Source organism: Pantherophis guttatus, chromosome 5 (assembly GCF_059756535.1).
Source record: "Pantherophis guttatus breed Tessera chromosome 5, ASM5975653v1, whole genome shotgun sequence".
NCBI lineage: Eukaryota > Metazoa > Chordata > Lepidosauria > Squamata > Colubridae > Pantherophis > Pantherophis guttatus.
In genome coordinates this window covers 19537177-19808669 of record NC_142067.1, presented here as the reverse complement: position 1 = coordinate 19808669, position 271493 = coordinate 19537177, and the positions used below count along the sequence as shown (strand labels likewise).

Sequence of the window (271493 nt, the reverse complement as noted above, 5' to 3'; positions counted from 1 at the left end):
TAAAAAAACCCACTGGGCTAAAAAAATACATATTGTTCCTTGCTCTTCCTTATCAAGAGAGAATGTGACACCTTGTTTCTATGATTAAAGAAGGTGAGAGACTTTCTCAAAATCCCATACACTTCTTAGATAATCTTGAAATGTGAAAGACAGCATGATGAAAATGTAAAATCAGGTGCTTTATTAGAATTTTTGGTATTCATTTTTCTTTTATCTCTGTGGAGTTTGCTACAGAGAATTTGCCTTTCTTCCTTTCCTTCCTTCCTGGAAGCAGAAATATAATTTAAATAGGTCACTGCATATTTATTAGACCTGCTTTCTGCCTAGAACATAACTGTACTCCATAAAGAATTCCGTTACTTCCCATAATTTATATAATCCTGTAATTTACATATCCCCAAAGTAGTTCAGGGAACCATTGATTTTAATGAACTGTACCTGACATTACCTTTCCCGTTTTAATTAATTTAAATCAGTGGGTTTAAAATAAATCATCTGAGGTAAATCATGCAGGGAATTCAACTGTTTTTGCAATCAAATTGTTTTAATGCAAACTTTTAATGAGGAAGAATATGCTGTAAACATTGCTATCCTATACACATATACACATAGACAGATAGACTGTATTTGTAGAACATTCTAACTAGCCTAAAACAGGTTTTTTGGTTCATAGAAAAAAAGGGTCTTGAACTCCCTTGAGTTTAAAATTCAGTAGTATCCCTATATTGTTTGTTTAGACTTCTAATCATAGTTTTCTTTTCTGGCAGTGTTCAATCATCCTTAAAATGTAATGCCCAGAACTACTCGGTGTTTTTGAGACAGGGTCTGAATAATGCAAGATATAGTGGAGTTCTGCATAATTATTTCTGGTTTGGGGTCATAACTCAATGCAGCCTAAAATGAAAATTTTCGTTTTAGCAGGGATATCACTTCTGACACATTAGCCATACAGATTGACCACAATTCCAAGACCTTCTTTACACAAAGGTGGGATAGCACCATCCTGTACCTATATATTTTGACACCCCCCCCAAATCAAGAAGTTCACATTTATATATGGCAATTTCATTGTTATTTTTCATCCTAGTCTTTTGATCTATCAGCTCACTTTTTGTTTACCTGACTTTGTTATCTACTTATACTGTGTGTCTTGGTTCTCCTTTCACCTCTAACCATCTACTGCATTGCCAAGTTTATTCACTTAAATTTCTGAGCAGGAATGAGCATTTTTAACACACAGTGTAATTTCTTCTTCCTTTCTATTATTTCTGTTCCTTTTGAACAACGGTTATCTTTGAGCTGCCATATTCCAATTGCAGAAGTGCCCCATTAGTTCTGTTACAGCTTTTAAAACGAATTGGCTTTTCTTTATTAAGAATTCAGATTCATTTTATTTATCATATTCTTCTCAATAATCAGTAGATATTGGAAATGAGGTACTACTGATAGCAATGTTCTGGCTGAGAAATTCTGGGAGTTGAAGTCCACATGTCTTAAAGTTGCCAAAGTTGGAGAACTCTGCTTTTTAAAGGCTTATCGCAGGGTAAAAAAGAAGGAGATCCTTGTGTAATCTGCCTTGAGCTCCTGGAGGAAATAACAAATTGTATGTTAATTTCTAAATTTAAGCAAAAGCATATTTCTATTCATCCAATCATCCTGTGGACAGATAAGAAAACAACAGCAACAGATTATCAAGTAAATAAATCCAGAGTTCTTACATGATGTGCAAACAACCAGGCTCAAATTATCTTATTTTAGACACGTTATGCAAAGACCTAACTTTTTGGAAAAGACTCTAATTAATGCTGGGAAAGGTGGAAGAAAAGAGATTACTAGCGGCAAGGTGAATGGATTCAGTTATTGGTAGGGATGTGCACTATTGGAAGATCTGAAAGGCCAGGTTAGGGATAATTCATCATGGAGAAAATTTACCTATTTAGCTGCTGAGTTGAAAATGACTTCATGACACATAATCAATTAAAATCAATATTTTGATAGCAATTTAGAAATTGATATACAGGAGAAGTTTAAGGAAGGATAATATCTTATTTTTCTCTATTAAAAAGGTTACCTGTAAATCCATTGAAAAGAAACCAGTATTAATACATTTTAAAATCCGGATATGCAATGAGTACAGTATAAAGCAGAGGTCTTCAAACTTGGCAGCTTTAAGACTTGTGGATTTGAAGTCCACAAGTCTTAAAGCTGCCAAGTTTGAAATCCTCTGGTATAAAGCTTTAGGAAACGTCTACTAAGGGGTTAAATAGCTGAGCGTTCATAAGCATGATGGGAAATGTAGGCAACGAGGTTCATGGGAATTGCAGTTCTGCCCTCCAACATGGTTGCCTTCTGCTAGGTAAGGGGATACTTATATCCGCAGTGCTCCCTCTTGAATATTTAAAAATAACTAATCAAAAAGTTACTTTTTGCAGGGGAAGGGGGTAGAATTTAGTTTAGTTTAGGGAGATTTCTGTCTCTGGCGTAAAGCCTGTATTTGCATCGGAGCTTTTGCACAATACACGTTGCATTTCCTTTAACTGGAAATAGCAATATTTTGATGGCCAAAGCAAATCAGATTCCTCCAGATAGCTGTCCAAATTTCTTAGCTCATCTGATCTGGTGTGGTTGAAAATTGTAGTCCACTGGATCTGAAAGACGAAGAAGAAATAGTGATTCTATCGGTACTGTGTACTTGTTACAATAGTTGCACTAAGCATCTTTCTTGACAGTAGTTAGAGGAAAAAGTTTCTTTGGTTCTCTTATCCTGCTTTCTCTGCAAATGCTCTTAGGACAGAGGTCTTCAAACTTGGCAGCTTTAAGACTTGTGGACTTCAACTCCCAGAATTCTCATAGCTGGCTGGAGAATTCTGGGAGTTGCGAAGTCCACAAGTCTTAAAGTTGCCAAGTTTGAAGACCTCTGCCTTAGGATATGGTTTTATGTCACCACAGTAAGGCACAAAAATTGAGAATCCTTATTAGCAAGCATAGAATGCTTGCAACACACCTTCTAATCATGGGTTGAGGAAACATGCAAATGCATCCATGGATGTCTGGAGCCCCTTGGGTTTGTATGTGTTTTCTGTCATTTATCTAGATTTATCATATTTTAATTTTTTTACTTGCTCTTTAGCTTGCTTCTTTATTCATAGCGTACTGTTTTGTTCGTTTTATTGAAAGCTGCCCAGAGTAATTGAAAAGTTAGGTGGTTCCTAAATCAAAATATATGATAATTTTTGAAGGGAAAGGGCTGAAAAGCTCCATAAAGGCTCTTCGTTGCCAGGTATTATTTCAGCAGGGTGTTTTTAATAATATGTTAAAGTTATATGCTGCTCGACTTCCTCTAGCCCAGGGGTCTCCAACCTTGGCAACTTTAAGACTTGTGGACTTCAACTTCCAGAATTCCTCAGCCATCTTTGCTTGTGGACTTCAACTCCCTCCCTCAGCTTTGCTGGCTGAGTAAATCTGGGAGTTGAAGTCTATAAGTCTTAAAGTTGCCAAGGTTGGAGACCCCGGCCTGATGCTAATCATGCTAAAGATCTAGTTAATATACAGTATCAAAAGTATCCATTTCTTTCCCTCACTGTAAAGATGTTACTAATATGATATATAAAGCAGGGGTGAAATCCAGCAGGTTCTGACAGGTTCTGGAGAACTGGTAGCAGAAATTTTGAGCAGTTCGGAGTACCAGTAGCGGAAATTTTGAGCAGTTTGGAGAACAGGTAATGGAAATTTTGAGCAGTTCGGAGAACTGGTAGCAGAAATTTTGAGCAGTTAGGAGAACCGGTAGCGGAAATTTTGAGTAGTTCAGTGAACCGGCAAATACCACTGGCCGCTGGCCTCAGAGTGGGGTGGGAATGGAGATTTTGCAGTATCCTTCCCCTGCCATGCCCACCAAACCACGCCCACCAAGCCAGACCATGCCCACCAAGCCACAGAACCGGTAGTAAAAAAATTTGGATTTCACCACTGATATAAAGCTAAGAGTTGGTCTTTTCTCCAGGCAAAAAAATCCTGAAATTCAATACTGGCATTCTTTGATTAAAATGTGTTATTTAGGCACCTGTACATGAGCAGCATGTACTATAAATTTAAAATCTTTCGTTCAATGTGCGTGTTGAAACACAAATAACACTCTTAATCCAGATGTAAAAGAATGTAAACTGTATTTTTCATCCCTATCAGAAAAGGGATTAGTCAAAATTTTATAACCAGTATTTGCTCTGACCACATTTGAAAATGAGTTTTAAAAATCTGATAAAAGTTAATAAAGGGCTGTGTTTATACTGAATTATTTGTTCACCCCAATTTCAATTGCCTCTTCATAGTTCTGTTCTATGTAGTAGTCTTTTCTAGACCTGATAGACAGAGGAAAACAAACATACTGGGCACTGAGTTGTTTGTGTTACGTTATATGTTTGTGTTATGTTTCTATATGAGGATCTAAATGCTAGATACATTTTCCACTGAAAAATACCCATTTATTCAATTACACTTGCCTTACTTATTAAATAATAGTGAAGGAGCGAATAGTGAATTAAATAAAAAGTAAAGCTTGAACTGTTGCTTACATTAAAGATACACAGGCACGTGTATTTATGTTTAAGTATCTGTAGTCTCGAAACTAAACATGCAGAAATTAAATTGAAAATGGTTAGGTGAGAAATGATAAAATGGTGGCATTGCACCATCTGCTGGTACACAAAAACAGTCTTTTAAAATGCTTTAAAGAAAAAAAAGTTATTTTCCTAGTATGAATCCTAACCATATACGCATTTGTTTAGTTTCAAATTATATTTTCAGTGAGGTTTTCTCACAGGTAAACAACCTATTTTATTATAAAACATCAATTTTATAATAGGAATAGAATAGAATAGAATAGAATAGAATAGAATAGAATAGAATAGAATAGAATAGAATAGAATAGAATAGAATAGAATAGAATTTTATTGGCCAAGTGTGATTGGACACACAAGGAATTTGTCTTGGTGCATATGCTCTCAGTGTACATAAAAGAAAATATACGTTTGTCAAGAATCATAAGGTACAACACTTAATTTGTACCCTAGTCATAGGGTACAAATAATCAATCAAATCATATTAGGAAACATAGGAACATAGGAAATGGCATATAAGGAGCTAACCTAAATATTTCTATAGCAAAACACATTGAATAAATTAAATAGATTTGAGTCTTTGAATGATTTATTGAGCTTTCATAATTTTTGATCAGGGAGAAAGCAAGGAACTGGCATTTTCATCATCTGCAAAAAAAGTTGTTCAGAACTAATATTTTAATTTCTTTTAATAGAGTTGTAAGCATATCTTTTTGTATATTTTATATACTCTGCTTCTTCAGCCTTGAAAGGCTCCAAAAGATAAAAGAGTTAGTTTGTTGCAGAATATATTCAGTTGCAATAAATCCTAAGGTGTAAAATTCCTTAATAATACTAATCTATAATACATGTATGTGCACATCAATCCTTATAACAATCCTATAAAGTATGCTATTATTTTTATAAATATGAAACTTAAGCAGTGGTGAATCTTGTAAGAAGGTAAAATATTTGAATCAGCTTTGATTTCTAGTCACTTCAGGAACAGATCACTTTGTTTTCTTGAAAACAATACAGTAATCATTTGCCATTATGTTCTGGGATGATTTTTCGATTTTCCAATCTAGGAGATAACTCTGGGATTTCCAGGGGTCTCCCATTCTAATGCTAAGCAGATAAAACTCTACTTGGCTCTTCGGAATTAGCCATGATCAAACCTGCTTCATTTTTCCAGATAGATTCCTGGTCCGTTTGATCTTACAAAATTGTTTACGTGTTACCAATAAAGGCGAATAATTTAGTTTAGGATTGAAATGAGATTTTCATTTGGATTTTAGAGAGCACCAAGGACCTCTTATTGTTTAGGTGTCTTGGCTATAATCTTTATCTTGAGTGGGGCCCTCATATGCATATTCTGATGATTACAAATTCTGCTTCAGGTGGAAAAAGGTAGCCCATGAGCTTTTTCTGATCCCAAAATAGTTAGCTGTTCGTAAATCAAAACTGGTATTGCAGTATATGGAAATAGCCTGTGTTTATTTATTTATTTTATTTATTTTATATTGGATTTCTATACCGCCCTTCTCCCTGAGGACTCAGGGCGGTGTACAGCCAGATTAAAAAACATGCAGAACAAATATTAAAAACAATTAAAAGATATATAAATTTGGCCCAATTAAAACTCATTTACCAATTAAAAACGTTTAAAACATTTAAAAACAGTTAAAAATTTCATCTTAAGCCAGCCCGGCTTGTTTAAATAAATGGGTTTTAAGGGCGCGACGGAAGGCACTGAGGTCTTGGATTCTCCTTATCTCTGTGGGGAGCTGATTCCAGAGGGTGGGAGCCCCCACAGAGAAGGCTCTCCCCCTGGGGGTCACCAGCCTACATTGTCTGGCTGATGGCACCCCGAGGAGGCCCTCTCTGTGGGAGCGCACGGGTCGATGGGAGGTCGTTGGTAGCAGCAGGCGGTCTCGAAAATAGCTAGGCCCTATGCCATGGAGCGCTTTAAAGGTGATAACCAACACCTTGAAGCGCACCCGGAAGACAACTGGGAGCCAGTGCAGCTCGCGCAGGAGCGGTGTTACATGGGAGCGCCATGCTGCTCCCGCCACTACCCGCGCTGCTGCGTTCTGGACCAGCTGGAGCCTCCGGGTGCTCCTCAAGGGGAGCCCCATGTAGAGAGCGTTGCAATAGTCAAGGCGAGAGGTAACGAGGGCGTGAGTGACTGTGCACAGGGAATCCCGATCAAGAAAGGGCCGCAACTGGCGAATCAGGCGAACCTGACAAAAGGTCCCCCTGGTTACAGCCGTCAGATGTTCCTCCAAGGACAGCTGCCTATCCAGGAGGACTCCCAGATTGCGAGCCCTCTCTGTGGGGGCCAATGACTCGCCCCCAATAGTCAGTGATGGAGTCAACTGACTATATCGGGATGCCGGGAGCCACAGCCACTCAGTCTTGGAAGGGTTGAGCTTGAGCCTGTTCCTCCCCATCCAGATCCGTACAGCCTCCAGGCACTGGGACATCACTTCAAGGGCATCGTTGGGGTGGCCTGGGGTGGAGATGTACAGCTGGGTGTCATCAGCGTACTGGTGGTATCTCACCCCAAAGCCACGGATGATCTCACCCAGCGGCTTCACATAAATGTTGAACAGGAGAGGCGAGAGGACCGATCCCTGCGGCACTCCACAAATGAGAGGCCTCGAGGTCGACCTCTGCCCCCCTGCCAACACAAACTGCGACCGGTCGGAGAGAAAGGAGGAGAACCACCGCAACACGGTGCCTCCCACCCCCAACTCTTCCAGCCGGTGCAGCATGATACCATGGTCGATGGTATCAAAAGCCGCTGAGAGGTCTAACAGGACCAGAACAGAGGAACAACCCCTGTCCCGAGCCCTCCAGAGATCATCAACCAACGCGACCAATGCCGTTTCTGTGCTGTGCCCAGACCTGAAACCCGACTGGAACGGATCTAGATAAGATGTTTCCTCCAGGAATTGCGGAAACTGTCGTGCGACCACACTCTCAACAACCTTCGCCATAAAGCGAAGGTTGGAGACAGGACGATAGTTGGCCAATATTGCCGGATCCAGGGACGGCTTCTTGAGGAGAGGCCTCACCACCGCCTCTTTCAAGGCGGTGGGGAAGTAACCCTCACTCAACGAAGCGTTGATAACACCCTGGAGCCAGCCTCGTGTAACCTCCCGGGAAGCCAGTACCAACCAGGAGGGACACGGGTCCAGTAAACATGTGGCCGCACTAAGTCTCCCCAAAATCCTGTCCACATCATCAGGAGTCACAGCATCAAACTCCTCCCAGATAACATTCTCAAGACTATTCCTCGTCACCCTGCCCTGATCTACCCAGTCAGAGTCCAAATCCCCCCGGATCTGGGCGATTTTGTCATACAGGTATTGTCCGAAATCCTCCGCCCTGCCTTCTAAGGGATCCTCCCGCACTCCCGGATGGAGCAGGGCGCGGGTCACCCTAAACAGGGCGGCCGGACGATTCCCTGATAGTAGATAGTAGTTAGACTTTGCCGTCTCTATCGCCACTAGGTAGGCCTTAATATGCGACCTTACCAGTGTTCGATCAGATTCAGCGAGACTGGCCCTCCAACCGCTCTCCAGGCGTCTTTTCCGGCGCTTCCGGCGTTTGTGGTATAGCACACCCACTGAGTTTTCAGTAAAAGTAGAATTTGGAATTCTGTTTTTTTTCTATGCTGTTTCATATTTTGTTTTTTGTTTTTTACAGGAATCCCATTTTTTGACACTTCTGATAAATTCCTACTTATTCCTTTCAGTATGGAACTAAATGACATCACTCTGCAGAACAAGAAAATAAGCAAAGCAGAAAAGAAGTTGCGGCAAAAACAGATGAAGGCCAGATACACCTTACTAAAGCATGAGGGTATTGAGTGTGTATCATACCCTACTAAGGTGATTAGAAACTGTACTTTTTATGAGGGTGTGCATTCACATACTGTGTTAAGCATATCTTATGATTTTACACAAAATAGGATTAAACCATAGCTGTCTAGATTTGTATAGCATCCTAAACCAAAACTCAAGAAATCACATTACTGTACTTCTTAGTAAGTTGCATGAACCAAGACTGGAGCATGGTTTTATTTGACTATGTGCCATTATCTTGGTATCAACTCTTATCAAACATGGTAAATCTCCAGAATTATTTCTCCAGTCTGATTCTTAAGGTCTTTCAATGCCCATCACCAATGTAAACAAGCCCATCCACCTAGCGTATTGTGTTTTATCCAACAAACTATGGCTTACACTTTGATATGTGATCCAGTTGATAGTTCAAATTGATGCATATATTAAGCCATGCTTTTTAATTGAATGATGGTCTTGTTTGCACAGAACACTATGCTGGAAAATATGAGTTTGCGTGAATCAATAAGTCACTATCTGAGAACCAGTATGATGTAGTGGTTTTGGACCAGAGGCCATTGGCTGACTTTGGCTGATTTAAAATTTAAAATCTCTCTCAGGCAAATCTATATTCTAGGAGGGTGGTTGTGGGAAAAAATTGTAGGAAGGAAAGCGGTACATGCTTCCTTAGGCTCTTGAAGAAAAGTGGGATACAAATCTAGAAGCCAGAAACTAAGAAACCATATTGTGATTATGTTATCCATGAAGAAGGCCAGTAACTTAAATAATGCTATATAGATGTGCACACACTTCATTGGGTAGATGAATATTAATCAACTGAGGTTGAGTAATATTCATTATCAATTGAACATTACTCAATTGATCTTGTGCTACCCAAGTAGCACAAGATTATTTCAAATCCAAAGATTTTATATAGACATTTAGAATTGATCAAAACAGAAGTTCTGTTGGTCTCTTTTTCATTTTTAATTACTGTGTATATAGAATGCTATTTCCAGATGAACAAGCCAGTGTTAATGATTGATATCTATGTCTCTTTTATTCTCTCCTTCATTAGAGTCTGGTTATTGCCAATGGAGGTCTGGGTAACGGTGTTGGCAGATGCCAGTTGCATTCTGTGGTAGAAGAATGTGGACAAGTAGAAAGCCTCTTAATGCCTCCTAATAAGCCCTATTCATTTGTGCAGTATGGAAGGACAACTGACTCCAAGCAAGCCTATGACTCCCTCAATGGAAAGGAACTAATATTAGACAACTCCAGCCAAAAGGTTGTCCTGTACTTCAACTATGTAGAAAAAGGTATTACTGAAGAAGCTTGCTTTTCTACTGTTTTTCCTCAACATGCTGTTAGAGAACTCAGTTCATACCTCATGAAGCTCAGAGAGGCATTGATCAGTTTTGAAAAATTGGCCTGATGGACCTAACATGAACACTTCTTAGGGCCATTTTATCATGAGATTTTCTGCTAAGCAGATCATAGATTTTCTTTACATTCAACAGTGAAGTAATGAAAGTTAACTTTGGCCAGCTTTCTTAACTTTTCTTCTGCAGATGTGTTGGATTGCAATGCCTATAACATGGGCACTGGCAAGGAATGATAGGTCTTGCAGTCTTCCAAGTTTGACTCACCTTGGGCTTAGTTAATGTTATAATTTTGCTCTAAATGGATTATTTTTTTTCTTTCTACCTGCATTACTTCACAGTATTGGTTGTCTGTTAGCCACAGACTATCAACAAACGTTATGTGTAACAGAGACAATTGATTGCAGTTAACTTCATGTCTGAAACAAATGCCCCAAGTAATGAACTTGATTTGAAAGAATGATCAGAAAAGCGATGACATCTTCAGGTCCTAAACAGAAAATATTTTTTGTAGCATAGCAATAGAAATCAGTCTTGTTTCCTGGAGTTCTTTAGTATGTGTCAAAAATTGTTTTGAATATTCACATAGAATTTTAAAAAAAACAAAATTTCATGAATGCTTTTATATTTCCTATGCTACTAGTTCCTTGGGAAGAAATGAGCCCTTCAGTCTTGCCCCCTGGCTTGAGAGTAATTGAAGAATTGGTTTCACCTGAAGAAGAAAAGATGTTGCTGGAAAACATTAATTGGACAGAGGATGAGGTTATTCCCCATGGTATGTTATTCTAACACTACGTAAACCAGATTGTGGGTGTTTTGCTTGTGCCTTAAGTTTTTGAAAGATAGGTGCTATATATATATTAAATTAATAATAAATACATCATGGATTATCATGATATGTGACCTCAACCACATTTGCAGCAGATGATAAAGTATTCTTAGGGACAGTAGAATACCTTGATAATCAATCCACATGGTTTGTTCTAAAGTCCCTACATAAAAAAAACAAAAAACAGACTTGGGCATTAAACCATCCAGAAAATGAGGTAGAGTCAGTGTTTTCCAATTTATTTAAGGTAAAGGTTCCTCTCGCACATATGTTCTAGTCGTTCCCAACTCTAGGGGGTGGTGTTCATCTCTGTTTCAAAGCCAAAGAGCCAGCGCTGTCCGAAGACGTCTCTGTGATCATGTGGCCGGCATGACTAAACGCCAAAGGCACATGGAACGCTGTTACCTTCCCACCAAAGGTGGTGCCTATTTTTCTACTTGCATTTTTTACGTACTTTCGAACTGTTAGGTTGGCAGAAGCTGGGACAAGTAACGGGAGCTCACCCCATTATGCGGCACTAGGGATTCGGACCGCTGAACTGCCCACCTTTCGATTGACAAGCACAGGGTCTTAGCCACTGAGCCACCGTATCCCTTTTCCAATCTATTTAAGTTGCTTTAATGGGACCATTCAAGTGCAGCCAGTAATTTGTAATAGTTGGTCCAAGCCAATTGGAGAGTTCTGACTTGGAGGCAGATTAGGTGGCCAGCTGCAAGAAAGGTTCCTTGGGGACAAGAAAAGACTTTTTGCTGGAGAAATCAGAATAGAGGAATCTGTAGTCCTCCAGATGAACTACAGCTGCCAATGATCTTAGTTCACCTGCCCAATAGAGGGAGAAACTGCCAAGTAACATCTGAAGAGCCGTTGGTTATCCTTAGGTGTGTTGAGAGTATACAGTTCCAAGGACAGTGCAGTCAGCACACAATTCCACTTTGGGGCTTATTACTATAATAGTAATGTTTACCACTGGTGTGTAGTACTTTCAAATGTTCAAAGCATCAGTTCAGTTTCATTGCAGATGTTGGAAGTAGGAAAGCATGACCTTCCTGAGATTACATTGTGAGTTTATGGCAGAAGCAGGGTTTGAACTGAGCACTGATTCATAAGAATGGGATTACACAGGCTCATAACCAATATTGTATTAACAGTTATATTTTTAATCCCTTGTTTCTTTCTATTTCATAGCTCAGAAGTGTTTAAAACATAGGAGGGTAAAACATTTTGGATATGAATTTCGATATGATAACAACAATGTTGATCGAGACAGACCATTACCAGGAGGTGGGTATCTAATCAGAATCTCTTTATCAGTCTTCCTGATCAGTCTTCTAATCAGAATCTCTTTATCCAGTCTTCTGTGAAATGATTTTCATACCAATAAGTAATAATTTCATTATACCTATACAAATGTGGCTGCATTTCTTTTCAGTACCAATGAACCAAATCAGAACCATGAAATTTACAGATAGACCTTGACGTGTGGCTGTAATTGAGCCCAGGATTACAGTTGTAAATTGTGCTGGTTGTTAAGGCGGTCACCACATATCTACATAACTTTATGGCCTATTATGGTCATTATCTGCAATGGGTGTTGTTTGTCGGAAACAGGAAGTAAATGCTGGTTCCTGGAAGAACATTGTAAATCATGGTCTTGTGACTTTGGCACATTGCTGGTAGCCATAAATGCAGGCCGTTTGCCAATGTGATCATGTGACCGTGTGTGTATGTATGTATGGGTGGCCATTGGAACTTTGAATATGGGTTTTAAGTAGTCCTGGGATAGTCTGATCCTAAACCAAGGACTGCTTGGTTTAAATCCATATACAAAATGGGATTGTGTACAGAATTCCCATTTAAGTTAACGAGGATATGCCTAAATATGTTTATAGAGAGGTCAATCTAAGTAATCTTGACCAAACTTTAGACCATGGAATAGAAATATTATATAGTACATAATTTCAAGGGATCATACAAATTCATGGAGGATAGGAGTGGTGCAGTGGCCTAGAGGTGGAGCTCTCGCCTCACAATCAGGAAGCTATGAGTTCGATCCTAGGTAGAGACAGATATTTCTCTCTTTGGGTCAGGGGTGTCAAACACAAAGCCTGGGGGCCGGATCCGGCCTGTGAGGTGCTTAGATCTGGCCTGCGAGTGGATCTCCTGAGCTCCAGTTTCGCTGGGAGAGGGTTGCAGGAAGTCATCACAGCCGAAATGGAGCTTGGGAGCCCATTTTCACGAGCTACTACAGACACCCCCAACACGAGTGATGTTGAGCTGGCCACACCCACCCTGGCCACTCCCACCCTGGGCCTCCGAGGTCAAACACAACCCTGATGTGATCCTCAATGAAATCGAGTTTGACACCCCTGCTCTGGGCACACTGAGAATATATCTGCTGAACAAAACTCCGCATTGGTGACAGGAAGGGCATCCAGCTATTAAAACACTCAGCTAGCTCCATTCAGTTGTCCAGACTCCACCCCACAAAGGATTATGGGGCCGTTAAAAGGAGATGATGATGATGATGACACAAATTCATGGAGGATATGGTTATCCTGGGGAGCAACAATGAGAAGGTGTTGAACAGCACTGTCTTGTTTGTGGGCTTTTAAAATCTGGTTATTGTGAAAGCAAATTCCTGATGTAGAGCAGTGTTTGGTCTAACCCAGCTTGACTGCTTTGATTAAAGTCATCCACACCTTATCAATTCCCAAGACGCTTTGGGGAAAATCATAGCACTTTACGTGTTATAAAAGTAAAGGTAAAAGTTTCCCCTGTCCAGTCGTATCTGACTCTAAGGAGTGATACTCATCTCCGTTTCTTAGCCAAGAGAGGCAGCGCTGTCCAAAGACGTGGTCATGTGGCCAGCATGGCTACACACCAAAGGTGCACAGAACACTTGTTACCTTTTACTTGCCTTTGCATATTTTCAAACTGGTAGGTTGGCAGAGCTGGAGCACATAATGGGAGCTCACCCCATCATGCTAGGGACTCGAACCTGGGCTGTCAGCTTTCCAACTGACAAGCTCAGCGTCTTTAACCACTGAGCCATCGCATTATAGAAGGCTGCAAATAGTACTGGAATCCATTCTATTTTTCAATTCAAACTTTATTGTATGTTTATTTATTTTATATAGTTTCTCTTACGAAGAATTTCTGAGGGGACAAAAAAGAGGCAAAAATTTATCTTTGTTTTGAAATATCAGGTCTCCCAGATTCTTGTACCACAATTCTTGCAAAATGTCTGAAAATGGGATACATTAACCAGAAACCTGATCAACTGACTGTAAATCAGTATGAACCTGGACAAGGTATGTACCTGGGTTCTATATCATCCTCACCTGATCTTCTGGGATCAGATTTTCAAGTATTGTAAATCCAGCTTTGGGGGAAAATGTTCAGTGTGGAGATATGAGGAGACTTAGGGGAGTTGGCAGTTCTTAGATATAAGGATACATTCCCATGACTGTAACATAAACACAAGTATTCTGTATTATTAAGATCATAGAAGTGCCACCTTTTATCAGCATGGACCGTTGTAACGCTGTACTTTTAGGCTACCCTAAATATCAGACTTCATATCTTTTACAAGCCTGCACATTCTTTACTGCCGATTTAGAGTTTTTGACCCATAGAAGGAAGAAAGGATAAAATAAGCATATGCTCTGCATTACTGGATGCTAAACATATGACCATATAATCACAATAATGTGCCCGTTTGGGCAAGAAATCCGTATCTGCTTTATACGATCTATTGCCCACCATTTTGTGTATCTTTGTTCCCCAAATAAATGTCACCTGTAGAGAATTGCAGTATATTCTTAGGTACTACACTAGTATACCAAAATAGGACTAATGATGAAGAAAGGCTGATTGATTTCACTTATTCTTTATTTGTATGTTTTTATTTGATGTTATAGGAATTCCTCCTCATATCGATACTCATTCTGCTTTCGAAGATGAAATAATATCTCTAAGTTTAGGAGCTGAGGTAATTTTTTTAAAAATCTTTTAAATATTTCCTCTAGAAGTTGAAAGCATATTAATTTGTATTTGTTGCTTTATCTTGTATCTGTTGTTTGCAGAGCTTGTACTTCCAGTAGGTAAGACGTTTTTCTTGAAAAGGCATTTTCTTCCAGGCTTGATTTTTCTGGAGTGAACGATAACTAGAGAAATAGTTTACTGTAGGGGTCTTTATAATAACTCAGGAACATTCTTCCCAATGAGGTATCTTCTGCAAATTGTAGCCCCAGCGTATCTGGAAAGAGCAGGTTTGGGAAGACAGGTAATGATTTCACACCTCTTATTTAACCATAGTTTCGTAAGCTATTCTGTAAGATTACATCATCATCTTTACTAAGGTCAATAGCGTTTTAAAGTAGGATTTGAATACCCACATATATGGAAGTTAGCCCTTTTTCAACTCAGTGGGATGACTCCTCACATCCTGGACATAAACTGTTTCAACTTCTACCCTCAAAACAACGCTATAGGCACTGCACACCAGAACAACTAGACACAAGGACAGTTTTTCCCCGAACGCCATCACTCTGCTTAACAACTAATTCCCACAAGACTGTCAAATAATTTACTAAGACTGTATTACTATTATTCTTCTCTTCCTTATTTATTTATTTATTTATTTTTAAATTTGATTTATATGCCGCCCTTCTCCGGAGACTCAGGGCGGCTTACAATGCGTTAAGCAATAGCCTTCATTCTTTTGTATATTTTTATACAAAGTCAGCTTATTGCCCCCACAAACTGGGTCCTCATTTCACCTACCTTAGAAAGGATGGAAGGCTGAGTCAACCTTGAGCCTTGGAGAGATTCGAACCAGCAGAAATTGCAGGCAGCTGTGTTAATAACAGGGTGCACTAAACCACTGTACAATCAAGGCTCTTATTAGTATCTATCTCTTCCCACTTATTACTATAACCATGTTGTTTGTATCGTTCAATTTATATTGTTTTTATTTGTTTCCTAGTACGATTTGATAGCTTATTAGTAACCTTGACTATCACTAAGTGTTGTATCTTTTTATTCTTGATGAATGTATTTTATTCTCCTTATATACACTGAGAGCATATACACCAAAGACAAATTCCTTGTGTGTCCAATCACACTTGGCCAATAAAGAATTCTATAAAGAATTCTATTCTATTATAATGTTGTACGTTATTAACTGCATATCCATGCATCCATCTACCCCTCTATCTATGGAATATATATTTGGAAATCGTACCAATGTCTGGAAAGGACTGTACTAAAAGACAGTACTCAGATATTGATTATAATAGTACAGGAACAGGCACCAAGCATCAGATCCATAGCAGCAGGGTTCTACCACACTAGACAGAACCAGAGGGGCAGCCTGTGTAGACAGGTCTCAGATACAGCCCAACACATAGTGGCAGAGTGTAAGATGTAGGCTGGAACAGCATAGACAGACGGGTACAATCAAGTATTGTGCACTTTTCCTGAACTTTTTTGTAAGCACATTATTGTCTCATTATTGAAATGAGAGAGCAAACCCAGATTGCAGGTCTTGGATTTGCTTTCAGGACATCAAAGACTATACAGCTTTCTTAGTTTAGCTGTTAAGCTATCTTGGCCCCATAGCAGATTAGGATTTCTGCAAGTTGCAGCCCCACCATATATATTGTGTATTCTATTGAGGCAATATATTTCTATTTCATATATTTGCTGACAGCTCATTTCTGAGGGGAAAAAAGTCCTGCTGTTCTTAAAAATAAGTTGCCTAAGGAGGAAGGGAGATTTTGCTTTCTCTTGTCTTCACCCAGGAGCCATCCTGCCTCTATCAGTTGAATTTTTAATGCAAGAAGAGAATTTCATAGAAATATCTCTGCTGCCAGCCGAGCTCCTGCAGGGAGCCATGCCTAAGAAGCCTTTGTAAATGAGAAGTTATGTTATTCTGCTATTTTATACGTTATTTATAAAATGTTCCTGGCATTGAAGTATTTCCCCCCTCATCTTTGTCCACCCGGGTCAGAAACTTTTGGCTTCTTGTCTTTCTACTTCAGTTACGTAGACTGACATTGATGTATAGAAAAGAAAACTTGAAGTGCAAAAGAAGGAGAACCTGAATTATTACAAAGATGAGGTACACTGCAGCCAAGCATTGTCTTTAAGTTGAATAGGTCTATCAAGTCCCATTTTGTCCTGTCTCCAACCTTCCCTTTTTGGGGGATGATTGTTGAGAAGGTATTCACACTGTAGTTTCACAGGATCTTGGAGGAAATGGATTATCTAGATCCCTTTCAATTGGGTTTCAGGCCCTGATATGGGACAGAAATGGCATTGCTTATGCTTTTTGATGATCTCTGGTGGGAATGAAACTACTCCCTTCTTGATCTATTTGTCCTTTCAGTGGCTTTTGATAGCATTAACCATGGTCTGGCTTCAGGAGCTGGGAGCGAAGGGCACAGTGTTGTCCTAGTTTGCCTCTTTCTCCATGGCCGGTCCAGTCAGTGTTGATTGGGAGCAAGAGGTCCAGCCCTTGGCCCTTGCTTTGGGGTTTTCCACAGGAATTGGTGTTCTCTCTGTTCCTGTTCAATATACACCTGAAACTACTGAGTGAGATATCATCAGTATGCTAATGATTCTCAGCTATACATCTCTGGTGAGTTAAGTGATGACATGATTGCCCTTTCCCAGTGTCTGGAGGTTGTTGAGATCTGGATGGGAAACATCAGTTTAAAAACTGAATCCTATAAGACCGGAGTAGCTTTGGGTATGGAGCTCTTTGGTTCTTGAAGAATTACTGTCTTTGGTCATGGATGGGGTTACATTGCCCCAGATGGATCAGGTGCATAATTTGAGGTTCTGCTGGACTTACAACTCCTACTTGAGAAGCAGGTGGCATTCATGTGCATTGTGCTCCAGCTACACCCATTCCTGGACCATCATAGCCTAGTCTCCTCCCAGTTGAACTATATTGAAATGTGCTTTACATGGGTCTGCCCTTGAAGAGTATCTGGAAGCTTCAATTGGTCCAAAAAACAGTTGCTCACACAGTTCTGCACAAGCCTGGATCTGTGAATGTGTCATCTCTTCTGCAGTAGCTGCCTGGGTTTCTGATTTACTTCCAGGCAGATAAATTCAAGGCATTTATCTTATCTTATAAAGGTCTGTACGGCTTGGGGTAAGGGCATTTGAAGGGCAACCACTCCCCAGTTACGTCTTTTCAGCTCGCCAGAATGGGAAGGCTGGGTATGTTGCAAGTCCCATCAATTAAGGAAATACACCTGGTGGGACTTAGAAGAAGGACCTTCTCTGTAGTGGTTGGAATATCATTTCCCTGGAAATAAAGTTAGTTCCCTCCTTGCTAGTTTCCTGAAAGGCCCTGAAGGCATGGTTTTGTCAGTGGGCCTGAGGACCCCTGGTTAATTTGGAGCTGAACAAGAGGCTTGTATGATTGTGTTTGTCACTGCTGTAGGGTGAGGGATGAATGTTAGATGTTTCTATATTGTTGCTTTTTAATGTTGTAGGCTATCTGGAGCCACTGTATGATTTGTAGGGGGGGGGCATATAAATCTATTTTTCAATAAATAATCCAAAATATCCCAAGTACAGGTTGTAAGTTGACCTGTAATAGATAGTTTTAACTGAGTTTAAATAAAATCACATAAAACTGAATTCAACCCTTAATTTTGGACCCTGGCTGGAAAGTAGAGTAGAAAGGAACCTTAGACCAGGTTACACTGTTGATCCATCTGCTTTGGATGCAGTTCAGGTTTTTAACCTGACTTCCCATCTATGATGGTAAACAAGCCCTTCCATTAAAAGGTGGTAAAAAGCACTATTTATCCTCATGTCAGAGAAAAGGAACATGAGAGTAGTTCAATAACTTTGAAGAAGTCTTTAGGAAAACAGCATATTATAGCTAGACTTGTCTATCTGGTCATTATCAGCAAAAGCAATGCAGGTGGAAAGAGAATAGCATTAAAAAAAAGCCTTCCACTTTAAATTAGTGGTTTTCAGACCATTTGCCTTTAGGAAAGCCTTTATAGATTCATTGGCCTGTCAAATCAAATCACCTCTTCAAGCTACAGTCTGTTCTTAGCTCTACTGCTCTGGCATTTCAGGTTGATGATTATCCTCGGGGAATTGGGATTGTCAGTGATGAGCAGCAGTTTAGGTGCCCTTGTCAAAATTATTTTCAGTGGGACATCTTTTGTAAAGGGATTAGAACATGCTGGTTAAGAGTTCTTGCATGTTTCCTGCTTGCCTCATGTAGGCTGCATGAAAAAAAAATAAGCCTCTTCAACAGTTTTCAGAGTAGAGTATGTACCTCATCTCAGCAGGCTATGAAACTGGCTTTGAAGATGAGATTCAAGATTAGTTGCATGGAATATTTTTCTGTAGCATCACATAAAGTCTGTGACTGGAGCATACGAAGCCCCTGAAAACCTTGCTTGAACATAGTGCTTGGAAACCTCTGAAATATGTTATCAAACTAATTTTAAAATAGCAGAAGAAGATACATGACTGAGAATAATCACATTAGCCACATTTAATTTTAATTACTTTTAAAGGTATGTTAAATTAATGTTATTTTTTTTAAAATTTGATTTATATGCCACCCTTCTCCGGAGACTCAGGGCGGCTTACAATGCGTTAAGCAATAGCCTTCATACTTTTGTATATTTATACAAAGTCAGTTTATTGCCCCCACAATCCGGGTCCTCATTTTACCTACCTTAGAAAGGATGGAAGGCTGAGTCAACCTTGAGCCTGGTGAGATTCGAACTTGCAGTAATTGCAGACAGCTGGTGTTAATCACAATGCTTTTAGTCTGCTGAGCCACCAGGCCCTTATCAATTATGCTAATTGTTTGGCCACAGAAGGTAGCTCCAGGCCAGGGGTGAAATGCTACTGGTTCAGACCGGTTCAGGCAAACCTGTAGTAAAAAAAATGCTACTGGTTCAGACGAACCGGTATTTCCGACGATCAGCTGTGCCGCGCAATTTATATTAGATAGAAAGCAGGAAAACTTCCTTTCTAGCGAATCTAAATTGCGCGGCACAACTGTTCCCCCCTTGCTGTTCTACTTACCTTAGAAAAGGCTTCTTAATCCTCTTTTTTCAGCGCTGCGTGGTAGCGCCTGCAGTGCGCATGCACGCGAAGCACACATTTGGTGCGCACTGTGCATCCGCGCATGCAGCAAACCGATAGCAGACTTCAGAGCATTTCTCCCCTGCTCCAGGCAAGGTACTCAGTGCTGGATGCCTCCCTTGGTCCAGAAAAAGATGCACATCACTTTTGTAAGAGTTGCTAAATCTTTCAGGTTGACAAGTCTTTTATATTGCGTAAAATAACATCAAGAGTTGTCATTTCATGTGCCACAAAGCAAGATGCAAAATTATTATTTAAGTTATAGGAAGGCAGATTTTGGTCGCATGTTAATAGAATTTTTTGTCTAATAGTAAGAACAACAAAAGTCTGTATAGTCAAGGCTATGGTTTTCCTAGTTGCAATGTATGGTTGTGAAACCATAAGGAAGGCTGAGCGCCTGTATGGTTGGACCATAAGGAAGGCTGAGCGCCAAAGAATTGAGGCCTTTGAATATGGTGCTGGAGAAGACTCCTTGAGTCCCTTGGACTGCAAGGCGATCAAACCAGTCAGTCCTAGAGGAGATCAACCCTGACTGCTCTTTAGAAGCCCAGATCCTGAAGATGAAACTCAAATACTTTGGCCACCTAATGAGAAGGAAGGACTCACTGGAGAAGAGTCTAATGCTGGGAAAGATCGAGGGCAAAAGAAGAAGGAGACAACAGAGAACGAGGTGGCTGGATGGAGTCATTGAAGCAGTCGGCGTGAGCTTAAATGGACTCCAGGGGATGGTAGAGGACAGGAAGGCCTGGAGGAATGTTGAATATGGGGTCGCGATGGGCCGGACATGACTTTGCAACTAAGAACCACAAAGAACAATTCATTCATAGTATCAATTACCCAGAAATGTAATGAGTTTCTTTTCATTGGATATGCCCAAGTGAAAGTTAGACAACAGGTTAGGAACTTCAAGAGGGGTGGATTTCAATTCCCATAATTCCCCAACCCCACAAGCAGGAGTTGAAGTCCAACCTTCTTAAAGTTTCTGAAGTTGAGAAATATTGATATAGTTACTGGGGTTCTTCCTTATTTGTTTATCCTTATTTGTAATGTTAATAATAATAACTTTATTGTCATTGTACATGTATACATAGTATACCCATATAATGAAATTCACTTAACTCCCAAAGACCAGGTCCAACACACATAACAATTCAAAAACACACTCCCACCCACCACAATTTCCCACCCCTAACCACCCAAACATCCACACAACAGACAAAGTAATCCAACAGCTCATTGATGGTGGCCCTTTAGTTCATTGTTGAATGCAATTATAGCTCTGGGATAAAAACTATTCAGAAAATGTGTGGTCCGAGTTTTAATTGTTCTATATCTTCTGCCAGAAGGCAACAGTCCAAAAAGATTGTAAGCAGGATGGGAAGAGTCTCTGAGAATGTTATGCAACTTTCTCAAACAGTGAGATTCGAAGATGTCGTCCAGGGCTGGTAGTGGAGTCCGATGATATTCTGGGCAGTTTTAATGATTCTCTGTAGAGCTTTTTTGTCCACTACAGAGCTGCTCCCATACCATGCAAGAATGCCGTATGTCAGGACACTCAATGGTGCTGCGATAGTAGGACAGAAGTAGGTGCTGAGATAGATTTATCTTCCTGAGCATTCTCAGGAAGTACAGCCTCTTCTGTGCCTTCTTCAGAAGCATGTTAACATTCATAGTCCATGAGAGGTCCTTCGAGATATAAATGCTCAGAAATTTAAAACTACCAACCCTCTTCACCTCCTCACCATTTATGTACAATGGTAAATGTACATTTCTCTTCCTCCTGAAGTCAGTTATAAGTTCTTTAGTTTTTTTGGTGTTAAGTATTCTGTATTCTGTGTTTGTGGGAAATCCATGGATTGCTCTTCGCATGTCTCTAATTGCACATTTTTCACAAGGCCAGAATTATTGAGCAAACTCTCAGATTAATGCAACATTACTGACTGAATTCATTGAATCTTTTAGCATGCTATAATTAGAAAGTCTACTTTTTATTCATGTCCCAAATCAGAATACCAAATATGAAGCATATTTTTTAAAACAAGAAAAAAAAATAACCTTGTAACATTTTGAAATACTTCAACAATGGGTGAGCCATTTTGTCTTTTCCTCCCTGCCTCGAAGCTGAATAAATGTTAAATAAATATTCACAGATTAATTGACCGGCTATATAATAACTTAATATTGCCTTTTACATACCTTGGATTTATTTCTGTTGTCCACCTCCACTTACTACACCACTGTTTGTCATATTGCTGATTCGTTCTTAAAAATAGGGGGCTTTATGTAACATTCATCCGGTGTGCGCCTTCACCCTTGGTGACGCTAGCTGTATATAATGAGCGTACATCATATGCTAATTACAAGCTTTTCTGCTGCCAGTATTGTGGGAAAGGAGCAGAAAACATTTCCAGTTTTCCAAAGATACCGATATTAAAATAATTGACTACATCCTCGTTCACACTTGTCACTTTAGCTCTAGTGGTGGGTTTTTATGAGGAACTGCATCTTTTTGACTGAGATCTATCCTGGGGTAAAAGAAAAGCAGGTATCAGTTGCTAGGCAACTACTGGATTCTAGAGTAAAGATGGGTATCAAATGTTTCCTAGCAACCATGATGAGATTTCTCCTCCCCTTTAACCAAGACGTGTGTTTGACTGAGTGTTACCTTTATTTGTTACCTCCATTTTGTTCCTCAGAGTGATTTCTAAAAGTACTTCTAACATGGATGGGCAATCTGTGACCTGCAGATGTTGCTAACCTCCAGATTCTCACATCTTTTACTGTTGGTACAGCTGATTGGAGTTTCTTTTAGCACCAACTGAATGACTCACCAATTCTCCAGGCTTGGTCTAATACTTTACCAATTAACATCTAATTGGCCTTCCTCTTTTCTTCCCTTTTCATTTGACATTTTAAATCTGTTTTTTCATTATCTCTTTCCACACTACTTCTGTGTTTGCTTTATTCTTTAAATAAAAGACTGAAAGTTCTGGTACCTTATAACGGGTGTCAAACTCACGTCGTCACGTCGTCACGTGACGTATCGTGACTTTCCCCCCTTTGCTAAACCGGGGGTGGGCATGGTCAGAGCATGACACATCTGGCCCGTGGGCCGTGAGTTTGACACCCCTGCCTTATAATCTTATTTCTAATGGATTTTCATTTCTTTGTCCTTCCACTTAGTCCCAAAAGTTCTATACACAATGCCTTTTCCATTGTGTAAACTGGGCTTTTTTTTTTTTTTTTTGCAAATTAAGGGGATTTATTTTCTTTTTTAAAAAAATCAAAAATAATTTTAATACATTTTAATCAAAATCCCCTTTTGCCCCTTTTCTATTTTTGGAAGATCGATACATGGAGCATGAAAAGAGACTGCTGGTGCTTGTCAGAAATTAACAGCTGCCAAGGTGAACTGTGGTGCTTTAGCAAGGAATATATTGCAAGTTCAGTAAAGTCTCTGATCAGGAGTTCAATAAGGGGGGAGTAATTTCATTTACCCTGTGATGTCATTCCCCTTTTGTTATAGGAGTCTATTTTAAGGCTCGCAAGTCTCAGTTGCAAAGTTTTCTGCCTGTAGATGAAGCTGTGGTATTAAAAATGCCAGCAGGAGGCACAGTTGGTCTTTCAAACGATGAAAATTCAGAAACCAACCAATTATTGCAGTATCTAATTGTTTTACTTTCTTGGAAGTACTTCTCTACCTCAAACTGCTATTGTATTTTCTCGTTTTTCAATATGCCATCACTTTTACTTCTATTAATTGAGAAAGAAAAAGAGCTTATATATACATAGTGGAACACAGTGTGTCAGAGTTGCAAGTAACATACCTATAGCAAACAAAACTCTGAGGCAGGCAATTTCCCCAAAGAATAGGTTTATTGAATATGTCATATTGGCAAAGGCTGGTGAAAAACGACTCTGATTCTTCCCACAGTTTTCACTTAATTAAAAGTAAAAGTTTGTCACTTTCTCAAAACAATCAGTCACATGGTTCAATCAAGATACTGTCCAGTTGCTAGGTGACTCCAGTCACTGCTTTCCACTTGCAGAAATGTCCTTGGTTCCCAAGAGAAAGTATTTTGTTTTGACTACAACACCCCAGCTATCTCCATTCCCCCCTCCTTATCCCTCTTCTTCAGTGTCTCAGCACTGAAGTCTCAAAATGGCCTCAGTCAGGCGAGCTTCAGGGTTGACACAGTGCACAGTTCCAGTACTCATTTTATTTTACAAAGGCTTACAAATCTCCTAGGAAAATGAGATATTTTAGGAAATATTAAAAGGCAGAATATTTCCCCTAAAAGGGAGGCAGAAATTCAGCCCCCCCCACCTTTGTTAATGGGCCATTAAGGCCTGGGCCAGTCTATTCTACATAACAAAGATCTACCTCCTTCAAGCAAAGCCATAGTAGGAATTACCCAAAGCCCCTTCATTACATCATCACCCAGAAAGGCTCAACCAAGGGACTCAATACACAACCTACAGAGTTACCCCTGCATGGCCCCAATTGAGTCTGACAACCAATCAGAATACAAGCTCAAATTTAAAGCTGGACAGAGGGTATACATCTCTTTCTCTCTTGCAACCATGTGCTTTTTGCCCAGGACCTAAAACAATGTGGTCCTGTCCACCATTAAAAACCATCTTTCCAATCAGCCACCATGTTTCCGGTGTCTTTCTGCTTCTGATGTGAAATGTGTAAACATTCTTCCTTATCTAGATACTTAAACTGGCCCTCTGGATAGAGGCCCAATTATCCCACTCAAATTGTACATATAAATTCATTCTGCATTCAAAAACATGGTGATTGACATTTCTGTGTTAATCCACATTTATAAGATGAAAAGGTTCACTCACAGATTGGATAGTTTCCTTGAATGAAACTTTTGGTAGTTGCCTACAACTAAAAGTCATTTATTTTGAAGTACAATTTGTAGAATTCTCTACGACACGACTAAATGAATGAATTCTACTTAATTGTAAGTCTACGTAATAGAATCTGGCAACTACAAAATACCAACTTCCCACTTTTGACTGCATGAACCATTTGGGTGGGTCTTTCCTACGTTTCTTTCTGTGTCTGTTAAGCTACTGGGGGCTCCTGACACTCTTATCTGATTTTGTCCTTTCTCTTTCCCTTATTCCCCTAACTCCTCCACACATTGCATTGCAATACCATACCTTAAGAGCAAAAACAGACATGTTGTTTCAAACATGACAAGGGATGTGGAAATGAAGTCTTATGAATAGGGACGAAGTGGAATTTGATATATTTATCCTTGAAAAAAAGGCAACTGAAGAGCAATATGGTAGCACTGAAAGAGTGCCATACAGGAGATCAAGACCTGTTATTTATTACCCTGGAAGGCAGGATATAGAATAAAGTTCTTAAATTGCTGTAAACTTCCTAATAGTAAGATCTATTGTATGGTGGAACTAATTGTTGCTGCCAATGTAGTTAATTAATATTTCAAGAGCTATGGTAGGATTATTTCTCTCTTGTAGCTTTTTGTAGCTGTTTCTGTTATACGTACCACCAAACGTTGCTATGGGGATTAAGTAGTTATTAAATAAAATCAATTATCAAAAGAATTGGTGAACTCCCATTCAAAAGCTGATTGATGTTGGATATGCTTTAATTGGGATTCTTGCAGTGAGTAGGTGGCTATGTGGTCTCTATAATCTCTCCTAACATTCTGATTCTGTGATTCATCTAATATTTAATCAGAATCTGCTTCCCTGCAGTTTCTACGTTGTTTTTAATCCTGCTCTTAACAATAATTACCAAGAGGTCTGTTTCATTTTTGTGTGAAACTCTTTCAGATTTTTAAAATTGTAAGTTTAATTGGTTCTTTTTACCCAGCTATAATAATAATTAAATAAATTTATTTCTAGAGGTTCAGCAATAACAGTTTCATAAATCATAAAGGAGTGTTGTGAGATTATAAACAACAATAGATTTATTGTTGCTTTTTGGATTGTATTCTAGTCATGTAGTAGCTGATAGGAAGGGATAGGAGTTATTGTTCTTATACAGATTTGTTGAAAATATCAGGTCAAGTGAGAGGTTTCCCATCTCTCTGCTTAATTTACAACTCAATATGTGTTCCGGTATTGTTAAAGACATCAGCCAAAAAAAGAGACTAAACTGCATTAAATAGTTCTTGCTTGTAGAATTAAAGTGAGTTAGACAACTATGAGAGTCTTTTATCTGGAGCAGAACATGGGCAGTTAGTGAAATCTAATAAACCGGACTATGCTGGAAGCCTAAGTGAATCATTGGTCTTGAAATCATAAAAGGTGCCCACGGCCTGCATTACTTTTCCTGGAGGGATTAAGTTCTTGATATACCAGTCAGCCTGAAAGATCAAGAGACAATGAGCACCATTAAGTTCTCTGCCCCAGGAGCTGAAAGTTCTTGGCAATAAGCTTGCAATAACAAATATTTTGCATGGTAGGGAAACTAAACTCATTCTAAATAGGTTGGACAGGGAAGAAGGAATAGCTCTTAGCCTTGCATAATGGAAATTTTGGATAATGGATAGTAAACCGTGTTGAAGGAGGATTACATCCCGTTGGCAGATATAATTTTATCCTTCCAACCATTACTTAATCAGAAGGAATGTGATAATATTTACAAAATACATAACTATGGAACTTTCCCTAGAATTACCGTGTTGCTATGAAACCCATTTGGTTAGATTTTTCTACCTAAGGTCATTTCAGTTGAGCCTTGGAACTTGTAATCCTAATTATGTGATTTATTGCTTTTATATCCACCTTTTCTTTTGGAGCACAAGGAAATGTTCAAGTAAGTCATATAAGCATGCTAAATTTCCTCTTTTAGGTTGCATTGTGATAGACCCAGAATCACACTGTAAGATAGATGATCCGATGGAGTCTTTAAATTGTATCTCCCCAATTCATATCCAATTTCATATCCATTCCACTTCACTCTGCTGGATCTCAGAACCATCATGTCTTACTGGGTATTGAACTTACACCCTCAATAACTTTTTTTTTTGGCCTACTGAGTCTTGTTCTTTAAACCCCAGGCCTTTCCTGGAGTTACCACAACAGTTAAATCAAAGTTAATGGGAAAAGATACCCTGGCTTATATTTTTCTCTTGATCAAGATGAATATGAATATGTAGTGCAATTTCCGAGAGCAAAACATCTTTATAGAAACTACCTATATTAGATATTAGACTATGGTTGAAACATTTGATTCTATCCTCTTATTTTAAGCTCATTGTGATAAGTGTTCTTTCTCTGGATTTTGCCACTGGTACCTGAGACAAAATGTAAATTGGAATAGCATTATGACAAAATGATTATGTACAGTTGTGAAGATATGGTAATGAAACAGAATTGGAGAACTTTTGGATAGTTAGCTCATTTTGAGAGCAATCTAAAGGCAATAATAAGTCTTGATAGAAAATTTAAAAGCTATTTGAAGGCTTATGTATATTTCCTGATTCAAAATGGTTGGAAAAATATGCTGCTGTATTTCAGAGGCAGGCGTAGTTCTCATTTAGTGACCATATTTAGAATAGAATAGAATAGAATAGAATAGAATAGAATAGAATAGAATAGAATAGAATAGAATAGAATAGAATAGAATAGAATAGAATAGAATAACAGAGCTGGAAGGGACTTTGGAGGTCTTCTACTCCAACCCTCTGCTTAGGCAGGAAACCCTACACCACTTCAGACAAATGGTTATCCAACATCTTCTTAAAAACTTCCAGTGTTGGAGCAACTTCTGGAGGCAAGTTGTTCCACTGATTAATTGTTCTAACTGTCAGGAAATTTCTCCTTAGTTCTAAGTTGCTTCTCTCCTTGATTAGTTTCCACCCATTGCTTCTTGTCCTGCCCTCAGGTGCTTTGGAGAATAGCTTGACTCCCTCTTCTTTGTGGCAGCCCCTGAGATATTGGAACACTGCTATCATGTCTCCTCTAGTCCTTCTCTTCATTAAATTAGTTGGGTTTAGGAATGGTTGCTAAGTAAAACCATGACTGTGCCTATGATCTTACTTCAGTTTTCTGTTGCTTTGCATATTTGCAAAAGTCATAATAAATATGGGGGTTGATTGCAAAGTTACTTTTTGATCACTGTCATAACTCTGAACGGTTCCTGTGTGAGGCAGTCACTACCTGCATTTCTGTATTAAACCTATCATTGTGTGGGGTTTTTTTTAAAAAAAAATCTTCAAGTTGCAGTTGGATGAACAAATGCTATAAAAACTCTACCAAACAGATAAAAAAATTGAAAGAACATTACATCTAACTAAACTAAACATTAACTAAAACTATTTAAGTTACATAATTCTCCTACTCTGTGAAAAAGGCTTTGCTGAAAGAGAATAACTGGCCTAAAGTCATCTAGTGATCTTTAATGGCTATCATGGACTTGAACCATTGGTGAAATGTAAAATTTGTTACTACTGGTTCTGTGGGCGTGGCTTGGTGAGTGGGTGGGGTAATGTGACGGTGGGCGTGGCCAACTTTTTTTTTTTTTTTACTTTTTACTTTTAAAACCATTTTTTCTACAACCTCTTTGGCTGAAGAGGTTGTAAAAAAAAAAAGATTTTAAAAGCCTCTGCCGATCAGGCAACTCAGCTGGAAACTCAGCATTTTTTCCCCTACAACCTCTTCGGCTGAAGAGGTTGTAGAAAAAATGCTTTTAAAAATAAAAAAAAAGCCTCTGATGATTGCGCAGCTCAGCTGGGCATGGGGGGGGCAGGGATTTTTGCTCTGAGCCTCCATCACTACCGGATTGGGCAATCCGGTCCAAAGCATTTCACCCCTGACTTGAACCCTGGGCATCCCTAATCTTAGTTCAACTCTTCAGTTACTATAAAGCATTGGTATTATTCCTAGTCTTATTTTTTCTTTCAGTGTTTGTGTAGGGAGGAAGAAGGGTGCATACCAGGAGTGAAATCCAGCAGGTTCTGACAGGTTCTGGAGAACTGGTAGCGGAAATTTTGAGCAGTTCAGAGAACCGGCAAATACCACCTCTGGATGGCCCCAGAGTGGGGTAGGAATGGAGATTTTGCAGTATCCTTCCCCTGCCATGCCCACCAAGCCACACCCACCAAGCCATACCATGCGCACCAAGCCACGCTCACAGAACCGGTAGTAAAAAAATTTGGATTTCACCAATGGTGCATACATGTATTGTGTATAGGGTGGGGTGAGAATCAGGCTCTAGTTCTACACTTGAAAAATTCAATTCAACATTACTGTATTGAGGTCTTCCTGTGCTTTTCTATAATTTCTGTTGTTGCAGGAGTTCAATTCAATTCAATTCAGTTCAAATCTTTATTGTCAGTGCACAACATATGTACAATGAGATTGGTTGAGCTCCCTCAGTGCACCCCCCCCCAAACACAATACAACTCACAGTGAAGACAGAAAATCTCTAACACAATAAATCATATTAACAACACCCAGTCCTATTGCACCAGTGTGAACATGTTACACGTTGCGCCGGCCCTACAGGTCCATCGTACTACATAGTTATGATGTTATTTCGCATTCAGGAGTCTGAGAGCCCATGGATAAAAACTGTTCTTCAGCCTATTTGTGCGGCTGGCTATGCTTCTATATCTCCTTCCCGATGGTAGGAGGATAAAGAAGTGGTGTCCAGGGTGTGAGTCATCCCTGAGGATTTTCTCTAAGGCAGCGAGCCCTAGCAATCTCATCTAGTGGTATCAGGGGACAGCCCACAAAGTTTTGTGCTGTACTCACTACCCTCTGTAATGTTTTTCTATCCGCGGCTGTCAAACTGGCATGCCATACCATGATACAGTAAGTTCAGAAGCATTTGAGCACGATCTGGATAGCAATAGCACTTAGACTTATATACTGCTTTACAGTGTTTTACAGCCCTCTCTAAGCAGTTTACATAGTCAGCGTATTGCCCCCAACAATTTGGGTCATCATTTTACCCATCGTGGAAGGATGGAAGGCTGAGTCAATCTTGAGCCTGGTGAGATTTGAACTGCCAAATTGCAGGCAGCCGGCAGTCAGCAGAAGTAGCCTCCAGTACTGCACTCTAAACACTGCACCACCATGGCTGATGGGATGTTGCAGTGTTTCCCAGAGTTTAAATGTTTTTCTTTTGCCAGTTTTTCCATATTTGTTTTAAGGGCTTTGTATCGCTTATTCCCTGTGCTAATAGTGCAGTGACTGTGAACATCATTAAACAATGACTCACTTTATATAGCATCTTTATAGCCTCTTCAACAATTATTTCTCTGCCGTCTCTTCTATGGCTCGCCAGATCTAATTTCATCTCTGAACAAGCAGCCTTGCACAACTTTCATACCTTTAAGAAATAGCTCTTGCTCCCTCTGTTCTTGTTTGTAAAGACTCCCCCCCGCCCCCCAACAGATGCTCACACTTTGCTTGCATTATTTGGGCTGTGTCTCACGCAGCAGGAGCAGCATTCAAAATGCAAGTGGTGGCTTATAGCTGTCTGAGCATCTCTGAAAGATCCATCACAGAGTCCCTCGTCACAAACGTTGGCTCCAGCGTCATGTTTTTCCCTGCAGAGCGATATTATTAGCTTCATGTGTGTTTCTCCCCCTACTTATAGTTGCAAAAAAAAAAAAAAAAGACGGCAAGGGATTGTGTGAGATCAACACATCAAGCTTTTTACTCTTTTCCCTGTTTATTCCCCCCCCCTTTTTAAAAAAAATTATTATTGACTGCAGTCCCTGATGATGTATTATGGGCAAGGTAGAAATTTGATCTTTATTGACGTTGCCACCTCTGGAAATAAAGAAAATGGATAAGAACAAAAATAGTAATTGGAAATAGCTCCAGTGGAGGGAACTTGTCATGAGATGAATTGATTCAGCAGTGGTGGCAGAAGTAGCGCTATTGATTGGGAGCCTTTAGTGAATTAAAAAGAGAGCCAGGCATCTAATATGCCTCTTTCTTTTCTTTGGAAACTATGGACGTGCGAGGGAATGAAACAAAGAAGTGGAAATTTACAGTTCTCTGGTTGGACAAAAAAAGATTCACAAAGAGGCACAACAAGATCGTTTCTGTCTCCTTTGGCACCTGATTTTTTAATAGTTAATGGGATCAGGACTTTTCCATGTGGAGGCAAGATGATGATGATGATGATGATGATGAATTAGGGGCAGACGTTGTTTGAAGATGAATGTAAAAGCTGTAAATGCTGATTTTCAATTAGATATTGTTCTAGTTGAAAATGCTGCTGGGGAAGCCAACTAGGCTTCCCCAACAGCACCAAGCTGAGTCCTCATCCCGATAAACCCCTTTTATTTAATTTACACTGAATTCCTCTCCAGCTAAAGTCTTTCCTCTCCCATAGTCTTTCAAGATAGTTCACAATTACCGACCTTGATCAGTCTTGGAGAGTGGCCAGGCTGATATCTTTCAGATGCCGCAATACTTGACAAGAATGCAGTAATGAACTAATTGTCTCCTGCAAACTCCATTCCCCTTTTGCTCCTCTTTTATTCCCTCTGGAAGGGGCCATTCATCGCCCACCTGTGGCCTTACTCCCAAGTCGAACCTTGTTCTTTAGCTGTTCTCTTCGTCTGGCAACTCTGTGCATGTGCTGGGAACTGGGAACAGGCTCCAGCTGTTTGTCTGCCTCACTGATGTCTGGCAGCTGATTACAGGCATATGGCTCTGTCCCCTCTCTGCCTCTGACGCAGAGCCCTCATCAGAGTCTTCCCCAGACTCCCGGACTGGCCCATGCTTCTCCCCAACCTCCTCACTGTCTGAATCTGCTGCCAGATCCACTGGTGGGCCACAACAGATATTTTTTAAAAAATGTTTAAAAGGGGATGCAGCTGCGATTAAAAAAAATCAAAAGTTTTAGGTCAAGAGCGCACAACTTGAGATCTCAGAGCCACTTACATCTGTGAAAGCTTAGAATTGTAGGCTTGTAAAGTCGGAAAGGACTACAAGGATAATATAATTTATCCCTCTGCAGGAAACCAGTTAAACTATCCACAAGAAATGGCTTTCTATCTTCTTCTTCAAAGCCTTCAATGATGGAGAACCTACAATATCCGCAAGACTATTCCATTATTATAGTTTTGACAAGTCTAACAAACAGTTATACAGATTATATATCATAAATCTTCTTCTTAAGTTTTAATGAAATGTAGGCTGTTGCAACTTAAGCCTGTTACTTTTGGTCCTTGTTCCTGTGGCCATGGACAATAGCTCTTGATCATTTTCTTCCTTTTTCTACCAGCGCATGGATATCATGAACCCTGATCCTGTGGATACCAACGTGCCTCTCGGGGCCATTAACTCATGATATGATGCAGAAAGGGCATTAGCATGTCTCTCATCATGTGATCTGAATGGTACATCTTGCATCTTGCAAGTACACATCTTGACAGCTGTCAGTGACAAGAAATAATTGTGGATTCCATTCTTTTTCTGCAGATTGTTATGGATTTTAAACATCCTGATGGACGCACCGTTGCAGTGTTGCTGCCTCAGCGGAGTTTGCTAGTGATGTCTGGAGAATCCAGATACCTCTGGACCCATGGGTAAGAGCTGGTTTTTACCTTGCAGTCAAATAATTATAAATTGGCAATGTATAGTATAGTGAGACTTTATTTTTGTTAGCGGTCAATAACATAAACAACCTATTTAACCTGTTAAAGGTAAAGGTTCCCCTCGCACATATGTGCTAGTCATTCCCGACTCTAGTGGGTGGTGCTCATCTCCGTTTCAAAGCCGAAGAGCCAGCATTGTCCGAAGACGTCTCCATGGTTATGTGGCTGGCATGACTAAACGCCAAAGACGCACAGAACACTGTTACCTTCCCACCAAAGATGGTCCCTATTTTTCTACTTGTATTTGTTACGTGCTTTTGAACTGCTAGGTTGACAGAAGCTGGGACAAGTAACGGGAGCTAACCCTGTTATGTGGCATTAGGGTTTCGAACCACTGAACTGCCGACCTTTCGATTGACAAGCTCAATGTCTTAGCCACTGAGCCACCGCGTCCCTTTAATCCTGTTAGTAATATGCATAAAAGACATATCACCACCTTAAAGTATCTATCATCTGAATTTTGATTGACTATATGAGCAATTATGAAGGAAGAGGTCTTATACATATGAAGCTCAGTTTTCTGTTCTGTTGACAACTAAAGAATTAGAAGTTTTCATACAGGACTTGTTTGTTGAGGCAGAAAACAAACAGTGATGCCACCTGGGTGAAGGTGCAAGTATTTAAGATAGATGACATTTCTTAACCCTACCCTTCCTTCAAGGAGCCTCCTCAGATATACATTTCATTTTCACATTAACTCTGTGAGGTCGTGACTTTAATCATCTGCAAAGCTTTATGGCCGATGAATGATTTGAATTTGAATTTCCTTCAACCTAATTAAACCTATTAATCAGTAGAACACCTGGATTCCAGAGGGCATCAGAAAGAGAGCAGGATATGTTAGCAGTTCCCGGAAACCTTAAGAAGTAGGAAACTGATAGAATTAAAGCAGCCTCCCTCAGTTTAGTGGGAATAGTCATACTTAGCTGGAGTTGTTATTCCAACATTTAAAGACAGCAGTTTAAGAATAGTGAGCTAGGGGAATAAAGCAGATTATGTTGCATTGATAAATAACACTGAACTAGGAGTTTTTAAAGTAGACATTGCAAATGAGAAAAGCAAGCATCGATGATTTATTCAGTTCTTGGGTTTTGGGTTTGTTTCTTTGTTTTTGTCAGCTTGTATCTAGAAAAAAAGTGGAACAGAAAAGCAGTCTAGAAATTATAATTCTGGTAAACTGCATTTAAAAACAAGCTGGGATTTGCAAACTACAAAAAATCAGGAATTCATGTTCCTTTTTAATTGCTCCATACATCATGTCAAATTAAAGCAAAGTATTCACTTTGTGGCTTAATAAATTCTATGAACTTAGAATGTAGTAAATCTCATTGAAATCTAGCCTATAGGTAGTCCTCGACTTACCATTCATTCAGTGGCTATTCAAAGTTACAATGACATTGAAAAATGTGATTTACAACTAGCCTTGCACTTCCAATCAATGCAATATCCCCATAGTCACATGTTAGAAATAGGTTGTTTGTCATCCAACATGATTGCAATATTCTGGGATCTTGTGACCATCCTTTACAACCTTTCCCACTGACTTCCAGCAAGCAAAGTCAGTGGGGAAAGCCAGATTTGCTTAAAGACCACGTGATTCACTTAACAACTACAGTGATTTGCTTAATCATGACAAAAAAAAGGTGGGGGCATAACATGGGTGCAATTCACCTAACCACCACCTTGCTTAACAACAGAAATTCTGGTTAATTCTGGTTAACAAATTCTGTTGTGGTTGTGAATCCAGGATTATTCTTAATACACATAAAATATTCATCAGTTTGGCCAGTTAATACCAGGGGTGAAATGCTCCCGGTTCGGACCAGATCACCCGATCCGGTAGCGATGGAGACGGGTGGTTCGGAGAACCGGTAGCAAAAATCCCTGCCCCCCCCATACCCAGCTGAGCCGCACGATCATCAGAGGCTTTTTTTTTACTTTTAAAAGCATTTTTTCTACAATCTCTTTGGCCGAAAAAATGCTTTTCAAAGTAAAAAAAAAAAGAGCCTCTGATGATCGTGCAGCTCAGCTGGGATCCTCAAAGGCTTTTAAAAGGCTCTGATGATCACAACTGAGTTGCCTGATCAGCAGAGGCTTTTTTTCTTTTAAATGCCTCTGACGATCCAAGCTGAGTTGCCTCTGACGATCAGGCAACTCAGCTTGGATCATCAGAGACATCTAAAAGAAAAAAAGCCTCTGCTGATCAGGCAACTCAGCTGGGATCGTCAGAGCTTTTGAAAGCATTTTTTTACAACCTCTTCACCGAAAAAATGGTTTTAAAAGTTAAAAAAAAAAAATGGCCACGCCCACCCAGTCACATTACCACCCCCAACCAAGCCACACCCACAGAACCGGTAGTAACAAATTTTAGATTTCACCACTGGTTAATACCCATTTTGCAAAAAGCAAAGATAATGCTTCTGAGATTTATAAAATGTGTACATAGGTGTATTTGTGTTTGGTTTTGCTTTGCTCACCAGTTAGAGTCACCCATTATTTGTTCTCCAATAATATTTTTTTGGCCTTGCTGTAGCTCCTTTGACAAGGCTAAATTCAGGTTTTTAGCATAGACATTAATAACAGGCAGAAGGCTTATCTTGTTGGAAATGAAATGCTGATGATCCTGAAGGCTGAAATTCTGGGGATTTTTCAATGCAAGCTGGTCCATGCCAGGCCAAGCTAGTTCCCAGAGGCAGAGTCCACCCTGAGGTAGATGATTATCAAACAGGATTATTCTAAGCCCCCTTAGTATTATTCAACATTCCCTCTTTCCTGCCTTCTTTAATATTTATTTATTTGTTTGTTTGTTTGTTTTAATTTGTATACCGCCGTTCTCCAGCAGGACTCAGGGCGATGAACAGCCAGAATAAAACAGAACATACAAAATTTAAAAACAGTTTAAAAATAATTAAATATTTTTGGCCGCAATTTAAAACAAACCCATATGAATATGAAATATGAAATAGATGCTTTGGAAATAGCTTTTTGCTGCTGCTTGCTTCCTGCCATCTCATCCTCCTTGTACTGTCCTCTCAAGATTGTCTTCTTTTCATGATCCTCTCTTAAGTTCATACGTTATTTGCTATTCAGCGTGTATATATGCATATGAACATATTCCTATGAGGGAAGCCTTTTTATTTTTATTATATTAAAGAACTCTTTGGGGTGGAAAATCCCCAACTTGTTATATTAAAAAGCTATATAAGAAAGAGAAACAAGCTCTACACTAAACAGGATCAAAGAGAGAAAAATGGCAAAAAAATATATATGTAAAAATCAATAAATCTAAGATTTATTGCAAAAAAAACCCCCCACATCTGAATCTTGTCTGAGTCTATAGCAGACACTTCGCTATTGTAAGGAGGAAAAGCAGGACGCACCTGGACAATTAGGTTGACCTTCGATTTGTTGTGTGCTCTTGGAATTGCTTTACTTATGAGAAACCCCACTGGGGAGAATCTTGCAATATAGCCCTTGCTCTTTTGATCCTAGAGACATCTAGTTTTTCTGCCTTCCTTCCTTCCTTTTTTTCCACATGCTGGCTCTTTTGATTCTTCTTTTGACTCTGGGTCTGCTCTGTAGGAACAAGAATGGTACTAAGCAGGAATGTCTTTGCAAGTGTTTTGCTTTTAATAGAAAGGCATCACTCTTCTATCGCCTTTGAAACATGAAGATGAACTTACAATTGAAGTTATGCTGCCTCAATACAGTTTGCTAGTGATGTCTGGAGAATCCAGATACCTTTTAAAGGTTTTAGCTTTAGAACTGTATGTGTGTGGACTTGTTTGGTCATGCCATTGATTGTTCGACATATGTATTACCGTGTTTTCCCGAAAATAAGCCCTTCCCCAAAAATAAGCCTGTCAGCATTCTGATGCTGCCATAAAAAGACGAGGCTTGACTTTTCACCTACTTATTTTCTCTGTAGATAATACCCCCTAGGAGATGGGATGGGAGGGGGGAACATTCCTGTGGGGTGAGGTCAGAAGCTGGGGAGACTGACTTGGAAGATGGCCAATGAGAAGATGAGAATTGGGGAATGGAAAGGGAAGGGTTTGGGGGTCAGAGGGTTAGTATCAGCTACGACGAAGTCGGGGCCAGATCTGTCGTACTCAATAAATGGAATATTTCAGCAAGGATTAATTGTTTGGGAGTGCAATTTATTTGAGATGACATCGAAACCTGACAGATAGCCGATACTAACCCTCTGACCCCCAAACCCTTCCCTTTCCATTCCCCAATTTATTTGAGATGACATCGAAACCTGACAAAGCCCTTCCCAAAAAATAAGCCCTCCCCGAAAATATTTAAATGCATGCATAGTCGGTCCCCGCCATTTCCTCTGGTTAGGGTTAGGGAGACAGAACTGGAAATCAGGTAAGACAGCAAGAGGAGGCCCATCTTGCTCCACGCACCCAAAAATAGTGAGACCTCCCTGAAAATAAGGCCAAGCGCTTATTTCAGGGTTCAAAAAAATCTAAGAAACATGGTATTATGAGAGACAGAGGCAGGGAGAGAAGGAGAGAAAGAGAGAGAAAGAGAGAGAGGAGGGGGAGAGAGAAATCCTTTACTGAAGGAATTTCAGACACAGCGAGTGTCATAGACTGGTCTCTAGATGCATCCAGAGGTGAGGAAGTATAGATGGAAGTCTTTGGAGACTTCAATATTGACACTATGTCAGGTCTGCCATCTTCAGTTTGGCGCCTCGCTGGCATCCTGCTGGCATCCTGCTGGCATCCTGCTAGCATCCTGCTAGGGGATGAGGGGGCACTGGGGAGAACAAATGGGCAATAAACCTGCATTGGGATAGCACTGGGAAACTAGGGGGAATGATAGTTAAGGAAGACCAGAGATGTTTTGAACCAGTTTGTGCCAGTCTTCAAGTACACCAAGAAGCCTGGAGACGATCGGGAATGGAATGCTGATTGCTCCAAATACTGAACGTTCCTAAAACACCTAAACATCCACCCAGTGACTGGAAATAGACCGGTTAAAGGGGGAGGGACGGATTGAGGGGAAAAGCCTGTATTCTTTCGTGCGGGAAATTTAGTTCTAGCCTGACTCTACTGCAAACAGCACCCTTTAGTAAAAAAAAAAAATCACTTCAAACCAGTGGTGGGTTTCAAAATTTTTTACTACTGGTTCTGTGGGTGTGGCTTGGTGGGCGTGCCATGGCTTAGTGGGCATGGCTTGGTGGGCGAGGCAGGGGAAGGATACTGTAAAATCTCCATTCCCACCCCATTCCAGGGGAAGGATACTATAAAATCCCCATTCCCTCCCGATCAGCTGGGACTCGGGAGGCAGAGAATAGATGGGGGCGGGGCCAGTCAGAATTTTTATTACCGATTCTCCGAACTACTCAGAATTTCTGCTACCTGTTCTCCAGAACTGGTCAGAACCTGCTGAAACCCACCTCTGCTTCAAACCAAATGGAGTCGAGGGTCTTTCTTTTCTAAGGGAGCGATCCAGCTGAGACAGGACTGACACACTTATCTTATTTTGATGCACATGTATGGTGCTCCCTAAGGCTAGCATTAACACCAATAGCAAGAGCATTTAGGCATGTGTATTGCCCTATACCACTTTGCGGCACTCTCTGGGTGGTTTACAATGTTGAAACATTATACGGATAGTTCTCGCCTTACAACAGTTCATTTAGTGATCCTTCAAAGTTACAACGGCACTGAAAAAAGTGACCTATGACCATAGTTCATACTTATGACCTTTGCAGCATCCCCATGGTCACGTGGTTTACATTTGGATACTTGACAACTGCCTCACATTTATGACGTTTGCAGTGTCCCAGAGTCATGTGATACCCTTTTGCCCTCCTTCTGACAAGCAAAGTCAATGGCGAAACCAGATTCACTTAACAACCGTGTTACTAATTTAAGAACTGCAGTGATTCACTTAACAAATGGAGCGAGAAAAGTCGCAAACCTCACTGAACAAATTGGCGCAAACCTCACTGAACAAATTTCTCACTTAGCAGCATAAATTGTGGTCGTAGGTTGAGGACTACCTGTATGTATATTGCTCCCAACCACCTGGGTCCTCATCTTTCCGACTTCAGAAGGGTGGATGGCTATGTCAACCTTGAGCCCCCATCAGCATCGAACTCCAGACTGTGGGCAGAATACTGCACTGTAACCACCGCGCAATAACAACATTGTTGTGTATATATGCGTTGGATCTATTGAAAGGGCAGAGAGAACAGGGCAGAGAGAGTATGTGTTTGGGGCTTTCTGTGACTCCTTATTGTGAGTAGATCATTTCTTTTTGAGGTTAATATTGGTCTTAGCAGATGCTACTTGAAAACCCCTTTAGAATCATCCATCTTCCATGTCTTACAGAATGTAAGATTTCCACTGCTCTGGGGAATGATCCTCTCGAAGGCTTTTTGATATTACGGAGCTTTCAAAGCCCTGAATGCTCTTAATGAAATGTGCAGTATCGGATTATTATTATTATTATTTACTGTCATCAGGTGACAAAATAGGTATTATTCAATGGTGGGTTCCTCCCAGTTCGGCCCGGTTCCACCGAGCCGGTAGAAGTGACAATATAACTTCACCGAATCGGTTCTCCCCCCCCGCCCCCGCCCCACGTTATTCTTACCTTTTATTTGGCCCCACCCCCAATCTATTGCTGCCTCCTGAGTCCCAGCTGATCTGCTAGAAGGAAAAAAGCTGTTTAAACTCTTGTCCGGGGGGGGGGGTTTAAAGGGCCACCCTACAGCTGATCAGTGTTAAAAGGCAGTGTGCTGGTAGACCGATGTCTCCAAAAACAAATGAGTAGACTAGTGCCTGCAAAAATAAATGGGTAGACCAGTGCCTGCAAAAACAAATGAGTAGACCGGTACATCTCTGCAAGCAGTTAAAAGCCTGGTAGACCAGTACCTCTACTAAATCCTAAAGAATTGTCACATGACCATCAAGCCATGCCCACAAAATAAGCCACACCCACAGAACCGGTAGTAAAAAAATTTAGAACCCACCCCTGGTATTATTGTATAATACATACAATTATATGAGTCCATCCAGCAGTAATATCATTTTACCATATAATGGAGAGTGTCATTAAGCACTTTGTCAAAGACAGTGTGATATATTAGTCTCAGTCTTCTCCTTCTCCTAAGCTAGTATCTTTATTAAAGGAGATAAGATTAGTCCAGAATGATTTGTTTGTTACAAAACCCTGTTAATTGAAGCATGCTTATCCAAATTTCCATAGCTGTGCAGCTTTGATAATGTTTTTGAAGATCTTGCCTAATATAGATAAAAAAGTAACACAACTGTTGTTTCCCAGCTCTTCCTCCTTCACTTTTTCAAAGATTGGGATTTCAAGAGTGATTCTGTGATTATCTCCTTCAGTATCCTAGGACAGGGGTCTCCAACCTTGGCAACTTTAAGCCTTGTGGACTTCAATTCCCAGAATTTGCTGGCTGAGGAATCCTGGGAGTTGAACTCCACAGGCCTTAAAGTTGCCAAGGTTGGAGACCCCTGTCCTAGGACCTATTCCTTCTAGTTCTACTTAAATTAATTTCAGTTAGCTAATTTCTCTCTTATCTTTTCCTTATCAATCTCAAGCCATGGTTCCTTCCTTGAGTGGCATCACCCTGAACTGGTACAGTTTCGTTTTCCTTCTGAGAAGACAGATGCAAAACATTTTTTTTATTTATATATGAAATTCAGAGATTGCCTACCTCAGTCACAGAGCAACTCTGGGTGGTGCACAATTAAAAACATAAAAAAACATATAAAATATTATATTTCAATAAAAGGAGGCAGTTAAAACAAGGATAAAATATTCTTGAGTTACATTAAGTTCAGCCTTGTTATCATCACCTATTACCATTTCACCATTTTCTCCTTGTAGTGGTCCTGTACTCTTTTTCGTTTTCTTTCTATGTCTAATATACCCAAATAATATGTCTTTTCGATTTTGGTATCACTTGCAAGCTTTAACTTTTTCAGAGCTTTAACTTTTTTTTTTTTTGGACAGACTTCTTACCATTTCTGGATATGATTTTGTATTCTCCTTCTGTTATGTTTAGCTATTTCTATATCCTATACATATCTTTGTTAATATATGTTATCTATATATAAAAGATACCACTCACTCATCATGAAATTTCCAGAACGGTAAAGCCTACAAACTTGAAATTTGGCATGTATGTTCCTCTTGGCTTCTAGGTTCTCGCTAAGAAAGGATTTTTCGAAATAACCATCAGATCATTAGTATTTCATATACATATTATATTCACAAGCTCTGATGCTAAGAAGCTAGACTTTCTACACCCCCTTCACACCTGAAAAGAACTCTGTTCCAACTGCCAGTTGCCTTAGATTAACACGCTCTGATGCTACCCCTTCGCTAAACTGGGCATGGGCGTGGCCAGCGCGTGACTCATCCGGCCTGCGAGCTGGGACATTCTATTCCCTCTCCCACTCTGTTCCAACTGCCAGTTGCCTTATATTAACACGCTCTGATGCTACGGAGTTACACATTCTACATTAAGTTTCAGGCTTTAAGTGCCAATTTATCACGCCCGATCATATAGTTTTGTAGTGAAGCACGGGCGTCCGGCTAGTTATTGTATATTTTTAATTATCATTTGTTTTACTTGAGTTAAATGTTTTATTGTTATATGGGATATGGAAAGCTCAAAGATTCAGGAACAGATTATGAAGTTTTTCAGAACTTTTTTTTCTTGAATTTAATGGGGTTTTGCGCATCCCTTTTGTTGTAACACTTCTATTTAATATCAAGCTCTGAAATCTAAATCTAAATATTCCCTATTTTGTCCTTGTTATGGTATAAGTGGATTTTTCTGCTACTTCTGTATACAAATGGGATCAAAGGTTTTGTTATGATTTACTTAGCTATCATTCCCTTTCTGTAATTATTCTTGTTTGGGCTACTGCCCTTTGACACTGACCACCTGAATTAATTGGGAGGAAGAATTAGTGGTAGATAGAAAAGATTCTGTCTTTGCTGAAATTGTTCTGAATAGTCATATTCTTCAATGTTTTATACTCTAGCTTAAAACATGTGTGCCAAAATGTGATATTTATGAAATATAAAAAAAGGAGTGAAATCCTGACCTCTGTTTTATTTTAAAGCATTACACCAAGGAAATTTGACGTTGTTCAAGCATCAGAAGGAGAGAATGTTGGAAGCATCACTGCTGACATCAGAAAGTTAACCTTAAACAAAAGGGGAAAGAGAATATCTTTCACTTTCCGGAAAATAAAGAGAACTCCTTGTTGCTGCTGTAAGTATTGTGCTGCGTGCAATTTGAGCCTCTTTCAGTGGGAATCTTTTTCAAAACTGTGTGATTTTCAGAATCATTTTAACTTTCGAAAACAGCAAGTATGTGTCCCTATTGCAGAATTTTATTTTAAAAAATTCCACCCATCTAATCATAGAATTGATACTGAATTAAGACATGTCTGATTATTTGTGAGTTACATCATAGCCTATCTTTACTACAGTATGCTACCTATATAGTCATCCACCTCAGAGGTGACTTTATACCAGGGGTGTCAAACTCGCGGCCTACAGGCCGGATACGTCATGCGCTGGCCACACCCACACCCATTTTAGCGAAGGGAGGAAAAGTCATGATACGTCACGTGACGACAACATGACGACACGAGTTTGACACCCCTGCTTTAGACAGCCTGCAGAGGGTTAAAATAAAACAACATGATTATTAAAATAATTACCCAAAATAGTAACTGAAGAGTTCAGTAATAACATAATACAGATCCAGGGCCTAAAAGTCATCATTCCTTTTTCAATCAGTGATGATAAGAACAAGACAGATCTACCACAAAGCTGGTTTAAAATTCCATCAGCTGATAACGCCTGAGGGAACATTCAGAACTTTTAATACCTTACAAAAGGCCAAGAGTTCTAAAATTCTGGAGAACTAGAAAGCTACTTTTCTATTTTATTAGTTCTTAGCTCGGGGGTTCCTACGCTCTTTGTCCTGATGGACTCATTTGGAGTTATGAGAATTTTTACATATTGTTAAATTTATATCTTGGTTTTTTTTTTTATTTTTACAACTCAAAATGGTGTTCCTAAGGCTGTGTATTTTCCTCATAATGGCAACTTTATGGGATGGGTTGGTCTGAGAGAGAGAGCGAGCACCTGGCCCAAAGTCACGCAGCTAGCTTCCATACCTAAGAATGAACTAGAACGCATAATTTTGGTTTCAGCATTTTAATCTCTCTAATTTATCGTGAATATGTAGGAAGTCCTCAATTTGTGGCTGTTCGCTTAACGAAGTTACAACCTATTTGATAAAGGGGAACTCATGACCCAGGCCTGAGGTTCCAATGGTTGCTCCTTCCCCCCACCCCCAAGTGGTTAAGTGATGGTACATTGCTCAGCAATGTGGGGTCATTTATGGATGTTTGCAACATCCAAGGTCACGTGATCACATTTTACAAGGGTTTTACTGAAAATTGGCATTTACCACTAGCTTTTGCAAAGCCATGCCATAGCAAACAATGGGTTATGACTTAGGATCGAAATGGACAGGCACCATTATGGCCATAACTCGAGGACTACCTGTATAAAGGAGAATCTATTGCAAATCAATACTTCTGCCGACTGCCGGCTGCCTGCAATTTGGCAGTTCAAATCTCACCAGGCTCAAGGTTGACTCATCCTTCCATCCTTCCAAGGTCGGTAAAATGAGGACCCAAAATTGTTGGGGGGCAATAGGCTGACTCTGTAAACTGCTTAGAGAGGGCTGTAAAGTGGTGTATAAGTTAAATATTGGTATTCTCAACCTTGGCAAGGTGAAGATATCAGGGCTTCAACTCCCAGAATTCCCCAGCCAGTCAAGTCAGCTAGAGAATTCTGGGAGTTGAAGTCCAGACGTCTTCATTTTGCCAAGGTTGAGAAACACTGTTGTAAATGTTCTCAGAGAAAGGCTGTCAGGGAGGGATCTCCGAACTTGCTTTAAGATTATGGACTTCAATTCCCAGAATTCCCTAGCCAGCCTGGGCAGCTACCTTGAGGGAAATTACCAAGCATCACCCCCAGAAGGTTTCCACTGCCCTTTTTCTGCTCATTTCCAAGAAAGCTGAAAGGCCAACTCTCCATCCTTTCTATTTCCAATAAATGTAGATGAGGCTATAAGTTGGTACTTTGCTTTCCAGTATATTAACTCCCTATAATAGAAGTTAAATGGATGCTATATGAATGTAAAAAAAAAAAAAACACAGTTTGTTTAGCATGGTCACTTGTAACAAGTGTCTCGAGATAATAGCTTTGTTTTCCTCTATCAAATTATGTACATGAGATTCACAGCCAGATTTCTTATGTTTATTTTTGGGATGGTACATTAGGCTACTGATGAAAAATTTTGTATGGAAATAAATGGTTTATGTTGAAAAACACTGTATAGAGTCTGGGCCATTAAGACTGGTGTCACTGTGGTGTCATTATACATAATTATTAGCCTAGACAATAAAGGTCAGCTTTTTCTCCACATAATTCTGTCTCTGTTGTTTGGCCTTGTATAAACTGACTAGGAATTCTGGGTGTTAAAATCCTAACATGGCTGATTTAGTACCAGGTTACAAAAAGCAAAGAAAAACATGGTTTGCCTTCATTGTGGCTTTCTCTCTTCCTTCTGTTTTGATCAGTCTAAAAGCTCTGAAAACCTTGGATGAAATGCAAGAAATAAATAATTCCCTTATCTCAGTGACCACTTTTTCTAATTAACTTTTCTTTTAAAAAAAATGAGTGCATGGGTAACTAAACTATGATTAATTTTGACATTTATAAATGCTAGGAATCAGAGAAAATAAACAGGCAGGCAGAGGGGATTCTTTGGGCTCTCAGAGAAGGGGCTTCTCTTCAAATGAAACCCTTTGATGTCTCCAGAAAGGCCATTCCAGAAGGTTCTAAGGTGCTAGAACAGGGGTCGGCAACCTTAAACACTCAAAGAGCCATTTGGACCCATTTCCCACAGAAAAGAAAACACCGGGAGCCACAAAACTCTTCCCGTGCCTGACTATTTCTTGAGCGACCACAAAATTCAACATATGTAGTTGAATTAAATGTTCTGTTTTCTTCCGAAGCTTTTCTTTTCTTGGATTTTTCCATGGTTGGCCTACCGGGGGTTGAAAAGCTCAATAAATCACATGCTGGCGGGTGTCACACATTGGCGGTTGTGATGCATATTTTGAGTGACAGGGAGCTGCAGCAGAGGGATGAAAGAGCCACATGCGGCTCCAGAGCCGCAGGTTGCTGACCCCTGTGCTAGAAGATGACAGGGATCTGGAAGTAGAAAAGAGGAGGGAGCTCCAAAATACAAGTGTCCAGTAGATGGCAGCACCAAACTAACGTTGGCCATTTTCAAACAGGCTAAAAAGTTGGATCTGTCTAGTCTTTGGGCAGGGAAACCACAGAAGATACTAGAGTTGTAGTCTAAGAAGTTGAAAAATATCAGCTGAGAAGTTGAAAAATATCCTTGAGGAACATAATGACAAGCTTCGTCCATATTGTTGGCTGGATAAATGTGTGAATGCCACCAGCCTGACATTTTTATTTGTTACTATATTAATAGAGAAATGCTTGGATAGATTGGATCCTGGCCATACCATTTACTGCATATTATTCCTGGAATATGATTTTCATTGCAACTAATTCACAGTAAATCACTTATTTACCCTTATAGCAGGGCTAAGCATATTTCTAATTTTGGGAGCATATTGTAGGCACTTTCCCTAAAAGGTGTGGTCAGTTTCATTACCAATTACCCAGAATAACGATCTGGTGATATTATTCTCTAATTTCCTCTTCGTCTCCTAGATTTGTATGTCCTGCAATATTTTCAGTTTCTAAAAATGCCTAAGACATCTATTTGAGGTTCAGAGGCAAATAAAAAGTTTTTAGCCCGTTGGCTAAAAGTATATATATTGTGTTTAACTTATAAAAGACTATTAGGTGGGACAGGAAGTTTGGTAGCTGCCAAGAGAAATATCTACAGACTAGTTGCTTACTCCATTCCTGTTTCATAATGTTCCAGTTAGTGATGACTACCTTTTGAACATGGCAAAATTTCTAATTTAAGAGGAGGAGGTCTGTTCATAACAGACTATGGGATTATGGGAGTGACGAGGCGCTCCCATGTGACACCTCTCCTCCACGAGCTGCACTGGCTCCCAGTGGTCTTCCTGGTGCGCTTCAAGGTATTGGTGACCACCTTTAAAGCGCTCCATGGCTTAGGGCTGGGGTATTTACAAGACTGCCTTCTGCCACCAATAGCCTCCGACCGGCCTGTACGCTTGCACAGAGAGGGCCTCCTCAGGGTGCTGTCCGCCAGACAGTGTCAGCTGGTGACCCCCAGGGGGAGAGCCTTCTCTGTGGCGGCGCCCGCCCTCTGAAACAACCTCCCCCCAGAGATACGTACAATACCAGACCTCCGGACTTTTCGTCGGGCCCTGAAAACTTATTTATTTCACCTAGCCGGCTGGCTTGATCCCACTGTTTTGGTTAAATTTAAATGATTTTAATTGGGTTGTTTTAAATTGCGGCCAAAAATATTTAATTATTTTTAAACTGTTTTTAAATTTTGTATGTTCTATTTTATTCTGGCTGTTCACCGCCCTGAGTCCTGCTGGAGAAGGGCAATATACAAATTTAAATAAATAAATAAATAAATAAATAAATAAATAAATAAATAAATAAATAAATAAATAAATAAATAAATAAATAAATAAATAAATAAATAAGCAAGCAAGCAAGCAAGCAAGCAAGCAAGCAAGCAAGCAAGCAAGCAAGCAAGCAAGCAAGCAAGCAAGCAAGCAAGCAAGCAAGCAAGCAAAGACTGGGGGCTGGGATTTTTATTATTGAACTATGGGTGAGCCTCTCTTAACATCTGTTCAAATTTATTGTGGTGCTGAATAATTGGTAGTTACAACTGGTTCTCGTACATATATTGGTTGCAGTGTCCTGCAGTCATGTGATCACAATTTATGACGTCTTTTCTGGGTTCCTACGAGCAAAGCTCGTAGAAGACAGCAGGAGGTTGCAAAAGGCAACCACATGACATCCTCACTTACCAACAGTGCAGGATTCACTTAATGTCAGCAATGCCTTAATTTCTTTGCAAAGCAGCATGATCATGTGATATCACGCTTTACAAATGCATCACTCAGCAACAGAAAGTCCGGTCCCAACAATAGCTGTTGTTAACCCAGGGCTATCTGTAATTAAATTTTGCAATAAAAATTAACATTGAAATTTGCAGTTCGATTTGCGACTGTCTGTATTCTCTCCGTTAAAAAAAACAAAAAGATTGTTCTGGGTCTAAAACTTAGCAATTAAAAATAAACCTATCTTCTACCTTTCTTCTCCCAATCTCCTTCCTCCAGCATTTCCTTCCGTATGCGACAGTCAGCATAAAGAGAGGGCGCCCTCGTTTCACAATAGCGACAAAGACGCCTCTGTGCTAGAACAGAAGTATGTCCACGAAGTGTATGAAGACATTGCCAGACATTTCAGCAACACCAGGCATAGTCCGTGGCCACAAGTGGTCGAGTTCCTTAAAGGCTTGCCACGTGGGGCTGTTGTGGCTGATGTTGGCTGTGGCAATGGAAAGTACCTAGGCCTCCGCAAAGACTTGTATATGGTAAGATGATATTTGGTTTGCATTTCTGTAAGCTTTGTTTATGTGAATGAAGGCAAATAATACGTGTCCTAGGATAATGTTGCAGGATCCAGTCAGGGTCAGTCACCAGGACCAGAGATTTAGTCTTCCGAGATAGTAGAAGTTCTCCCTACCAGAATGTGTTTGTTTATATGCTACATTTACCGTATTTTTCTGGGAGTATAAGATACAATTTTTTCCCTCCTAAAAGAGGCTGAAAATTTGGGTGCGTGTTATATTCCGAATGTAACCCCGCCCACCTGCCGGCCCCTACCCTTCGGCCTCCGCGTGACCTCTTTCTGCCTGCAGAGATTGCCACCGACAATGGCTTGTGTTTTGGGGCTCCACATGTCGTGTTTTCAGCCACCAAATGCTCCGTTTGAGAGCCCTTCAAGGCTGCGGGGATTGCCAAAGCACATCGCCTCCAATCGCCATTCGAAAACACAATGTGTTTAGAGGCTGAAAATGTGACGCACGGTGCCCAAAATGGTTACCAAGAGCAGCTGCTGCCTTCTCTTACCCCTTCTGTGCTTCGTTTGCTTTAGTCACTGGAGCTCCCTCCAACGATCAGCTGTGCTTTTGAAGCTGTCTTTCAGCCCCAACGCAAGTGAAGCAATCTTCCGTGCTTTGCCTGCTTTTCTAATTGCTGCTCCCTCCGATGATCAGCTGTGTTTTAGAAGCTGTTTTTTTAGCCCCAACCTCAAAACCAGCAAGCAAATTAATGTGCTGAAGCTGACCACGCAAGGACGCTAGCCAGATGAATATCTGGTAGGCAGAATTTTTTCCCCCTATTTTCCTCCCCAAATACTAAGATGTCTCTTATACTCCAAAAATATGGTATATGCCATTTTCATTTTAGGACAGGTAATCACTTTTAGTTGTTGGTGTCCTTACGGGCATCCCACCAAATTATAGCAGTTTACTCTTTTGCTTTAGAGGCAAGAAGCAGATGAAAATTTATAGTGAAATCCATAAATAATCAAAACACATCTGAACTGAATAAATCTTCAGAGAACCTTTACAAGTTGTTTCAGTGCTTAAACCAACCAGCTGCAAAATAATTTTGGCTAAGTTAGATATATGAAAAATCCCCTAAATCTTTTATTATGGGAGACTGTAAAAGAGGACAGGTAGTCCTCAACTTACAACCATTTGATTAGTGACCTTTCAAAGTTACAACAGCAAAAAAAAAAAGTGACTTATGACACTTTTGACACTTACGACAGTTGCAGCACTCCTGTGGTAACATCATCAAAATTTGGATGCCTGGCAACTGGCATGTATTTATGATGGTTGCAATGACAAGGATCAAAAGGTCATGTGATCACCTTTTACAACCTTCTGACAAGCAACTGGGGAAGCCAGATTCATTTAACAACTGCAGTGCTTCGCTTAATAGTTAAGAAAGATCATAAAATGGGGCAAAACTCACTTAACAACTGTCTTGCTTAGCAGCCGAAATTTTGAGCTTAATTGTGGTCGTACGTTGAGGACTAACTGTACTGAGTTGGCCTTGAAGAAGGTATCAGCAACTATTAAATAGACATAGCTTAGCCCCAAAAGGTAAGGGAGAGTGAAAAAGAAACTGAATATTGACCAGCCTTGATTCTCTTTGGTACAAGATCAGGAAAATATAATCTTTGCTAGGCCTTTAAGATTATATTACTATACGCTTTAATAATAAAGTGGAATTCCATCGTTCTTATAGTTTCTGTCTCCTGACCTGGCTGACTTGACTGATACATACCTGTAGTATGCTTTTAAATCTAAACGTACATAGTCCTGGATAGGATTTTAGACCTATTCTTAATATTAGATTGCACAGTTCCTAGCAAGGAATTTTCTGACTATGTTTACCAATCCCATTTGTTTTCTTTCTATGGCAGGGATGTCAAACTCGAGGCCCGTGGGCAGGATCCGACCCGCGGGGTGCTTAGATCTGGGAACAGAATAGGACCGGCCCACGGTGCCTCTGCCAGCAAAAATGGAGCTCGGGAAGGCCACGTGCGGCTGTCCCAAGCACCATTTTCGCTGGCAGAGGGTTGCAGGAGGCTGTCGCAGCCAAAAACGGAGCTCGGGAGCCCATTTTTGCTAGCAGACGACTTGGGCCACCACAGGTGCCTCCAACAAAAGTGATGTTGAGCTGGCCACACCCATCCTGGCCACGCCCACCTTGGACCCCTGAGGGCAAACAAAACCCTGATGCGGCCCTCAATGAAATCAAGTTTGACATTCCTGTTCTATGGCTTTCACTTTTCCCTTTGAGTGTGTCTGAAATGGCTACTTTCCATTTTCATAGAATAAATCAGGCCATTACAAAAAGAATAGATAATAGAATAAATCAAACCACAGTCTGGTTTACTGTGTCCAGATTCGTATTAGTTGTAATATCAAATAATGTCTGCTGGAAGCATCATGTAATCATATCCCAAAAAGAGCACAGATAGTGAAGCAATAGGTTTTCAATCTACATCCAAAGATTAAAACCACAGGAAAATTAGCTTAGCTTCAGACTAATTGTTTTTTTAGAATTGCTGTTCAAAGCGATAGGCTTGATGGATTGTAATCTGTAAAGCAAAAGTATTACCTTCCCTGGCTTCTCTTAAGTTTATCCTGCCTATCAGGTCATAGTTTAAAAGGTTTTAGTTGTTCGTTGCCACATCGCCCAAACCAAATATTGATTGTGGGGCCATATGTTAAAGTCATTACCGTCTAGGCGTAAGAGGTTAGGTCCATGTGGTGGGTATAATCAGGAAATTACATCATCCTCAGAAGTATATACAATTAATTAATGTGAAGTAATTAAAACTGGATAGCATTTTAGGAGCTAGATGAAATTACTTTCAGTTAGGGGCTGCTGAAGCTGAATAATTGTTTTACTGAACTGCAGGTTGCAACTCCCTTAAGTCATTTTCCATAAAGCCTCTGCCAATTTCAGATGATTATTGGATCTTTTCAGATAGGAATAGTTATAAAGGACTTCTTGTTGCAGCTGAACATTTTCTGATCATCAGGTTCTACTGACTTGAAACAAATAAGAAACCCCTGATATCTTGAAATTTAATTAAAAATGCACAATAATTATTTTGCTTTTGATGTTTCAGACTTAACGTGGTTACCAAATTATTTATTATTGTTTATTTATTGGTTCGATTTATATGCCACCCTTTTCCGGAGACTCAGGGCGGCTTACAATGCGTTAAGCAATAGCCTTCAAACTTTTGTATATACCTGCTTAGTATAAGCGGTGTTCCTTTTTTTTATATATATATACAAAGTCAGCTTATTGCCCCCACAAATCGGGTCCTCATTTTACCTACCTCAAAAGGATGGAAGGCTGAGTCAACCTTGAGCCTGGTGAGATTTGAACTTGCAGTAATTGCAGGCAGCTGGTGTTGCTTAAAGCACTTAACAGTGCTTTAGTCTGCTGCGCCACCAAGGCTCTTTTTAGAATTGTTTGGTTTTTTTATTTGTTAGAATTATATCTACCAGGATTTCTTGGATCATCATCTACATTAGCAGGAGGATGGGATATTATCCATAGAATGGGGTGACAGGAGATGTGAAAATACATTCTGAGAGAAATAAAACGTAGGAGATCCAAAGATTGAGGTATATAAGAGAGAGCTTACACTGTCAGTTCATAAAGCAGTTGTGAGTATAGCACAAACGGGTGAAATCCAGCAAGTTCTGACAGGTTCTGGAGAACCGGTAGCGAAAATTTTGAGTAGTTCAGAGAACCGGCAAATACTATCTCTGGCTGGCCCCCGAGTGGGGTGGGAATGGAGATTTTGCAATATCCTTCCCCCAGGAGTGGGGAGGGAATGGAGATTTTGCAGTATCCTTCCCCTGCCACGCCCACCAAGCCCCGCCCACCAAACCACACCACACCAACCAAGCCACGCCCACAGAACAGGTAGAAAAAAAAATTGGATTTCACCACTGAGCACAACCTTTCTTGCTTGGTGATTAATGTAATAAATGTCCTTTGGTTTCATGTAATCCATTGGGACAAGAATGAAAGTATTCGTTGACTTTTAGTACAGCTGTTTCAAGAGGAAATGTGCCTTTGTAGCTATTTTTCCTCAAAAATTGCCATCTTGAAGTGGTTTACAGGGACTTTCTTGGAAGAAAAAACTTATTGTATGAGAATCTAGTTTTCTCTCTGTCTATTCTATTTTCTTTGAAGGTAATTTTAGGAAATGGGATTATTTTTACTTAATGAATAATAAATCTAGGTTGCTTGTTTTATTTGAGGTAAAAACCATAGGGAATTTTAAGCTACAATCCAGTGGGTGCTTACCTGACATTCAAAAACAGCAAAACATATTTGTTAGTGGACATACACTGAATTTTACTGTCAGTCAAGCATTGTTCTCTCCTCAGATATTGAGACTGTAATAAACAGCTGGCTGTATTCTTACAAAACCTGCTGTACGTCATAGTTATGGATCACGGCTAGCTTTAGTCTTGACTGTTACAATCGCTGCTGAATCAGAGGTCATGGCCTGAAATATGGGTGCATCCTCGTGCACATATAACCCTATATATTACACATAACATACATATGTTATACATAAGCAGGAAATGAGTGTTCTGGCTCTCAAATTATCAGCTAGCTGGTTTGAACGACATTGCTAGGGATCTCTATTTATGCAGATGATAATGTTGATCAAATGACCAGCTGGCTGAGGGTAGATGGTCCCCTTTCCAAGTCCAAATTCAAAAACTGCATTATTTTATTCAACTCCTGGGTCTTTAACAAAATAGCAGATTGGAAGGGGCACTGGAGGTCCTCCAATCCAACCTCCTGAACAAGCACGAGACTCTATACCATTCCAAGTGGCTGTCCAGTCTTTTCTTTAAAAACTCCATTGATGGAGCACCCATAACTTCGGAAGGCAAGCTATTCCACTGGTTAATCGTGCTCACTGTTAGGAAGTTTCACCTTAGTTCTAGGTTTCTTCTATCCTTGGTTAGTTTCCATCCATTGTTTCTTGTCTTGCTTTCTGGTGCTTTGGAAAATAGGTTGACCCCCCTTTTATGGAATCCTCTAAATCTTTGTTTTCTTTGTTAGATCTTTGTTAATCTTCGTTAAATCCTTGAAACTAAAAAAACCCTTATTATTAATTTCTATAGATACTTATTATCAGGAAAATAATTTTATATGAAGATGCCAAGAAATGAATGGAATAATTAGAGATTCCTATATTATATAGACAGTGGGAGAGTGCCAAAGAGTCTCAGGTTGACTTCTCATATTTACTTCCATGTCCCTATTATTTCAGTGAATAACTCCACTCTAATCAAAGGGTGATCAGGGGGAGAAATTGACATTATCATGCAAGCAACACAAGTTACACACCTGCTTTTGATGTCATGATGCACAATTGCATAGTTTATGCAGCAGTGATTTTTACAATATTTTAATATCATTGTGGCTTGTTATGGATGCCTGCGGCCTGGGGTATTGTGGTACTTCTTTGCAGTGAATCTTACATTCATTGCAAAGTCAACAAACCCAACGTTTACAGGCAATGAACATCATTGCATATTGCAGTAGCCAAAAATCCAAATCAAAATAATGTGTAGGCTGAAATCTTATAAGAACAAAAAGGCAGATGATGTAAAGTCCCTCTAGATGAAGATCATTAAAAAGGATATAATACTTTTTTAAACGAGTACATTAGTTGTCAGTTCTCATAAGGGGTGAAATGCTACCAGTTCGCTCTGGTTTGGGCAAACCAGTAGTAAAAAAATGCTTTAAAAAAGTAAAAAAAGGGTTCTGACGATCGTTGGAACCTTTTTTTTTACTTTTTAAAGCATTTTTTACTACCTATTTGCCGAACCGGTAGTAAAAAAATGCTTAAAAAAAGCAAAAAAAAAAAAAAAAAAGTTGGTCACGCCCATCCAGTCACATGACCCCACCAAGCCATGCCCACCAAGTCACGCCCACAGAACCCGTAACAACAAATTTTACATTTCACCACTGGTTCTCATATGTAGGTATTGTCAAAGACAGTTTGTCACAGGTGAAAAATTACAGCTTCCCAAAGCAAAAAAACAAAAACAAATGGTCATTCTTAATATCAACATATTTTTGGAGGAAGCAAGAAAATATTACATTTTTAAACTTTCTTTTTGTGGGAGTCTATCATTAAGATGCTCTGATTTTTCTGTCCAATAGGTCTTGCTCAAAGATTGGAGTCTGCAATGTAACTAATAATTATTTCCAAGCTACATCGTTCAGGCATAAATATGCCTGTTCATAATTCAATCGTTTCCTCATGATTTAAAATAAATTGCTGAAAGCAGATGCATTGTAATAGCGGAGATTTTAATAGCAACTTACATTTTGTAATTGAATAGAAACGAGATAAATGTGTCTGCCAAGGATGATGATGATGATGATAATAATGATAATAATAAACCTTTACTCTGAAAGACTCCAACATTTTTATAATGTCATTATAGAGAAAAAGTGAAAGAGGGGAAAAGAAGGTCACACCTAAACTTTTGCTGACGCAAAATGGGGCAGCCATTAATTGTACACTCCTTAGAACCCTGTTAGTCTGAAGCAGTATAGAAATCATCCTGCCTGGTGCAATTTTTAAAAATTTTACACCTCCCCCATCTTCCCTACAAGATCACTGCTGGTTGCATAAGGCGAGGTTTTTCAAACTGTGTTCTTGTGTTCTGTGACTTGAGAGAGACGATAGGCAGAAAAGAAAATTAGTTGAATACCACCAATTTTCTGTTCCTAGAGCAGAATAACAGAGGTCAGACAAATGGTTGTCAAATCTTTTATTAAAAACTTCCAGAGTTGGAGCACTCACAATTTCTGGAGGCAAGTCATTCCGCTGGTTAATTGTTCTCACTGTCAGGAAATTTCTCCTTAGTTCTACCGTAGGTTGCTTTTCTTCTTGATTAGTGTCCATCCATTGCTTCTTGTCTTCCTTTCAGGTGTTTGGAAAATAAGTTGACCCGATTTTCTTTGTGGCAGCCCCTCAAATATTGCAACACTGCTATCATGTCACCACAGTCCTTCTTTTCATTAAACTAAACATATCCAATTCCTGCAACTGTTCTTCATATATTTTAGCCTCCAGTCCCCTAATCACATGGATTTCAATTCCCAAATTCTAGGAGTTGAAGCCCATATATCTTATAGTTGCCAAGGTCGAGAAATACTGCTCTAGATTGTATCTCTTTATCGGGAGTTCTATTTTTTAGTCTAACGAACAAGTTGCATGGTCTAAAAATGTTTGCAAACCCTTAACATAAAGATTCATGGTTTTCAGAATGATTCTGGCAAGCCCGTGAAATCACTCCAGCCAATTATGATTTATTTGATAAACCATGGCTTAGTGCAGTGATGGTTAACCTTTTTGGTGCCGAGTGCCCAAAGTGCGCCTGCATCAGTGGTGGGATGCTCCCGGTTTGATCCAGTTCTTGTGAACCGGTAATAATGGCGGTGGGAGGCTCCGCCCACCCACCCGGACGTCATCATGAACGATCTGTGCATGCGCAGAAGCGCGCATGCTCCTGTTGCAAACCTGTAGCGGAGGTAAATAGAACCCACCCCTGGCCCGCACATGCGCGGATGCACGCACATGTGCCCAAACCCTCAAAATGCAATGCGAGTGCCCCCGCACATGTGCCCCGTGCCCCCCGCGCATGCCCCCCATGCCTTGTTTTGGCTTCCAGGTTGGTGCAGGTGGCAGAAAGATAGGGCGCGCTGGGAGGGAACCTGCGGAGACTGGGGAAGGCATGGGTGGCAGAAATGGAGGAGAAAGATAGGGAGCGCTGGGGGGAACCTGTGGAGATCGGAGAAGGCCCCGCCCCATGCACATGCGCAGCAGAGACCAGAAGACCAGCTGGCCAGTGGGAGGTGTACGCGCATGCACGGTGGCGCTGGGCTGGGATGACAGCTGGGGTGCCCGCAAAAAGGGCTCTTCGTGCCACCTGTGGCACATGTGCCATAGGTTCGCTATCATGGGTTTAGTGTAGTATGTGAATTAGTTCAGTATCAGCAACATATCGTTGAGATCCTTCAACAAGATTGCCTCAGTTCCCTCTCTGTGAGCTGATTCACCACCATCCTCTCTCTCTGTTGCTAATTGTATGTTCAGTGCTTCTTCCCTCTGAGCTGATTTTGAATTGCTTTGCAGTGGGAAAGGTCAAGGCAATTATAGCTCCTTTTCCTTGTTCCCTTGCAAGACTGCAGGTGAAAAGTGAACAGGAGATAGCAGAAGAAGGGGGGAGAACACTCTTACCTCCATGACAGGAGCCTTGTTAGGTGCCCAACTGTACCCAACTCTTTGGTAATGCCTTTCTAAGCACCTTGAAACACCTCACTTTTCAGATTTGATGAAATAAATCTGAGGTTTTTTCCCCTCCTTGGTAGATCATGGAAAATGGTTCTGTTGTTTTGAAATGCCTTGGAGGCATTCCAGGCAGCCATTTGTAGTAAAAACCACTGATGGATTTCATTTCTGCTCCACAGAATACCAAGGGCTCGCTCGTGGGAAGCTTGGATACTCAGATTTTATTAGCAGCCAAGAAACTAAAAGTATCTTGGAGATTAAAGACTAGAAACAGCAAACAGTGAAAGCTTAAAAGTATAATGGAAGTTGCCGGAAACGCATCTGCCAGCAAGAGATAGGCTTCTCATTTTCAACATAGCATCTTTTACCCCCTAAAAAAGGTGATACGGCTTTCTCTGTGGTGAAAAACAAAGCTTTACGTGAGGCAACTGTTAAAGGCCTGATTCAGAACAAGTAGACCAATGGAATTTCTCTCTTTTTCTCTGCATGCTGTCATCCTCCTTGCTGTGTTTGTATGCATTTGCCAGAATTTAATTTGTTTTTTCAAGACTCTCATGCTATTAGTTATAGCTGAGATATTTCTCTGGGGAGCCACATAATTTCATTTGGTGGCTGGATTTCAAAATTAGATGTAGTTCTCTCTCCATTAGCTTTCTGATACATTACATCAATCAGATTTCAATGGACTTAAATGATTTAATTCCACCTGATGGAGTTAGTTATTATGAAGTAGAGCTAAATGCCCACAGCATCTCATGTTCTTTTTTGTTCCCTGAACTTGGATAAGTAATTAATCTCTCCTGAGTTGCATGGTCCCTTACAATTATTCTCTTCTGCATTTTATATCTTAATTGCTACTTCGATAATAGAAATAAATGGGGCTACTGCTAAAATATGGCTACAGTCTAGGATGAAACCATAACATTTTGAGTTCTTTCTTTTCTGGTCTAAAGAAATGCCGAGACCAAAAATGGGGCAGAAGCTATTCTTTTGTATATTCTATCCCCTATTTTATTGAAGAAAATCTAAGGAAAATGGTTTTTTCATTAATTTTTCTGAAGGATGATTTTTGTGAAGTAAAAATCATCCGATTATTTTTAATAGTTGTATTTAATGTAGGGGCATGAGTTCTGAAAGCATTTTTTTATTCATGAGGTTCATCACCTGGGAAGTGACTGAAAATGGCTCTTTACTGCTATTTAGTAAATGCCACTTCCATCATCTGAGGGGTAAACTAGAAGTCACTTTCTCCTCAAGATTGTATTTTAATGTTGTTGTAGTTTTTGATGGTCATTTTAGAGCCAACTTCTATATAGAAAAAATACAGATAGTCTTCGACTTACAACAGTTTGTTTAGTGACCATTCAAAGTTATAAGTGAGATGGAGATGGATAGAGCTTTGAGTGATATACAGTAGATGGGTAAAATTTCGGATGATTGTATTGGTCCTACAAAAGTAATAACTAATAAATAAAATAGCTGCCCCTGCCACTGATCATAAATTTGGTTGCCAAAACAGAATGCCTCAGGTAGAGGTGATGATACCAGAGACTGCCATTTGTCAGAAATGGTCCTGCTTGGGCAGGGGGTTGGACTAGATGACCTACAAGGTCCCTTCCAACTCAATCTGTAAATCTGTTAATTGCACTGAAAAATGTGACTTACGACTGTTTTTCATTTTGCAGCATCCCCATAATCATGTGATCCAAATTCAGATGCTTGGCATCTGGTTCATATTTGTGATTTTTGCTGTGTTCCAAAGTCATGTGATCACCTTTTGTGACCTTATGACAAGCAAAGACAATGGGGAAGCCAGATTCACCTACCAGGTTACTAACTTACTAACTCCAGTGATTCACGTAACAACTGTGGCAAGAAAAGTCATAAAATGGGGCAAAACTCACTTGCCAAATGTCTCACTGAACAACAGAAATTTTAGGCTCAATTGTGATCGTAAGTTGAGGACTACCTGTACATGGACAAGATTCAAATGTTAGCCATAAAATAACAATGACATAACAATGAAGCAGCAGTATTACTAATATCAGTAGCCAGCCCAAAATATCAACTTATAAATGAAAACAGATCAGAGGAATAACCTTCTATTTCAGGATTCTTAGTACAGACAGTAATGTAACATCTGGAATCAGGAGCAGGGGTGAAATTTAGCAGGTTCTGACAGGTTCTGGAGAACCAGTAACGGAAATTTTGAGTAGTTCGGAGAACAGCAAATACCCTCTGGCTGGCTCCAGAGTGGGGTGGGAATGGAGATTTTGCAGTATCCTTCCCCTGCCACGCCCACCAAGCCACACCCACCAAGCCATACCTCGCCCACCAAGCCACACCCACAGACCTGGCAGTAAAAAAATTTGAATTTCACCACTGATCAGGAGTACTCCTAAAGATACATCCCCAGCTATTCACACTATGTAGTTGACATTTTTGCCATGATCAAAAAAGAACACACACCAAAGAATCATGAATATATTTCAGGAATTAAATTCACAAGGGGAAAAAGAAATAAGAGCCTACGCTTCCTGGACATACTCTTAACTGAAGGGTGAGCAACTATGGCCACTTTATGACTTGTGGACATGGTTGGCTCATGATCTCTAGGAGTTGAAGTCCATGGGGGTCTATACCTCCTTAACTGAACAATGAAATTCTCCACTATTCTTTCATCAGTTGCAGTGTGACCTTTTTCAGCTGCTGGCTTCATCTGTCCCCATTACACGTGGCACTGCTTTCTATCCTGCATCATCTTTAATCTCACAGCGGAAGCTCTTCTGCATCCTCTGAACTTCCTGCTTTTCTGTTCCCATTTGTTCATACGGGCTGCCACATCGTTCAAGGTTGCATCTCTCCCTTCTGTCTTTGCCTTACATTCAGGGTATGAATACAAATAGCATATCAAATGCAGAACATCTTGTTGCCAAGCTGGGTGATTGTACCACTGTCGGAAAAAAAGCTCATCGGTATTCATCTGCATTATTGCACATATTCCAATGTTCAGCCTTGGCATTCCAAATCGGCTGCTGGACTGAAGTTCGTCTCGGAATAAATCCTGATCACAGAAGCATGTCGAGAGAGGAAGAAAGTTAATTAGTTAGAAAAATGTTAAAATAACTTCTGATAATCTGAATGAGATCACAGCATTAGTTGTGGGAAATGATAAAATGCAAGTTTGCAGTAATCATCTCTTTGCAGTTTCCATGGACGTGCATCCAGTATTCATCACATTTATGCCAAAGGGAAATTTCCTCCGGAGATGGCATATCCTTTGTATTTTTATCACACTTGAAATAATCGATGCTCCAAAGTATTTTTATTTTTATTGCAAGATCTAATCTTTTTGTTTTGGACAGTGGATTCACTACATAGGACGTTACAACTAAGCCTGACTTCGCAATTATTTGATATAATTTAGATGCAAATTAGGATTTCATATTCTGGCTGTCATATGCTTTATTCCTCTTGGTTAGCTAAGCTATATAGCTCATTACATTTCATCACACCACAGTGTTGTTGTCTCTTGCAAGGTCATCTCAGGGTTGTCTTTTTGATTGAATTCTTCTTCTCTGTCCATTTTTACTGTTCTTACTTGGGACAGCAGAAAGTGATTAAGCTGAGTGGAATTTCGTCTCTTTATGCAAGAACCAAGAACCTCTTGAGCAGGGGTGAAATGCTCCCGGTTCGGACCGGATCACCCAATCCGGTAGCGATGGAGGTGGGTGGTTCGGAGAACCGGTAGCAAAAATCCCTGCCCCCCGCCATGCCCAGCTGAGCCACGTGATCATCAGAGGCTTTTTTTCTTTTAAATGGCTCTGATGACCAAGCTGAGTTGCCTGATCGTCAGAGGGTTTTTAAAAAAACCCTCTGCTGATCAGGCAACTCAGCTGGGATCATCAGAGCCTTTTGAAAGCATTTTTTTACAACCTCTTCACCGAAGAGGTTGTAGAAAAAATGGTTTTAAAAGTAAAAAAAAAAAAATTGGTCACACCCACCTAGTCACATTAACACCCCCCCCCCATCAAGCCACGGCCACAGAACCGGTAGTAACAAATTTTAGATTTCACCACTGCTCTTGAGTCTCTATTTAGTTGCTGAGATGTTCACATGAAGGATCAAATTCCATCCCTTTCTCCCAGCTCTAAATTATCTAACAGGACTCCTTGTTAGAAATTCTTTTCATTACTGTTTTAACATTCTCTTTTTCAGCGAGTCATGAAAAATACTTTTAGACTTTGTAAACACCAGAATGGACCAATTTGTTTGTTTGGAGTGCAATCTGTTCTGCAGATGGTGGGCTCTGGTGCTGTAAATGTTCTTAATTAAAATCAAAGTCTTTACGATCATACCCAGTAATGAAATTGGCACTATCAGCAATAAAGATTTCCCAGTTACGGCAAATCTTTGAAATGCCGTACATATTATGTACAACTGGCGTGCACTTTACATTTACCCTAATCCAACAAAACTGAAATGTGGAATATTGGTTTTTTTTTCTTACAGCTCTTTCCCTTTAATGAAATGGAGCAAATCTGCTTTGAAAATTAGATCTGGCATATATTCTGTCAATAAACCACTTTGTAACTGGCAGTTAAAGCTGACTAAATTGAGAATTTAATCTCTCTTGGCTGGAAACACTAAAATAAATAACCTGTTATTAAAAATTCTATTTATGTTAAAACAAATGAGTAAATTGTTAGAGTTACCAAAGGAAACTATTTATTGGTTTTTGTATGCCCCATCTGTTGACTTTACATGGCATTGTTTTCATCTGATATATGCAAGTGCATGAATGAAACCTAGTTTACAGCTTTTGCATTCTGTTTTTATTGTCTTCTAGCAGCTAATCCATCAACTAAAATTAGTCTTGTAGATCAACTTTTATATTCATAGCAAGAAATCTGTGGTACAGATTTACATGATTCCCTGTGTTGTTGGTTTTTTACTGTAATAAATTTTTTATATATAATTTATTTCCTCTTTGCAAATATAATATCTTGCCTGTAAACAGACTGATTCCTGGATTGCCATGATGATTATGAATAACCATAAGTTTATATAATCTATGAATAAAAAATTAATAGGTTTATTTCACTCATAAAGTGGGGCTTTACTTGGTCACCTTAAATTGGCAACCTCTGAAACATCATTGGAAGATGTGTATGTGTGTGTGGGTATTTTATATATTACCTTTATGTTCAGAAAGCATTGTGGGATTTTTGGAAATAGTGTAATATATTGCAGGAGAGTATAAATCAGGAGCCACAACTTATGGAGGTTTAGTGCATGTTCCTAAATTTTGAGAGTGTGTTATATGCATTCTCACAAAAGGCTGCCATAGGGGATGTACTTAGTCACCTATTTATCCAAAGGCAAAATAGTAAAATTTCCAGTCTCCCTTTCCAGCTTTTATGGGTCCATGTAGAAGTGACATTATTTGAAATAAAGGCAATGCTTGAGCCTGACAGTTTGCTTTGCAATTCAGTGTTAGCTTTCTGGTTTTTTTTGAAAAAGAATCTAAAAAGTAATAAAACCAGGTAGGACATGGGGCCCAGCAAGCATTGCAGAAGGTATCCCTGAGGTCCATACTAGATTTTAGGCTCCAAGTATGGTGTCAGACTTGGAAGCCATCTTTTACAATTGGGCCTTCAGGCCTGCCACATTTTTCTACTGTGGGAAAATGGGAGGGGGGATTGTATAGAGCAGTGATGGCTAATCTTTTTGCCATCGCATGCCAAAAGGGGGGGGACACGGGAGGGTCATGCACATGTGTGCCCATATCCATAATTCAATGCCCCCTGCCCCCCGTGCATGCAACCCCACCACGCTTCCACCGCTTTTGGCACGCAGTGGCAAGGTAGGCCCGTTTTCGCCCTCCCCAGCTCAGAAACTTTCTTAGAGTCTGGGGAGGGCAAAAACAGCCTCTCCCCCCCTCGAGGCCCTCTGGAGGCAGGAAATGGGCCTGTTTCCTGACTTCCGGTGGGCCCTGAAGGCTCAAAAATCAGTTGGCCGGCTAAGCTAGGGCAGCGCTTGCGTGCCCACCGATATGGCTCCGCGTGCCACCTGTGGCACGCGTGCCATAGCTTCGCCATCATAGGTATAGAGCATGGGTGATATATAGTCAAAATAACATTCTTTTCTCAGAGAGTCAAGGCCACGGTGCCTTGCAGCTGCCATGAGGGGACTGGGAGGTTTCTTCAGTTTTGGATGGTGCCTGATTGGATCATGTGATGGACATGTGGGTGCTGGGCAGGGACTTGAACTTTCTTTTGGGTGGGGAAAACGTGGAAGTTTTCAGATTCAGGTTTCCCCAGATGTGCCAATATGACATCTTCAATAAAATGGAACTTTGAGGGAAGCCTTGGAGTCTTCTTTTGTTGGGGGTGTTTCTTGGAACCTTGACATGTGGGGCAGAATTACCAAGCTTGCTTGTTTCTTGCACCAATGGAAAAAACTACTTGGGATTCAGTCCGGTGCTTCCTTTTCAAATCTCCTTCATTCTATAGCTGCTACTCTCAAATTGATAGCAATAATACAGTAGAAGTGTTTGAGCTACAATCCTGCTGGCCTTCCAAAGCTATCCACAAAGCCATTCCAGGTTGATGCGATCTGAAGGTCAGATGAGAGTGCTACAGTGCTCCTTTTCTTGAGATTGAAAATTAAAGTGATCTCTCCTGCTGTGTGTTTCCATGCTGTTTGAACTGGGCTGCGATAGGAAACATACAGTTGCTAGTAAATTAATAAACCTCATTCAGACCGCCTCTGAACTTCTTACTGATTGGAAAAAAAGGGAGGAATACAACTATATAGCTGTCTAACAGCAACAGTATAAATGCCCTTTTCATGCCATAGATTATTTAAAAAAGAACCAACAACTCGGATTTCAGACCAAAAGCAAATATCTCTGTGAATTCTATAGGTCAGAGGTCTCCAACCTTGGTAACATTAAGACTTGTAGACTGCAACTCCCAGAATTCCTCAGCCAGCAAAGCTGGCTGAGGAATTTTGGGAGTTGAAGTCCACAAGTCTTAAAATTGCCAAGGTTGGAGATCCCTGCTATAGATGGGCTGTTCTGCCTGTTGAGACTAGCTTGTTCCAAAATTTAGATAAATCTACTTGAATAAGAACAAGTTTATTAGGGGTAGGAGTTCTTCAGTATTTACAATCACTGCCAAAAATTGCTCTGAGTAGTTTTTAGAACCGTGGTTTATATTCCTCATAAGCTTGAATACTGTCCTATCAATGAAGATAGTCGGAAGGAACTTGTGGTTCAGGTCAGCCTGAAGCAAAGAGGATAGCTTTGTAGAGATACATTACCAGTGACAAATAGACTCAATCTGAAGTTATCTCCTATTAACCTGGCTGGTTGCTAATTATATTTTTAGTTATAAAATAGTCAAATTGTCAAAAGTAAAATTGGAAGGTAGGCAGTAAGAGCAGCTAAGTGGCTCCAGTTCAGTGGTGGGTTGCTACAGTGGCGGGAAGCTCCGCCCACCCACCCGGATGTCATCAAATATGCTCTGCACATGCGCAAGCGATCTAGTTAAAAGGTAACCTTTATCCGTTTTCAGAGTACAGTTCTCGTGAAAGATGTGTTGTTAAGGCCATCTCTAGTGGAAATTGACTAGACGGTGGGTGAAACTGTGCTCAGCCTAGCCTACTATGCCTTGTATTCGTTGTAATTTTGATGTCCTCTGCTGAATGAATAACTGTATGTGTATTGATTTTATTCCAAGCTGCTTTGAGTGTCTTACAGAAGAGAAGCGGGGCAGCAGAATGTATTTCAAATAAACAAGGCCAGAGTTAATATTGCTGCAAGCATTCCTGAGTGAATTGTCTAGCTGGAGAAAAAGAATTTTTTTTAAAAAAGGGCATATGTTTGCTCTCTTTGCTATCCTTCCTCCCCCCCACTTTTAAAAAACAATTGGCAAATTGACAGAACATATAGCAGGAATAGGGATGCGATGGCTCAGTGGCTAAGATGTTGAGCTTATTGATCGAAAGTTCAGCGATTCAGTGGTTCGAATCCCTAGTGCCGCGTAAGAGGGTGAGCTCCCGTTCCTTGTCCCAGCTTCTGCCAACCTATCAGTTCGAAAGCATGTAAAAAATGCAAGTAGAAAAATAGGGACCACCTTTGGTGGGAGGGTAACAGCGTTCCGTGCGCCTTTGGCATTTGGTCATGCCGGCCACATGACCACGGAGATGTCTTCGGACAGTGCTGGCTCTTCAGCTTTGAAACGGAGATGAGCACTGCCCCCTAGAGTCAGGAATGACTAGCACATATGTGCGAGGAGAACCTTTACCTTTACTCTAGCAGGAATGCAATTGGTGGAAGAGGTGAGAAAATATTCCCTTTCCCTGGGGGAAACATGGACCACAGGATCAGTTAGGATCCATTTCCTGTTGCTTCTGTGACTATCAGATGATAATGGAAAATGGAATTAAAATGTAAATCCTACTTTTAGTCATGTCAATTGGATTCCAGATCGATGATGGCCAGAACGGGAAAGAGAACTGGTTTCTTAATGGTACTGGGGGTTCAAACAATAGTTTGTTTTTGATACCATTTACACAGAGTTGGTAAACTCACCGTCTATAAAATGCAGCTAATATTGAATTATCTCATAAATCTTGATGGGGGGGGGGGGGTAAAAGCAGGCTTATAAATCAAGGCAATCAGTGTGGTGGATTGTGTTAAAACAATAGCACAAAAGAGAGAAACTTAAGAGCTTTGATACCAGCAGGTGTAATTTGGAGTTTACAGTCCTTCACATCTGGGCAGCCAGCTGTTACTGTTCCTTTCACTGAAGAAGCATGTGTGCCCGCTGTTAATCCAGCACTGAGATCATTATTTTGGTTCTTCCCTAAAGAGATAAAAGTTAACCACATTTCAATATTGGATCTAGAAAACGGGGGCTCTCTTGACTATTGCTTATTTCTGAAAAGCTACAGAATTTTAATATTCATTCCTAGTTTGTGTACAGCCTTCTCACACTTTCTTTTTTTTTTTTTAATTTTAACAGTTGGGCTGTGACCATAGTAAGACTCTGGTAGACATCTGTGGAGAAAAGGAATTTCAGGCTTTTGTGTGCGATGCACTCACTGTGCCAATACGGAGTGGTTCTTGTGATGCTTGCATATCCATTGCGGTCATCCATCATTTTTCAACAGTGGTAGGTAAAAACTGCCTAAAAGTAGAAACATTGTAATATACAGTAGTTTATCCTTCTGTTTCATGGTTGTTGTTATTGTTGCTGTTGTTGTTGTTGCTGTTTTCATCCCAGGGAGCTGTGATTCCCAGTTCCATTTTTGAAGCTCCCAAAGAACTTCCAGATTGCTCCCTTGATTTTTACATCACAGTTATTGGCGCCATTGTATTAAGGTCTACCATATTTTTTTTTATTGTCTATAACTATTTTCTGGGGTGGGATTGGGGGCAAGAAAGAAAATGGAAAAGACATTCCCATCCTGTGAAATTCCTGTACCACTAATGTTTTTCTGTTTCTTAACATCCCCGTACAGACAGTCTGCAATAAAAATCCCTCAATTCTGTCTTTTCTGATTGGCGGTGATTCTTCACGTTCTCTGGCATATTATCTTAAGTTTTTGTTTCCTGAAGACACTGCTGCTAAATCTGAAACTTTGTACACAAAGCATGCGTTGGACCACTTAGCAGTGATCCTGTTTCAACCTCACTGGAGATGTGTCTATTGAAGCAAATTATGAGTCAAGTGTTGTATTGTGATATGAGATCCTTCTGAATCTTTTTGGCAAGACTTCGTTCTCCAAGTTAACTTTGATAAGCTAGGTTTTAGCCAATATGGCATAACCAAGGGTGGGCAATTGTGGCCCTTTTACAACCTGTGGACTTCAACTCCACAGTTTGTAAAAGGAGTTGAAGTCCACAGGTTGTAAAAGGGCTACAGTTGCCCACCCCTGGCATAAGCTTTTTGCTATTCTGAATGTGAACAGATTGTAGAACTTGCATGTTGTGGTTCTCAGTTTTGCTAGCTACATCACAATATTTTTTTTTGTAAATGTCAGAACATAAAGGGTTTTAGCTTAGCTGTTGGAAGACCTCTTTTGCCCAATTAGACCTGCCATCACTTCCCTGTTTTCAAAGGAAACTCAGTTACGTGCCCTGCTAAAATTTCTACCGTGTTTTCCCAAAAATAAGACCCTGTCTTATATTTTTTTGAACCCTGAAATAAGCGCTTGGCTTTATTGCCATGTGCTCAAAAGCCCGATTGGGCTTAATATCAGGGGATGTCTTATTTTGGGGGAACAGGGTAGTACAGTTAAGGAAGCTCATGGGGGCTCCCTTAAGAGGGGGCTCCCTTACTAGAGATCTATTTTGTTATGTTTTACAGATAGTCCTGTAATTAAGCTTGCAATTGTGGTCATAAGTCATGCCAGTGATTAAGTGAATCTCCATGTGGCCACTCCTGATTTTATATATATTTTTTGCAGCAGCAGCCGTAAAGCAAACACCACAGTCGTTAAGTAAATCATTATTCGCAATGGGTGTTTTTTTCATGGAAGCTGAAAGTAAATGCTGTTTCCAACAAAAACATCATCAACTGTAATCTCATGACTGCAGGATGCTGCAATCCGCTGTTGATGCAGTTCCTGAGCACCCAAAATGCAGTCATGTGACCTCAGGGCATGGACAGTTCTTGGGACTCTGAAGGTGGTCATAAGTCTGTCATGACTTCAATTGGTCGTTAAGCAACAACCGGTTGTAAATTGAGGACTACCCGTAATTAAAATGGTTCTTTCTTTCAATAAAGTTGTTTACATGTTCTGGTAGCTGTTCCTTGTTCTATAGGTTTGATTATTTTATTGTTGGCTGAATTTTAAAAAAATAAATATTTAATTGTATATTCATTCTATTATATTAATTTCATTGATATATAATACTATTAAATAGCTGAAAAGCATGAAAGATGTATAATTTAAAAAGTAGAAGTAAACAGACTGCAGAATAGTATAGTAGCTCCTAATTCTCTGAGCTCGGTCTTGTATTTTGTTTTTGTTCTGAGTACGGTTTTTAGTTTGTTACCTTTTACCTTTAGGGTGACTATCTGTGTTTCTCCCCCTTGACTAGGAGAGGAGGCTGGCTGTGCTCTGTGAACTAACTCGGCTGCTGAGACCTGGTGGAAAAGCACTTGTTTACGTTTGGGCCATGGAACAGGAATACAAGGAGCAGAAGTCAAAGTATCTGAAAGGGGAAAAAACTAGCAATAAAAGGCTTGGCAAAGCTGTCAGCGACACGCTAAAAAAAACAGGCAGCACTGAATGCCAAGGTTTGGCACAGCCTAGCAAGGGCTGTAATCAGCCTAATGGGACGAGCAACAGTCCAAACCAGGGAGTTCCTGCCAGCCTTCCAGTTCATACAAATAGAACTTCCTTTGAAACTCAAGATGTCTTGGTCCCTTGGCACCTGAAAGATGGGATAAAGAAAAAGACAAGACATGCCAAGCTTTGTCAGCCTCTGGATGGCTCTACCTATGCTCCAGAACCCAACCCTGTTTTTCACCGCTATTACCACGTCTTCTATGAAGGTGAACTGGAACAGCTGTGTAAACAACTAGACTGCATAAAGCTGCAAGGAAGTTACTATGACCAAGGAAACTGGTGTGTGGTTCTTGAAAAGCAGTGATGCCTTCACAGTTCCACAGAGGCAGCTGTGTCTTGGATGGGATTTATTGATAAAATTATTTCCATGGGTATTTCTAAAACATGGTTGGTTACCGTGTTTACATTTGGCTTTTGGTGTTGTGTTTATATTTTTTTAAAAATAAATACCACTTTTACATGCTGAGAGGAGAGAGGCTTTTCCTTCCTCGATTTATTAAATTCTAGCTTGATGATCAGATTTCACAATCATCCTTGCAATTTACAGATCTGTTGGTTCTAGGAGCGTGATGGCGATCCAATGCATGCGTGCCAGAGGTGGCACGCAGCGCCCTCTCTGATGGCACATGAGCCATTGCCCCAGTTCAGCTCTGTTGCGCCCCAGTTCAGCACATGCGCCTCCCGCCGGCCAGCTGGTCTTCAGGTCTCTGCCGCTCATATGATGGGAGTGGGGGGGCTTGTATGGGGCGGGGCGCATGCGAGGGGTTTGGGTGCTCATGTGAATTCAGGCGTGCATGTGCGTGCTTTGGGCACTTGGTCCCGAAAAGGTTAGCCATCACCGTTCTAGGAGATGTGATCAAATACTGAAAGCATCTGATTTGATACACTCGTATGCAGTGGAACAATTGAGAAATGTCAAACTTATGGAAGGATATAAATGACTATTTTATTTAGCAAAACTAGTGGGTTACAGTGAATTCTGGTCCTGCGTGCCTGGGGCAGGCCAAAACAAACATCATAGGAATACCTGATTGTAGGGATTTGATCATCAAATCATCATCATCAAAAAAAAAATGTCATCAAAAAAGCACAACAAAGAATGTTCTTTCTGTGCCAAGTCAGAAAGCTCAAACTGCCCAAGAAGCTGCTGATACAATTCTACAGAGGAATTATTGAGTCTGTCATCTGCCTGGTTTGGTTCTGCAACCCAACTCTATAACTGTCTGGTTTGGTTCTGCAACCCAACAAGACAGACACAGACTCCAGAGGATAATTAGAACTGCAGAAAAAATAATTGCTATCAACCTGCCTTCCATTGAGGCTCTGTATACTGCACGAGTCAAAAAAAGGGCTGTGAAAATATTTACAGACCCCTCGCATCCTGGACATAAACTGTTTCGACTCCTACCCTCAAAACGACGCTATAGAACACTGCACACCAGAACAACTAGACACAAGAACAATTTTTTCCCGAATGCCATCACTCTGCTAAACAAATAATTCCCTCAACACTGTCAAACTATTTACTAAGTCTGCACTACTATTAATCTTCTCATTGTTCTCACCACCCATCTCCTTCCATTTATGACTGTATATCTGTAACTTTGTTGCTTGTATCCGTACAATTTATGTTGATATTATTTCCTGATTGCTTATTTGTACCCTATGACTATCATTAAATGTTGTACCATATAATTCTTGAGGAACTATCTTTTCTTTTTATGTACACTGAGAGCATATGCACCAAGACAAATTCCTTGTGTGTCCAATCACACTTGGCCAATAAAAATAACCTCTATTCTATTCTATTCTATTCTATTCTATTCTATTCTATTCTATTCTATTCTATTCTATTCTATTCTATTCTATTCTCAAACAAACACAGAGCATGTGCTCAATATAATGAAACAAAGAAATGTATTTGTACCTAATGCAGGAGCAGGCCTGGAATGGTTTCAGAGTAGAAGCAACAAAGGGACATTTTGACAGGTAATATAACATCTTTGGTTCAAAGCAGTGCCAGCATTTTATTGTTATTCTAGCAAGCTTACCCATTGTCTCTTTCACCACAATAATTGCAGAAAAAGAGAAATAAGAGGCCAACTGGCAGATTCCCATGTACTTAGCAATCTCAAACAACATTAAACTTGGTGGCGAATTTTAAAGGTATTTGGAAAAGGACCTGTGGATCTTTAATTACATATAGCCTTGCAATTATATTTGGTTGGTGTCTATAAGTGTATAAGATACAAACATTATTGTCATAGAAATCAAATGAATATAGAATGAGAGAGTGAATGTGTTGGGGGGAGAGAAAGGCACTGATACATAATATTTTCTAGTGAATATTACACTAATTTTCATTACTATAAATGATTCTATGTAGGTATATAATGATACAGAATATCAGAAGTCAAAGCTTCAGAATACAATTTCTATTTCTCCCCCAGCTTTATATTTCTATCAGCACTTCATTTTTTAAATTGATATTAGACAACTTGTGACCTATGTGTCATTGTTTCAGAGATATTTTGTTAATTAAACCAGAGAAATATAGTAACCATGACAGGCAAAAAAGCAGTGGGATCAACTTCCAATTTCCTTCCTTTTGAGTTTCTTGTAGAAAGCTGGCAGGGAACATTGGAAATTCTCTTCCTCTTCCCCTTCCATTCTTCCAGGAGGCGAGGAAATAATTGCACAAGTGACCAGGAAGGGATCAGGGAACATTGTAAATGAGGATCACATAATTGCAGGGACTGAAGCAGCCACAACTTCCCCAAATTTCATTCCCATAGGAGTACTAAATCCCGGCATTTTGAAAGTTAGTCCATTTGAATTACCTCAGTTCAGGGATGCTATTCAGCAGGTTCTGACAGGTTCTGGAGAACCGGTAGAGGAAATTTTGAGCAGTTTGGCGAACCGGCAAATATCACCTCTGGTTGGCCCCAGAAGTGGGGAGGGAATGGGGATTTTGCAGTATCCTTCCCCTGTTACGCCCACCAAGCCACGCCCACCAAGCCATGCCCACAGAACCAGTAGTAAAAAAGTTTGAATTCCACCACCGCCTCAGTTCAGTAATTATTGATCTATACCATCTAATTTTGTCCAATTGAAAGTTACAAAACAGACATGACAAGTTTTGTACTCTATAGATGGAGCAGAAAGCTTGCATAAATACAAGTGTGGTTATTTCTATGCAATTTAGAATCCTGGATGCACCAAGTTTAAAATTGGTGGGTGGGGGGGGAGAGGGAACACAATACAAAAAATAATAGTAGCATCTTTATTACCAAAAAGTAATTTTTAATAAAGTATGTTACAAGACACATGATATTTCATTTGCAAAATAAAATATACACACAATTAAAATCTAATTAGGCCTCAACACAACTCACAGTAAATGAATCTAGTCCAATAAGGTAAATGTAACCAGCACAATATATTTAAACTAAGTATCCTATCATATCCAAATAATAAACATCAGTGAATATAATATAATCAGGTTCAAGAATCCTGCTTCCATTAGCTTCCATGGAAATACTAAAACTCAATACCATGTTATTGTTTGGTGAATCAATCAAGTTGTATATTAGATCCAGAACCAGACTGCAATCAAGTAAATGGTATTACTAGATCCCTGTAAGAGAATACAAGTAGTCCTCGACGTACGCCCATAACTGAGCTTGGAATGATTGCCATAAGTTGTGGTGGTTGTTAATGCCCATATGATTGCCTTGCTTAAGGGCCACAATCCCAGCTCTCCAAATTTAGTTGTTAAGCAGGGCAAGGGGCGCCTTGGGGGGGGCGGGGTGGAGGAAGATATCTTGGGAGACCTGGTACAATCAGACTGTGGCACCTACCCAGCTCATATGAGGCCTGTCCTAAGTCTCCCAGGGCCTTCCGATCCTGAGGCAGCCCTTGCACAGTATCCTGTCCCATTTACTACCATCCTTTAGGCTTCCTCCCCGGCTCCCCCAATCATGCCTTGCTTTATTAACCTTTTCAAAAGATTGCCTTTCCCAAGGAGAACTGGCTAATGTGCCCATGCAGCCTTCCTATACAGAAGCTGTATGCTGCCACCCCAGAAGTAGGTGCCATTTTGAAAGCAGTCACAATTGTCACGGTCTGAGAACTGCAATTATTCCCCAAATGGCACCCGCTTTCCGAAGTTTGCCTTTTGGAAAGAAAAGTAGTCGATCCTCCATGACCAGTGGTGGGTTTCAATTTTTTTTACTACTGGTTCTGTGGGTGTGGATTGGTGGGCATGGCATGGCTTGGTGGGCGTGGCTTGGTGGGCGTGGCAGGGGAAGGATACTGTAAAATCTCCATTCCCTCCCCAATCCAGGGGAAAGTTACTGCAAAATCCTCATTTCCTCCCGATAAACTGGGACTTGGGAGGCAGAGAATAGATGGGGGCGGGGCCAGTCAGAATTTTGTGGAATGGAGAATATGCCAGGAAAGAGCCTGGTGGCTCAGCAGACTGATAGCATTGTGATTAACACCAGCTGTCTGCAATTACTGTAAGTTCGAATCTCACCAGGCTCAAGGTTGACTCAGCCTTCCATCCTTTCTAAGGTAGGTAAAATGAGGACCCATTTTGTATGAAGCAATAGCCTTCATACTTTTGTATATTTTATACAAAGTCAGTTTATTGCCCCCACAAACTGGGTCCTCAATTTACCTACCTTAGAAAGGATGGAAGGCTGAGTCAACCTTGAGCATGGCAAGATTCGAACTTACTTTAATTGCAGACAGCTGGTGTTAAATTACAGTGCCTTGTCTGCAGAGCTATCAAGGCTCTGGATATTTATTCCTCATTTTTCCATTGTGGGAATTAGTGTGGCTTTCCATCTTTGCACCTATCAGTTTCTTGCTACTGTCAACAAATACATTATAATATCAATGTTTCAAAATTTCTTTCAAGTTCTGTATCCATCAAAGCTACGTTTAGCATTAATATAACAAATATAGTAATAATTAACCCAACCTAGAAGGCCTAACGATGGGGTTCAGCAAAATTTCCAAGGAGGAAGACTCAAAATTTTGGGCTTGGACAACCTGGAACTATGCCGTCTACAGTCTGACCTAAGCATAGTACACAAAATTGTTTGCTTCAACGTCTTACCTGTCAATGACTACTTCAGCTTCAGCTTCAACCTCAACAATACAAGGGCAAACAATAGAAACAAACTCAAAGTAAACTGCTCCAAACTCGATTGCAGAAACTACGACTTCATCAACAGAGTAGTCAAAGCCTGGAATGCTCTACCTAACTCTGTTGTTACATCCTCAAACCCCCATAGCTTCAACCTTAAACTGTCTACCATGGACCTCACCCCATTCCTAAGAGGTCCATAAAGGGGGCGTGCATAAGCGCACCAGCATGCCTACCGACCCTATCCTACTGTCCCCATTTATTTGTACTCATTCCTTCTTCATGTCCATGTTTATACTTATACCTGTTATCTAGTACATGATCGACAAACTAAATAAATAAATAAAATACATAAATTCAAGATCTGCTTCAGCTATGAAAGCTAGCTGGGTGACTTTGAGTCAGTCACACTCTCTCTCTCTGCCCAACCTATCTCACAGTGTTCTTATGAGGAAAATAGGAGGAAGAAGATCATTTAGATAAGTTTGCCACCTTGAATTATTTATATAATAAAGGTGGGATAAAAATAAATAAAAACAAGGAAAATGCAGGACAATTACATAAATTGAATAAATAAGTTACAAAAAAATAACACATGTTCCAGGCCTTCAGAGGTTTTTTTTGGGGGGGGGGGAAGTACTTGAAATTAACCCAAATAATTCAAAATGAGAAACTGCATTATCTGTAAACATTACCTGCTTCTTTCACTGCCTTTAAAATAGAAATTACATCCAGCTTTTGAACACACTTACATGGGAATCCCATTATTCTACATTTAGAATTGGCTGAGATTTTAGACGAAGAAACCAAGAGTTCTGTCACTTTAAGGGGTTCTGACAGGAGTAATATGAGGTCAATGCAATTTAGCAAAGAGGCACCGTTAGTTTTTAATAGGAGTGGAGGTAGGGTTTGGTTGCTGTTCTGAACTCTTGATATGAATGTACTAATATGAATAAATAGTAGCTAGCTTCAACTCCCCCAGTCTTTGTTCCTTTCTTGCAGGAGACTTGACTTAATTAGCTAAGACCTAGGTCTGCTTCCTTTAATTATTCTAGTCTACAATTTGAGATTCAGAAGAAGAGAAACCTGTTTGAGAAGTATATCCGTGTCGGGAGAGGAGACTGGCTGAGGACAATGTCTTTGGTGAAGGTCAAAAAGAGAGCTGCAGGTAATGAGACAACATACTAACTAGTTGAAAAGTTGGAGGGCCAGGAGAAGATATAAAGTGAAAGAATTGGGTTAATGCAGCTGCCGCAGCGGTTTAATGGCATCAGATAAATGAGCATGACAGTGGGAAGCTGAGACAAATGGCAGCCAATTAAATGGAGTCAGCCCAGTGGAATGGGAAGTGCGATGAGTGCAATTAAAATAAATGACCATGGGTAGATATTAAATATAGCACAGAAGCACAGCCACATCACTCTGCCTGGCATGGACAAATAAGAGATCGCTCAAGTCGGTTGGAAGCAGACAATTGCAAATGTCTGCAAAAGTTGTAGCTGGGGGCTGAAAAGGCGCATTGAGCACTGATTTAGAAAATATAGATATATGTTTGCACACAGCCTGGCACAAATCTGAAAATTGAGGTTTTAATATGCCCCGTTTGTGAGTGACATAAAATATCCCATGGATTCATGATAACAATTAAATATTATGTATGAGCGACATTTAAATGAAGTGAATATCCAAGAAGAATGGAGAAAAGGAGTCCAGATCTGTTGAGCTTCTAACAGTCTTTTGATCTATCAAAATCAATAGGTGAGGTTCTTTACTTACGCAAATAAATAATTCCTTATATTTTCAATGCTTAATCTTATTTAAATATTGATAAGATTTAATACTATTGTACACTCCAAAATGGTCAGTGCTGGGGATTTCTCTCTCCATGCCCTAGCAGATGGAGATAAAATGGCTCAGAGCTTCACGGATTCATAGCAATTATGTGTTTGTTTCTGTGGAGGATATCTGTTCTAACCAGAGGTGAGCTGCTCCGGTTCGGACCGGTTCAGGAGAACCGGTTGTTAGGATTCTGCTCAGTTTGGCGAACCGGCAAATCCCACCACTGCCCCCCCCTGCCCTGCCCCCCCCCCCCACCCTATCTTGCCTCGCCCACTTTGGCCAGTGGCTAGAGTCACGCCCGCACCCAGCTACACTCTGGCTCCTTCGCTCACTCGCTTACCCAGACCACATGGCCCAGCTGATCTCTGCACCTCACCTGCTTGCTTGCCTTCGCCATGGCCTACCATGCCGGCCACACAACCAAACTGATCTCCACACCTCGCTCTCTCTGCTCACTGCGGTTGCCCACGAAGCACCAGTTCCCGCCTCTAGCCTTCCCCAGGGCCTATGGGCAGATGCCTCCCGCTCGCTATTTGCCTCGGGTTGGGGGACGCACCAATTCCCACCTCCGGCCTATTACAACATCCTCTTGAAGCAGCACATCCACAACTTGGGTTTTATTCCTAGCTTCTTCTGTAACCACGGGTACAATTAGTGGCTAGGGGAGGCTTTACCTAGCTTTGGTTCATGTACTGATGGGGACAATAGTTACTCATGTCCATATTATAGATTATATCACTATTGTAAACCATTCTACTTGGGGCTGCCTTGAGGACCACTCCAAAACTTTACTTGGTACAAAATATCATGGCACATTACTAACTGGTGAAGGTTACTTTAACAGTGTCATCTGCAGATGGTGGATACTGTGTTAGTTATCAAGATTTTTCTGAGTTCAGTTCAAGCGGCTCTTGTTAAGCTATGATGGCCAGATATTGAAGGGGGAAGGGAAGGAGGCTGGGGAGGGCAAAAAAAGGAGACAAAAAAGGCTTGTTTCAGGATCCCAGGAGATGGCATTGTTTAATTTAAGGGACCCAGAGTGTTTTCACCCTGTTGGGAGGGGCAGAGAAAATTAGATAGTCAGGGAGGAAGCCATTTCTCATGTTGGTCTCCCAAAACCAGGCTATCAATTTCTGATATTTCCAAAGGCTAAAAAAAACCCACCCTCTGTAGAACATTGGAGACTTCAGTTCCTGTTGCACCAAGCTGCTTTTAACTCATTCTTAAAATTGGTTAATGGCTAGTTTTAATAGTTTCATCTTCTTTTTAGTAGACTTACTTATTTTAAATTAACGTCTTAGATATTTATTTGTGCTTTCCACCCAGAAAGGACATGAGTTTCATTTTTGAAAGGTGGCCCATAAATAGCAAAATGTACAGTGCTAGGAGGTGCATGAAATCTGCAACAGTGAAGATAATGCATCTGCAGTTCCCCATAAAAAAGGGCAATTAAAACTATGAAATTTATTTATTTATTTATTTATTTATTTATTTGTTTGTTTGTTTGTTTGTTTGTTCAATTTATATGCCGCCCTTCTCCAGAGACTCAGGGCGGCTTACAATACATTAAGCAATAGCCTTCATACTTTTGTATATACCTGCTTAGTAGGGCTTTCGGGGGCCCCTAAGCGGTGTTCTATTTTATATAAAGTCAGCTTATTGTCCCCACAAACCGGGTCCTCATTTTACCTACCTCGAAAGGATGGAAGGCTGAGTCAACCTTGAGCCTGATGAGATTTGAACTTGCAGTAATTACTTTTCCTTATGGCACCTCTGTTTGAATACAAAACTTATTAGAGCAGGGGTGTCAAACTCAAGGCCTGTGAACTGGATCCAGCCCGTGGGGTGCTTAGATCTAGCGCACGGGGCTGGCCTGGAAACAGCAAATGACAGACCCGCAGTGTCTCTGCTAGCGAAAATGGAACTTGGGAGGCACACATGTGACTGCCTCACACCCCGTTTTCGACCTGGATGGCCTCCTGCAGCCCTCTGCCAGCAAAAATGGAGCTTGGGGGGGAACCTTGTGGCCTCCCCAGCTTCGTTTTCACTGGCAGTGGGCTATCAAAACAAACTAAAAACAAAACAAAAGGAGAAAGTGTTCCTTTTGTGGAACAAGGCGGAAGAAAGGAAGCCAGGCAATAAACAGTTAAACTTGTTTATTAGGCTATCCGTGACTCGTTCCATTTGCTTACGGCTTGGCTAGAGCAAGGGAGGTTCTGAGGCACTGACAGCTCTTTTTATACTCAGCTGTCAGTGCACGGAACAATCGGCAGGTCCTGATTTCCCGCCGGCGAATTGGCCCAATCAGCGGCTCTTGCTTCCTTGCGTAAGGAACATCCATATGCAACAGAAAGGTTTCCCCTTTTGCATCTGAGCATGCAAGAAGGGATAGGAAAGGAGAAAGGGAAAGAGAAAAGACAAAGAAAAAGTTGAGAAGATGGGAAGAGAGCAGGGAAGGAAAAATAAGGAAAGAGGGGAAGGAAGAAGAAATTAGAATGAAGAGGGAAGGAAAAAGAAAAGGGAGGGAGGGAGGAGAGTCTCAAGGAAGTCCTGCCTTAGTACTTGGCCACTACAGGTGCCCCCGACATGAGTCCCGTGTCATGGCCACCATGGCCATGCCCCCCCAGCCACGCCCCCACCCCCTGGCCCTCCGAAGTCAAACACAACCCTGATGTGGCCCTCAATGAAATCAAGTTTGACACCCCTGCATTAGAGATTATTGGAAGTTATGATATTAACTAGATAGAAATAACATTAAGAAGATTTTATAGTGTTGCTGCTTCCCACCCACCCCTTTCATTCAATCGTGTCCAATTTTTGGGGACAGCATGGACAAGTGCCTGCAGTTTTGTTAGCAAGGGTTCAGAAGTGGTTGCCATTGCTTCCTTCCTAGAGCTCAGAGAAAGTGACTGGCCCAAGGTCATCCATGCCTAACGCAGGACTAGAACTCATTGTCTCCAGTCTGATGCCTTAACCACTATACTAGATTGCTTTTTGCTGCTGCTTAAAGACATTTAATTCTTGGACTTGTTCAGGTATAATTATTTTTGTTATATAGCTTTGTAGAAATGTGCTGTTTTCATACATATTCTGTTTCCCTCAAAAGAAGACATCCCCTGATAATAAGCCCAATCGGGCTTTTGAGTGCATGGCAATAAGGCCAAGCCCTTATTTCAGGGTTCAAAAAAATTTAAGACAAGGTCTTATTTTTGGGAAAACATGGTAGAAAGATGTTTATTTTAACAGAATGCAGTGATTCAGCCGTGATTTGATCTAGCTTCAATAACCTTGAAAGTTGCATGAACTTCTGTTTCTCATGCATCAGAGATGATCTATATGTATCAACTGACAATAATTTTTTTCTATGTACTTATTTTCGAAATAAGTACATAGAAAAACTTCTCTTTTTAATGTCTTCTTCACATTCTCAAACTTTTCTCGGCATTCTGGACTTTTTCATCTGAATCTGAAAACCAGTTAAGGATGTTGACTTTCCTCTGGAGTAGTAAATTTGATATTTCATATTTTTTTCTGCTTAAATATGATATTTTCCATATTCTCAGTATGCTAAGCAGAGTTGAAGTTTATTGTTTCCTCCTTTGAATTAGTCTGCTTTTTGCCATTAATCATACTTTGATTAGTTTCTACCATTTATTCTGATTTAATTACCATAGTCAATTATATTGCAATACTTCATTTGTTGTGCTTTAACGCATGCATCATTATATATTATGTTATCATTGTTTTTTTCAAAATTTGTCATATTTTTGCTTAGCTGTTTTAAACTGATCTTCCCAGATGCTGTTTTGTTACAATGGACAGCTTCTTGGAGCAAACCAAGATCGAGAAGATAAAACAACCTGTAGCTTTGCATTGAACCATACTGCAATATTTAGGTTTTTGTTACTGTCTGACAACTGTTCCTATTATTGACATATCTATTGAAAAATTGGCAAGATTACAATTAAACAGTAAGATAACAAAAGTGGCTGCTTCCTACTTCTTTGATCATTTACCGTATTTTGCGGAGTATAAGACACACTTCCCCTCCAAAAAAAGTGAGTGGAAATGTCTATGTGTCTTATACAGCGAATATTGTGGCGGGGGGGAGGGGTGGTGGTGCGGTGCTGATCAGCTGTTCTAGAATGGGCTGCCGTGCCGGTGCTGAATGAGCTGCGGCGGCATTGGCGAATGGGCTGTGGCGGTGGCAAACGGGCCACCGTGAACAGGTGACGGCCACGGTGAATGCGCAGTGGTGAATGGGTGGTGACAAATGGACTGTGGTGAATGGGTGGCAGCCACGGCGAATGGGCAGTGGCGAATGGGTGGTGGCGAACAGGCGGAGGTGGTGGTGAATGGGTGGTGGCCACGGTAAATAGGCAGTGGTGAACAGATGGTGGCGAACAGGCTGCGGTGGCGGTGAACAGATCGCGGCGATGGTGAACAGGCCACTGTGGCAGCAGCAAATGGGCCATGGCAAACAGGCCTGATGAATATCGGATGGATGCTGGGAGGCAGAGGCTGATTTTTTTTTTCGTGTTTTCCTCCCCAAAAGCTATATAGCTTATAGTCCGGAGCGTCTTATAGTCCAAAAAATATGGTACATTTATATGCTACCCATCTCATTCTGCAAAACAACAAGTTTTAAGTGGCACGCAAAATCTCTGCTATTTAGATAAAATAGCATTTTGATTGCAGTTGCTACGTAGCAACAAAGATAGCATCTGAATAAACTAAATTGAAATAAACTTTGGTGTTGAAGAAGACCATGGACCTCTTGAGTTCTGTGAAAGCAAATCAATGAATCTTCAAACAAATCAACTAGAAGTCCCACTTGGGGAACAAATGACCAGACTCAAATTATCCTACTTCAGATCCATTATACAAAGACCCAACTCTCCAGAGAAGGCTCTAATGCTGGGGAAGATGGAAGGGAAAAGAAGAAGAACAGGAACAGCAGCAAGGTAGATGGACTCAGTTACAGTGGTGATGGTACACACCACTGGAAGACCTGGAAGGCCAAGTGAGGGATAAATCGTCATGGAGAAAATATCCCTATGGGGCTGTTAAGAGTTGAAAATCAAAATTCAAATAAATTGAAGGATTTGTTTGTTATGTGAACAATAATAAATAAGTATGCAAAGTAATGTTTATGGAGACACATGACATAAGGACCTTTTTAACTTAACAACGGCCAAATGGTAATAATGTCAACTGTAATATTCAGTAAAATTTTGTGCAAACTATATGTATATTATCTATCTATCTATCTATCTATCTATCTATCTATCTATCTATCTATCTATCTATCTATCTATCTATCTATCATCTATCTACTGTATCTATCCATCCATTTCCTTCTCTTTCTTTCTTTTTCTTTCTTTCTTTCTTTCTTTCTTTCTTTCTTTCTTTCTTTCTTTCTTTCTTTCCTTCCTTCCTTCCTTCCTTCCTTTCTTTCCCCCCCCTCTCTCTCTCTCTCTCTTTCTTTCTTTTCCATCCATCTCTCCCCCCTCTATCTATCTATATCATCATCATCATCAATCTGGCATATGCATCTAGATTTGCACAAGAAATCTTTATGCATACAAGTTAGCTATTAATTGCATTTTCTCTTTTTCTTTTTAATATTTTTTTCTTTTTCTTCTTTGCTGTCTTCTATTACATAAAATCTAAGGAACTCTTAATTTAATAAATAAAACAAATTATAAATATTTTATAATCATGAAGTCAAGAAGAGAAATGAAATTTAACGATAAAGCAGAATATTCCAGAGTGCTCATACTCTGGTAGCCAAATTTTCTGTTCCAGTAAGCCTGAAATGTTTCCTGCAACTCGTGGATGGCATGGTAGAAAAGTGTAGAATGAAGGAAACGGAAATTGCTATTGCATTCATGGACTTCTTAAAGGTATGTACAGGTAGTCCTCAACTTACAATCACTGGTTTAGTTTAGTTTCAAGTTACAATGGCACTGAAAAGAGTGACTTATGATTGATTTTCGCACCTATGACCATGTTGTGGTCTGCTGGCAACCTGCGGAGCTGGCAGCAGAGCTGGCAGCATAGGGGGGAGGCTGGAGAGGAACATGGGCCAATCTTGGAGTCTGGGGAAGGCTCGGACAAGGGCTCTGCGTTGGGGGCAGAGATGGGGCCAGGGCCATCTGGGAATTATGTGTGGACTCCGGAGCCTCCAGAGTCGGACATCAACAAGGCAGAGGAACAGGGAGAGCCTGTTCCCAGTGTGCGCATGCACAGAATTGCCAGAAGGCAAGAACAGTTAAAACAAAAGGGTCAACTCGAGAGTAGGGTTGGGATGAGATTGGCCCCTCCCATAAGACATAAAGGAGGAACAAAGGCACATGGGCCTTTGCAGGAAGCAACTGTTGTTCGTGCTGGTTGGTTTCAAGACTGCAGCTCCGTGTTGACTCTGTGTTCCGTGTGGCCTTGCAAAGTTAGTTGCCAATTAGGTCTTGGCAGCATGTCAAAGGAGATAAAGGTGAGTGTTTATCAGCCTTATCCTGAAGAACTGTGGCAGACTTCTGTCGGACTCTTTACAACTATTTGGGACTCATCTGTAAATGAACAGATTGAGAATGAACAGGCTCTGAATGAGCAGAATTCACAGCCGTTGAAATAAAAAGAGGGTTTTTGGGACTCATTGTGTGCTTTCACTGTATCAGGAAGCCTAGGTCAGAACAGACCATTGCAGCTATGGTCACATGATAAAAATACAGGCGCTTGGCAACTGGCATGGATTTATGTGATCAGCATTTGTAACCTGCCTAGGATTCCAACAAGCAAAGTCAACTGGGGGAGGGGGGGGAAGGAGCCAGACTTGCTTAATGACCACATAATTCACTTAACAGCTGCAGTGATTTGCTTAACAACTGTAGTAAAAAAGATTGTACTTACTACTTTGGGGAGTATCTTCTAGATACCTTCTACTACGGAGAAAGTTCAGGATTCAGAACCACGTTATTAGGGCTCTATTAGGGCAATATTTACTCATTTGGAGTTGTCCTGATCCAAGAAACGATATTTTCTAATGAAAGCCAGACATGAAAATGTGGGATGGCATTTATCTATAATATCATATTCTTTCTTGAAAGAAATGAGAAGCTGCATGTGCCATCTATGCCCAGAAGCTGTATATTAATTAACTATGATTTGATCATCTGTGCAACAAAAATAAATTATTGCTCTTGTTAATGGAATAATGGTCTTGTTAATGGGATAATTCCAGATAAATGAATCAGTCTACACACTGAATTATCATAGTGATGGATGATTTGGCTTTTCCTGGAGCATGTTATGAAATCTTGCTTAAAAAAGAATGAATAAAACATTAAAAAAAAAATCTCTGCTCAGAACAAGTGTAGAAATATTGGATCAACAGTATAGCTAGAAAAATGTTTAAGGAGCATTTCCTCACTCAAAAGCATGGCATATAATATAGTTGTTCCTAACCACTTATATGGTAAAAGTAGATTTAGCAGTCTCTAGGATGCCCATTACAGAAAGAACCCCACTCAGCTTCAAGGCTGCCAAGTGCACCATCAAATGGGTGGAAGAAAGAGCCCTGGTGGCGCAGCAGACTAAAGCACTGTTATTAACATCAGCTGCCTGCAATTACTGCAAGTTCAAATCTCACCAGGCTCAAGGTTGACTCAGCCTTCCGTCCTTTCTAAGGTAGGTAAAATGAGGACCCAGATTGTGGGGGCAATAAGCTGACTTTGTATAAATATACAAAAGTATGAAGGCTATGCTTAACGCATTGTAAGCCGCCCTGAGTCTCCGAAGAAAGGCGGCATATAAATCAAACAAAAACAAAACAAAACAAAACAACAACCCTGAGTTTAAACGCATTGGAATTTAAGATTTTGATGTTTTTGCATGAGCAATAGGCAAAAAATCGGACGAGGGCTCTGTGTCGGAGGCAGAGATGGGGCCAGGGCCATCTGGGAGATATTTGTGGACTCTGGAGCCTTCAGAGTTGGACATCAGAGAGACAGAGGAACAGAGGGAGCCTGTTCCTAGTGTGCACATGCGCAGAGCTGCCAGAAGGCAAGAACAGTTAAAACAAAAGGGACGACTCGGGAGTAAGGCTTGGAGATGATTGGCCCCTCCCATAAAACATAGGAAGAACAAAGGCATGTGGGCCTTTGAAGGAAGCAATGTTATGGATGGTGTCAGTTTGGACTTTGAAGCTCCGTTTTTGACTGTGTTTCCGTGTAGCCTTGCCAAGATAATTGCCAATGAGGTCTTTGGCAGCATGTCAAAGAAGATAAAGGTGGGTGTTTACCAGCCTTATCCGAAGGACTGTGGCAGACTATTTATAAACTCTTGGTGATTCAGCACGTGCTGTGAATGAAAGGAATTCACAGCCATTACAATTTAAAAAAGGGTTTGTTTGTTTTTTTAATTTGATTTATATGCCGCCCTTCTCCGGAGACTCAGGGCAACTTACAATGCATTAAGCAATAGCTTTCATACTTTTCTATATTTATACAAAGTCAGCTTATTGCCCCCACAAACCGGGTCCTCAATTTACCTACCTTAGAAAGGATGGAAGGCTGAGTCAACCTTGAGCCTGGTGAGATTCGAACTTACAGTAATTGCAAACAGCTGGTGTTAATCACAATGCTATCAGTCTGCTGAGCCACCAGGCCCAGTTTTGGGACTAGTTTTGGGAGTAATTGTGTACTTTTTACTATATCAGGAAGCCTAGGTCAGACCAGTATCTTCCAAGTCAAGTCCATATTTTCCTTAGGGAAGCAGATATAAGGTGTTGATGGAAACTGCCTTGTGTTGCCCTTCCAGTTTAGTAATCTGAAGGCAGATTCTAGCATAGATCTTCCTCATCAGTTCCCTGATTCTTTCTAGCCAGAGATTCACCCTGAAATATTCTGCTTTACCAATGAATCTTAGATAAGTGTGCACTAGAGGGATCCCTTAAGGAATTGTAATTATAACAGAAAAACAAGTTAGAGAAAAATCACCTTTAAAACTATGGTAGAGAAATATTCCAGGTAGATTATGGGGAAATATTCAACTTTTATGTTTTCTATAAAATACTTTTCTACAATAGAGGCTATCTATTTTTTTTTTTTTTTAAATAAGGCTCTGACCTTAATCAGAGCTGTTAACATTGTTCTCTATTAATGATTGGCTATGCCTGAAGCCATCTGGAGTGTGAAGTTTTAATCCATCTGTTTAAATGTTCTAGTGAAAGTGTTGCACATGTGAGGTCTCTGAATTGTGAAGGTGTTGGCCCCACATTCTTATGTATATCAATGTATCTGAAAAACAGATATTTTTCCCAAATGGCGTGACTCATAAAGGAAGGATCTTCTCCACTAACTTCTGGAGATTTTAAATATGGTGTCCACTTACTTCTACTGTTCTTACGATTTACGCATTTTCTTGCTGGTGGGGAAAAAAAATTGTTAGCCTTATAAATAGGGACCTGAGGGGTCCATCTTGCCATTTGTCAGCTCTTGTCATAATGTAAGCTGCATTCAAAGATTGTACACAAAGGAAACTGTGCTTGTAGGGTTTTTTTTTTTTTTTTACATCTCACACAACTACAAAGATGGAACAAACTGCAGCCGACAGTATTTTCCCTTGAGTACAGTTCTTAATAGTACAACCGGCACTCTTGATAACCCTATTAGTATGTAGAATAGTGAGAAATATAAGGATCTTGTGCTGTTGAGAACTTCAACTCCCTCAGACACTGAAACCAATAGGGAGAGATAACTGGAGTTGTGAATTTGAGAAGGGATGTCTGAGATAAATCTTAGATTCTGCAATAAATACAATTACTATATTGGGTCCTTTCGATGTTGGATATATCATCCCTGTCAGAGGTGGGATTGAAAAATTTCAGCAACCAGTTCACTGCCAAGTTGCTGGGTGGGCATGGCCATGGGGGTGTGGCCTACTCGGCCTCCTGCACTGGGGGGGGGGGCTCCGAAGGCTTTCCTCGAGCCTCCAGGAGGGCGAAAACGGCCTCCCCCGCACACCAAAGGCTCTCTGGAGGCCAGAAATGAGCCCGTTTCTGGACTTCCAGTAGGCCTGTTTTTCGCCCTCCCGGAACCTCCGTGCATGCCTTGCACTTGCCTGGCATCCAAAATGGGCTATGTGGAGACTCCTGGGAGGGGAGGGATGGGGTGGGCGGGGTCAGCCAGTCCTTGGAACAACCAGTTCAGCGAACCAGATTAAAATTAACATCCAGTTCACCCGAATTGGTCCAAACCGGCTGAATCCCACCCCGGTCCCTGTCCATCAAATTGTTTCTTTTATAGAGGAGAGATAACATGATGTCCTTACTTTTATCTCTCTTTTCCTGCTACAGTATGTACATAAAAGCTGGAATAACTAAACTTCCTGCAGGACTATCCATGGAAAATACGCATAGTATATTTCCAGTAACCCCGGTAAGTACTATGATGTTTGTAGTTATAGATATAATATTTGGATTGTTGATATTAAGTCCTCTGGCTATTCATTTTTCTCTTTCATATTTCATATTTCTTAGTGTTCTGCCTGCTTTTTGCTTTGGTCTACCAATTAAATATTTTGATGTTGCTGAAGCTTATTAAAGAAACCTTAAGCTATATATCTCTTTTTTTGCTAGCTTAATTGAGTGTTGTTTCTGCTTGCTCTGATCTGAAGTTGACTGGGATTCAACTAAACTGGAAATTACCCACTGTAATTTTCTAGCACTCATCACATTAATATGTAATGGCAGGCTTGAAAATATCTAAATCTTATAGCAAAATGACTCTCTAAAATAGCAATATGAAAAGGGTGGAGGAATATTAATGTGTGTATACAGATAAGTCTCATTGTGACAGAATGTAGGTACAGGATTTTGTTAACTTTGCTACACCTGGAGCTAGCATTGTTAGCATACGCATCCTACAAATAGGATTTTCCTGACAGTTAGAACAATTAGTCAGTGAAATGACTTGCTTCCAGAAGTTGTAGATGCTCCAACACTGGAGGTTTTTAAGAAGAGACTAGACAACTTTTTGTCTGAAATGGTGTAGGGCTGTGATGGCGAACCTATGGCACGCGTGCCACAGGCGGCACACAGAGCCATATCTGTGGGCATGTGAGCGTTGCCCTAGGTCAGTTCCAGCGCGCATGTGCGCACTGGCCAGCTGATTTTTGGGCCCTCTGGGCCCACTGGAAGTCAGGAAATGAGCCATTTCCAGCCTCCAGAGAGCCTCTGGGGGGTGGGGGAGGCCATTTTCACCCGCCCCAGGCTCCTAGAAAGCCTCTGGAGCCTGGGGAGGGCAAAAAACAGGCCTACTGGGCCCACCGGTAACCTTTTTGCTGTCACATGCCAAAAGCAGGAGGAGCACAGGGGCGGGTCACATGCGCATGCACGGGGGCATTGAATTATGGGTGTGGGCCCGCACACACCCAACCCCTGTGCTCTCCCCGCTTTTGGCACAAGATGGCAAAAAGGTTAGCCATCACTGGTGTAGGGTTTCCTCTCTGAGCAGGGGGTTGGACTAGAAGACCTCCTAGGTCCCTTCCAACTTTGTCATTCTGTTATTTCTGTTAAGTCCAGCTCATAACCAAAGTACCATCCTACTCACAAACAACTTGGCTCAGTTTTCTTTCTTGCTTGTTTAACAAATTTATGTTTCTGCTGACATATGAAAGGAATTCTGAGTGGCAAACAGAAATAAAACATAATCAAACTACACCAATCCAAATTAAAAGAAAGTGGGTGAAGACTATAAAAATGAAATAATTAACATATCATACAAGCTCCATCTATGTAGAGTGCCATCTTCTTACCAACACAATTGAATTATTGTATTTTTCACTTTTTTTAATTTGGAAAAGGCTATACTCCTACATACCAGTTATTGGGATTTTTAATCTGAGGTGGGATATGAGCAGTGGGGCCCAATTTCACTTATCCATTGATGGGTTGGTTTGGGTTTTCTGGGCCTATAGCAGTGATGGCGAACGCCAGAGCACCTGAAACCCCAAGACCAGCAGGCCGATGTGCGGATGCCTGCTTTTTGGCATTTTAAACCGTTTTACAGGCCGTTTTCAGGCCATTTTTGGCCCAAAAAAACGCCCTAAAAAGAGCCCAAAAATGGCCTGAAAATGGCCCCCAAAAGGCCCCAAACCGGCCTGAAACTGGCCAGAGAAACAGCCTGGTTTTTTGGCAGTTCTTTGGGCCATTTTCAGTCAGTTTTCTGGTGCTACGGTGCTCCGGCACTCGCAAAGACTAGCTGGCCGGCACGCACATGTGCGCCGGAAACCAGAAGAGCAGCTGGCGATGGCGGCATGCCCACAGAGAGGGCTCTGTGTCCCATCACGGGCCTATAGGATGCTACTATGAAGGCATTCTTCAGAAGATTTTGTTGCACAAAAATCAGTCATTAGAAGAACAAGCTGCCAGATTCTGGGGTGAGAGTTGGGGGTGAAAGCAAATTATTAAGATTAATATTCAAGGTATTGGTTGGGTTCCTTACAAAGCCCTTCAGGTCAGGGGCCAAGATACTTGCTTAATGCATTGTAAGCCGCCCTGAGTCTCCGGAGAAGGGCGGCATATAAATCAAATTAAAAAAAAACAAAAAAAAACTTCAGAGCAGGGGTGGGTTCTAAATTTTTTTACTACCGGCTCTGTGGGCGTGGCTTATTTTGTGAGTGTGGCTTGCAGGTCATGTGACTAGGTGGGCGTGGCTAGCTGGTCAGAGTCATTTCTGGAAGGTCCTCGCACTTACGACCGGTCCTCGCACTTACGACCCGACTCATTTGTTTGCTTTTGACACTGATCAGCTGTAGGACGGCCCTTTGAAGCCCCGTGGCAAGAGTTTAAACAGTTTTTTTTCCCTCTAGTCATCAGCTGGGACTCAGGAGGCAGCAATAGATTGGGGGTGGGACCAAATAAAAGGTAAGAATAACGTGGGAGGGTGGGGGGGCGGGGGGGAGAACCGGTTCGGTGACATCATATCGTTACCGCTACCGGCTCGGCCGAACCGGACCGAACTGGGAGGAACCCACCACTGCTTCAGAGTCCATCTCTCTCTTATTCTCTCTATCTGGGCCTATCAGACCTGTAAGAAGTATGCCTCAGGTTAGCCATGTTCTTTGAGATTTATTGCTCTTGGTTTTCTATTTAATTGTATGTTGCCCAGAATCAATGAGTCAGGCCGAAAGAAACTGAGTGAATGAATGAATGTCATGCCTTTCAATGGCACCACTCATCCTCCATAACAATTGAGCATCTGAGATTAGACTGGTCCCTACCTTGCTGAACTAAAAGAACAGGCTGTTTGGGCACATAGAGTCCCAATGTTGGAGTTGGGCGAGCAAAAACTTTGAATGAATGAATAAACGTTAGCAGCACTGTCTTGTTCCTTGCCTATGTTTCTTTTTTGTAATCATTATTTATAAGATTCCCCTTAGGAACTGCTATCTGCCTATCAAATGAGTACATATCTCACCTAGATGACTGAAAGCACCTGTGGCAGTTAATCATAATTCAAGGAAGCCTTTATAAGCACTAGTGAATAGATATACATTCTCAAAAAAAAAAAAAAAAAAGCTTTATGCTATTATTGCACAATGTCTCCTAGGCCCAAAACTGTTACCGGTACTTTAATCACAATGTATAATATCACTTCTGTCTCTGTGATCCTTGAAAAAAGATCAAGAGTACTCAACTGAGAAATGGATGATTTGCTAAAACAAGGGGATATAAATAACTGAATGAGACGCAGCTGCTTTTCAACACAGGGATTGCCCATTTCTCTCCATATTGCCTTCCTGCCTTATGAGATATGACTCTGAATACTTTCTGAAATACAGTGTTAAGATTCAGGCTGAGACCTCATGCCAGAGACATCCAGAATTTACTCATTAAATCCCAGCTTTTCCTGTCATTCTCTGAATGCTCCCCAAATACATTTTTAAAAAAGGTTTTTTTCCCCCACTTTGGCCACACTGATAAAATCTTACTTTTTTGTTCCCTCCCCTCCCAGACATTAAATATCCCATCTTTTTTTCCCAATGGTCTTTTCTGTTTTTTTTTTTTTTTTTAAATGTATGCAGTTGTTCACTGTGGAAATTGCCAGTGGCTCATGCTGTTTCTATCAGGGAGCACATTAAAACTCTCTGCTAAATGGGATATGGTGACTCACTTTGCAAAGGTTAATGCCTTCCTGCTGGAGTTCATGTCATTTGAGACCATTGCCTTTTATTAACATGATCATTTCCCCCAGCTACCAGAGAAGATTATAGAACAAAGAGAAAACATTGTCTGCTTGTAACTATGAGGGCTAAACTTAGGTAAGGTTTTCAAAGTAGACAAATGGAAGAGTGCTCTTTTGTTTTCTATCCTTCATTTTTAAAATGTTTTGTCTAAGGTATATTTCTTCTAATATAAAAAGAAGGACTTTCTCACCTCCTAAAGACTTCGTTTTAGGAATGCCTTGAGTGATTATCCCACTGTTATTCATGAGGTTTCTCTTAAACCACAATTCCTTTCCTAATTTTATTTTATTTAAATCTCAGTGGATGAATTGAATAGAATTCTTTATTGGCCAAGTGTGATTGGACACACAAGGAATATGTCTTTGGTGCATATGCTCTCAGTGTACATAAAAAGACAAGATACATTCATCAAGAATCACAAGGCACAACACCGAGTGACAGTCATATGGTACAATAAGCAATCAAATCATACTAGGAAACAATCAATATCAATATAAATCATAAGGTTACAGTCATGCAGTCATAAGTGGGAGGAGATGGGCGACAGGAACGATGAGAAGACCAATAGCAATAGTAATGCAGCCTAATATGAATAGTTTGACAGTGTTGAGGGAATTATTTGTTTAGCAGAGTGATGGTGTTCGGGAAAAAACTGTTCTTGTATCTAGTTGTCTTGGTATAGAGTGCTCTATAGTTTCGTTTTGAGGGTAGGAGTTGAAACAATTTATGTCCAGGATGTGACATTTTCACAGCCCTCTTTTTGACTCGTGCAGTATACTGATCCTCAATGGAAGGCAGGTTGGTAGCAATTGTTTTTTCTGCAGTTCTAATTATCCTCTGAAGTCTGTGTCTGTCTTGTTGGGCTGCAGAACCAAACCAGACAATTATAGAGGTGCAGATGACACTCAATAATTCCTCTGTAGAACTGTATCAGCAGCTCCTTGGGCAGTTAGAGCTTTCTGAGTTGACGCAGAAAGAACATTCTTTGTTGTGCTTTTTTGATGACGTTTTTGATGTTGGGTGTCCATTTTAGGTCTTGAGATATGATAGAACCTAGAAATTTGAAAGTCTCTACTGTTGATACTGTGTTGTCTAGTATTGTAAGAGGTGGTAGTTTGGGAGGGTTTCTCCTAAAGTCTACCACCATTTTTACGGTTTTGAGTGTGTTCCGTTCCAGATTGTTCCGGTCACACCACGAGGCTAGTTGTTCAACCTCCCCGTCTGTATGTGGATTCATCGTTGTCTTGAATGAGACCAATCACTGTTGTATCATCTGCAAACTTCAGTACTTTAGCAGAGGGATCTTTTGAGATGCAGTCATTGGTATATAGAGAAAAGAGAAGTGGAGAAAGCACACATCCTTGGGGGGGGGCCTGTACTAATTGTACAGGTATCTGATGTAATTTTTCTCAACTTCATCTGCTGCTTCCTGTCTGTTAGGAAGCTTATGATCCACTTACAAGTGTGTTCTGGTACTGCTAGCTGATTTAGTTTAGTTAGAAGAATGTCTGGTATGATGGTATTGAATGCTGAACTAAAGTCTACAAAGAGGACCCTTGCATAGGTCTTTGGAGATTCACGATGTTGTAGGATGTAGTGCAGAGCCATATTAACAGTATCATCTGTCGATCTACAGGTATTTGCTCGGTATGCAAATTGCAGGGGGTCTAACAGTGGACCCGTGATGGTTTTCAGGTGGAACATCACTAACCTTTCAAACGTTTTTATAACTACAGATATTAGAGAAACTGGTCTAAAGTCATTCAGTTCCTTGATGAAGGGTTTTTTTTGGCGCTGGGATGATAGTGGAGCATTTGAAGCAAGAAGGAACATGGCACATCTCTAGTGATTTATTGAAGAATTGGGTGAAGATGGGGGCCAATTGGTCAGCACAGACTTTTAAGCAAGAAGGAGTTGTCTTGTCTGGGCCTGGTGCTTTTCCTGGATTTTGTCTGTGAAATAGATCTTGCACTTGGATTGGATTGGATTGAATTGGATTGGGATTTCACACTTTCAACAGTTTTCGGGACAAGCTGTAAATCTACTTTTTCAGCTCCATTGTAAATTTGACCAGTTGCTGAACAAGTGGTTGGTGAGTGAGGACTACCTGTACCTACCACTTTCAAGAAGAACATCAGGAATTGCTTTGAAGTCCTTTAACTTTATTGATACAGAACCTGAGGAACTGTGGGACGTAATGAAAGAAGTGGATGAAAGGGTGAAAATGGAGAGAGACTGCCAAATATGAAGAAACTGAAGGTCAAAACAAATTGTGAAAATTGCCAAGGAGAGAAGCTAAAGCAAATAAAAATCTTAGGAAGGAAATTAACCAAGAGTTTCAGAGAACTATTAGAATAGACAATTAGCAATATGACAAAGTCTGTACACACTCTGAAATGGAAACAAACATGGGAAAAATAGAAAACTCTTTCAAAAGATCTCTAAACTCAAAACAAGTTCCAATCTCAAACCGGAATGTTAAAGTAAGCTTATGAACTGATCCAAAGAAAGCCAAAGAATACAAAAAATATCAATATGTGCTTTATTGATAATTTTGTTGCTAGTTGTAAAGTCGTGTCTGACCCATGGCTACCCATGGCAGTGTTCCTCCAGGCCTTCCTGTCCTCTACCATCCCCTGGAGACCATTTAAGCTCACGCCTTCTGCTTCAGTGACTCCATCCAGCCACCTTGTTCTCTGTCATCCCCTTCTTTTGCCCTCAATCTTTCCCAGCATTAGGCTCTTCTCCAGTGAGTCCTTCCTTCTCATTAGGTGGCCAAAGTATTTGAGTTTCATCCTCAGGATCTGGGCTTCTAAAGAGCAGTCAGGACTGACTAGGACTGACCGGTTTGATCGCCTTGCAGTCCAAGGGACTCGTAGGAGTCTTCTCCAGCACAATAGTTCAAAGGGTCAGTTCTTTGGTGCTCTGCCTTTCTTATGGTCCAACTTTCTTACTAATAATAGAAAGGCCTTTGATTGTGTTTGCCACATTAAACTGTGGAATGTGCTTAAAATGTGTTTACATCAAACCTCATATAGAGATATGTGTCCTGTGCTGTTTTAAATTCTGTACTCAGGAGGAGTGTTCTCCTCAATTCTCTAGTGTAAAATTCAAGATAAAAATTCTGAACCTACAGAATATATCATTTTTGAAAATGGATTTTCCCCTTAATAGTTTTGACATTTTGCCTGGTCCATTTGTCATCACAAATACAGAAGCCTCTCTTCTAATTCTGTGACTGCCCAAGAGACCATTAATCCCAAGGAACTGTAAATGATTTCCAAAATGGAAGGCTGATATGGGCAAATATTGTAAAAATATTCTCTATGCAGAAATAAATTCAGCACTTGTGTACACATCATGCTGTAATTGGTTTGAATTATTGACCCTGACACATCACATTTATTTTCTTCTGCAGACTGCACATGGGTAAAATATATCTTCCTTAGCATCTCAGTTTATACAGTTGAGAGATGAGGCTTGGAAATTTGCCTTCTCTTATTTAGGATTTTATTGCTTGCTTGTGAAAAGATAAGTGTTTATAAGAGTATGTATTTTTTTGAAAGCTATGTTTCATAACATTTCAGCTTGCTATCCCTCCTTGACATTTCCTTGTAACACTTGTCTTCTTCCCAAACAGCTTCAAAATTATAAAATGATAAATTGAACATTTTGGTTTAAATGAGTCTTTAAAAAGGGAGTAACTCATAAACCCAGCTACGTGCACGACGGTCCCGGAAATTTGAACAGACAGCTGAGGAAACAGATAGCTGAGGAAAGGACGAAGTAATGCCTCTTCCTCCTCCTTTATACAAAATCTTCAGTATTTTAATGTTATTTTAACATTGGAAATGAGCCAGTGTCTTCACTGTACCTTTCTTAGGAGGCAGGGCAATTGTTTAGTAAAAATAACTCAGCCATCCAATATCTCTGTTACTCCTGCTTCCAACAGGAAAAACTTAAAAAAAAATCTCATTGATAGGATGGGATGAGTTGGGTTGGAATGGAATAGAATGGAATGTAATATCCTGGGACAGGGGTCTCCAACCTTGGCAACTTTAAGCCTGGAGGAGCAAAGCTGTCTGGGGAATTCTGGGAGTTAAAGTCCTCCAGGCTTTAAGTTGCCAAGGTTGGAGACCCCTGTCCTGGGGGAACATGGCTGGTTGGACAGAATCCTGATCCCCTGTAATATTTTATAGCAAAGCTGTTTAAATTTGGGGGGAGGGGAGTAACGGAATAAGAGTTGGAAGGGACTTTGAAGGTCTTGAAAGCAGGAGACCCCATACCATTTCGGAAAAATGTCTTGGAAGAAATATTCAGGTTCAGTTCCAAGCCGGGAGAAAGGCACTGAAGACAAAATGGAGGCTGGAGGCTGATTGGAAAGAGGGTCCATTTATTGATGAACAGGACAACGTTTGTGGTCCTGGTGCAGCTGACCACATGGAGTTGAGAGTGGGAGGTATTTACACCTTCTCTTGGGCTTTGAACTTGAGCTTCCTGTTCCTGTGCAAGCACATGTATTCTATTGGCTGTTGTAGGGGTCATAACTGGCTCTGTAGGTTGTCTGAGACAAGCTTGGTTGAAATTTGGTCTGCTGATGCAATGAAGGGGCTTGTTGGGCAATTCCTATTGTGGTTGAGGGTTAATCCTACCTTTGTTCAGACCTTGCTGCAGGGAATTTGCTTATGAATAGAGCTACCTAGATGTCAATAAGCTCTTTATCTCTTAAGTGCTGACATCTGCTGAGGACCATCAAGAAAGGTGGGGGCTGCTTTCTGTCTCCAAGAGCATGTTTCTCAATTTCTTATCTAGGAAAATATAGTATTCTGCATTTTTAATATTTCTCAAAATATTTCATTCTTCTAGGAGAGGAGTGGGTGCTAACTTTTTATGAATGGTTGTCCAATCTCTTCTTAAAAACCTCCAGTAATGGAGCACCCACAACATTTGAAGGCAAGCCATTCCACTGATTAATTGTTCTGTCAGGAAATTTCTCATTTCTAGATTCTCTCCTTGATTAGTATTTTGAGGCAATGTCTTTAGCATTAATTAGATTTTGCCTTTAGCTGTAGTAAATTATATTTACCTATTTATCTGTCAAAAATGGCTACTATGAAGGGTTTGGGAATCAAAAGTTGAAGTTATTAAACTTCATTGATAAAGAGCCAGAGGAACTGTGGAATGAAATAAAAGAAGGCAGCAAATTGGTAAAGTTGCTTTACTACACCCTTTATTGGAAATACAGCTAATGTTTGGGGTTGATATGTCATTTTTCATTCATTTTTCAGGACAATAGTATTACTTATTCTGTAATATTAACATATTAATGTCTTAATATAAAAAAAATCTGGTTTTTTGAATTTAGAAGTAATAAAAATAAAAGGAAATAAGTTTGTTTGAATTTATCATTTAAGATTAATTATAAAAATAATTCATAAATAATTCTACGTAACTATAAAACTGCATTACATTGATCAAATCTCTCTAGATCAGGGGTGTCAAACTCAATTTCATTGAGGCCGCAACAGATTTGTGTGTGGGAGGGGCAGGGGGTGTGTGGCCACCTCAACATCACTCGTGTAGGGGGTGCCTGTGGTGGCCCAAGCGCTCTGCAGAGAAAAGGGGTTCCTGAGCTCTGTTTCACCCTTTGCCAGTGAAAACAGAGCTCAGGAGGGCTGCTGGTTGCAGCACCGCGGGCCAGTCCTTCATTGTTTTCAGGGCAGCCCCACAAACCAAATCTGGCTCTTGGGCCTCGAATTTGACACCCCTGCTCTAGATTGTTCAAGTCTAGAACCCAGGTTTCTACTCTGGCCTTTCCCGAGTGATGCCACCAGGTAAACTGAGACTACAGCACACAGAATTACAATTGTGCCAGTTGACGTGCCAAGCTTTAGTTAGCCTATCATAATTATTAATATTCATAGCCTTCCCTCCTTTGTTCTATCCAAACTGTTTATCAAAATTCAGTCCTATTTCCTTTTTTTAGATGAAAGATAAATTCTGCCACACTGCTTGATTTATTTGTGCGCTGTGCTGTTTTTGCTTCACATCTTTAAAGGCATGTGGTCTCAGCTGGTCTACAACTGAATTTAAAAATGTTTATCCAACAGAGTCTCGTTAATTCCAATTCCCTTTTTCTCCCCAAAGAGGAAAATTGTTCTGTATGATGGGCTAGAAGACCTCCAAAGTCCCTTCCAACTTTGCTATTCTGTTACGGAGAAGATTGCAAATGCTGCTAGTATAAACTAGTGTTTTTTTACTTCAGCAACTGTAAGATGTATAGACTCCAAGAGCACTTAGACGTATATACTGCTTCATAGTGTCCCCAGCATACTGGCTGGGGAGTCTGGGAGTTGTAGGCCACACATCTTAAAAGTTGCTGCAGTTGAGAAACATTGGTCTACCAATCTTAAATACTATTTCAAGAAATGAAAAATCAGGCTACTTGAACGGGTAGTCCTTGACTTACAACCACAATTGAGCCCAACATTTTTGTTGTTAAGTGAGACTTTTTGTTAAGTGAGTTTTACCCCATTTTATGTCCTTTCTTGCCACAGTTGCTAAGTGAATCACTGCAGTTGGTAAGTTACTAACCCGGTTGTTAAGTAAATCTGGCTTTCCAATTGACTTTGCTTGTCAAAAGGTCACAAAAGGTGATCACATGACCATGGGATACACAACAATGGTCACAAGTATGCACCAGTTGCCAAACATCTGAAGTTTGATCACATGACCATGGAGATGCTGGAAAGGTGGTAACTCTGAAAAATGGTCCCAAGTCACTTTTTTCAATGCTGTTGTAGCTTTGAAAGATCACTAAATGAAATGTTGTAAGTGGAGGACTACCTGTATAGGACTCTTTGGCTACTTTATACTGTCGTTCTATGGACAAAGCAAAAGCCACAAAGAAGAAGGGGTCAAATTATTCTCCAAAGCACTGGAGGGCAGGACAAGAAACAATGATTGGAAACTAATTAAAGAGAGAAACAACCTGGATTTTTTTAAAAAAAATTTTTTGATTTATATGCCGCCCTTCTCCGGAGACTCAGGGCGGCTTACAATGCGTTAAGCAATAGCCTTCATACTTTTGTATATTTATACAAAGTCAGCTTATTGCCCCCACAAACTGGGTCCTCAATTTACCCACCTTAGAAAGGATGGAAGGCTGAGTCAACCTTGAGCCTGGTCAACTTTAAGATTAAGGAGAAACTTCCTAACAGTGATGACAATTAACCAGTGGAACAGCTTGCCTCCAGAAATCGTGGGCACTCCATCACTGGATATTTTAAAGAAGAGACTAGACAGTCACTTATCTGAAATAGTATAGATTCTCCTGCTTCAGCAGAGGGCTGGACTAGAAGACCTCCAAGGTCCCTTCCAGTTTATTCTATTCTCTATTCTTTTACTCTACTCTACTCTACTCTACTCCTATTTCTATTCTGCTTTAAAAGGCTGCCCACTAAGTCATACATCCTATATTGCCTGAACGGTAATGATAACCTCTTCCATACTTCCTACAATACATTACGGACGCCCGCCATACATCAAGCCACCAGAAATAAAAATGAACCCAGGGAAGAGACTTCAAAAACACCGTAGCAACAATCCTGTATTCTCCCGCAACTGCCAAGCAGGCGAAAAAGCATCAGCACCCAACTCAAGGTCCTGAAGATTCCGACTACGCCTGCGCGGAAATGGAGGCCTTTAAAATGATGAGTTCCAGTGATTGACGACTCCGTGTTGCGCAGGCGCACTAGCCGGTTTCCTTTATGGCAGCCACTCCTCCCCCACCCCCCCACCCCCACCTCGCCGAAACAATCATGGCGTCCGGATTTGAAAGCGAGCGGGTCTTAGCGGCGCGTAAGGAAGACAGGCGTCGCCAGCGCGAGGCGCTGCTGCAGCAGGTGACTCAACGGCTCGGCTTATTCGCTCCGCGTCCGGGTCCGCTTGCTTCCTTGGGGGTGTTGGGGAGTCGCGTGTTTCTGATATTTTAAAACAAAACTCCAGAATTGGGGACTCGCCTTCCCTGCTCTCTCCTTTTAGGGCATGAGCGAGTCCTCCCGTCTAGACCTCTCTCGGCTTGGAGACGTCGCCATAAACAAGAGACCCTTCGCTTTGAAGGACTGCGCCTTATGCCAGATGAGTCGCCCGATGTAATAACTGGCCTTCTTTATTCCGTTTCCCGGAAATTATGGGAAATGTAGTTTGATCAATGAAGCCATCTCTAGTATTGCTCTTAGAGCAGGGGTCTCCAACCTTGGCAACTTTAAGACTTGTGGACTTCAACTTCCAGAATTCCTCAGCCAGCTTTGCTGGCTGAGGAATTCTGGGAGTTGCAGTCTACAAGTCTTAATGTTACCAAGGTTGGAGACCTCTGATCTATAGAATTCACAGAGACATCTGCTTTTGGTCTGAAATCCGAATTGTTGGTTCTTTTTTAAATAATCTATGGCATGAAAAGGGCATTTATACTGTTGCTGTTAGACAGCTATATAGTTGTATTCCTCCCTTTTTTTCCAATCAGTAAGAAGTTCAGAGGCGGTCTGAATAGGATTTATTAATTTACTAGCAACTGTATGTTTCCTAACGCAGCCCAGTTCAAACAGCATGGAAACACACAGCAGGAGAGATCACTTTAATTTTCAATCTCAAGAAAAGGAGCACTGTAGCACTCTCATCTGACCTTCAGATCGCATCAAACAACCTGGAATGGCTTTGTGGATAGCTTTGGAAGGCCAGCAGGATTATAACTCAAAACACTTCTACTGTATTATTGCTATCAACTTGAGAGTAGCAGCTATAGAATGAAGGAGATTTGAAAAGGAAGCACCGGACTGGGAGTTGAAGTCCATAAGTCTTAAAGTTGCCAAGGTTGGAGACCCCTGTCCTAGAGAGATGCTCCCATGAATTGCAATCACTGGCAGTTTTGGAGTGGGAGGGGCAGAGAACACCCCCCCTCCAGGCAATGCCCATTTATTTATTAATGTAGACCCCCCCCCTCTACCCAATTGCTCTGCGTGGTGCCCAAAATAAAGCGATCAAAGTATAAATCCACTGTTGTTTGATTCTCAGGCATCTTGATCAGGAAGCATTTTCGCATCTGCAAATACCTGTACAGTCTGATTTACAAGTAAATTCTTTCCCTGGATTGTTGTGATGTCCTAGGAAACGAGAATTATACAATGTAGTCTTGTACAAAGCCCCTTTTTGAACTGTAGGGAAAGTATTAATGCATCAGTGAATCATTCTGAGTGGGTATCATAGTGAGGGGTCCTTGGTGCTGAGCTTGGTTGTTTTCTTGTTTTCTGCAGATGGGTTTCATTACCCAAACTAGGGATCATTGAGTCCTAGTGGACAATCGCTTTAATATGAGTCAGTTGTGTGCAGCAGCAGCCAAAAAAGTCAACACAATCCTAAACTGCATTAACAGGGACAGATTCAAGATCACGTGAGGTACTAGTACTGCTTTATAAAGCCTTGGTCCTGTTGGAAGAAATGTCCATCTGGGTTCAATTCCAAGTGGGGAAGAAAGACACTGGAAACATGGAGATTGCTTGGAAGGATGGTCTTAATGGTGAACAGGACCACATGGTTAGAGGTCCTGGGCAGAAATGAGCACATGGGTGTGAGAGAGAGATTTATACCCTCTCTTGGGCCTGGCCTTGGAGCTTCCTGTTCCTGTGAAAGAAATGTATTCCGATTGGTTGTCAGACTCCCATGGGGCCATGCAGGGGTAACTTTGTAGGTTGTCTTGAGTCCCAGCCTTGGTGGAATCTTGCTGGGTGATGTAATCTCCCCAGGTGCCATGTGGTGAGTTCTGTTGCTAGATGGGTAGAGGGCTAATCCTATCATGTCCTGAGGGCCATGTCTTAATCCCATCATCCTGGATCTGAAGCGGTGAGGGGGGGACAGGGAGCTGCAGGGAGCTGCTTTGTCTTTAAAACATGTTTCTCCCTTTCTCATCCAGAGAAATATAATATTCTGTCTTTCCAACATTTCCTAAAATATTTCATTCTAGGAGTGGGGTGGATGCTACCCTTCTTCAGTACTATCACACTTAGAATACTGCATCCAGTTTTGGTCATCATATTATAAAAATATGTAGAGACTCTGGAAAGAGAGTGCAGAAAAGAGCAACAAAGATTATTAGGGGGCTGGAGGTTAAAACATATGAATGGTTGCAAGAATTGGGTTTGTCTAGTCTACTGAAAAGGAGTAGGGGTGGCATGATAGCGGTGTTCCAATATTTGAGGGGCTGCCACAAAGAAGATGGGGTCAACCTTTTTTCCAAAACACCAGAAGGCAAGACAAGAAACAATGGATGGAAACTAATCCAGGAGAGAAGCAACCTAGAACTACGGAGAAATTTCCTAACAATGAGAACAATTAACCAGTGGAATGGCTTCCTTTCAGAAGTTGTGGGTGCTCCATCACTGAAGGCTTTTAAGGACAGCCACTTGTTTGCTATAGGGTCTCCTGCTTGAGCAGAAGGTTGGACGAGAAGACCTCAAAGATCCTTCCAAGTCTGTTATTCTGTTATTCAGTGTACTGATAATGTTACCTAGTTTGGGTAATGAAACATCTGCAAGGAAACAAGCTCAGGGAGCACCAAGGACCCGTCATTTCAATCTTGAGCTACAAATATTTTCCTTTATTGATTATCATAATATCATGATCCCCTTTTTTGTACTCCTGGTCTTTTTACTCCATAGTTCATTTTATGTTGTAAAATTTTATTTTGTAAGACAAAACAGTAGTATGGGCTGAGAAGTTTCCACAGGGAGCAAAGGGAATCAGATACAAGTCCACTCTCTGCCATAGATGTTATTACATGCCAATATATGAGGGAAGTCCACCCTCTGCCATAGATGTTATTACATGCCTTATCCCAAGGAGGGAGTTATAAGGCCTTGAGTTCTTGAACAAAAGGTAGGGTAAAATATTATCAATCAGTAAATCATTTCCTTTTTTACTCCTTGGTGGTTGGTCTTAGAGTCAAGGTAGTGGTGGGTTCTTCCCGGTTCGCAAGAACCAGTAGTAAAAATTTGTAGTAGTTTGGAGAACCGGTAATAACATTGGCTGCCCCTGAACCAGTCCCTGGCCCGGTTGCCGCTCGCTTACCCCGCCCACCTCATCAGAGGCTTTTTAAAAAAACTTTTAAAAGCATTTTTTCTACAACCTCTTCGGCTGAAAAAATGCTTTTAAAAGTAAAAAAAAAAAAAAGCCTCTGATGATCGTGCAGCTCAGCTGGGATCGTCAGAAGCTTCTGAAAGCATTTTTTCTGCAACCTCTTCAGCCGAAGAGGTTGTAGGAAAAAAAGAAAGCCTTTAAAAGCCTCTGGCAATCCCAGCTGAGTTGCCTGATCATCAGAAGCTTCTAAAAGCATTTTTTTCTGCAACTTCTTAAGGTTGTAGAAAAAATGCTTTTGAAAGTAAAAAAAAAAAAAGTTGGCCACACCCACCCAGTCACATTACCACCCACCAAGCCACACCCACAAAATAAGCCACACCCACAGAACCGGTAGTAAAAATTTTTAGAACCCACCCCTGAGTCAGGGGAATGGAATGGAATGGAATTATTTATTGGCCAAGTGTGATTAGACACACAAGGAATTTGTCTTTGGTGCATATGCTCTCAGTGCACATAAAAAGAAAAGATACATTTGTTAAGATGTAAGGTGCAACACTTAATGATAGTCATAGGGAACAAATAAGCAATCGAATCATACTAGGAAACAATATAAATCATAAGGATTTATGTAACAAGTTACAGTCATATAGCCATAAGTGGGAGGAGATGGGTGATAGGAACAATGAAAAGATTAATAGTAATAGTAATGCAGACTTAGTGAATAGTTTGACAGTGTTGAGGGAATTATTTGTTTAGCAGAGTGATGGCGTTTGGGAAAAAATTGTTCTTGTGTCTAGTTGGTCTGGGGTGCAGTGCTCTATAGCGTTGTTTTGAGGGTAGGAGTTGAAACAGTTTATGTCCAGGATGCAAGGGGTCTGTAAATATTTTCACAGCCCTCTTTTTGACTCGTGCAGTATACAGATCCTCAATGGAAGGCAGGTTGGTAGTAATTGTTTTTTTCTGCAGTTCTAATTATCCTCTGAAGTCTGTGTCTGTCTTGTTGGGTTGCAGAACCAAACCAGACAGTTATAGAGGTGCAGATGACAGACTCAATAATTCCTCTGTAGAACTGTATCAGTAGCTCCTTGGGCAGTTTGAGCTTCCTGAGTTGGGGCAGAAAGAACATTCAGAAAGAAGTCCCTTCTGATATACATGTAGATATGTGTTATTTGCAAGTCAGATGGTGCCATCTCCTGCAACATATTTTTTCACAAGCTATAAGATTCTTGGTAAGATTGAAAATTAATGGAGCCAGAACCTATCTTTTAAACTTCACAACCTTGGTTTGCAAGAACTGTGTCAAGTTAATTTTTTAAAAAAACTGGATTTTATAAGAAATTGTACTTTAGGATTATCCCACAAATATTGTATAGCCTAAGAACCAGTTTGAGGGTCTATTAAAAACTAAAAAGAAGAATGCACTCATTGAAACTTGAGAATAATTAATTTAGGCAGCCAAAGTATAATCATTTCATTTTTGGCCAAATATTATTATTTATGCAAAGAAATGGTTTTTTGTGTGTTGGTTTCCCATCAATAGTGTGGGAAAAGTTCTACAAATTAGAAACATTTTGGGGGCGTTTTATGGCTCCTATCCTTATATTTGGGGATGTCAAACTAGTGATTTTATTTATTGTAGACCACTCCAATCCCAAAGGATTCTGGCAGTTCACAAAAAGCAGAAATAAGGACAATGAAATAGTATAAAAATAAAGATTCCAAACCAAAGTAAGATTACAGGCAATGAACTCAAGGCCAAAAGTATGATGGAAAAATCTATTTTTTTTAGAATGTTGTGGAAAGCAAGGATGGAGCCAAGTATGCCACTGGGGAAAATGTGTTTCATAGCATGGAGGCACTAACAGTTGAGAAGGTCTGCGGTATCACTCTTTAATGCATACAATAATCTCTCTCTATGTGAATCAATAGCACAGAACTTCCACTATCCTAAGATTGCTGATAAAGACTTAGCAGTCCTAGCCTTTGCAGGTGATAATGTTAATGAACTGTGGTGCTGGAGAAAATTGTTGATGATATCTTGAAGATCAATAATTCAATATATGAGGGAAGACCAGACAGTTCACTGGATGTACTAATAAAGCTAAATTTTAAATAATGTTAATATGTAATGAAGAAGACTGACTGTTTGGAGAATATACTGATACCTGAGGAAATCAAAGACAATAGAAAAAAGGGTGTCGGAAGACAAAACAGCTTAGTAGTATTTCTGATATGAGCTTGAGATTATAAGAATTTAAAGCAATTATGGATAGAAAATCCTTGCAAGCCGTTATCTGATCACAAGAATCAGAAGTGACTGAACAACGGTGACAAGATTGTTGCTAAATGATTAGCAGACCTGAAACTTAATTTATTATAGAGGAATATAGTTACTTTGCAGAGAAAAAAATGGAATTCTGCTTTATTAGATAAGGGCCCCCCAGTAACTATTTTCATATGTGTTATGAGAATTTTCCTGTGCGCTGCTCCCACTATCCATGCATGGGTTAATCCTCCAGTGCTTGGCAACAACTGAGTGAAAACAAAAGGCTTTTGTTCCCCTTTCCGGCTCCCTAGCCACGCCTCTGGTCCCATGATCCCCCAGTCTTCACTCAGTTGCTGGCAAACACTGTAGTGATTTTGGGAGCTCCACAATTTGAAGGTATTGTACATCTGTGGGGACTTTCTCCCTTTCCTCTTTCTTCAGTTTATCAGGCTTTCCCTTTCCTTAGGGCGTTTAGGCTTTTTAGTTACTTTTGATTAGTGTTTTTTTCCGAGGCTCCTTTATTTTTTCGCAACGTTACAAGGAGAGGGGGGGGAGCGGAGTTCAGCCGCCCACGCTGCTCAGGGGGGGGCGGAATTTCAAACGGCTGCCTTCTCCTCGCCGTTACTGCTGCCGCCAGGGTCACGCTTTCCAGCTGGCCGCAGGCTCGCCAGTCAGAGCTCCCTCGCCCCCTCATCCAAGGTGCGCCGCTCGCATCCCGGAACCAAGCGGCTCGCGCGCCCATCAGCTGGCCGGCGGGTCGGGAGGCTCAGACCACGTGGCGCCGACCCGGAACGCTCATTCCTGAGCCGCGCCTCATCGGAGCGTCCTACGAGGGCGCGGAAAAGAGAGAGAGAGCGAGAGCCTCAGCAGCCTCCCCCTGCACTACAGAACCCCATTGCAGGGGAAAAGCGCGGCGTTTGGACGGACCCTCGGGCCGCCATTGTGAGTCCGCTGCTGGAGTCTGGCACGGTGGGTCAGCGCACCACGTGCCAGCGCCATTTTGGCGGACCTTCTGGCCGCCATATTTGGCAAAGGATTTAAGCCTCTGTCTCCCCCCCACCAGCAGGGAGCCGGCTATAGAACAACCCCCCCCACCTCTCCACCGCTGGAAGGGCAATTAACGGGGGAGAGGTAAGCGCAGCCCGAGCGCTCTTGGAAGGATTACCGCTCGACCTGACTGGTACAGAGCAAGGGGCCTGCCTGAACAGCTCACAGCCTACAGCCATGTCTCGCTCCCCCCCATCTTCAGATATGGAGCTGGAGCTAACCCCCCCTCGCATAAGCTCAAAAGGGGGGAAAAAGAAATCCAAAAGGAGGCACGAGAGCTCAGCCAGCAGGGCGGCATCAGAAGGCTGCCTACCCATCCGGGATAGGGACGCCTTAAGGAGGCATAATGTGCTGGAGCGACAGTGGGAGAGGGCCCACAAGGCGGCTGCCTCCTCCAGAGAACCTGGGTCCTTGGAACCAGCGCAGGTCATCCCAAGGGAGACAGAGCTGGGAATTACATCTCTGGCCGACATTGCAACAACTCCAAGAACCCCAGATGCCCCCAGGCTGGACCGCCTTACGCCCCATCCCGAGATAGGTCCAGGGGCTGCTCCGGAGCCTTCAATGACGCCATCTCCGGCACAGCCTTTTCGTGCTAGGGAGGCAAGTTCTACGCCCTCAGGGGCAGACCACCAAGCCCAGAGGGGGCCTGGGTTGGCGACCCCAATGGACTTCCAGGCTATGTTCTCAGCTGCCCTCTCGTCCTTCTTCACCACAACTTTACAACAGGCATCCCAGGCAACCGTGCAACCCGCACCGGTCCAGGCACGCCAACACCACCCACAGCCCAGCCTAGGAGTACCAGGCCACCCCCCCCAGTTCGAGGGCAGGATTCTTCGTCTGAAGATTCAGACCAAGCAGACGAGGGACCGGAGGAGATGGAACTGTCAGAGGATGAAGGCCTGGCGCCGGACACCCCCGCTTTCACAGGCCTCTTTCGCCCGGCCCTATTCAAGTCCCTGCTCCACAAAGCGCGGCTCACAACCAACCTCGGAATACCAGGGGACGTCGCAACCGCCACCCCGCAAACGCCGAGTCCTCATGACGCGCTTTTCAAGTCGGCAAAGCCACAAAAGGACTATATCCCTTGCCCTCAGCTGTTTACGGATGTGATCCAGAACCCTTGGGCGCAACCGGCCTCCCTGGCAACACCCAGCAGCCTGGATAAGAAACTCTACTGCTCAGCCCCGGAGCTGGAGGACCTCCTGGCACTCCCCTCAGTAGACCAGCCGGTGGCAGCGTTATCCTCCAGCTCCCTGGTCTCCACCGACCCGCTAGACACTCTCAAAGCGGAGGAGAAAAGGATGGAGGGGGCCTTCCGCAAGGCACACCAGGCCGCAGGCTGGGCAATCAGATCTGCGACAGCTTCGTCCTTCTTCAATAGAGCCTCGCTCGTTTGGCTCCGTCATCTGCAGGACAGACTCCCGCCTGAGGACACTAGACTGCATCAAGATATAAACAAGTTAATAGCTGCCACCGAATACACTGCTGACAGCTCCCTGAACTCAGCCAAGTTCGCCTCAAGGGCGCTGGCCTCAACTCTTACTGCTAGGAGGCTATTCTGGCTTCGTCCATGGAAAGCCAACTTCAAAGCCAAGTGGAAGTTGGGAACTGCCCCATATAAGGCACCAGAGCTGTTTGGTGCCTCGCTGGAACCCCTACTGATCGAGGGGAAGGACAAGAGGAAGATCCTCCCCTCAACCTACAGGCGCCAGGAGCGCAGGTATACTCCTTATCCGCTCCAGCAGCCCTTTCGTGCAGGCGCCGGACCCAGGGGGTCCTCCTCACACCGCTCCCATTACCAGGGAGGAGACAGATTTAACGACAGACAACAGTTCCGAGACCGAGGCAGACACCAGCAGCCTAGACACAATTTCCGAGGAGCCGGCCCTAAGCCCGCCAGAAGGGGGAAATGACTCCAGGCCTATAGGGCCCATAGGGGGACGGCTCATCCTCTTCCATCAACAATGGGCCAGGTCGACCTCGGACTCCTGGGTAAGGCGTACGACCTCTTCCGGTCTGTCTATCGAATTCACCGGCCAGCCGCCCCACAGGTTTGTCCGCTGTCCAACCCCTCAATCCTCGGAACTTCAGGACCTGATGTCGCAGGAGATTGCCCACCTCCTGGAGATCGAGGCATAGAGCCGGTCCCGCACAGCCAGCGGGGCTCAGGATTCTACTCGACCCTCTTCTTGGTCCCCAAGAATTCCGGGGGCTGGAGGGGCATACTGAATCTAAAGCGCCTGAACCTGGCAGTACAATACCGCAGGTTCAAGATGCACTCCCTCAAGTCCATCTTAGCGGGAGTGAGACAGGGCGACTTCCTTCAATCAGTCGACCTCCGGGAGGCTTATCTGCACGTGCCGATTCACCCACATCACCGTCAGTACCTGAGGTTCGAATACGCGGGCAGCCACTACCAATATCGCGCGATGCCATTCGGACTGTCCTCGGCTCCCCGCACCTTTACCAAGCTGGTTGCGGTGGTGGCGGCCAGGCTCCGGGCCGTCCCGATCCGGGTGCTATGTTATCTGGACGACATTCTGGTCCTGTCGTCCACACCCGACCAGGCGTACAGAGACATGAAGATGGTGATCAAGGTCTTCCAGGACCACGGCTTCACCATAAACTTCCCAAAAAGTCAGCTCCAGCCCACCACCAGGCTTCTTCACCTGGGGGCGCTGATAGATTCGGCCAGCGGCCAAGTTTTTCTGTCGCCGGACAGAGTCCAAAGCATCAGAACCTCTACTCTGCAGACGCTGACGAGGAGGAGGGTAGCCCTGATCCACCTCTCAACCCTCCTCGGGAAGATGGTATCCTGCTTCGGCATCATACCGTGGGCACGCAGACATTCCAGACCTCTGCAGTGGTTCCTCCTCCCCTTCCAGCGTACGGGAAGGGCCAACTCCAAGAAGGAAGTACGCCTCACCCTGCAGGCTCGCAGGTCTCTCAGGTGGTGGACATCGCAGTCGCTCCTCAAAGGGTCAAGCTTTCTAGAACCAGACCGTCTGATACTCACCACCGACGCCAGCCTTCGGGGGTGGGGAGCCCATCTCCGCAACCTAGTCACGCAAGGACAGTGGTCGCAACAAGAACAGCAATGCAGCATCAACCTCCTAGAGCTTCGGGCGATCAGACTGGCACTGCGCAACTTCCAGCCGACGGTGCAGGGGCAGCACATCTTAATCCTGACCGACAACATCTCGGCCAAGGCACACGTCAACAGGGAGGGGGGCACAAGGTCCCGTACCTTGATGATGGAGGCCGCAGAGCTGTTCAGCTGGGCAGAGAGACACCTGCTCTCGATCAGAGCAGACCACATTTCGGGGGCGACCAATGTGAGGGCGGACTGGCTCAGCCGCCAAACGATAGATCAAGCGGAATGGCAACTCCACCCTCAGCTGTTCCAAGAACTCACTTCACGCTTCGGAAACCCGGTTGTAGATCTCTTCGCAACCCCGGCCAACGCTCAGCTCCCCCGCTTCGTATCACGCTACCCAACACCACAAGCGGAGGACCACGATGCGCTGCGTTGCAGGTGGCCCGAGGGTCTCCTGTACGCATTCCCACCAGTCCCGCTGCTCCCGCGCCTCATTCGGAAGCTACTGGCAGAAAAAGCCGACTTACTCCTGGTAGCTCCGAACTGGCCCCGGAGACCATGGTTCGCCGACCTAGTAGCACTGTCCGTAGAACAGCCATGGGTGATCCCACCGCAGCAGCTCGTTCTGTGCCAAGGAGCAGTCACGCATCCAGAGCCCCAGTGGCTACAATTAGCCGTCTGGCATTTGAACGGGTCATCCTGAAGAAGGACAACCTGCCAGACGAGGTTGTTTCCACTATCCAAGCAGCCAGACGTCCAGCTACGACCCGCATCTACGAGTCATCATGGCAGGCGTTCTGTCGCTGGAGCGCCCTCCAGCACATTGACCCCATGTCGGCTGCTATTCGGGACATTCTGTGGTTCCTACAAGCTGGCCTAGACAAGGGCCTGGCTCCCGCAACCCTAAGGAGACAGACAGCGGCACTGTCAACAGTCATTGCATGCTCTCCGTACCAATCCCTTGCGCACCACGCACGCATCAAGGGGTTCCTGCATGGGGCCACCAACCTGCGACCACCCACAGTTCACCGCTACCCCTCATGGGATTTACCTCTTGTGTTGCGGGCACTGACCGGGCCTCCATTCGAGCCCCTAAACTCGACCTCTCTTAAGTACCTGTCATTCAAGGTGACCTTCCTCCTGGCGATCACCTCAGCGAGGAGGGTCTCGGAGCTAGCAGCTCTGTCGGTCCGCAAAGATCTGTGTATTTTTCACGACTCCACGGTGACCCTACGCCTGGATCCCGCCTTTATCCCGAAGGTCAACTCGTGGTTCCACCGAGCCCAGGAGCTCATTCTCCCGGACTTCTGCCCATCACCTCGTGACCCCAGAGAGGAGCGGTGGCACACCCTAGACGTACGATGCGCCATCCGCACTTACATCCAATGGACCGCTCCTTTCCGCCGTACGGAGGGACTCCTGGTCTCCTTCAACCCGAAGTCCATGGGTCAGAAAATATCAGCAGCCACAGTCAGCAGATGGATCAAGGCCTGCATCGCCCTGGCATATGACTTGGACGCCAAACCGACCCCAGGCAAGATCCTCCCGTACTCGACTCGCAGCGCGGCTACCACGGCGGCCTGGGCCACCCAAGCCTCGGTCGTGGACATCTGCAGAGCGGCGACGTGGTCATCCCTCACACCCTTCATCCGCCACTACAAGATCGATGCGTACAACTCAGCTGAGGCATCCTTTGGCCGCAGAATTCTGCAAAAAGTACTGACGGAGGAGGACTCTGGAGGCAGTCAGCTCCCCACCCAGGGAGTTTAAGCTTGGGTATATCCCATGCATGGATAGTGGGAGCAGCGCACAGGAAAATGGACGTTGTCTTACCTGAACGTCCCTTTTCTGGGCGCTGCGTACACTATCCATATCCCACCTGTTAGGGCTGCCTGCCACCGTTTATGACTATATCCAGTTTATTTCTCTTTACGCTAATTTGAGTTAATAAAGTTGTGTTCATAAGTTACTCATAGTGTGGATTCTTGTCTGCTGCGCCTTCGTTCAGACTGGGGGATCATGGGACCAGAGGCGTGGCTAGGGAGCCGGAAAGGGGAACAAAAGCCTTTTGTTTTCACTCAGTTGTTGCCAAGCACTGGAGGATTAACCCATGCATGGATAGTGTACGCAGCGCCCAGAAAAGGGACGTTCAGGTAAGACAACGTCCATTCTATTAGGCTGAAATATTAGAGATTTATATATAGCAAAACTTTGAATACCTCAGAAAAGGCTGATGTGCTGTGAAAGGAAGCAAGATTATTACAGTAATGTGGCCTTCTAAACTGATAATGAAAATCAGAAAAAATGATGGCTAATAAAGCCTGTAGCCTACATTTTTCTCTCCTATTCAGAATACAGTAAGTAGATAAAATGAGTTTGAATCTTTATAGAAAGGGAAATACGATTTAATAGGAATAATGGGCACTTAGTAGCATAGGCTCCATATCGGAACTGTCTGGGTTGCGAGAACTACTACTTATTCATACATTCAGTTGAGCCACCTTGCAAAAACATCTTCTCCCACTCCTGCTTCAAGTTATCTAAGGATATACAAGATGAATTAGAAAGAGAGGTGGTTGGAGAAGCTGGAAGGGAATTTGACAGTTCAATTTAATTGTCATTTCAGGGGACGAAGAGTTTTGACAGTTGTTTTTCTATTTCTATATGCAAATCCCATTCATGTACCTCAAACGTGTTAGCCTTTGAGATAGAAGTAGAAATAAAGTAGGAATTAATTTATTTACAGTTTCTGCAAGCAGAAGGGATTTCTCAATTTTTGGCTGGTAGGAGAATTTAGGAGGTAGTTGCAGTCCAGGACTGGCTCCATGGTGTTTCTTCCTTTTGTCCACCCTACCCAGAGAAACTATCACACCCAGCCTGTGACTGCTTCTCCTTTCTGTCTTCTCTGATGCTTTTCTGCATTCTTTCTTCCAGCCTAAAGCTTCCTAAGCAGTTGTTTGAACCTGCTATGTTATCATATGAACAGTAATTAAAGACAAAGCCAGGGAACATATGTAAGTTAGATTTAACCAATTGCCATTTTAGTCTATCACATTATATAGGAGTATAATGATCGAAGGATGCAGGTTGTTTAAAAGTAGAAACCATTGTAAGGCAGGAGGAATTAAAACTAGCAGCAATCGAAGAGAAGTACAGTAATTTCAAAATACTGAATACATGTTGGAGTACAGTTAAGTTGAAAGAATAAGTACAAGTGAGCCTGGATAGCTCAACAGACTAAAAGCCTGTTATTAACATTCAGGTGTCTGCAATTATTGCATGTTCGAATCTCCCCAGGAGATTTCTAAGTTAGGTAAATTGAGGACCCAGTTGTGGGGGCAGTAAGCTGACTTTGTATAAAATATACAAAAGTATGAAGGCTATTGCTTAACGCATTGTAAACCGCCCTGAGTCTCCGGAGAAGGGCGGCATATAAATCTAATTAAAATAAATAAAATAAAATAAAATAAATAAATAAAGTAACGTGTAGCTCAGAATTGAACTATGAGATTCTTGGTCCTTGATTACTTGCAGATGTTTCATTACCCAATTAAGTAACATTATCACTGCTAGTAAGTGTGGGGAATACTCCATGTTTATTTACAGTATTTTGTACCTCCAGTATTGATGTATGGGGTAGTTTTCTCCTTAAGTAGTTCCTTGATTAGGATATTGTTGTCTGCTTGGTTGTTTACCTGGTGTTAATCCTTGCTTATCAGGGCTGCTTAAACAGGCTGCTGGAAAGGATATGTTCTGAGTTTTTTGTTCCCCTTTTTGAAAGGGGTGTAAATGTGGTTTATGTCTATCTGTCTATTAATGGCTGATTTGTCTGAATATCGAGGAATTCCAGGAATTCCCTAACGATTTTGGATTTAGCATGGTTTAGGATGCTCAAAGTTTCCCATTTAAAACTATGGGTGAGTCTGTCTCTGTGTTGTGAGATTAAGAAGTTTTTCATCATGTCTTCTGACTGCTAGTTGCTGTTTACGGATGTGCTCTGCTTATCCATCCTGCATCGTGGTTGTTACAGTCTTTACACTGAATGTTGTAAATGATTCCTGTTTTTTTTTTCCTTGGGCTACTGTGTTTTGGTTTCACATAGGAAGTTTTGGAGGGATTATGTCCATGTAGATTCTCAATTATCCAGGTCATAGTTGTCCCAAAGGTGTCTTTTCCAAAAGGCAATTGGACTTTCTTGGGTTTTTTTTCTTTGAAAATGTTTTGCTTCTCATCCTCATTTTTTGGATGAGAAGCAAAATGTTTTCAAAGAAAAGAAAAACCAAGAAATAATAATAATAATAATAATAATAATAATAATAATAATAATAATAATAATAATAATAATAATAATAACAACAACAACAAATTATTAACTTACAAATTGAAGTTGAGCGACTGTGGAAAAAGAAATCGTGTGTTGTCCCGATTGTAATTGGAGCCCTCGGAGCAATACCCAAAGGGCTACCCCGCTATTTAGAAATTCTAAATTTGCCGGACTTGAACATTTTGACTCTACAAAAAACCACCTTACTCGGAACAGTTTACATCCTCCGACGATACCTTAACAGTTCCTAGGTCCTTGGTTAGGACTCGAGCTGCTGAGCTATTAACCAGCCTCAAAGGCTGTGAATCTCACTAAAGATTAACCAATAAATAATAATAATAATAATAATAATAATAATAATAATAATAATAATAATAATAATAATAATAATTTTATTTCTATACTGCCCTTCTCCCGAAGGACTCAGCCTGATTAAAAGCACAAAGACAGACAAAATTTAAAAATAATTAAAATTATTAAATAATTGACTCAATTATAAAACCCCCAAATTTAAAACCCCACATTTAAAACCAATTAAAATCGTTACATTGATAGCCCGGCCTGGCGGAACAACAAGGTTTTGAGGGCACAGCGAAATACACGGAGGTCGGAGATCTTACGCATTTCTGGGGGCAGTTCGTTCCAAAGGGCAGGGGCTCCCACAGAGAAGGCCCTCCCCCTGGGTGTCGCCAGCCGACATAATTTGGCCGATGGCACCCTGAGGAGACCCTCTCTGTGGGAGCGGACTGGCCGGTGGGAGGCTACTGGTGGCAGAAGACGGTCTCAAAGGTATCCAGGTCCAATGCCATGGAGCGCTTTAAAGGTGGTAACCAACACCTTGAATCGCACCCGGAAGACCGATTGCCTTTTGGAAAAAGCACCTTAGGGACATTTTAGTTGGTTTGCCTGCTACAGGGATACTGTGTGGTTGTAACAATTGTTTCAGAGTTGTTTTTGATGTGTGGCAATATTATCATTTTCATAGCTTGTGTTAGTTGCATTGTAGCAGATGGCGTGGTTAGGCCCTTTTTGATAAAGTTGCATTCTCATGAAGGTCCAGGTCAGGAGTCCCTCATCAGCACTGGGAGGAAGAACACAGTGAAGGTCAGCTGTGGGTGGCAGGAGCAGTGGAGTGCAGGGCAGCGTTGGTACAGGGTGGCGTGTGAATGGACAAGGTAGGGGAGAGATGCCAAACAGCAGAAATGGGTAGGAGTTGAATCATGTAGTTAAAGATTGTAAATGCAGATGGGCTGTTAAGCACCCCAATTTTGATCATGTGATGCAAGGGTGCTGCAGTGGTTCTAACATGGATGAATAAAGATAAATTATAAGAGCCGAGGTGGTGCAGTGGTTAGAGTGCAGGACTGCAGCTACTTCAGCTGACTGCTAGTTCAGCAGATCAGCGGATCAAATCTCATCGGCTCAAGGTTGACTCAGCCTTCCATCCTTCTAAGGTGGGTAAAATGAGGACCCAGATTGTTGGGGGCATTATGCTATTTAGTATACTGTCTTTGGTGTAAGCTGCCCAGAGTCCTCGGAGAGTGGGCGGCATAGAAATATGACTAATAAATAAATAAATAAATAATAAATAAATAATTCTTAATAGGGTTGGCAAAGCTATTAATGTATCTTAGAAGGATAGACCAAGGTTCTATTACCAGAACTAGAAGTGGGGATGTTGGAGGTGTGCAGCAGTGGCAATAAATTAATTGACTGGAAAAGAAAATACTAAGGCTGCTTGATATAGATGGTTCATTAGAAAGAACCATTTAATGATGTGCTATGGCTAGAAATGTGATCGGTGCTTCCTAACAGTTGTTTAAATGGGAGTAAATTAAGAAAAACATCAAAGGTTTATATTTTTCTTGTTCTGAGATGGATAGACCCCAAGGAAAGTTTATAAGAGATAACATAGTAGATACGTTATCCTATGGTAAGATGGGCAGTCAATAAATTTTATAAATAAATAATAAATAAATGTACTTCTAAAACGGCAGTTTTCTCCAGCCTGTTATCCTCCAAATACCAATTTTCAATCTGCTATTCTTCAAACTTCCAGATGACTTAGCTAGGTGTTGATGATGTGATAGGGAATAATGTGAGTTGTGACTCTAAAATATTGGAGGAGGGAAGAGGGACACATATTTGGAGAAAAGTGCTCTTTGTTTTATAGTGGATTTGTATGTTGTTGAGTAAATCTTTATTACTTGTGTTCCAATCAATAGATATATATATTTACTACACTTAAATCAAGAACATGATGAATCAGAAATGATCAAGTCACTTCAAATTAACCCTAAATCAGTCCAGATGTAACCTCGAGATAATTGCTGGCATTGCCTGATAAATTTAGTCTTGAAGGTTATTCAAGAAAGGTAAATGACAAGATTTTACTTTAGTCTGGTTGTTTCCATATAGCCAATGAAATGGTAAAGTTTCTTTTCTTTGGTTCTTTGGAACCAAATCCTGGTGAAAGAATAATGTTGGATGGATAAACTGAGTAGCTCAGAATTGCATAGATGCTATTGTTTCATGGCCATTTGTCATTAGCTAATCAAGCAAGTCTTGTATGAACAGGACCATACCAATTTTAGCTAATATTTTAAAGTTAATATTAAGTAGATGTTAATATTATGTACATGTAAACAGTAAAAATAAAATATGTTCTTTATGGTTTATTACATTTTTTTACAGCTAATAAGTTACATTAACAGCAAACAACTCTAAAATAAATACTCAAAGTGGTTCTGTGATCTGGCTGTTTGTGTATTAAATTCCAATATGTATTCAAAAATTAATGAGCACAAACCTTCATTTGCACAAGATAGCATTAAATAAAAACAAGGCTATTAAGAAAACATAATCCTATTATATGTAATATGTTTATGGTTGTAGTTATTGTAATAGGATGTATTCATTTGCCCTGTTTGTTAATTTTAAGCCTAGCTTGTGTTAATAAAGATAAGGAAAGTTTATTCACTGATGAAAATTCAATAATTCTTCCAGTGATAGATATTTCAGTATGTACGTAGCTTCAAATGGGTTAAATGGCTCATTCCTAAATCTGTTTTGGATTACAGCCTTATTAGATGATTTGGGTAGCATCAAAGCATGCAAATAAAATAAGAATTGTATATTATCAGTTTGTGTTTATTTTGCCATTCCACCAGTAGGAGCTAATGAAATCTATATATATAAAAGCCAAATACCACTCACTCATCACTAAATCTCCAGAATGGTACAGCCTACAAACTTGAAATTTGGCACATATGTTCCTCTTGGCTTCTAGGTGCTCGCAAAGAAAGGATTTTTTGAAATGACCATCAGACCATTAGTATTTCATATACAGTATTATATTCACACGGTCTGATGCTAAGGAGTTAGACGTTCTACTCACCCTCCCCACCTGAAAGGAACTCTGTCCCAACTGCCAGTTGCTGTGTATTAACACACTCTGATGCTAAGGAGCTAGACATTCTACTCCCCCCTCCCCACTTGAAAAGAACTCTGTTCCAACTCCAAGTTGCCTTATATTAACATGCTCTGATGCTACCCTTTCGCTAAACTGGGTGTGGGTATGGCCAGTGCATGACTCATCTGACCTGCGGGCTGGGACATTCTACTCTCCCTCCCCCTCTGTTCCAACTGCCAGTTGCTTTATATTAACACGCTCTGTTGCTACGGAGTTACACATTCTACATTAAGTTTCAGGCTTTAAGTGTCAATTTATCACGCCCGATCACATAGTTTTCTAGCGAAGCACGGGCGTTCAGCTAGTTAAATATAAGTAGCGCTGTTTATCTATAATTCTATTACCCTTAATTTTAGATATCTGTTGTGACTAAAAAGAGAGCAGATCATGGTATCTGAAATAAAATGTTTGTGAACTTGGTTGGTGGTGGCTTTTTTTGGGGGGTGGGGTGGGATTTACTTTATGCAAAATGGCAGACAGGCTTTTATGCCTGTCAGATATTAGTTTTTTCAAGATCTTATTATCTGGAGTTTCATTATTTTCTGTTGCTAGGAAGGAATGAAAACTCTGTGAATAATGTATAGAGACATGTATCATCAGAATATCACAATTTGAGTTAAGGATGCCTATCTCCAACAAAAGTCCTACAGTCACATAACATATAGCTCTATTTTGCTTGGTTATTATGGTAGGATAGAAAACAACTGTTTAAATTTTTAAGTTGAAACCATCATCATATCTAATAAATGGAAGTGTATATTGGGCCAAACATTGAAGGACATTGTTAAATGGTTGTCTTGTTACCATACTTACGAATTCCCTCAGTGCTGACTGCCAGAGGGAATTATGGAAAACCTATTTAGAACAGGGTCTCTGTCCTTATGAAGAGAAGTATTGAAATATGTGAAAAGGAGAGTGACAAGACTTACTTGTGTTTTGCTCACTGATTTGTGACAGTCATCAAAATAGAAACTAGTTTAGGAGAACTGCAAATTCTGGGATATTTTTTGAAAAAGAGTGATGCCTGAGGGGATGTCAGAGGTGCATCTGTGGAGCTGTCATCCTTTCTATGATACAACTAATATTTATTTCATTTAGATTTTTATATTTATTTTATAGAAAGCTATGCCATTTATTTATTGATATATATGTATTTTTTTAATTAAGGATTTTAATTATAATGGTAAAATCTGATACAAACTAAACTTAGTGATTTAAGGCAAGAAAGAATAAAAAGGAATAAAAAGTAACAAAAAGAGAAAAAGTATGAATGTAATAAAGAAAAAAAATATAAAGTGAATTACAAATTTATCATATATAAACAGATTTAGTATAAACTCTTCACCCCTTCTAAGATTACAAATGTTTATCTCTTCATCCCATATCAGTTATCTATAAACAAATCCATAAAACATATTTTCAGTTGGGGGGTCAGAAGGTTCTGCCAGAATTAAGCTACCTTGTTTTACCTGTGATCAAATAAACCAACTTTATATTTCTTTTACTTCTAATAGATTTAATATGTAGTTCATACAAATACTGTCATAGGGTTTGATTTCTTTTCGTTTCTTCTTTATCCCATTGCCAGAATTCTCTAAGGCTTTAACAACCCAATAGGAAAATCCAACAGCAAAAATTATTCAGGTCACTCTCTTGGTTTGTCCTTTGTATTTTCCTTTTAAAATTTAAAACCTTAAGTACTTTATTTTATAGATCAAGTGAAACTTCCTTTTGTAAGTTATTCTCTTGGCTTGTCAGTTGTAAACCCACGTTCCATACCATTTGCTTTCAATGCTTGTCCAATAAAATGGGTTCTATATCTGTTATTTCTTCGATAACATCTTTTGGACATAGACATCATTACTGACATTGTTGATACAGTGACTACTATTTTCTGATTCCCATTCTTCAAAATTCTCCTTCAGTATATTTATTGTTGCAGTGTTTTGCAACATTTTACAGGTTTGTAAGTCTTTCCTCTATCTAAAAACTTTAATCCCCTCTTGTGTCCACTTTTTGAAATTATGAAATTGCTTATCTTCCTTTTGTCTTGTAAAATCAAATCAATATATTTTCCACAGGAAGGTGTTTGTTCTTTATAATTAATTCCAAAAATATACAAAAATTTCAATATTCCAATTTTATTTGAACCCTTAGTTTGTTTATTTCTAAGATCAAAACCTTATTTAGCTTTTTGCTCTTTATTTCAGATTCTTTAAATTCTTACATTTATGATTAATTTTTTCTTTTGTTCAAGTTTGAAGGCACAGCATTTTCTAAGTAGCCTAGAAGTAATTAATGAGCTATTTCTGAAAGTGATTAGAAAGTGAGGCTTGTGAACCTAGTGTCCTTTAAAAGTCTCTGCCATGGAAGTTCCCATCAGTCAAATTATATCTGAATGCTCCTGAAACTTGTGATTAACAGTTGAATTGATTCTATCATATTTGATTACAGTACTTTGGTAAATGAGATTAGAAACAAGTTTTACTTTGAAGGGATATTAAAATCTTATTGTCTGTAGAAAAGGAAAAATGTTATTTAACTATATCTTTTATGTTTATTTTAATATCTTTATATATTTATTGGTCATTTTCATAAATAATACTGTGTTTCCCCGAAAATAAGACCCTGTCTTATATTTTTTTGAACCCCGAAATAAGCACTTGGCCTTATTTTCGAGGAGGTCTTATTATTTTGGGGTGTGTGGAGCAAGATGGGGCTCCTCTTGCCGTCTTGCCTGATTTCCAGCTCTGCGTTTAAATATTTTCAGTGAGGGCTTATTTTCGGGGGAAAGCTTATTTTAGCGCATGCCCTCAAAAGCCCAATTGGGCTTAATATCAGGGGAGGTCTTATTTTTTAGGGAAACAGCATTTTAGCATTTTTTTGACTTACTTGGACTTAATTATAAGACGTCAACTTAAATCATTTTTCAAGAAGGCTCCATTTAAAGTGTATCGCTAAATGTCTAGTCTTCCAGGTCATGGTTGTCCCAAAGGTGCTTTTTCAATAGGCAACTGGACTTTCTGATTTTTCTTTGATGACAGTCTGCAAGGAATATAAATCCTTCCATTCCCCACCATCTAGTCAGAGCTGAAGAAGCATCTTGGATGAGAAGTGAAACGTCTTCAAAGAAAAACCAGAAATCCCAGTTGCCTCTTGAAAAAGCACCTTGGGACAACCATGACCTGGATGACCGAGAATCTCTATAGACACTTATACCCAGAGATTTGATTTGAGTGAATAGCACAAATGGATCCTTCTACACAAGAAGCATGATTTCCCAAATCCAAATACATAACTCTGTCAAGCTGTCAACTGTATGATCTGACATCTGCCAATATATAGCTTCCTAACTAGTAAATGTGAACTATGGCTAATTATAATAAAAGGACTAATCCAATGTGGCCTTTTAGTAAAAGGTGGCCCTGGTGCTGGACAGCCTTCTGAAGGCTGAAGTTGCAGTTTTGAAAATGATAATTCAAGAACTTACATTTGTTGACTCAGTGAAATATGGCCCCTTGATGTGCGGGCATGAGATTTTAAGAAGCAGGATACGTACCTTCCTTCTTAATGTTCCTGCAGATATGAGAGCATATTTACATTTGAGCATCTTATTAAACATTCCTCATGTGCCTGGAACAGTAGAACTTTTCTGTGATATAAAGATACTTCCAAGTTACTGGAAAGTAGATATTAATCTAGTGTAATCTATATTACACTCAATTGGCTCTATACCTTTTTTAAATTACTGATTATCTTTTTGGGAGGGGAGAGAAGACAATAGCACAGAACTGTATGTTTGAGCAACTATATATGGGTAGCATTTATCCTAGCCCCTAAACCTTGATATGATATGTACAAAATTGGGTTCTTCTCAAAGCCCGTATCTGCACATGGATAAGGCTTTGAGAAATATCTATTTCATGTGCTTTGCATTGTGCAAAAATAATTAAAAATGTTTTAAATTTAAATTTATTACATTAAAGCAGACCCATTTGGGAAAATTCTAAATTAAAAATTCTAATAGCATGTTTTAAACTAGGTAAGCTATATCTAGTTGGCATAGATAACCCTAAGTATAAACAGTTTAGGGAGGCTAAAGGAATTAGAACAGTGTAATAATAATGTTGTCATTAGATAGATTAACATAATTGGAAGTGACCTTGTAGGTCATCTAGTCCAATCCTCCGCCCAAGCAGGAGACCTGACAAATGGCAGTCCAATCTTTTCTTGAAAGCCTCCAGTGATGAAGCTTCCACAACTTCCGAAGGCAAGATGTTCCATTGGTTGATTGTTTCCAATGGCTATGGGAAGCAATAACAATAGCAAATAGTTTAGGAGGCATGCATATGATTAGATAAATAAATATACAGTAAAAAGAAAAAAAGAATATGCCAATCTAGGATTCCAAGCAATTATATGTGTGTGTATGTGTGTGTGAGTGTATCTTTGAATATAATACAATTTTTGAGTAAGTCTTAGCTTGTGAAGATTTAGATTTCAATAAACATATTCTTTGATAAATGGGATGATTTACTGTAGGTTTTGGAATTCAATTTTGTTTCCCATCAGCATTCATAGGCGTATTATACTTCCCAGATCTTATAACAGCTTTTAGTAGCAAAATTAAGTTCACTATGATTCTTTTTCTTTTAAAACTCTCCGGCTAGTCTTATGCTTCATTGATTTAGCATAATCAAGTATCTCTGAGATATAATGGAGCATCACTGATTTATTCCAAATGGAGTATTTCACTGAAGAGCTAAGCATTACTTTATACACATATTTGCAATTTGCTGCATTATCCATGTCCTTTTTTCCACTTTAGGCAAAAGCTAATTATGAAAAAGATGAAAGACGCAAGGAACTGAAGCGATTGAGAGGGGAAGATACTTGGATGCTGAATGATGTGAACGAGCGTTTAGAAGAAATGAAAAAGGTAGGGCTTGTGATGTTGACTAATAAATATTTGCAATGGGCAATATATTAATTATGGGCAAGCCATGTTTTAAAAGGCATTGCTGACACTGCCATTGCAATCATTTTTAATTTGAGAATAAGCAAAAGATTTGCCCACTTGTTTCCATTCTAGTTACGCTCAACAGGTAACAGTCATTTAAAAATAATATCAAAGTATTGCTTAATTCAATTAAAAACAGATGATGCGGAAATGACTGCATTGTTAGTACCATCATTGACATGCTTTTCATTCATCATCTTTCTGTAATCATAGGGAGAAAAAAATCCTCTGAGGTAAATTTAAGAATCCAGGAGGACCAGCTGTTAAGTAGTTCAAATATATGCTCACTAAAATTTCAGGTTTTAACTTAATGAATTTATAGAAAAAACAAAATGAGGCAAGTGCTTCAAAATGGAATAATAGGCAGTACAAGCCAAATTCAATCAAAGTCCCAAGAAACCAGTATTCTGCTGGGTTAGCAAAAAATAAATAGTTTTTGGAAAGAAATTTGAATGAATTTAAAAACAAAGTCTGGAACACAAAAGCAAATGGAAGAAATAATTGTGAAATGTTGAACTGAGGTTCAGCATAGATAATGACAATGTAATTATTACATGTTCTTATCAAGGCATTGTACAAAATTGCCGCCAATAATTAAATAAGATTATTTGTTTACTAGCTTTGAATCTAGTAAACAAATATTAGCAGTAAAGGATCAACACAATCCAGTTGAAACAATAAGCTGGGGATACTGCAGAGGATATTTACCTAATGATTTAACAAAGGTATTAATCTGCAATAGTCAGACCCTCTGCCTCTAAACTGTTAATTAAATTAAAAATATGTTAAAACCTTTTTAAAAAGTTATCAAATTTCTATATAGAGATATAGAGGAAGACAAATCACTGGCAACCTCCCGAAAGGCCTGGAACTCACAGCCACCTAGTAGTGAGAAACTGAAAGTAGAGTGAGAATTGGAGGAATGTAAAAAATGAACAAAAGGATAGGTGGATATTGGGAAACCTCTTAAGTACACCTACCAATTAGGATCCAGTGAGGAGCCCTGCACTATACTGACATATGAGAATAAGGTGAAAAGATTGGAATAGCCAAGATAAACTGTTCTGGAGCAAGTTCAGAGGAAGGAAAGAAAATTAGAAACTGTTAAAATAATGTAGACACGGGGCAATCAAGACATATACCTATAACATGAGTGTCTAACTCGCCATGTCACATTGCCGTCACATGATGCATAGTGATGTTTTTTCCCTTCGCGGAGTTGGGGTGGGCGTGGCCTGCATGTGACGCATCTGGCCCGTGGGCTGCCAGTTGACCTATAGCATCTGCTCTGCAAGACCCTTGACCTATAGCATCTGCTCTGCAAGGAAGCCTAGAACAATAAATCAAGTAGTGACTAGGAGTGGCAGTTGTGGCTAGGTTGACCTTGGTCAGTTTCAGATTGTATTTCCAGTTGTTCACATTCGCTTTCAGTCACTCATAGACTGATCACTTCCAGAATGGATGACTGCAATGCTATAATGTAATGTTAAAATACTATAAGGGGTTGTCCTTGAAGAGCATCAGGAACCCATAATTGGTGTGGGCAGTTACATGGGTTCTTTAACCAGCACATGTTATACCTCTGCTATGTGAGCAACATTGGTTGCCACTATGCTTCTAGTTTCAATTCAGGGTGCTGGAAATGACCTATCAAGTGAGCCACAGTGGCGCAGTGGCTAGAGTGCAGTACTGCAGGCTACTTCTGCTGACTGCCGGCTGCCTGAAATTTGGCAGTTCAAGTCTCACCGGGCTCAAGGTTGACTCCGCCTTCCATCCTTCCGAGGTGGGTAAAATGAGGACCCAGATTGTTGGGACCCAGTGGGGGCAATAGGCTGACTCTGTAAACCACTTAGAGAGGGCTGTAAAGCCCTGTAAAGTGATATATAAGTCTAAGTGCTATTGCTATAGAGCCAATACATGGCATGGGCCAGGTTATTTGAACTATTGCCTTTCCCTGAGGCAGGAGAGGCATTGTCTTTGGAGCCAAAATAATCAGTCGCCTCTTATAAGCTGCTAAGTGCACCTTACTAACGATAGCAGAAATGACCCAGGTGAGGCCATTTTCTCTAGTACCTAATGCTAGGTTCCATGTAGAAGCTCCCCACAACACAGTCCCCCCCCCCAAAAACCTGCTTCAAAACCTGCTTCATAACCCTGCTATGGTCAGGAGACTGCAAGACCTGACTTTAACTGACTGGAACATGACTTCTGGATGGGAATTGAAACTCTTGAGACTTTCACAACTTTGAAACTATGTGAAGATCCCCCCTCCCCTTTTATTCAGCAAGCAAGAGTAAAAAACAAGCAGGCTAGCTCAGAATTTTATTTATTTATTTATTTTATTCAATTTGTATACCCCCCTTCTCCTAGTGGACTCAGGGGGGTGCACAGCCAGAACTAAAACACATACCAATACAAAATTTAAAATTATTAAAAGAATTACATGACTTTGGCCCAGAATTTAAAACATTCAAACTAAAACCCATTGACAATTTAAAAAGCTAAAAAAAAAAAAGGGGGGGGTTCACGCCAGCCCTGCTTGATGGAAAAAAAAAGTTTTTAGGGCACGGCGAAAGACCCGGAGATCCGATATCCTTCGTATCTCCGGGGGCAAATCGTTCCAGAGGGCAGGAGCTGCCACAGAAAAGGCCCTCCCCCTGGGGGTTGCCAGTCGACATTGCCTGGCTGACGGCACCCTGAGGAGTCCCTCTCTGTGGGAGCTTACTGGTCGTTGGGAGGCTATCGGCGGCAGAAGGCGGTCCCGCAAATGAGCTCTAAACTGCTAGACTTTTCTTAATATGAAGGGGGGGAAAAATCAAAATACGTCACTAAACTCCTCAAAATAACAATGGCCTTCTGCATTGCCACCACAGCTGGTAATGAGGAAAACGGCAATCCAAGCTTGCTTCTTTGCAAAGAGTCCAGAGTTTAAAAAGAAAAAAAAAAAAACCAGTTCACCAATGCTTCAATATAAGAGAAGAAAAAGGATGCTAAAGAAAGAAAGAGAATGAGAACGGGAAATAGTATAAAGACAGATCTCCATAAATTGCTAAATGTCATTCTCTAAAACAGAGATAAATTCAGAAGCAGAAAATGAGGGGGGGGAGCTAGGGGAAACAATATTCACCGATATAATAAAGGAAAAAAAAAAAATCTCACAAGCACTCATCTGAAAGAGAAGAGTAGAAAATTATGCCTTGTCTTTATCCCAAATGCTTCTGTGCTGCTTCAGTCATATGTCTTAAAACATTATGATGAATGTTATATAATTGTCCCCGACTCTACATAACATTTCCCACTTCACTGGTGGCTGGAGCTAATAAAGAAGGAAAAATGGAGAAAAGCAGCTGAAAGGTCCTGAGCAGGAAATGAAGGGTTACCTGAAAGAAAACCTGTTGCAAGTAGTGAAAGTGATTATCCAGAGCTTTTCTGTGTGTGCTTACAGCAACCCTCTTCCTTCCCTAGGGCTGCATATACGCATGGTTGTGATTCCTAGTCCTAGTGCACATTTGCAGCCAGGAACAACCTGACCAGAGTAATCCTGGTAAAAAGCATAAACAGTTTAACTCTGTATTTGGCAGTGACAGACTCTGCAGAAGTGTAAGAAACAGGGGTGAGATAATTTGCCAAAGCAAAATTATGTTGACCTCTACTTTTATCTAAGGTTATTATCAAGCAATGATTACCTCCTTCCCATTGCTTTCCTTGATGTATTTGATTTGCTGTTCGGGAGGACATATAATCCCCTCCTGTCCCAAATAAGTGGTTCTGAAGATGACACTTTATTTAAATAGCATAGCATAGCATAGCATAGCATAGCATAGCATAGCATAGCATAGCATAGCATAGCATAGCATAGCATAGCATAGCATAGCATAGCATAGCATAGCATAGCATAGCATAACATAACATAACAATATATAATATTTAATAATATATAATTAATAGAATAGAATTTCAAATAAAACAGAGCATAATCATGAACTTCATTTATAATTATAAAGAATGTGATAGGAGTTTTTCATTCCACCATAACAGTGTGGGTAATAACAGTATATATTTTACAGTGGCACAATTCTGCTGGTGTAATAGTTAAAATGGGGCAGAAGTATGAACAGAACTGGAAGGAATATGCAAAATCCAATATACTGTAGCACAGATGTGTCATATTGGATTTCTTGGTGGGCTGGATCAGCATTTGTAGTCCTGCAGGCCAGCCGGGGTGGGGGGGGGAGAAGGCGGGACGGATGGCCTGTTGCAGCACCTTGCTGGCCAAAATGGGGCACGGGGGGCCGTGGGCAGCCCCTGTGTGCCCCGTTTTTAGTCTGGATGGCCGCCTGCAGCACCCTGCTGGCCAAAATGGGGCACAGAGGGCTGCCCGCAGCCCACCCGTGCCCCATTTTCGGTAGCAGAGGCACTGCGGGATGGTCCTTTGTTATTTCAGGCTGGCCCCGTGGGCCAGATTTAAACACCCCGTGGGCCACATCTGGCCCACGGGCTTTGAGTTTGACACTCCTGCTGTAGTAGTTCTCATGTCTTAATATACCAGTAGTGGACTTGCCACTAGCTACATTATATGAAATATGTTCATCTCAATGTAGAGGTTTTTTTTTTTTTTTTAATGGTGTTGCCTTCAAATCAGACTTGACTCTTGATGACTGCCTCGACACATCCCTGCAGTTTTTTTGGAAAGATTTCAGAAATGGGTTTCCATTGCCTGCTTCCTAGGGCTGAAAGAGAGGTAGTGACCTAAGGTGAGCCAAATGGCTTTATGCCTTTGTTGGGACTAGAGCTCATACTCTCCCAGTTTCTAGCCTGAGGCTTAAACTGGTTCCTAATGGGAGCCTAACCCCTCCCAAATAATCAAGCAACAAAAATACAATTAAAAGCAAATGAAATAACTATATAAGAACCCAGGCAACTCTTAAACAGCTCATCCAAAACATTCACATATCAGGCTCTTGGCCCTAGTGCTTGGCCCTAGCACTTAAAGAAAAACCAGGGTTGAGGTTTTCTGGATCTCAGGGGAGATTGTTCCACAGGCTGGGCACCTATTCTGGTCTTAGTAGTGTCCTCTTGGACCATCTGTGGGGGTTGGGGTTAAGAGGCATTGTTCCTTCCTCGGTGGATGGTGCTAATCAGTGCTGTTGGGAGAAGAACAGTGCTGTTGGCCCCTGTTTTGTGCATTGCTTTAGAGATTGGCCATGTCTCCCTTACTTTTTATCATCTGTATGAACCTGTCAGGAGAGGTCATTTGATATTTCAGAGTTTAATATCAATATGCTGAAGATACCCAATTGTACATTGTTATGTTGAGTCATGAAGGAGAGGTATCAGCATCCTTTCCTGGTGCTTAGAGGCTGAACCAGGTAGATACTGATGCCACCAAAGTTATTCCTATCTTTCAGAGGCTAGACCTGCAACTTGGAGAACATTTTGGTCTTACAGCTTCTCCTGGATCAGCAGGTAAAAATCATGGCTAGGGGGCCCCATTCCCAGCTTCACCTACCATATTTTTCGGAGTATAAAACGCACCGGAGTATAAGACGCACCTACCTTTTTTGGTGAGGAAAAGAAGAAAAAGATATCTCCCTCTGCCTCTGAGCAATTTTGCCTCGTTGCAGCAAACAGCCTGCTTTACTTTCATTTCCGTTTTCAGCATAGCTTGATTAGCACAAGGAAAAAAAAAATCTGCCCCAGCAATTTACCTCTTTGCAGCAAGCAGCAGAGCCTTGTGCAAAACAGCTGAGAGCAAATCATCTGAGAGTCAGATTATCACTTAGTTTCACACATAGAAAAGATACCTACAGTAATTTGAGATTGTGGTATCTTTTTTGTCATTAGTCAGTGAATTGAATCAACGATGGTTATGTCAAATGAAGAACAGACATGTTGCTTAATCAAGTAAAATTTCACTGGGCTGGCAATAATAATAATTGTAGCTTTGTAAAATCAACTCTGTTGTAGAATACATCTTTTATACATATCTTTCTAACACATGCTAGTATCTTTCTATCAGGAAGCTTTGGGTGTGATATATAATAAGAGAAACCATTAAGCAAAGTATCCTGGGACATTTTTAGCAAGGTGATGATTTAAAAATAATAAAATACCATGTAATTTCCTAATTCTAGTTATGTGGCTTGTCAGATTGATAGAAATGTTGCTTTTTGTAGGAACATGCTGTTACAAAGAAGAAGCATTCAAAAAAATATAAAAAGGAAAAGAAGAAGAAAAAGACTAAAAGAGAAAAAACAGATGATTCATCTGATACTACCTCTGTAAGTTTTAAAATCCAAGTCGCCAGCTGAGAGAAAGCTCTTGTTGCCTATATTAGTGATTATACTTAGGCCTTAGTTTGATCAATATCCAATATCCAATTTGATCAATATTAGTTTGATCAATATCCAATAATTTGATTTGATTTGATTTGATTTGATTAATTTAATTTAATTTAATTTAATTTAATTTAATTTAATTTAATTTAATTTTTTTTAAAAAAATGATAAGCATGGAAATAGGCCATTAGGTCAGGGGAAGAAAATTCCACCTGTATTAAGAAAGTGGGCTGAACAGATAGTGAAATGAACGTTCATTTTGAAGCATACATATGATGTAATATGGAAAAAATAGAAAGCACGTTGTAGAAAGAGCCAGATTTCAGCTGCTGGGTCTTTTATCATAGTGCTACATGCATTCAGTATGGGTAATAATGTATCATTAGACACAGAATACTGAATATTGGCCTGCTTAAAAGGTTAAATATGAACTTGTTTGTCTCATTATTGCTTCTATTGATGCTGTTCATTGCAATACTTGACAGCAATGTTATTTGGACTTTATTCTATACTATTACTAGATATGCTCTGCACAATTTTACAAATTTAGCTTAAGATTCTCCAATGGTAGAAAATCTCCCAGCCTTCTATAATATAGTAAACTTCAAATAGTATTGGATTTCAAGTCCCTGATGCGCAGTTGGATTAGCTGGTTTGATAACAGAGTAGTGTTTTATATCTGGTGGCTGCATGCTTTTTCTTAAACTATAGATCTGCTTATGACCAAGGTCGATTATGTCACTTGAAGCAAGTGCCGTTCACAATTCTGTTGTCTGCACTTCATTTGGGTTTTTCTTCTAATTGTGTTATTATGCATAGGCTATATTGTTGCCTCTTCTCATCATTCCCACAAGTTCTGCTGATCGCATGACTTCCATCTGTGAAAATGTGTTGGCTTTATTTTAGCATTTTAAGTGGTTATTTATAACAGAAAGACTGCAAAACTAATTCCTTTGAAAAGTCTTTTGAGAGTGAACAAGCTGTCTTTTTATGTAGCTCTCTATTATTAATAATAGTACCCCAGTGAACAAATTGGTGGCCTATTTTCAGTGGGGAAAAGTGACTGTAATAAATATCAGCTGTACTTACAGTAGTTACTTTTTATCTGATTGCCCAGCTCTTACATTTAAAGAGCTGCAGCCGCCAATAAGACTATTATAATGTTATAATAGTCCCTTTATTCTTTCTTTCTGGATAGCTAAGATAACTCTCTTATTTGTATAGAAAAGGAAATAGGTTTTTAAATGACTTTTATATTGTTTCATTGAGTGTTAAAGGCCCCTACAATCCTCTAAAACACATATGATTATTTGAAAATATGTTCTTAGGGTTCATCAGAAGAATGGGTGGAAGCGCCTGTTGCACAATCTTCTAACCCTGAGCAGACTTGGAAGGCGAAGAAAGAACAATCAGAAGAAGAAACAGTGGAAAACCCTACATCAATTCAGGTAAGCATCCTTTTTGTAGATGGGAATTGTGCTTAACATTTGAGGAAAGAAATCGACAATCAGCAGGGAAATGTCAAACTTGGTTGCAGGGCCAGGATTTCTTGTTTTTCCTCGGATTGGGAAGATTTTTTTTTTTAAAAAAAACAATGCTAATCCTATTTTAAGATGTATCCTGCATCTTTTGTGTGATCGTGCCTCAAGAGATTCAGTTGGCTCCATCCCTTCTGAGATTTTGGAAAGCTGTAAAAATGTGGCTCTTTTCCTGGGTACAGAGGTTGAGAGGTTAATTTGATCTGTGAGACTGATGTATCCTCTGCAAACAATTTATGCTGTCCTTGGTTGTCACTATTTATATGTATTACTATTGATTGCAGTTGTAGTTTCTGTTAGCTTCTCAGAGTTGCCATTGTGCTATAGTGATGATCATATAAATTGATTAAAATAAACAAAGCAATAAGAGACAGGCAATCATTTCTGTGATTTCCCCCCTCTCCCCCACAATCGTAATTGAAAGTTCAACATGATTGCAAACAAAAATTAACAGTCCAGGGACAGAAAGTTTCAGACTTCCCTGGGGTGGTGATTTTTTTTTAAAAGCCTAGAATGCAGATCTTAACGTTCTATAAGGATAGTTGATAGATTTCTATTTACTAAGTTCACATTTTTTAAAACCAGAAAGTGGTTCACGGTATTCTGGACATTGGCATATTCAAGGAAAAAAAAGAGTGTTACAGGAAACACCAGGAAATTCCATCCTTGATATTTCTAGCTCTGACTACATGCAGTCCTAGATCCTAGAGATTGATTGTGTGCCATCAGAGTGACCATATAGACACATTTCTTCTCCTCCTAACTTGATCCTGTCTTCCAATGCTACATGAATTGCCATTGTAACTGAATCCATCCACACACACACCTCCTTGTGACATCGTGTAGTCCTTACCTTGGACTCCTACCTCTTTGTGTTACTTCCTGGGGGTTACAACGGTAATCAGGACTGCTAGGATAGCCATCACTAAGTAATATGGTCATGTGACATAGCTCTTTATGATTGAATCATCATCCCAATTATTGTTGTAACCCAATGGTTACCTATATTTCTTGTAATTAATAAAAAAAATATTTTGTTTCTTGACCTGCTGCTGAAGAAAAAAGTTGTGGAAAATATATGTGATTGTGTCTGATTAGAAATGAGAAGAAAACTCCTATTATATGAAGAAAAGCAAGTGATTGCAAAATTTGGAATGAATTAGTTGGTTTCTGAATATAGGAAGAAGAATATATGAAGCAGATAACATTCTCTGATTTTATCACAGTGATTCTTTTTATTTTAAGGGCATAGATATGATTTTCCCCACCCTACTGTTAATGCTGACAGAATCAAAATAAATGTAATGAACTTTTTAAAATTTTCCAATATTTATTCTCAATCTCTTCCCCCTCTCTTTGAGAGAGAGACAGAGAGACAAGCTGTTAGTAAATATTTTTCTAAAGAAAGTAAAACAATTAAATTTGAAATGTGCAGTAGAACCACAATCCTTAGGGGCATAAGGATAGCATTATGCAGAAATTCTTTTCAGACTTGAAAAGGGCAAAGAGCAAACATTTTACATTAAACAATAGGCAAGTTTTTTTGAGGATGAGCATTCCACCATTGGAGCTGCTTCTTCCACAGAGGCAGAAGAATTTGGAAAAGTCTTCGGCGATTCAGTGTAGAGGCAGATTTTTAAAAACTATATTTTATTTCTGACTCCTTTTATTTTATTTATTTATTTTATTTATTGAATTTGTATACCGCCCTACTCCCGAAGGACTTAGGGCGGTGAACAGCCATAGAATAAAACATATAAATACAAAATTTAAAATAGAATAAAACAAATTAAATAATTTGGCTGAACAAATTTAAAACCCTAATAATTTAAAACCAAATTTAAAATTTCTATTTAAAAGGGGAAAAATTTAGGTCAGGCCAGCTTGATGAAATAAGAACGTCTTGAGCGCGCGATGGAAGGTACGCAGATCCGGGATCCTCCGTATCTCTGGGGGGAGCTCGTTCCAGATAGTAGGTGCCCCCACAGAGAAGGCTCTCCCCCTGGGGGCTGCCAGTCGACATTGTTTGGCCGACGGCACCCGGAGAAGCCCCTCTCTATGGGAGCGTACTGGTCGGCGGGAGGCTATTGGTGGTAGCAGACGGTCCCGTAAATAACCAGGAAAGGTTCAGGAATGATTTGGGATTAGTATCACATCTTAAAATATAAGTAAAATCAGCTATAAGCCTACATTAATATGCTTACCAATTATTTTTTTTATTAGCGTATCCCTTTAAAAAGTACCGTTCACAAAACATTTTTACAGGGCTTTTGGGAAAATTTAAGGCTGACTCTTTTCCTGTAAAAGAAATATTTTTCACCTTTGCTGGGTCAGTGCTGAGTCCTGTGTGCTTGACTGCCCTTGCAGGATTTCTGAAGGCAAGTGTACATGTATGGCTTGGCTACAAATGTAAATAGGTTGAGTTCATTTCAAAGCAGTGCATGAATTGCTGATATTATAATGCTTTAATGTTTATTGTGGGTTGCGGTTGCCAACTATTTTAATACTTTTGAGAATGGGAATTATTAATTAAAATAATGGGGGCAGATCTGTTAATTATTCTCTTCCTCTGGATCGTGAATATTTTCTCATATTATTTTACTTCCATTGGTTCTGGAAAATTGTTTTTCTTGAAAGTCTATGGAGATTCTCAGTCATCCCAGGTGATGGTTGTCCGAAAAGTGCTTTTTTCAAGAGGCAACTGGACTTTCTGTTTTTTTCTTTGAACACGTTTCGCTTCTCATTCAAGAAGCGTCTTCAGCTCTGACTGGATGGGGCAGAATGGAAGGATTTATATTCCTTGCAGACAGCTGGTCATATGCATTCTTTTAGTGGCTCATCAAGGTCACCTGAAGGTTGATCTGTGTCATCAGGGTCACCTGAGTAGTGCAAATTGGTGTGGAGCCTTCTTGGAATTTGTTGAAAGGACTGTGTTGTAGATTGGAGATAGATGATGTCGTATCCCCCCCTCCCCCCCCCCGTTGAGAGAAGGCTGTTCAATTTTGACATAGATGGCCTCTTAGGACCCCTGTGATCCTCTCTGTCCAAAATATGGACTTTGTTGTCTTCAAAAGAATGGTCTGTGTCCTTTAAATGCAGATGGAAAGGCTTTTCTTGAAAGGCTTTCAACATGGCCCTTGACGTGCAAATATTATTCAGAGTAGCCAAACAAATGTGTACATTTACTGAATTCATCTTAACGGTTCATCTGACATTTGGACAGCTTGAGCAGCTAAATATTGTAAGAACTATATAATGCACCTGCCCCATGATGCCCGATTGAATAAAGCAGATAAATGAAATGGTGTGCATTGCGTATCAGCAATGTTCCAGCATCCTGTAAAATTGTCAAAATATGAGACTCTTAACAGAGAAATAAATTCCCAGTTTTCATATACATTTGCATACATTCCTATTCTCACATGATCTATTGTCGTTACTTAAAATGCATTCGTTAAAACGTATGTATGGAATTAAAAAAAAAAAGATGGATTGGGCTAGGCTTATGAATTGCTGCAAGATTGTTAAATGAAATTATTTCACTTTTAATGTCTTCAAAACACCCGTCAACTTTCTTTATTCCACAGCCTGTAATTTCATTTTTTCTGTCATTTATCTCAAAAGTTAACCTGTTGCTGATTTTGGATCTCTTTTAATAAGAAAAAAGATGTGTTTCTTTTTTTCGTAGAGGGATGAATGGATGACCTTCGATTTTATGTCTGTGAAAACAGTGTCTTCAGCAGCACTGAAGGCTGAAAAGCAAAAAGAAAAAATATTGAAGCAGCAGAAAGCCCAGGAAAATGAACAGGTAGGTTTGGTTACTAATTGATTAAAAGATTGCAAGGGACCAGCCAACAGCCAGAATGTGTATTTCTTCAGTTATCAGTTATTAATTTGTGGATTCAATTCTCCTGAGAGCCAATTCAGGTTTTCATGCTTTATTTATAATATATGTGTAGCCATAGGGCATTCCATCCAGCCCTATTAAGTATTCTGCTTGTCTGGTTGATTCTTGCCAAAAAATGAAAATAAAATCCTAGGAGCAAATGAAGCCATACTTTTCGTGATGTATATGAATTAGAAAAACAGAATGATTTTAATATAAATAAAAGTAACATTAAATCAATTTCTTTGCAAACAAAATGCATGGGCCTTCGCTGAATTTTAATTAGATTACTTTGGCTTCCTGTTTGTTTTTAAACTAAAAAGCTTGAATTATTTTATTGCTGGCTACGAGGCCAGTGTTGAATTGTGGTTTCTTACTTTTAACTGTATTTTATTTATTCATTATATTAATGGGTGGAATGTCTTATGGCTACACATATATAACAAATAATGCTTTTTGTTAATAATTGACTTATGCCATTGTAATGTGGTTCGGTCAAACATATATATTTATTATTTATTAGCTGAAATAAGTTAAAGTTTTGGGGTACTTTTTCAATCTTAGTTAGAGTACAAAATTAGCAAGAGCAGTAGCATTTTACAGCACTCTCTGGTTGGTTTACAATATCAGCATTTTTTGCGTATTGCCACCAATAATCTGGTTCCTCATTTTATTGACCTTGGAAGGATGGAAGGCTGAGTTAACCTTGAGTCCCATCAGGATCAAACTCCAGGCTATGGGCAGAGTTTGCCTGCAGCACTGACTTAACCACTGCACCATGTTAGAACATACAACACAGAACAATAGGGTTGGAGGGAATCTTGGAGGGCAACCCCTGCTCAAGCAGGACACCCCTTTGCCATTCCAGACAAATGTCTGTCCAGTGTGCTCTTGAAAACCTCCAGTGATGGAGTACTCACAACTTCTCTTCCACTGATTAATTGTTCTCACTATCAGGAAATTTCTCCTTAATTCTAGGTTGGATCTCTCTTTGATAATCTTCCACCTATTGCTTGTCTTGCCCACAGGAGAATAGGTTGACTCCTCCTTCTCTGTGACAGCTCTTCAAGTTCTGGAAGATTATTATAATATCACCCTAGTCCTCCTCCTTTTTGTTAAACTAGACATATCTTGTAGCTCAATAGTTGTTCATATGGTTTAGCCTCCAGATCCCTTATCTACTTTGTTGCTCTTCCCTGCACTCTTTCTAGGGTCTCCATTTCTTCTTTTTCTATCATGGTGACTATTAATTAAAATTAATTAATCTTCACAATGTGACCAAATTAAGTAAATACGGAAAAGATAGAATATGATTCTCTAGGATTGTGATGGCGAACCTATGGCACACGTGCCCAAAGTGTCACACAAAGCCATGTCGACCGGCACGCACAGTCTTGCCTGTTTGTCTTCTGGGTTTCTGGTGCACGCGCGATGATCAGCTGTCCTTTGCGCATGCGGCAATGGCAAAAACCGATGTGCGCTGGCCAGCTGATCGTTGGGTGTGCATGGGCTCTGGAACCCGGAAGTTTGGCTTTTCTGGAGTACGATCCCTTTGTGCGCATGGCAGTGCCAAGAACCGGCCGGCGCATGCATGCCGACCAGCTAATCATCAGGCGTGTGTGCCAGAACCCAGAAATTCAGCTTTTCCGGAGCACGGCCTTGATGAGTGCATGCATGCGCAATGTTTCCGCACGACCTTTTTGGCACTTGATGCTGAAAAGGTTCGCCATCACTGCTCTAGGATTTGTTCCAAATGATAGTAGAGGTAAAGTAAATTTGATGAGGTACAAACGTTACATCCATGAAACTATTAACCATGTAACTTTTTGTTTTTTTGAATTGTCAAATAGTTGCTGCTTTCAGAAAGAGAGCTGAACCCATATTGGAAAGATGGTGGTACAGGCTTACCAACAGAAGTATCAACATCAGTAAAAGGTAACATTGTTCTATAAATTTTGACAATGTCTGTCTGTCTCTCTCTCCATCTCTCTCTCTCTCTTTCTCTCTCTCTCTCTCTCTCTCTCTCTCTCACATACACACACACACACCCCTTCATTATTATATTGATAATGAAGAAAATAAAATTAATATTAGTTGGTAATGATACCTTCATTAAAATTGTAGCTCATAACCGCAGAATATTTTAACTCATTTCGTTTTCTTGTAATCTTAAGAGCTTGACCTTCAGAATGTTCAGAATTCATCATGAACTAATTAAAAAAAAAAGCAGATTGTACTCAGACACGATTGTTGTCGTCTCATTTGGCCTGTTTCATTCCATTATACAAATTGCAGCTTTAAAATATTCAGGGGCTGAACTTTGTGAATCCTATTTTAAATAAAGTACACCAAGGGTGCTATTTGGGGCAGAATATTATTTATGTAACCCTTTTTTCATGTCTCTGCTTTCTCCTGTAGGCTATTTGATCTCCTTGTGGAAAGAGCAAACACAAGGGTGTGTGAGTGTGTGTGTGTGTATGTGTGTGTGTGTGTGTGTCTGCCCGCATGTGTGTAATACTATTTATAAAATTATGCAAACTCTGTGATGTGCTAAATGGTAGAGATGTTTGCTGAGTGGCAAATAGTGATGTAGGATGGAAAAAAAAAGCCTAACTTCACAATGTTTGCAGCTTAAGTTACTTAAATGTCAAAATGCCAGAAGAAAAAAATACTGAAATTACATGTGTCAAGAGCTGAACTTTATATGTTTAGATGTACTTCTAAATAAAAATTCATTATAACGTGAAAGGACCCTAAGATTTATTTTATTACAACTACCTTCCTTGCTGAGTTTTTTTTTTTTTCCTCATGCATTTCCATTATATGTTCCTAGTTATTTGAGTAAAACCAGAATAATAGTTTTCCCCGTGTGGTTATCCACTGAATATGCTACAAGAGTGATCAGTGAGAAGTTACAGAATTCATTTCTTCCAGTGTTTCTCTGTTTACCTTCAAAATTAGGTGGACTGTGGTTTTCAAATGCATGTAAGAACATGAACACAAATGGGAGAAATGTACCATTGTTAAGAATATTTCTGACTGGACTAACATGTTGCAACTGTGAAAAACATCATATGCAGTTAGCACTAAGGTTATTAAGGTAATTGTATTACATTTCAGAATGCAAATACTGTTATTTACTATCCTTATTCTGTAGCAACAACAGTAGAAGATGGTGGATTAAGCTGGCTAATGAAATCCTACGAGAGAATGAAGGAGCAGTCTGAGAGAGAAAAACGAGGCTTGGAAGAAATTGTAGCTGAAAGATATGGGGTAAGTGCTGAGAGGATGATGATAGTGAAAATATTTATGCAGGAGAGGAAAAATATGAAGCTTCTCAGTAAAGTATCAATAAATCAATGTCTTAAGTAATACATAGACTAATAAAAATGGGCTTTATTATTTGGGATGGTCAGAGTGCTGTCTCACAAATACCAAAATCACAAAAAACTTAAAAAATATACTTTATTCATGCCTAATAGAGTTGGTCCTCAACTTACAATAGTTCATTTAGTGACCGTACATTTAGTGATTTATGACCATTTTTCAAACTTAATGACCGCTGCAGCATCCCCATGGTCACACGATCAAAATTCAGACGCCTCACAACTGGTTCATTTTTATGACGGTTGCAATGTTCTGCGGCATGTGATCAGCTTTTGTGACTTTTTGACAAGCAAAGTCATTGAGGAAGCCAGATTCATTTAACAACCGTGTTACTAACGTAACAACTGCAGTGGTTCGCTGAACAACTGTGGCAAGAAAGATCGTAAAATGGGGCAAAACTCACTTAACAAATGTTTCAATCCGCAATGGGCTCAATTGTGGTTGTAACTCGAGGACTACCTGTACTCTTCCCCCTGAGATCCCACAGGGCCTTACCTTCCTAGCCTTCTGAAATACCTTGAAGATCTGGCTTTATTCCCAATCACTGAGGCAGTGTAAGGTTAGATATGCTTCTCTCCAAATATTTCTGCCTGTTTTTTAAGATTTGGCACAATTGACATGTTCCTGCAGCTAAGATTGGATATTTAATTTGATAGTTGCATGGCAGTTGCATGACATGGTGTTTAATGTTGCTTTATTATGTTTTTTCTCTTTGATTTTTAAAAGATACCTATTATTTTATATCACCTAGAATTTCTTCAGTGATTGAGCCAGCTCTTAAATTGATTGAAAAGTAAACAAATCCCTCTCTTCAGCTATAAGGCTCACTAGAACAATTCTGCAAAGATCTAAGTAATTTGACAAATAAAAAGAGTGATTGAAATCCTGAGTTTCTTGGAACATTTAGGTAAAAATGAAATATTTCATAAGTTATCACCAGGTTTGTGAAACTCAGCGATTTCAAATGATGTTCATTTCGAAGTTAACATCACAGGCTTTTCTTTCATGTGTTTATCTTAATAGTATTCTCTTTATACAAATAATATGTGCTTTTTCCTCTGTCTTGCAGTCAGTAGAGCTATTTCATTCCAAGTTAAGAGAAGCTGAGACAGCTGCAGTTCAAAAAGAAAATGATAGAAAAGACTGGCAAAAATGCAAATATTCAGAAAGCAAGCGTACTTCAAGGGATGGCAAACAGAAGCAGGAGGAAAACAACCTAGAAAAGTTTTCATGTAAAGAACAACTTAAAGAGAAGTATAATAAAGTATGTTCTGAGGAACCAAAAAATTACAGAGGAAGTGAACAGACGGAAACCAAAAAATCAAGGCCAAGTAATAAAGAATCTACAGCAGCAAACTGGACTTGTACAACCAGAAAAGATCCTCATCTATTAAATCATTATGAGAAACCTTTCTCAAGCTCTGTGAAAGCTGCATTTCTGAAACCTAGCAGTGATGGTGACAAAGGAGGCAGGCAGCAGAGAACTTCATCCCAATTATTGACTCCTCGTTTTATGAGCTGTGGTTTCCGGAAACCTGTTGATGATGCTAATGTGACCCCAAGATGGCGCAAAGCACAACCTAAGGATGAAATTGGAAAAGCAACTCCAAATGAAAAATCTTCGGAAACAAATAAAGCTGTTACCAGCAAGGAGGAAGAGACAAAAGAGAAAGAAGAACAGATCTCGGAAGCTGCAATGGAAGAAAAGGAGCTAGTGGACAGTAAACCATCATGTTCCAGGTATCTTCTTGTTTTGAAGGAGAGGATGGTTTTATAGTTGCACGACTGCTTTATTGTCACATTTTAAATTTATCTAAATATACATACATTAAGATATGCTTGGAATTTTGGAATCGTACCATGGGCATTCTCATAAAATGGCAACCATGGACACCTTGAATGTTCAAAAAATGGTTACCATTTTTTTTTACTTAAAATCAAGCCAGAGAAATTACTGCCCTGCATAATTTTTAATTCTAAGAAAATTGGCTTGTTTCCTTGCATCCTTGTTTTAATGACCATGCCTTGTTTATGACTAATGCCTTGTTTTAATGACTATGGATGTTTTGTTTAACAACTGCAGTGGAAATGAGGTTGTACGTCCATTGCGAATCAGTGATGTCTCACTTAGTGCCTGCATTGCTTAACAATGGAGTTGCCACTCCTGATTGTAGTTGTTAAATGAGGAATACTTCTAATAGGTTCTGAACTGGAAGTTTGTATATAGATACTTCATCCTACATACAGTATATATCCACTACAAATGATTTACAATGCTAGAAAAATAAAGAACGTCTGGGATAATTCCATAATAATTTATGGATGACTAAATGTAAGGAAACAGTTTACTTTGTTAAGGAAATATAAACTCTGGTTCCTTTTTATGAGAAATGTATCATGCAGTATGAGAGTGTCTTTTTTAAGAGAAGATGGATTGATTTTCTTAGTAATATGTAAAATATTTTGTTTAGTAGGTTTTAAGTTTTAGATTTTATTATGGATTCATGCTAATCTTGAATGCTGCACTGTTTCTTATTAAAAAATACAGTATAGAAACTAATGAAGGACCAGGTTATATAAGTAAAGAATAATTCCTGTCATTCAGATGTCCAGCTACAATTTCCTCATCTGTGATTTGTTCACACAAGCTGGTAAGGATAGCATTTGCATTCAGTGACATCTAGAAAATACAGTTTCCCAATATTAGTAGTGGAATATAGCTTGTAGAATAAAGAAGATGGAGCACTGCAATAGAATCTTGCATGTTTGCATATTTCCTGAGGCTATGGCAGAGATCACATGTAATCTTTTAAAATTAGCATTAAAATTAGAAAACTGACTCTAATTTGAGATTTCAAGTAATGTAGCAAATGTTCTTAACAAATTTTAAAGGCTTTTTTTTTTTTTTTTACACATATTTACAAGTGAATATAGTTGGCTGTAAAATACTCGGGGCCTAAGATGAATTTTCTGAATGGACCTTCCTGCAGGACGGTCATAAGCCACTTTCCCCCAGCTAAGTTATCAAGTTTAGCTGGGGGAACAGTTATCAAGTTTAGCTGGGGCTGAGACAGTTGAATGGCACATTCTCTTTTTCTCCATGTGTAACGCCCCGTGTTTGCATTTGACTAGATCTGTTTCAAAGGATGAGATGCCTCTCATTCTCAGTGACGAAGAAATGAACAAACTGGGAGCCAGGATTGTAAAAGCAGAATTGATGGGAAACAAGGTGTGTGATTGATTTTATTAGATTTTTTTTGGTCTTATATTTTTAAGATAACTATGATACAACACTTTAAGATTCGTCGTTGTATTCATGTTGGAAGCACCAAGGCACTTCTGGGTTAAAAGGATTAGCGGTGACATTACCAGGGACACCCACTTGGGACCTCCTTTCATGTCCCCATTAATGAGCTCACCAAAGTGATACCTATTTATCTACTTGTGTTTGCACGCTTTCATACTGCTAGGTGGGCAGGAGCTGGAACAAATGACAGGAGCTCACCCATCAGCACTCGGATCTCGAACTACGAGTTTGCAGATTGTCAACCCAGCGTCCTAACCATGTGAGCCACAGTGCTCCACACTTTAGACTAATTGTGCAATACTGTTCAAACATTATAGCCCCCAAATAATGAAAAATTAACTAGATTTATGAAAATATTTTATAAATGGTGTATCTTTAGAAGCAACTTTATGCTTGATTTCATAGCATTTGATTTATTGCTGTTAAATGTTCATCAGCTGGAATCAAGAGCTTTGCTTATTTATAATGACACTTCTGTTTACATAGCATCAACATTTACTTTATAGGAAAAGCTTGAAAAATTATTCGGAGAATATTTTAGCACAAAATGCATTGTATGTTTTTAAAAAGTTACATTGTGCAATATTTGTTCTGTTTGAAGGATTTAGCTGCAAAACTTCAGTCTCAGCTTGATAAGGCACGCATGCTAAAGGACAGTGACAGTGGAGCACAAGCTAAAGCTAGAAAAACTGATGAGGTAAGAAAAACCGATGAGGTAAGGGGGTATGCATGATCTTGCATTCATTTTCGATTAGTGCCTTTGGAAACAAAAGATTTAATGACAGGTGTGCAGCACCTAAGCACTGTTAAATATAGTTCCTAGCATTGGCAGAGAATCCCTACAAAACAATTAGAATTTATAGTGTGTAGTAAAATATTAGCCTATGAAGGCAAGCTGTGAAAAGACATTGTTCAGTGTTTCAGATCTTAGAATGGTGGCATATCTGGTAATTTTAAATAATATAACCATAGAGTTGCTTATCACTTATATTTCAGAGTGTATATTGTTAGTTTGCCATAAACTTGTATAGAGTCTACATACAAGAATTTTCTGATTTCTGTATACATACTGAAAATAGTATGCATATATGATTAATCATACATATATGATTATATGATTATACATATACAGTACATACTGTAGTCTTGGGAATTAATTTCCTTTTAAAGGTGCATGGACTTTTTGTTTGTCTTAAGCTTACTTCAAGATTCTGAGACCATGTTTCTACCAAAGATCTTGGTTAGTTTCTCAGTTGTTTTAAATAGTTACTTATTTCTCTTGAGAAAATAAAGAGCAAGAACAGTTTTGCAGTTCTCATGATGTGATTGTTAGTTATATGCAATGGGGATATGGAAGGAAAGTGGCTTTAAGGAGCTAGAGGGCAATGTTTTATGTACTTGTTCATAAAAGAACTGGAATTAGGGTTGCTAACAAAATTGCTGATTAAAAATCAAATCATTTCAAAAGAAAACAAAAGGAAACAATGTAAACAAAAGCGAGGAGTTCCAAAAGGGGCAAAATAAATAAATAAATATCCCGACTATGATGAAAATGGCAGTGTGATTCAATGCAAGAAGGCAGGGGTGAAATCCAGCAGGTTCTGACAGGTTCTGGAGAACCGGTAGCAGAAATTTTGAGTACTTTGGAGAACTGGTAGTGGAAATTTTGAGTTGTTCGGAGAACCGGCAAATGCCACTTCTGGCTGGCCCCAGAGTGAGGTGGGAATGGAGATTTTGCAATATCCTTCCCCTGGAGTGGGGTGGGAATGGAGATTTTGCAATATCTTTCCCCTGCCATGCCCACCAAGCCACGCCCACCAAGCCACACCATGCCCACCAAGCCACCCCGACAGAACCGGTAGTAAAAAAAATTGGATTTCATCACTGCAAGAAGGCATCCAGTGATGCATTTTAGGGCAAAAAAAAATCTAACATTATTCCATATATGCTGATGGTGTTTTGCTGGTGGTGACTCCTAAAGATAGATTTTTCTGGAAATTGCATTTTGCTTTCCGATGTGTCAGCACCCCCCCACCCCCAATTTTAAATAACAGTGAGTAAGGTTTATGGTAAAAACCTATTTGTTACAAGGTGTGATTTCAAAGAGGTGGTGATGAGAAACTTGTTAAAAACATAACATTTTGAATTTCTACGGGATTTATTCCAGCCATATTTCTTCTCTAGGCAAGATGTTGGGACTTGTACTGATACCAGAGTTTTCTGGATGATTTGATAATGCAGATGAATATCAGGCTGGTTTCCTATCTATTTCTAAGTAGGACTGTGCCTATCTTAAATGAATAATTATGTTACAAGTAGATAAGGAAATAAATTTACATTGATACAATTGATGTATTATTAAAAGGCTTCAGATTTCAGTACTTTCACTATGCTGATGACATCTGGCTTTCTTGGTCTTTTTTAATTATAGCTGATGAAGTTCTTTAAATCAGAGTTGGTTATAAGTAGTAAACTTATAAGTTTATACTACTAATAAAACTTTATAAGTAGTAAACTGTAAGAGATGGAAAAATTGAGGAGTTCTTGGTCAGTCAATATAGGTAAGGGGATATATATTTCCAAGCTAGAATATACTGTTGGAGTTCACACTTCCTAAAAAAAAACTAATTTGCAGTCTGTACATATTTCTCTATTTGGCATAAGTTTTACAGAAATTTCAGTCATGGGCAAAGGCACAATAGATTTATAAACTACAAGAATCCATTTCTCCTATAATGTTAGAGTGCTTGAATAAGACAACAAGAAATCATTTGTCTGGATAAGCTAAATAACCTATTTCCTTGACAAATGGAACCCAACCCAGTCTTACATAGATTAACAGCTTCTGGAATTTAAGATATTGTTGTAATGATATGAGAGAAACTCCTCCAGGAATGGGTGAAGGGAGGCTCCCTAGGGAATGATCAGATATGAGAGGGCATAGATGCATAATGGTTGGAGAAACAACCATTATGAAAGGACCCTCCCAACTTCTTAGTCTTAAAAGAGGATAATAGGAGATTTGTACTTTCAGACTTGTAAAATAGATGTCAGTTTATGTAGACCAGACAAAAAACCCAGCCAGATGAACTAATTCTACTTTCTTGTAAGGTTACATTAACAGAATCTTGCAAATGTTGTAAATACGAATTTCCCATTGTCTCTCTTATATTTCTCAAGATCTTTCTCACACAGCATTTCAGTTGTTAACCTTCAACTTTTAGCATCCTTCATTAGTGGCAGAACTGGAGTTCCATGGATTGCTTATCCTTATTCAAAGTTCAGTATCATGCCGTTGGTGTTCACATTTAATATTAATTATGCAAACGTTCTGAACGCTTAAATAAATGAAGAAAACTTAAATAGATTAAAAAATGAAGAAACTTTTTTCTTCCAATACATGTCAGAATTCTAATATGAAAACTTCCCTGATGAGAAGTAAGTTAACTCACTTTATAGAACTAGCTAGTTTAATTAAATAAACTACATTGTTCAACAGTGCTGTTTTTCATTTTTATATTAGCATGCAAGTAACAAAAGCAGATCTCTTGGCTCCAGTATAATCATGCCAGACAGTACTTTAATAATTATGTATGAGTTGTAAAGTGGAAATTGAATGAATGAAAGGAGGAGTTTCTGGAAAAATGAAATTGAATGTAAGAAAATCTTTGTATTTTCACATTTGAATGCATTCTGAATGCACTCTTATTTGTTAAAAGCAGAAAGAGACATATTTGGAAATAAATAAGAGCATAGTCACTTTGAAAGCTTAAGAAAATTAATGAATGTATTTTGCCAGAGACAATATTTTTAGAGATTTTTGTAAGATTGTGGTTTGTATGTGAAATTTTGAAGATAAGTATATTCTTTTTTCATCTGTATTCTAGTATATACAGAAGCATTTGATACTTATTTAGGCTGTAAATGTTTTACTGATTTAATTAACATCAGAATGCTACTCATAAATAATTACATAATGAATTTATAAATGAATTTACTACAAATAATAATATATGAATGCATTAAATAAATGGAGCCAAAACCCTTAATACAAATATTTTTATTTTGATATTGAAGGTGTAGAAATAAAGTACGGTTAATCTGTGCAAGTCATTTTTTTCCAGCACTTTCATTGACCAAGTATGTCTTTAATCAGTTTAAATCTGATCTGGTTGGTACTCCGTGAATAGGTATCTCTTTCCATGGAAGTAATTGATTCATTCGGATCACGGCTAATGAACAGAAACTGCCAAATTATGTGAGTTCCTGATGGAAATGAGGCAAGGCCAGACTATGTCAGAATGACTTTAGGGCTCATAGGAACATGTTGATGAGTTAAATGGAACAAGGAAGGATGGCAAAAATGCGATTTTTGTACCACTGATAGTATATGTAGTATAGATGTTTCCTGTAGGAAGGAATTAGATGTTTCGGGATGCAAAGGGAAATGCTGGGCTGATCTTAAAAAAAGTTACAGCCTCTTTCAAATTAATATAACAATTTGGCATCCCCCCCCCATTTTTTTTTTTTTTTGGCCTTTCTGTGGAAAATTCATCGGAAATGTAGTGTGCTGATTTGATTAAAAAAGCTCCATTAACCTTGGGAGCTTCTGTGCTCATAAGCCAAAGTTAGTTTGTTATCTAAAAGACATTAGTTTTTATATTCATTGTCATCTCAAGTGGCACAACCTATGCTGGAGAGGGTTATAAAATCCACATATTTGGCTTTGTTCCAAAATCTAAAATGTGCATTAATTAAACCAAAATGTCTTTTTCCATGATTCAGTGTCATCCAATTAAGAGCGCTTAAATTTTGAGAAGCAATTATATAAGAAACTCATCAATATAGCCATATGTGTAATTGGTGTTCTAAAGGTCATTAGTCAGAGGTCTCCAAAATGTATGGAAAAGATTTCATACAAGTAATTACACAGTTTAAGATGAGTAATTAAGCTATAATCCTTAAATAAAGATGTTTGGCTTTCAGCCAATGCATCTGGAGAATGGTCTTTCAGTTACTTGCAAGTTTGTAATATGTATGTACATAAGTGTGTTGATTAGATTATTGTATTGTTTTTATACTTCTTTTTTACCTTTGTGAGAAGTAATATGATACGACAGGATGGATTTTTTTTTAATTAGGTGATTGAGGTCAGTAAAGGAGGAAGCTGATCTTTTGGATAAGCATTATACAAGTTATCCAGATTCTTTAGTATAACTAGGTTTGCAACAGTTCATTTGAATATTTTTCAAGATATAATAATATATTAAATTTATATGGTGCCCAGTGCCAGTGACTGGAATATTCTAAATGTATTTTAGAATATGTATACATTCCGGAAGTAAAGCCTTTGGCTAGTCAGGAATTCATTGACCGCCCTTTTTATCTTTTGGGTAGCATAAGACAAATCCTTAACTTATTCCATACTTTCATGACCTCATTCTCTTCAGTTGGGTGGATTATTTAATTCATTCTGGATTGAGAGGAAGGGGTTTCAGATACCTGAAGACTAATGACGGAAGGATGGAAAACATCCACAAGATAACAAAATAGTTTGCAGCGGACTTGCAATACCAACGAAATAAAAGCTGAGTAGAGGAAATCCTGTTTGGATTAGCTGAGATCATGTTTTTACAACTCAGCTGAACATATGAAGGCATAATTTATCTTGAAATTGCTCTTATGAAGGTTATAGTATGGAACTATTTTGACTTTGCAACTTTGTTACATCATATTCTCAAGAATACTCTAGTTAGTATCGCTCAGAATATGTGAAATCCATGTAAGACTTTCAGACAGGAGGAAGATAATGTCAGATCCCATTCTGATTATCTCAATATAGAAACTTAGTCAAATGTCATTAAGTAGGATTTGACCCTACTTAATGATATTTGACTACTTAGTGGTGGTAGCAGACCACCTGTCTCTATTGTGACCTGTCTCTATTGTAATTCTTTCCAGTAATTTTGATCCTGACCATTTTTTTCCTCTTCTATTTTCCTTAACTTTGTCAAGCATAACAATTGTTTTCCCGAGTCCATCATTCAAGTGCCTCAGATGCCCAAAGCATGTGATTTTCTACTTATTGATTACTTTTAAGAAAGTTTGTTTGGTTATTCCTCCCATTCTTAGTAACTTATTCCAAGCACATAATCCGAAAGTGTTTTCCATTTTTCTCTTGGCATTTCTTATAAGTGCAGCTTCACAACCATACCTTACCCCTGGAAAGAACATTACTTTAACAATTTCAGTCTTTATTGTTATAAGAAATGTCTGTATGCTCATGACCTTAAGTTAACTGTAGGTAGTGCTTTTTTAGCAACCACAATTGGGACTGTCAATTTGATCATTAAATGAAGCAGTTGCTAAATAAAACTCTGCTTATGATTTCACCTTCCTTTTGCTTTTCACACCTGTGAAAGTCACAAATGTGAGGATTGTTTGCAAAATCGCATTTTCATCACCGCAATTGCCAAACGAGGCAGTCACTAAACAATGACAACCTGTATTGCTTTTCTTTTTAGAATTTATTCTCCCGCACACAGTCAGCTTCATTTTTGAGCCTTAAAAAAACCCTATTGTCTTCGCTTATTCACTGTCATCTATTCACTAGTCATACAGGTTGTTATTAACTATTTTTCTCGGTAGCAGCATTAACCCATTTTTTTTTTCATTTTTCATTTTTAGTTTCATAAAGAACTGTTCTAAATTGTTTTTAGTTTTAAAGTAACAAAATAATATCTGCACATCTCAAACTCCCTTTTTTAAAAAAATTAGACTTTTCCAGGTTTATATCTTCCAATCTTGTCATTCTTCTACTATAACTATGTAAGTTAAACTAATGCAGGGAAAAATGTACATCCTTGCTTCACTTCCTTGCATATTCTGAACCGCTTGGTTTCTCCAAATTCAGTTCTTTTTTTTAAAAAAAACAAAACAAAAACCTTTATTAACACTTAAAATCCAAAAATACAAGTTAAAATACCTCTGTAACAAAAATACATCCGTAGTAATTATACAATTCAACATCTTTCTGACAGTACTTAATTCTTAACTTTCTTCATCTATTCCCACATGTTCCTACTTAATCGACATATTTAATCACATTTTATATCTTATTTTGTTCTATACATTCCTTATTTTTCATTTCTATCCATTGATACCAATTATCCCAAGTTAAGTAATATTCCAAGTCTTCCTTATTGTTTAATTCTAAAGTAAGTTTGTCCATTTCTGCACATTTGAAAATTTTCCAGATTATTGCACAGTCTGTTGGAATAGTGGATATTTTCCAGGCTTGTGCAAGTACGATTCTAGCTGCTGTAGTGATATGAATAATTAAATATTTTATCCTTTTAGGATAATTTTCTTTAATAATCCCCAGAAGAAACAGTTCAGGTTTAAATTCTGTTTTATAGTGTGTAATTTCTTTTAGCCATTTTTGTATTTTAATCCAGAATTTTTTAACTTCTGGGCAAAGCCAAATTCAGCTCTTACAAAAGCTCCTTATTCATTGTAAAATTGGTCAGCAGAATAATCAAGCAGTTCCGGCACATTCATTAGCTTTAATGTGTTCTACATTATCTTATTTTAGCTAATTAATTTCATGTGCTTTTCTGAAATCTTTGGGTTAATTTAGTAGTTTGCTGTTTTGTGAGATCTTAAGCAAAACTTTACTAGTATGAGGAATGATAATTGGTATATTTTCTTGCATTCTCCTTTTTCGATTTATATCCCAAGCTGTTTTTAATTTGGCCTCAGACTTGTTTATATTTGCTGATCTAGAATTGTTAGAACTTCTTCTTTTTCATGTAACTTTAAACAGTTCAGTAGGTATTTCATCTTCTTCTGGTGCTTCCATCTTTAACAGCTAGACTATTGCCTGTTGTACCTCAATTTCTTGTGGAATTAATTCCTGATTATTTATTCTCTCAACAAGTATTTTATTTTTGTAATCTCCATTTGTAAAAAAAAAAAAAATCCAGTTTTTCTCTCTTTTTAAATCTTATTTGATGCTATTTTTTTGCTTACTTATTATTTATTTATTTATCCACCCATCTCGCCGAGGGGCTACTCTGAGTGGGTTAAACAATAAAACAGAAATAAATGATAAAAATGTAGAAATAACAATAGTAAAGGAATAAAACAATAAAAATGAATAATGGAAGTACAATAATAGGAAATTGAAAAGATAAGCGGAAGGGAAGCAGGAGATAGGTGCAATCAGCTAGTTAGTAGGGATTGGACTAGAAGACCTTCAAGGTCCCTTCCACTCATGATGATGATGATGTACAGGTAGTCCTGAGTTTACAACAGTTCGTTTAGTAATCATTCAGAGTTACAATGGCACTGAAAATATTGACTTCTGACCATTTTTCACACTTATGACTGTTGCAGCATCCCCATGGTCATGTGACTTACATGCTTGATTACCGACTTGTATTTATGACAGTTTCAGTATCCCAGAGTCATGTGATACTTTTTTGGATCCTTCTGACAAGCAAAATCAATGGGGAAACCAGATTCAATTAACAACCATGTTGCTAATTTAGCAACTACAGTGATTCACTTAACAAATATGGCAAGAAAAGCTGTAAAATGAAGTTAAACTCACTTAACAAATTTTTCACTTAGCAACATAAAGTTTGGGCTCAATTGTGGCTGTAAGTTGAGGAGTACCTGTACCTCCTTATTCGATACATAACAAACATACATACTTACACACATATAATATATATGTGTGTTATATATCTATATATAATAACTTCCTATGTAGCTTTCCATTAGTCCCAAGTATTCCTACCTCAAGCTATAAATTGTCTTATGAGTTATTTGGTCTTAAAAAGATCTCATTTTCCTGTTCTGCTGTATTCTTTGGTTGTCATTTTAGATTGAGCTCTCTTGCCGTTGTTTGATACCAAAACTATGCATTCAGTTGTCATATGTGCTTTTTGTTGTCTAAGACTTTCATCTTCTCTCTTGTTCTGGCTATCATAATAGCTTTCTTCTCTTTGAAATTCGAAGCCTTTTGCAGCGCCTGCTTCAGATTTGGTGATGTTTCTTATCTCTTCCTCCAGCTTTTCAGGCTGATGTTTGCAAAAGGAAACATACATACTAAGTCCTAGCATTGATCTTTCATTATAAGGATTTTCAAAACTCGCCAATTACACTATAACTATAAAAATAAAACACAAACACACATCCTTCGCATTCTATACAATTAAATTGAAAACCCCTGATATTGCATTAGTGTTACACTAAACAGTAGAATTCAATATAGTTACTGCTCTGGGATAGAAGCTGTTTTCAGCCTATTTGTCCTTGTTTTTATTATCCTGTACCGTCTGCCAGATGGTAATAGTTCAAAAAAAGGGTGCCCAGGATGAGATGAATCTGTAAGAATGTTTTGAACTTTCTTAAAGCAGTGGAAGCTATAAAGCTCTTCCAAAGAGGGGAGAGGGCAACCAATGATCCTCTGGACAATGACTTTAACCCTCTAGAGCGCTGTCCTATCTGCCACTGTGCAATTGGAAAACCATACACAGCTGCAGTAAGTTAAAATACTCTCTATGGTGCAGCGGTAGAAGGTCACCAGCAGTTTTTCATTCAGTTGTTGCTTCCTAAGAAGTCTCAGGTAGTATAATCTCTGCTGGACCCTTTGTTTGAATTTCTAAATGAGATTCACTTCCTTCACACTTGCAGAGTTCTATGAGTCTTCCATTTCTACTGTGGATTGATCTTAGCTCCCGTTTCCTCCCTTTTCAATCACTGGCAAAGGAGGCCCCATCAGGAACTCACACTGTTACTGGTGTAGCTCTCAGAGTATTGAAGCTATTGACCCCTTCCATCACACCAGGATTACAATCCTCAGAAGATAACTGCTTCTTTGCAGAAAGCTAGAATTGCAGCTGATGCCTTGTTGCTAAATTGCATGCAGGCAAATGTTTTGAAAAACTAAAAAAGGAGAATTTTTTTTTGTCCTTTCCAGATACCTTTGCATATAGTGCTGGGAGTTTTTACATTTTGCCCAGGGTGGATAAAAATCAATGATTTTTTTTAAAAAAATTAAAAAAAAACAGATTTTTTTTAATTTAAATCGGATTTTTTTGATTTAAATTGGATTTTTTTTTATTTTTATCGAATTTATTTTAATAAAAAACTTTTGGGGTAAAAATCTATCGTAAGATAGTTTTCTATTTAAGGTACATAAATAATTTAGTTTATTCAGCATGAAATGGAGCTTAGTTATGTAGCATGAGGCTGTATATTCTGCAACACTGGGGCTATCGGTGAGTCAACAGTGGGTCAAAGGAGTAGCAGAGATGACAGTTGCTCTTTAAAAATTATGATTTAAATTGAGTTGATTTAAATCAAGCCTTTTTACTAATGATTTAAATCATGATTTAAATTGTGATTTAAATCAACCCGATTTAAATCAAATCCACCATGATTTTGCCCCAAATTTAATTTTCACTCTCAAGCAGTGGTGGGATTCAAATAATTTAACAACAGTTTCTCTGCTGTAATGACCAGCTGGGTAGGCGTGGCTCGGTGGTCATGTGACTGTGTGGGCTTGGCCAACTCAACATCACTCATGTCGATGGGCGCTTTGCCATAGCTGTTACAATGTAATAAGGGTTAACCAGAGAGGCCGTTTCTGTAAGCAGGGCAATAAAGATTAGGGTAGAAACAACACCAGAATGTTTCCTTTCTGCCTTCTTTATAGGATTATCCCTGTAAAGTGGAAAAAAACAAAATAAGTTTTCTTTCAACAACCGGTTCTCCAAACTGCTTAGAAAGTTAATAACTAGTTCTCCTGAATAGGTGCGAACTGGCTGAATCCCACCACTGCTCTCAGGGTACAATATGCTGCTAAAACCTCAAAATTTTATCTCACCAACTTTTTTGCAGAGCACAATAATTAATTCAGAAGTTCATGAAGTCAGTGAACACATTGTTTTGCGTGGCTGTTTTTCAGGCCTGATTTCTTTTAATATACAAGTCGATGAACTTTACTCAGATCCTCTTCTTATAGTCTCAAATTATTTATCTTAATTTTGGTTGTCCCATTTTATTCTGATGTTAAGCTACTTGATTGCATGAATAATAAGTATGCATATTTGCAGTAATTCATTGATTAAGTCAGTTTTCGTTCACTTGAAATATCCAGTTTGACCAGTGTGGTTAAACCAGTGTTTGTCAGTTTTGGCAACCTTAAGATCTGTGGACTTCCAATTCCCAAGAATTCCCCAGCCAGCAAGATATCTTAAAATTGCCAAGTTGAGAAAGACTGGTCTAAACATTTCCATTCCACTCTGCCTGTTAATGCTATATGACGTCTTTATCTAAATATTGCTGTTCTTTTGTTGATACTGGATCTGGATTAATTTAGCTTAGTTTTAGTATAGAGAACTACATTTATCTTTTCAATTACCCCATTGGACCTGTGTGCATGTTTTTCATTAGCTCAGCTTGTTTTATGTTTGTCTTTAAGTATCATTATTTTTCCCTTTCCTCCCCTCTCTCTGACAGAGCTATTCTTAAAATTTTATTAATTACCCAACAAATATTGAAAAACAGGTCCATTTTAATAGATAGTGACCTCATGTAATCAGTCTGCTTTGCTCAGCTGTGTGTTGTATTCCAATTACACTGCATTGTGGAGCCTTTTCAGTTTCTGATGTGAAATTATGGAGACGTCTACCTAAGAGCTTATTTTACTTAGCATGCCATCCATCCGGCGGGGGGGTGGGGGGGTCTAGTGGTAGGAGGCTTGTTGAATTAAAATGCAGGAATTGGTGGCAAAGTTTCTACTATGTAACCTCTATATACAATTGTTATAAATATACATAATACTGGACTAATTAAATACGTATGATAAATGTCACAGAGTACGTGCAGCATGCAATCAATGTAGCTTATAATTTTGAGGTAATTGTTCTGATGCCAAAAGAAGTAACTTGGATGCTTTTACGATTATGTTTTGATCACTTGAGGCTTTTTACGTATGATAGCCTTTCAGATTTAAAGAAGACATGCTGATGTGCAGTTCATCTGTGGGACACAGAGGTGGCTCTGCAGTCCCACTGTAGAGTCTAACACAATGGAGGCACTGAAACACCATTGTTGTGGTAACTGTGGGTGTTACTCTGAGATGCTGTTCAGAGTTTTATATCAGAATGTCTATGGAGATTCTCAATCATCCAGGTCATGGTTGTCCCAAAGGTGCTTTTTTCAAGAGGTAAATGGACTTTCTGGTTTTTATTTGAAGACGTTTTACTTCTCATCTAAGAAGCTTCAGCTCTGACTGGATGGTGGGGAATGGAAGGATTTATATTCCTTGCAGACAGCTGGTTTCTTTTTGTCCAGCTGTCTGCAAGGAATATAAACCCTTCCATTCCCCACTATCCAGTCAGAGCTAAAGAAGCTTTTTGCGTGAGAAGTGAAACATCTTCAAAGAAAAACAAGAATGTCCATGTGCCTCTTTAAAAAAAGCACCTTTGGGACAGTTTTATATCAGGTTTTGGCAGCTCTTGTATTCAGAACTGATGGAGAGGCTTCATAGCACAGCTTGCCAGCAACTGGTGAGGTATATCAGCATTGAGTTCCTGATTATCAGAGCCCAAATGAAATTAGTAGGACATGTCATCAAAATGGATAACCTTCATATGCCTTGCCAGTTGCCCTATAGCAGTGATGGCTAACCTTTTTGCCATTGTGTGCCAGGAGGGGTGGCGGGGGGGGGTCGCGTGCACGTGCCTACACCCATAATTCTATGCACCCCGCGCATGCGCTCGTGACCCCCCCCACTCCTGGCATGCGATGCCCCGGTATGCCCATTTTTCTCTCTCACCTGGCTCCAGAGCCTCTCTATGAGATTGGGGAGGGCGAAAACGGCCTTCCCCACCCCCCCCCGGAGGCCCTCCGGAGGCCAGAAAAGACCCATTTTCCAACTTCCGGTTGGACAGGAAGTGACGTTTTTTGCTGTCCCCAGCCTCCAGAGACTGCTAGAGAGGCTCTAGAGGCTGGGGACAGCAAAAAACATCACTTCTTGTCCAACCAGAAGTTGGGAAACAGGCCGTTTCTGGCCTCCGGAGGGCCTCCGGGGGTGTGTGGGGAAGGCCGTTTTTGCCCTCCCCAAACTCATAGAGAAGCTCTGGAGCCATGTGAGAGAGAAAAATGGGCCTTTCCCACCACCAACCCAGGCCCTCCGGAGGCAGGAAACAGCCTGTTTCCCTACTTCTGGTGGGCCCAGAAGGCCCGAAAATCAGCTGGCCGGTGCGCATACGCACCAGAGCTGAGCTCGCATGATCACTGATATGGCTACGCATGCCACCTGTGGCAAGCGTGCCATAGGTTCACCATCATGGCCCTATAGTGTACTGGAGTCTGGGAAGAGACCTCAAGGTCAGTGCTGTGAAGAAATCCTACTCCATTGTGGCCTCCAGCCAAAGGGACTAGAAGCTGCAACTGCTGACAGAACCTGCTAGAAAGCCCTTGGCAAGGGCACAATGGGGTTGCAGAGCCATGTTCATAGTTAGCATGCCTTCAAACCTGAACGACTACCATACTGGTATGTTGATCCATAGGAACTGTGGATAATTTTATAAAACATAAAACATAATTGTATGCAAAAGATGTAGTTCCTGTCCAAAATTAGTTAATTAAAATCTGATCTAGAGCGACTAGCTATGTTGACACATTGCACGAAGCCATAATGTGTGTTTGGTTTTGTTTAATACGTTATGTAAATCAGTTATTTATGTTTGGAATCAAAACAGTTTTTTTTTTTTATGTTTGGAATCAAAACACAGGACACAAAGCAAATAATCAAGGCTAAGAAAACCAAACACAACATTAGGGCTTCGTGCAATGTGTCAACATAGCCAGTCTTTATTAGATGGTACATGCTGGAGGATACCCACCAAGCAAATAGTGAGAGACCTGCAAACAAAGAGATGTGTTGATATATTTACACATTCCAAAAAGGAAGGGAAAATGATGCAGGCACATATATGCATAAATGATAGGTGATGTAAGCATACATATTCATAAGTAATAGATCTTGGGTTACTTCCCAACCCTTCTACTGTTAACATCTTCAAAAAGAGAATAATTGTCTTAATGAAAAGAAACATATCAAGGGGTTGCCATGGGAATCTTCTGGTAAGATTTGCTGTGAGGTAGCTGCTTCTAAGCTGTATTCCTTATGTATGTATTTTATTAATGGGTCCCATTCATTCGAAAATTTACCACATTTATTAGTAAATCGTAGCTTATGGTTTTTCGTGTTATACAAACCCATAGTGTGGACATGTTCTCTCTGTTAAGAAGTATTCTATTCTAATATGTTCATTTTGCGAGACCGCCTTCTGCCGCCGATAGCCTCCCACTGACCAGTAAGCTCCCACAGAGAGGGATTCCTCAGGGTGGCATCAGCCAGGCAATGTCGGCTGGCGACCCCCAGGAGGAGGGCCTTCTCTGTGGCAGCACCTGCCCTCTGGAACGATTTGCCCCCGGAGATACGAAGGATATCAGATCTCCGGGCCTTTCGCCGTGCCCTAAAAACTTAACTTTTCCATCAAGCAGGGCTGGCGTGAACCCCCCCACTTTTAGCTCTTTTTAGCTTTTTAAGTGTAAATTGGGTTTTAATTGGATTGTTTTAAATTGTGGGCCAAAGCTGTATAATTCTTTTAATTGATTTTAAATTTTGTATTGGTATGTTTTTTATCCTTGGCTGTGCACCGCCCTGAGTCCAATAGGAGAAGGGCGGTATATAAATTGAATAAATAATAATAATAACAATTTATTTATCTGTAAGTATTGGAGTCTTCCAAATCATGAAATCACTTCCTTTTTAAGGATTGGAAATAATGTTTGCATAATTCCTGTGATTTTCTTGATTCCTGCAATTTTCCAGGTTCTGGAAAATATTTCTGTTGTGGCTGAATTCAGTTGTATTATTGATACTCTGTGTATTTCCAAACAAGTAAATGAGTGATTTTCTTCATAAAAGCCGAATACTTTTAAAATTATTTTAAAAATACTACATCCTTCTGGAAATCTGGTTCTAAAAGAATAACAACATGCCGTTCTGCCTTCTTAAAACTAATTCTGGCCATCTAATCAACTGAATGGGATGGCAGAGTTAATTTCACCAGCTACCTTCTGGTGAATGAACATTTTGTAGGTAGCCGAGCCTAGCAGGGCAGCGTTTTCAGGAAAAATTGCAAGTCCATTTCTTTGTGGCAGTCACTTTATTAAAGTACTCATGACACATGAACATGAATTCCAAAGAAATTCATGCTGTCTTTTCCTCATCTACGTCATTAATGTCATTTAAAAATGTAACTCTGTGGGTTGTGTAGATAGTATGAATTAGTTGACAAGTGAGAGAAGGGATCTTGGGAGTTCAACAACATTTGGAGGGAGACAGATTTCTGTCTCTGATTTGCACATTTTTTAAGAAATGTTTATGAACGCCTGATGGAAAACATCTGCCACTATTCTTGAGCAAAAAGTAAATAATAAAATAAGCTCCTGATATGGATAAGCTTGTCTGAAAGTAATTTATGAAAGAGCTTCCCTGAAATTTGAATGAGACTTTTTGATTGACAAATATTTTAGACTACAGTTCTTTGCATATCTTACTGCATATTCCATTGACTTACTTCAGAATTAGTAGATAATGTAAAGATACCAGTGTCTTAAGCGTTATATGGAAGATAGTTGTCCAATAGCAACATAGAGGGTTGTTTTTTTGGGGCAGGATTGCTAACAATACTTACCAACATCTGCAAGTTATGAGGGATTTATGGCACTAGATGCATGGAATTCAATTTTATACATTGTTAGTGAGAAATTCTCATAGTTGGGACAGTTATATAAAGTAGTCCTTTAAAATAGTAGTTATATAAAGTAAAGTAGTTATATAAAGGGAATATTGGAGTCCTTTTGGATCATGTATGAAAAACTTGTCCCAACAGCAGTGAACAATACATAAGTAAAATGCTTTAGTAAAAGTATTATAAAACATCTACAGGGCATGAGAGTTTTGCAATATTACATCTTCCAAAGGCTCCTTGGAATTCAGATGCATGGCAAGAAGAAATTCTCATTATTTTACAAACAAATGTATGAATACTGTTGATGGCAATATCCAAATTTTCCTTCTTTTTATTTTTTTATTCATATGAACTACTGTATTCATTATCGGGGACTCTTCTTATTTGAAGTAGAATATTTAGTAATTAAAGCATGTCCCGTATCTGCAGATAATACAAAATATTGCTTTAGTAGTTGATAAAGAAATAGTAACTTTTCTAAAAAAATTGCTTATTCAAAAAGTATGATAAATCTTTTGTGCAGGAGGAGAGAGATTGTTGCAGATCAAAATATAACAAAGGCAAAATGTATAGATCTGCAGTTTTTTCCCACACTTCTTTATTATTGCTGTGTTGGTTTTTCTGAAGAATATAATCAAGCCCTTAGAGCTTTGATACTTCCATAACTATAGAACTTTTTTTTTTTCTTTTGGTAGGTCTTAGAATTTCCAGCGGGTGGGCAATCATTTAGAACAGATGTGAGTTGTTCTCACATTGTTTATTTGCCTGAAAATGACTTGGATAGAGATTTATTTCAGCATATATCAAAGTTGACAAAGTCAGTTTTAATGTGCCCAATTTTGATGACATTCCCCTTATTAGAGTTAATTTAATCAATTAACAGACAGTGAGCTGCTGCTTCTCTAATGACTGAGCGAGAAGTTTATATTCTGCTCTTAATTTCTGTTTCCAAAGCTTATAAATAGAAATACACACTTGCATCTTATGGAGGCCTCTATTAATGCAAGTAAGCTGAAAACATTTCGGTTTTTATGTGGTGGCAGGCTTTCCTATGAAGCTTTCGTGGAAGACCAGGATAAGCATGTCTAAAGGATACATGTAATAAAAGAGATTAAGGTTACATTTTGTCATACCTGCAAATGTTGTTGAAGAATAAGGAAAGGATCTGATTCCTGCTAATTTTCATAGGTGGAGTGGGAAAGAAACCTTTCTTTTATTCTTTTTAGCACTCATTTGACTTTGAATAATGTCAAATAATTTTTAGGGACATAGTGGCTCAGTGGCTAAGACACTGAGCTTGTCAATCGAAAGGTCGGTAGTTCAGCGCTTCGAATGCCTAGTGCCGCGTAATGGGGTGAGCTCCCGTTACATATCCCAGCTTCTGCCAACCTAGCAGTTAGAAAGCACGTAAAAAATGCAAGTAGAAAAATAGGGACCACCTTTGATGGGAAGGTAACAGCGTTCCGTGTTCCTTTGGCATTTAGTCATGCTGTCCATATGACCATGGAGACGTCTTTGGACAGTGCTGGCTCTTCGGCTTTGAAATGGAGATAAGCACTGCCCCTGGAGTTGGGAATGACTAGTACACATGTGCAAGAGGAACCTTTACCTTTATTCTATGACTTGGTTTGCACATTAAATTAAAAGCCAATTTGGTATAATATTTAAAGCACAGGACTAGAGGCCCCTGGACTGTATAAATTCCAGCTTAGGTGTTAAATCAGCTGGATGTTCCTGGACTCTGTTAGTCCTAAGAAGAAGGTAATGGCAAACCACTTTCAAAAGCTTTGCCAAGGCACCTACAGTCACCAGGAATCAATACTGACTCAAAGGCACAAACACACAGACACAATGTTAACCCATAGTTAATTGTTATAATTTAGTTATCATGTTGGGCCAAAACAAACACAACCACTATTACCATTCATTATGTTAAGAAAAGAAACTAAACATGTACTTAATATACCCGGATATCAGAGGTGGGTTTCAGCAGGTTCTGACCAGTTCTAGAGAACCGGTAGCAGAAATTTTGAGTAGTTCGGAGAATTGGTAGTAAAAATTCTGACTGGTCCCGCCCCCATCTATTCTCTGCCTCCCAAGTCCCAGCTGATCAAGAGGAAATGGGGATTTTGCAGTATCCTTTCCCTGGAGTAGGGTGGAAATGGAGATTTTACAGTATCCTTCCCCTGCCATGCTCACCAAGCCACACCCACAGAGCCGGTAGTAAAAAATTTTAAAACTCACCACTGCCTGATATATTACTGATTGTAGGAATACAGATGGCAGAGAGATAGAATTTGAGAGTTATTGGTAAGCAGACAAAAATAATAGCAATAGCCTGTAAATTTATATACTGCGCTATAATGCTTTACAGCATCCTCTAGGCAGTTTACAATGTCAGCATATTGCCCCCAACAATCTGGCTCCTCATTTTACCGACTTTAGAAGTAAAGAAGGCTGAGTCAATCTTGAGCCCTGTCAGGATTCAACTTTAGGCTGTGTGCTGAGTTAGCCTGCAATACTGCATTTTAATCACTGCGTCACTGCTGTTGGTTGGTAGAACATTTCAGACATTATTGGATAGGACTACTTTGTTATTTGTACAAATAAAAAGTACAATTGTAAAAAGTTTAGCTAGTTGGGAAAGTACAAAGAGGCTCAATTCTATTTCCAGATTCTCTTAGAAACTTTTGACCAAATTAATCCTAATGCAAATTATATCCTTTTAACCTAATCTCGATCCCACACTGAGTAGAGAATGGTGGATCAATTTTTTTCCTCCACAGTAAAGATGACATGATAGTGGATGAACACAAAAATCTGGCATATATTACCAAGATTGGTTGTGCTCTGATGGGGGTGTAGTTTTGGTTTTCCATGACACTTTCCCATCAGCTCAAGGTAACATTTCATGTCAGTCACAAAAAAACCTGGTCTAACTTTGAAGTACGATGAAATGCTGTTTGATCTTTTAAAGGTTATAGGGAATAAACATGTACAATACATGTCCATTAAGTTAAAATATTTTCAAACATACTTATAATATCAGCACTTAGTGAATGAAATTATACCAAATGGGTCATTTGTATGTGTAGAGTATAGTTTTTGCTCTTAGAAGGATCTTAATTCTATACTTATTTTTGTAGAAAAAATATTGTTTTGAATTTTCTAGATTTCATGTTCTGTTTTAATGGCAAATTTAGTATATAACAATTGTTGAGTTTATAAATTAAAGTGCAACACCTGCTTCAGTGTTTGTTAACTCTTTTTTTTTTTTTATCTTAATATAGAAAACTAGTTTTCAAGAAGACCATGAAGCGATCTTGGTCAGAACTGATAAATCTGGCAGAGCATGGCCTGTTAATATTTCAGAAGAAACATTGGATCATGTAGGCAGAAGGAGGAAGAATCAAATGGTGGGTGTTTTATATATATATTACTTATGGGAACATAGGTATATTAATAAAATAAGTAATATATAGACTACATCTTATTAGTTCATACTCCCTAAACATACTTGGCATTAGAGCAATAGTGACCTTGAAGTTCATATACCATAAAAAGCAAAATCTTAACAATTTCTAAAATATCATCAAAGTTTCCTTTGTCTCTTTTATTTATTATGACTTCTGTGGAATAGTAGAGCTCGTATAAGCTCATCAATAAGGGGAATGAAAATCTGTTTTGCTCTAGGAACTTTCCAAAGGTTCAAGATTTGAAATGCCTGTTTCAACCTTTAAACATTTTCTTGAGCTGTTTTGGGAAGGAACAAGGTGTTTCAAATGGTTGGAACACTCCATTTTGAATAGAAATGCTTTATACATCCCTGTTTTGTTTTCCCTTTGAAGGAATGATGCGTTTGTAAATATGTTCTAAGAAAAAATATCTTTAAGATGCTTGTCTATAATTTTGAACAGCTTTTTCCAGATGCTTATTTTGTTGATTATACCAAATATAAAGTTACATTTTATACTCCATGCGTTCTGTCAATTTACATTTTGTTGAAACTGATTTTCTGAACAGGAAGTCCTTAACTTATGATCATAATGGGATCAGAAAATTCATCATTAAACAGCATGATAGTTAAGTGAGGTATCATGTGACTACACCCAATTCTATGAGTTTTCCCCCCTTTGGTTGTTAAGTGAATCACCATGATCATTAACTGAGACATTTCCTGCTGGCTTCCCCATTGACTTTGTTTGTTGGAAAATGACTGGAAAGGTTGCAAATTACAATCATGTTATCACAGGATGCTACAATCATTGTAAAAGTGATCCAGATGCCAAGTGCTTAAATCAAGATCATGTGACTCTGAAGGTGTAGCAATAGTCATAACTTCGAGGATGGGTTGTAAATCCATAAGTTCTGACCATTATTAAACGAATGATCATAAGTCAAAGACTACCCGTAATTTCAGATGTTCGTTTGTGCTAGCATGATTCATAACATTTTTCATGGGTTTGTTTTAAAATAAGTTGGCAATTGTATCAACAATCTTGATTTTTTTATATTGATTATTAGATACCTACTCATGTGGATAAGGAAAGAATCCGATATTTTCAAGATGATGATAATTTGGATCTGAAGGATTTGATTAGGAATGAAAAGATGAGTACATCACAGGATCAAAATAAGCTTTTCATGAGAATGGCATCAAAGGTAAGACTTGACAATCTAATTCTTACTAAAAATTAAAAGTAAATTTTTGGTATTATAATTTTTTAAAGTATTATTTCATATATTCTAAGATGTCTTTAGACTTACGTTAGAATTTAATTTTGAGGAAATTAGCTTAATAGTGTAATATTTTAGATAACAGAGCTTTCATTTAATGGATTATGTAAGGAAATTTCATTTTCAAAAACAAAATATCAATTACTTGTTTTCTTCTGTGGCATTTATATTCCTTATGTCCACGAATTTTAGTTTTCAATAGATTTATAATAGGATCCTAAAATTTCAATGCTACAGTGCAGTTTTAAAGTAACAAACCCTGTTGCTATGAAATTAAGATTGTTAATACTAATTTACAGATTACAGACAGATAAAATCATACTTATATGCATAAAACTCAGCAGTTGTATGGTTTGTCGAAATCGTGAAATTTGCATTGTGATGTCATAATACAAGCTCCACCCTTTAGGTATTTGTGTGCAATATTCCAACATAAATTCAAAGGAGATGTGTCTCAACACTTGTTTTGTCTTTATCTATCTTTGCCTTATACTTTCTTCTTTCTTCCTTTTTATTTCCTTCTTTGAACTTTGTTATTGCTGAAACAGCCGTCATGGTTTTTTATGAGTTCTAATGATTTGATGAAAAAATCAATGTAAGTCTTCCAATTAGATGTTTCCTTTTGGTTACTCCAGCCTAGTTCCTCAAGTGTAATTTACAACTAGATATGTTAACTCGGGCTCTCATGGCTTCTCTTGCCTGTTTATAATGATAATCAACAGAAAAGGATTGAAGCCACATCTTGTGTTGAAAAGGGGGGACTTTTTTGTGCGATAAACATGCAGTTTAAATGTTCTCTAATAGCTTATGTGTGCCCTTGATAATGTTGGTTTAATTTATATGTACGCTGTTCTATTTCTGAAGACTCTTAAGTAGACTTCAGAAAAGATTAAAGATACTGAACAACGATACTGTGGTACTGACTGCTGGTCTCCCTCTCGGTCTAGCGTCAGTACAATTTGATTGGTAGAGCATGACCTTCTTCCCTCCTTTGACACCATCCGCTGAGTGAATGCTCTCCCACGCTAGTCTGCACCTTTCTTCAGCACATCTGTCTGAATTGTTCACTGCTCCACTTCAGCAGTTTCCCCCTTAAACTAGCACTCCTAATGTACATCAGAACTGCAGAGCCCATTTCAATCTCCAGACAACATTGCCCTTTAATAAAATAACACATTTTTCAAAAGCCAATGTTCAACCTATATCCATCTTAGGTTACCAGCCATTCCACCTCTTCCCTCTAAGATACACTTCCTCTTCCCAATACTCCTCCTAGTTTTTAAGATTCCATCATCCCTTTCTAACGCCTTTCTTTTTCCCATGAGGCGATTTCCTTATGGGAAACTAAACCAAACTCCTATTCTCTAATTCTGTTATCCGCTTTTTTTTTTTTTAATTTGATTTATATGCCGCCCTTCTCCGGAGACTCAGGGCAGCTTACAATGCGTTAAGCAATAGCCTTCATACTTTTGTATATTTATACAAAGTCAGCTTATTGCCCCCACAAACTGGGTCCTCATTTCACCTACCTTAGAAAGGATGGAAGGCTGAATCAACCTTGAGCCTTGGAGAGATTCGAACCAGCAGTAAATTACAGGCAGCTGTGTTAATAACAGGGTGCGTAGACCACTGTACTATCAAGGCTCTTTTTGCTAGAATACAGTCTGTGTTGGGATATCTGGGCTGCCTTTGTATCTCTGACAGATTCACAGAGAGGCATGGCCTCCTGTTACCTGTCACAGTGTGATTCCACCTCCACCCCCTCCAAAGTCTTGTGTGTTTCCATTTGCTGTTCTGCCAAAAGCAAAGCAAATGGAAATTGTATTCCTGTTTCTTCAAGCTTTGCAGTTGTAAATCAATGGTCTGAGTTCCAGGGGTGATGGGGACCATTGACGGTAATTTGGCCATATGTGGCCTACAGGTTTTCCATCTCACTTTAAAAGAACCATTTCGTTTTTATGAAAGAGATTGGTCTGAGAAGTAACCTTTCCACTAGTCCTTTTTTGTTCTTGTTTACAATTTAGGAATGGATATAATTTTACATTTAGTTGAATACTTGAAAGAAGGTTAAAAATTTTGAACCCTGTAAAAACCATTAAGCCTTCTTAAATCCTTACAACAGTTTAGAGAGAGCTGATTAACCCAAAGACTCAGAGTAGGCTTTTTTTGAATAAAGAATTGAAGCCAATTTTGTAGAGTAGCCCCAATATTTTATGCTATACAGTGAATTGACTTTTAGCATACACACATGGAGGGAGGGAGGGAGAGAGGGAGGGAGGGGAGAGAGAGAGAGAGAGAGAGAGAGAGAGAGAGAGAGAGAGAGAGAGAGAGAGAGAGAGAGAGAGAGAGAGAGAGAGAGAGAGAGAGATTTGTATGATATATAACAATAAATGAAATCTGTATTCAGATTTTAAAGAGTGAAGATATTAATTTAAGGGATTTTTGCTTCTAATTTTTTCCCCTCATTTTTATTAATGATGTCTACAGATCAGGATGACTTACTGTTTGATACCTTCATTTGAGGAAGAAATAAAAAATACATTTGTTGATATAAAAAATTAAAATTATTAAAAGCCGGAAAATAATATTTTGCCGAGATCCTGAGAAAAGTGATTATTCAAAAACAGAAAAGGATGTTAGAATAAAAATAGCAACGGCACATAGGAAAATAATCTTAAAATAATTAGTTCTAAATTAAAAAAATGAAAAAATGAAGTGGGAACAGCAAGCAAGCTTGTTTGTGTATTTTTTTCTCCTGACCACACCAGGATTGTGTCACTAACCAAGGCCATTTTTGTGTTGGGAATCATCACAAATTTTTAAAATGCTAAATCTCCCCAAATTTATCAATTAATTATGTTAGTTTTTCTTCCCTCAGGGAAATTTTACTTGTCTTTCCAGAAACTCTGCCATGGAACTATTTGAAAACCTTAGTTTGTAGGAGCCACTGGCCATATCTATTAGGAACAGTTACCTGTCCAAGTGAATAGATTTTCTTTGCATAATGAATTTGAACATTGGAATGATGGACAATTGTCCTCTGGGAAGGCTTACCTGTAATTATTTAACAGCTTATTTAGAAAGAATAAAAGTAAAATATGATTATCCCCATCATCCAATTTGCTATTTTTGGATAATAGAAGTATTTTACCCATTTCTGTCTTCCTTCAGGTTTTTTAATTTTTGTGAAGTTGCATACTGGCCATTGCACATTATGTGATTTCAGTTATTCTTTCTTTTTAAACATTAAATCACCACAGGCTATAGGTTTTCTTTTGGAAATATTTTGCAGTAGCACTCTTAACTACATTTTGTATGGGAATGATATATTTCAATTCTGCCAACTGAACTATTAGCCCTCTAAAAATAGTCTTTTCCAAGACATCTATAGCAAACCCTCCAAAATAATTGATTTTTTTCAATCTATTTCTTAGCAGTAATTCAGCATCTAAGCAGGAACAAAGATGTCTGATAGAAATCAATAAACTTTAACCACATAATCTAGTCTTTTGATTATTGGTTTTATTTCATTTCTGCAAAGATACTGATTTTATATATTTGTGTGTCAAACTCATTTATTAATATTGAGGTTCATTTAATAATACTGATGTCCCATGCAGAAAATTTATTCTGCTTCTATTGTGTGAGAAATAAAATTAAATTGAAATAGTTTTGTTTCTTTAAAAGAACTCCTGTAGTTTTATTCTGTACAACACAGTATCTCTTGAGCGCTTTATAAATAGTTTAGTAATATCTGTTTTCTTTCTTCTAATGGTAATTTGGATCTAACAGTTTGTAGATGATCATCATGCAAAATAATCTAATAACAATCTAATAATTCACTGACTTTGTTTCAATGGAACAAATTGTTGGTAGATATTCTACATTCAAATTCAAGTTCATATAGATATGATAGGATTAAAAGTAATAAAGACATTTGAGTAATGAAATCTATCTAAGCAATATTTAATTAAGATACAGATTCTCTTTAAACTCTTTTTTGTATTTGTAATCCATTTGTCTAAAAATCTTTTCGGTTCACATATGTCCTATTTTCTGTAATATATTTGGAATCTAACATTCTTGGAATACATATTCTACCATTGAAATTGGATGATGTCAGTGTTGCCATGGCAATTTAAAATCGTATTGATGCAATTTACACAATCTGTACACCTTTTTTGTTCTGGCAGTTTTTCACGGCAGCTGTAACTCTTGCATTCATGTGGAAGGGGCATCTTGAATTGGTATTGCATTAGTGTTATTACCAGAACAAATTTTAGTTCACTAGATGAATACAAGCAAGAACGGAAACAGCCCACAGAAGTTGATGATTAGGAAAGTTTTTAAAAAAAAATGCTAATAAATTTAGAGTCAAATATAAGTAGTCCTCAAATTATGACATCAGTTGGGATCAGAACATTCGTCACTAAGCTATGTGGTTATGAAGCTCGACATCATGTGACTTCATTGCTTAGCTGTGGCAATCCTGCCAATCCCTGTTACCATCATTAACAGAATCAATTGGTTGTTAGCTAAGCACCCAACCTGATCCAAGCCATTCCCACTCTTAGGCCTGACCCTCAGTTCTTCTAAGGTAAGACACTGCCTCCCCTTCAATTCCCCAATTGCCTATTCCCTGCATTCACTGCCCTTTTGACTGCCCTGGCCCCTGCCTTGTGGGCACCAAGCAGCCCCAGAACCATGTAGCTGTAGAGTTGCTTGCCCTGCTGTAGCTCAAGGGTTCCTCGGTGTGTTATGCTTCTGTGGCTACATGAAGCTCTTGAACTGTGTACAGCAGCGCCATGTGAAACTGCAGCCAAGCCAGTCCTTCTACTGACACAAAGTTAGTCGCCTCTGCACTCCAGAGCTCATACTCTGCGTGCTCCACATCCCAGCTGACCTTCACCATCTTTTTGCGAAGGCCTTCTGCTGTGCTCAGTCTGGCCCTTTGCAAATCTTCCTCAGATCTAATGAGAAAATTGCTGGGAAGAAAGCCCTGCATAGCCAGGAGCTACCTTGCCACATAAGCAAAGAAGTAAAAATATAGCAAACTGCCAGCTGGGGGCATGGAGGGCAGGAGGCCAAAAGAACAGAGATCGGGGGGGTGGGATATAGGCTAATAGGGGAAGTTGAAGGGCTCCCGTGGTTTTAATTTTGGGCAGGCTTCCAAACTTTTATCACATGACTGCAGTGGCCATAATTTCAGGGGCTGAACATAAGTAGAGGTAGTCCTCGACTTAACAACAATTCATTTAGTGACAGTTCAAAGTTACAACGGCACTGAAAAATGTGACTATGACCATTTGTTCACAGTTACGACCTTTGTAGCATCTCTATGATCATGTGATCAAAATTCAGACACTTGGCAACTAGTTCATTTTCATGACCATTACTGTGTCTCAAGGTGATGTGATCACTTTTTTGCAACCTTCTGACAATGGGGAAGCCAGATTCACTTAACGACTCTGTTACTAACTTACCAACTGCCACGATTCACTTTAACAACTGTGGCAAAAGAAAATGTTGTAAAACTGAGCAAAACTCACTTAACAAATGTTTCACTTAACAACATACATTTTGGGCTCAGTTGTGGTCGTAAGTCAAGGTCTACCTGTACATTCTTTCAGCACCATCATAACTTCCAATGCTGCTGAACGAATGGTTGTTAAGCAAAGACTAACTGTACTCAAGCTTATGTTGTGGCAGGATTTTGATTGTAGAGTTCTGTTGACTGTTCCCTTTTCTCTTTTGAAACACTTTGTCAAAGTAGATATTTTAGTAGTGCTCTCTCTTCCCCTGTTATCATAATTGAGCCTGGCCTTTGCAAGGCAATTGCTGGTCACTCAAGTCCTTCTTCCCCATTCACTCCCAATGATAGCAATTCCTTAAACAATGCACAAACAGCTCAAATAATGATTTACTGGAAATTCAGAGTGGAATTCTTCAGCTTCAAATACCCTCACAAAGTGAAATGTGATCTATAAAAGTTTAGGCCAGGTGTCCTCAACACCTTTGGACCAGTGAGCAGATTTGACATTTTGACAGGTGGCACTGTCTCGAAATGGATGCTTTGAGAGTGTGACCTTGAAGCCTTAACAAAAGCACTGAGCTAAAGTCAACTTCCCTTTTTCCCCCTAACAATTCCTCAGGTACGGAAATGAGCCTCAAAGACTTTGATAGACATGCATAGTATGCTTGAGGTAAATTTTTTTTTGTTTCAGCATGTTAGCTTCCCATTTTTTATTTTTAATTAAAAAAAAAACTAAACAAATATAATTAAATAGAGTAGGGAATTGGGCAGACACCTAAATACTTTTTGGCAAGCACATTGTCATCCTAGGTTTATTCCATAATATATTTATTTTGGTTTTCCATAAAATGCCATAGAACTGTTTGTTCTTCTCATTGCAATAAATTAATAGGACTGTCATTTTGCTGGTCGTTTCTTTATGCTATATATCAGCATACTTTTAAATGGTTGATTTTTTTAAAACAACAACAACAACAACCCTCTCCTTGTTCTTTTTTCATGAAGTGAGTGTGAAAAAGGGTCCAGCCCTTTTTTTAATAGAACATCTAGTTAACATAACACATATCAGAGATAGTTGTGTGACAGGCTTATAACAGGGAGTAGCCTTGTCTTTATAGTGGGAAGGGCGGGGGAGACTAAAACTGATCAACTTATTGTTTTGCCAAGTGTTAGGGTAGTGTTCAGGTGTCCAAGCAATTGGCTCTTTTGGATCCAGAGACAATAGCAATAGCACTTAGTGCTATTGTGCTTTACAGCCCTCTGTAAGCGGTTTACAGAGTCAGCATATTGACCCCCAACAATCTGGGTCCTCATTTTACCGACCTTGAAAGGATGGAAGGCTGAGTCAACCTTGAGACGGTGAGATTTGAACTGCCAAACTTCTGGCAGCCGGCAGTCACCAGAATTAGCCTGTAGTACTGCATTCTAACCACTGCGCCACCACGGCTCGTGAACATTTCAGTAAATAAAGGGATTCTAAGCTTTTTTATTAGCTCAAGCAAACAAGTTTAAAAACGTAACATAAAAAACATAAATACAAAGCAAGATAATACTCAAATCTCTTACAGGCTGCCAGGGAGATTCTTAATAGTGACAGCTGAGCGATCTCAAGGACAGTCAGTTTCCACAATACCTAGTGGTAGGTTCCATGCAGAAGCTCCACAAACAATGACATCCGGAGGTGGGCGTCACATACTCTAACAACCGGTTCGCTCAGAACTGAAAATGGGAGAGTGCATGCCTTCCGCACACGCGTGCAACATAGAAAAGAAAACAGCGATTATATAGGTCCGGATAGTGCCAGGATGGGTGGGTGGGTCGAACTGGCAGCAGCCCACCTATGATGACATCCTTCTGTTTTTATTCAAATGTGGCAACTTTATTTCATGGTCCCCGCTACGGTCATGGGACTACAAGATCCTGGGCTTGACTGGCTGGCACATGACTGGAATGAGAACCAAAAGCCTGAGACTTTCACAGTGGGAAAAGCTTTGAAGCTATATATGATTCCCTCCCACCCCCTTCTTTGTTCAGCAAGCAAGAGCAAAAAACAAGCAAGCTAGCTCAGTATGAGCTCTAAATTTCTAGACTTTTCTTTATATAAAGGAGAACTCAAAATACTAAACTCCTTGAAATAACAATGGCTCTTTCACATTCCCACTAGACTTATCTCAGTTTTAGGGTGACCTCTTTTGTTTTGGGAAATCTCTGGAGATATTTTTCAGCACCATGTACTGTGATGTATATATAGAATTCTGCATATAATTGCATTATTGACTGTAGAAAAGTAATCCAGAGTTTTCAAAGCTTTGTCTCTGGCAGATGTAATTGCTGCAGTAGAAAATCAGTCATAGTCTGACACTGTGTTTTTCGGTGTGCACATGTGTCATTTGGAAATTCACATATAGTTTGTGATTGATGGAAACTCCTCACTTTTGGTTTTTGAGTTGCTTGTGTCTGTTCTGAAAACGGACATTGCTTATAGACAGGTCTCAACAGGTCTAGAATTTGCTTTCTGGTGTTATCTGGTGCTTCAAAATAATAAACAGTAATGGGCAAGTGAAAAAGCTAAGAAAATGAAATGTACTTTCAATTCTCACCCTTTGAACTATTTTCTCTCCTGAATGCAAAACTCTTCCTCCTACATAATTATTTTCAAAACCCAATAAACATAGAAGAAAATATAAGTCAACATGACATAATTAGAATCTTATTATTGCATATAGAGGAGAAACATAAAATTTGCAACTGAAGGGAAGTCTAATGGGTATTATTGATTCTGGTTTTTTTTTTACTCGATTTATATCTTGTATATAGTGCATTTGTGTTTGAATGTGTGTGTATTTTCTCCAAGCTGAACATCTCAAGAACTTCACTCTATCTTCATAGGGCACTTTTTAAAGTGTCTGTATCATCTTAATCACCCCCTTCTGAAACCATTCTAGACTGCCAATATTCTGGAAATGAAGTACATAGAATTGTATAAAGTCCAAGTGTGATCATATCAGTGCCGTGCAGACTTCACATGCCTGTTACGATGCTTCTTCTATTGCATCCCAGATCATATTAGTCTTTCTGACAGCCATCTCACAGTGCTGATTCACGTTCATTGTGGAGTCACTGACCACGCTTAGGTTATTCTCTGATGTGGTGTTTCCAAGCCATGCATCTGCCCTGCAATCTGGAAAATGCTGGAAACAAATGGAATAAAAGAAAATAAATAACACTCTCTGACACAAAATTAAAACCTGGTGAAAAGGTGATGCAGCTTGAGAGTCTTCTAAGGAGCTTTCTTCAAGGCTATTTCCTAGCAATAAGGGTGGAAATAATTTTATGGGTGACTTTGTTGAGATTTTTCTTCTTTCAAATATAAACATAGTATTGAATTGCACAAATCCTCCCCTGAGATATGAACCCCAGCGATGTTAATGGGCTGGTGAATTTCTGGAAATGCAATTCTTTATGTTAGCCATCTTTTCATATTTCCTGTATATGGATGATTGTGAATGAATGTGGTGTGAAAAGATACAAGTTTTTTAAAAAAAGAAATCAACCATTTTAAGTGAATACTGGATAATTTAAGGGAAATAGAAAGGGAAGACATCATCTTAAAGATCTGAAAAACAATACTATCAAATTATTGTCAAATAATAGTAATAGTGTAGTTTGATAGTAACAATACTATCAAGCTATGCTATCAAAAGCAAGTTGATGTGAAATAAACAGTAACTTTATTTTGTCTCAAAAGTTAAACCCACGTATCATTACAGACTTATTAAAACATGTTTTTGGGTTATTTTTCCAGCTACGGATGATATTGATAAGAAAAAAAAACCACTGATGTTAGTGATAGATGAAGTGTTGCCTAGTTGACTTATCCTGCAACATGGTTTCTTCATAATCTTTGTTTTAAAACTAAAACTTAAAATTCTATGTTAAAAAAGTCTGAATTCTGTAACGTATGCAAACTGCCTTATAAGCTAGTAGATAGTATATGTTATGCTTAGTTTGCGTGATTTATTATGGTTGTATTGAACATGGAGAGTAACACTGCCTCAAGTCTGGATCAGTGAGGCAGAAGAAGCCAAGCACACTATATAGAACAGAATAATAGAGTTGGAAGGGACCTTGGAGGTCTTCTAGTCCAACCCACTCCTTAGGCAGGAAACCCTACACCACTTCAGACAAATGGTTATCCAACATCTTCTTAAAAACTTTCAGTGTTGGAGCATTCACATTCTGCAGGCAAGTTGTTCCACTGATTAATTGTTCTAACTGTCAGGAAATGTCTCCTTAGTTCTAAGTTGCTTCTCTCCTTGGTTAGTTTCCACCCATTGCTTCTTGTCCTACCCCAGGTGATTTGGGGAACAGCTTGACTCCCTCTTCTTTGTGGCAGCCCCTGAGATATTGGAACACTGCTATCATGTCTCCCCTAGTCCTTCTTTTCATTAAACTAGACATACCCAGTTCCTGCAACTGTTCTTCATATGTTTTAGCCTCCAGTCCCCTAATCATCTTTGTTGCTTTTCTCTGCACTCTTTCTAGAGTCTCAATATCTTTTTTACATTGTGGCGACCAAAACTGGATGCAGTATTCCAAGTGTGGCCTTACCAAGGCATTATAAAGTGGTATTAACACTTCACGTGATCTTGACCTCTGTTTATGCAGCCTAGAACTGTGTTGGCTTTTTTGGCAGCTGCTGCACACTGCTGGCTCGTATTTAAATGGTTGTCCACTAGAACTCCAAGATCCCTCTCACAATTACTACTATTGAGCAAGGTATCACATATACTGTACCTGTGCATTTTGTTTTTCTTGCCTAAATGTTTTATTTTTTCACCATTTTTCATTTTGTTAGATAGCGCCCAATGTTCAAGTCTGTCAAGATCCTTCTGTATCTTAAGCCTATCTTCTGGAGTGTTGGCTATTCCTGACAGCTTGGTGTCATCTGCAAGACCTCACCTATAAAATAATGTCAAATTTATATCCAACACCCTAGAAAGGATCTGTATATTACTAAGAGTTGACACTGATTTGATGACAAACATCAAGTGATCTTGTGAAAAAAGGAGGCATTTGCAATCTGTATACATGCTCAGTGAGTGTTCATTGGGAATTTTCCACCGCATATGTTCCTCAAGACATGTAAGATATATTCTCCTAGTGGATAATGAGCCTCTGAGAATTAGATCTGAGCCTTTGGAATCAGCACTTTTCCTATAATTGGGCTCCATTAATGTGAAAGCTTTGTCCTGTTCTTGTCCAGGCTTCACTACTGTAATTTGGGAATAAGAACATGACAACCTATTGAGTGTGGTTTCTATAGAAACGAAGGTAGATAGAACAGTAACTTTTAATAAAGATAGTTTACATTTTAAAAAAAAAACAAAGAGAAGGGTGAAAAGAATATAGGGTGGAAGAGGGGACATGATACATGGTGTAAAAATAATAGAGACATTTTCTTTTTCTCCCATAGTAGGATGTCATTAAAATGATGGTAATACTTTGGACAGTCTTTAAAATGGATTAAAGAAATTCATAAAGGATAAAATAGTTGGAGGCTATTAACTGTTATGGCTTTATGCCTCTTTATATCTATTACTGTGATATTACAGTTTATTACACATCCTCATTAGAATTCCTATAGGTATCTGTTTAGCTACCATAAAAAGGAAGTACTACTCTATGCCTATATTTTAATCCAGCAGGAGTCAACACTGATTCAAATACAACAAACACAACAACAAACCCCCCACTTCTGAAATCTGAAAGGCACAAAAAAGTCAAATAAACAGAAAACAAAACAAAACCACAATGCATAGACAAGACAACCCAGGTTTAAAACCTACTCTCTTCTTTTGTATGGTACTGTAAAATAATTTATAAGATGAGTTAATTTAAAGTTCAGTGTGTTGTTCAGATTAATTAGTACAAGGAAAAGATATAGAAATCACTCTGTGTATGATATATTGTCAAGACTTTATAATCGTTTTATATTAACTTTCAGTATCACTGAGTATTTGGCTGTCAGTATACATTAGAAGATACTGACTTGTGGAACTCTAAATGACGCCAGAATTAAACTTTTAAAAAAGTGCTCCTTAAAAAAACAATCAGTTCATGAAATTATATGCTTAGCTTTATAAATGCTTCAGTTTGCCACAGAGTAACCAAAATATTTTTTGTTTTATAAAAGGGCCAATTTACTATAGCAGTTAAAGTATCAAGATAGAAACTGGAAGATTGAGTTATAGTCCCACCTTGGGCACGAAGCCTGCTGGATGGCCTTGGGCCAGTCACTCTGTCTCAGCCCTACGAAGGGGGCAATGGCAAACCACTCATGAGGCAGTCTCTGAGAATTGGGCACAATAAAATTGAAGAAGACGAAAAAAAATATATTAACATTTCAAGACAACTTGTCTTTTGAAAAGCTTTCTAAAGAACATTTCTGTGGTTTCTATAGAAACCTTATGAAAATATGTTCTAAAACACACTGCAGTCTATCATGTGTATCATGTATCATGCAATTTTCGGCCACATCATGTGTTTTTTTAAAAAAAAAAGATGGTGAAATTTTCATCCACGATACTAGGTATTTTCATCAATAGCATTAGCTAGAGCAAAACTTTGGAAACAAAAAAGGCTTATTTTATTTTATTTTATTATTTTTTCACTCACCTTTTGGTAGTTTAAGACGGGCAGAGCACTGTGTCCATTTATGTCTTGGTTTCTTTTTACTTTTAGTTATTATATGTAATCAGGTAACATTGTAGTTTCCATCCTCTTTTTTAAAAAAATGTTTCATTGCCTTCATTTTCTGGCTATTTTCTTTTTTAACTATCTGTCTTGATACATTAGTAAAAAGAAAGCAGGCTCTGATTTCCCAATCCCCTCTCTCCCCTAAAACAATGGAGAGGGGAAGGGTATCCAAAATCCTAGTAGGAAATACCTCTTTGAATGGATCCCTAATGTGTGAGTGTAAAGGGTCCTTCCAGTATAATATTCCATGGGAGACTTGAGATCCATTCTCCCATTTTGTTTGATAGTTACCTAGAAAATGCAACATTTGGTTAAGGCTGTGCAAAATTGGCAGCAAGTCTCTGAAACTGAGTCCTGTGTTTGCAGTTCAATAGTTGCAAAATGAGGCATCTCACTTGCAGTGAGAAAGCTGCAGCTATTTGTTCTGCTATCTATAGAAGAGTTTTGCTAGAACACATTCCTCTTTGGACAAGACTGGGCCAAGCTACCTATATGCAATCAAACATAGGAATCAAAGTAAATAATCAAGACTTACGGTGGTGTTTATTAAGCAGCATATGCTGGTAGGATTCCTTCAAAAGAATATTAAAAGAGACCCCACTCAACAGAGTAATGCACTCATATTTATACTTTTCAGAAAGATGGGAGAATCCAATGCATAAGCAACAGAAGTAGGGTACTTATTCGTAGATAAAGGATCTCAAGTTACTATATGTCAGTGATGGTGAACCTTTTAGACACCGAGTGCCCAAACTGCATGCACACATGCCCAAACTGAAAAGTGTGTGCGTGTGCAAACATGCATGCACGGACGTGGTCATGTGCGGACAAGCGCACGCATGCACATCAGAGACCCAAAGACCAGTTGGCTGGCGGGAGGCAGGGCATCCCAACACCAGCAGTGCAGCAAGAGGTAAGATCTTTTTCTTTCGTGAGCTTCTGTTTTGTTGTTTGCAAGGAAACAGAAGCTCACGAAAGAATTGCCACAGAGATCTGACCTGGGGCGATGGCACACGTGCCAGCAGAGAGGATTCTGTGTGCCACCTCTGGCACATGTGCCATAGTTTCGCTATCACAGCTATATATAATTCTATACTATGCTTCCCTGTCGGAAGCACCGAACCCATCTATAGTGAAAGCAATCGTGGTATTCAGCCGGTTCGCACTGGTTCGGGCGAACTGATTGTTAAATTACCCCCCTCCACTATCAAAGTGGATCCTGGGCACTGCTCTGCGCTGCAATGGAGAAACGGGCAATGGAGGGGCTGGTGTGAGGGAAGGAGAAGGCCGCTTTCCCTCTTTCTTCTCCCTGCTCCTCCTCCTTCCCTTGCTGGCTGCTCCGTTGCCCGTTTCTCCATTGCAGCGCAGGGCAGCGCCCAGGATCCACTTTGATAGGGTGGGAGACAGGGGTGAAATGCTCCCAGTTCAGACCGGATTGCCCGATCCGATAGCAATGGGGGCGGGTGGTTCGGAGAACCGGTAGCAAAAATCCCTGGCCCCCACATGCCCAGCTGAGCCGCGCGATCATTAGAGGCTTTTTAAAAAAACTTTTAAAAGCATTTTTTCTTCGGCCGAAAAAATGCTTTTAAAAGTAAAAAAAAAAAAAAAAGCCTCTGATTATCGTACGGCTCAGCTGGGATCATCCCAGCCTTTTAAAATCATTTTTTCTACAACTTCTTCGGCCGAAGAGGTTGTAGAAAAAATGCTTTTAAAAGGCTCTGACGATCCCAGCTGAGTTGCCTGATCGTCAGAGCCTTTTAAAAGCATTTTTTTTTTTTTTGTATTTTGGATAATCACAATCACGATGTGATTATCCAAAATACAAGTCATAAGACTTGATCTATGTTTGTTTGTTGTGTATGTTGTGTATTATTATATTTGTACTTGTTTATTTTTCTTTTTTAACTCAATAGAAATTTTTTTAAAAAAGCATTTTTTTTAACAACCTCTTCGGCCGAAGAAGTTGTAGAAAAAATGCTTTCAAAAGTTAAAAAAAAAAGTTGGCCACGCCCACCCAGTCACATTACCCCGCCCCCACCAAGCCACGCCCACAGAACCGGTAGTAACAAATTTTACATTTCACCACTGGGGCGGGGGGTGTAATTTAACAACTGGTTCACCCAGAGTCAGGTTGGGCCATGCTTCCAATGACAGCCAACCTGACCCTGGGCGAACCGGTTGTTAAATTATTTAAATCCCACCACTGGGTGAAAGGATTGGCCAGTGACATCCCCCTTGCCTGGGAGACACCCACTATAGGTAATGAAGCTCAGGTTACTTACTGCACAGTTTTTTCCTCCAGAAACCAAAAGGTAGAAATTAAACAATAAAAAGGGAGGAAAACATCTCCCATAAATCAAGAGGAGAGGGAATTTGGGAATAGTAGGCACTAAAAGAAAAACAGTTCCTATTGCAAATCTATGGGCTTGTTCTAGTAAGATAACAGAGTGTGGCCTTGTATCTATATATTAACTTGATTTAATAGATTCTACTTATCCACATACCTGGAACAACTTTTGAATGCCTAAATTTACCTATCATGACTTTGTCTTTAGCTGTCATTGTCATTACTTGCAGTCTGCTGATCCTCCATCTAATGCAGATTATAAGAATAAAGACAAGCTATGTTAGGCAGCAACTCCCACTGATGAAAAGCAAGGTGGCTTAATAAAAATGAAATGAGATTTGGTTTTTATTAGGGCTGTGCAAATATCTCCAGTGGAGCTTCACACTGATTGAAGCACACTCCTTTGAGCTTGGAAGCATTTGCATCTTCCTGAAGATTCAGTATGGCTGCTGTAGGAGTTTTCACACGTTGTCTTCGTATGTGAGTGCACATACAAGCTACCTCATGGCAATCGCAGAATTGTCTGAGTGCTTTGAGGTTAAACACATAATACCATTGCACTCTGTGCATTTGCCCTTTGCAAAACACCACAGCCCATAGTTGTTATATTTAGAGGTAATGAGTTTCTAGAAGTCATCAAATAAATTTTATAATCCTAATTTAGCTTTCCAGCTCCTGATCTATCTTTTGCTTTAGTTTTCAGACAAAACTGATAGAGATTATTACACTCTGGATGACATGTTCGTTTCCCAAGCAGCAAAGAAAGAGGAAAGCGGAAAAGCGGAGGAAAGGGAGAGAAACCAAGCGATCCGTGAGCATCGACAACTTGCTGCATGCATGGAAAAATGCCCTCATTGCTTTGGTAGCTCTGAACTTCCTAAACACCTAATCATTGCAATTGGTAACAAGGTAAAGGAAGAGCATCAGTTATTTTGACATAGAAATGGACGAATTAAAAGAAGGCTGTTCTCTGTGCATGATGTTATGAAATTAAAATTAAGATTGCTTTTTATGACATGAATGATTGCGTTTGAATAACCCTGGCTCTTCAATTAAGAGGAAAAAGCCACTTCAAGGATGCAGCAAATATGAGTGTGACTGTGTCTTGAATGATAAACTTAATCTTCAGTACTTCAGATTTGTTGATGACCTTGCTGCAATGATACACAAGATCTGAATATTTAGGTGGCACAAGAAGAGTAAATAATTAGGAGGCCAAAGCAGAGTTGAGTTGTTAGATGAGAGGAGTCATAGAGGAAAGGTGAAATTATAATTGGTAGAAGAAAACAAAGGCACAAAGACAGACAAAGTCATTCAGATATTAAAAAACAACAGATATAGTGTCTCCTCCTTATAAAATGAATTTGGAATTAGTTTCAAAGAGCTGAAAGAAACCATTTTAAGGCATCACATTCAATCTTCTGCTCCTTGCAGAAATCCAGCATCCTTGACAAATGACGTTCAGCCTGTGCTTGAATATGTTCAGTGAAGGGATTCCAGTCCAAATTAAATGACATGGCAATCTTTCTTTCTCTCTGTGTGTGTACTTTTTCAGACACTATATACAAATAAAAGAACCTTATGGCTGGGAAATAATAATGTTTCCTGTTTTGCCACTTTTTCTCATTCAGGAATCTGTCCCATATAAATCCTGTCCTATATGGATATATAAAACCCTGGGCATGGAAACTGTTTAACAGATTCTCCACTGCTGGAACTTTTAGTTCTTTTAAAATGAGACTCTCTAAGCAAGTTTTATATCAGGTCTAGTTTGGCAGGAATGAATCATGGAAATCATAAGGTCAATATGCACTAACTGGATGCTCAAACATTGCATTTTCTTTTCTAGGTTTACTTATCCTTGCCGAAGTACCAGTCTCTTACTGAAGGTCATTGCCTGATCACTCCTATGCAGCATTACACTGCTGCCACAGTTCTAGATGAAGACATTTGGGAAGAAATTCAGGTGAGCGCAGCTTCTACTTTGATCTGGATTTTTATGATGTAGGTTTTGCATGCTGTAGGTATAACATGGTACCAAGCTTGGTTTTGGTATGTACTTTACACCAGGGGTCCCCAACCCCCGGGCTGTGACCCAATGCTGGGCTGCAGGGCTTTCGGAACTGGGCTGCAGAAGTGGTGGTTGCATGCACTGGAAACTGTATTTGTGAAAGTGATGTGCACACGAAACCATTCCCATCACCCCGCTGGTCCACTGAGCTAGAAAGGTTGGGGACTGCTGCTTTACACAACAGCTGATCTTCCCTTTCTTCTGAATGTCTATGGATGACTAGTATTGTAGTTCATATTCTGTGGACTTGTGGAATTCGTCCTTTGAATTATGAAAGTTTGACAAGAAAATGTAAACTTATATTCTTAGGATTAACAGTTTGAGCAGGGGTGAAATTTAAAAAAATTTTCCTACCAGTTCTGTGGACGTGGCTTAATTGGTGGGCGTGGCTTGGTGGTCAGGTGACTGGGTGGGCATGGCCAATAATAAAAATAATAAACAAGTACACAAAACAATAAGAGGTACCCAAAACCAACTTTCACACTTTACACACACACAACACAACACAACTGACTCACACACAATGTAAAAGCAGCTGCACTTGACCCAAAATGGCCCCTGCAACAAGCAGGAACCTCACACAGCTACAAAAAGCTCCAAAACCAAGTTTTACACTTTTTCCACACAAAATGCCACATTCAGCTTTGTGTTTGTGTAGTTAGAGTGAAACACTACAGAAACCAAATCGCAGAAAGCTGCACAAATATTTTATTTTATTATTTTATTTACATTTTTAGATAAAAACAGCTAAATCTAAAACTTCCTTAACTTTAAATTGCTATGTCTAAAAAAAAAACAAAACTCCTAAAAAAAACTCCAATTAACTATTTTTTTTAAAGCTCCCTCCCAAAAAAACAACCCCCAGTTACTTACCCAATTGAAGGCACAAGGCAGGCAGATTCAGTTCCTCACCGATGAGATTGATTGCAGGCAGGCAAATACAGTTGCTAGCTGATGCAATTGATTGCAGGAATTGCAGCAGGCGAAGCAAGGCCGGAAAAGCGAGCGAGTCGGAAAAAAGCAGCAAGCGGCCAAGTGGGCGACCAGGCGATTAGGGGGGCATGGGGGGGGGGCTATGGATTTTGCTACCGGTTCTCCGAATTACCCGCCACCATTGCTAATGGATTGGCCAATCTGGTCCGAACTGGGAGCATTTCACCCCTGATTTGTAGCCCACTAGATAAGGACATAGAAAGCTATGGCAAATCTAGACAACATACTAAAAAGCAAAGACATCACCCTGCCAACAAAAGTGCATATATTCAAGACTATGGTGTTCCCAGTTGCAATGTATGGCTCTGAAAGTTGGACCATAAGGAAGGCTGAGTGCCAAAAGAATTGAGGCCTTTGAACTATGGTGCTGGAGAAGACTCCTGTGAGTCCCTTGGACTCCAAGGCATTCAAACTGGTCAGTCCTAGAGGAGATCAACCCTGGCTGCTCTTTAGAAGGCCAGGTCCTGAAGATGAAACTCAAATACTTTGGCCACCTAATGAGAAGGAAGGACTCACTGTGCGTGCAAACACGCATGCACGGACATGATCATGTGTGGAAGGACTCACTGGAGAAGAGCCTAATGCTGGGAAAGATGGAGGACAAAAGAAGAGTGGGATGACAGAGAACGCGGTGGCTGGATGGAGTCACTGAAGCAGTAGGCGTGAGCTTAAATGGACTCCAGAGGATGGTAGAGGATAGGAAGGCCTGGAGGAACGTTATCCGTGGAGTCACAATGGGTCGGACATGACTTCATAACTAACAACAACAAAGATAAGGGTTGTAAATTGAGACATTTTCTGAGAGCTGTATATGAAGTGTCCTTATATCTTCTAGAAGAGAGAAAACACAGTAAATAAAAGATGAATATGGTCTGTAAATATAATACATATATCTGTTTTCCTTCAAAGAGATATATTTACCAAAATGCTTTTGATAAAAAAAATATTTTACTGGAGCTTTCCAGACCTCTGTGAAGACCAGTTCTCTCAAAGGAAATCACAATACATTTGTTGACAATTTCATTGTTACTGAAATAAAAATATTTCAAAACTTAGATCTTTCAGTTTAAGGCCTTGGCAAAACAAGGCGCAATGATAACTTTGCTAATGATGATTTGTAACAGTTTGCAGTTGCCAAGTCAGATACTCATTTTTATTGAACTTAAAAAAAATAATGTTTATTTGGGATGATTAATGGTGTTTACTAGAAACCATTTAAGCCCTTAAGAGCCTTCAAAGATTCCCCACATTCCTCAGTTGTGAAAGGAAAACAATTCAGTGAAAAGCTAAATATAAGTGCTCAAAAATGGTAGTAACCCTCAAATATATACATACACACTGAAAAGATCTATCCGTTTCACCAAGGAATTATCACCAATTATGTATCCATTGAGCAATACATAATTTTATTGTTCTCTTTGGGCTAGAGAAGTGTTTAAGTATGAAAAACAAGCTATCCAACCGGCACATTAAAAAGTCTTCCTTTCAGTATAGTATTCCATTGTCATCTCAAATTAATTTGGGATACAGTTGATAGTGTGTGATCACTATGATAGATACCATGCCTTCCCTTCATCCGAGATGATCCAATGGGCTGGATTGTTATGTGTTGAGGGTGGACCAGATGACCAAAAATGTATCTTTCGATTAAAATATTCTGTGATTTTAATTACTGGCTTATTATTATGTTTAGTTGCCCAGTCAGCCAGATGTTTAGACTGGATTTGGCAATTTTGTCCACTTATTGAGTCCTTCCCAAGGAACTGGATAGGCAGATGTTGTTTAATAATATTAAAGGTATTGTCACAGGATATAAACTGTCCCAAATAAATCTGCCCTTTGCTATTCACTGATGGTGATCTTGTGAATGCCAATAGCATTCAAGTGATGCTCCAGATGTTTTGGAATTGCACTTATCGTGCCTATTACTATGGGTACCATGTTTCTGTGAAAACACAACCCACCCCAATAATAAGTCCAACCCTAATTTTTTGCGGGTGGGCCTAATATTACCCCTACCTTGAAAATAAGCCCGGGGAGGGATGGGTGGGGTCAGCATGAATAGTGGCTCTTGGGGGGGGGGGGGGAACGGGGACGGGAAAGTTGACCGGCTGCAGCTGCAACCTGCTGGTCCCTTGGGGCAGTGCAAATACAGCTTTTGCCCTTGTCTTTCTGGGCGTAGCGCTTCTGCTTGTTGGGCTGCTTCCCTCAAGCCGGCAGCTCCGCGGCCAGCTGCTTTGCTTTTTCCCTCTTTTTGGGAGGCTCGCGGGGGCTTTTTGGCGAACTGGAGGAAAATGGGATGGGGGATTTTCCTGCCTGCCATCCATTCCTCAAGCTCAACACAGACTGAGGGAAGGATGGCAGGCAGGAAAATCCCCCTCCCCATTTTCCTCCCGTTCACCAAAAAGCCTCCATTCTAAAGGCTGAAGGTTTGGAATGGAGGTGACAGTGCGTCCACAGTGCATCCAGCTCACGGAGTCTGGCCTACTGCACCTCAAAAACAGGAAGAGCGCCTTCAAAATAAGCCCAAGTGCTTATTTTCAATTCTAAAAGAAAATAAGACTCGGTCTTATTTTCTGAGAAACACGGTAGTCCTTGACTTATGACAATATTTGGGACCAGAATTTTTGTTGCTGAGTAAAGCAGTTGTGAACACCCGATTTTATGACCATTTTTTCCATGGATGTTAAGTGAATCACAGCAGTGATTATGTGAATCATGCAGTTGTTGAGCGACATTGACTTCGCTTGTCGGAAACTGTCTGGGAAGGTTGCAAATAGCAGTGACATGATCCTGGGGTGTGACTGTATGTATGCTGCGATAGTTGTAAGTGGGAGGATGGTTGTAAGTCATTTTTTTTTCAGTGCTGTTGTAACTGTGAACAGTCACTAAATGAATGATTGTAAGTCGAGGACTACCTGTATTGTACTATTTTTCCTTTATTTTAGTATAGTGATTCTACTTCTATATTCAGGTCTTTATATTTTGTGATTTTCTCCAGTTGTTTCTCTTCTATTCTGCTGTCTCCAAGTATTGCAACGTCTGCTATCCAGCCTTTTTTGTCTTTCTTATCAACAATTGTTAAATGTTGAATGAACATTTTAATTTTTTATTACTTTTTTTCTATTTTGTGGTCCCGTCAGTTCCTGCTTGCAGGCAAGTGGTTTTTCTTGCAGATATTCCAATGCACCATCATTGTCATGTTTCTAACTCAGTCTGTTTGATCTTCTTGCAGCAGCTAAATAAGTGGTCCACTGTTTCTTCAGCTTTATTTATTTATTTATTTATTTATTTATTTATTTATTTATTTATTTATTTATTTATTTATTTATTTATTTATTTATTAAATTTATATACCGCCCTATTCCTAAGGGACTCAGGGCGGTGAACAGCGAACGATAAAAATACATGTAATACAAACGTTAATAATAAAAAACCAATTAAAATATACTAAACATTCTGGTCCTAGATAATTCAAGACATCCCAGTTTAAAATAAAATCAAAAAGCAATATAAAGGGAAAGTTAGGCCAGGCCGGCCTGCTGAAACAGGAATGTTTTGAGGGCACGGCGGAAAGTGCGCAGATCCGGAATCTTCTGTATCTCTGGGGGGAGCTCGTTCCAGATGGTGGGTGCCCCCACAGAAAAGGCTCTCCCCCTGGGGGCCGCCAGTCGACATTGTTTGGCTGACGGCACCCTGAGAAGCCCCTCTCTATGGGAGCGTACTGGGCGGTGAGAGGCTATTGGTGGCAGAAGGCGGTCTCGTAAGTACCCCGGTCCTAAGCCATGGAGCGCTCTAAAGGTGGTAACTAAGACCTTGAAGCGCACCCGGAAGACCACAGGGAGCCAGTGCAGCTCGCGCAGGAGGGGAGCCACATGGGAGCGCCATGCTGCTCCCATAACTACCCGCGCGGCCGCATTCTGGACCAGATGGAGCCTCCGGGTGCTCTTCAAGGGGAGCCCCATGTAGAGAGCATTACAGTAGTCCAGGCGTGAAGTGACGAGGGCATGAGTGACCGTTTTTAACGAGTCCCGATCCAGAAAGGGACGCAACTGGCGAATCAGGCGAACCTGATAAAAAGACCTCCCGGCCACAGCTGTCAAGTGTTCTTCTAAAGACAGCCGTGAGTCCAAGAGGACGCCTAAGTTGCGAACCCTCTCCATGGGGGGCAATGACTCATCCCCAATAGTCAGTGATGGCACCAATTGACTGTATCGGGACGTCGGAAACCACAGCCACTCGGTCTTGGATGGGTTGAGCCTGAGTCTGTTCCTCCCCATCCAGATCCGTACAGCCTCCAGGCACTGGGACATCACTTTAAGGGCATCATTGGGGTGGTCCGGGGTGGAGATGTATAGCTGAGTATCATCAGCATACTGATGATACTTCACCCCAAAACCACGGATGATCTCACCCAGCGGCTTCACATAAATGTTGAACAGAAGGGGTGAGAGAACCGACCCCTGTGGCACCCCACATACAAGGGGCCTCGGGGTCGACCTCTGCCCCCCTGTCAACACAGACTGCGACCGATCAGATAGAAAGGAGGAGAACCACTGCAACACGGTGCCTCCCACCCCTAACTCTTCCAACCGGTGCAGCATGATACCATGGTCGATGGTATCAAAAGCTGCTGAGAGGTCTAATAGGACCAGGATAGAGGAGCAACCCCTGTCCCGGGCCCTCCAGAGATCATCTACCAATGCGACCAATGCCGTTTCCGTGCTGTATCCAGGCCTGAAGCCCGACTGGAACGGATCTAGATAAGCCGATTCATCCAAGTACTGAGGAAGCTGTCGCGCTACCACACTCTCAACAACCTTCGCAATGAAGCGAAGGTTGGAGACTGGACGGTAATTAGCCAACACTGCTGGGTCCAGAGAAGGCTTCTTGAGGAGAGGCCTCACCACCGCCTCCTTCAAGGCAGCAGGGAAGACACCCTCTCTCAAGGAAGCATTTATAATCCCCTGGAGCCAGCCTCGTGTAACCTCCCGAGAGGCCAGCACCAGCCAGGAGGGACACGGGTCCAATAAACATGTGGCCGCGCTTAGTCTGCCCAGTATCTTGTCCACGTTTTCCAGAGTCACAGAATCAAACTCTTCCCAGATAATATTCTCAAGACTTGCCTCCATCCTCCCTCCCGAATCTACCCAGTCAGAGTCCAAATTTTCCCGAATCTGAGCGATTTTGTCATACAAATATTGTACAAAGTCCTCGGCTCTACCCTCCAAGGGGTCCTTCCACGCTTCCTGGTGGAGCAGGGAGCGGGTCACCCTAAACAGGGCGGCCGGGCGATTATCTGATGACGCAATAAGAGCGGAAAAATAGTTACACTTTGCCGCTTTTATTGCCACCAGGTAGGTCTTAATATGAGACCTTACCAGTGTTCGGTCAGATTCAGAACGGCTGGCCCTCCAACTGCTCTCCAGGCGTCTTTTCCGGCGTTTCATCTCCCTCAGCTCCTCGGTGAACCAGGGAGCCAGGTGAGATCGACGCCGGGTCAGAGGCCGCAAAGGCACGACCCGGTCCAAAGCTCCAGCGGCCGCCCTATCCCAGGCAGCCACTAGGTCTTCAGTCGAGCCGTGTGCCAGAGCCTCAGGAAATGGCCCAAGCTCCGTCTGGAACCTATCCGGGTCCATCAGGCGCCTGGGGCGGAACCACCTCATCGATTCCGCCTCCCTGCGGCGGGGTGTGGCGGTTCGAAGGTCAAAGCGAAGGAGGGAGTGATCTGACCATGACAAGGGCTCGATCGCTATATCCCCTATCTCGAGACCACTCAGCCACTGACCAGCGACAAAAACCAGGTCCAGCGTGTTTCCCCCCGTGTGAGTAGGGCCATGAACTAACTGGGTCAGGTCCATGGCCGTCATGGAAGCCATGAACTCCTGAGCCACCTCAGACGCCTCACCGACGGATGGCAGGTTGAAGTCCCCCATGACCATAAGTCTAGGGGTATCAATCGCCACCGCGGCTATAACGTTGAGTAGTTCAGGCAAGGCTGCTGCCACGTGGCAGGGAGCCAGGTACGTAACCAGCAGGCCCATCTGCACCCCATGACCCCACTTCACAAGGAGGGACTCACATCCGGCCGTCTGAGGAACAGTGGCCTCCCTCGGACTAAGACCCTCTTTAATGATAACTGCCACCCCCCCCCCGCCCCTTCCCTGTGACCTTGGCTGATGAAATGCCCAGAAACCGGGTGGGCACATCTCTATGAGAGGGACTCCACCCTCCTGGCCCAACCAGGTCTCCGTAATACCCACCAGGTCCGCTCCCCCCTCCTGAACAAGATCACAAATGAGGGGGGCTTTATTTACCACGGACCTGGCATTGCATAGCATCAGCCGAAGGCCCAGGGCCTGAGGGTCTGTGCCACCTGGGGAATGAGAAGAGCATTGGGGGCCGGAGCGTGCCACCGCTTGAAGACAGCGAGCGCGCACTCCCGCAACTTGATGTGGCCCCCTACTCCCGCCATATCTGCCCCTCCCACCTACAGTACTGATGTAATGTCTATCAACAGCACAAGTTCTAACCCTCTCCTTGGCCCTAGATTCTGCATCTCCTCCGCCGTGCTCTTCAGATGGACTAGACCCCGTCCCTCGCGGGTTAATCCCTGAACCCATACAACCCACCCCCCTCCCGGGAGGCTCCCCAGCCTCATTATTTACATTGGAAACCACCCTCCTCCCAGATCCCCTTAAAATAGAATTTGAAAAACTATCTAAAAAACCCCAAAGCTTCCGGTTCTTAGCATACCACCTCTCGGGGTTCCAAAACCCGTCCTTGAGGGCGGCCCTAGATAACTGGGAGGGCCAAACTTGCGAGAGTGGGGAATCTCGCAGTGCTAGGAGTTCTGTTATTGAATACATCGGAGGTGAGATAGAATTGGAGGCGATGAAAGGCCATTTTCTTCTTAAGGTGTTAAAGATGGTTTAAAACAGATGGTTAAGACAAAAAGGGTAAAGTAGATAATTGTACAAGGAAGCTAATATAATAGAACATCGGAATACCATCGCCCTCTTACAATGATGGGAAAGTCTTGTGATTAAAATAAGTTAGTCATAAAAAGGGGGATGAGAGTCACAATGACCGCCCTCTCACGGCGACCAGTCCAGAGTTACAGAAACAAAGGAGAAGATGGTCCGTCCCATCCACTTGTATAAATATTACAAATAAATTGTTCAAGACTCTCGATGTCTATGCTTCCTCCCTTTCTGATACCAGCAAAAATCCGAAGATAAGGTCGAAAAAAGCAAAAGTGGAGCATCCAGGTGGAAGAGATGAAATCAAATAATCAGGATAATTAGGATAGTCAAGGAGGAAAAGATATTTTAAAAAGGCTATAAATTGATCAAAACAGCTGCAAGTTTGTTTGTTTGTTTGTTTGTTTGTTTTTCGCTGAATGGCCAAACTAGGCCTAGGTCTAGTAAGGGGGGGGGGGAGAAGCAGACAGGGGAAGATCAAAAAATGTCTTCAGTTCTCAGCCCCCACCACTACCATGCTCTTTCAGATAGGGCCATTCAGGTGATTAAGTTGAATTCAGGTGATTAAGTGAATGTCCAGGCCCCCTCCCCATTACATCGAGGGGGGGTAACTGCTTGCAGCAAAGCCCTCTCCATTGTCTAGAGAGGGCATCCTCATAGCCTAGCCTCCCGGTGTTGCTGCTGCTGTTCCTGTCAACATCGTAGTTGCAAGTGTCATTTTAGTCGGCTCCGCCTCCGTATCCATGGCTGCCGCCCCGCGTCGCCGCCCGCAGCGCCCAGTACGCTGCAAATCAAGTTTACAGCAGCCCAGGGACCGCCGCCGGTGCTGCCTGCGCCGCCACCGCCACAGCAACATCACTGACCGTTGCTTCAACCGCTCCAGCCCTGCAGCTTTACACACATATACACAAAAATATGAAATTACAGCTGCCAGTTCTTTAGCTGGTATTGCCTTTCATATACCAGAACCTAGGATGTTGTAACATAGTGGCGCGTAGCAGTGGTGAAATCTAAAATTTGTTACTACCGGTTCTGTGGGCGTGGCTTGGTGGTGGTGGGGGTAATGTGACTGGGTGGCCGTAGCCAATTTTTTTTACTTTTAAAACCATTTTTTACATGTAAAACCATGTAAAAAATGCTTTCAAAAGGCTCTGACAATCCCAGTTGAGTTACCTGATCGTCATAGGGTTTTTAAAAAACCCTCTGCCGATCAGGCAACTCAGTTGGGATCGTCAGAGCTTCGATCGTTAGAGCCATTTAAAAGAAAAAAACGGCTCTGACGATCCAAGCTGAGTTGCCTGATCGGCAGGCAACTCAGCTGGGATTGTCAGAGCTTGGCTTATCAGAGGCATTTAAAAGAAAAAAAGCCTCTGATGATCGCGCAGCTCAGCTGGGCATGGGGGGCGGGGATAGGGACTTTTGCTACCGGTTCTCTGAACTGCCTACCACCATTGTTACCCACTCGCCTGAGCCAGTCCGAACCGGGAGCATTTCAACCCTGGCGCGTAGTATATGTGCAGATCCAAGCAGTGTGGCCTTTTTAATTGACAGGTGGAAATTTTGTCAAGACACAGGGTTTTTTTTGTTTGTTTGTTTTTTTCCCAATTTTATTGATTTAAAAACAAAAAGAAAAAAAAACATACACACAGGAAAAAAATGCACATACGGGTACAAATAAAACATACACAACATATATAACATTTAAACGTGATGACTTATTTCTTAAGACCGTACATCGGTAAGGTATATTTCTCAATATATACTCCCACCTCTCACCTTATATAACGATATTATTTTTATTAAGGTTTTGTTGTACTCTGTTGTGTCTCATTTGGTACAGGATTTGGTTTAAGTCTTTTAGGATCGTCTTTTTGTTTGGTTTTCCTTTTCTCCAGCCATAGATACCACTTTTGCCAAACCAGATAGTAGTCTGATTCTTCCTTTCCTTGGATTTCTTTAGTAAGTTTGTCCATCTCGGCACATTCCATTACTTTCAAGATACAGGTTTTGCAAGTCCTGTCCAACATATTTTGGTATGGTGCCATGCCAAAATACTTGAACAGCACTTACAAATGATTATTGGCACCATCAAGGCTGGTTTATGTATCATAATATTTCAATTTCCAGATCTATGCAAATACAATCCTATATTTAGTTATCCATCCCCAGTGTACTGAAAAATTTCATAAAACTGGGAGTTCTGAGCATTTCTGCAAAATGCTGCCTGTCCATCCTTCGCCTCTGTTGCTTGAAACAGACACATTTACTTGGCACAGAAACTGGGCACGTACCTATTTAATCTGGAGATAGCTTGCTGTTAATAAAGCTTGGCTTTGTCAGCTGCAATGTGCAAGAACCATCTAATATACAAAATAAAGATCTTTTAAAACCGCCTCTTGTACTCTGCTTGCAGAACAAATTCTAATATATTGCAGACAAACAAAAGTTACAATTTAACACATATTAAAAATGGGTGGCAGACGTATCCTTTGGAATGCTGCCATTATTGCATTCAGTTTGAAATATGTAAAGTTTTCAGAACGAGCTATAAACTTTTGCACTCTGATCACAGGCATGAAATATAAAATCTCAGAGAAGGTTTAGTGAAATCTATAACAAGTGAGGACTATTGGATCTTGGTTGCAGAAATCCAGATGACACTCTGTAGCAGGAAAGAAATATAAAATAGATTTTTTTTTCTTGCTGTCAGAAGGTCATCCAGATTTTTAAAGCTCAGAACTGATAGTCCTAGCGAAGGCCTTTGCCTCAGAGCTGAGCTGAGCCATGTCTTTTGGAAAGTCAAGCTTTGATCTATTTTAGTCTTAAATCTCCGGTTCCATTAGTCACGTTGTTATGCTGTGGATTCTGTCAGTTTCCCAAGCGATAAAACTTTGCTTGTGTGACATTGATGTTGGTAAATTGGGGGATATAATGTTTGTTCTTCCTGCTGTCTCTGGGTTCCCAGATATTTTGGTCTGGGTAATGGCAGATAAGCCTACAGGGAAGAGAAATTGGTAAAAATTAAAAATTGCACTGTTCGGTCTCTACTGGACTAAGAGTGCTTCTCTTTGGAAATGGCATTTTGGGGATACAGGATTTCTTGTTTCCACTTTTTGTTCTTAAATTCCAAAATATTGACAGGATGATCTGATTTAAAACATTATTCTATGACTAACGTCACTGGGCTTTTCAAGTGAACGCTGATTCCTTTGCCAAGCAATGTTAGGTCATTTAGTCATAATTATGTATGCTTTATTCTTGGCTGCTATGTATTTTAATATGTGTGTTATTTTAATTCTCTTTATTCTTTAAATTTCGTTTGTTGTTCGGAGTCATTGGTGAGGTGGCAGCCATACAAAATACATAAACAAACAAATAAGTAACAACTTTTAGGGTCTCTGGGAATCTAGGCAACCTCAAGCTTAGCTAACCTCAAGCAATATTTATAAAAATATCAAAATTGTCTCCTAAATCTTCTAGAGCCGTGATGGCAAACCTATGGCACACGTGCCACAGGTGGCATGCGGAGCCATATTAGTGGGCACGCCAGCTCAGCTCTGCGGTGCATGTGCGTGCCGGCCAGCTGATTTTCGGGCTTTCTGGGCCCACCAGAAGTAGGGAAACAGGCTATTTCCTGCCTCTGGAGGGCCTGGGGGGTGGGTGGGGAAGGCCTGTTTTTCTTTCTTACCTGGCTCCAGATCCTCTCTATGCATCTGGGAAGGGCGAAAGCAGCCTTTCCCACTCCCTTGGAAGCCCTACGGAGGCTGAAAGGGCCCATTTCCCGACTCCCGGTGGGACAGGAAGTGACGTTTTTTCCTGTCCCCAGCCTCCAGAGACTCCTAGAGAGGCTCCTAGAGACTCCTAGACAGGCTCCTAGAGACTCCTAGAGAGGTTCTGGAGGCTGGGGACAGCAAAAAATGTCACTTCCTGTTCCACCGAGAGTTGGGAAATGGGCCCTTTCAGCCTCCGTAGGGCCTCCAAGGGAGTGGGAAATGCTGTTTTCGCCCTTCCCAGATGCATAGAGAGGATCTGGAACCAGGTAAGAAAGAAAAACGGGCCTACCAGGCCATCATGTGCCAGAAGCGGGGGTGGGTGGGGTTGCGTGCGCATGCGCGTGGATACGTGCGCATGCGACCCTCCCCCGCCCCCCTCTCCTGGCACGCGATGGCAAAAAGGTTAGCCATCAATGTTCTAGAGAATTAAACCTGGTACTTGTTAATATATATGCTGGATGATATCCGAACCTCATCCTAGTAACTGCTGTGACAAAGCAGATTTTTTTTTGTGTGTACTTTGCCACAAAAATCTCCCAAATACTATTGCCAGAAAGTATGCTAGTGGCAACGTCAAGCAATAATGTGTTAACCCGTGAATTAATTCTTAGTCTGGAGAACAGGATATTTAGCTGACTGGTAAAATGGTTCTTGGAGATACTGGCCAGGGGGTTGTTTCTGTTTATTTTTTGCATTTAATTGTCATTGAAACTCAGACCTTCTGATGCCAGGATTTTTGGTTGACAGCCTTTGCCTATCTCTGCGACAACCTTGAGGCTGATTAGAATTCTCAGCACGGTGAAACAACAACAAAAAAATCTTGAAATGGAAGTTTGTTGGCTGTCTTCAGATTTTCTCCAAATATTTTTTTGCAGAGTTTTGCCATGATGTATAGTCTAAACGTTGCCTCAGTCCCCTTTTTAAAGCATGCCTTACTTAGGTTTTTGTCGTATTTTGTTTTCTTTCAACACTGCCAATAACATTGTGTTACTTTATTGGAGCACCAAGCATCTTGGCAGCCAGCATCAGGCTATTCAATTATTTGGTTTGTTATTGTATCTGGTACTCTGTGAAAATAAAAAATCTGTCACCTTTCATCCTGGGATGCTTTGGACTATAACTTGTGGCAGAACGTATGCAAGTCCTAGATTCAAACTAGCATCTCTAGATAATAGTTTAAGTAACAAATAATGGATGTGGGGTGGGGGGTGGGGACTCTTCATAAGCCTCTGGAGTGTTTCTACCATTCAAACTATGTTATGTTTTTCTGAAGGACAAGTAGTCTGATTTATTGTAAGGCAGTTTGGATATTTGCATAATTGTTAGCAAGAAAATAAACAACACAACCTTCTGTAGTTAGGCTGCTATTATCCAGATGTATTAGCATTTTATTTTTTTTAAAGAATGTACTGCTTTTCAGTTTGTCCTTTATTCTGTATGGATGTTTTGGCCTCAGCAACAAATGCAAACAGTTTCATTTGCTTCGCATTGCATATCTGGTATTACAAAATAAATAGTTGCTCTCATGATTAAATCAATAAAGTTTGAAACTGTATTTCATGAGTTAGTGTGGCCCATGGGTGTCAAACTCGCGTTGTCATGGCGTCATCATGTGACGTATCGGGACTTTTTCCCCCTTCGCTAAACCGGGCGGGGGTGGGGCTAGCATGTGACGCATCCGGCCGCGAGTTTGACACCCCTAGTGTAGCCTGTCTCTTCATCTTATATGGTTTATTTATATTATGAAATGTGAGTTTTATAATATATATGATGCTGTACAATCGGCCTGTGATTCAAGTAGATATAGACTTATGGTTATTATTTTGAGGACCTCAAGTTCTTAGCCCTTTCATCTTCTTTATCGAATATTATTACAACATTTCAAGTTTGGGTTATAGACTCATCGTTCATTTACTGGAAATCTCGATTGTGATTTCCACCTTTCCCGTTTATTTCTTAAAAAGTCCCAGTTTCCAAACACCAAGGCAGATACAAACTGATTCTCTCCGTAATTCTTTGTGACATTCCATCCTATGCGGGAGAACGAGTGAACGTGAACAGAGGTCAAGTCTGTTACAGTTAACAGGTTGGATAAACTTCTGCCGAACAGAGATGAGAGATCTATGATTGCTTTTCTTTAAGGGAATATTATTATTGCGCTTAAAGGTCAATAAAGTCTGATGAAAATGTCACGTTTTGACAAATTATGTAATTGGAAGGCAGAGTGGAAGAATGGTGGCATTTGAAGTCAATATAAGACAAGAGATTAACTTCTGTGTAAATGTGCCTAAAGGACCTCCTGTTGTTTCTACTTCCATTTATGCTGTCCAATAAATGAACTTCGGTACACCTTTCCTTTGACATATAAGAAGGCTCTCTGCACCAAGAACTCCACAAGAAGTTCCTCTGACATTCTGCATATTGTATAAATATTTAAAATTACCCAATATGTTCAATTATCAGTTCATTATATTTTATTTTGCATGCAGTAAAAATGCAAAATGTAGGAAGCCTCCCCCCCCGATTAAAATATTCTTTACTCTTAATATTTAAAAGAGGCAGGATAGAATATTTCCCCTAAAGGAGAAATGGAGAAAAGTCTTAACAAAGGCAGAAAGCAGCCCCAAGCAGAAGAGACTGGTCTTTTGGATAGGAGATTTTGTATCCATTCAGAAAGACTGGGCCAATCTATTCATAAACAAAACCCCTTCAGCCACAAACTCCCACAGAAGGCTGGAGCTGATCAAATTAAGAATTTACATCCCCCCACTCAAATTCTAAGGACAGGATGTGACCTTTAGGACCTTATAGGATTTGCCCACTACCATTGGAATAGCAAAAGACACAAGGCTCACTACATTTCCCAACCCCATGGAGCATCTCAATCACCAAACCCCAGAACCCTATAAAAATCCATCCACTCACTCAGCCATTTTGTCAGCCACCCCAGAAACATGCTGCTGTCCCTGAAGTTTCTGGAAACCAAATAAACTGAGACCTTTTTTTCTTGTAGCCAGCCTCCATTTTATTTCCAGCGTTTTTTTCCCCTCCCGACTTGGAACCAGACTGGATTTCTTCTAATACTATGAAAAGTGTAAAACTTCTCAGTTCACTTCAGACATTTGCATAGTCACATTGCCTAATAATGTTAAGGTTGGAAACTATTGTTTTCTTTTCTATCTCTCTCCCTTCCTCCCCTCCACCCCACCTTTTCTTGTACCAGGTATTCAGAAAAACCTTGGTAAAGATGTTTGAAGCTGAAGAATTGGATTGTGTCTTTCTGGAGACAAATTTAAGTATAAGCAAACAATACCACATGGTATATGAATGTATTCCTCTCCCAAAAGAAGTGGGGGATATGGCTCCCATCTATTTCAAGGTAACATTTTTTTAAACATCTCTGGTTTTCTTTTGACCCTAATGCATAGCAACCTTAAAATGAATTATGTGAAACTACTCATGATAATATTGTATTCAGGTTCTTAAATGATTTGTTTTTATAAGAAAGTTAGCCAAAACTAGTACAGGCATATCTCATATTATTGTACTTCTTTTTATAGGTGCTTCATAGAAACTGTTTTTTTTTAGAAGACCTTCCATCAGCAAAAAGGTTATTGTTTTTGAAGGCTCAGATGATGATTCTTTTTTTCTTTTCTTTTTTTTTTCTTTTTCATTTTTTTTTAGCAATAAAGTATTTTTAAAGTATGCCACTACCTGGAAATAGTCATATTAAACTCGCTGTGGAGTTAATGTTATCTGCTTTGATCTACTTCCCAGAGGATCAATGAGGAGAAAGCAAACTTTTTTTCATGAATGAGACCCACTAGTAGAAGTGAAATATAGGATGTTGTAAAATGGAAATCAATTTTTTTTCTAAAGATGGCTGATTTGGATATGTTCGTTTCAACAGACATGTTGAACCCAACATGCCTTTTATATACTGTATATTTTGAAGCAATTTAAATGGCATGTGAAGATATTAGTAAATATGGGAGTTTTTACTGACATTATGATTCTGTGGCCTGAATTTCCTTTCCTTTCCTTTCCTTTCCTTTCCTTTCCTTTCCTTTCCTTTCCTTTCCTTTCCTTTCCTTTCCTTTCCTTTCCTTTCCTTTCCTTTCCTTTCCTTTCCTTCCCTTCCCTTCCCTTTCCCTCCCTCCCCTCCCCTCCCCTTTCCCTCCCCTCCTCCTTTCCTTTCCTTTCCTTTCCTTTCCTTTCCTTTCCTTTCCTTTCCTTTCCTTCCCTTCCCTTCCCTTCCCTTCCCTTCCCTTCCCTTCCCTTCCCTTCCCTTTCCCTCCCTCCCCTCCCCTCCCCTTTCCCTCCCCTCCTCCTTTCCTTTCCTTTCCTTTCCTTTCCTTTCCTTTCCTTTCCTTTCCTTTCCTTTCCTTTCCTTTCCTTTCCTTTCCTTTCCTTTCCTTTCCTTTCCTTTCCTTTCCTTTCCTTTCCTCTCCTCTCCTCTCCTCTCCTCTCCTCTCCTCTCCTCTCCTCTCCTCTCCCCTCCCCTCCCCTCCCCTCCCCTCCCCTCTCCCCTCCCCTCCCCTCCCCTCTCCTCTCCTCTCCTCTCCTCTCCTCTCCTCTCCTCTCCTCTCCATATGGTGATAGTGGTGGTATGGGAGTGTGTACACACATAAATAGACTTCACATAATTGTCACAATTATTAAGAGGCAATAGCATGTATAATTCTATAAAGCGAAATTTCTTATTTTGAACTAATTTATGTCAGATTACAGTTAAACTGCAGTTCTGAAACAGTAAAATAAAAAGAGAAAGCTACAGAGTAAAGTTCTTACTACATCAGTCTTCATTATGCTTTAATCTAATACATAAATTGAATTACCTAATTAATATGTACTAATGAAATTTCTGAGAGCCGGTTTGGCATAGTGGTTAAGGTGTATCAAAAGCTAGAAACCAGGAGACTGTCAGGCATAAAAGCCAGCTAGGTGACCTTGGGCCAGTCACTTTCTTGCAGCACTGAGAAGGAGGCAATGGCAAACCACTTCTGAAAAACCTTGCTAAAATAACTACATTATTTTAATCTGACACAATTGAACAGGGGGAAAAAAAAGAATATGCAGTCTCCCTTCTGATCATAATTTGGGGGTCGGGGGGTGGGGAAAGGTCCAAATGAATTCTATTTTGTGTCATATTTTGCCATGTTGTGGACGTTTTATATATTCTTGCAATATTTTTCCCCCAGAAAGCTATAATGGAATCAGATGAAGAGTGGGCCATGAATAAAAAACTAATTAATCTAGGCTCAAAAGATGTTCGCAAATCGGTAAGTATTCCAAGCTTGTGGCTTATAATGCAAAGCCGATTTCTACATGTGAATGGGAGCCGTGCTTTTAAAAGACAGCATTTTTATAATAAAAGACTACATAGAAAAATACATTAAATAAAGTTGATGGAAAAAACACATCTGAATTCCAAGGCTAAATCTAACCATAGTGACTGGTATATTTCAAGGAAACTTTGAGAGATATCAATGGGAATACTTTTTAATTATCTCGTAAGGTAATTCTTGAAGGTATTTATTGACAGATTTTGTCTGCTTCAGTTCCATGTCTTACATATGTAATTACTCTGTTGAGTCCCATTAAGTTCACGAAAAGTTTAGTGAAAGATGCATGGCTTGCATTTATATGCAGTGGCTTCTGGGAGCTCAAATTGGGTTACACATTCACTTGGAATAATTTGAAATTTTCAGCTAGATGGTTTATTTCCTTCAGAAGAGCTATGATGCAGAATTGGGAAGAAAGGCTGTTTTACTTTACTTTATTATCCTGCCTTTCTTCCAGGGCTTCAGTGCTGCTAATAAAGAGAACTTGATTCATTTTTATTTTCCACATAGCTACTCTCTGAGGTATTTTGGACCAAGAAATAATGATTGGCCCAAAATCACTTACTGAGATTCCATGGTGGAGGCTAGACTTGAATCTTTAACTTTTCAAAGCCTCTTTAATTTAATAAATAAATTAATTTATTTAAGCTTTAAATCTATAACCTCGAAATTTCAATTTGTTTTTAAATCATTTTTAACTCTGTTTTTAACTCTGTTTTTACGTTGCTATATGTTTTTTATTTGTAAACCGTCTAAAGTCACTTAGGTTAGTTGAGATGGGCAATGTAGAAATTGGATAAATAAATCTAGTCGAAACACCTAAACCACAATGTTCACTATTTTGGGAATTCATTACGTTGGGAGTTCACTATGCAGGGAAATCTAATTACTAGATCCATTTCAATCTGTCAACTGAAATGTCTCATCCAGTATTTGTACAGACCTACCATGTTTCCCCGAAAATGAGACTGGGTCTCATATTAATTTTTGCTCCAAAAGACGCATTAGGGCTTATTTTCTGGTTAGGTCTTATTTTGGGGGAAATACGGTACTAAATGCATCCATCTGGCTGACAATCTTAACTGGGGCTTATTTTGGTGGTATGGCTTATATTACGAGCATCCTGAAAAATCATGCTAGGACTTATTTTCTGGTTGGGTCTTATTTTCAGGGAAACAGGGTAGCAGCTATTATTTATCTTGCTGTAACTCCTAATTCATAGTTCTTCAGGGCAAGTAAGTGTTTATTTAGAAGTTCCCAAAATCTCTTTTTCTCTCTCTCTCCTCCTCCCTCTCCCTCCCTCTCTTCCTCTTCCTCTCCCCCTGCCTCTCCCTCTCCCCCCCTGCCTCCCTCCTCAACTTCAATAGCTATAAAATGGCTTTGATATTTCGAGAAAATAGATTCTAAATCATACAAAGAACAAACCTTCTAGTTCAGGATTAGGCGACATTTTGTAATTTTGAAAGCATGCCATGGATACCTTTACACAGGCAGCACTTGCCTATTTACAACAAGGCCCTCATAGCTGACAGGCCTGCCAAAAAGTTTGTTTATCAGCAGGCAAATTAATGAGGTTGCCACCCACCATTGTGTTGCAAGCCACAGAAAGCTCTCCTCTCATTCCGGCTTACCTTCATCTTTGTTTTCCTGTGCAGATAGATGCCCTTTGGATCCATTTTATTTTTATAATACTTTATCTTGGTCACAGAAACACCATTGAAAATAATACCGGAGAATGATGTTTTGCTTTGCAGTGTGTCTATTACATTTCATTCTAACCAACTTTAGGCTGGGAAAAGAACAATTAATAAGTCAGAGAAATTAAAGGTACAAGATTAAGATAGGCAAAAATGTTACTTATTCCCTATTTATTATATAGTTTCCCATCCAGTGCCAATTTTTTTTTTAAATTTTTTTTTATTAATGTGTGCTCCTGTGTTATTTGACTTTATATAGAAGAAAAATGAGTGAATTATGTAATGGGTTATTTAACACCATTCTCTTAAATCATAAAAGCATGTAGTAATATTAGGATCATTTATTTTCAGAATAAAAAGTAAAGTATCAACCTTCATTTCATTTTATAGTTGCAAAACTAAGTTTCAGGACTAAGTGCTTTTACCATAAAATCATTTGTGCTCCTTTTTTTTTTTTCTTTCTTTCTTTGCCTGGCATTCCCACTTAACTTTCTCTGGTTATTCTTCAACTTTAAATTGACTATGGAAAGGCATCAAAATGAATTTTGCAAAGCAAATTTAAACTCAAGGTTTTGGGGAAAAAATTAAGGCATGGTAACATGTCTAGCTAACATAGCTTTACATGCCTTTTATTTGCACATCAGTGGGAAGTGTGTGCTTAGAAGTATTGATGAATTCTTAGAACACCCTCCCCAGATTATTCATATCACTAAGCCTGCCATAGAAATAAATGTTGGATGTTTGCACTGTTGGAGAATACAGGATGTCCCTAGATAAGACATCCTATATTTTTGAGATAAGTAGAGGTTTAGAAGTTCTCCACAAGAATTAGTCAGCCTTTATTTGCTATTGGTTCCCATCATTTTCTTAAAGACTCTGGAATTTTTTTTGTATTATAATTCTAGACAGCTGGCTTTTTAAATTTGACTGGAAAGAAAATACATGTCAACGTTCCTCCCGCAAACCCAACCAAAGCCAGCATGGCCGAGACGATCCGATCTCTTAATGCAAAACTTTATTGAGTACATAATTTTGGCAAAGAAGAGGGCAAAACCAGATCTAAACTATTTCCCGCACAAACCCTCTGTTGAGCCTGGATAGCTCAACAGACTAAAAGCCTGTTATTAACATTCAGCTGTCTGCAATTATTGCATGTTCGAATCTCCCCAGGCTCAAGGTTGACTCAGCCTTCCATCCTTTCTAAGGTAGGTAAATTGAGGACCCAGTTGTGGGGGCAATAAGCTGACTTTGTATAAAATATACAAAAGTATGAAGGCTATTGCTTAACGCATTGTAAGCCGCCCTGAGTCTCCGGAAAAGGGCGGCATATAAATCTAATTTAAAAAAAAAAAACCACATCGTTAAAGTTTCGATTCTCCCTCCCCCTATTAGACCAGATTGCATTGTCCAGTGGAGTCTCCTGGTATTGTTATGAGAAAGTCTTTTGGCTCTGGTACACATCTGCCGATGTTTCCTTGGTTTTCACGGCTGGCTTCTTGATATCTGGAGCCGATATTCCATCTCCTCCCCCTCTCAGCTCTCAGGACATTTCAACCCTGGAAAGCTCTTGATTGTGGAGGAATCTCCCTGAAAGAGATAGCTTTGCTGAATGAATGGATGTTATATACTGGAGCAGGGGTCTCCAACCTTGGCGACTTTAAGACTTGTGGACTTCAACTCCCAGAATTCCTCAGCCAATTGCTGGCTGAGGAATTCTGGGAGTTGAAGTCCACAAGTCTTAAAGTTGCCAAGGTTGGAGACCCCTGTACTGGAGTGCTGCTCGACACTTTTGTGTTTTGGGATTGGAGGAAGGTGAAGAATTACATCATTTCCTCTGTTGGCAGGAGGAGACTCTGGACTCGCATTGCAATGTTCGTAGTTTTCATCTAGTCCAGGATTCCAATTTTTAACTTTTTAATTATTTACTAACGACATGCACATAAGGTTGTCTTAAGTCTCTTGCAAATGATTAAGTCTGGATTTTTTTGTTTGTTTAAGAATTAGTGCTTCATTAAATAGCCCCTTGACTGCCCTGTGATGGCGTTCATATGATCGTGGCAAGTGGCCCAGAGTGCTGTTTCTGTTTATCACTGTTTGTCTTAATGACAGTTTAAAATAAAGAAACAAACTTTTGCACATCAGTTTCCTAACAGTTTTAAACAGTATTAAAAATTTGTAGAATGAATGCATGAAACTTTATTATAATCACAACTCAGCAATATTACACATAAGATATGTAGAATTCAAAAACAGTGCTTACACAATATCATGACTTCCTTTATCCAAATTCACTATTTTGTAGGAATGTTTTGTAGGAATAATGAATGTATTTTATTCTCCTTATGTACAATGAGAGCATATACACCTAAGACAAATTCCTTGTGTGTCCAATCACACTTGGCCAATAAAGAATTCTATCCTATTCCTATTCCCCTATCCCTATCCCCCTATCCCTACCCCTATTCCTACCCCTACCCCTACCCCTACCCCTACCCTACCCTACCCTACCCTACCCTACCCTATCCTATCCTACCCTATCCTATCCTATTCTATTTTCTCAGACAGGGCTTTACCTTCCAGTTCACAGAATTTGACCAAATGTGTAATACACATGTAAGTATGTCTATATATGTAATGCCTGACTGTGTCAGGCTTAGTCCAAGAATGACATATCACAATCCAGCCAAAAGTTCAGTTCTTTATTTGTTTACGCACAATAGACAGAATCTTGCCAGTCTAAACCCTTATTATTCTCATCCTAATGGATACATCCTGAGAAATTTTAGGGAGTGACTATTCTAACATTCTTCCTCTGAATCCAGCTCTGGGCTACGATGCCTCTTGTCTCGCCTGTCTTCCTGGGAAATTGCTGCTTCACTGTAGTCCATTACAGTTTCCCCTCTGTAGGTACCAATTTGCCCAGGCTGCCTGTTTAACAGCAGGAGGAGATACTGTAATTGCCTGGATAACAATTACTGGAGACATCAATTGTTAGGATGCATTTAGTTTCTTCAACATTTGGCATGCTTGCTCCTCCGAGGAAATCTTACTAAACAAGCCTTCTAGCAAGGCAGATAGCAGAATGTTAAAGCGGGCCCAAGAGAAAGTTCTTTGCTACTTAGGCAATTCTAAAGTTGTAAGATACTAATTGGCTTGATATTAATGTTGAGTCTTGAAGTCCTAACATTATTGATTACTAAAAGTAGGCCAGTTTGCCATTTTACATCGGTAACGTTTTACATAGATACATTTTACATAGGGACGTGGTGGCTCAGTGGTTAAGACACTGAGCTTGTCGATCAAAAGGTCGGCAGTTCAGCGGTTTGAATCCCTAGTGCCGCGTAATGGAGTGAGCTCCCATTCCTTGTCCCAGCTTCTGCCAACCTAGCAGTTCGAAAGCACATAAAAAATGCAAGTAGAAAAATGGACCACCTTTGGTGGGAAGGTAACAGCGTTCCGTGTGCCTTTGGCATTTAGTCATGCCAGCCACATGACCACAAAGACATCTTCGGACAGCGTTGGCTCTTCGGCTTTGAAACGGAGATGAGCACTGCCCCCTAGAGTCGGGAACAACTAGCACATATGTGCGAGGGGAACCTTTATCTTTACCTAGCTCATTGTTTAAGACAACCTCTACTTGTATTTCATTGGTAACGAAAGCTCTGATGAGAGACCATGTGACAACAATTTGTCCTTTGGGGGTTTCTTCCACCGTGTCTCCCATTTGTCATAGGTTGTTAAGGAGATTAAACCCACCGTGCAAAAATTTTAGCTTTAGCCAGAAACTGACAATTACCAGCTAGGCATGGACCTCTTATCCTACATTTACCTCCTTCTACTCACAAGTTTGATCAGGAAATCTAACACTTTTGTTTTTCTGACTCCATCAAAGAATAGTGGGAATACAGGCCAAACTCAGCTACTTATAAAGCTATGTGCAATACAGAATATTTAAAAACAATGTTCCAAAAATATACAGTATTTTAAATGGTTATATGTCTTCATGGACAAAAAGCAAAGTTTCTCTGGCACCCCCCCCCCTCCTTCCCCAAACTCTTCAAAAGCACCTACCCATTTCTGATTTAGTTTGCGTAAATTTGGAAACTTTTGGAAACTATCTGAAGGTAAATAAATAAGCCAACCATTAATTTAAACATTTTAAGGATTTTGAATTTAATATGTTTGAAAGAAATAATTAATGCACTGTCTGGATTATTATTGTTCTTATTTATTTATTTGTTTTGTACTTAGGTGCCAAAAGGTTTGCCTTACTTCTCTGTAGATTTTGGCCTCCAAGGTGGATTCGCTCACGTCATTGAAAATCAATACAAGTTCCCTCGTTACTTTGGAAAGGTATTAAAATGTTCAGCTCCTTTTCTATAAGATTAGTGTTTTCTATGTATTTACTTAAGACATTTACTGTAGGCCAAGAGGATTACCCCCCACAGTTTTATAACTATATTCTTCAGAATTACCTGAGAATGTAAACATTGTATCAGGGGTTTAATTGATTGTTAAACCTCTCACCATGCACCGTGAAAACTACCAGTAACTATTTCCTTAAAGAAAATTATTAATATATTAGCTTTTTAAAAAGCTGATATATTCTGTTCCTACAAGCATCGGGAATAGATTTTATGGAATAACTCCAGGTATGTTACCTAGTTCTGTAGGGGCTGAATTGGGAATTATTTTAGTTCAAATCCATATTCCACCCCCAGCCTCCCATGGCCTTTGGGAGGTGTAGCATGCATAAAACATTTTAATGTGGTAGCCAGTTAGATGACTCATCTCTTCTTAACATGCAAAGCTAGAATGATTTTCTTTTCCTGCTTGACACTCTTTGTTCGAACAGGTGTGGGTTTTTCTGGTTATTTTAAGAAAAATAATATTCTTTTCTATTTTGAAAGGAAATAATTGGTGGCATGCTAGATTTGGAACCACGGCTTTGGAGGAAAGGACTGCGAGAAAATTTTGAAGACCAGAGGAAGAAAGTGTTGCATTTTGCTCAGAAGTGGAAATTGTATGACTTCACTAAAAGTAAAGAATGAAAATATACTGCAGATGCTGATATATTGGATCCTGAAAAGTTAATGAACCATCACAATCTACAAAATTCTTTTTGTGGAAGAACTCCTGCTGAAAATAATAAATATGTTTTGTAACACTGGAAGGATAATAATACTTTAAAGGAAGACAAAAAAGTGGATTGAAGCTAAGACGTTTGAGTCACATATAAATCGTGTCCGATGTATAATATGTAGATATATGTTTGAAGAAAATATGAAGTCCTTATTTTAATAGATAATGAGTGTCTTGTTATCAGTATTCCTGTCATATATTGTGATCACCTGGGACAAGGCACAAAAGTCACATAGCCAGCTGAGAGTTCAAACTCCCCATTAATGCTCCAAATTTTCCCCCAAACGCTCCCATGTTCTTGGCAAGTCCCAGAGCAAGTGCACACACACACACACATGGCAGCTTCTGGCTGCGCTGAGTCCCGCAAAGCAAAGGAACAGGGAAATGAGTCCACGAAATAAGGAACAATGAGTCCATGAAGTCAGGAACAAGGCACTGAGTCCACAAAGTAAGGAAGAAGCAAGCAGTCCTGCAAACTCCAAATGTCTATACCGGTACACCAAATTCTACCAATTCAGCGTTTGCTCCTGACAAATGCCCCTCCCCACAATGTCTCCTTAAATCTCAGTCCCCAGGTGTGCCTTGTGAAGAGGGGCAGGGTGCTCTCCTCCCGAGTTGTCAGGTTGGCCTGCACTGTTCCTGCCTTCTCTCCACTCTCCATGCTCGGGGATCAAGAGAGAGAGGTCCTTGCTCATCGCCTGAGCTCCATCACTTCATGTCCAGTGTTTGCCTCCCTCCTGCCCCCGTTCCTCCCTGCTGACAAGCCATCCCAATGCTGAGGGGCCCTGGGCTACCTCTGCCTGCTCCTCCCCACATTCCTCCAACCTAATGAAGCTGCCCCCTCGATGTCTGTCGGCTCCAGCTCCAGCTCATCCTCTGCATATTCAGGCTCCGATGGGGGGCATGACACGTATTCTTTAATGTTTCCCTGTTTTACATTGTATATAAGCCTAACTTGTCTTGATAAAGGATATAGTGAAGAGATTTTTAAATACTGAAAATGGCGACATATTTTAATGCAGATCATTTAAAGTTTTAAAAATACTCTGTTTTAAGTGTTGACAATTTGAGAAGTTTAGTCTGAGGCACACTATTGAAGTTTAAAAGAAAACTGATGTAATGTAAATTCTTTTGAAAATAATGGTGTAACTTTTGAATAAATATGTCCCAACCTTTAAACACAAAGGAAGACAATATTTCTAAAGTATTGATTCTTTAAAAATGTCAGGTTTACCAAAGACTAGGGAATCTTGATTCCTATTTTTTTGAAACGAAAAGGAATAATTGTTCAAAGTAGCCTTTTCTCCCTTAAAATGGACCCATAATTTCAGAAAGATAGTAAAACAGAAGCGACCATTTCCAAAATGTTGCGAAGAAAAATGCAGGGAATGTAAAACTGACAGGACAAAAAAGTCCCATATACAGAATTCTCTTTGAACGATGTGGTATTTATTGATAATAAAAGGTTGGTATATTTTTTTCTGCTAACCTTTGCTTTACCCCAAGAACTATATAGCATAAAGAAGAATAGCTTGAGATCCCCTTTTGAATGTGGATAGTGAGGGTATTTTTGAAAGTGGCTCTGGGTCAGAGTATCCTCTCTTTGGGATTATTGTATGATAGTGCAGAAGCATAAAGAACGGTTGAGGGAGTTAGGTATGTCTACCCTATTGAAGAGAAGGATTTGGAGGGACATGGTAACTGTCCTCTAGTACTTGAGGGGCTGACACAAAGAGGAGAGGATTGATTTATTCACCAAAGCACCAGAGGACAAGAGAAGAAATAATGGGTGGAAGCTAGTTAAAGAGAGATCTATCCAACCTAGAAGTAAGAAGAAATTTTCTGACTGTGACAACAGCTAATCAATAGAACTACAAGGAATCCTCGAATTACGACAATTGACCCCAAAATTTATGTTTCTAAGTGAGTTTTGCCCCATTTTTATAACCTTTCTTGCCACGATTGTTAAGTCAATCACTGCAGCTGTTAAGTTAGTAGCATGATTGCTAAAGTGAATCTGGCTTCCTTGTTGATTTTTGCTTGTCAGAAGGTTGCAAAAAGTGATCACATGATCCCAGGACACTGCAACCGCCATAAATATGAGTCAATTGCTAAGTGAATTTTGATTGCATTGACCATGGAGATGCTGCAGTGGTTGCAAGTGTGAAAATGTGCATAAGTCACTTTTTTCAGTGCTGTTATAATTTTGAATGGCCACTAAATGAACTGTTGTAAGTCAAAGGCTACCTGTAGCTTGCCTCCCTGTGGATGCTGCATTACTGTAGGTTTTCAAAAATCCATTGGACAACCATTCTACTAGAATCGTATTTGGTCTCCTAATTCCCTCCGAACAGGGTTCAAGAACCCTCCAAGATCTCTTCCAGCCCCATGATTCTATGTTCTGTTGTATTAAGTCTGCATTAAATGATCATCTGAGCTCAAGTACATTGCATCTCCATTTACATTAAATTTGCCCTATACCTGGCTGCAGTTTGATGACTTACAGTTTTTCTCCTTTAAAAAAATAAATAAAAAAATCATATGAAATTCATGTCTGTGTACTAGACAATCTGGATTGCAACTGAAAAAAGTTACTTTTTCATCATGTAACTGAACATTGTCATTGCCCAAGGCAGTCACTAACCAAAGTCTATCAGATGAATAAGCAGTTAACTCTAAGGAAATATACACTAGAATCTCAATTTTACACATACACACACACACACAGAGAGAGACAGAGACAGAGACAGAGACAGACAGAGACAGAGAGAAAGTCAGTGGACTTTGGATGAAACAGACAAAATCCAAATTTCTTTCTTTCTTTCTTTCTTTCTTTCTTTCTTTCTTTCTTTCTTTCTTTCTTTCTTTCTTTCTTTCTTTCTTTCTTTCTTTCTTTCTTTCTTTCTTCCTTCCTTCCTTCCTTCCTTCCTTCCTTCCTTCCTTCCTTCCTTCCTTCCTTCCTTCCTTCCTTTAACTTATATACTGCCCTTCTCCCCAGGGGGACTCAGGGCGGTGGACAGCCAAACTTAAAACATATAGTACAAAAGTTAGAAAAAACTAAAATAAATTAAATCATCGGCATTTCCAATTTAAAATCCCAAATCTACAAAATTGAAAAGTTCCCAATTTAAAACCCAGAATCAATAAAATCAAAAATTTAAAAATCCCATTAAAACCATTTAAGCTAGGCCAGCTTGTTGGAATAAATAAGTCTTCAGGGCCTTTCGGAAAGCGCGGAGGTCCTGGATCAGTCGTATTCCAGGAGGTAGCTCATTCCACAGGTTGGGTGCCCCCACAGAGAAGACTCCCCCGGGGGCCGCCAGCCGACATTGCTTGGCCGACGGCACCTTGAGGAGGCCCTCTCTGTGCGAGCGTACTGGCCGGTGGGAGGTTATCGGTAGCAGCAGGCGGTCTCGCAGATATCCCGGCCCTATGCCATGGAGTGTTTTAAAGGTGAGAACCAACACCTTGAAGCGCACCCGGAAGACCACTGCGAGCCAGTGCAGCTTGCGCAGGAGAGGTGTTACGTGGGAGCGCCCTGTGGCTCCCATAATCACCTGCGCGGCTGCATTCTGGACCAGTTGGAGCCTCTGGGTGCACCTCAAGGGGAGCTCCATGTAGAGAGCGTTACAATAGTCCAGGCAAGACATGACGAGGGCATGGGTGACTGTGCATAAGGAGTCCTGATCCAGAAAGGGGCGCAATTGGCGCATCAGGCAAACCTTATAGAAGGCCCCCCTGGCCATGGCCATCATATGAATGTGGATTGTGTCTCCAAACAATGGATAAACCTCATTGTTTGACTTAATAAATCTGGACAATGCTGGTAAATTTTACAAACATTCAGATTTAATGGCCATTTGACTTTAACAGATACCTCTTCCTCCTGCATGCAGCTGGTTATAAAATCAAGCTTGTTATTACAGTAGATATTAATAGGACCTGCTCCAAAAAAGTGAAATGGAGAAGCTTTAGTTCCTTCTCATTCCTATTTGGTTTTAAGGTTACATCCTGGCTGCCTTTAATGATATGAATTTACATTTTGAGTTTCACCGAACAAGAGTGAGTCACATTACTCATTCAATATGTACTATATTTCTCCCGGAACTTAGAGATAAGTCTTTCTTACGTTTCTCCTGGAGATTTTTGGGCTTGGGATCCAGTGACTTTTACCTCGAAAGTCTGTATTGTGTCTCTGCTATACCATCCAGTTTTTGATTGGTAAGTTTTCACGTTTCACTGCTTTATATATATGCATTCAGACATACTGCAAGGTTTTCAGTGGGATATATAACCTGATTTGATTTCAACATGTAACATTGCAAATTGAGCTCTAATATTTGGGGTCTTAAAGTGTGGAAAAAGCAACTTTATCCATCACATTTCCAAATGTCCTAAAAGATTTGAGATGCTTCAGAGAAAAGTGACCTTGATTATGTATGGTATAAAATTTATAATATGTTTTGGAGGATGGATTCAGAGAATAGCAGACTGATTTCTTGCACATAATTTATTTTATTTAGCATATGTCATATTATACATGGACTTGCGATATATATACATATTAACATTTTATCTAGATTAAAAAACACAATAAAATATAAATTAAAAAATCTATATTCATTTACCAATGTCTACGCCCGTGATGACGAACCTATGGCACATGTGGGCACATATCTGTGGGCACGCAAGTGTTGCCCTAACCCAGCTCCAGTGCACATGTGCGGGCCGGCCAGCTGATTTTCGGGCCTTCCGGGCCCACCGGAAGTCAGGAAACGGGCTGTTTCCACCCTCCGGATGGCCTCCAGGTGGGTGGAGAAGGCGTTTTCACCCTCCCCAGGCTCTTAGAAAGCCCCTGGAGCCTGGGGAGGGCAAAAAACAGGCCTACCGGGCCCACCGGGCCATCGCGTGCCAAAAGCGGGGGGAGCGTGGGGGGTCACGAGTGCATGCGTGCAGGGGGGGAACGCATTGAATTATGGGTGTGGGCACACTTGCGCACGACCCCCCCGCATTCCCCCTGCTTTCGGCATACGACAGCAAAAAGGTTAGCCATCACTGGTCTACGCCATCTATCCATGGAAGCGCAGCATCATTTACTTCAAATACAATGGGATCCTGTAGTCACACTGAGGAGAGGATGCTATGCCCCATTTGTGCAAAAAGTCCTGGCAGATACCAAGTGAGGTGGAAATTCTATTGAAGAATGTCGATTGCTGGTGGGGTACTTCAAAGCCTGTGGGCTCATTTATATGTCCTATGTCTGGACGTTGAGCAACCAAATTGGCTTTCCATTGGGAATCAATGTTAAAGTTGCTGAGCAAATGTTGTGCAAGTGCCAATAAAGGCACTTTATTTATCTGCCAAAATCATTTATCTAATTTTGGCAGAAAATGAGGAAGGTTGGTGTGCACCAGTAGGAATGAGTTGTTCATACTTTTTCTATATTCTTTCACTAGTGCATTTTGCCTTTGTAAAGGTGATGGTGCTATATGGCTCAGAACAGGAAGCCAGCAAATCAGAGCATTTTTAATATATCCACTAATAATCCTCATTGTGTCATTGAGTCTGGCATCTAGCTCACTAGTATGGCCACCATGCAGGGGCACAGAATTCTGCTGTGGAGTAGATCAGCCCTAGGCGGATGGCAATAATGATAGCACTTAAGAGTGCTTTTCAGCCCTCTCTAAGCAGTTTATAGAGTCAGCATTACATTGCCCCCAACAATCTGGGTCCTCATTTTGTCATTCTTGGAAGGATGAAAGGCTGAGTCAACCCTGAGCCTGGTGAAATTTGAACTGCCGAATTGCTGGCAGTCAGCAGAAGTAGCCTGCAGTGGTGCATTCTAACCACTGCACCACCACGGCTTTTGACCTGAGGGTAGCAGCTGAAGCTCCCCATTTAGGTCTGCACAATTTCTGGAGTATGTTGTTTCTAATATTGATTTTTGCCACCGTATTCTCTAGATGTATCTTATAAGAGAGAGTCAGGTTCAATGTTACTCCAAGGTACTTTGGATAGGGGTTATGCCAGGGGTGAAATCTAAAATTTGTTACTACCGGTTCTGTGGGTGTGGCTTGATGGGGTGGGGGGTTAATGTGACTGGGTGGGCATGGCCAACTTTTTTTTTTAACTTTTAAAAGCATTTTTTCCAGAACCTTAAGAGGTTGCAGAAAAAATGCTTTTAAAAGCCTCTGACGATCCCAAGCTGAGCCGCACGATTATCAGAAGCTTTTTTTTTACTTTTAAAAGCATTTTTTCGGCCGAAGAGGTTGTAGAAAAAATGCTTTTAAAAGTAAAAAAACCAGCCTCTGATGATCGCACGGCTCAGCTGGGCATGGGGGGGAGGGGAAGCGCAGGGATTTTTGCTACCGGTTCTCCGAACCACCTGCCGCCATCACTACCGGATCAGGCGATCTGGTCTGAACCGGGAGCATTTCACCCCTGGGTTATGCTAGTTTGTTGTTAAGGAGGAAGCACGTAATTACCATTTGGCTAGCACTAGGAGTGAGCTTCCAATCAGTGAAGAATTTCCCCAAAATCTTAGGGTCTTTGGACAGAAGACTGTCTGCCACCTCCATGTGTTTTGCTTGTTCTGCTATGGCCAGACCATCAGCATAAATTGAATAGTGTAGGTGCCATTATAGAGCCTTGTGGGAAGCTGTTGTTTAATCTTACTTATGTTGTCCCCCATTATTATCTGAATCTATCACTCAGCATGCTATTAATTAATCAACAAAGATTTTTGTAGGGGCTAATATAGCACAGTTTGTATAACAACCCAGCCTTCCAAATTACCTTGTGTGCCATAGTTAGGTCCATGAACACAGCTGTGCTTTATAGGTCTTGTTGGAATCCTGTTTCAGTATAGCCTGTTAGGCTTCGCACCTGATCAACACAGCTCCAGTTTTGTTGGAAGTTGGCTTGTCCCAGGGGCAGATGTTCATCCATTATGGGACCTATCACATAATATCACATATGGGACCTTGCATAAAAACTTCTGTTATTCTGATGGTATTCTAGTTCAGGATGCAATACGATGGGCCAGTTGGATATTCTCTCTTTAGGAGTAATATGCTCCTGGCTGAGTAAATGATACACCTCATCCAGAACACATGAAGGTGCTTTTAAATGGAGGAGGCTTTAAATAGTGACCTCAGTTCTCCCTGCACCACTTTTTGAGTAGTCAAAATAATCCTACCCATGCATGAAATCCAAATTAGGTAGTTTGAGGGATACCCAGAGGTGGGTTCTACTTACCTTTACTACCGGTTCACAACGGAGCCTCCCACCAGTTTTACTACTGGTTCTATAGAACCGGTCCGAACCAGGGGCAATCGTAGGGTTGCCAGGTGTCCACTATTTGAGCGGCCAGTCCGCTTTTTTCACATTATGTTCACTATTTTTCTTCACAAAATAGTGGACATTTTTTTTATTCAAAAGCTTTATGATGAAATGGTACGTAATCTAAAGCTGTACAGTCTAAGAGAATAAGGATAGGAGAATCGTGTTTTGTCTTTTTTTTTCATAAGTTAGAATGAGACAAAGATAGAATATCCATTGAACTCGATTCTCTGAAAAAATTAATGATGAGATTAAAATAAAAATATATTATAAAATTATGTACAGTTCACATTTTTAAAATGTATTATAGCTTATGTCAACTGACCTAAAATGGCGTGCTAAAATGTTTGTAAGAAAATATATAATTTAATTGTAATTTTTTTTATTTTTTTACTATTCCCCCCCCCCCCCCGCTTGTCCGCTATTTTTGGGAAGCAGACCTGCAACCCTAGGCCACCCACCACTGGGGATACCTCCTATATTTCAAAAAAAGGCAAACCTCAATTTAGACAGACTGAAAATGGGCCTTGGGGGAGAGGCCAGGAAGAATGAATGAATGAATGAATGAGTGAGTGAGTGAGTGAAAAGATTGAAGGAGTATAATGGAGTGAATGCCAGGAACACTGCCCTGTGGCTAATGCTGATGCAAAAGTCAGAATGGTGAAATTATAAATCAGAAGAGCCCTGTTTGGGATGATGTGCAGAAAGAAGATAAAAATGTAATTCAATATTAAATAGGAAGGCTGATGAGAAACTGAATATTTTGGGTTTCAACTTCTAAAGGCAGCTCCTCACAAAATCATTAGATCTTCCTGGAAACCTTTATATCTAATTCAGTCCTTACATACACAGACCTTTGGATTTCTCTGCATGTATTCATTTGGAATTAAGTCTCAATTATTACAATAAATTCTGAAGAGACACATCAGCGTATAATCTATAGAAACTAATTTCCAAGAGCATTACTTGTTCTTGGAATTTTTGGGTTGGCCTGGCCCCAGAGGATTGGGTCTTTTTTTCCCCTCAAGCAACTTTCTCATTTTCTTGATTGCTATTTGAAAGTATTTTCTGCTGTTTGAATCATTTATTTCTCAGGAGAGCGTTATCTTGTAGTGAATTAAAATAATAGATCTTTATGTGTTCATCTAACACCTGTAGGAATAAATGGCTCTTGATCCTGGAGGCAGCTGGCTGCTGAATTGTGTGTGAAAAGCAAATGTTCTTTTTCTTCATTAAGAAACAAAATGGCTCAAAGTAAAATTGAATAATAAAGGGAGTTGTGGGAACATTTTACTAGTCCTTGACTTAATGACCACAATTGAGCCCAAGGTGTACGTTACTAAGTAAGATTAGTTAAGTGATTTTTGCCCCATTTTATGACCTTTTTTGTCACACTTGTGAAGTGAGTCACTGCAGTTTTTCATGCTATTCCCAGGTTCAAATCTGGTGCTTCGACCACCACACTAAACTAACTTTTTCACACACCTTCCTGAAACATTTTAAATAATTAGTTGTGCTAGTTTGCATTGGTTAGTCCAGCGGTCAGTGTCCTGAACAAAGTTAGAAAATATATTAATTCAGGAATCAAGATAGATGTGAGAATGCAGCCACTGGAAAATACAAATGAAAGCAATAATAATAATAGCACTTAGACTTATATACCGATTTACAGTGCTTTACAGCCCTCTCTAAGCAGTTTACAGAGTCAGCATATTGTCCCCAACAATCTGGGTCCTCATTTTACCCACCTCAGAAGGATGGAAGGCAGAGTCAACCTTTTTTTAAAAAAAAATTTGATTTATATGCTGCCCTTCTCCAGAGACTCAAGGCGGCTTACAGTGCGTTAAGCAATAGCCTTCATGCTTTTGTACATTTTATACAAAGTCAGCTTATTGCCCCCACAAACTGGGTCCTCAATTTACCTACCTTAGAAAGGATGGAAGGCTGAGTCAACCTTGAGCCTGGCAAGATTCGAACTTACTTTTAATTGCAGACAGCTGGTGTTAAATTACAGTGTTTAGTCTGCAGAGCTATCCAGGTCTCCTTGAGCCTAGTGAGATTCAATCTGCCAAATTGCAGTCAGCTGGAGTCAGCAGAAGTAGCCTGTAGTTCTGCACTCTAACCACTGTGCCACCGTGGCTCATAATAATGCGTTCATATCTTGTTTATGGGTGTCCCAAATGCATTTAATTGACCAGTTTGGAATAGAATACTGGACAGACTTCAGAACTTTGAATCTGCTGTCTTCTCTCCCATGATAGGACCCATCTCATATGAGCAGATGTGACAATAAAGCCAATACTTCAATTAGTCCAGGATAGGAAAAGCATTGGCTATGTTCACACAATATAGAATAGAATAGAAGAACAGAGTTGGAAGGGACCTTGGAGGTCTTCTAGTCCAACCCCCTGCTTAGGCAGGAAACCCTACACCACTTCAGACAAATGGCTATCCAATATCTTCTTTAAAAAGTGTTGAAGCATTCACAACTTCTGGAGACAAGTTGTTCTTAAATTCATTACTGAATGAATTGCTTTTTGGGATTTATAGAATACACTGCACCAGAAAAAGACTGGGTTTGCATAACACTTTAAACCACAAAATTAATATAAGCCAAGACTGCACTACATGAATGCAATTGCTATGGGGAAAACCTCAACTGAAATAAATGTCCAAGGATAAGCTTGAATGTGTGAGAAAGGAAGCCTACTTTCCCAAAAAATATTTATAACGAGTAGAAAAGAAATGTCATCAGATGCCCTTGATAAAGGAAGGGATTCAGTCTCCTACAGATGCATTGAAAGTGACGTGGGAGTTAAATTCACCTTATATTCCTTTTACCTCAGATGCTTAAAGGAATTCTAGGCTATCTGTCTTTCTCTTCTTTCAGTTGTGGGTTATCCCAAGCTTTAAAATAGATGTGTCAATGTACAAATGCCACTCTGAGAATTATAGCTGTAGATAGGTAACCTCTTATATTGTTCTCTACCCACATGATGGAGACTTTTGAAACTGCAGATCTGAAACCCTGCCATAATTCTACTTTGAACTTCACTGCTTCCCAGGTAGGGCCTAAATAAGTCCTTAAAGCATAGTAATTGAACACAGCAGTCACTGAGTTTACAGCATCACAACAGGGCCTTCGGCCTGAATGAAGGAAAACTCCAGGACTATATATCCCCTACACTTAAAAATAACCATTTTAAACAATAAACACAATTCATCCTGAAGGTTTGGAGCAGAGAACAGTGAATTAAGAAGACAGTACAAAATAACTAAAGCATACCAAACTGAACGGCAGCCCATCAGAACTGATTCTATAAAATTAATCCAAATAAATGGAGCTTCCAATGTCTTAATACATCCTTCTCTTTTATATTTTGTATGGATCCTGTTTAGGGATGCGGTGGCTCAGTGGCTAAGAAGCTGAGCTTGTCGATTGAAAGGTCAGCAGTTCAGCGGTTTGAATCCCTAGTGCCGCGTAACGGGATGAGCTCCCAATACTTGTCCCAGCTTCTGCGAACCTAGCAGTTCGAAAGCGCGTAAAAAAATGCAAGTAGAGAAATAGGGACCACCTTTGGTGGGAAGGTACCAGCATTCCGTGCACCTTTGGCATTTAGTCATGTCAGCCAGATGACCACGGAGATGTCTTTGGACAGTGCTGGTTCTTCAGCTTTGAAACAGAGATGAGCACCACCCCCTAGAGTCGGGAACGACTAGCACATATGTGTGAGGGGAACTTTTACTTTTATGGATCCTGTTTAATACCTGATTTTTTTCCCCACAGCAGTTGAAAGACCACCACACAAAATCAATACTTATATTGGAGCTCTAATGAATGCAATATTTTGTCCTAGTCTCTAAAAGTGTGTACAACTGTTACTGTAAAAGCTATAATCATTTATCTAAAAACTCAAAATCAGGGTCTTGGGATTTGTTTGTTTTGGGCTTGAAAAAGTTTAATATTACACCAGCAATCCTCAACATTTTTCTAAAAAGTTGCACAATGGATTGCCTTGGAAGTGTGCATATGTGTTTTTCAATGTCCAGAAGGGTTGGCTCTAGGTCTGAGGGGAGCTGAGCGACCAAAAGTCACTCAGATTGGTCCTCTGAACTGGTTGTCTGAGAACTTCTCTGGTGGTAGATTTCCTCAATGTTCCTGAGAGAACATTGCTCCAGGGAACTATAGAAAGTGGTGAGTAGATTTGACACTGGGAGACATAGAAGGAAAGAATCATGGTCTTGATGTTCCTGTTGATGGAACATCAAGAATTAGTTGCAGGAACAATATGACCAATGTTGGAAGAAATGTCCATCTGGGTTCAGTTCTAAGTGGGAGGAAAGAAACTGGAAACATGGAGGCTGATTGGAAAGATGGTTTAATGATGGACAGGACCACATGGTTTGAGGTCCTGGGCAATCAAGCACATGGGTGTGTGTGAGAGAGATTTATACCCACTCTTGGACTTTGAATTTGCTTCCTGTTCCTGTGAAAGAAATGTATTCTGATTGGTTGTCAGACTCCCATGGGGCCATGGGGTAACTTTGTAGGTTGTCTTGAATCCCAGACTTGGTTGAATCTTGCTGGGTGATGTAATGAAGGAGCTTTGGGCAATTCCTATTATGGCTTAATGGTTTTGTCCTGGTTTGGATCTTGAGTGGGGGGCTAATCCTATTACTTTGGAGCTGAAGGTCTTTTGTCTTGTAGATAAGATGGCACCAAAATATCTGCAGGGGCTGAGTTTCTGTGTCCCTTAAGATTTCTATTTCTCTTTTAGGGGAAATATTCTGCCTTTTTAATATTTCTTAGAATATTTCATTTTTCTAGGAGAAGGGTGGGTGCTAACTTTCTACACCAACATCATATTGCTTGTCCAAGAAGGCAAGATTCATTGTTGAAATGTTCCTTCTTTGCTGGGCAGTTCTTTTCATTTCTCCTCACGCTTGTCTGCTGTCTGCCAATTATTTTTGTTAGGAATTGTCTATACTATATGCTGCTAACAAATCTTTATTCCCTCCTAGCTCTCTAGAAGATTTTCTTTTTTCCCCTTGTTTATAATACAAAAATGTTTCCATCTCTAAGCAAACTTCCTGTTTCAAACTTCAGCATATTCTCTCTTCACATACTCTGAAAAGAACGAGTTGTATGGAAATAAAAAATTGCAAGGCTGATAAGGATGTGCTAACACCAGGCTTCCTTCGTAGAGCCTGCAGTTTGGAGGTCAATCCTGGGCAACTTCCACAGGCTCAGATGCCAAACAGGCTTTGCTTCCCTGTGTGATCCTCTTTCTTATTTTAAAATTAAAAAGTCTTCCTAAATAAGAAATGAGGTATAGAACAGAAGATAATGGAGAATGCAAGCTAAAGAGGCACTGATGTTTGAAATCATCAATCAGCGAAGTCCCACAGTGCCGGCTTTATCTGTATATTTATAAATAAATGATTACATATGCATCCATTGCTATCTTTTCCAACAAATATTAATTTTCAAAACATAAAGCAATGTTTCTTGAATCATGGATTCCGAAAGAAAGGAAGAAAGGAAGGAAGGAGGAAAGGAAGAGGAAGAAAGGAAGAGAGAAAAGAGAGAAAGAAAAGAGAAAAGAAAGAGAGAAAGAAAAGAGTGAGAGAAAGAAAGAAAGCGAGAAAAAAATAAAAGCAAGAGAAAGAAAGAAAAAGGAGGAAGAAAGAAAGAAAAGAGAGAAAAAAGAGAAAGAAAGAGAAAAGAAAAAAAGAGAAATTAAAGAGCAAAAGAAAGAGAGAAAGAAAGAGAAATAAAAGTAAGAAAGAAAGAAAGAAAGAGAAAGAAAGAAAGAAAGAACATTGTTAGTACAGTACAGTTCTAATCTTCATGCAGTTGTAATATGCTGTTTTTGTTAATGGTCTCAAGCTGCTTCTGAAACTCTTTCTAGAATCTTTCAGAAGTTGAAAATATCAGAATTGTTTGTGTCTCCTTCTAAGCACATCTCACCACCAGGTATCTCAGGAACTACCTTGTAAATAGTTTGAGAAACCAATAGCAACAAGAAAGTCTCAAACAGAGAGAACATTATTCATGGCATCAGTTTAGGTAAAAGATTGAACCTGTCTGTGTAGAATCAACGGGGATGACACACAAATGATTTTAACGCCTATTATGCTATCACAAATGACAGAGTAGCATTTTGGCAAATCTCTATAAAACAGACAAGCAATATTAGAAAAGCTAGGAAATCAAATATCTAGACAGTTGTTTTATGATATATCTTCTTGAAGAAACAGAGTGAGCAAAGGAGGGATGTCAGGATGAAGGTTTTGTATGATGGAAAAAGAATGGCTTATGGGCAGGATACAGTCAAGATGTCAGGATCAAGAAAGAGGACATACTGTAGCTTATACAATATGCTGGGCCTGTCAGCACATTTTTTCTTCTAACATTTATTTATTGCTCTTCTCTCCCTTCCTGCCACACATTCTGCTTCTCAAGTCACAGAGGAATAGTCCTGGGACTCAAGGAAGATATTAATAATTGGCTTTAAACAAATTAATGTTGACTACTGTTTAATTCATTGTTTACTACTGTATAATTTATTATTAGGTTCAATGGTTATGGTATTGTATTTTGGACTGTATGACGGTCATAAGTTTAATATATCCAGTAGCATACACATTTAATGAATCCTCCTCCTCCTCCTCCTCCTCCTCCTCCTCCTCCTCCTCCTCCTCCTCTTCCTCTTCTTCTTCTTCTTCTTCTTCTTCTTCTTCTTCTTCTTCTTCTTCTTCTTCTTCTTCTTCTTCTTCTTCTTCTTCTTCTTCTTCTTCTTCTTCTTCTTCTTCTTCTTCTTCTTCTTCTTCTTCTTCTTCTTCTTCTTCTTCTTCTTCTTCCATATCTGCCATCAGACGTTGGCAATCATGTTGGTGATCCTATTTTTATCAACAGTCGCATGAAAAAGTGCTGTTGAGTTTTGTCCAAACCGGTCCTTTAGATTTTGAAGCCATGATGTTCTTCTTCTGCCTGGACCCTGTTTGCCTTCAATCTTTTCTTGGGTGATTAAGTGAAGTATGCTGTATTTTTCTGGGTGTTGCATTACATGTCCAAAATATTCTAACTTTCACTTTTTTATGGTTTTGATGATTCCCCTTGGCTTTCCCAGGTGACTTATCACCTCCTCATTTCTGATTTTGTCAACCTAGCTTATACATAACAGCCGCCTGTAAATCCACATTTCAAATGCTTCTAGTCTCTTCAAGTGACTTTCTGTCAGAGACCAACTCTCCACTCCGTAGAGCATGATAGAAAGGAATTTAATGAATATACAGTTATTATTCACTCCTTCTGAAAAGGCATCAAAACATGGTCCTGTTGGCTGGGGGAAGGCTTGGTGCTCTAAGAGCCCCCCCTTCACTTTTTAAATCAATTTTTAACAGGGGTTAATCATCCTTGCCTCCTAAATTTAAATTTTCTAATTTTTTAATTTTTATATGCCATTTTTATATTTTAACATTTGATTGTACATCGCTTAGAATCCCTCTCTGAGGGAGATGGGTAGGTCAAAAATGTGTAAAAAATAAATAAAATGCACTGTAAATTCCACTGTAAATAAGAAACTCATGTTTGTCACCCGAAGGCCAGACAAGGAACAATGGATGGAAATAGATCAAGGAGAGATTCAACCTAGAAATAAGGAGAATTTTTCTGACAGTGAGAACAATCAACTGGTGGAATAGAAGTTGCCTTCGGAAGCTGTGGGAGCTTCATCACTGGAGGCTTTCAAGAAGAGATTGGACTGCCATTTGTCAGAAATGGTGTAGAGTTTCCTGCTTGGGCGGGGGGTTGGACTAGATGACCTACAAGGTCCCTTCCAATTCTGTTAATCTGTTAAACTGTTAATCTGTTAATTGTGGGAAGTGTCTTCCCTCAGCCAAATAAAAAGTCAATTGAATGAGAGTTAGTATCATATCGGCTCCCTGAAACTATAATTCAACACCATAGAGAGCCAATTGGGCCTAGTGGTTAAGGCAGAAGACTAGAAAGGAGACCGTGAGTTCTACTCCCGCTTTAAGCCACGAAGCTAGTCAGGTGACCTTGGGCCAGCCTCTCTCAGCCAATTCACCTCACAGGGTTGTTGTGGGGAAAATAGGAGGTGAGAGGAATACCAATTGCACTTAGACTTATATACCACTTTACACTGCTTTACAGCCCTCTCTAATCAGTTTACAGAGTCAGCCTATTGCCCCCAACAATCTGGATCCTCATTTTACCCACCTCAGAAGGATGGAAGGCTGAGTCAACCTGAAGCCTGATATGTTAGCCACTTTGAGGGTTTTTTTTTTAGAGGCAGAATATAAATTAAATAAATAAAACCAATGGCGAATTATGCTGCTATAAAGCCCCTGCTATGTGGTAGTCTTTTGGGTTCAAAGAAGGCCCACTGTTTTGCAGTTCGTCTGTGGTCACAGAGGTAGGTCTGCCATCCCACTGTTCTGCCCCAGCTACGGATCCCAAAGAATGTAGCACACACAAACTCTGAACAAAACTCAGTTTACTTCAAAACACAGTCTTTTGCAAATGCAGGCTGTTAATAAAACATTCTTAACAACCTGCCAGAAATTCCACAGATAAGATAGAGTCTTACAAGAGTTGGCAGAAAGCCCAGAAGCCAGGTTTGCAGAGAAAAGCCAAACTCAATGATCAGCGAACGAATGGATGAACACACGTTGTTTCCTGCAGCTTTTTACAAACTGTGTGCAAACTTAAATAGGCTAAGGGAGTGGCCAATTAGCCCCAAGCCTTACTCTCGAGGAGACCTCCTCCTGAGTAACCACTCCTGCCTTTTGGCAGCTCTGCGTGCTCGTGCATTGAGAAGAGGCTCCTCCATTTCATCCTCTTCACTTAAAGGAGCCTCTGGAGGTTCTGAAGGCCCTGGCTGAATCCCTGCCTCTGGCACCACATCTTCTTCAGCCTCCTTGCTGTCCAACTCTAGCGCTGGCTGCACAGGCTGCTGGCGCGACACCACACCAGCCTCCTCCTCGTCGGGATCAGCAACAATCCGTGCAGGCCGCTGGCGGGCCACAACACCCACTCTGGGAGCATAGAGTCTAACATAGTAGAGCCACCTGGAAGGCTATGGTCGTAGTAACTGTGCATGGTATTATGTGATGCTGCTCATGATTTTCTACAAGTAATCCTCAATTTATGACCATTTGTTTGCAATTACGGTGGTGTTGAATGAAAGGACTTATGACCTTCTGCCTGAAGTTATGACCGTTGCAGCACCTCCATGGCCATGTGATAATAGTTCAGGTGCTGCAACCCCTACCACTCTCTTTCTTCTGCCCTATCTTGGCTGCCCTGCTTAGTGCTACTTGGCCACAGTGGCTGCCCTGTATAGTAGCATTTACCCTGTACCTAAGGCAGAATTAGTACACACACTCTCCTAGTTTCTAGACTGGAAGGCTTAACCACTACACCCACCTGTGCAAAATTACCTTAGCTTTAAATCACAAAACAAGACAGGCACAGATTCAGCCCTAAACACTAGCTAGGAAGAATGGGAATTCTGTAACTGGTTGTCTGAACTGAGGATATCCTCTATCTTTATATCTTTTGAATTACAATGATTGCCTTTCTTTTCTGCAGCATACCCACCCAACAATGCCATGCATGCTGAATTCCAGAAGACCATTTCCATTTCACAAATGGATCAAAGAAAAGGACAGTTGTTATACCTGGGCTGCAAACACCTGCATGTCCACTAGAAGTAAAGAGTAAGTTTTGAATCTCTTTTGCTTCTCTCCCAGTGGTTATCTGGATTTTTGCAAATAACCCACTGACCCTAACAAGCATATAAATTACTCTCAAATGTAGTGGAAAGGTTTCAGGTTTTATTTCGCTGGATGTTTTTGAATGGAAGCTAAGGTTTTCTTCCCCTCTGGTTCCTTGACAGCAGAAAAGAGAGAAGAGAGCAGGTGTTAGCAAATAGCTGGCAGCTGGTGTTTTAATATGATACATGGATTGCTAATGTCATTACCATTTAGCAAAATGGTGCAGCAGAATGAATGTTGGATATGACATTTAATTGTAATGCTGATTTCATTTGCTGTCAGTTTTATAATTTGTGCTAGGACATGTGTAGAGGTGGCTTTTCAATGTTCTTGCTAGCTAATGGGTCAGACAGCAGGGGGCAGTGTGGGCTACATTTCCTAGTAATTGTAGATTCAGGAAGCCTTGGGCTATGCATTATTTTAAGGATACCTGAGAAATGTGAGAAGATGTGATTAGTATGTAATAGTATGTAGATTGTAACTATCCCTTATTTTTTAAAAAATTTTTTTTAATACAGTTAGTCCTCAGTTTACGACCGCAACTGAGCCCAATGTTTATGTTTGTCAAGTGAGAAATTTGTTAAATGAGTTCGCTCCATATTGTCAGCCTCTGCTTTTTCATTGCTTGTTTGTTCGCTCGGCTGCCATTGTAACGGGGGGAGGGGGGAGCTATTGGAACGTCTGGGAGGGGGGAAGTGAGCTGGTAGAGAAGAGAAGAGAAAGTTTTCTTCAGATTTTTCTTTGAAGCTGATAACAACTCAAGGTCAACCGTCGTGGCATAGCAGGAGGGCACCCCACATGACCCCTGGGGGGGAATGTGGTTTGGATAATTTTCGCTGGACGGTTGGGGGAAGGGTTTGGGGGATGCTTTCTAAATGTAATTTTCACGCCTTTTGCCTCAGACCTTGCTTTTATTTATTTTATTTTATTATTCATATTTCTATGCCGCCCACTCTCCAAGGATTCTGGGCAGCTTACGCCAAAGACAGTATACTAGATAGCATATTGACCCCCAACAATCTAGGTCCTCATTTTACCCACCTCGGAAGGATGGAAGGCTGAGTCAAACTTGAGCCGGTGAGATTTGATCCGCTGATCTGCTGAACTAGCTGTCAACTGAAGTAGCTGCAGTACGGCACTCTAACCACTGCGCCACCTCAGCTCTTTTCTTTGGTTGCATTCAGTTCATACTCAGTAAAAGTACCTTTCTCTATGAAAATGGAGTTGGGGTTTTTCTTTCTTGAGTATTGAAAGGAGGCACACATATTATGACTTTTCTGGCCACGTTTGTTAAGTGAATCCAGTGGTGAAATCCAATTTTTTTTACTGCCGGTTTTGTGGGTGTGGCTTGGTGGGCGTGGTCTGGCTTGGTGGGTGTGGCTTGGTGAGCGTGGCAGGGGAAGGATACTGCAAAATCTCCATTCCCACCCCACTCCTGGGGGAAGGATATTGCAAAATCTCCATTCCCATCCCACTCTGGGGCCAGCCAAAGGTGGTTTTTGCTGGTTCTCCAAACTACTCAAAATTTCCACTACTGGTTCTCCGAAGTGCTCAAAATTTCCGCTACCGGTTCTCCAGAACCTGTCAGAACCTGCTGGATTTCACCCCTGAGTGAATCACTGCAGTTCTTAAATTAGGAACACGGTTGTTAAGTGAATCTAGTTTCCCCATTGACTTTGCTTGTCAGAAGGTCACAAAAGAAGATCACACGCCTCCGGAACACTGCAACTGTCATAAATGTGAGTCCGTTGTCAAGCATCCGAATGTAAATGACGTGACCATGGGGGATGCTGCAACAGTCATAAGTGTGAAAAAATGGTCACAGGTCACTTTTTTTCAGTGCCGTTGTAACTTTGAAGGGTCACTAAATGAACTGTTGTAAGTCAAGGACTATCTGACCTCTCCTGGAAATTGAAATCTAATTTCAATTGGAATTATAATTGAAATATAATTTGAGGACGCAAATGTTTGTGTATTTCGTAACATTTGTGATGCATGCGTTTCTTGCTAGCAGTTTCGCCTACAAAATATGATTTGCGAACAGTTATACCACAAGCATTTTACTGTCAGAGAATCATGTCATTCATTCAGAGAAGGAGACATAAAATAAAAACAAAAGTTTGTGTATCAATTTTGGAAGTGAAAATTGAGCTCGTATTGAACAGGGAAATAAACTATCCACCTCTGTTTCTTGTTCAAACCTTTCCTTTGTTATGACACTAAATTATCACGCTGGCAGTTCTTTCAGGTGCCGGAAAATTCAGGTCCTGTGCAAAGCAGCATAGGACACACACTTGCGATGTTTGTCGTTTTTCTAGCTGAAATGAGTCTTGTCGTAGCAGGCAGAGATACTGATGAGCTTAATCTTGACTAGGAAAATTGTTCTTGGCAAATGAAACACATTTGGTATCTTGCGCTCCCTGCTTCAGTCTGAAACAGTGATGGATTTTGCTTGCATTAAAAGAAGAACATTAAAGAGATTGGAATTTGAGAACTCGGAAAAACAGTTAATTTTGAAAAAGAAGATTTGATTTAGAAGTTATGCCAATTCTTTTCTCACATATCTGGTCTTTGGAAGAAAATATTGTTGTTCCTTCCCATGTTAAAGCAATTTATAACAGCCCAGCGTTCACCTGATGTATTGAGTATTTCAAACAAGGCCTTTTCATCAGTTATTGCTAGGAAAATTCACTAATTGACATAATTCACATAAATAAATAAATTGACATAATTCACATAAAAATTCATATAAACGACCTTTGCAATCATATTATAAGCTACTGAGTTCTCTTTACTGATGATGTGAAACTATTCAACACCACCGACAATGCTGCTACCCAACAAAAAGAACTTGACCATGTGTCAGAATGTTCAAACAATTGGCAACTTCAAATCTCAACCAACAAATGCTCTGTTTTACACATTGGCAAAAAATATCAGAACATCAAATACAAGCTGGCCAGATACGACCTCATTGATGACTCTCATTCTGTCAAGGACCTTGGAGTACTCATCTCAAATGATCTAAGTGCCAGAGCCCACTGTAACAGCATTGCCAAAAAGGCATTAAGAGTTCTTAACCTAATCTTGTGAAGCTTCTTCTCCGGTAATATTGTACTGCAAACTAGGGCATACAAAACCTTTGCTAGACCAATTCTCAAATACTGCTCATCTGCTTGGAACCCGCACTGCATATCGGACATTAATAAAATTGAACAAATCCAGAGATATTTCACGAGAAGAGTCTTCCACTCCTCTGCTCGCAACAAAATTCCTTATGCCACCAGATTTGAAATTTTGGGATTAGACAATTTAGAAGTACGCCGCCTTCGGTCTGACCTAAGTGTGGTACGCAAAATTATCTGCCACAACGTCCTACTTGTCAATGACTACTTCAGCTTCAACTGCAATAATACACGAGCACACAATAGATACAAACTTAAGGTAAACAGCTCCAAACTCGATTGCAGAAAATACGACTTCAGCAACAGAGTGGTCAATGCCTGGAATGTACTACCTGACTCTGTGGTTACTTCCCTAAACCCCCATAACTTTAACCTTAGACTGTCTACTGTTGACCTCACCCTCATTCCTAAGAGGTCTGTAAGGGGCAGTGCATAAGTGCACCAACGCGCCTACAGTTCCTGTCCTACTGTCCCCATTTACTTGTACTCATTTCATGTGCTCATGTCCATGTTTATACTTATACCTGTTATCTCGTACATGTTTGACAAATTAAATAAAATACATAAAATAAACATTTAATTGAGAGGGAAACTATATAAGTAGACATCAAATGTATGATGTTTTGGAATTGTAAGCAGTTATAACAGAAAAGGTTCCATCTCTCTTTTGTGCTACCTACAAGGAAGATTCTAGAAGTGTCAAGTAGGCCAAGGGCATTACCCAGTTAAAAAGTGCCAGGTGAATTATTTATTTATTCATTCCTACTCCCCCTCTCCAGGAGCGCCTAATGACTTACCTAACACTCCCTCCTTCAATTAGTTTTGCAATAACCTTGGGAAGAGCCTTGGGCTGAGAGGTACTAACTGGCACAATATAACTTGCAACTCTGTAATCACTACTTTGTGGTTTTACCCATTGTTGTTTATGCGATTGATGTGATGTTTATAATCAAAATCAATAGACTCTGATTATACCAACGCAAAATCTCTAGTAAATAACAATACAATAAAATTAAAAAAAAATCCAGTTAATGGTCTCCACTTCTTCAAGATTGGACAGATTTAATTTAGGCTTCTTGGTTTGATTTTGGCATTGAAAGTGTTACGATATTTTCAGGATCAGACTCAATAAATAAGTTGAGAATTATGAATTCAAATAAATCACTGTTTATTTACATAAGGCATTCTATATTCACTGAATATTCACAGATAGAAGCACAAAATGGACGTATGCAGCTCCTTATATATACAATGGGTGGAGCTAGATATGGGAGTGGTGAAATATGAATACATTAAGAGGTGAAGAATAAGTTAACCCCTGATACCCTGTTCATGTACTATTTACATAATGGAGAATAAGGCATTTACTTGTGACAAATCCCCCTCTAAATGCCGATTCGATATATTACAACAATTACAATCAGATTCAGAACAATATAAGACATGTAATTTAGAAGTCAAGTATTTATGTTGCTTAGACGGCAAAGGCTTTGTTAATATGTCAGCTATTTGCTCTGATTTTTCACAATGAACTGCTTTGATAAATCCATCTTGAGATAATTGTCTCACATGTTTAAACTTTATATCTATATGTCTGGACCTTTGTCCAATAGCATCAGACCTAGATATTTCGATAGCAGCTTTATTGTCTTCATGCATAATAAAAGGCAAAATGGGTTTCTTCCAAATATCAGAAAGTAAATCGTTAAACCATACAAGGTTATTTGCTGCCTTAGATAGACAAACATATTCTGCCTCTGTTGTTGAAGTGGCTACTAGATCTTGTTTGCCAGTATACCAGTAAACTGGACAACCGTTAAGGAAAAATAAATAACCAGATGTGCTTTTTCTACATGAGGTATCGCCAGCCCAATCCGCATCGGCATAACATGTGAGGATGGGTTCTTTGACAGTATTAGGTTCCAATAACAAACAGAAGTCTAAACTATTCTTCAAGTACCTTAATATCCTTTTGACAGCTTCCCAATGGTATATTGATGGTTTGCTAACATGTCTGGACAATAAGTTGAGAGGCAAAGCAATATCAGGTCTAGTCCAATTGGAGATATAAAGAAGTGAACCTATGACTGACCTGTAAAATGTATTGTCTTTGAATTCAGGGGATGATTCATCTGTATTCTTCAAAAAATCAGTTTGCATTGGAGTATCGCAAGGCTTAGCATTACTTAAATTACATTTATTCAAGAGCTCTATGATTTTGTCCTTTTGAGAAAGCTTAAATCCTCTTCTGGTTTTACTGATTTGAACACCAAGATACTTATTTACTTTACCCAAAGATTTCAATGAAAAATGTTCATTCAGTTTTGTTACAAATGCTTCTCTCCTTTCATTATGTTTACCTATGTACAAAATATCATCCACATAGATCAATACAAATTCTAGTGAATCATCCTCTTTTTTGACAAAGAAACAATTATCAGCAGTAGTGGCATTGAAATTCATAGTTTTGAGTACTTTTACTAAACAATCATACCATTGTTTACCAGATTGTTTCAACCCGTATAAACTTTTATTTAGTAACCAAGTTTCATTTTTGTTTGTGTATTGACTGTGGGGTGCCCTCACATATATTTCTTTATCTAATTTTGCATGTAAATACGCAGTCTGTATGTCGTATTGGAATACATCGAGGTTGAGTGCTGATGCTATAACCAGAGCTGTCTTGACACTCTCTGTTCTTACTGTGGGGGAGTATGTATCTGTATAATCCTCGGGATATTTCTGTGCATAACCTTGTGCAACTAATCTAGCTTTGTATAGAGTATTGCCTCCCTCTAAATTTTTAATTTTATATATCCACCTAGTGCCAATGATGGTTTTGTCCTTTGGCGCAATTGTAGGTGTGAATACATTTAGCCCTCGTAAACTATCCATCTCTTTACTCATGGCTGATTCCCATTTTTTCTTTTCTTCAGGAGGAAGTTTTAACACTTCCTCATATGTGTTAGGTGTTGGTGATTCTCTATCCATATGCATTACATAATCTTTGTATTTGTTTGGCACTTGGTTTCTGCTACTTCTGATTGCTCTTTCTGGTTTAGTATCATTGTCATGCATATACCTCGCTTCCTTTTTTGTTAATGAATCTGTTCTTATTTTGTGTTGACTATTTATCCATGTTTTGACTTTATTTTTATGCGTGTTGTTACTATGTTCTTCTCTATTCCCTTTTTCTTGGAGTTTAGTGCCTGAGTTGGTGTTTGGGAATATTTCGTTAAGATGTATTCTAGACCAGTTGGCCTGTTCATGGAACACAGCTGTTCTGGAAACTATAAATTTGTTATTACTATCGATAAATCTGTATCCTTTTGTACCTGTCTCGTATCCCATAAACCTAAGTCTTCTGGATACGTTCTCACCTTTGCGCCTCAATTGTTTAGGTATGTGTACGTCTGCAGTGACTCCAAATATGTGCATGTGTGCTAGTTTTGGTTTTCTGTTATACATTGCTTCATACGGTGTCTTATTTACAATACTGGACCAAGTTCTGTTTTGTGTGTAGTTAGAATATTGTAGGGCTTCTGACCAGAATTGCTTACCTAAGCCAGCATCCTCTAATGTGCATCTAATCATGGTTTGTAATGTTGAGTTCTTTCTCTCTACCACTCCGTTCTGGAATGCAGAAAATGGGCTAGATGTGTAATGTAACATTCCTTTGTCTTTTAGCCATTGGGAGAATTCCTTAGACATGAATTCACATCCCCTATCTGTCATGATTTGTTTTATTTTAATATTGTGTTGTGTTTCTATACGTTTGTAAAACTCCTTAAATTTCTGAAAGGTTTCATCTTTATGTTTTAATGTGTAAACAAATCCATAACGACTATAATCATCCACAATGGTTAGAAAGTAATGGTTTTTATAAGTAATTGATGGTGTTAATGGACCAACTAGATCCATGTGTACCAAATCAAAAATTTTGTTAGTTGATCTCATTGACTTTCTAGGTCTGGGACTAGTTTTGAGTTTTGTAGATTTACATACTGAGCATTCCAAATAGTTTTCACAATTTTTTATTTTAACACCTTCTGCATGTTCAGTCATCTTTTGCACTACAGGAAAACTGGCATGTCCTAATTTCCTATGTAAGACATGAGCACACTCATCGTGAATTGGTTTACCTATTTTAGGTTTTTTTTCATTGTGTGTATCTTTGTGGTTATGAGTTACTTCATGTTCCTCATTGTCACTGTTACTATTGTCTCCATTATCTATTTCATTGTCATCTTCCATATTTGAATCAATGTTGTTTAACCATTTCTCCTTTGTCATTAAATAAGGTAGACCTCCTTTGATTATTACTGTGCCTATGTTTGTTCTGTTTTTCTCTAATGTTGCCTTTCCTTTTGAGAACACAATGTTAATGTCAGAATCTCTGCTTAGTTTTATTGCACTAAGTATGTTATGAGGTATCTCAGGTATTAGTAATACCCCCTCTACTTTTCCTAGGCCTGGTAAGATTACATGCCCTCTACCTATTACTTGAACCTTTTCTTGATTAGCTACTTTGATTACAAATTTATCTTCTACAAAAGAAGATAATATATTTTTATTATTTGTAGTGTGATTGGTTGCTCCAGAATCAATAAGCCAATTGTTGTTCTCTGGTTGTTGTATGTTAATGTTGTCATGTTTGTCTAGCCCATTCAGTGAACCAGACTTTCTATCCTTTGAATTGTCTCTGCCCCCTCTACGTTCTCTATAGTTGGGTGGATTTCTATACCTATGTCTATCAATGGAAGATTGTCTGTTGTTGTACCTATTTCTATATTCTGACCTGTGTCTTTCTCTTAGAATTTTAGGACAATCCCTCCTATTATGTTCTCTGGACCCACAATCGTGGCATCTAAATGGTTCATGATATCTTTCTTGAAATGCTACCTTTTTATATTGTTTGTGTTCTATGTGGTTGTTATAACGACTCCTCCTTGAATTGTCTTCAGCTATTAACTTGTTAGATAGACTTTCTATGGATAAGTATCCTAGATTGATTGTGTCTAAATGTGACATATAATTATCCCATGATGGGTCAAGTGAGTTGATGATAACACTTTTCATCGTTTGATCTGAAATTACTTCCCCCCTTAAGTGCAGTTCTGCTCTAATTTTGTTTAAAGATATTAAATGTTCACTTATGGTAACCCCTGGCTTTATCCTAGAAGAGAAGAAATCTTTAGACATTCTTGTGGTAGTGGCTACACTTTCACTGTGAAATAAATTAAACATGCATTGAATAATTTCTGAGACAGTCAGATTTTGCTTAATACTGTGATACATGGCAGGAGATATACTGGAAATCAATAAGAAGAATGCTCTATGGTGTAGGCAATCTAACTTTAGAGTCCAAGGTCTTTTTGGGGGGTTAGTAATAAAGAAGAGTAAATTTTCTTTCATAAAGACAACCTGGAGCTGCTGATACCATTCTTGCAAATTAATGCCATCTATTCTCAGCTTTGGGAAGTCATTGGGTAAATTCCCAACATTGTTGGGTCCATTACTTACAACCGGAGGTAGTCCGTGGTCTTGCAAATGATGAAAGTTGCAAAACGGCGTGGGGATGCTTGCAACGAGTTTGCATGATTCTCTCCGCATCTCATGTCTCCCGAAGTTGTCTGCGTAGTCTTGCGCATGCGCGTTGCTCATTTCGTTTCTGGAGTCATCGTGAGAGGTTCTCGCTGCTGCAGCTCCCTCGCTCTGTTCTTCTCCCAATGAATCAGTGTCTGGCTCGATCTTTGGAGTTCTGGTGATAGCGGGCGCTCGTTTTCTTTCGCTGAAGGTGCTGGTCCTTGGATTAGTCTGCGGCGTGGGGTGGTATCTGCAGGGCTCTCTGGGCTCAGGCGTCGGTGCTCTCGCCGTCTGGATAGGAGCGGATAGATTTTGAGGCGTTGGCTCGCTTGCTTGTTTTTTTGTTGATCTTTTAGTGATCTTCAGTTTCGGTCCAAATGCTGCAAAAAGTTTTCATTGCTGACTTTACTTGCATGTCTATTGAATCTTCTTCGTTCTCTGTGTCTGATTCTTCTGAGGTATATATTTTTTTCTCTTTCATTTTTGCATCGGGTAAAGCTTTTCGCGCCAGATATTTTGAATCCTGCTTTCTGATTGGCTCTGCTTCGCTCATCTTAGGGGTCTGTTGAAACCAAGATGGCTGCCATTCGAAATTTTGCGCGGGATTGTTGGTTTTCTTCTTCGTTGCGTTTTCAACTGCAATCATATTACTCACTATTTTTGAGTCTTTTGATTTTTCAGTAGCGATGTGCTTCTCTTTCGCTGCTCCGTTGTTTTTTAGTATATCTTGGAGATTCGCGACGAGACTTTCATCGCTCTTTTGGCTTTTTAAAAGTTTCAGTATCTCTGACCTGAGTTCGTTGTTTTCTATTTCGTTTTCTTCTTGGTCATCATCTTCATTTATTATTTCTTCGTCGTCTGTGGTGTATTCTTCAGATTCTCTCGAAATTGCATTCGTGGACTCATCGATTATTTCTTGAACTGCTTCCATTTCTTTGCTGTATGCCCTGGTGTTGGGCCTGTCTCTTTTAGACATGTTTAAGTTTTTATTGAGTCAATTCAACCATCCTCTGCTACCAGATTGTTACGATATTGTCAGGATCAGACTCAATAAATAAGTTGAGAATTATGAATTCAAATAAATCACTGTTTATTTACATAAGGCATTCTATATTCACTGAATATTCACAGATAGAAGCACAAAATGGACGTATGCAGCTCCTTATATATACAATGGGTGGAGCTAGATATGGGAGTGGTGAAATATGAATACATTAAGAGGTGAAGAATAAGTTAACCCCTGATACCCTGTTCATGTACTATTTACATAATGGAGAATAAGGCATTTACTTGTGACAGAAAGATCAAACGTATTATTGGGACCTATTTAATTATAGTTTTTCTTTTCTTTCAATATCTGAAATTTGCATTATAGGCAGTGTAAGAGAGATAAACAGAAATGTTTCTAGTAGTATAGAACTGCATTAATTATGTGAATTGCAACATATATCAAGTACAAAAACTATTTGTCCGCAGTTTCAACTTTCCCAGTTGAAACCGGGAAGGTTTTCAATACCCCAGAAACCAGAAAACAAGGTTAAAGCTAACTTAGATTCACAAAATTTCTCAATCTAGCAAAATTCCTCTAAAATCAATCTGGGTTGCTGAATTTCAACTTGCCCGGTTGAACAACCCAGATTGAGTTTAGAGGAATTTTACTAGATTGAGAAATTTTGGGTTTTTCAGTTAGCCTTAACCTTGTTTTCTGGTTTCTGGGTATTGCTTGGAACCCTATACAGGCTGTAATACCAGTAATACCAGTAAGTTACAACATTTAAAACAAATAGAATTCTTTGGTAACACAGTACAATCAGATCAAGTTGACATAACTGATGGGAAGTACAGAATTTGATTTTACTTTACTAAGATTGGGAAACATGATAGATTGGGGGATGTCTGCACATTTTATAAACAGTTTTCAGTTTGCGGAGGTTGCAATTTCTGCAAGTGTTGCGTTTCAAGAGGCAGACGCGTTTCCTTTTCCATGGATCTCTCTGTCAGCACCATTCTCCTCTTGACCATCTCCTGCTGCCTGTGGAATACAGAAGCCCGAGTTTATAGATATGTGCTCACTGTGCCAAATGGGAATGCTTGGGGTCACTGGGGCCTGAGAGAGTTTTGCTCTCGCGGCTATGCTCATGGCTTCTCCCTGAAGGTAAAAGCTTACTGTTTCAGATGCTCCTTTATTGTCAGGGTAAATGTCTAACTGTACTACCACCCTAGGCACCTGGCCCTGCAGGGGGGTTAACTGACCACGCATCCCATAACCCCCATAGCCACTCTTTACCTTTTAGTCCCTCCTCCTGAGTATAATAGCTCTCACCACGAGGTACTCCAGTTGTTCCAGATGCATACCTGAAAGAGAGAGGTTCAAGGTCAGTGACCTCTGGTACCACAGGGCCTAGGACCCCCTAGGCCTGCAATAAAGGAATTTGATTGAAATACAGAACTTGTCTTTGAGTTATTGGGTTAGATCCATCATTAAACATTTATTTCTGCATGTTCCTTTGAACTTAGTTCCAAAATTCAAAAAGGAAATGTTTGAGAGTGCAAGGGTGTCATGGGGCTCTTGTCCTATTTTTCACTTTGTGTTTTAAGAAAGGCAGTCAGGAAGTACTAATTGTGATAATGTTTAACTCTTTTTATTCTATAGTAAAAGTGGAATATAGCAAGCTAGTTATTATCGGTTTCTTTGGAGAAGACTTCAGGATTAGCAACAGCACTTAGACTTATATACTGCTCAGTGGTGGGTTGCTACTGGTTCTCCCTGGTTCGGGAAAGCCGGTAGTGGAAATGTTGATGTGAGAGCGAACCGGTTTGCTCCTACCATCAGCTGGGCCTTCCTGCCTGCCCCTGCACTTTATTTCTTCGTTTTTAGCCCAGCTGAAAGGCGTGGCAGAGCGGATTGCCCTGCCTCAGCTGTTTAGGTAATTCAATGCGCTTGTGTGAAGCGCAAGTTTGGTGTGCGTGCAAGGGAAGCAAGCACTCGCGTGCCGATCACGTGCAAAGCGTGTGCGTGAAACGAACTGGTGGTAACACCGGTTAGAACCCACCACTGGTACTGCTTCACAGTGCTTTACAGCCTTCTCTAAGCAGTTTTACAGAGTCAGCCTATTGCTCCCAACGATCTGGGTCCTCATTTTACCTTTCAAGGATGGAAGGCTGAGTCAACTTTGAGCCTGGTGGGATTCAAACTGCCAAACTGATGTATATTGTGATTTCTGTCTGATGTTATCCAAGCACATAAAATGGACTAATTCAGTGAACAGGTTGTTTGAACATATTATACATAGCAGATCTAGACTTGATCTAAATCATTATTGGTTAAATGCAGGACATTCTGAGAATTGAAGACTGCAACACCAAGAGAAGATATATTGAAGTCTCAAAATATTAAATATGAGCCAACAGTGTGCTGTAGCTGCCAAAAAAGCCAACACAGTCCTAGGCGGCCTTAGTAGCACTTTATAATGCCTTGGTAAAACCACACTTGGAATATTACATCCAATTTTTGTTGCCACAATATAACAAAGATTATACTGAGACTCTTCAAAGAGTGCAGAGAAAAGCAACAAAGATGATTAGAGCAGCAGTCCCCAATCTTTCTGGCTGTGTGGACTGGTGTGTATGGGGGAGAGGATGGTCTCATACACACGCACGCACCCTTTGCACAAATGCAGCTTCCTTTGCTCACCGCTTGCCTGCTGCTTTCCAATGGGCCAACCCACACACCAGGGGAAGCTAAAACATATGAAGAAGGTTGCAGGAATTGGGTATGTCTAGTTTAATGAAAAGAAGGACTAGGAGTGACATGATAGCAGTGTTCCAATATCTCAGGGGCTGCCACAAAGAACAGGGAGTCAAGCTATTCTCCAAAGTACCTGAGGGCAGGACAAGAAGCAAAGGAAAGAACCAACCTGGAATCAAGGATAAATTTCCTGACAGAACAATTAATCAGTGGAATGAGTTGCCTCCAGAAATTGTGGGGTGCTCCAACATTGGAGATTTTTAAGAAGGGGTTGGATAACCATTTTTATGAAATGATATGGAGTTTCCTGCTTGAACAGGGGGTTTCACTAAAAGACCTCCAAGGTCCCTTACAACTCTGTTATTCTGTTATTCTCATTTTCCCAGGTAGAAGCAGCCCAAGGGAATAAGGATGATACAGCTCTGAATGGAATCTGCTTGTACTGTAGTGATGGCAGAACAATTGAGTCTACAGTTGGACTGTAAGTAACCTACCCTCTTTTCATATTTCATTTTCTTGTCATGAAGAGTGAGAGGAGATGACTGGTGCTTTGTTCACTGCTATCCAATCCTGGAAGTCAGTCTTACTGATATCAGAAGGGGAGGACACTGAAAGGTTGTTTAATGGCCTCTCTGACTGAGCAGCTGACGTTAAATCATGGATGGAGACTTTTCTGTTCTTGTGAAGTTGAGCGGAGAAAGAAAGTCAAGCAATGCTGATTACACTCCAGGAATCTCCTCTCCTCTCCTCTCCTCTCCTCTCCTCTCCTCTCCTCTCCTCTCCTCTCCTCTCCTCTCCTCTCCTCTCTAAAAAGGGAGGAGGGAAACAAAGAGAAAAGAAAAGGCAGCAGGAGAAGTGGAGAGTATAAGTAAAGGTAAAGATTCCCATCGCACATATGTGCTAGTCGTTCCTGACTCTAGGGGGCGGTGCTCATCTCTTGTTTTAAAGCCAAAGAGCCAGCACTGTCTGAAGATGTCTCCATGGTCATGTGGCCTGCATGACTAAATGCCAAAGGCGCACAGAATGCTGTTACCTTCCCACCAAAGGTGGTCCCTATTTTTCTACTTCCATGTTTTACATCCTTTCGAACTGTTAGGTTGGCAGAAGCTGGACTAGTAACAGGAGATCACCCCGTTACGCGGCACTAGGGATTCAAACCGCTGAACTGCTGACCTTTCGATCGACAAGCTCAGCATCTTAGCCACTGAGCCACCACATCCCATACAGAGTGTAAGTAGTGGATAGGCAAAATAACTTGACTCCAGAACTCTGTTATTCACCTGATTGTAAATACTTTCTGTACATTTTTTTAAAAGCCCCCAATGTGATGGCTCTGGGTCTATTGTTACTTTTGCTTTGTAAAATTCTTCCAGTCCAAATATTAACCCCATCACAATGTGACAGGGAGCCACAGCAAATATATCCACATCCTTTTGCCCCCTTTCCCATTCTCTTTCCGTTCATGCCTTCACTCCAACAACATTTATCGACTTTAATCTTCCATACCCCACTCTCATTGTGCAGTTCATGTATCTATCTACCATTCTCATAACACTCCTTGTGGGGAGACATGGACTGTACTGCTGAGCTACATGTCCATTTGTTGTGTGGTGGTTCTTAATGTTATATACTTGAATTCTGGGCAAATCTCTTCAGAATCAAATCCCAGGCAACTTAGTCAGATAAATGCTAGGGAATGGTTTCATTGCTGTATTAAACATGATACGATTGTACTGACAGAAAATTTGTATTATTTACTGATTTACTGATATCTTTTATGTATGTATCAGATCTTTTAATCAGAGTAGAATGCAGTGAAAGTGATTCTGGCCAAAAGGTGGCCTCATTTTGGCAGTTTAAGGTTTGATCTGTTCATAAAACAAATAAATCAATAAAAATCAGAACAATTACAAAGAAAGGGGCCTCTGCAAGCAAATGTCCAGTCCTAGCTCAACCTTAACCATTATATCCGGAACTCTTGAACTACTAACAAGTTTTTAATCTAGACACCAAAGATGCTTATCCATCTTTCTGTGTTTTTTTGCAGGTGGGGAACCTGGACCACAAGTCAATTTTGCCGCTCGGGCTACCTGGTTTCTTTTTCTCTGAGAGTACAACCACCTCAAGGGGCGGGTGATGATACATCCACTAACAACATCCAATTCGCCTGCAGTGATGGTAGTCCCATGGTAGGCCACGGCCTGCGTTGGGGTGATTTTGGCCCATGGAGCAGACGCTGCCCCTCAACTGGCATATGTGGGCTCCAAACAAGGATAGCGGAAAATCAGGGCGAAGGTGATGACACAACACTCAATGATGTGCATTTTTACTGCTGTTAATACATTGATACGTATTTTCTTACCGCCTCTAATTATTAAATATTAACATGAGAATATGGTCTCTCTCTCTCTCTCTCTCTCTGTCTCTCTCTGTTGAAGTTTTTTAGTCTACATCTTTTACTTCAGAGAATAGAAAAATATTAAAAGAAATCTTATGCCAAAATAGTTAAAGAACCAAAGAAAGTTGATACTAAAAATGTTTTTAGGCTTTTATGACAGCCATGATATATGGAAAATGAGGTGCATGAGAGTATTTTTTTTTTTCTGGAAGAAAACCTCCAATTAACCAAAAACCCTAATTATCACCTTATAAAGGATCTTTTCTCCAATTAAACTTTCTCTGAATTACTTGTTTATTAAATTTCTACTTCACGTAACCTAATCAGGCTTCTGTTTTGCGAACGCGGTTCACAAAAATCCAAACAAGGTAAGCAAAGCCACATATACAATTAACAAGCCTGTCTGCTGTCAGGGACAGGCTGATACCAATGGGGAGATGTGGTCCTATAGATAACCTGGAGCCAAGTTGTAGGGGACTTGAGGTTAACGCAAGTACTTATATTGTGCCTGGAAGCTAACTGTCGACTAATGTAAGACCAGTTTCAGATGCTTCCAACAGCGTGATTCTAGGCCCATGATGGCGAACCTATGGCACGTGTGCCACAGGTGGCGCGTGGAGCCATATCTGTGGGCACGCGAGCATTGCCCTAACTCAGTTCCAGCATGCATGCACGTGCCAGCCAGCTGATTTTCGGGTCTTCCGGGCCCACTGAAAGTTGGGATATGGGCTGTTTCTGGCCTCCAGAGGGCCTCCGGGGGGGGGGGGAAGGCTGTTTTCGCCCTCCCCAGGCTCCTAGAAAGCCTCTGGAGCCTGGGGAGGGCGAAAAACGGACCTACCTGGCCCACCGTACCACTGCGTACCAAAAGCTGGGGGGAGCGCGGTGTGTGTGTGTCATGTATGCATGCACAAGGGGTGGGGCACATAGAATTATGGGTGTGGGCACATGCACGCACTCCCCCCGCTTTTGGCACTCGATGGCAAAAAGGTTAGCCATCACTGTTCTAGGCTATGCATTTTGTACCAAGTGAACCTTCTTGATTGCTTTTAAAGTCAATTGTTTCAATGTAGAGTAGTCTAAACAAGTGGTTTTTCAATGGAAGCTCTATGGACAGCACATTGTAATAGTCCCGTCATGTGGAGACTAGGACATAAAGGAGAATCTGAAGAGAGTTCAGTAATGGGCATAAGTGGTACACTAGAAAGCACTTTTCACCCTCTCTTCAAGAGACATTCTAGAGTTAGACATCTTTTAAATGTCTCTCTACATAAGGGGTGTCAAACTCAAGGCCCGTGGGCCAGATCTGACCCATGGGGTGTTTAGATCTGGCCCACAGGGCTGGCCTGGAAACAGCAAAGGACCGGCCATGGTGCCTACGCATGCCCCCCCCAGGCTCCTTTTCCACTGGCAGAAGGCCGTCCAGGCCAAAAATGGGGCATGGGGGGGAATGCGCGGCCCCCTGAGTTCCATTTTTTACTGGCAAAGGGCTATCAAAGCAAACTAAAAACAAAACCAAAGGAGAAACATTTCCCCTTTTGCATCTGAGCATGCAAGAAGGGATAGGAAAGGAAAAAGGGAAAGAGGAAAGACAAAGAAAAAGAAGGAAAGATGAAAAGAGAGCAAGAAAGAAAAAATAAGGAAAGAGGGGAAGGAAGAAGAAAGGAGAATGAAGAGAGAAGGAAAAAGAAGAAAAGAAGGAAGGAAGGAAGGAAGGAAGGAAGGAAGGAAGGAAGGAAGGAAGGAAGGAAGGAAATTATAATGAGAGTGAGTCAGTGTCTCAGGGAAATCCTGCCTTAGCACTTGGCCAATACAGGTGCCCCCGACACGAGTCCTGTGTCATGCCCACCATGGCCACATCTACCCCTGGCCACCATGGCCATGCCCCACGGCCATGCTCCATGACCCCCCTGACCTCTGAGGTCAAACACAACCCTGATACGGCCCTCAATGAAATCAAGTTTGACACTCCTGCTCTACATCTATGACATGAGTCACTATAACAAAGTCTCTCTCATCCCAGATAAGAGCACAGCTGGCATATTAGCCAAATCTAGGCAAAGGCGTCCCTAGCCTCTGTCTGTTGGTCCAGCAACAGCAACATGCCTGGGAAGAAAGAGAATGCTCAATTCTTCAGAGTCATTTCTGGAGATACCATGGCCAATGTTGTCAAAAACTTTGAGAAGTCATAGGTGAAAAACATAGATGGTACCTGGCTCAACAGCAGCAACTGTGAGAGGGATCTAGGAGTCGTAGTGGATAACAGCTTACATATGAACCAGGAGTGTGCTGCAGCTGTAAGAAAGCCAATGCAGTCCTAGGCTGCTTCAACAGTGGAATAGTTCATGTGATGTATTCAAGATCATGTGATGTATTTCTACTGCTATATACTGCCTTGATGAGACCCTACTTTGAATACTGTGTCCAGTTCTTGAAACCATGATACAAAAAAGAAGTTGAGGCTCTAGAAACAGTGCAGAGAAGAGCAACAAAGATGATTGGGGGACTGGAGGCTAAAACATATGATGAACGGTTGCAGGAACTGGGTATGTCTAGTCCAGGGGTGTCAAATTGGATTTTTTTCGAGGGCCGGCGTTAGATTCGATGATGGAAGAGATGGGCACAGCTCTTTCAGTGACAACAGCTCTTTATTAGTAGATCAGTTCAACCCAACAACCTGCTTGTCTGGCAGTGTCCCCTTTTATAGAGGGCTGCCAGACAGCTTAACCAATGAGATTCAAGTATTTTCCCGCCATTTTGGAGGACCTGAGTGAAGCCTATTGCTCACTCCTTATATGGTACATAACAGCCGGATCAGTATTGTAGTTCTCCATGGGCCAGCTGGGGGGAGGGGGGGAACAGGACAGACGCATCCTGCTGGCCAAAATGGGGTGTGGGGAGCTGTGTGTGCCCCCCTGTGCCCAGTTTTTAGCCTGAATGGCCTCCTGCAACACTTTGCCGGCCAAAACAGGGCGGCGGGGAGGGGGGAACTGTGTGCTGCTCCCCCGCACTCCATTTTGGCTAGCAGAGTGCTGCAGGAGGCCATCCAGATTGAAAATGGGATGCAGAGGGGTCGTGTGCAGGACCCCCCTGCGCCCTGTTTTTGCTAGCAGAGGCACAGTGGGGTGGTCCTTTGCTATTTCCAGGCTGGCCCCGTGGGCCAGATTTAAGCACCCCACAGGTCAGAGTTTGACATCCCTGGTCTAGTCTAATCAAAAGAACATTTTTGTGTGCATCATAGGTTTTTGGCTGCTAATCACAAAAATAACCCGTAATTTAACACATGATTTTATAAAAATCTTGTGTTTTTACACAATGGTTTCGAACGCCTTTCAGTACCTGTTAGCTATGCTACACACATGAAAGAATCATAAAAAACATGGAACTGTTGTTGAAGTTCATCCAGTATACTGACTACAACTGGAATAACTGGAGATCTAATAGTAGTGGATGAGTAAGTACAGGTGGTCCTTGACTTACAACAGTCTGTTTAGTGACTGTTCAAAGTTACAACGGCACTGAAAAAAGTGACTTATGACCAGTTTTCAGTTACAACCACTCCAGCAACTCCATGGTCATGTGATCAAAATTCAGATGGTGGGCAACTGGTTCATATTTATGACCGTTGCTATGTCCCAAGATCATGTGATCACCTTTTGTGATCTTCTGACAAGGAAAGTCAATGAGGAAACAAGATTCACTAAACAACTGGGTTACTAACTTATCAACTGCAGTAATTCACTTAAAAACTGAGGCAAGAAAGATTGTAAAATTGGGCAAAATTCACTTAACAAATGTCTCACTTAACAACAGAAATTCTGGGATCAATTGTGGTTGTAACTTGAAAACTACTTGTACCAGTACTGTTGTTATATATGTGAATGGGACAGCTATGCAAGAGAGTCACATTACACTAAAAAGAAATGCCCATTCTGAAAAAAAAATGATTCTAAAATGGAAAAAAATGGCTCATGAACTACTTGTTGTCTCAACAAAGATATTTTTGCCTCCACTTCTCATAAAACGCGGAATGATGAAAAATTTTGTGAGAGTGATGAACAAACAAATTGAAGGTTTACATTATTTGAGACAGATGTATCCAAGAATAACTGATGCCAAGATTAAGGAAGGCATTTTTGTTGGTCCATAGATCAGATGTCAGGCCTGGAAGTCATCTTTTGCTTTGGATCTTCAGGCATGCCACATTTACTTCTGTGGGAAAATGGGAGGGGGGAATTGTATGGAGCCAGGGTGCTATAGTAGTCATAATAACATTCCTTTCTCAGAGAGTCAAGGACATCTTCCCCTGCACCTGGAGGGCTGGAAAATTTGTATTTGAAAAACTTTTTCAATAAAAAAGAAACTGTCCTCGGACAAAAGTCTTTTAACTGCCCTAAATGCAGCCGCTTCTGGTTTGCCCCACAGCCAGGGAATGTTTTTTCCTAAGAGTCTATGCAGAGGCTCTGCAATGGTGGCTTTCTCCTTTAAAAACATTGTGTAAAAATTGAGTCCCAAGAATGCCTGCAGTTCGGGCTTCGATTTGGAAGTGGGCGCATTCTGAATGGCCCTGACTTTGCTTTCCGTGGGGTGAATACCCGTTCCGTCAATCCGGTAGCCCAAAAATTCTACGGAAGGTACCGCTATCTTGCATTTGGACTTTTTAAGTTTAAGTCCCGCTTCTCTGAACCTGGTTAGGACTTGTCTAACCCTATCCCCAAGCTGTGCCTTGTTCTGGCCACTAATGAGGACGTCGTTGAAATAGGGGACGAGTCCTGGGAGGCCTTGTAGAAGGCGCTCCATGGTGGTCTGGAAGAGCCCTGGGGCGATGCTAACCCCAAACTGTAGTCTAGTGCATCTAAATGCACCTCTGTGAGTTACTATGGTCTGTGATTCTGCCGTAGCGTCATCTACTGGCAGCTGCTGGTACACCTGCGCAAGGTCTAATTTGGCGAATAGCTTGCCAGGCCCCAGGGACTGTAGTAGATGGTGGACAATCGGAACGGGATAGGCGCTCTGTTGCAATGCCTTGCTGATTGTACATTTATAGTCAGCGCAGATTCTAATTGATCCGTCTGATTTTACTGGCGTGACTATTGGGGTTTCCCACTTAGCGTGATCTACGGGAACTAACACCCCTTGTCTGATTAGCTTGTCGAGCTCAGCGTCAATTTTGGGCTTTAAAGCAAATGGAACCCGTCTTGCTTTTAGTCTGATTTGGGCCACGTTGGGGTCTAAATTAAAAGAGATAGGGGTCCCCACGTACTTGCCTAGTATCTCCTCAAAAACGTCCCGAAATTCGTGAAGGAGGTTTTCTTTGAGTAATGGCCCGCCGATGCTGTGGACGCCCGTGAAGCCCATGCCGAGGGCTCGGAACCACGCCATGCCCAGGAGACTTGGTAGCGGCTTGTTGACAATGGTCAGGGGAAGCTCTTTCTGGAACTCGCTGTAGGTGACCCGGAACGTGCCTACGCCTTCCACAGGAACTCGGTTTCCTTAGTAGTTGAGGAGGCGAACTCTTTGTCATGACAGCTGGGTTTTCTGGATCTTTGGCAGGATTGCTTTGAGTGTAGTCCAGGACATGATGGACAGGGTAGACCCGGTGTCGATTTCCATTTCGCATGGTCTCCCTTCGATTTCTACTTTCGTGTAGACTTTCTCTTCGTCAGTCGTGCTGGCTTGGCCGATTCTCGTGCTGTAGGTCTCCCGCTTTTGAATCTCGCACTGTTTTCTTCATGCCGTTTACGACTACGTGGAATTTACGCCGTTTCCGTGTAGTCGCCGTTTGCGACTACGCGGAAATTGAGCTCTACAAACTCGTGCTAGGTGGCCTTTCTTTTCACAACGCCTGCAAATGGCATCTCGGTATTTGCAGGATTGTCTCTCGTAATCCCCGCCACAACTAGGACAGTTCTTGTGGCGGCGGCTTTGCTCACTTTTTTTCTTTTCCGTGTGGAAGACGTCTTCGTCTGACTCTTCCTCCATGCTGGTTCACGCCTCCTCTCTGTGAACGGGGGCTGTTTTAGGGCCGTCTTTGCTTGGCAGTGGCCGTTGTAGCACTTCAGAAGCCTTCGTGGACGCTTCGTGTGCTCTGGCTTCGTCGAGCGCGCTGGCTAATGTTAAATCTGGCTTCGCCAGAAGACGCCTCTGTAAACGAGTGTCTCTAACACCACAAATCAATTGCTCGAGTAGTGCATTGTCTAGATCCCGGTAGTCGCAATGCGTTGCTGCTTTTCGAAGGGCGGCCACATATGCGCTGACCGGTTCTCCTTCTCTTTGTACACGTTGCCGGAGCTCGTAGCGCTGTACAAATTTTGAAGGAACTGGAGCGTAGTGGGCTCTCAGGTTTGCTTGAAGGATGTCCCAGGGGACTGTCTGGACTGGGGTTGGCTCACAGAGGGACTCGGCCATCTCGAATACGTGTGGCCCGCAGTGGCTTAAGAATAGGGCTCTTTTTCGGTTCGCGGAGAGCACTTCAATCTCACTTGCTTCCAGGGAACACTCGAACCTGGTCAGATACGATCCCCACTTCTCTCGGGTCGAATCGAAGGGTTTTGGTGGAACGTAGGCAGACATTGTCGTGTCTCCGTGTTCGCTCGTCACCCTGGCTGAAACTCAGAGCTCTTTTTGATTTGCCTCTTGTGGCCTCAATCCCACCTTCGTCGCCAATGTTGTAGCGCGGGAATAATGAGAGGCACAAGCAGGCTAGTGACAACAGCTCTTTAATTCAGGGTGAGACTTCAGCAAAGGAACACAGGCAACAGCCCTCTTTATATACTTTTCAGGGGCAACCGTTAACCAATCACAATTCACAGGGCATTTGAATTTCCCGCACAAAATAGATACATACATAACACTGTTGATATCTAAAATTTGACATCAAATTCTGAGCCATTCAATTGCACAGTTTTTGTTCCCTTTTGTGTCTCAAATTACCACTCTATGCACTGTAAGGGAGATAAACTAAAATGTGTCCATTAATGCATTTTTGGCTTGCAATAAATTATACAAATTATGCAAATTGTTTTTCAGTATATATTTCCCAGCACTAGTTCAGCAACTCAGACTGATTTTATAGGAATTAAAGTTTCTGCAAGATTCAGAAATGTATGTATTTGAGTTTACTATTAACCTCACTTTTTGGTTTCTGAGTATACCCAGAAATCTTCTAATTGTTAATAATAGAGCCGTGATGGTGAACCTATGACACGTGTGCCACAGGTGGCACGCAGAGCCCTCTCTGCGGGCATGTGAGCCGTCACCCCAGCTCAGCTCTGCCGAGCATGCTTGCGCACCTCCTGCCAGCCAGCTGATTTTTTGGTCTTTGCTGCACATGCACAGGGGGGTGGGGTGCATGCAAGAGACACGCATGCATTATTAAAGTAGGACATAAAGTGAGATTTGGATATAAGAGTGAAATGATACGGGGTTGCCTTGGATGACCTCTAAAGGTGACTCAAAATGTCAAACCGCAGAGTCAACTAGCTTTCTCACTTCCGTGTCAAAGCGCAGAGCTAAAACCACATGAGTCAATATAAAACTAATATTTCCTGTTTGACGCCTGTGTCTCAGACGCGAGATATAATCAGCTTCTCTGCCCAGCAATAAGGGGCCTAAGCCAATATGAATGATTTAACATATTTCTGTGTTTTGCTGCTTTTGAAGACTATAAGAATGCGTGTTTTGATCCGAACATTGTTCAGATGTTAGATGGTTATCTTTTCTGTCTGAACCTTTGGCCAAATAAAGCTTCCCTTGATCTCGAAGTCTGAGTCCTTTGCTTTTCTGCAACATTATGGGTTATAAATGCAGGGAGGCCTACTGGACCCAAAAGAGGGCATGGGGGGGGGGATTTGCAGCACGTCCCCTCACAGCCCATTTTTGCTCCCAGAAGGCTGCAGAGAGGCCTAGTAGGCCCAAAACGAGGCACAGGGAGAGCACAGGGGGGTCACATGCACATGCGCAGGGGGCGGGGGAAGCACGGGGTTTTGTGTGTGCATGCGCAGGGGGGCAGGGCAAGTAGGGGGGTTGCACGCGCATTGTATTATCGTTAGCCATCACTGATATAGAGGATATAATTTCCGAAGTCAGTATGTTAGTAAATTACAAAATTATTTTTTAACTTATACCACATGAGTATTGATTCAGACATAGAGTGAGATGTTTAGAGTAACTGAGGATTTGTTGTTATTGTATTTGCTAGGACTGAGAGAAGCCAGTTTGGTCTAATGGTTAAAATACCTGGCTGGAGATTGGCTGGAGCGCTAGTCCTGTCTTAGGTACAAAGCCAATTGGATGACTCAATTCTTGACAGTCAGGTCTAGAAATAATCAATACAGGTATTCCTCGACTTTTGACCTCAGCTGAGATCAGAATGTCCATTGCCATGCAAGGAAGCTAAGAGAGCTGCAGCCGATTTTACGACCTTTTTGGACTTGTTGGTTAAGCAGATCACTGCAGTAGTTAAGTGAATCACACTGCTGTTTAACTAAGATGATTAAAGGCCTGGAGATTAAAACATATGAAGAACGGTTGGAGGATTTGGGTTTGGCTAATCTAGAGAAAAGAATGTCCATTGCCGTGCAAGGAAGCTAAGAGAGCCTATGGGAGGTTGTTCTAACTTTATTTATTGCAAAATAGTCTCTCCCCCCCAAAAGAAAACCATGGGGAAGGGCCACATGGGCTACAGTTCCACACAGTTCTACAGAGGAATAATTGAGTCTGTCATCTGCACCTCTATAACTGTCTGGTTTGGTTCTGCAACCCAACAAGACAGACACAGACTTCAGAGGATAATTAGAACTGCAGAAAAAACAATTACTACCAACCTGCCTCCATTGAGGAGAATGACAGACCTCTGCAGTGCTGTACTTTTGGGATGTGAAAAGGGCCTTAAACTGAATGGATTGGAACTATCTTTTTCTGGATTCTTTGATAAATATACTACGTTTATCTTGAGCCACAAGGCAAGAGTGTTATGGAATTGGGGCACACAGATGATCTGGCTGTTACCCTATTACGGTGGTTGGAATTAATAATTTGGATAAAAGACACCTCTACAGACATTATATGGAATATAAATATAAAGTCATTCGGGTGGTTGGTTTTTTTTTTTGAAGATATTTGCTATTGATGGGGGCAGATGGTAATGGAAGATACCGAACATACTGTTGGAATTAGGATGTGATGTTACCCTAACATGGGTGATGGAGTTTACTATCCAGCTGAAAGACATTACAGAAGATATTATATGGATTATAAACCTAAAGTCTTTTTAAGAGGATTTTATTTACATAAGGGAATATTTTTTAGTGGTGTGGGCAGAAGAATAAAGATACTAAGAATTATTAAGTATGGTAGTCTTGTATGAAAGTGGGTGGAGACAGGTTAGTTTATTGATTTATTGATTGTTTAGTTTAAGAAAAGGGATATTTTGTTTAGATATGAATATATGTAAAAGATTTGAGTTAAGAGATATAATGATGGGGTGAAGGAAATGGGTAGACTATCAATTGAATAAATGTTAAATTAGAATTTATTACATAGTTTTATAGCGGAAGGCTTTGAAATGTTATATTAATATACATAAAAGATTTGATTTAAGAGATATATGTATGGGGGGTTAGAAAAAGGGTAGATTATGAGCAGAAATTGCTAAACTGGGAGATATAATAATATTATGCTAAATTAGGAGTTATTATATAATGTTATAATAGAATGTCATTTTGAAATGTATAGTATAAGGGGGATATGATAATATTATTAGAAAGAAAGGGTCAGTATATGGGGATGGAGTAAGGGGATGGTAAAGTATTATATAATCTGTTATGAACTTGGGTTTTATTATGAAGAAGTCACAGGGGGAGGGGAGAGGGAGGGGGGGTTAGGGAGGAGGGGGGAAAAAGCGGGGGAAAATTGTATTTGAAAAACTTTTTCAATAAAAAAGAAACTGTCCTCGGACAAAAGTCTTTTAACTGCCCTAAATGCAGCCGCTTCTGGTTTGCCCCACAGCCAGGGAATGTTTTTTCCTAAGAGTCTATGCAGAGGCTCTGCAATGGTGGCTTTGTCCTTTAAAAACATTGTGTAAAAATTGAGTCCCAAGAATGCCTGCAGTTTGGGCTTCGATTTGGGAGTGGGTGCATTCTGAATGGCCCTGACTTTGCTTTCCATGGGGTGAATAACCGTTCCATCAATCCGGTAGCCCAAAAATTCTCCGGAAGGTACCGCTATCTTGCATTTGGACTTTTTAAGTTTAAGTCCCGCTTCTCTGAACCTAGTTAGGACTTGTCTAACCCTATCCCCAAGCTGTGCCTTGTTCTGGCCACTAATGAGGACGTCATTGAAATAGGGGACGAGTCCTGGGAGCCTTGTAGAAGGCGCTCCATGGTGGTCTGGAAGAGCCCTGGGGCGATGCTAACCCCAAACTGTAGTCTAGTGCATTTAAATGCACCTCTGTGAGTTACTATGGTCTGTGATTCTGCCATAGCGTCATCTACTGGCAGCTGCTGGTACGCCTGCGCAAGGTCTAATTTGGCGAATAGCTTGCCAGGCCCCAGGGAGTGTAGTAGATGGTGGACAATCGGAACGGGAGAGGTGCTCTGGTCTCCCTTCAATTTCTACTTTCGTGTAGACTTTCTCTTCGTCAGTCGTGCTGGCTTGGCCGATTCTCGTGCTGTAGATCTCCCGCTTTTGAATCTCGCGCCGTTTTCTTCACGCCGTTTACGACTACGCGGAAATTGAGCTCTACAAACTCGTGCTATGTGGCCTTTCTTTTCACAACGCCTGCAAATGGCATCTCGGTATTTGCAGGATTGTCTCTCATGATCCCCGCCACAGCTAGGACAGTTCTCGTGGCGGCGGCTTTGCTCGCTTTTTTTCTTTTCCGTGTGGAAGACGTCTTTGTCTGACTCTTCCTCCATGCTGGTTCACGCCTCCTCTCTGTGAACGGGGGCTGTTTTAGGGCCGTCTTTGCTTGGCAGTGGCCGTTGTAGCACTTCAGAAGCCTTCGTGGATGCTTTGTGTGCTCTGGCTTCGTCGAGCGCGCTGGCTAATGTTAAATCTGGCTTTGCCAGAAGGCACCTCTGTAAACGAGTGTCTCTAACACCACAAATCAATTGCTCGAGTAGCGCATCGTCTAGATCCCGGTAGTCGCAATGCGTTGCTGCTTTTCGAAGGGCGGCCACATATGCGCTGACCGGTTCTCCTTCTCTTTGTACACGTTGCCGGAGCTCGTAGCGCTGTACAAATTTTGAAGGAACTGGAGCGTAGTGGGCTCTCAGGTTTGCTTGAAGGATGTCCCAGGGGACTGTCTGGACTGGGGTTGGTTCGCAGAGGGACTCGGCCATCTCGAATACGTGTGGCCCGCAGTGGCTTAAGAATAGGGCTCTTTTTCGGTTCGCGTAGAGCCCTTGCATCTCACTTGCTTCCAGGGAACACTCGAACCTGGTCAGATACGATCCCCACTTCTCTCGGGTCGGATCGAAGGGTTTTGGTGGAACGTAGGCAGACATTGTCGTGTCTCCGTGTTCGCTCGTCACCCTGGCTGAAACTCAGAGCTCTTTTTGATTTGCCTCTTGTGGCCTCAATCCCACCTTCGTCGCCAATTTTGTAGCGCGGGAATAATGAGAGGCACAAGCAGGCTAGTGACAACAGCTCTTTAATTCATGGTGAGACTTCAGCAAAGGAACACAGGCAACAGCCCTCTTTATATACTTTTCAGGGGCAACCGTTAACCAATCACAATTCACAGGGCATTTGAATTTCCCGCACAAAATAGATACATACATAACACTGTTGATATCTAAAATTTGACATCAAATTCTGAGCCATTCAGTTGCACAGTTTTTGTTCCCTTTTGTGTCTCAAATTACCACTCTATGCACTGTAAGGGAGATAAACTAAAATGTGTCCATTAATGCATTTTTGGCTTGCAATAAATTATACAAATTATGCAAATTGTTTTTCAGTATATATTTCCCAGCACTAGCTCAGCAACTCTGACTGATTTTATAGGAATTAAAGTTTCTGCAAGATTCAGAAATGTATGTATTTGAGTTTACTATTAACCTCACTTTTTGGTTTCTGAGTATACCCAGAAATCTTCTAATTGTTAATAATAGAGCCGTGATGGTGAACCTATGACACGTGTGCCACAGGTGGCACGCAGAGCCCTCTCTGCGGGCATGTGAGCCGTCACCCCAGCTCAGCTCTGCCGTGCATGCTTGCGCACCTCCTGCCAGCCAGCTGATTTTTTGGTCTTTGCTGCACATGCACAGGGGGGTGGGGTGCATGCAAGAGACAAGCATGCATTATTAAAGTAGGACATAAAGTGAGATTTGGATATAAGAGTGAAATGATACGGGGTTGCCTTGGATGACCTCGAAACGTCCCTCAAAATGTCAAACCGCAGAGTCAACTAGCTTTCTCACTTCCGTGTCAAAGCGCAGAGCTAAAACCACATGAGTCAATATAAAACTAATATTTCCTGTTTGATGCCTGTGTCTCAGACGCAAGATATAATCAGCTTCTCTGCCCAGTAATAAGGGGCCTAAGCCAATATGAATGATTTAACATATTTCTGTGTTTTGCTGCTTTTGAAGACTATAAGAATGCGTGTTTTGATCCGAACATTGTTCAGATGTTAGATGGTTATCTTTTCTGTCTGAACCTTTGGCCAAATAAAGCTTCCCTTGATCTCGAAGTCTGAGTCCTTTGCTTTTCTGCAACATTATGGGTTATAAATGCAGGGAGGCCTACTGGACCCAAAAGAGGGCATGGGGGGGGATTTGCAGCACGTCCCCTCACAGCCCATTTTTGCTCCCAGAAGGCTGCAGAGAGGCCTAGTAGGTCCAAAACGAGGCACAGGGAGAGCACAGGGGGGTCACATGCACATGCGCAGGGGGCGGGGGAAGCACGGGGTTTTGTGTGTGCATGCGCAGGGGGGCAGGGCAAGTAGGGGGGTTGCACGCACATTGTATTATCGTTAGCCATCACTGATATAGAGGATATAATTTCCGAAGTCAGTATGTTAGTAAATTACAAAATTATTTTTTAACTTATACCACATGAGTATTGATTCAGACATAGAGTGAGATGTTTAGAGTAACTGAGGATTTGTTGTTATTGTATTTGCTAGGACTGAGAGAAGCCAGTTTGGTCTAATGGTTAAAATACCTGGCTGGAGATTGGCTGGAGCGCTAGTCCTGTCTTAGGTACAAAGCCAATTGGATGACTCAATTCTTGACAGTCAGGTCTGGAAATAATCAATACAGGTATTCCTCGACTTTTGACCTCAGCTGAGATCAGAATGTCCATTGCCATGCAAGGAAGCTAAGAGAGCTGCAGCCGATTTTACGACCTTTTTGGACTTGTTGGTTAAGCAGATCACTGCAGTAGTTAAGTGAATCACACTGCTGTTTAACTAAGATGATTAAAGGCCTGGAGATTAAAACATATGAAGAACGGTTGGAGGATTTGGGTTTGGCTAATCTAGAGAAAAGAAGGACTACAGGAGACATGATAGCAGTGTTCCAGTATTTGAGGTGCTGCCACAAAGAAGGGGGGGGGGCGCAACATATTTTTCAAAGCAGCAGAAGGCAAGACAAGAAACAATAGATGGAAACTAAGTAAAGAGAGAAGCAACCTGGAATTAAGAAGAAATGTCCTAACAGTGAGGACAATTAATCAGTAGAACAGCTTGCCTTCAGAAATCGTGGGCACTCTATCATTGGGAGCTTTTAAGAAGAGACTAGACAATCACTTATCTGAAATGGTATAGGGTCTCCTTCTTGAGCAGGGGGCTGGACTAGAAGACCTCTGAGGTTCCTTTCAGCTCCATTCTGATTCTGACCTTGGACCACTCCCTTCTTCTCTAGGAAGAAGGAAGCAGTGGCAAAACACTTCTGAAATCTTGCCAAGAAATTTGCAGGATGTAGTCCAAGAAGTTCTCAGAAGCGGATTCAAATATACAGAATAAATAAACCGAAAAGGATGAGGGTGGTACTGCAGATACTTTATAAAAGATTCCTGGTTTCTAGGAGGCCACAATTTCTGAAGACATTTCTGTTTCAAGAGGCAGACTCTTCCATGGACCTCTCTGTCAGCACCGCTCTTCTCCTGACCATCTCCTGCTGCCTGGGGAATACTGAAGCCCGAAATTACAACTATGTACTCACTGTACCAAATGGGGCTCCCTGGGGTCCCTGGGGCTCAAATGAGTTTTGCCCTGAAGGCTATGCAAATGGTTTCTCCCTGAAGGTAAAAACTTATTTTTCAGGTGCTCTTTTACTTCTTTCTCTTTGCTTGGAATTAACTCTTCAGTTTTTCACTTTGTGTTTTAAGAAAGGCATGTGTTGATGCTTAAATTTTTTTTGACTCTAAAATCAAAGAGAGGCACAAATTATCCCATATTGATGGGTAAATGCTGGAAATTCTGAGAATTGAAGGCTGAAAGAGACCAAGGACAGAAATTTGAATTTTAAAGGTACAGGTAAAGGTTCCCCTTGCACATATGTGCTAGTCGTTCCTGACTCTAGGGGGTGGTGCTCATCTTCGTTTCAAAGCCGAAGAGCCAGCGCTGTCCGAAGACGTCTCCGTGGTCATGTGGCCGGCATGACTAAACACCAAAGGAGCATGGAACACTGTTACCTTCCCACCAAAGGTGGTCCCTATTTTTCTACTTGCATTTTTTATGTGTTTTCGAACTGCTAGGTAGGAAGAAGCTGGGAAAAGTAACGGGAGCTCACCCAGTTATGTAGCACTAGGGATTCGAACCGCTGAACTGCCAAACTTTTGATCAACAAGCTCAGCATCTTAGCCACTGAGCCACTGCATCCCTTTGGATCTTGAACTTTATCAGAGTCTTATTTTCTTAGGTAGAAGCACCCCAAGGGAATGGTGACGATACAGCTCTGAATGGAATCCGTTTGTACTGTACCAAAGGCAAAACAATTGAGTCTAGAGTTGGGCCGTGAGTAACTGACTTTCTTGTCCTGTTTTATTTTCATGTCATCAGGAATGGGGTTGGAGATGACTGATCCTTACTTTACCGCTACTGATTTCAGAAGGGGATGCACTGGAATTAGTAAAGCTGACTTTCAGGCACTGTTGTACAATGGTCTCTCTGAATTAGCAGCTGAGACATGGATGGAGATTTATTTATTCCTAAAAAGTCCAAAAACAGCTACTAAGGTTTTGTGGACCACAGCAAACCTATCTCCAACCTTTACTCTTTCCTGATGTGCTCATTGCTCTTTCCTGACATTCATTCATGCCCTCCAAACACCCTGTATTGACTTTAGTCTGCCCCACACTTCTCTCATTATGCAATCAATGGTTCTATCGGCTGTTCTTATAACTCTGTTTGTGGGGAGACATGAACTTCAGTCTTGAACTACAGGTGAGATTGCTGTTTATGAAAATCAGAAGTGTGGTTGCGATTAATGTCCTATACTTGAAATCTGGGCATAGCTCTTTAAACATCAAATCCCAGTCAATTCAGTCACATGCTGAAGAGTATTTTTGTTACTAAAAATAGATCCAGGAAAATACAGACCTATCAGCCTGACCTCAATATCAGGGAAGATTGTGGAAAAGATAATCAAGCAACGAATCACTGAACACTAGAAGCAAACCAAGTAATAACCAAAAGCCAACATGGGTTTGTCAAAAACAGATCATGCCAGACTAATCTTATTGCATTCTTTGACAAAGTGACAAAATTAGTGGACCAGAGGAATGCTGTCGATATAATTTACTTGGACTTTAGTAAAGCATTTGATAAAGTAGACCATAACCTACTACTAGATAAAGTAGAAAAATGTGGGTTAGACAGCATCACCACCAGATGGATTCGTAACTGGCTGACCAACCGCACTCAATGTATAGTCCTCAATGGAACTGCATCTCCATGGAGGGAAGTATGCAGTGGAGTACCCCAGAGCTCTGTTTTAGGCCCAGTGCTCTTCAACATTTTCATCAATGACTTGGACGAGGGGATAAATGGGGAACTCATCAAATTTGCAGATGACACCAAGCTGGGAGGAATAGCCATCACTCCAAAAGATAGGCTCAAGATACAGAAGGATCTTGACAGATTTGAATATTGGGCGCTATCTAACAAAATGAAATTCAACAGTGAAAAAAAAGCAAGGTTCTACATTTAGGCAAGAAAAACAAAATGCACGGGTACAGTATATGTGGTACCTTGCTCAATAGTAGTAACTCTGAGAGTGATCTTGGAGTCCTAGTGGACAACCATTTAGATATGAGCCAGCAGTGTGCAGCAGTTGCCAAAAAAGCCAACACAGTTCTGGGCTGCATAAACAGAGGGATAGAATCAGGATTATGTGAAGTGTTAATATCATTTTATAATGCCTTGATAAGGCCACACTTGGAATATTGCATTCAGTTTTGGTCGCCACAATGTAAAAAAGATGTTGAGACTCTAGAAAGAGTGCAGAGAAGAGCAACAAAGATGATTAGGGGCAGGGGTGAAACCTAAAATTTGTTACTACCAGTTCTGTGGGCATGGCTTGGTGGTGGTGGGGTTAATGTGACTGGGTGGGCGTGGCCAACTTTTTTTCTTTTTCTTTTACTTTTAAAAGCATTTTTTCTACGAAGAAGTTGCAGAAAAAATGCTTTTAGAAGCCTCTGACGATCAAGCAACTAAGCTGGGATCGTCAGGCTTTTAAAGGCATTTTCCCCCCTACAACCTCTTCGGCCGAAGAGGTTGCAGTAAAAAATGCTTTTAGAAGCCAATGACGATCCCAGCTGAGCCGTGCGATCATCAGAGGCTTTTTTTTTTTTACTTTTAAAAACATTTTTTCAGCCGAAGAGGTTGTAGAAAAAATGCTTTTATAAGATTTTTGCTACCAGTTCTCCAAACCACCTGCCGCCATCACTACCGATCGGGCGATCCTGTCCGAACCGGGAGCATTTCACCCCTGATTAGGGGACCGGAGGCTAAAACATATGAAGAACGGTTGCAGGAACTGGGTATATCTAGTTTGATGAAGAGAAGGACTAGGGGAGACATGATTGCAGTGTTCCAATATCTCAGGGGTTGCCACAAAGAAGAAGGAGTCAAACTATTCTCCAAAGCACCTGAGGGTAGAACAAGAAGCAATGGGTGGAAACTAATCAAGGAGCGAAGCAATTTAGAACTAAGGAGAAATTTCCTGACAGTTAGAACAATTAATAAGTGGAACAACTTGCTTGCAGAAGTTGCTCCAACACTGGAAGTTTTTAAGATGTTGGATAACCATTTGTTTGAAGTAATGTAGGGTTTCCTGCCTGGGCAGTGGGTTGGACTAGAAGACCTCCAAGATCCCTTCCAACTCTGTTATTCTATTCTACTATATTAAAGACTGATAGTAATGCCTATAACTTACAGTACCTTTGATTTATTTATTAGATGATTTAATCAGGTTCATTGCAAATGAAGGTCTCGGCAGTCAAAATGCCTCAAATCAGGATTAGGGCAGCAATGGGCCGATGGGAGGTTGTTCTAACTTTATTTATTGCAAAATAGTCTCTCCCCCCCCAAAAGAAAACCACGGGGAAGGGCCACATGGTCTACAGTTCTACACAGTTCTACAGAGGAATAATTGAGTCTGTCATCTGCACCTCTATAGCTGTCTGGTTTGGTTCTGCAACCCAACAAGACAGACACAGACGCCAGAGGATAATTAGAACTGCAAAAAAAACAATTACTACCAATCTGCCTTCCATTGAGGACCTGTATATTGCATGAGTCAAAAAGAGGGCTATGAAAATATTTACAGATCCCTCGCATCCTGGACATAAACTGTTTTGACTCCTACCCTCAAAATGACGCTATAGAGCACTGCACACCAGAACAACTAGACACAAGGACAGTTTTTCCCCGAACACCATCACTCTGCTAAACAAATAATTCCCTCAACATTGTCAAACTATTCACTAAGTCTGCATTACTATTACTGTTAATCTTCTCATCATTCCCATCACCCATCTTCTCCCACTTATGACTGCATGACTGTAACTTGTTGCTGTATCCTTACGATTTACATTGATTGTTTCCTAGTATGATCTGATTGCTTATTTGTACCCTATGACTATCATTACGTGTTGTACCTTATGATTCTTGATGAATGTATCTTGTCTTTTTATGTACGCTGAGAGCATATGCACCAAAGACAAATTCCTTGTGTTCCAATCACACTTGGCCAATAAAAAATTCTATTCTATTCTATTCTATTCTATTCTATTCTATTCTATTCTATTCTATTCTATTCTATGCTATGCTATGCTATGCTATGCTATGCTATGCTATGCTATGCTATGCTATGCTATGCTATGCTATGCTATGCTATGCTATGCTATTCTAGGGCAGCCAGAGGGGACACTCTATTTTCTTATAGAACTGAGACCACTCAGATGTGGTCAAGGGAAGGTTGGGGGTTTAAAAAACTTATTCTCCCCCCCCCGGACCTTATGCCAGCAGCCACAAAATCCTCTTCCCTTGTTTTTTTCCCCCCTACAACAGCCCAATGAGTTAGGTTGAAAGTCAATTATAGGCCCAGAGATAATGAATTTTGATACTCAGACATAGAGTTCAGCTGGTTCCTAGTCCCAGATTTTAGCCATTATGCTTAAGTCTTGTAGCCTGATGATCAAAGGGATGTGTATCCATCTTTCCCTATTTTTGGCAGGTGGGGAACCTGGACCACAACCCAGTTCTGCCACTCAGGCTACCTGGTTTCTTTTTCTCTGAAAGTGGAACCACCTCAAGGAAAGGGTGATGATACATCAGCTAACAACATCCAATTCACCTGCAGCAATGGTCAAGCCCTGCAGGGCCATGGCCGGAATTGGGGTTATTATGGCCCATGGAGCAGTCGCTGCCCCTCAACTGGTATATGTGGGCTACGAACAAAGGTGGAGGAAAATCAGGGCAAAGGTGATGACACAGCACTCAACGATGTGAATTTTTACTGCTGTTAATAGCTGATATATGTTTTGCCACCTGGAAATATACTTTTGTCATACATTTCCAACAGTGGTGAGATTTACTACCAGTTCTGTAGGCGTGGCTTGGTGGGTGTGGCATGGCATGGCTTGATGGTATGGCTTGGTGGGTGTGGCAGGGGAAGGATACTGTAAAATCTCCATTTCCACCCCACTCCAGGGGAAGGATACTGTAAATCTCCATTCCCTCCCCACTCCAAGGGAAGGTTATTGCAAAATCCCAATTTCTTCCCTTAGCATCTGGGACTCGGGGGGCAGAAAATAGATGGGGGCGGGGCCAGGCAGAATTTTTACTACCAGTTCTCCGAAATACTCAGAATTTCTGCTACCGGTTCTCCAGAACTGGTCAGAACCTGCTGAATACCACCTCTGATTTCCAAAGACTGCTAATTATAATCCAATATTAACTTGAGAAGAGAGGTTATGTTTGTGAAAGTGTGATAGTACAAGGTAACCCCTCCCCCCATGCATGTCTTGAAATGGGTTCAGATTGGAAAGAAAAAAAATGTGGTGGCAGAAACCTCAAGCATTGCAAAGATTGATTATCTCTTCTCTATCATTTTGAATCAAGTCACAGAACCAAACTGTAATTCTGTATTACTGCTTTCTTGCTTGCAAATAAAATTATGTTGCATCTTCAAAGTCATTTCTTTCTTTCATTGAGCCAGGTTTGGGCCACAATAATACGTATGTATTTCTTTGGGTTTATTTATTCTTGTACTCTGCATTTCACTACAAAGAATACAGAAATATTCAAGAAAATAAACTATAGGTGGGCCAGCACTAGTTAAGAACCAACAAAAATTGATGATGTATGTGTTTTTATGAGATGCGGATTAAGAGCTACATATGTTTTCTTCTTACACAAAGCCTACAAATAATCACTTATCCAAATTACTACTTTTCTGTTCTTTAAACACTTACATAAAAAGATCTCTCTCCCAATCCCATACCTTTCATTGGCTCTGAATTTTTATTCGTATGTATTGATTGATTTGATTTGTACATCATTGGAAGATTTGGTGAAATGGGGAAATCTGCAGTTATCTTTGATTGGTAGGATTGCAACTATTAAGATGAATATTTTGCCTAGAATTTTGTACTTACTTCAGACAATTCCAATAAAGTTGGATAAGGAATTCTTTGCAGACTTGAATAAAATGATGTTGAAATACAGTACATTTGGCAGGGAAAGAAGGCAAGAATAAAACTTAAGTTGCTACAAGATGCTAAAATGAGGGGTGGTTTTGGTCTACCTAACTTTGAACTTTATTATCAAGCAACTAGTCTAATGTGGATTAAAGAATGGATAACTTTGAAAAATATTAGATTATTGAATTTGGAGGGACATGATTTGTTGATGGGGTGGCACACCTTTTTATGGTATAAAGGAACTAAAATACAGGGGTATTTTAGAAGACACAAGATACGTGAAGCTTTATGGTTGAATTGGGAGAAGGTTAAAAAATATCATTATTTAAAGATTCCAGTCTGGGTATCTACAATTGAAGCATTTTCATACCCAGTGACATTTAAAAGGGAACAAATTATAAGATATAAGGAATTATTGGATGAAAAGGGTGAACTTAAATTAAAGCAGGATATAGAAGATCAGGGCTGTAAGATGGATTGGTTTTCATATATGCAAATACTTTCTAGATATCGAGAAGATCTTAAACAAGAAGGTTTTTATAATGGCTTGACTAACTTAGATAAGATTCTAATGGATTCTGATGACCGTGTAATTAAAAAGCTATATGGCTATTTATTAGGGGCAAAACTGGAAGAAGAATAAGTTAAAGAATCAATGATAGCATGGGGGAAGAATTTTGGTTATGGTATTGATTTAGATAAATGGCAAAAATTGTGGTCACATAACTACAAAATGACAATGTCTACAGCATATAAGGAGAATTTGTATAAGATGTTTTACAGGTGGCATCTACCCCCGACGAGGATAGCCAGAATGTTCCAGAACAAATCGGAGAAATGTTGGAAATGTCATCAGACCACAGGATCATATTACCACATGTGGTGGTCAAGTGCAGAAGCAAGGAGATATTGGACTAAGATACACATGTGGTTGGAAAAAATGATAAAGAGACAATAGATTTTAAACCAGAAATATTTTTATTAGGGATCCTACCAGAGATATATAATAAAGAACTGCAATACTTCATTGTGAGTCTTTTGACAGCCGCTAGAATTGTATTTGCTAAAAATTGGAAAGGAGAAAAGATACCTAATGATGAAGAAATTATTAAGAAAATGATGGAATGTGCTGAAATGAGTAAATTGACATTTGAAATAAGAGAGCAGGAAGGCAGACAATATTATTCGATATGGGAGTTATTTTACCAATGGATGGAGAATAAGATTTGGAGATAATTATGAAATGAATGGTTGTTGAAATAAGTTAGGCGGAAAAAACTTTCATGGAAACAAGTGGGGATGTTTAGTGATAAACTGAAGAGAGGAAGAGCACAAAAATGTCACCGATCGACACACTGTCTGTAATTGTTTGGAATAATAATGTTTTTATGTTTTGTTTTGATTTTAAAAAAATAAAAAATTTCCAAAAAAACCAAAAAACAATTATATGAATCCAACAAATTGTGGCTTATTTCAAAAACTATAGGCAAGAAATCCTTGACTCCATATATGTATACTTGTTATGTATACATTATTGAATGTATACGTATAGTTGTGTTAAACCCTGCTAAAGTGAAACTGTTAGATGACCCTCACTGTTAGCTCCAACTATTTTGGAGGGAAACTTTGAACATTCATATTTGGGCCGGTTTTTCAAGCATTATGATTGGTTAAGACACTGTGGGCCCAGAGTATAAATTACAGACATTTGGCTGCTGTTTCTCAGTTCCAGTTTTGAGTCAATAAATGCTGTTGTAGCTATGCTGGACTGGTTCTTGTCTACTGAAGCCCACTACACAATATAACTGACCTCTGCTGTCCCTCTAATAGCTAATTCCTTCTCTACTGTTAAGAAAATCCATTAGCATAGTTTTATCATTTGCGAGTTTTAAGACCAAAAACTATATCACTAGAAGCTTGTTAGCTTAATCCCATATGAATTTATCTGTATATATCTGTATATCCCTGACCTTTGCACTTTCCGCCGCGAACTAAAGACATGGCTGTTTAAATCACCTAGCCTGGACTGATGGGGTTTGATTATTTTAATGAGTTTTAACATATGTTTAATTTGTATTTTAATATGTTTTTATCTGGTTTGATTTTAATTGTTGTGAGCCGCCCTGAGTCCTATGGAGATAGGGCGGCATACAAATCAAATTAAATAAATAAATAAATAAATAAATAAATAAATAAATAAATAAATAAATAAGTAAATAAATATGTTTAGTATAGCATATCCGACATTTGAGCAGCTTTCAGAGGAAGCTTATTGATACTTCACATAGAATACATTACATTAATCTAAATATGTATGAACAATTATAATTAGCTATGCTGTCCAAGAGAGGGCGCCATTGATCCAACCAAAATTAGATTACTCCTATTACAATGGAGGTCACTTAGGTCTGTAGTAAGGATGACTGTAGATGCTCCCTCAATAATTTAGTCTTGATAGTTTGTACTGAAGGTATCTATCCAGTAGAATTTTAATTAGGGAATATCAGGACCTTTGCTATATTCTATACTTCTGTTTTGTTGCCTTTATACCAAACTGGCTCTCAATTCTTCGTTAGATAAATTAAAACCATGTTTTTGTTCTGTTGTAAGACACATCACTAACTAGCATAGATTCTTGGGTGGCAATGATACTGTAGCTGAATCTTCATTTAAAGAATTGAAAGCAGCTTCTTTTCCATTTTGGTTTTGAAATTATCAAGGTAGCGAGAAAGGGATGAAATTAAACGGGCATCCTCAAATGTCAGAGTTCAACAGGACAACCCCCAAAATGTATACGCAACTTAGTTCATGGCAAATTTATGAGGCTAATTTCGATTTCCAATGCCAGACTAAGAAGAACAAAGAGAAACCTGGGAATAGACAGAGCAATGGCTTAGCTGTTGTCATTTAAATTTATCAGATTGGAAATCAAGGTTTTCCAATGTTGTCACTCTTCTTCCTCTCAGATTGATATATTTGGATTTCATAATCTGACAATCTGATTATAGCCATTATTTGTGAACTTTCAAAGAGAAGACCCAGGAAAGTCAAGTCTGTTTTTCTACATTACATAGATTTAATTTATCTCAGGGATGTCATACTGAAGGCCTACAAATAGCAAAGGACTGGTCCGCAGTGCCTCTGCTAGTGAAAATGGGCTAGTGAAAACGCCCCCTGCCCCGTGCCCCATTTCGGCTGCCAGAGTGCTGCGGGAGGCTATCAAGGCCAAAAATGGGCTTTGTGACTAGCAAACTGTAGATTTTGTCCTCCCTTTAAGATTCTCTAGTATAAGCAGTATTAAATCCCATCTTATAGGTGTTCTCAGATGATCCTCCTGCCATGGCTGTAAAGATATGTCATGGGAAACCACAGTACCATGGGAATTGTCCAATGGGGAGACATTAATCCTAACCCTTTCACTTGTCTACTTACAGGTAAAAGGACTCTTCGCAGTCACAAAATTCCAAAAGCCGTTTAATGTGCAATAAATATAAATGTTCTACTTACCTGTGCAGAGATGACCTTGGAAGAAACATATGACTATTAGCAAAATGTGAGCCCAGTCTTGGTAAATAAGAAAACATGAGAAAGAAGCTAAAAGCTGCCTTTTTAATAGTTTGTAATCATTAAAAATTAGCACCTGTTATTTTAAGGGTGGAAATATATAAAACCTCTGTGTGTGATCACCTTATGCACAATTTAGTGAGTGAAATTAATAGTCTGAGTTCTCACAATACAACAAATAATAAACATCTAGAATAGACACCACTTTTAAAAAATACCCCCAAGTTTTTTTTCAGAAGTAATGGCCTCAATTCTATTCCTCCTCCTCCTCCTCCTCCTCCTCCTCCTCCTCCTCCTCCTCCTCCTCCTCCTCCTCCTCCTCCTCCTCTTCCTTCCTTCCTTCCTTCCTTCCTTCCTTCCTTCCTTCCTTCCTTCCTTCCTTCCTTCCTTCCTTCCTTCTTCTTTCATCATCATCATCTTCTTCATCGTCATCATCATCACTACCATGCTAAATATGGTCTCTCCCCTTCCTAATGTTAAATTGTGGCCCATGGCTACTGAAACGTTTCTTTTTATAGTTTTTATAGTTCAGAATCTTTAATAAACGTAATTAAACTGAGCATCAGCTAAGCATCCAGTGGACTAGAGCAAAATGCAAATAAACTAGACCTTATTTTCAGATAGCAACCACAATAATTTTTTAAACATTTCCTGGCTCCATCCAAGGAAGGCAACAGAAGTTACTCAGGTTTCATGTCCCTGCCCCTACTTCTGTCCTGCCTACAAACAGTTGTTCCATTTAAAGTCTTTCCCATTCTGGCTGTAGGAAAATTAACTGCAGGAAGACGGTAAGTATAGCTGCAGAGAGCAGTCAAGTGAGAGATGCCTTCACATTTCAGAAGGAGGGAGAGACTGAGAAATTAAGGCAAAGCAAAAGCTGAAGAATCTATAGACTGTGTAAGAGAAAAGCTACAGAGTAAGAAAGGAGGAAAAAAACATTGAAGGACCAAGAGACAATCTTTTGGTGAGTGTGCCAATTTGGAATGTTGAAAACATTTAATGGGCACACTTGCAAAATGACTGGCTTGGCAATCTCCCCTTTGTGCAAAGTGATGGGCAAAACTAATGCCAATACAACCAATGCCTCAGAAGGCAAACTGGCCTTCTAGAATTAATAGGCATTTTCATAGAGTCCAAAAGCAGGATTTACTCAGATAAAGGCCAGGCAGATTATTTATTTTGTTCTACTTCTTCCATTCAGGAGCTCCTAATGGCTTACCTAATACCCCTTTCCTCATTCTTTTTTCAACGGTCTTTGTAAGAATCTTGAGGTGAGAGGGATTGTCTTAAAATCACCCAGTGATTATGTATTTACCACTTTTTGATTTTACTTATTGTAGTGTTTATTATTAATGCTGTTATTATTATTATTATTATTATTATTATTATTATTATTATTATTATTATTATTATTATTATTAATAATAATAATAATAATAATGTTTTGTTATATGTTACATGTTATAAATTAATATTATATATAAATTCACTTCATTAATACAAGAAAGAAATGCATTTTGACTTGCAAGAAATTATGCAAATTATGGAAATGGTTTCTCAACATACCTTGTTGACTCAGGCTAATTTTATAGGAATTAAAGTTTGTGCAAGATTCAGAAAATTATGTATTTGAGTTCCCTGCTCCCCTCACTCTGTTTTTTTGCTATAAGCCATAAATCCTCTAAGCTGCTGATTGTAGAGGCCAGTTTGGTGTATTGGTTAAGACACCAGGCTGAGGACTGAGTCATGTCTTAGGTACAAAGCCAACTGGGCCGGTCCCTCTATCTCAGCTCTAGGCAGAAGGAGGCAGTGACAAATACTTTCTGAAATCTTCCCAAGAAAACTGAGGATCAAATCCAGACAGTTCCTTGGAATTAAGGCTGATGCAAAGGTACAAAATAAAAAAACCTGGAAAGCATGATTTCATGAGGCTGGTACTGCAGATACTTTATGATTGATTTCCCGTTTCTAGGACATTGCAATATCTGAAGACTTTTCTGTTTCAAGAAGGAGACTGGTTTCCATGGATCTCTCTGCTAGCACCACTCTTCTCTTGACTATCTCCTGCTGCCTGTGGAATACCGAAGCCCGAGAGTATACATACGTGCTCAGTGTGCCATATGGGGGTTCCTGGGGTACCTGGGGCCAAAATACATTTTGTGATAAAGGCTATGCTCATGGCTTCTCCCTGAAGGTAAAAAAATATTTTTCAGATGCTCCTTCACTTCTGAATATTCTCCTGAAATAAGTTCTTTAGCTTATCTTTCAAGAAAGGCAATCAAGAAGTAACTGTGTTGATGCTTAACTCTCTTTGATTCTCTAATTAAAGAAAGTCATTGAGTTTTGTGTGGAATATTGTGTGGCAGATCTAAGCTTGATCCAATGCTTTGTCCAATGTTTATGGGTAAATGTTGGCATTTCTGAGAATTGGAATCTGAAGGACTGCAAGGGAAGAAAGGCTGATCTAGAACTTTATCAGGGTCATATTTTTTTAGGTGGAAGAAAAACAATATGCAGGTGATGATACAGCTTTGAATGGAATCCGCTTGTTCTGTACTGATGGCACAGTAATTGAGTCTAAAGTTGGAGCGTGAGTAACTGACTTTCTTATTGTATTGCATTTTCTTGTCATGAAGTTTGGGAGAGGAGATGACAACTTGACAAGTGCTTAGTTCAATGCTACCCAATCCTGAAAATCAACGTGGCTGATCTCAGAAGAGGAAGGCACTGAAAGGGTTGTTTAATGGCCTCTCTGAATGAATACCTGATGCAGAGACTTGGATCAGAGTTTTTTGTGTTCCTGAGTGGTGCAGTGGTGTAGCAAATAGTTTGTGGGCCATTGTATGTGTATTTTTTTTTGCTCCTTTCCATTGTTCTTCTCTGGGGAGGGTGAAAATGGCCTCCCCCCTCCTCAGAGGCCCTCTGGAGGCTGGAAACAGCCCATTTCCCAACTTCCGGTGGGACTGGAAGGCCCAAAAATCAGCTGGCCAGTGCACGCATGTGTGCTGGAGCTGAGCTACGGCAATGCTTGCATGCCCACAGATATGGCTCTGTGTGCCACCTGTGGTACCCGTTCGCCATGATGGCGAACCTATGTTCGCCATCATGGGATTAGGAGAAGTCTTGGGAAAGAGATCAAGGGATATATTCTTTATCGTATTTTTCTTAGGAGCAGGCACAAGACCTCTTTTTCCAACTTTTTTTTTCTACAATAGCTCAAAGAATTAGGTTGGCTATCAAATTTTGACCCAGAATTATGTAATGATAGCAAAAAGTAGACTTTAACTTGGTTCTTAGCCCAAGATTTTAGCTTTGTGCCTGAATCTCTGGGACTGATGACATGTGTTTAATTTACATGATAAAGTGATGCTTATCCATCTTTCTCTTTTTTGGCAGGTGGGGAACCTGGACTAAAAACCAAGTCTGCCTCACAGGTTACTTGGTTTCTTTTTCTTTGAGAGTGGAACCAAGTCAAGGAGAGGGTGATGATACAGCAGCTAACAACATCCAGTTCACCTGCAGTGATGGTAGTGGCCTGATGGGCTTTGGCCTGACCTGGGGTGAATGGGGTCCATGGAGCCACCGCTGCCTCTCAGGTGGCATATGTGGGATGAGAACAAGGGTGGAGGATGCACAGGGCCTTGGTGATGATACAGCACTCAATGATGTGGTTTTTTTCTGCTGTTAATGGTTGATACATGTTTCCTCACCTACAAATATACTTTTGTTATACATTCTCAAAGGCTGTTAATTATAGTTAAATATTAACTTAACAATAAAGAGTGTGTTTGTGCATAACATGCTAGTACAAAGTAACCGCCGTCCCCCCAGGTGTTCAAAACAGTCCAGATTGAGAAGGCATAAGGAAAGTAGCAGAAACCTCAAGCATTGCAAGTGATTGACTGTCTTCCCTCTCATCATTTTGATCCAAGTCACAGCACCAAAGTACAATACCATATTACTGCTTGCTTGTATGCAATTAAAATTACCTTGCATCTTCAAAGCTGTTCCTTTATTTCAATAAGCTTCTGCAGTGCTGACTGAATGGTGGGCGATGGAAGGATTTATATTCTTTGTAGTCACCTGGTTGTTAGTAATCTGAACGTCCAGTTGCTTTTTGAAAACACCTTTGGGACAGTCATGACCTGGATGACAGAGAATCTCCATAAACATTTATCTATCCAGTAGTATTTTAGTTGGAGTATCAGGACCTTTGCTGCATTTTGTTACCTTTATACCAAACTGTCTCAATTCTTCATTAGATAAGTTAAAACCATGTTTTTGTTCTATGATAGGATACATTTCTAGCCAGGATCAGTTCTGCAATGATAGTGTAGCTGAATCTTCATTTAAAGTGTTGACATCTTCTCTTCCATTTTGCTTTTGAACTTATCAAGATACTGAAAGAGATGAAATTACAATGTCAGAGTTCAACAGGGCAACCCCAAAAATGTACATGCAACTTAGTTCATGGCAAATTTATGGGGCTAGTTTCTATTTATTCCAGACTAAGAGGAACAAAGAGAAACCTGGGAATAGACAGAGCAATGGTTTAGCCGTTATCATTTAAATTTATCAGATTGGAAATTAAAGTATTCCAATGTTGTCACGCCTCTTCCTCTCAGATTGATATATTTGGATTTGATAATCTGATGATTAGAACCATCATTTCTGAACTTTTAAAGAGAAGACCCAAGAGAGTGAAGTCTGTTTTTATACATTACATAGATTTAATTTATTTAGTTTATCCCATTATCTCAGTTCTTTTTCTCCCCTCTTGCATTCAGTCTTAAACCCAAGAGGGATCTGTGAAGCAGACCACTGTGCTTTAAAAACCGTGCTTTAAGACTTAATGGAAATTAACCCAGAGAACTCAACTTATTTGACAAACTATGGTAAATGAAGCCATGGCTAAATACCCTCTGTGAATACTCCCAGGACTGGTCAAAAGTGAGTGTCAGGGTTCCAAGTAACACCCCTAATGAAATCAAACCCTGGGGCTTGAAGTTCCTCAAAACCTACTATTACTAGAGATGTCATATTGGCACATCTGGGAAAACTTGAATCTGAAAGCTGCCAGGTTTTCCTCACCCACAAGAAAGTTCAAGACCTTGCCCACATCTCCCACCTGTCCACACAGCTCCAATCAGTTCTTTCCCGAAACACAAGGCATCCTCCAATTTCTTCTTTGCACAGCTGCCGGAGACCATGGCCTTGACCTTGTCTTAGAGAAATTTGTTATGGCTATCTCTACTTCACTCATGCAATCCCCCCTCACAACTTCCCACGGTATGATTGCGGCAGGCCTGGATCCTCAAGTCACACAGGTAATATGGCTTCCAGGCATGACAGGCACCCCCCCCCCGAAGAGACATGTGTCCTGTAAAGAAAATAACATTTGGGGGAATTATCCACATTTAGCCACCCCTCCCCCCCGGGGGGACCCTTTGGCTTGTCTGCGTATTTATCATGGAATTGTTTAATCAGTCTACCTGCTTTGACATTCCAGCTTTTTACCCAGGTGGCTTCAGACAAAGGGTACCCTTTCCATTGTATTCGGTATTGCAACTTACCTTTATACATTCTGGAGTCTAATATCCTCTTTATCTTGTAATGGGTCTCCCCTTCCACCACAATGGGGGGAGAAGGCAGCTGGGTCTGGGGTCTTATGTTAGATCCAACGGATCATTTCAGCAAACTACAATGAAATATGGGGTGTATTTTCCTTAATACGCGAGGGAGGCTTAATTGCACTCTCACAGGGTTAATTATTTTTACTATAGGAAAAGGGCCTAAGAACTTTGGTCCCAATTTCCTGCTAGGCAGACTCAATTTTATGTATTTAGTGGAAAGAAAAACTTTATCCCCCACCTGAAAGGGAGGTTGAAGCGAGCGGTGCTTATCTGCTTGTTTTTTATATTCAGCCACTGCTTTGGAGAGTGCCTTTTTTGTATTTTCCCACCCCTTTCTCAATGAATCCATCCATTTTGTCAACGACATGGAGGAGGGGGGTTCTCTTGGCAGTTCTGGCATGGGGACAAATTCCATGCTGCTGGTAATTTGGAAAGGAGTTAGTCCAGTGCTAGAATGCATGGCATTGTTGTATGCCACTTCTGCGAATGGCAACAACTCCTCCCAATTTTCTTGCTGGTAATCCACATAGTATCTGATGTATTGTTCCACCATGGCATTCATACATTCAGCAGCTCCGTTCATGCTTGGATGAAAAGCCAAACTGAGCCCCTGTGTGGACCCGATGGACCTCAGGAACTCTTTCCAGAACTTGGCAGTGAAGTGGACCACTTTCTGGGAGCTCAACTATGAAGTCCATTGTGATCTCCTCCCAGACCAACCCTGACCAACCCACATAACTGGAGAGATTTTAGAGGAACACCTCTTTAAATTTGGGGGGAATTTTGAGTATCCAGTGTTTAAAAAATATTTGATAAAAATTGACATTTGAGTCTGGAGAATAAAGGAGAGGATAGCTGAGGAAACATCTGGTGGTGCCCATAGGAGGTTATGAACTAAGGTTGGTACTCCAATGACTGATGTTTGATCTAAAACAAAGGATGCAGAAAGACAAAGTCCCTGAAGAAGATCCAGGAGGATTGGTTTGCACGTTAACTACTCTTGCCGACTGAAGTAGTTTCCAAACAAATAGTGGAAAAATATATAAAGCTATAGGAGCAGAATGCTTCTGTTTTTCTATATCAATCCTTCCCCTTCCCATCCCTTGTTAACAAAATAACAGCACACAGTCCTGCTCCCACCTACTTTGCACCCTCCTCACTTGCCATCAAAATGTTTTGGTGATTGTCTACTCTTCTTCGTTAATACCATTGCTAGGCTGTCTTCTGCAGAAGTCCATGCAATTCAAACACAATGATTCTTGGAACAAGACATTAGGACATGTTCTCTTCAGGTCATAAGTTACATTGCATATGGCAGATTGGCTAAAACTGATTAGAAAGTTTCCATGGCATTATTATTTCACCTTGATATAGTTCAGCAATTCGTTCTGATGGTTAATTTTCAGAAATCACTTCAGCAATTAGTTTCAGCGATCAGTTTAAAAAGCATATTTTGAGCAGTTAGCTTCCGCTAACTGCTCAATTTGTCTTAGATCCACCTAAATAATCAGTTTCAAAACTTAAAGGCAGTAAACATAGAGTCAGTAGAATGTCTTGGTTTACTCTTCTGGAGAAAAACACCCAGATAGACATATTGTTATGCAAATTGTTGAACAGAATGGCTACGGTGGCAAGACTATATGAGATAAATATATATATATAAAAAATTAAATAAAAATGGGTACATTTTGAAAATTAAGAACTTAATGGGCTAAGAGAGTTTGTAGTTTTGAAAATGTGAAAGTTTTCCAGGGCATTTTACACATTTAAAAAATCTTTTCTAGTAAAAACACATTCCACATGACTCAATTTAGTAAAAAGAAAGAAATCTATTCTTTCTAATGGCTGGATAGCTACATGGTGGTAACCCATAATATAGTTTGTTTGAGTTAGCGCTATGTACACTTCTGTTGTGCTGCACAAACTATGGCTTATTGTAGAAGTAAGTAATTCATGCCCCCCTCCCCATCATTCCCAAGTCTCTTCTGATTGTAATTATTAAAAATCAGCATCTTGACTTCCTGTCATTTCAAGGGTGGAAATATATAAAATCTCTCTGTATGATCACATTTTGGTTTTACAATTTGGTGAGTGAAATTAATAGTCTGAGTTCTAACAATATACCAAACAATAAACATCTAGAGAACACTTTAAAAAAAATTTGAAAGGTTCTCTTTCACTCTCCTCCTCCTCCTCCTCCTCCTCCTCCTCCTCCTCCTCCTCCTCCTCCTCCTCCTCCTCCTCCTCCTCCTCCTTCTCCTTCTCCTTCTTCTCCTTCCACTTCTCCTTCTCCTTCTCCTCCTTCTCCTTCTCCTTCTTCCTCTCCTCCTCCTCCTTCCTCAATATAGGGCTTGTCAATCCCCTTCCTGATGTTAAGTGTGGCCCATGGCTACTGAAAGGCTTGTTTTTATAGTTTTTATAGTTCAGCATCTTTAATAAACATAGCTAAATTAAGCATCACCTAAGCATCCAGTGGACAAAAATAAAATGCAAATAAATTAGACCTTATTTTCTGATAGCAACCATAATCTTTTTTTAAAAAATTTCATGGCTCCATCCAGTGAAGGATATGGAAGGTGCTCAGGTTTCATGTCCCTGCCCCTACTTCTGTCCTGCCTACAAACAGTCCTCCATTTAAGGTCTTTCCCGTTCTGGCTGTAGGAAAATTAACTGCAGGAAGACAGTAAGTATAGCTGCAGAGAGCAATCAAAGGAAACCAGGGGAGATTAAGTCAGAATTATACATATCTTTAGAAGAGTAGAAAATATGGATGGCTTTAGTGGAATATGGATAGCTCGTTCTTGCTCTAGGTATTAGTGTGAACATAGAAGTGAGAGATGCCTTTCGCATTTGAGGAGGAGGGAGAAACTGAGAAATTAAAGCAAAGAAAAAGACAAGGCTAGTTATAGAGTGTGAAAGAGAAAAGCTACAGAGTAAGAAAGGAAAAAAAAACATTAAGGGAGCAAGAGACAATATTTTAGTGCATGTGACAACTTGGAATGTTGAAAACATTTAATGGGCACACTTGCAAAATGGCTGGCTTGACAGTCTCTCCTATGTACAAAGACTAATTCTAATACAACCCATGCCTCAGAAGGCAAACTGGCCTTTTGGGATTTCTAGGCATCTTCATAGAGTCCAAAAGCAAGATTTCCTCAATGAAAGGGGCCGGGAAAATTATTTATTTATTCATTTTCACTCCTTCCATTCAGGAGCTCATTGCTCATTTTTTCCCCAACAGTTTTGCCAGGAATCTTAAGGTGAGAGGGACTGTCTCAAAATCACCCAGTGATTATATATTTACAACTTTTTGGTTTTACTTATTGTGCTGCTTAGTATTAGTACTATATTTTGTTATATGTTACATGTCATATGTTAATGTTATATATAAATTCCCTCCTTCAAGACCAGTCTGCTTTTTTTTTTTTTTTTACTCATTTGTTTAATTGGGTGTGCTTTAGAAATTTAGGACGTGTTCAGAACAATTATGTTTTAGGTCATATTTATGCAGAAATATTGAACATTGAAAAGGGTTCATAAAGCTAGTCATCATTTTATGTAAATTGTGGTATTTTTGATATTTGTTTCTATTTCCCCCATCCCATCCAATCCATGACCTTATAGAATGTCTGGTATAAGCTTGTTGCTGGGTAGAATATTATATATAAATGTCATAAATTTTTACTAGATGGTGCTCTGTTACATCATTAATAGTGTCATTATGTAATGGAATCTATTTTTTTAAAAAATATTTTTTATTAAACATTTAAAAAAACAAAAGAATCTTTAACAATTTTTTCTTTCCAACAATTTCGCATCGTTAAAACATTTCTTACTTATCCATTTTTTCTCCCTTATTTCATGGAACAGCCTGCTTTTCATCTCTCATTCCAAGAAGGAGGCCTTTCTTGGTAAAATCTTACCAAGAAAGCTGCAAGATCAAATCCAGGCAGTTCCCTGGAATTAAGGGTGATGGGAAGCCACAAAACAAAAGAACTGAAAAGCATGATTTCATGAGGGTGGTACTGCGGATAGTTTACGACTGATTTCTGGTTTCTAGGATGCTACAATTTCTGAAGATTTTTCTGTTTCAAGAAGCAGAATGGTTTCCATGGATCTCTCTGCCAGCATCACTCTTCTCTTGACTATCTCCTGCTGCCTGTGGAATACCGAATCTCGAACGTATTCTTCCGTGCTCAGTGTGCCAAATGGGAGTTCTTGGGGTGAATGGGGTCCAATTTCATTTTGCTCTTCTGGCTATGCTAACGCCTTCTCCCTGAAGGTAAAAGTGTATTTTTCTGATGCTCCTTCACTTCTAAATATTCTCTTGAAATTAATTCTTCATCTTATCTTTCAAGAAAGGCAATCAAGAAGTAATTATGTTGATGCTTTACATTTTTAATTCTATAATCAAAGAAATGTATTGAGTTTGGAGTGGAATATTGTGTGGCAGATCTAATCTTGATCCAATTCATTTTCCAATATTTATGGGTAAATCTTGGTATTTCTGAGAATTGAAATCTGAAGGACAGCAAGGGAAGAAAGGCTGATCTAGAACTTTACCAAGGTCCTGTTTTCTTAGGTGGAAAAAGACAATTGGACTCTTGACAATACAGGTCTGAATGGAATCCGCTTGTACTGTGATGACGGCACAGAAATTGAGTCTAGAGTTGGACCGTGAGTAACTGATTTTCTTATCGTATTTCATTTCCTTGTCATGAAGACTGGGAGAGGAGATGACCTCTCTGAATGAGCTGCTGATACTGAGACATGGATGAGAAATGTTTGTATTCCTGAGTTGCGCAGTGGTGTAACTATTCTATATTCAAAGATTCTACAATCTCTCAAGCAAAGGGTCCCTAATGAAGATTAGGAAAATCTTCATAATTTAAACTCATTATTTCTTGTATCCTCTTGTAGAATGAAACCCACAAACCTTCCCCCTTTTCTGCATTTCAGCCCTTCAAATACTTGTGGGCAGCTCTCACGTTGTCCCATAATTTTCTGTTTTGTAAACTAAACATACTCAATGATTCCAACCATTCCTCATATCTATTTCCCTGAAGCCCAATTCCTTCAAAATTAACTAGAGATATTCTTGATACTTCTTGTACTTTTGGGTGGTTTTTTAAGGACACTGGAGAGTCTTGGTTGTCTCAGGACATTGTGTGTTCCCCTGGTGACTTTCCATGACTTAAGAAGTTTGTAGGGATAATGGATGCCTCTGCATGTAGACACCTTCTACGCTTTCTCCAGATTCCTGCTCAACAGTAATTGTATATTGTTTGCAATATCTTTTACCTATTGATCAGATTATTTAATTAAGTTCATTACAAATGAAGGTCTCAGCAATCAAAATGCCTCAAATCAGGATAAGGGCAGCATTGGACATTTGAGATGTTGATTCACCTTTCTTTATTGCACAATCCTTTTCCCCCAAATAAAACATGGGGAAGGGCCACATGGCAGCCAGAGGAAGAACTCTGTTTTCCTGTGGAACACCATGTGTAAAGTAACAAGGGAAACTGAAAAAAGAACTCAGACATCCAATAAGAAAATGAGGCACTGAATTTCCACAGGGGACTTGCTAGCTGAATAATGATTTACTTCTTCACTAGTGGGTAATTCATTCATTCAAGGGTAATAGAAGGAAAAGGTCTTTTTTCAGGGGAAATGGTGGTTAGAATAGTGTAAGACAATTTGTGGTATGAGAAACCTCTGCTGTAAAGGATTCTGAACATGACATTGATTAGGAGAAGTCTTGGGAAAGAGGTCACGGGAAGAATTCTGTATCCCATTTTTCCTAGGAGTTTATGCCAGATGCCAAAAGACTCTTTTCCTTAATTTTTTTTTACAGTAGCACCAAAGAATTAGGTTGACTATCAAATTTTGACCCAGAATTATGCAATGATAGCAAAAAGTAGACTTTAACTTGGTTCATAGCCCAAGATTTTATCCATTCTGCCTGGATCTCTTGGATTGATGGCAAGTATTTAATTTAGACACTAAAGGATGCTTATCTATCTTTGTTTTTTTTGGCAGGTGGGGAAAGTGGACCAGAAAGCTATTCTGCCATAAAGGCTACTTGGTTTCTTATTCTCTGAGAGTGGAACCACGTCAAGGAATTCTTGATGATACAGCAGTTAACAACATCGAGTTCAAATGCAGTGATGGTGTTGGCCAGATAGGCTTTGGTACTACAAGGGGTAAATTTGGCCCATGGAGCCAGAGCTGCCGCTCAAATGGTATATGTGGGATGAGAACAAGGTTGGAGGATGCACAGGGGCTTGGTGATGATACAGCACTCAATGATGTGGTTTTTTACTGTTGTTAATGGTTGATACATGTTTCCTCGCCTATAAATATACTTTTGCTATGTATTTTCAAACTGTTAATTATAGTTAAATATTAACTTGAGAATAAAGGGTGTCTTTGTGCATAATGTGGTAGTACAAGGTAACCATTCCCACAAGTGTTACCTCTTCAAACAGTCTAGATTAGAGAGGCATAAGGAAAGTAGCAGAAACCTCAAGCACTGCAAGTGATTGACTGTCTTCCCTCTCACCATTTTGATCCAAGTCACAGCACCAAAGTACAATACCATATTACTGCTTGCTTGTATGCAATTAAAATTACCTTGCATCTTCAAAGCTGTTCCTTTATTTCAATAAGCTTCTGCAGTGCTGACTGAATGGTGGGCGATGGAAGGATTTATATTCTTTGTAGTCACCTGGTTGTTAGTAATCTGAACGTCCAGTTGCTTTTTGAAAACACCTTTGGGACAGTCATGACCTGGATGACAGAGAATCTCCATAAACATTTATCTATCCAGTAGTATTTTAGTTGGAGTATCAGGACCTTTGCTGCATTTTGTTACCTTTATACCAAACTGTCTCAATTCTTCATTAGATAAGTTAAAACCATGTTTTTGTTCTATGATTCGATACATTTCTAGCCAGGATCAGTTCTGCAATGATAGTGTAGCTGAATCTTCATTTAAAGTGTTGACATCTTCTCTTCCATTTTGGTTTTGAACTTATCAAGATACTGAAAGAGATGAAATTAAAATGTCAGAGTTCAACAGGGCAACCCCAAAAATGTACATGCAACTTAGTTCATGGCAAATTTATGGGGCTAGTTTCTATTTATTCCAGACTAAGAGGAACAAAGAGAAACCTGGGAATAGACAGAGCAATGGTTTAGCTGTTATCATTTAAATTTATCAGATTGGAAATTAAAGTATTCCAATGTTGTCACGCCTCTTCCTCTCAGATTGATATATTTGGATTTGATAATTTGATGATTAGAACCATCATTTCTGAACTTTTAAAGAGAAGACCCAAGAGAGTGAAGTCTGTTTTTGTACATTACATAGATTTAATTTATTTAGTTTATCCCATTATCTCAGTTCTTTTTCTCCCATCTTGCATTCAGTCTTAAACCCAAGAGGGATCTGTGAAGCAGACCACTGTGCTTTAAAAACCGTGCTTTAAGACTTAATGGAAATTAACCCAGAGAACTCAACTTATTTGACAAACTATGGTAAATGAAGCCATGGCTAAATACCCTCTGTGAATACTCCCAGGACTGGTCAAAAGTGAGTGTCAGGGTTCCAAGTAACACCCCTAATGAAATCAAACCCTGGGGCTTGAAGTTCCTCAAAACCTACTATTACTAGAGATGTCATATTGGCACATCTGGGAAAACTTGAATCTGAAAGCTGCCAGGTTTTCCTCACCCACAAGAAAGTTCAAGACCTTGCCCACATCTCCCACCTGTCCACACAGCTCCAATCAGTTCTTTCCCGAAACACAAGGCATCCTCCAATTTCTTCTTTGCACAGCTGCCGGAGACCATGGCCTTGACCTTGTCTTAGAGAAATTTGTTATGGCTATCTCTACTTCACTCATGCAATCCCCCCTCACAACTTCCCACGGTATGATTGCGGCAGGCTTGGATCCTCAAGTCACACAGGTAATATGGCTTCCAGGCATGACAGGCACCCCCCCCCTCTGAAGAGACATGTGTCCTGTAAAGAAAATAACATTTGGGGGAATTATCCACATTTAGCCACCCCTCCCCCCCGGGGGGACCCTTTGGCTTGTCTGCGTATTTATCATGGAATTGTTTAATCAGTCTACCTGCTTTGACATTCCAGCTTTTTACCCAGGTGGCTTCAGACAAAGGGTACCCTTTCCATTGTATTCGGTATTGCAACTTACCTTTATACATTCTGGAGTCTAATATCCTCTTTATCTTGTAATGGGTCTCCCCTTCCACCACAATGGGGGGAGAAGGCAGCTGGGTCTGGGGTCTTATGTTAGATCCAACGGATCATTTCAGCAAACTACAATGAAATATGGGGTGTATTTTCCTTAATACGCGAGGGAGGCTTAATTGCACTCTCACAGGGTTAATTATTTTTACTATAGGAAAAGGGCCTAAGAACTTTGGTCCCAATTTCCTGCTAGGCAGACTCAATTTTATGTATTTAGTGGAAAGAAAAACTTTATCCCCCACCTGAAAGGGAGGTTGAAGCGAGCGGTGCTTATCTGCTTGTTTTTTATATTCAGCCACTGCTTTGGAGAGTGCCTTTTTTGTATTTTCCCACCCCTTTCTCAATGAATCCATCCATTCTGTCAACGACATGGAGGAGGGGGGTTCTCTTGGCAGTTCTGGCATGGGGACAAATTCCATGCTGCTGGTAATTTGGAAAGGAGTTAGTCCAGTGCTAGAATGCATGGCATTGTTGTATGCCACTTCTGCGAATGGCAACAACTCCGCCCAATTTTCTTGCTGGTAATTCACATAGTATCTGATGTATTGTTCCACCATGGCAGTCATACATTCAGCAGCTCCGTTCATGCTTGGATGAAAAGCCAAACTGAGCCCCTGTGTGGACCCGATGGACCTCAGGAACTCTTTCCAGAACTTGGCAGTGAAGTGGACCACTTTCTGGGAGCTCAACTATGAAGTCCATTGTGATCTCCTCCCAGACCAACCCTGACCAACCCACATAACTGGAGAGATTTTAGAGGAACACCTCTTTAAATTTGGGGGGAATTTTGAGTATCCAGTGTTTAAAAAATATTTGATAAAAATTGACATTTGAGTCTGGAGAATAAAGGAGAGGATAGCTGAGGAAACATCTGGTGGTGCCCATAGGAGGTTATGAACTAAGGTTGGTACTCCAATGACTGATGTTTGATCTAAAACAAAGGATGCAGAAAGACAAAGTCCCTGAAGAAGATCCAGGAGGATTGGTTTGCACGTTAACTACTCTTGCCGACTGAAGTAGTTTCCAAACAAATAGTGGAAAAATATATAAAGCTATAGGAGCAGAATGCTTCTGTTTTTCTATATCAATCCTTCCCCTTCCCATCCCTTGTTAACAAAATAACAGCACACAGTCCTGCTCCCACCTACTTTGCACCCTCCTCACTTGCCATCAAAATGTTTTGGTGATTGTCTACTCTTCTTCGTTAATACCATTGCTAGGCTGTCTTCTGCAGAAGTCCATGCAATTCAAACACAATGATTCTTGGAACAAGACATTAGGACATGTTCTCTTCAGGTCATAAGTTACATTGCATATGGCAGATTGGCTAAAACTGATTAGAAAGTTTCCATGGCATTATTATTTCACCTTGATATAGTTCAGCAATTCGTTCTGATGGTTAATTTTCAGAAATCACTTCAGCAATTAGTTTCAGCGATCAGTTTAAAAAGCATATTTTGAGCAGTTAGCTTCCGCTAACTGCTCAATTTGTCTTAGATCCACCTAAATAATCAGTTTCAAAACTTAAAGGCAGTAAACATAGAGTCAGTAGAATGTCTTGGTTTACTCTTCTGGAGAAAAACACCCAGATAGACATATTGTTATGCAAATTGTTGAACAGAATGGCTACGGTGGCAAGACTATATGAGATAAATATATATATATAAAAAATTAAATAAAAATGGGTACATTTTGAAAATTAAGAACTTAATGGGCTAAGAGAGTTTGTAGTTTTGAAAATGTGAAAGTTTTCCAGGGCATTTTACACATTTAAAAAATCTTTTCTAGTAAAAACACATTCCACATGACTCAATTTAGTAAAAAGAAAGAAATCTATTCTTTCTAATGGCTGGATAGCTACATGGTGGTAACCCATAATATGGTTTGTTTGCGTTAGCGCTATGTAAACTTCTGTTGTGCTGCACAAACTATGGCTTATTGTAGAAGTAAGTAATTCATGCCCCCCTCCCCATCATTTCCAACTCTCTTCTGATTGTAATTATTAAAAATCAGCATCTTGACTTCCTGTCATTTCAAGGGTGGAAATATATAAAATCTCTCTGTATGATCACATTTTGGTTTTACAATTTGGTGAGTGAAATTAATAGTCTGAGTTCTAACAATATACCAAACAATAAACATCTAGAGAACACTTTTAAAAAAATTGTGAAAGGTTCTCTTTCACTCTCCTCCTCCTCCTCCTCCTCCTCCTCCTCCTCCTCCTCCTCCTCCTCCTCCTCCTCCTCCTCCTCCTTCCTCAATATGGGGCTTGTCAATCCCCTTCCTGAGGTTAAGTGTGGCCCATGGCTACTGAAAGGCTTGTTTTTATAGTTTTTATAGTTCAGCATCTTTAATAAACATAGCTAAATTAAGCGTCACCTAAGCATCCAGTGGACAAAAATAAAATGCAAATAAATTAGACCTTATTTTCAGATAGCAACCATAATCTTTTTTTAAAAAATTTCATGGCTCCATCCAGTGAAGGATACGGAAGGTGCTCAGGTTTCATGTCCCTGCCCCTACTTCTGTCCTGCCTACAAACAGTCCTCCATTTAAGGTCTTTCCCATTCTGGCTGTAGGAAAATTAACTGCAGGAAGACGGTAAGTATAGCTGCAGAGAGCAATCAAAGGAGACCAGGGGAGATTAAATCAGAATTACACATATCTAGTTGTTTAGAAGAGTAGAAAATATGGATGGCTTTAGTGGAATATGGATAGCTCGTTCTTGCTCTAGGTATTAGTGTGAACATAGAAGTGAGAGATGCCTTTCGCATTTGAGGAGGAGGGAGAAACTGAGAAATCAAAGCAAAGAAAAAGGCATGGCTAGTTATAGAGCGTGAAAGAGAAAAGCTACAGAGTAAGAAAGGAAAAAAAAAACATTAAGGGAGCAAGAGACAATATTTTAGTGCATGTGACAACTTGGAATGTTGAAAACATTTAATGGGCACACTTGCAAAATGGCTGGCTTGACAGTCTCTCCTATGTACAAAGACTAATTCTAATACAACCCATGCCTCAGAAGGCAAACTGGCCTTTTGGGATTTCTAGGCATCTTCATAGAGTCCAAAAGCAAGATTTCTTCAATGAAAGGGGCCGGGAAAATTATTTATTTATTCATTTTCACTCCTTCCATTCAGGAGCTCATTGCTCATTTTTTCCCCAACAGTTTTGCCAGGAATCTTAAGGTGAGAGGGACTGTCTCAAAATCACCCAGTGATTATATATTTACAACTTTTTGGTTTTACTTATTGTGCTGCTTAGTATTAGTACTATATTTTGTTATATGTTACATGTCATATGTTAATGTTATATATAAATTCCCTCCTTCAAGACCAGTCTGCTTTTTTTTTTTTTTTACTCATTTGTTTAATTGGGTGTGCATTATAAATTTAGGACGTGTTCAGAACAATTATGTTTTAGGTCATATTTATGCAGAAATATTGAACATTGAAAAGGGTTCATAAAGCTAGTCATCATTTTATGTAAATTGTGGTATTTTTGATATTTGTTTCTATTTCCCCCATCCCATCCAATCCATGACCTTATAGAATGTCTGGTATAAGCTTGTTGCTGGGTAGAATATTATATATAAATGTCATAAATTTTTACTAGATGGTGCTCTGTTACATCATTAATAGTGTCATTATGTAATGGAATCTATTTTTTAAAAAAATATTTTTTATTAAACATTTAGAAAAACAAAAGAATCTTTAACAATTTTTTCTTTCCAACAATTTT

General features: G+C 40.2%; 6 protein-coding genes, 1 long non-coding RNA gene and 2 pseudogenes across 10 annotated transcripts; 7 read left to right on the top strand and 2 right to left on the bottom strand.

The window, feature by feature from the left end:
- Positions 1-2255: 2255 nt before the first annotated feature.
- On the top strand, positions 2256-68478 carry ALKBH8 (alkB homolog 8, tRNA methyltransferase). 2 transcript variants are annotated; one of them, XM_087894647.1, is made up of 12 exons: positions 2256-2356; positions 8356-8491; positions 9522-9762; positions 10469-10600; positions 11840-11935; positions 13861-13965; positions 14575-14645; positions 32234-32340; positions 41535-41686; positions 46815-47071; positions 64449-64598; positions 66533-68478. In XM_087894647.1, the coding sequence occupies exons 2-12, from the start codon at positions 8357-8359 to the stop codon at positions 67085-67087; spliced, it is 2001 nt and encodes a 666-aa protein (XP_087750773.1). In that variant the 5' UTR covers positions 2256-2356; position 8356; the 3' UTR covers positions 67088-68478. The 2 variants fall into 2 exon arrangements, with proteins under 2 accessions (XP_087750773.1, XP_034265370.2); XM_034409479.2 differs by having other exon boundaries at positions 2276-2356; positions 8307-8491.
- Positions 14528-22368, bottom strand: LOC117661023 (uncharacterized). The gene is made up of 2 exons (XR_004589865.3): positions 21989-22368; positions 14528-14912 (listed from the first exon to the last, which is right to left on the bottom strand). It is a non-coding gene; the product is annotated as an uncharacterized LOC117661023 (long non-coding RNA).
- A 27320-nt stretch (positions 68479-95798) lies between the features above and the next one.
- Positions 95799-199249, top strand: CWF19L2 (CWF19 like cell cycle control factor 2). Of its 3 annotated transcripts, none has more exons than XM_034409464.2 (18): positions 95799-95928; positions 118192-118302; positions 124560-124664; positions 126050-126169; positions 129948-130067; positions 131996-132080; positions 133303-133418; positions 134602-135272; positions 136665-136761; positions 137441-137536; positions 155975-156100; positions 157209-157346; positions 172757-172969; positions 173910-174026; positions 189104-189259; positions 191082-191162; positions 197174-197275; positions 197833-199249. In XM_034409464.2, exons 1-18 carry the CDS (start codon positions 95845-95847, stop codon positions 197971-197973), a joined length of 2679 nt encoding a protein of 892 aa, XP_034265355.2. In that variant the 5' UTR covers positions 95799-95844; the 3' UTR covers positions 197974-199249. The 3 variants fall into 3 exon arrangements, with proteins under 3 accessions (XP_034265355.2, XP_034265346.2, XP_087750772.1); XM_034409455.3 differs by lacking the exon at positions 95799-95928 and adding an exon at positions 95949-96177; XM_087894646.1 differs by lacking the exons at positions 95799-95928; positions 118192-118302 and adding an exon at positions 124394-124470.
- A 13677-nt stretch (positions 199250-212926) lies between these two features.
- Positions 212927-218830, top strand: LOC148113294 (uncharacterized; annotated as a pseudogene).
- A 7127-nt stretch (positions 218831-225957) lies between these two features.
- LOC117664188 (vitelline membrane outer layer protein 1-like) lies at positions 225958-231787 on the top strand. The gene is made up of 3 exons (XM_034415034.3): positions 225958-226135; positions 228115-228209; positions 229776-231787. The coding sequence occupies exons 1-3, from the start codon at positions 225965-225967 to the stop codon at positions 230065-230067; spliced, it is 558 nt and encodes a 185-aa protein (XP_034270925.2). The 5' UTR covers positions 225958-225964; the 3' UTR covers positions 230068-231787.
- Positions 231788-240736: 8949 nt separating this feature from the next.
- LOC148113293 (uncharacterized) lies at positions 240737-241630 on the bottom strand (annotated as a pseudogene).
- A 2554-nt stretch (positions 241631-244184) lies between these two features.
- On the top strand, positions 244185-251737 carry LOC117660997 (vitelline membrane outer layer protein 1-like). The gene is made up of 3 exons (XM_034409443.3): positions 244185-244376; positions 244994-245088; positions 248813-251737. The coding sequence occupies exons 1-3, from the start codon at positions 244206-244208 to the stop codon at positions 249102-249104; spliced, it is 558 nt and encodes a 185-aa protein (XP_034265334.1). The 5' UTR covers positions 244185-244205; the 3' UTR covers positions 249105-251737.
- Positions 251738-255784: 4047 nt separating this feature from the next.
- Positions 255785-257843, top strand: LOC117664181 (vitelline membrane outer layer protein 1-like). The gene is made up of 3 exons (XM_034415022.3): positions 255785-256038; positions 256340-256434; positions 257241-257843. The coding sequence occupies exons 1-3, from the start codon at positions 255868-255870 to the stop codon at positions 257530-257532; spliced, it is 558 nt and encodes a 185-aa protein (XP_034270913.2). The 5' UTR covers positions 255785-255867; the 3' UTR covers positions 257533-257843.
- Positions 257844-263571: 5728 nt separating this feature from the next.
- Positions 263572-266121, top strand: LOC148113292 (vitelline membrane outer layer protein 1-like). The gene is made up of 3 exons (XM_087871532.1): positions 263572-263759; positions 264060-264154; positions 265520-266121. The coding sequence occupies exons 1-3, from the start codon at positions 263580-263582 to the stop codon at positions 265809-265811; spliced, it is 567 nt and encodes a 188-aa protein (XP_087727658.1). The 5' UTR covers positions 263572-263579; the 3' UTR covers positions 265812-266121.
- Positions 266122-271493: the final 5372 nt, after the last annotated feature.

What these genes read in the sequence shown, in the direction of transcription:
- ALKBH8 (XM_034409479.2), top strand. Translation starts at nt 2,284, where the DNA reads ATGATGGGAAATGTAGGCAACGAGGTTCATGGGAATTGCAGTTCTGCC. An exon ending in TCAGTATGAACCTGGACAAG is followed by an intron (nt 13,966 to 14,574) that starts GTATGTACCTGG and finishes TTGATGTTATAG; the next exon opens with GAATTCCTCCTCATATCGAT. An exon ending in CTCTAAGTTTAGGAGCTGAG is followed by an intron (nt 14,646 to 32,233) that starts GTAATTTTTTTA and finishes CTTTTTCTGCAG; the next exon opens with ATTGTTATGGATTTTAAACA.
- CWF19L2 (XM_034409464.2), top strand. Translation starts at nt 95,845, where the DNA reads ATGGCGTCCGGATTTGAAAGCGAGCGGGTCTTAGCGGCGCGTAAGGAA. An exon ending in CAAAAGATGTTCGCAAATCG is followed by an intron (nt 191,163 to 197,173) that starts GTAAGTATTCCA and finishes TTTTGTACTTAG; the next exon opens with GTGCCAAAAGGTTTGCCTTA. An exon ending in TCCCTCGTTACTTTGGAAAG is followed by an intron (nt 197,276 to 197,832) that starts GTATTAAAATGT and finishes CTATTTTGAAAG; the next exon opens with GAAATAATTGGTGGCATGCT.
- LOC117664188 (XM_034415034.3), top strand. Translation starts at nt 225,965, where the DNA reads ATGGATCTCTCTGTCAGCACCATTCTCCTCTTGACCATCTCCTGCTGC. An exon ending in CTCATGGCTTCTCCCTGAAG is followed by an intron (nt 226,136 to 228,114) that starts GTAAAAGCTTAC and finishes TCATTTTCCCAG; the next exon opens with GTAGAAGCAGCCCAAGGGAA. An exon ending in ATTGAGTCTACAGTTGGACT is followed by an intron (nt 228,210 to 229,775) that starts GTAAGTAACCTA and finishes GTTTTTTTGCAG; the next exon opens with GTGGGGAACCTGGACCACAA.
- LOC117660997 (XM_034409443.3), top strand. Translation starts at nt 244,206, where the DNA reads ATGGACCTCTCTGTCAGCACCGCTCTTCTCCTGACCATCTCCTGCTGC. An exon ending in CAAATGGTTTCTCCCTGAAG is followed by an intron (nt 244,377 to 244,993) that starts GTAAAAACTTAT and finishes TTATTTTCTTAG; the next exon opens with GTAGAAGCACCCCAAGGGAA. An exon ending in ATTGAGTCTAGAGTTGGGCC is followed by an intron (nt 245,089 to 248,812) that starts GTGAGTAACTGA and finishes TATTTTTGGCAG; the next exon opens with GTGGGGAACCTGGACCACAA.
- LOC117664181 (XM_034415022.3), top strand. Translation starts at nt 255,868, where the DNA reads ATGGATCTCTCTGCTAGCACCACTCTTCTCTTGACTATCTCCTGCTGC. An exon ending in CTCATGGCTTCTCCCTGAAG is followed by an intron (nt 256,039 to 256,339) that starts GTAAAAAAATAT and finishes ATATTTTTTTAG; the next exon opens with GTGGAAGAAAAACAATATGC. An exon ending in ATTGAGTCTAAAGTTGGAGC is followed by an intron (nt 256,435 to 257,240) that starts GTGAGTAACTGA and finishes CTTTTTTGGCAG; the next exon opens with GTGGGGAACCTGGACTAAAA.
- LOC148113292 (XM_087871532.1), top strand. Translation starts at nt 263,580, where the DNA reads ATGGTTTCCATGGATCTCTCTGCCAGCATCACTCTTCTCTTGACTATC. An exon ending in CTAACGCCTTCTCCCTGAAG is followed by an intron (nt 263,760 to 264,059) that starts GTAAAAGTGTAT and finishes CTGTTTTCTTAG; the next exon opens with GTGGAAAAAGACAATTGGAC. An exon ending in ATTGAGTCTAGAGTTGGACC is followed by an intron (nt 264,155 to 265,519) that starts GTGAGTAACTGA and finishes TTTTTTTGGCAG; the next exon opens with GTGGGGAAAGTGGACCAGAA.